Source organism: Engystomops pustulosus, chromosome 2, assembly GCF_040894005.1.
Source record: "Engystomops pustulosus chromosome 2, aEngPut4.maternal, whole genome shotgun sequence".
NCBI lineage: Eukaryota > Metazoa > Chordata > Amphibia > Anura > Leptodactylidae > Engystomops > Engystomops pustulosus.
This window is the reverse complement of record NC_092412.1, coordinates 129,005,124-129,241,845: the sequence shown is the minus strand read 5'-3', so window position 1 is coordinate 129,241,845 and position 236,722 is coordinate 129,005,124. Positions and strand designations below refer to the sequence as shown.

Here is a 236,722-nt window from a genome sequence, read left to right as displayed (position 1 = left end):
AAAACTTTTTTTTTTATACAAAATGTAATTATATTTATAATATAAAAATAAATAAACGGTAAAAATCATAAACATGATGGGTAGCGCTGCTTCTATCAAAATATTAAAAAGATTATTCCCGGCCGAGAACACCGGAATGGAAAAGAATCGAACAGTCATGTATGTCCAAAATTAATATAAATGAATATGCCAGCTTGTACCGTAAAAAATGACACCTTGCAAAGCTACGTACACCAAAGTGTGAAAAAGTTATTGGCCTCAGAATTTGGCAAAATGGAAAATAATTTTTATGTACAAAAGATTTAAATCTATTAAAATGTAATAAAACCTATATCAACTTGGTATCCTTATGATTAGAGTGACCCAAAGAATAAAGACCAAGTGTCATTTGGAGTGCAAAATAAAACCTGTATTTTTTTGTCAATTTCACTGCACTTGGAATTTTTTTAAAGCTTTCCAGTACATTGCATGGAATATTAAATGGCACCACTGATACGTACAATTGGTCCAACAGATAACAAGCCCCAACACATCTCTGTAAAGGTAAAAATAAAAAAAAGTTATTGCTTTAGGAATGAAGGGAGTGAAAAACAAACGCAAAAACAAAAAAAGCACTGCTTTCTTAATATGTAAAGAGAAGCCTCCTGTCTTTTACCTCATCAGTCAGACATTCCTGTCCATAAAATGGCTGCAGATCGTGGCTCATGTGATTTCTAACTGGCGATTGTTCATGGACAGTGAGAGATCATATGACCCTCCATCTGCGGCCATTTTATGGACAGGAATGTTTGACTGATGAGGTAGAAGTTCAAAAATTCATATGCATGAGCTCTTTACAACAGGACAGAACTAAATTTCATCCATGAGACATACAGTTTATATGTAAAAATTACACATTGTTAAGAATTGTCAAGAATACATTATCCACAATATATCATTGCAGCATTAAAACCCAATCAAAATTATGGGGCATAAGGAGGGTGTTGTCGAAAATAAGGTTTGTGACTATCCTACATCAGCAGTTGTAGGGCACCAGTTAGTCTTGGAATTAATTCTTCATATTAAACAGAAACTGCGTTTTTTCAGGACATGGTCAGTTACCTCAACCTTTTTCAGGGCAAAAGCAAACAATGAAAAATGCTAAAGTAAATATAGTCCGGCATATCACATTTTTGCTAATTGAGTGAAACTATCAGAAATATGACAGATATGAAAAATCAGATATTTCTTGTCTTTCATCCTATACAAGGTTGGAGGATAAAATATTTAGGATAAAGTTTCAAGCAAAAAGTTTTATTATAAGATGAAAAAGTAATGTTATTTTATAATTCACTACATAGAATTATTCATCATATATCATTTATGCATCTTAAACAGGTAAGTTTCATCTGTGTGTTGATAGGGGCTTACTACCAACCCAGGAGCTAATTTGCATTTGTGTGAGCACAGGGGTTCCCCATAGCGGTGCCCCGGAGTTTGTGGTAGATTCTTTCATCAAAGTTCCAATAATTCTTAGATAAATGAATTGTGGTCTCTGTAGAGAACTCCTCTTGAAGATAGGGTTTAGACGCAGTAGTATGGACAAATAGAGGGCTTCTACATTTACACTTGCAAGCCATTTATCCCTGTCCACTGCTATCCCCTCTAGTTGTTGGTAGACTGGTGTTGTCACGTAGATAGGACAAAAGGGACTCTACAAAGGGTCCTAAAATCACATCAATATATGTACCCAGGGAGTTAATCCCAGAGACTATTGATTGTTCCCTTGTGGATCTTCGGGAGAGCATAGAATGTTCCCACTGGGTCTTGGGAAGTAAAAAAAAAAGTCTCTCATCCTTTCTGATGTGATTGTTCTGTAACCAGTAGTCTCTGGAATTAACTCCCTTTAATCTGGGAACCTACACTACCACTCAAAAGTTTGGGGTCAACCAGACAATTTTCCATGAAAACTCATACTTTTATTTTTCAAATGAGTTGCAAAATGAATAGAAAATATAGTCCAGACATTGACAAGGTTTCAATTTTTTTTTTATATGAAATAATTTTCTCCTTCAAACTTTTCTTCCATCACAGAATTCTCCCAATTCCAGCATTACAGACCTTTGGCATTCTAGCTGTTCATTTGCTGAGGTAATCTGGAGAAATTCCCCCTCCCCCATGCTTCCAGAAGCCCCTCCTCTTGGCTTGATGGGCACTTTTTTGCATACCATATGGTCAACCTGCTCCCACAACAGCTCAATGGGGTTGAGATCTGGTGACTGGACTGGCCACTCCATTAGAGATAGAATACCAGCTGCTGTTTCTTCCCTAAATAGTTCATGCATAATTTGGAGTTGAGCTTTGGTCCATTGTAATATTAATGGATGAAATTGGCTCCAATCAAGCGCTGTCCACAGGGTATGGCATGGCGTTGCATAATGGAGTGACCTTCAAAATCACTTTGACCTTGTACAAATCACCCACTAAAACAGCACCAAAGCAACCCCAGACCATCACATTACCTCCATGTTTGATAGATGGCATCAGGCATCTACAAGCATCATTTCACTTACTCTGCATCTCCCAAATGTTCTTCTGTGTGATCTAAACACCTCATTAGATTTGTCTGTCCATAACACTATTATTCCAATGTCTTTGTTCTTTTGGCCATATTAATATTTTACCTTTATTAGTCAGTCTCAGATCTGGCTTTTCCCATATGCCATATATCTTCAGTATGTCCTGAAGATCAGCATCCTGGACTCTTGACTGTAGATGTTGACACTGCTGTGGTGTGTCGATTTCTCAAACTAGAGTCTCTAATGTGCTTGTTATTAATAACAATTATTTTTTATTTATGTAGCACACACAGATTACGCAGCGTAACATAGAGATTGCTAAATTGGTCCCTGTCCCCAATGGGGCTCACAATCTAATAAACCTATCAGTATGTTTTTGGAGTATGAGAGGAAACCGGAGGACCCGAAGGGAACCAACGCACACGGAGAGAACATACACACTCTTTGTAGATGTTGACACTGGGACTTGAGCCCAGGTCTCCAGTGCTGCAAGGCTGTAGTGCTAATCATTAAGCCACCATACTTGTTGCTTAGTTGTGCAGTGAGACCTACCACTTCTCTTTGTACTCTGGTTAGAGCCTGTTTGTGCACTCCTCTGAATGGAATAGTAAACACCTTTCTAGGAAATCTTTAGTTTCTTGGCAATTTGTTGCATGGAATGGCCTTCATTTCTAACAACAAGAATATATTGGCGAGTTGCACATGAAAGTTGTTTTTTTTTTTCTGGCCATTGTGAGTTTCATAGAACAAACAAATGTTATGCTCCAGATTCTCAACCAGCTAAAACGAAGGTCAGTTTTATAGCTTCTCTAATCAGCCACACTGTTTTCAGCTGTGCTAGCATACTTGAACAAGGGTTTTCTAAACATCCATTAACCTTCTTACACAGTTAGAATACACAATGTACCAGTAAATCACTTTTGCGTATTGTAGGCAATCCTGAACAGTAGGGTTTTAAGGTTACATTTCAAGGTTTGGAAAGTTGGGGACAGTCTTACACATTTTAGTAAAGCGTTCCAGAATATGGGGGATGCACACTAGAAGTCCTGGAGATGGTTGTGAAAATAGCAGATGGTAATAGAGTAAAGCAGAAGGTCCTGTGACGAATGAAGGGGATAGGTTGCGGACAGCTTTGTAAGTCATTGTTAATATTTTAAATTGAATTCATTGTACAATGAGTAACCAGTGAAAAAGACAGGGACTGCCTGTATATTATATTAGTCCTTCCAAAGCCCTGTTTGTAACTAGGAGACCTCTAGTAGAAATACAGGCAGTTTCCAACTTACTGGTTTCTTTTGCCACAACATGGAGAGCTTCACTTATCGTTTAATAAGAATTGAGCACAAATGCTAAAACTTTATCAATAGAGGACACTGTAGCTTCAAAAAATTTTTCGCTTTTTTTTATTCATAACAGGGAATAGAAAACTCTTCTCCTCTATTTCCAGTTCTTGCCGCTGCTCCTATACTCCCCCTCCTTCCCCAGTAAAGCATGTAATATGCAACCTGTAAGTACTGCTATTGTGTTTTTTATTTAAAAAAAAAAAAAAATTAAATATTAACACGCAAGTTGTTTTTTCATAACCAAAACCTCAGTTTTAAATTTCCATGTTGACACTTTGTGATAAATTAGTGGCTTTTGGGTTATAGTTTGGGTACTCAGCTTCGCCAACACTGCCCCATAATTTCCTCATCCTACTGTATATGAAAAAACATAGAAATGCAGAGGACATCTGCTGGCCACCATGCTCTCAACTGCTGTCTCAAACATGCCTAAGATTTATCCTTGCAATAGATAGACCATAAATGTAAAATCTGTGTATATCACTACTAACAGTCAGAAAGTAAAATGGACCTCTATAAGAATAAACAGATAAACAAACAGATGTTTTAAAGAAAATAATAATATGGGGTTGAAAAATTAAAGCTGTGATGTCATGAGTTGCCATAGGCAATAAGGACAATTTTCATTATAGATGGTTTCCATAATCAACCAGTATACTTTTTCTTCCTGCACACTCCTGGTCCCCTGCTCTCACCTCCTGGAATCCTATTTTCACCTCCTTGTCCCCCGCTCTGACCTCCTGGAATCCTATACTCATCTCCTTGTCCCCCGCTCTCACCATCTGACCCTGTGCACACACCTCATGTCAGGAGGCGCAGTAGACAGCATGTGGCAATGAAGAACCAACAGAAAAAGAAGCAGCAAGCATTGGACAGTATAGGTGGAGGGGGTGGTGTTAGACTAGGGAGACAAACCAGTGCAGGTTGTGCCAGCAAGTTACTGCGTGCCGCAGGTTGTGCAACCCTGGATTACAGTATTGTATATTAAAGGGTTTGACCCTTCTCTCTTTTTTAATCTCTTCACAGCTGCTCAATGTAAATATACGTCAGATTTACTTGGACCCGATAATATATGATATATGGATTGTGTATGGATGCTTCACAGAACCAGAGATATCCACCCTTAAATTTGTACTAAAAAAGTTGATTTTTACATACAGCTTTCTATTGCTGAGGGTGCAAGGGTTCATGAGAAATAGGTGTTTGAAGTGTGCTCCTTCCAGACGGTCAGCTGAAGGCAAAATGTAGAAGGAGGTGCAGGAAAGCCTTTCACTTTACATTAAATACATGCACCCTCTGCATCTGTAGCTAAACCTGGCAAAGGGTGATGGAACAATGCAGTACGTATTTACAACATAAAACCTTTAGCAATTACTACTTATTAGATATTAGAAAAATTACAAAAAAAAAAAAACTTATTTCTTCACATTTGTAGTCAATTGTGAATATGGCACATGAACAAAATGGTGAAAATCTCCCCAAAGAAGTCATAAGACCAAGAGTGCTGAACAGTTTCTGCTGAGTTACCGATTCAGCCCATAAGAAGTTGTGCATGACTCATACAATGAAAGGCTACACTGGCTTGTTCTTAACAGTCAGAAACGAGGTTCCAGAATTTACAATACATTTGTCCTCAGAAAAATGCTTGAAGTTTTGTAGAATTTGTAGAGTCTGAACTCAAAGTCCTGGTGAAATCATGGTCCAGATGTGTTGCTCCCATTGTGTTCATCCAGCATCCCATAACATCCAATCTTAACATCCACTTGCAGATTAGTGGGCTGAAAAAGCAGAATAATGGTCATTTTGTTATATATTTTGACATACTATAAAGTTCCCTTTTTGATTTAATTACCCCTTTCCGCCGAGGCCCTTTTTCAATTTTGTGTTTTCACTCCCCACCTTCAAAAATCTAAATGTTATTGTTTGAGTAATGAAATGTTTTACAAGTTTCCAATATACAGGCGGTCCCCTACTTAAGAACACTCGACTTAGATACGACCCCTAGTTACAAACGGACCACTGGATATTTGTAATTTATTGTGCTTTAGTCCTAGGCTACAATAATCAGCTATAACAGTTATCACAGGTGTCTGTAATGAAGCTTTAGTGTTAATCCTGATTCCTATGACAACCTAACATTTTTAAATCCAATTGTCATAGAGACCAATAAAGTTCTGGCTGGGGCTACAATGATAAAATATACAGTTCCGACTTACATACAAACTCAACTTAAGAACAAACCTACAGACCCTATCTTGTATGTAACCCGGGGACTGCATGTACTTTCTGCATTAATTCCTAACCGTTTCCTAGATCTCTGCTTGCTGTCCTTCTATAAGGAGCTTCGTTGTTTAATTCCAGTGGACAGAAATCTGACCATGGTCACAAAGGTGCACGGCTCGTTATATCACACAGCTCTGATTACTCTCTATGATACTAACAAGCCGTGCACCTGTGTGACCATTGTCAGAATTCTGTCCACTGGAAATAATCATAGAAGCTTCCTATAGAAGTACAGCAAGCAGAGATCTAGGAAATCATGAAGAATTTGTACAGATAGTATATTGGAAGATTCTATACTGAAAAGTTATACAAACAATAACATTTATATGTTGAAATGGTAATACCCATTTAACCCCTAGGGGACACAGCCTATTTTGGCCTTAAGGACGCGGCCCCATTCTTCAAATCTGACCTGTGTCACTATAAGTGGTTATAGTTTTGGAACGCTATGAGATATCCATGGGATTTTTAGATTGTTTTCTCGTGACACATTGTACTTCAAATTAGTTTAAAAATTTGGATGATATCTTTTGTGTTTAGTTATGAAAAAAAACAAAATTTGGAAAAAATTTGGAAAAATTCTTTATTTTCAACGTTCTAAATTCTCTACTTTTGATGCAGATAGTCATAGCACCCAAATAAATTCATAACTTACATTTCCCAAATGTCTGCTTTATGTTGGCATGGTTTTTTAAGATTCCACATATTTTACTAGAATGTTATGAGGCTCAGAATTTAGGTATCATTTTTCACATTTTTTGTAAAATCACCAAAACCTGTATTTAGATGAACCTGCTCAACTTCTAATTGACACTGAGAGGCCTAAATAATAGCGAGACTCGTAAATTACCCCATTGTGGAAACTACACACCTCAACGTATGAAAAACCACTTTTAAGAAGTTTGTTAACGCTTTACGTGTTTTATAGGGGTTAAAACAAAATGGAGGTGCAGTCTGCAAATTGTAATATTTTTTCACAATACACTCATTTTGGGTGGAAAATTAAACATTTACAATGGATTAAATAAAAAAAGGCTCCACAAAGTTTGATACCCAATTCCTCCCGAATGCACCGATACCCCATATGTGGTGGTAACCTGTTGTATGGGCGCACGGCCGGGCATAGAAGGGAAGGAGGCGCCATCCAGAGCAGATTTTCTATGTCACATTGTACAGGCTATAATTTTTTTCTTTTTTTTAATGTGGACCTATAGGGGCTTATTTCTTTTGCCACATGAGATGCACTTTTCTGGTACGTAATTTAGGGGAATCTATAGGCTAATTGGTGAGATTTTATTAACTCTTTGTTGGTGGAGGAAATGAAAATCATCACTTTTCAGGAAGATTTTTATGGGGTTTTTTTTTTGCCCGTTTACCATACCATAAAAATAGTATATTATTTTTATTCTATGAGTCGCCACGATTACAAAAAGACCTCATTTATATAGATTTTTTATTTTTTTCCCATTTTTACTGCATAAAAAGTAATTTGGCAAAAATGTTGTTAATTTTAGCATCACCGTCTTTCATATGCATAACTTTTTTATTTTTTGCCTCACAAATCTGTTTAAGGGCTTATTTTTTGCGAGAAGGATTGTTCTTTTTAGTGGTCTTATTTTAGAGTGCATAACATTTTTTAAATCCCTTTTTAGAGCATTTTTATAGGGTATTAATTGAAAATGATCTTTTCTATGGAGCTTTTTTTTGTTTTGTTTTTTACGGGGTTCACTTTGCGGAACTAATAACGATTCTGTTTTATTATGCAGATTGTTACGGACGAAGGGATACCAAATATGTGGTGGTTTTGTGTATTTTATTCAATTGTACTGAATAAAAACCAATTTGGAGAAAATCTTGTTCATTTTAGCATCACCATCTTTTCATATGCATAACTTTTTTATTTTTCGGCTGACAAATCTGGTTAGGGGCTTATTTTTTGCGAGAAGAGTTGTTCTTTTTAGTGGGCTTATTTTGGAGTGCATAACATTTTTTAAATTACTTTTTAGAGCATTTTTTGATAAGGTATTAATTAAAAATTATCTTTTTTCGGAACGTTTTTGCGTTTTTTTTCTACGGCGTGTACCGTGCGGGTCCAGTAACGATTCTGTTTTATTATACAGATTGTTACGGACGCGGCAATACCAAATATGCGGGGTTTTTTGTGTTTTTGTGTTTTTTATACTTTATTAAGTGTTTTTATGGGAAAGTGACATTTTAGGGGCTTATATTTTTATGTATTTATTTTTTATTTATTATAATGTGTAGTGTTAAGTGTTTTTGCATATTTTTACTTATACATACTTGAACTTGAACCAGTGATGCTCTGATCACTGGTTTAAGTTCAATACACTGCTCTACAATACTATTTTATTGTAGAGCAGTGTAAACTGTCTGAGCAAGCTTGCGCATGCTCAGACAGTTTACAGCCAGACCCGGAAGGGGTCTGGCTGCCATGGAGACTGGGCAGCTCCGGGGCACATGCCAGTCCTCGGAGCTGCCCAGAAGTGGATCGGATCCCCCGGTAAGCGGCACGGGGGATCCGATCCACAGCGCAAACACCCTTACACGCCGCGGTCATGTTTGTACTAGACAGCTGACAGCCGCTGCTTCTGGTACCGGCTCCGTTCGTGAGCCGGTGCCAGAAGCAGGACGTTATAGAACGTCCCCGTGCGCTAAGCATCTAGCGCCGGGGACGTACTATAACGTCCTGGTGCGCCTAGGGGTTAATATTACATGCCATGTACTGGGAAACAAATTCCAAATGCAGTGTAATTGGTGAAAACACGTATTTGCGCCATTTTCTTGTTGGTTTAAGTTAATGTATTTTAATACATTTAAAAAGATTTAAACCTTCTGTACAAAACAAAAAACCCCTTCATTTTGCCATATTCTGGCACTAATAACTTTGTCATTTCATCTTGCATTTTTCGTATGAAAAATTTCATTGCTACTACTGTATTTTGAGGATTGTATGACCTTTTGATCACATTTTGGTAAGTTGCAAAATGGTAAAAAAAGAGTGGTTGAAAAAAAAGTGAGTGTTTCAGATATTTGGGCACCATTTAAGTGAGGTATAATTTTTTGCAGGATAGGATCAAAACTTTGCTGTTAGATGAATATGCTGCTAACCTTTAGAAACTACAGGCTAAGCATTATGAAGTGGGAGATAGAGCAGGTTCAATACGAAGCAATCGTATTAATAGGGGAATAAGCACAGAATCGCATGTATGGTATTAAAAATAAGGTAGAAGAAGTTGTCTTTTTACCGGAAGCAAGTGCTAAGGTTTTTGCAAGCTACTATTCAGAATTATACAATTTGAGAGAAGTGCCAGGAGATGAAGGGAAAAAAAATAAGAGATTTCTTTCTTCTGTTAATCTTGGTAAATTAAGTTTACCCAAGAATTCAGAAGAACAAAAATTTTAATTGAATACGCCCTTTGAAGGTCGAGAAATTTTGGAGGTAATTTCCAAATTAAAGGTGGATAAAGCAGCAGGCCCTGATGGGCTATGAAATGAATACTATAAAATATTTTGGTCAGATCCTTATCCCTCGTATAGTCAGATTATATAATTGCATAGCCGAATGGGAAAGTATGCCAAAATAAATGCTGGAAGGCCTAATTGTAGCAATAACATAATCTGCTAACACTCCAGAATCTCTAGAAGACAACAGACAGATTTCCTTTATAATTGTAGCTGCCTTTATGGCTTCTCGGTTAAGGAGAGTTATTGGTGTTTTAATAGAACAGGACCAGGTTGGATTTATGCCTGGGAAACAGAAGGGCCTTCCAACCATATTTTTATCTTTGGATGCTGCTAAAGCCATCGATCAGATAGATCAGGGCTTTATGCTTGAAGTGCTCAGGGGTTACAGGTTTGAAGGTCCTCTTTGTCATCTCTAATGTCATTGTATTCTTCTCCCAGTGCTAGAGTCATAATTAACAATTCAAGCTCTAAAAAAAATTTACTAAATAATGGTTCAAGGCAGGGTTGCCCAATATCCCCACAGATTTTTAATTTGGCCATAGAAACTCAAGCTATTGCTTTAAGATCTTGTCCATTCGTAAAGGTAGATGATGGAAAAGATAATTCAACCCTATTATCTATTTATGCGGATGACCTTATGCTGGCATGTTCAGAACCGTTAATGTCTTTACTGCATATTAGAAAGATTATATTTCAATTTTCAGTAGTCTCGATGTATAAATTGAATGAGAAAAAAAAAATGTCAGTACTTTATGATCAATGGTACAGAGGATACCTATGAAGAAATAACAATGGGGTATAGGTTTAAACGTTTAAGAACAATAAAATATCTAGCAATCGAATTAGGGGAGAGGAAATCCGAACTTTAAAAGGTGCGGTACGCCCCATTTCCTTCAGTGGATTAAAGAGACTGCTTGGGACTTAATGCTTGGTTATTTCTGACCACTGTATTCATTCAAACCTCATCATCAGATTTTTCAATAAATTGATTCAGCACCAGCGTGACACACACATAAATTACTAAACACCCAAAGTATGAGGAGAGAGAATTTTTTTTACAAGGGTGGGAATATCCAGGGTGCTGTCGTGGTTCAAGGAAACACAATTACCGGTGAGTAATTACCGGTTTCCCCCTCTCACCACCACAGCACCCAACGAGAGAGAATAGCTTAGAAAAGTTAGGGAGGGATTACTGAAGATAGTACTCTTCGCCCAAAAGATAATGCTTGTGCACCCGCTACGTTGAATCTATAGTGCCTATAGAAAGTGTGAAGAGAGGACCAAGTGGCAGCCTGACAAATCTGGCTAACTGGCACCTCTCTAAATTCTGCCCATGAAGAAGAGACTGCTCTAGTAGAATGGGCCTTTAATCCCTCTGGTACCAGCTGCTTTGCGGCCACATAAGCCAAACTAATAGTCAGCTTGATCCACCTGGATATAACCATAGCTGAGGCCTTTTTCCCCTTATTCTTGCATCCAAAAAGGACAAATAGACTGTCAGAACTCCTCCATTCTTCAGAACTGGCTAAATAGATTTCAATAGCCCTTTTTACATCTAGTTTACTAAATTCTCTCTCTCTATCCGAAGATGGGTTACTACAGAAGGATAGAAATCGCCTAATCTCCTGGGATCTATGAAACCTAGAGGATACTTTAGGTAAAAAGGCCACCACTCTATCATCTAATACCTTAGTGAAAGGTGCTCTACAGGATAGGGCCAAGATTTCTCCCACTCTACGGGCCGAAGTGATTTCCACCAGGAAAACTACCTTAAGAGTTAAATTATTTACTGAAAGAACCATTTGAACCCTTAAAGTCATTAAAATGGTTAAGACCAGCGTGAGGTCCCAAGGGGGCACTGTACATCTCTTAAATGGGGTCATAAGAGATGTGAACAGGGAGCTAAGGGCCGAAATCTGAACTTTAAGCCCTTCTCTAGGCCCACCTGCAGAAAATCTAGTACTCTAGCCACATTTGGATGACCTAAATCTATCTGCTCCGGACTGCAGAAATCTGAAAACACTATCCAGACCCCAAAATACATTTTTAAGGTAACCACTTTCCTACTCTTTTGTAGGGTTGTAATTACCTTATCTGTGAGGCCTTTCTCTTTCAAGATGCACCTCTCAAATTCCAGGCCATCAGATGGAGACTGGCGACCTGTGGGTGGAATACTGGTCCCTGGGAGAGAAGATCCTGTCTCTATGGGAGGATCCAAGGATCTGACACCGAGAGTTCTCTCAGTATTGAGAACCATGCCCTCCTGGGCCAGAAAGGGAGCTATAAGAAGGACTCTGGCTTGATCTTGCCTTATCTTCCTCAGAACTCTCGGAAGGACTGACAGAGGTGGGAATGCATACGAGAGACTGAAGTCCCATCTCATCGAGAAAGCATCGAGACTTACCGGTTGATCCTTCGGGTCTAGGGAGCAGAAGAGCCTGACCTGTCTGTTCTTCCTTGTGGCGAACAGGTCTATCTCTGGCCAACCCCAGAGCCTTGCAATCTTGAAAAAGCAAACTTCAGGAGCTGGATACTAAACTATCAGCGCTGCAACTAGAGTTAACTCAATTTCATGCCACACCCGAGTTTAGTGATCTACAAACAAAGCTAGAAACAACTTTAAAAAATCTAGAGGACTCGATTACGAATACTAAAAAAACCAAATATGACAGAGATTTAAGAGATTATCAGCAAAATAAAGTCTATTCCTGGAAATCTATAAGACATCAAAGATCTATTCTCAGAAATAAGTCACCCAGACAATACAAATCATCTATAAGTTCCACAGAATATGATACATCAGACATTAATACGGACGCATCTGACTCAGAAATCCACGGTCAACACAAAAATGTATCCTTCCAAGGAATTCAAACTAGACGTGGATCAAAAAACGAGCAACCATCGGGGAACAGAAAAACCGCAGACGCAACCGCAGGGCAGGTCGAAAACATAACCAAAGACGGACAAAAAAAAGCCAGGAAGAACAAATAGACTCTCCTAATGGAAATGAAATAAAACAAGATACTGTCAATTCTCAATCATCTCTGTCAGTTATAAATCTATCAGCCTGTATACTTACCGCAGCTCAAATACAAGTTTTATCTAAAGGTTTAAATTTCATTCCTTCTACCAATATGCACTTGTATCAGACTGTGAAAGATGTCAACAAATTTGTATGACTCTTAACGATCAAGAAACATTTTTTCCAAGAGGACAAGAACATTACAACAACTGATCCTATCCATCCATCTTTTTTCAATTTACGTGGCACCACTTCTTTCTCCGAGCTGCCCAACTTCAGGGATCAATTTTCTACCATGCACTTATTGGACTTACAAACGTCATCTGTGCAACAAGAAGATACTAGCATAAACTTATCGTCAATAATACGGATACCTAACCCCACCTTTTATCCTATACAGTCCAGAGCCCCAATAATGGACAAATTTCTAAGCCTAGTTGAGAAAGAGCTAGCTGAACTATATGAAAATTCTTTAACTACAACTAGAAAAAACAACCTTTCCTCTACAGAAATCAAAGCCATCAGAGATCTTAAGAACAACCCATACATCACTATCAGACAATCTGACAAAGGTGGTTCAATTTTAATTCTGGACAAAGATCTCTATGCCAAAGAATGCAATGAATTATTAAGAGACACAGAAATTTATACACCTTTAAAATCAGATCCAACCTCAAACATCACTACCAGACTGTCTAACTTAATAACAGAAGGCCAGTCCCTAGGCATTTTCAATGAAAGAGTTAAAGATACATTCATACCCAAATTTCCCAATATTGCTATCTTTTACGCATTACCCAAATACCACAAAGAAATTTTTCCTCCCCCCATGCGACCCATTATATCCGGATCCGGCTCTCTCCTGGAAACAATTTCCACTTGGTTGGATACTATACTCCAACCTTTTGTTACAAGAACACCAGCGTTTGTAAAAGACTCTTTTGAAGTCCTCAAAATCATGGATTCTATTACTTGGGACATTAACTTTCAATGGCTCACGTGTGATGTAGTTTCACTATATACTTGCATACCCCACCACTTGGCCATTCAAGCCATACAATACCACTTAAACAAGTATAGCCTATTTCCTACATTCCAAATTGGTTATATTCTAGATGTGTTATCATTTTTATTAACTAATAACTATTTTTCCTTTGACCAACAATTTTATTTACAGAAACAAGGTTGCCCCATGGGCTCAAGATTTTCTCCGTCATTAGCTAATTTATTTATGTCATGGTTTGAAGAAATTTTTGTGTTTAATGCAAACAACCCTTTTGTTCATTCAATTGAATATTACGGTCGATTCATAGACGACTGTCTCATAATTTGGTCAGGAAACACAAACGACATATCCCTTTTCATGGAATACCTAAATACCAACCAATTCAACATACGTTTTACTTACACAGTTTCTTCTACTAGCATCTCCTTTTTGGATTTGTACTTAACTTCAGACACACAAAACCAGAAAGTTGATTGCGATGTATTTCGCAAACCAACCGCAGGCAACACTCTTTTGTATGCCACAAGCTGTCACCCCCCCCACGTACTCAGAAATCTACCGAAAGGAGAGTTCATTCGAGCTAGACGTATTTGTACAAAAGACAACTACTATAAAGGTACATCTAACGCAATTTCCAAACGTTTAGCAGACAGAGGTTACAATAAAAGCCACATAGAACGCACTAAAAATCAAATACAACAGCAAACTAGAGTTTCTCTACTATACAAAGATCGTTCTTCTGCAAATAATGTCATTAACAAACATGCAGATAAAACTACAAATCAAGTTACATTCACCACTGAATTCACTAGTCAATATAACCAGATAACGCAGATCATAAAAAAACATCTTCCTATCTTGTTTCAAGACCCGATTCTATTTGATATATTGAAAACTGGCTGTCGTTTCTCAGCAAGAAATTCTGTCACTTTAGGTGACATGCTTTCTCCCAACTTATTTACTTCTACTCAGAAATCTCAGACTTGGCTCACTACCACTGGTAGTCACAAATGTGCCTCCACACGATGTAACATATGCAAATATATACAAAAAACTAACATTGTCTCCTCCCTATCCACTAACACTGACTTCAAAATAAAATCCTTTATTAACTGTAATACCACCTACGTAGTTTACTCCATTGTATGCACAAGCTGTTCTTTACAGTATATAGGCAGCACAAAGCGTGCGCTTAAACATAGGATTGCGGAACATATATCCGGAGCACGCATATCTCCCATATCTGCTCAAAACAGTTTTCACACACGCAATATATCATCTGTTTCTAGACACTGTAAAGACATTCATAATGGAGACACTTCATCATTAACTGTCACACCTGTGGAGAGAGTTTTTCGCCCCAGAAGAGGTGGTGATTGGGTTAAAGCCCTCCGAAACAGAGAGGCTTACTGGATTCTCACGATGAAAACCAGAAGCCCCTATGGTTTAAACCTTAAGAATGACCTAATGTACTTGTACTAAACATTTTCTATTATGTATATGTTACTTATATTTTGTATGTATCTTTCTTGTCTTCTGCCAATCATGACTGGATGTAATTAATGACGTGTAAACCTCCCACTTCCGTTTTCCTATAACTTTCTCTTTGTCATTTTGAAATTCAGACTATGATTAAGAGCATGTTTTAGCTCGAAACGCGTCAGTCCTTTCCCTTTTTGGTACCTTTTTTAACCTTTTAGAAGATGAAATAAACGTGAAGTTTTATTATACCATTGCCTGAACTCATACCTGCCTGGTTGCTGGATCCCATTGTTCCCTTCCTGCTGCATCCACTTCTGATTCGGCTCAGATTAATCCGTGCACCGGCGTCTTCTACCTCGTGGCTAAGGGTGAGCTGAGAATTTCTCTTTTTCTTTTTGATTTTTATCTTGAAAAAGACCTCTTGGTTTAGGGACCATTCCCCCTATCTCAGAAGATGACGGCTTAGGAAGTCCGCTCCCAGATTGTCCTTGCCCCTTATGTGGATCGCCGACACCGATCTTAAGTTGGTCCCTGCCAGCCTGAAGATCTGATTCAATATTCATTAGGAGGTTCGCTCCTGGTACCTCCCTGGCGATTCACAAAATGCCACTGCCGTCACATTGTCCGAAGCGATCTTCAGGTCTGTCCCCTGAATTACCGACAAGGATTGCTTGATCGCTTCCAGGATGGCCTTTAACTCCCTGTAATTTGAAGACATCCTCTGGGACTCCTCGCTCCATGCCCCCTGGAACAGGAGGTCCTTCACCTGGGCTCCCCAACCCCAGGAACTTGCGTCTGTAACCATCCTATTTCCATGGTTTGCCTACTTGGAGGTTCTCTTCCTTTAACCACCATCTAGAGATTCTAAAATCTGAGAAAGCGATTTCCTGCAGTCTAGATTAGACTGGTCCCCGTTCCAGTTCTTTAACATGAATAGTTGTAAGGGTCTTGCATGAAACATCGCCCAAGGTACTGCTGGAATTGCTGCTGTGAAGAGACCCAGAATCCCTCTTATTGTAGGGGACGATTCTCTGTACAATCTTTCCACCGAGGCTCTTATTTTCAGAACCTTGTCCTGTGGAAGGAAGGATCTTTGGTAATTGGAATCCAACCGGATGTCTAGGAAGATCTTTGACTTGGCGGGTATAAGGGAGGACTTCTTCAGATTCACCATCCAACCTAGGCGGTATAAAATCTCCAGCACCACTTTTATCTGGACCTCCAATTTCTCCACTGAGCTTTCTATCAGTAGAAAGTCGGCAAGGTATGGCACAAAGATGCCCTGATGCTTTCTTATATAGGCTGCCACCTCGGATATTAGCTTTGTGAAGACTCTTGGAGCTATAGCTACTCCAAAGGGCAGTGCCCTGAATTGAAGGTGTTTGATCCTGCCATCCAATACCACCGCTACTCTCAGGTATTTCTGGCTGTCTGGATGAATGGGGACGTGGTAGTATGCATCCGCCAGATCTAAAGAAGCCATATAACAGTCCTGAAAAAGCAAGTTTACTGTTGATCTTATGGACTCCATCTTGAACCTGTCTACTCGCAGGTAGCGATTCAGAGGCTTCAGGTTTATGATGGTATGGAGGGAGCCACCTGGTCTCTTTATGAAGAACAGAGTTGAGTAGAATCCCGTTCCCTGCTTCTGAAGTGGAACCTTGCTCCTCTAGCTGAATTTGATAAAGCTGCTGATTCTGCTGACAACCGGAGAGCGTCCACCGAAGCATCTGCTAGGAAGGCTGACGCCTTTTTCCTTGGAAAGCCATACAAATAGTGATCTAGAGACGCATGTTGCCAGCAATATTAGGTCAGAAAACTATCTGCCGTCTTGTCCATGGGATCCTTGAGTAAGCCTGAATTTTCCACTGGAAGTGCGCTTTTTCTGGAGACTTTGGATACAGCAACATCCACTTTTGGCGCTTTATCCCATACTTCATTATCCTTTTCCGGGAATGGATACTTCCTTTTCATCGCCCTACGCACCTCCTTCTGGATCAGCGTGCGCATTGATTCAAATAAAGCCGACTGATGCTGAGCCAACATACGCTGAATAGATTGGTCACAATTGGGCTTTAGGAACGAGTCAGGCAGATTATCTCCACAAATCCTACACACTCAATTTTTAAATTTTACAGTGGATTTTCCCCTACGCGATTCTTGCCTCTAAAATAAGAAATCAAACAAGACATCATCAGAACCAGTTTAAAGGCATGGTAAGACCGCACTCACCAATCAGCGGACTATCCCTCTACTGTATTTACCGTAGCGGTGTCCACCGATTCTCTACCACCTTCGTTAGAACTCATCTCGTCTGGTGGAGAGTACTTTACCCAGCGTCCTCAAACACAATAGCAGACTGGCTGGAGTAGATCCTGTGGCCGGCTGTAGGTGCAGAATTACACACAGGACTCCCGTGTGGGATCTCCAATTTGAACCTCCTGCTCCCGACGTTATCCACACGTGGGACGCCGTCCAGGGCGTCACTTCCGGTCCTCGCCAGAAGTGGAGCCGACGCCATCTTCCCGGCCTGCATTCCGGAGACGGAGCGAGGCTGTCACCCTCAGCCGCCCACACTCCTCCGCGCCTTTCCTTTCAAGGACTGGAGACGTGCCGGAGTCAATCTGCCCCCATCTGCTATCGCTGCGACTCGCAGCCTTCACTAATTTACCCCGCCGCGGCATCTGACCCTCCGGTAAGTCGCGGCGGGGGACATGTGCAGCGACATCGGGGTACCTGGGAACTCCCATTCCCCCTCTCACCTCGATTCGGAGCCTCAACGAGGCCCCCTGGATCCCCCGTCAGGGACAGGAAACCACTGAAGGAAATGGGGCGTACTGCACCTTTTAAAGTTCGGATTTCCTGTCCCTGGAGGCGGATCCCTCTCTCTGGTTGGGTGTTGTCTTGTTGAGAGGGGGAAATATTGTACACGATTTGTTGTTCTCCCTTCCTTTCTAGGAACACATCTTAAGTTATACAAAGTATGTTATTTATATGGAAAGGGATAAGAGTGGCTGGTAAAGTACTGCCATTACCATGGGATCATGGGGATGTTGGATTTCCGGATGTAATTTATATAACAAAGTAGTAAGCTTGCAAAACCTTATAGATTGGTATAGAGCTGAACCAGCAACAACGCTAAAAATTGAAGAAGCGTAGTTTACTCCAAGTAGTTCTCTGAGAGAGGTATTGTTTAGGTCTTGGGTTGGTTTGTTAATTCCGCCCTATAAATCTGCTACTATTGATCACCTTCTTGCAGTATGGAATGAAACTAAAGAAACTAATTGAATATTTTGAAAGAAAAAAAATTAAAAATATCTTGGCTGGTCGAAAATCCGGCTAGTGTTTCCAGAAGATTTCGGCAGAGTTGTGATAAGTTTACATTAGAAGATGTACTTGTAGGTAATAAAATGACTCATTTTGATGAAGCAAAGGAGGATGGTATCTTTGAAGGGGGTGAATTCCTGATTTATATGAGTATTTGTAGTTCTATAAAAACGACATAATATTTTAAGGAAGCTGACCTTGCAAAAATGTTTCTCTCAATTTATAAATAAAGCTGCAAGACAAACCCAGATTCAGGATAAACTGCTTTCCGGTATCTATAGAAATCTCTGAAATTACAAAATAAAACAAAAAAAATTATACAGCTAATTATATTTAAAAAAAATGGGACACGGATGTAGGAAGAGAGCTTAGTTTGAGAGACTGGGAAAGATCTTGGAAGTCAATTTCACAATGCTCTATTTGTATAAACCATATAGAAAAATCCAATATAGATGGCATTATTTTCCAGAGTTGTTAAAAAAAATCCCCACTCTTGGTGGGGATGTACAGTGGGTCAAAAGTTTTGGAGGGTTATATTTAGGATCATTTCTAAAGTTGTTGGGAAGAAGGTATCTCCGTCAGTGGAATTGCGTCTCTTAACAATGAACCTGGGATTTGCTTCCAAATAGGTTAAGATTTCTGGTATCCCATATATTGGGGCAGATTTACTTACCCGGTCCTGTTGCGATCCCCCCAACGAGGATGAAGTCTGGCGCGTTTCTTCAAGATCGTGCTTCCATTTTCCTGGAAGTGTCGCTTCCCCGCTGAGATCCGACGGTGTACACCTTCATCTTCCCGGTGTATGTGAGTGCATTGTCTTGCGACACAATTTGAATTGTAAATCCTGCGCTTAGTCCGAATCAGTCGGGTTGTCTGTCGGCCACGCCCCAAGATTTGTGTTGCATGCAAGTTGGCCAAAATCCGATAACGTGCGCCAAAAACCTGACTTAAATACGGCGCAAATCGGAAATAGTTGGAAAAAAACTGAGGAAAATGCGCCATGCAGACCCTTAGTAAATGTGCACAGTGTGTGCAGCAAGAATGGAAATAACAGTGGAAAGAAGAACAGGGTCCCTCCTTGAAAGCTACATTAGCAAGAATAAACAAATTCTATCAATATGAATTGTGGACGCTATAGAGAAATGTAAACTCCCAAGTTTTACGGAGAGAACCATGGAGTTCCAAGCAAGCCAGATTTGTTTGGGGGTCTTGTTATATAGGAAAATCTGGATAAATAATTAATATTTTATTTTTCTACTTTTTCTTTTATTTTTTCTGCTTTTGGTTCCCCCACTCTTTTGGGGGGGGGAATGTTAGACTAGTATTGTTATGGGAATGTCAATACGGAATATATTGTAGATATTATCAAAATACATGTATTGAAATTGGAAAATTATTATGAATGCTACATTAGCAAAGTCAATACCTGTTAAGAGACAAGATATTGATATGTATGAAGTATTCAAATGCTACAAATTTGCAGCAATGACAGGGCCCCCAAAGATGTAGGAGCAAACAGTCTGTGAAGCTGCAGCATGGAGGGGGCTATAAGTGAATTACCACGGTCACAGTGCCTGGATCTAAGAGTAAGTGTCCGCGGTTTATCATACTTAATTTTGACGGTAGATTTCCGCAGGAAATCTGCGTACCTGACACCTCTTACTTTCAGAGCCACGGAAAAAACAGCATTACTGCTTTCAATGGCAATCAAGAAGCAGAATATGATCACCAAAAGGAACCCATATACAGCATAACGCAAATATCAATATTTTCTCTTCCCACCTGTCGAGAAGATTTGACCAATGACATCAAACGATTCCCACACTGCTCATTTCTCTCATCTCTGTGTATCTGAATTCGGGTGGTGGGCACAAAGCTCCATGACCGGCCCAGTGCAGGACGAAAACCAGCTGATCCATCTTTGGTAATGTGATTAGTCATCTGGAAAGACAAATAAACACAATGAGCTGTAAACATCAGAATCATCTTCACCTTTACAAGGAACCAAAACCTGATAAAATTAGGCGCTTCTCCCCCAAGGGCGGTCACTTTGCTTTAGAGATTTAGGGAAATCTGTATAGCTTGTAAAACAACATCTATAGTCCTGCCAGAAACGCCTGAACACAGCAATCTGGCCTTCTACAGGAGATGTAGGATGCATTTCTATACTTACAAGGACAGCCAAGCTGAAATCATGAGCTAGCGTTTGCAGTTCCCTGGCCACATACATCATAACTGACATTCCTGCAATAACAAGAAATGGATTTATTACAACAAAGTTTCACATACACTTTATATCCAACATTGGGATATAGAAGAATTAAAATGCACCTTCTGTCTGTTTTCCACCCAACAAAGGGTATATCACAGCACAAGCTGAATCAACCACCACAAGTCTCAGTGTTTCTCCAGATCGTAGCAACTAAAAATAAAACCAAAAACATATTACATATTTTTCTGGTAAAAGATTTCTGTAAAGTTGACTAAATCTTTAAAGATTAATTTTTTGACTCAATCTACCTGCTGGGAAAAACTGTGTCTCAGATCTTGAAGCACATCTAAAAGCTTATATGCATCAAACACATGGATAACCTGAATTCTTCCAAGAGAGGCAACCTGCAAGTCAGAGGAAACAAATATGATCATACACATACCGTGTTTCCCTGAAATAAGACAGAGTCTTATATTTGCTTCAAAAGAGGTACTAGGTCTTATTTTCAGGGGAGTTCTTATTTTTTCCATGACCAGGAATTCACATTTATTATTGAACAATAAATAAACATGTATTAATATACTATAATCATATCATCACATACATTAGTATAACCATCTGTTTGGGACGGACCTCAAAAGTAATATTCTCTGGAATATGTATGCTATGTGCCCATAAAATTACAATAAAAAACTGAATGTGGATAATTAAACTGTATGTTCACAAATACCAGAAGTATCATAGGAAAAATGGAAATCTGTAGTATTAGAGACACATTTTAAAGTATCATTGCATCTTTACTAACCAGGCAAAGAGTTCATCCAACTATCGGGGATCGCCCAATTATACATCCGTCTGGTGTTCCTCACACACAGATCTCATGCTGCAGGTTAGTTATACACCGTATTTTTCGGACTATAAAGGTGCACCGAATTATAAGGCGCACCATCAATAAATGCCTGCTAAAACGTCTAGGTTTATATATAAGGCACACCGGATTATAAGATGAATGACCAGCAGGTGGCAGACCTGTGTACAGGCAGCTGCAGTTCCAGGCAAACGTGTCTCCAATGCATAGAGCTCGGATCTCAGAGGTATGGGTTGTTAGGGGTTAATGTTGCAAGGATGATGCTGCAGGGGTTAAGCTGTCTCCCTCTGTCCCTTCTCTTTCCCTCCTCAGGCAGGGTGTTAGTCCTGTGGGGTTCCCTGCGGCTACCTCTGTTTCCCCTATTACAGGGCTGGCAGGTATAGGGGTAAAATTACTTACTCAGGGGGCCGATGAGGATTTCTGCGTCGGCACTATGGCGCTGGTGGTACTGCCGGCCCTGCCATTGTGGGGTATTGTGGCCGGTGTACAGTGTGGACTGGTGCAGGATATTGCTAGTGCGGTGCTCTTAAACGGTTCATATATAAGGAGCACTGGACTATAAGGCATACCTTTTATTTCTGAGAAAATAAAAGGATTTTTTTGTGCGCCTTATAGTCCAAAAAATATGGTATGTTCCCCAATATATTATATAACCAATGCCATTTGTGAGGTTAAACATTCAGTAGTCAGTGCAGGTATTACTTCACATTGTATAGAATTCTTTATATGAGCTTACATGAGAAAAAGTGCCTTGAATAGAATACCAGCAAAGACATCTTTTCCATTCGCTCACGTATTTATTGGTATCACTCTACCTACTGCGTCAACATATCAGATAGTCTTCATATAGAATCCAATAAGAAGAGACATGATCTTCATGGAGGGATATAATAGGGAGAAGTATCTTCTGTCTTAGCAGGTATAGGGAATTGGTGAGCATCGCATGAGCCTCACCACGCTGAGTAGGCACATATGTACAATACCTTGGAGCAGATACTATGTCATATTATAAACTAGTTGAAATATATGGATATTGAATTTGTTTCCTGTATCGCAGTGCTAGATAACCATGCCATGCTCATTAATTGGCTGAGCTGGAACAACAGGAATGTACAGGACTTGTCTCAAAAGAAAGACAGGGTTATTTGTAAAGATGATTGAAGTTTACAAAAGGACTGTGGAACTTTACATGTATGGGAAGGAACAATATAAGTATTTCTGTCCTGCTGTAGTAATTCATAGAAAACCTTGGCTACTTTCCATTACATATGCTTACCTGTTCTTCCTCCTTTTGTGTTTTGCACTGAATTATCTGCAGAAGACGAGAGCCAGTCAGCCCCCCAGTAGTGTCTATATAGCACACTCTTTGTTGTAAGCTGGTGGCTACATTCACAGCAATACTCAGACATAACTTAAAAATAAAGAAGCATACAATTACATTTTCATTATAATTACATTTAAAAGATTGTTAAAGAGAGCAATGACTTGTGCCAAATACAAAAAGATGACAAATTGTCAACTGATGAAATGTTCCGCTGAGATTTTAATAGTTCATGTAAAAATATAAAAAGATTTCAGAAAATGCATTGGCATGGATTATAGGGCAAAGAAGGAGGATGTGCGTTTTTTTTTAAATTATAATTTAATGCTATGCGAGTCTACTAGCAGAAATTATACACAAAAATTCATCTCACATTTACCAATCATAATGACTAATATATAAAATTATATGAACCTGTGTTTTACCACTGCCAGGCGCCCCTGCAATCTCAGTAACTTCTCCAGTATACAGCCCTGAATCCAGGAGTTGGTCTAGTCTGCAAACCAAAGAACAAATAGCTGTATGGGGGGTTATTTATCATAATGAGGTCTCTTTGTTGTAGTTTATTTTTTTCTTTTCTGGCAGTTTTCTTAACCCCTTAATGACCTCCCTATTGGGAATCTACGTCGGTCATTAAGGGTACTTCTTCTCACGCGACGCCTTTCTACGGCGGCGCGTCAGAAGAAGATTTAGGGACGTCGGGTCAGTATAGTGCCGGTGTTGGGCTGTGATATCACAGCCCAGACCCGCCACTAACACTCGGGATCGGAAAAACTCTGACCCCGGGTGTTTAACCCCTTAAATGCCACAGCATTTAAGTGTCCCCCACCGTGGATCGGTAAGCACACCCCGGGGGATCCGATCTCTCCTGCTGTGCCCCCAGGCCGTCGGCTTTTCTCCCCGCCGCGCTCCACCTCCTGGCAGGACCCGGTTGTATGCATTACTTACACTGTACTCTGCAATACAAGTGTATTGCAGTGTAAAGGCTTGAACAAGCGATCAGATGAACGCTTGTTCAAGCCAAAAGGTGGAAAATGTAAAAAAAAAAAAAAAAAAAAGATTAAGTCATTTTAGAATTATAATTCAATAAATAATTGAAATAAAAGTCCCATAATCTCCCCAGTTACACATAAAATGCAAATAAAGTATATAAAACACAAAAAAGTACATATTTGGTATCACCGCGTCCATATTAATCTGTACAATAAATCTAAATCAATATTAACCTCACTTGGTGAGCGGCGAGTTACGTTCCCTAATATGATACGACTGAAAAGAACAACTCTTTACGCAAAAAATAAGCCCTCAACCAGTTAATTATCAAGCTTTTGGGGTAGTTTTACTTCCTGTCTGGAAAGCAGAACATTTCAAACTTGGAAAATGAAAAATTTTTACAAACTTTTGCCAAATTTTCCCTTTTTTTCAGACCGAAATGCAAAACTTATCACTTTTTTCACAAATTTTACAACTAACATGAAGTACAATGTGTCAGGAGAAAACAAACATTCTCAAAATCACCAGGATATGTTAAAGTGTTTCAAAGTTATAACCAATTATCGTGACATAGGGCAGATTTGAAAAATCAAGTCTGGTCATTGAGCTGAAAACTAGTGTCGGTGATAAGGGGTTAAACTTTTTTTTTTTTTTTTATGTAAAAGGCAAGGCCTCTGATCAAAAAGTTGCAATTCACACCTCGTTTCCTCCTACCATGAGAGAATCTTGCCAACACCAAGGTTATGCTGCCTTAGTTTGGTTCCTAATTTGGGCACAATTCAGCCAAAAAGGGGCAAATCAAACAATCACAACTGGCCTGCTAAGATTTAAAAAAAGATAAAAAGCAAAACAAACAAACAAACAAACATTCTCGAATTTTGTACAAACATTGGAATAGACGCAAAAAAGGTGCAAATAGATAGAAAAGAAAGATTAGCATTTGTGATAAATTACCCCATGTGAAGAGTAAATATACTGCTCCTTTTAAGTTATTTTATCATAAGGAGAGCAACAAAGTGTCCTGCACACAGGGAGGATTACTTATTTATTTCACAGACACTGGCTAAAAACGCTATCCTTTTGTCCTTACATTTTACAACTTCTCCTACACTGCTAGGAAGTGGTAAGAATATACAAACATGCCATTTCTGAATGCAGACACCATAATTCTAGAAGACACTAATACACAAGTACTGGCCGTCTCCTAGCCTCTGGCATTTCCCTTTCCCTCCATTCATGTTCTATAATAGACATACGTGTGATGTTATTCAGGATTCCCTGGTGAGGCATACCTGACAATCTGCATTTATGTAAAGTGGATTGATACTTCCTCCAGTCCTTATTGACTTTACATCACATTTACAATGTAGACTACTTTTCACTCAACCTAACGGATTTCACACTGCATCTAATTGTATAAAGAAAAGGATAGCTATGAAATGCAAAGGTAAAAACTTGCACTCAACATTGAATATTCTTACTTTGTGTTACCAGTGGGAAGGATTGCGGTTGAAGATTTAATCTCTTCATATAAGTCTGCTCCATTGGAGGGGAAGGCAGAGTACTGAGCAAGCAGCACACGTCTCACAGCCACAAGGGTCTAAAAGAAAACAGTTGGCATATGTAACCATAGTCAGAAATATATTTTAGCACTATAAAAATACATTCACTGTTAAAGCTCCTACACAAGATGTTGGTAAGGTAGATAAGTCACCACCAGAGGTGTCTGATAGCAGCTTATTTCCTTCTCCTAATTAGAACATATGCAGAGCCAGTATTATACACATATAAAATGGTAATGGTGAGTATCTTGTGAGTGCCTAGGGGAAAGAAACTGAACGCATATAGCAAAGTGTGTATAATAGTCATCTCTAATGCAACCCAACTTAGGTAGTTACACTATAAGTTAAACGCCACCCACTTTCCCTTTAAGGAAAGTTTAACAGGGTAAGAGGGTGACCCTAATAGGGTCACCCATATTTTTGTTCCCCTGATAAACCTTCCTTGGAGCCACCAGGAGCTGCAGGTCAAGTGATCCCGCCGGCCAGGAGATCAGGGCCCTCTTGTTAGGTGCCATCTCAGCTGGCTTCTAGTAGATGGAGGGGCTGGGCAATCATTACTTTTGGCAAATCCCCTTGGTAATGGTAACAATCACTACCCCCCTATCCAGTGGAAGCCAGCAGAACATCATAGGAAGTCCAGAGCCTTGCTGCCGTCGGGATTATATAAGCCACAACAACTCCAATTTTTTTCCATATGAAATACAGACATCACAGAGAGAATTTTTAAATTAAGACTACTTAAGACCACACCTCACATGTCCCGCCGGATACATCAAGAGGCCCAATTCGTTGGGCAGCACAGCCAGCAGGCAAAACTACACCAAGTATGACATGGCGTAGTTTCACTCAAAAACCTGTGATCATTTTCAGGTTTTTAAATAAGAACAAAGGTATGGGAAATGAACGCCCTTATGCCCACCCTCTCCTCCGGCGACCACGCCCCTCTATGCTCACATGGCGTGGAAGTGGTATAATTGCAAAATAATCGCAAATTCTTGAAGTGCACAAAACTAGTCCTAGTCCCTAGTAGTGTCTGAAACACTACACATCCCAGACAGCTGTTTCACAGTCCAAAACTACTTGGCTGCTTTTAATTTAGTTTATCTGACTACTATGACTTCCTTTGCCATCTTCTTATGCCTAGAAAAATGAACCCTTTCACAACTGGCCAACAAACATACGGGTCTATGGAGAGGGCTTAGGGACTAAAAGTCTGAATCACCACCTGCTTTTTTTTAAATTTTAATGAAAAGTGATCAAAAGGTTGTACAGTTTTCAAAATGCTTTCAATGAAAATGTCATTGCATCCCACAAGTATAAAATCAAATTTCAGGGCGTCAGTATGTGGCAATGAAATGCAAAAAATAAGTTTAAATCATTTAAATAAATGAATAAAATAAAAGCCTGTAAGATGTCAATTTCCCATATTAACACTTAATAAAGTATAAAACGGGTCTGTAACAATCTGTATGGTTAAACAGAATTGTTATTGGACCAGCGCGGTAAAAGCCATAACACCCATTGTTAAATTTCTATTTTTTTTCTTAACTAAACACAAAAGATTTCTTCCAATTTCAAGTATAATGTGTTACGAGAAAACAATCTCAAAATCCACCATCCATGATGCCACTCAAAAAGGCTCACGGGACGTGGTTTCCAGAGGCCCTCCGGCTCCCCCTCCCTTTCCCTGCCTGATTTAATCTCACTGTAGCACAGGAAATTTAGCACACAGTAGTAGGTCGAAGTGTTCCTGCAAAATGTAATAGTTAAGTGAAGCTGCAGCAGGGAGGGGTTCTGGTAATGTCCCACTTAGCACGTGTGGCTCATTAGCATAATGTTAAAAGTTGCTTTCAGATGGAAGGAGGCAAATAATTATAAGAAGATTACTACAGTCATGGTGTCTGGCTCTATTGGGTAGGTTCCTTAGTTTATCATGCTAGATTTTGATGGTAGAATGGCCATCCTCTTTGATGTGATTGACATCATGTACCAGACTTCTGGAGAGCTGGTTACTTATATTCATGATCACAAGGCCAATCAATCACAGTGAAAGAGTGTTCCAAGAGGGACTTCAGTGTAGACCTCTCCTTGCTTGTGGCATTATACAACCAATTTAGGCCCCACATTGATTTTTTTTTGGATGATACCACCACACTAGGCCATGAAAGAAACATGGAAGCTGTTAATAATAATTTCTTTATTTATATAGCGCACACAGATTACGCAAGACTGCACAGAGCTTGCCAAATCGGTCCCTGTCCCCATGGGGCTCACAATCTAATCTACCTACCAGTATGTTTTGGAGTGTGGGAGGAAACCAGAGGAGACCCATGCAAACACGGAGAGAAAATACAAACTCTTTGCAGATGATGACCAGGATGCGACTTGAACCAAGGACCCCGGCTGTAGTGCTAACCACTGAGCCACCATTCTGCTGTTAATGCTTGACAACATACTGCCACCATTCTGCTTAATGCTTGACAACATACTGGTAGCGGTTTTAACCCCTTAACGCTCTGCGCCGTAGCTCTACGGCGCAGAGGTATAAGGGATGTATGAAGAGGGCTCACGGGCTGAGTCCTCTTCATACAAAGGTGGGGGTTTTTGCATAATGCATAAAACCCCCACCGCTAATAACCGCGGTCGGTGCTAGCACCGATCGCGGCTATTAACCCCCCCCGTTGCCGCCGGCAAAGTCGCCGGCGGCATTTAAAAGACATCTTTTTTTTGATCGCCACGCCCCCGAACGTCATCGGGGGGCGGCGATCGGTTGCCATGGTAGCCTCGTGTCTTCTTTTGACACGAGGCTATATGGCAGCTGCAGATTCGTTACAATGAGACAATGTACACATTCGTTTAATTTTTGAAAATGTATTAAAACACAATAAAACCTATATAAATTTGGTATCGCCGCGATCGCACCGAACCAAAGAATCAAGTAGGCGTGTTATTTGGAGCGAAGAGTGAAAGACGTAAAAACTGAGCCCACAAGAACGTGACGTGCGTTTTTTTTTTCAATTTTTCCACATTTGGAATTTTTTTTTCAGCTTCGCAGTACACGGCATGTTATAATAAATAACATTACGGGAAAGTAAAATTTGTTACGCAAAAAATAAGCCCGCACACAGGTCTGTACACGGAAAAATGAAAAAGTTATGGATTTTTGAAATTGGAGAGCGAGAAATGAGCCGAAAAACCCTCCGTCCTTAAGGGGTTAATATGTCATGTTCGGCTGACAAGTTCCTTTTTAGAACTATTGTTTAACTTGTCAGAAAGGATAACACATATATACTTGACTGTGGCGAATATGCAAGTGTACAGGAGCAATTTTTTTCTTTAAAATCCTGAGCACCTTTCACCAAAAGAAAGATGCAACAAAAAAAAACAAACAAAAAAAAAAAACAATGAAATACAATGTCTTACCTTGTATGAAAGAGAGCACTTCCTTGCAAGCATCTCTAAATCAGACGCTATCAAATCAACCACTGCAAATGATATTATAGTGTTAATTGAAGAGGTCTCTCTACCAACTATGTGTTTCAGTTAAAACACCTTCCTTTTAGCTAAATGAGTTTCCATTACATCGCCATTAATCAACTTTATCTTACATTACCTATAATCAGAGGAGAAGTGTCCTGCCCGGCCTGCCCCTCCCATCTACTACTCCCCATGTTCCATGCATCTTCTCAGTACGTCATGTAACCAGGGTGATGTCATCTAAGGTCCTTTTCCATTTGCAACATCTTCCCCATGTAAGTGTCTGATCACATTAAATCACATCAGCCAACATGGACTTCTACTCCTGCTCATCCTCTGTGGAGGCATGCAGTGATTTCATGGGATCAGATACATACATGTGTGGTAGATACACTTAGTGTGGTAGACTCACATCAGATTATTTGCATAAAGGTTAAGTGAAGCTGCAGTTTACAAACTGATTTTTTTAACCATAGAAAGGAACCATTTAGGAATAAGGACAATGCTTTTTAATCATAGTTAAGTATAATAAAGTATTTATTTTGGGTGAGTTAATTTGAATGACAGGTTCTCTTTAAGGTTAGATAAATGAGGCATCCGTCATCTGAGTAATTCGTAAAACATGGTTCAGACTAGGTTTTGCTCTACTGTTTAATGGATCAGTTGCACAGTCAGTTAAAATAACAGCTGCAATCAACAGATCCATTAAAATTAGTGCATTTAGTGCAGCCGTGTTAAAAAATTTAAATAAAAATCTATGGCACAAGGACTTTTGTTTCCATAATAGATTACCAGTCTGAATTACTTGGAATCCACAAACTGGATAGCCAGAGATGCAATAAACTCATAACTAAGGCAATTGTTAGTTTGATGACAGATCTACGGCATTGGACCCAACACAACAGAATATTATGATATCATATGTATTCTATCATAAACAATGATAGAATACACAATCAATCCTGGCATACGATGCACATACTGTTAGGTGGTTTAGATTGTGAGCCCCATTGGGGACAGGGACCAATTTGACATGCTTGTGCAGCGCTGCGTAACCTGTGTGCGCTATATAAATAAAGAATTATTATAAGAATTATTATTATGGTCTACTTCTCCATATGCAAAAGATATATTCAGCATAATGGTCCAATCTATAACTGTCTTTTTCATGCATCATAGAAACAAAAACTACAGGCTGCATGTACATGATAGTAAATATTGGTATCCAATGATTCAGTGGATAGCATACGGACCAGAGGTCGCACTAACATTTTTTCAAAAGGGTAAAAATACTCCTCTCACCATTTTTGAGGAGTATTTTTACCCGAGGAGGAGTATGAATATTTTGGTAATACACCGCACACACTCCACAGCACATACAGCACACTGACAACACAGCACACACACACACACACACACACTGCGGACTCCCAACACAGCACACACACACACACACACACACACTGCGGACTCCCAACACAGCACACACACACACACACACACACACTGCGGACTCCCAACACAGCACACACACACACACACACACACTGCGGACTCCCAACACAGCACACACACACACACACACTGCGGACTCCCAACACAGCACACACACACACTGCGGACTCCCAACACAGCAAACACACACACACACACACACACACACACACACTGCGGACTCCCAACACAGCACACACACACACTGCGGACTCCCAACACTGCACACACACACACACTGCGGACTCCCAACACTGCACACACTCACAACACAGCACACACTGCACACACTCCCAACACAGCACACACTGCGGACTCCCAACACAGCACACACACACACACACACTGCGGACTCCCAACACAGCACACACACACACGCACACACACACACTGCGGACTCCCAACACAGCACACACACACACACTGCGGACTCCCAACACAGCACACACACACACGCACACACACACACTGCGGACTCCCAACACAGCACACACACACACACACACACACACACACACACACACACACTGCGGACTCCCAACACAGCAAACACACACACACACACACACACACACACTGCGGACTCCCAACACAGCAAACACACACACACACTGCGGACTCCCAACACAGCACACACACACACTGCGGACTCCCAACACAGCACACACACACACACACACACACACACACACACACTGCGGACTCCCAACACAGCACACACACACACTGCGGACTCCCAACACAGCACACACACACACTGCGGACTCCCAACACAGCACACACACACACTGCGGACTCCCAACACAGCACACACACACACTGCGGACTCCCAACACAGCACACACACACACACACACACACACACACTGCGGACTCCCAACACAGCACACACACACACTGCGGACTCCCAACACAGCACACACACACACACACACACTGCGGACTCCCAACACAGCACACACACACACTGCGGACTCCCAACACAGCACACACACACTGCGGACTCCCAACACAGCACACACACACACACACACTGCGGACTCCCAACACAGCACACACACACACACACACTGCGGACTCCCAACACAGCACACACACACACTGCGGACTCCCAACACAGCACACACACACACACTGCGGACTCCCAACACAGCACACACACACACACTGCGGACTCCCAACACAGCACACACACACACACTGCGGACTCCCAACACAGCACACACACACACACACTGCGGACTCCCAACACAGCACACACACACACACTGCGGACTCCCAACACAGCACACACACACACTGCGGACTCCCAACACAGCACACACACACACACTGCGGACTCCCAACACAGCACACACACACACACTGCGGACTCCCAACACAGCACACACACACACACTGCGGACTCCCAACACAGCACACACACACACACTGCGGACTCCCAACACAGCACACACACACACACACACACACACACACACACACACACACACTGCGGACTCCCAACACAGCACACACACACACACACACACACACTGCGGACTCCCAACACAGCACACACACACACACACACACTGTGGACTCCCAACACAGCACACACACACACTGCGGACTCCCAACACAGCACACACACACACACTGCGGACTCCCAACACAGCACACACACACACACACACTGCGGACTCCCAACACAGCATACACACACACACTGCGGACTCCCAACACAGCACACACACACACTGCGGACTCCCAACACAGCACACACACACTGCGGACTCCCAACACAGCACACACACACACACACACTGCGGACTCCCAACACAGCACACACACACACACACACACACACACACACACACACACACACACACACACACACACTGCGGACTCCCAACACAGCACACACACACACACACACTGCGGACTCCCAACACAGCACACACACACACTGCGGACTCCCAACACAGCACACACACACACACTGCGGACTCCCAACACAGCACACACACACTGCGGACTCCCAACACAGCACACACACACACACACACACTGCGGACTCCCAACACAGCACACACACACACACACACTGCGGACTCCCAACACAGCACACACACACACTGCGGACTCCCAACACAGCACACACACACACACTGCGGACTCCCAACACAGCACACACACACACACTGCGGACTCCCAACACAGCACACACACACTGCGGACTCCCAACACAGCACACACACACACACACACACACACACTGCGGACTCCCAACACAGCACACACACACACACACACTGCGGACTCCCAACACAGCACACACACACACTGCGGACTCCCAACACAGCACACACACACACACTGCGGACTCCCAACACAGCACACACACACACACTGCGGACTCCCAACACAGCACACACACACACACACACACACACACACACACACACACACACACACTGCGGACTCCCAACACAGCACACACACACACACACACTGCGGACTCCCAACACAGCACACACACACACACACACACTGCGGACTCCCAACACAGCACACACACACACTGCGGACTCCCAACACAGCACACACACACACACTGCGGACTCCCAACACAGCACACACACACACACTGCGGACTCCCAACACAGCACACACACACACACTGCGGACTCCCAACACAGCACACACACACACACTGCGGACTCCCAACACAGCACACACACACACACACACTGCGGACTCCCAACACAGCACACACACACACACACACTGCGGACTCCCAACACAGCACACACACACACACACACTGCGGACTCCCAACACAGCACACACACACACACACACACTGCGGACTCCCAACACAGCACACACACACACTGCGGACTCCCAACACAGCACACACACACACACTGCGGACTCCCAACACAGCACACACACACACACTGCGGACTCCCAACACAGCACACACACACACACTGCGGACTCCCAACACAGCACACACACACACACACACTGCGGACTCCCAACACAGCATACACACACACACTGCGGACTCCCAACACAGCACACACACACACTGCGGACTCCCAACACAGCACACACACACTGCGGACTCCCAACACAGCACACACACACACACACACTGCGGACTCCCAACACAGCACACACACACACACACACACTGCGGACTCCCAACACAGCACACACACACACTGCGGACTCCCAACACAGCACACACACACACACTGCGGACTCCCAACACAGCACACACACACTGCGGACTCCCAACACAGCACACACACACACACACACACACACACACTGCGGACTCCCAACACAGCACACACACACACACACACTGCGGACTCCCAACACAGCACACACACACACACACACACACTGCGGACTCCCAACACAGCACACACACACACACTGCGGACTCCCAACACAGCACACACACACTGCGGACTCCCAACACAGCACACACACACACTGCGGACTCCCAACACAGCACACACACACACACACACTGCGGACTCCCAACACAGCACACACACACACTGCGGACTCCCAACACAGCACACACACACACACACTGCGGACTCCCAACACAGCACACACACACACACACACACACACACACACACACACACACACTGCGGACTCCCAACACAGCACACACACACACACACACACACTGCGGACTCCCAACACAGCACACACACACACACACACACTGCGGACTCCCAACACAGCAAACACACACACACACACACACTGCGGACTCCCAACACAGCACACACACACACACTGCGGACTCCCAACACAGCACACACACACACACTGCGGACTCCCAACACAGCACACACACACACACTGCGGACTCCCAACACAACACACACACACACACTGCGGACTCCCAACACAGCAAACACACACACACACACACACTGCGGACTCCCAACACAGCAAACACACACACACACACACTGCGGACTCCCAACACAGCACACACACACACACACTGCGGACTCCCAACACAGCACACACACACACACACTGCGGACTCCCAACACAGCACACACACACACACTGCGGACTCCCAACACAGCACACACACACACACACACACTGCGGACTCCCAACACAGCACACACACACACACACACACACACACACACTGCGGACTCCCAACACAGCACACACACACACACACACACACACACACTGCGGACTCCCAACACAGCACACACACACACGCACACACTGCGGACTCCCAACACAGCACACACACACACACACACACACACACACACACACACTGCGGACTCCCAACACAGCACACACACACACACACACTGCGGACTCCCAACACAGCACACACACACACACACACACTGCGGACTCCGAACACAGCACACACACACACACACTGCGGACTCCGAACACAGCACACACACACACACACACTGCGGACTCCGAACACAGCACACACACACACACACTGCGGACTCCCAACACAGCACACACACACACACACTGCGGACTCCCAACACAGCACACACACACACACACACTGCGGACTCCCAACACAGCACACACACACACACACTGCGGACTCCCAACACAGCACACACACACACTGCGGACTCCCAACACTGCACACACTCACAACACAGCACACACTGCACACACTCACAACACAGCACACACTGCACACTCACAACACAGCACACACTGCACACTCACAACACAGCACACACTGCACACTCACAACACAGCACACACTCACAACACAGCACACACTCACAACACAGCACACACTGCACACTCACAACACAGCACACACTGCACACTCACAACACAGCACACACTCACAACACAGCACACACTCACAACACAGCACACACTCACAACACAGCACACACTCACCACACAGCACACACTCACCACACAGCACACACTCACCACACACTCACCACACTGCACACACTCACCACTCACAACACACTCGCCACACACACAACCACAACACACACAACACTGCACACACTCACCCAGCACTGATCTTGGGTCCCGTCGATCACATAAATGCAGGCAGCTGCGGGCAGGTAGAGCAGGACGGAGAGCATCATCTTCGCAGCCCACAAGTCTCCCCCGGGGCCGGTGCACTTCGGGTCTCTCCAGCGCGCCCCTGACACTTTGTCACGTGTCCTGCTGAGCGGCCCGGCGCACGCTGCGATCGCGCTTCTGACATGTACCTCATTTGCAGCGCGCGCCGGGCCGCTCAGCCTGCGCACTAGAGGGAATAATTGCCATGCGTTCTTTTACACATGGCAATTATTTTGGGGGGTAATGGCGCCTCATCACGCGTCTATGACGCGTGGTGAGGCGTTAATGCGACCTCTGATACGGACAAATGCTTTATAAGCCACAACTTATAGAGCTGCCCCTTTTCCTAATGTTTGCATTAGGTATTTTGCTATACTTCTTTTCCGCACTAGGGGATTTGGGCTTTTGCTGCATATCTTACCTGTCCTCACCTGGTTCTTCTTCATAACAGTAACAATATCAGCTGTAAGGCCAGGACAAAGTCCTTCTCTAAGAATCATCATAGGAAAATGATGCTATGTCATTCACCTACAAAAAATAAATCATAAAAGCACATAAGAGAACAGATAGTATATATTAAATCTATAGACCTCAGACATGAAGGCTATATTTGCTTATTGCACATAACAAAGTGACTGTGTCAATCTATTACACACTGGAGTAATTTGCAGCTGAAATGCCATGCGCCACATTTTTAAAAAAGTTTTAGGCAGTTTTCTGGCTTGTCCAAAAAGGGGAGTGTCCTCAGTAACTATGGTCTATGGTCCAGAAAATTCAATATTTCGGTGCAACAAACTAGGCCAACTAATAGGAGGTGAAAAGTACGACTGACCAGTCTTATACTGCACCAGATAAATTGGGGGAGATGTATTAACGTGTTGGGCTTTAGAACAATGCAGAGTAGAAGTAGACAGTTCTCTCCTGCGCCAGATTAATCTAGGTCAGATGCTGGATGATTCATCTGGTGCAACATAAGACTGGAGATTCATACTTTTTACCTCCTATTACTGTATATACTCGAGTATAAGCAAGGTTTTTCAGAATAATTTTTGTGTTGAAAAACTACCTACTTGGCTTATACTCAGGTATATAATAACATAAAACACAGTATTCACCATTCCGACACCCCAGGCAGCTCCTCTTCTATCTTCATGTGCACTTTGGCTGGCTGCAGGTTTGCTCCAGCTCCGTGTGCCAGCTGGGCCATGCACCTGGAGCCGGCGCACATGAAGATGAGCTGCCCTCTACCATCAATATATCTGAGGGTAGATGTCCTTTAAGGCCATCATTGTGCAATCCATATTACACATCCCCTTCATTCTTTGGGACAGTACAAATATGGCTATACAAAAATTATAGTTTTATTAAGACCTTTAAAAAAAATTGTATGCCATATTCTGACTGCAGTGTATGGAAATGAAGAGGTATTTTTTTTAAATAGAAAAAGCTTTATTGATACCATTCTGGGAAATGTAGAACCTATGAATAAAAACCCAGCTTGCCAAACATTTGAACATTTTTGTAAACCGATTTCAATATGGCAACAGTAGCCATTTAGGTGTGGGTTACCTTCCCTTTGTAAAGCGCTATGGAATTTGATAGCGCTATATAAATAAAGATTATTATTATTATTATTATTCTCTTGCAGCTATTAAAAGCGAGTGTCTGCTCTATAATAAAGCAGACACTCACCCTGTATAGAGAGCCCAGAGGGGAGGTTCACATGTGGCGTTTTAAAACGTGATGCTACAGCTGAAGAGAGTTTTGCCTAATTCAATTGCTGTTAACATTTGTGTTTACAAACACAGCTGTTAACACAATGTTAACATACTCCAAAGTCTTGGACAAAAACTGGATTTTCTTTATTTCAACAAAAATGAAAGAGTAATACATATGCACAAGGAACAGCAATAGACCAATGTGTTTCGACAGAATGTCTTTGTCAACTTAGAATATAACTACTATAATATTGCCTCCTATGTACAGGAATATAACTACTACAATACTGCCCCCTATGTACATGTTAAATGTATGTCAAAACGCAGCTCATCGACTCACCCATCCTCCCTTCTGCACCTTGCATTATGTTTCCCCGGGACGTAGTGTGCCTTACTCTGAACTCTTGCTGTGTATCAGAAAATACCTAGTTTTAAAACATCTGAGCTCATGGAGAAGAGTCTGTGTTACAGCTTCTCTCCAGCTCCCTTCCTGGCACAGCATGATTAATCACAGGACGAGACCTGTCAATTCCCAATAAGCAGAGAGGGGAGAATCTGCTGACAGGATCCCTTTAATGTGAACATAACTTGTAGTTTTTTTTTTTTAAGTATTGCCATATCCAAGGAGGGTACCCCTACTCACAGACATTGCCATAAGCCCCATGTGATTGTTGTACAGACTTCCGCTTGTACAATGTAGCATCCTGCATGTCATGTGATTTCATGACATGCAGGTTTTTATGCTGCTTTCAATGGAAAGGGGAGGGGTGATGAGCGTTCACCCATCCTCCCTCCCGCACCTTGCTTTATGCTTACCCAGGACCCAGGTTTTTCCATGCCATCCTGTGCTATAGGACTTGGGATGATAATTCCAGGTCCTGTAATATAATGCAGTGTGCTTATTACACACTGTATTATAGCATATTTACCATTACCATTAATCCAAAAACACAATGATACCAGCCCATGGGGCAGTCAGCTCATCGGGAAAATCCCCAGCGAGTTGATTTGCCAGTGTACAAATATTTTAGTTTTCTTATACAATTGCAAAACGCAGTAATGTGCACAAGATCACTTTTTATTTAAATATTTTGGTCTTTGGTTTTGCACTTAGGTGTTAATCACTTATTTTTATATTTTGATAGATAAGGCATTTTGGACATGGGAATATCGAATGTGTTTTTTGTGTGTGTTTATTGTGTGAATTGTATGAGAGGCCTGGGATCATTGAAAGAGCAGATCATGGTCATAAATTGAATTAAAAGGCATGGAAAACATAACAGTAAGACACAGGTGTGGATGAATCCTCACTTGGGAACTTGCAGAATGGTTATTAGAGTTAAAGTTTATTCACTCTTGTACGTGCTGCGAAGAAAAAAAATATTTCAATAAATAATAAAAATTACAAAAAAAACCTGCCTTAAGGTCCATAAGAATTGCCATGGTTTAATGTGCTATACAGGCAAGGCGTTCTATAACTACACTGTGGGAACACTTCTGTGTGTGGTGGCTCTAGTACTTGGTTTACCCAAAAATAAGACAGTGTCTTATATTAATTTTTGTGCCTAAAGATGGCCCAGGTCTTATTTTCAGGGGATGTTTTATTTTGCGATGAACAAAGTCTTATTTTTAATTTAAACAAAACAAAAATTACATTTATGAATTTACTGTAGTCATGTCACCACAAACATCAGCATAACAAACCAAACTCTGAATTCAATCAAGAATTTGGTGTGATTCTATTTCCACGTACAACAATCTATGGTACATTTGCCAATCCTGGTATTTTAAAGGGGACCTACCACCACGAATCTACCTATAAAGGTAGATCGGGTGGTAGGTGGATCAATAGGACGTGAGGATAGCCCTTTTAAGGGCTAATCCTCACGTCCCCGCACTTTTTTGTGGACGTATATAAAAGGTTTATGCTAATTTTGTTATGCGGCTACTGGGGCGTGGAGTAGCCGCAGCTGTGGCTACACGACGCGGCTACTCCACGCCCCAGTAGCCACTTTACCCCTCCTACCCACAATCTTCGGCGCGCAGCTCCTTGCAGCTGAGCGCCCTCGTCCGGCGATCCTGCCACATGCGCAGGCGCAGAACATCAGGCCCGCGCCTGTTTCGGAGCAGTGACCTGCGCAGACAGCAGGATCGCCGGACGAGGGCGCGCAGCTGCAAGGAGCTGCATGCTGAAGATTGTGGGTAGGAGGGGTAAAGTGGTTACTGGGGCGTGGAGTAGCCGCGCCGTGTAGCCACAGCTGCGGCTACTCCACGCCCCAGTAGCCCTTAAAAGGGCTATCCTCACGTCCTATTGATCCACCTACCACCCGATCTACCTTTATAGGTAGATTTGTGGTGGTAGGTTCCCTTTAAGTCATATAATCATCTTCTCTAAACCCGAAATTTCATGTGACTCCATTCCTATTTGACTCATTGGCCCCGATCTCTCATGTGTAGCACTTTCCTTCCATGACCTCTTCTTATCCCGGTAAATGCTGGTATCACATTTGCAGCGCAACAGTCAGTGATTTTATCCCATGAATTCTTCACCCATGTCACAACCTCCTGCAGCATCTAAATAATCTACTAATACTCTTGTAAAGTCTGAGGGAGTAGTAGTAATAACTGCCGCTAGGTCTTATTTTCCTCCGGAGATTAGATTCTTAGATATTTCTAATCTTGAAAAAAACTGTGCTAGGTTTTTTTTTTTTTTGGGGGGGGGGGGGTGGTCTTATTTTCAGGGAAACCGGATATGTTACAGGACATGCAGACTACAGACAACACAAGAGGAGGGAATTATAGAATCCATGGATTACATGAAGCCTTGGCACTTCCCGATTCCTGAGTGATGAGGTTGTTATCCCAACTGTACAAAATAATGGGAACTTACCAAGTACGTACTGCCACTCATACAGTATGTAAAGTAGGAAAGGAGAGTTTAAGTTCAAAACTAATACACTGATAAAACACGAGAGACTCACGTCAGCTACTGCTCGGTGTTATCAGCCTAACCATTCTTCTGCGAAGGAATCACTCAGGTAATAGAACAAGCCTTCCTACAGACAGGAGCGCTTCAGCGATGCCATTGGTCACGTGCAGCCTGAGGTCATGTGACTTTACGCGCTAGAGCGCGAATCATAATACTGAGAGCTGAAGGACCAATGATGATGTCGCGATCACATGCACGCGCGGGAGGGGAGGAGCCTGTGCACAGAGAAGAGGCGTTTGAATCATGTGCACTGCAGTGACACAAGGAAGTAATTTGCCTGAATTACATATGGGTTACACATTTGTAACACTTCACCCTATCAATATGATCTGCACCTTAGCGTAGTCTCTCAGAGAACATACATGTGCTTGTCCGGGCGAGACACACTCCTTATCCATGAGATTGCAGCAGGTCTGACCAATGTGTCTCCTGGTGATCGGGGACGGAAAGAGATTGCAGCAATTTTAAAAGTCATCCTCTCTTCAAGCAATCGAATCCTGTCATTCCAGTTACCACCTACAGGAACTTGCAGAACGATTTATTAAAGGGCCTGTTCAACATAAATAAAAACTTTACTGGTGGGAGGGTTGTGAAAAAAGTAAACCTATACTTACCTCCCTCAGCACTCCTGGCATCCCACGCCACTGTAGGTCGCTGCTGTGCCCCTGTTTGTTTAGAGGGGCAAGGCTGCTCCACTCTGACAACACCGCCTGCTTGGCATGCCCACCCTATGTCCCATTGCTGTAGCATGCAGTTGTCAGAGGAGAGCTGCCGTGCCCCCCTAAATAAACGGGCACAGCAGCAATGAACGTCAGCACAGGACACCAGGAGCATAAGTATAGGTTTAATTATAATCAGACATTAGATACAGATATTAGTTGATACAGTTTACCCCAAAATTTTGTGGCACACGGCTGAATTTTTGCGCCAAGGCTGAGACCCTGCCACTTTTTCGGATGAGTTGGTAAAATGGTCTAAAATAATAAAAGTGGCGCTCTGCATTTCAGGAGGAAATGACGCATTAACCTGTCTCCGACAGAATTCTAGTGTAATTTACGCTTGAAATACAGAGATCATAAAGCTGCTCATCCGTGAGAACAAGGATTGCTAGGGGTCCTGGTTAGCTTTTTATTTTGAGCATAGTGGATAATTTAAAACATTGGTACATCCCCTTTAATTTTTCCTTGTGAATAAAACTGTCAGGATCAGTGGTAGTGGATCCTCTGTACCACCTCGGATGATGACATAAGCCAACACCTGCGACTGGAGTCTAAGTGGAACCCAGTTTTCACCAGAGCCCGTCACAAAGCAGGTTGGACTTGTTTTGGTGTGGTACCACCAAGTCGTTTCCACAAGCGCGACTTTGTCCGCTGTGGTGGCCAAGGCGAGCTCAGAATCATAAGGCAAGGTTTTGGTTGGGGACAGGCAGGAGGTTGAGACAGGCAGTACAGGATCAGAGTCGGGGACGTAGCGGCAGGTCAGGACGGACAGCACAGGAGCGAGGTCAGGAACAGAATCGAGGTCACAACGGGCAATCGGGATAATTAATCACACAGGGCATAGGGAACAGCTTTCACTAAGGCTATGAGGCACAAAGTAAGGCAGGGGACACAGGACGGGGCTGGGAATTTATCAGGGAAGGTGGCTGGCCAGCGGCAATTATCATCACACTGGCCCTTTAAATTTTAGAGAGGCGGCGCACACGTGCTCTAGGAGAAGGGGGCGCGGGCATCGGGGAGACCGCCACTGGAGCCGGGAAAGGTGAGTTACACGCTGGGGCACACGGAGGTACACGTAACTGCTCGTTACCTTGTCCAGGGGAAGGCACAGTTTTTATATATCTTTGGCACAGCGGTATTGCTCTAAAAACAACTGTATAAAAATTTGCTAATGAGCCTGAGGCACTCCAGACGATGTCACTAGAGAGCCCCTTGGCTCAAAAACAATCATTATTTCCCCCCTTTGTGCCTCTCGCTTTAGCTACAGATATAGTGGCGTTATCCGGCTGTCTGCAAGTCTTGCGCATGCACAAGAACACTCGTTGCACAGCCGTACTGGATTCCATTTAAAGTGTTTTCACGATTTGCAGACAGCCAGATGATGTCACCGTCTGTGGTTCAAGCTGGAGAGACGAGGGGGAGATATTAATTGTAATGGCGTGAATAAATTACAACTTCAGGCTCATTAGCATATTTTTATAAAGTTGTTTTTGGAGTTACAGGACCTTCCTGTAGATATTGAAAAAGTGCCTTCTCCTGGACAAGGTAATGAGCAGTTAGGTGAGGACAGTACACCAACAGTAAATCCGATGGTAGATGTCCTTTTAGTCAGTTTGTTTTATTTGTTTACCTATTCAATTTTATTTCACTTTGTTAACGTATTTCAATCCCTTAAAATATTTCTACTTCTTCATGACTCCTTTCAAATAGGAAGCACATGGTCAGGGAGTAAGAGTTCTCCTCACGGAGAGTTTTCCAGTTAATTAATCAGAGGTATGAGCATCTTTAAGACACAGGCAGCGCAATGGTACAATGGCCAGCAAGAGAGGACACCGGCAGAAGTATCATCACGCTGCTTTCTGCATCCTGTGTAAGAAGCTTGAGGCTGAGGAGGAGACTGCAGGGAGCATTGGTAGGTAAGCCTTAACTATTTTCATTTATTACTGCTGGTTATATATTGCTTGGGTTTGTGGGCCCTGTGTGCTTTATTAATGGATACCCTGTATGCTCTATTTCTTAGGGGGTGGCTATGCTATATTACTGGTCGGTCTGTGCTGTAGCGCTAAAGGGGGGGGCTTGTGCTATGTCACTAAGGGGGCCCCTTTTCTATATCACTAAAGACCAAACACATTACTAAGGGGGGGGGGCAGCACTATAATACAAGGGGGACCTGTACTACATTGCTGCATCAATAAAGGGGGGTCCGAGCTACATTACTATGGGGAGGGAAGTTGGGTCATGAATACTGGGCTACATTGCTCAGGGGGACTGCTGTTCTAACTAAATTAATGAGGAGTTGCTACATATGAATTTATAAGGGGTAAATTATACTGTGGATTATTTTATAACATATTGAGAGATAACAGCTTATAACATGTATATCAGTAGGGAAAATAACATGTTATGTGGGACATACCCATTATCAAGAGGATATTCGTAGACTGTGATGTTTTTAGGGATTCAGTGTGGAGATGAGCTCAAGAGGCCAAAATCACAAAGGTGGCAAATTCTGCAGGGATGAGTCACGGAGGGGAGAATTCGCAATTACGGTACGTTCTGTACATGATAGAGAATAAAGAATTATCATTTGTGAGAAGCCCTCCAAGAAGAAGACCAGGACAGACAAGACCAGCACAGAGAGGAAAGGACACAGATACAACCCAAGTTCAGCAGTAAGTAATGTGCGTATCTACCTGATAGCAGCCCTAGTGTGCAATACATTTATTGCTGGTATATTTAGGTGTGGTTATTCACTTCTGATATACATTTATATGTGCAGAATATATTAATTTGTGCTATACAGTATATTCATTGCATAGTCACTGCATGGATCTTTGTCTTTGGTATAATTCACTGATGGTATGCACCATATATACTCGAGTATAAGCCTAGTTTTTCAGCACAAAAAAATGTGCTGAAACCCCAAACTAGGCTTATACTCGAGTAAAAAAAAATATAGGTTTTACCAGGTTTTGTGGTAAAATTAGGGGCCTCGCTTATACTTGGGTCGGCTTATACTCGATTATATACGGTATTTATGTTTTTGCTATATTTATTGTAAGTGCGTGTTTTATTATATTATTTTCATATTCATTTCAAGTAGACCCTAATTGTAAATGATCGCATAGCAGTTGACCTATTTCTTATGATTTTTCTCCTCAGGAACTTCTCTGATTCTGCTGCTTTTTAGCTGTGATTTTACAGTCTGCGTATGGTAGTGTGTGTTTGCGCAATTTTGCTTGTCTGCTTAGGGCACCAAAATGTCCTGGCCCTGTTTATCATAGTGGATGCAGCAAAGGCTATTTAGATGTCCTTTTTAACCCCTTCCCGACGCGCGCCGTACTAGTACGGCGTGTGCCGGGTCCCGGTGCATGGAGAGGGCTCGCGGGCCGAGCCCTCTCCATAGCCGGTAAGTCTTTGCTGCATATTGCAGCAAAGGCTTACCGGTAACACCCGCGATCAGTGCTAGCACCGATCGCGGGTGTTTTCACCTCGATCGCCGCCGGCAATGTCACGGGGAGCGGTGATCCGTCGCCATGGTAGCCTCGGGTGTTCCAGATACCGGAGGCTACTTCGTTTTAACCCATGCATTACAATGTGCTAATTGCACATTGTAATGAATGGGGAGTAAAATCTACATATACTGCCATACAGTAGTATGGCAGTATATGATAGGATGAATCAGACTATCTAGGGTTAGAGTACCCTAGGGAGTCTGAAAAATAGTAAAAGTAAAAATAAAAAAAAGTAAAAAAAAAAAATTATAATAAAAAAAACTAAAATTCAAATCACCCCCCTTTCCCTAGAACTGATATAAATAAAACCGTAAAAATCATAAACACATTAGGTATCGCCGCGTCCGAAAATGCCCGATCTATCAAAATATAATAACGGTTTTTCACTGCGTTCAACCCCGTAACGGAAAATAGCGTCCAAATTTGAAAATGGCATTTTTTTGCCATTTTGAAAAATATAAAAAAATTCATAAAGAGTGATCAAAAGGTCGCACAGTCCCAAAAATTATAGCAATGAAAACGCCATCAAAATTCGCAAAAAATGACACTACCCACAGCTCCGTACACCAAAGTATGAAAAAGTTATTGGCGCCAGAAGATGGCCAAATAAAAAAAAATTATTTTGTACAGGAGGTTTTAATTTTTTTAAATGTATGAAAACATTATAAAACCTATACAAATTTGGTATCCACGTGATCGTACCGACCCAAAGAATAAAGTAGACATGTCATTTGGGACGCAGAGTGAAAGCTGTAAAATCCAAGCCCACAAGAAAACGTCGCAAATGTGGTTTTTCACCATTTTCACTGCATTTAGAATTTTTTTCCCACTTCCCAGTACACGCCATAGAATATTAAATACCGTCACTATGAAGTGCAATTTGTTAAGCAGAAAATAAGCCATAACACAGCTCTTTATGTGGAAAAATAAAAAAGTTATAGATTTTTGAAGTTGGTGAGTGAAAAATGGAAGTGAAAAAACTAAAAAAGGCCAAGTCGTTAAGGGGTTAAGTAATCCCAATAGAAATAAGCAATCAAGGTTTTAAAGTCAAAGTTCAAAGAGCACACGCTACATCCAGGAAAGGTTGTAAACTGTGTAAAAGTTCATTCTGTAGACATCTGTTATTGAATTGCTTTGTACTGACAGGGAAAGAAATAAAATATGTTCCAACATTATTGATGATATTGTGATTACTTTACAGTTTTCCAATCTACAGGCGGTCCCCTACTTAAGAACACTCGACTTACATACGACCCCTAGTTACAAACGGACCTCTGGATATTGGTAATTTATTGTACTTTAGTCCTAGGCTACAATAAACAGCTATAACAGTTATAAAATGTGTCTGTAATGAAGCTTTATTGTTAATATTGGTTTTTATGACAACCCAACATATTTAAAATCCAATTGTCACAGAGACCAAAAAAGTTCTTTCTGGAATTACAATGATAAAATATACAGTTCCGACTTACATACAAATTCAACTTAAGAACAAACCTACAGACCCTATCTTGTATGTAATACAATACATCACAATTTTCACCATCTCACATTTCACCTTCTCACTGCACAATTCTTGTCTGCAGCTATAATTTGCTTTAGATATGTTTTCTACAATACAAAGCATCATTTAATTGTCTGGAAGCTGTTTTTTTCCTTGTAAAAGTCAAAGGTCATGTTTTTGCTGTTTCCTGGGAAACCCCTGATCAGAGCTGAAGGGAAACCCAGACACCTGTGTACTCAAGTTGGGAAACACTGATCTGTGTATTTGATTATGTATGCAGTTTTTGGAATAACATAAAATTATCTTTATTTATATAGTGCCATCATATTCTGTAGTGCTTTAGAAATCCAGTCAGGTTGTGTTTAGAAAATTAAAATTCTAAACTTTTTATTGACTTTTTGTCTATCTTTAACCCAATAGCGCAATAAGACGTACCTGTATGTTTTGTTACGCATGGGGGAGTATGAGGAGGGCTGATGGGCTGAGCCCTCTTCATGCTCACCGGGTGTTTTCTTCACAATGAAGCAAACATTCATAGCTGACCCTTTGATCACCGCCAGCAAAGCTGACGGCGGCATTAATGAGCTGGTGGCCCGTGGGTGCCGCCATGTTGGCTCCGATCGTCGCTCCTTGTGATATCATCGGGGAGCGGCAATCCATTGCCATGACAGCCTCGGGTCACACAAAGATACGAGGCTATCATGTTTTAGGCTATCTATTATAATGTGCGATATGCACATTATAATAGATGGTGTGCAAAATCCCCATATACTGCCATAAACACATTAGAAATCGCCACATTCCAAAATGCCCGATCTATCAAAATATAATAACGGGTTTTCACTGCGCTTAACCCCGCAACGGAAAATAGCAACCAAAGTCGTAAAAGGCATTTTTTTTTGCCATTTTATAAAAAATTTAATAAAAAGTGATCAAAAGGTCATACAGTCCTAAAAATAGAAGCATTGAAAACATCAAAAGTTGCAAAAAAATTACACCACCCACAGTTCTGTGCACCAAAGTATGAAGAAGTTATTAGCGCCAGAAAATGGCAAAATGAAGACATTTTTTTTGTTATAATTTTCACTGCATTCAGAATTTTTTTCCCGCTTCCCAGTATACGGCATAGAATATTAAATACCACCACTATGAAGTACAATTTGTTACGCAGAAAACAAGCCCATACACAGCTCTTTACATGGAAAAATAAAAAAGTTATTGATTTTTGAATGTGGGGAGTGAAAAATAAAGACGAAAACCCTTAAGGGGTTAAACAACAATGTTATTCACATAGCCAAAATGTAAAAACATTTGGCTACCTAGTTCCAGGACAGTATCTGTCTTTGAATTGTGGATGGTATTTCCGCTGAAGCAAATGGTTCTCTGATGCAATACGATGCAAGCCTGTGTCAAGGTGTTTTGGGGGTGTGGTAGTATCAAAACACCCCTATATTTTAAGTATGCTCCTGCAGCAATGGTACATAAAAATTGCTCGCAAACCAATAAAAGCCTTTACATCTTTCATTAGACTTGTGATCTTCTAGTTGTAAAATGTACATGTGGCTGGTAAATATTTTACTATGAGTGATTGATGAGGTTTTAGTATTAAAGAATGAACTAGGTATTGTCATAATACCATCTCATCATCCCTCCATTCCTAATAACACTCCTACATTGATGTTAAAATATTTAAAACTACTTTATTATTTCTTCATAACTTTCTCTGCACAGGAACATTTGGAAAGACTTGAAATAATTCAGATTTTTTTTTTAACTTGAATTCACACCAATGGGATGACCCTTCAGTGTGAGGATACTAGATGGGGGCGGGTCTTCAATGCCTTGTATTTACATGGAAATTAACCTGGTTTTGCAGGTTATCTCTAGGAGTTAACAATTGTTGTTCAGTTTAGTCTGCTAGAGTGAGGTGGCTGGTCTGCTGAATACTCACTGTTTCATAACGTCCTCTTCAGACACGGTAAGAGACCTTTATTTTGATATGTGTTTTGGGCATATTGTATTTTACCATGTTATCTTTTGTGCACATATGATAAGTTACACATCCTTGAATCATATGTATAAGTGAACCCTAGCCTTTGGTTGTTTTTAGTTTGTTTTTTTTAGAAAAAGGTTGGTGAACACTTTGGCTTTGGGTAAACAGAGCAACTCATTTGTTATTATTATTATGAACAATTGAGTGAAAGCTACAGTCTATAAGTCTTATCCCAACTCCTTGCTTCACTTGTATTACAGCTGTAGCTCAAGCTGTAGGCCAACAAAACATTTTAACGTGGGCCTAGCTTAATGATGTTAAGGTTAACAAACCCTCTTCTATACAATAATGGAGGAAAATAGGATTCTATCAGATTATTTGAGAAACTGCTCACACTTTCCACAACTCAAGCACAGGGTTGTTAAGAAATAGTGTAAGGTAAGAAATGCATAAAAAAGGAAAAGCTTTTTACATCAAAACTGCAATGGAATCCCCCCTTGTATGAACAATACTACTATGTTTTCCCCTCAAAATCAGGAAGCCCTTTTAATATACAAGACTTAACATTACTCAAGTTCATCAGTATCTGAGCATTGGGGTATTCCCCTAGAAAGTCCCACCAATCTGCTGACTGAAGGGGCTGCTGTGCTCCCAGAATAGGATTAAATTACATGCTAGTGTTATTCAGTCCTTGGCTCTGGATATCTCAGAATTATCAGCATGAGGACAAAACCAAACAAAACCAAAAGCACCCTACTGAGAGGTGAACAATGAATGGGAGTCACACTGAAGAAAATGCAGTGTTTTTGGTCACTTCCATAGTCATGCTGGAATCAGGTTTTCAGTATTGTTATTAAAATAGGCTTTGTTTCAGCTGCCCCAGGGTCATTGTAAAAGTAACCTGTAACCATTGTTCTTTATTTACAGTTTAATTGGCCATTGATATTAAACTAGAAAGTAGGCATTGCATAACAATCCACCCCAGCTACCAAACTGAAAGCTTATGCGATCAGGCTAGCCGATCAGAATCCGCGTATAGAGTGGTTTTCCCAATTGTGGCTCCACATGTGTTCGTTTACTAGGTGTTACATAGAAACAGCTGGCAGAAAGCTTTCTTATCTGAGAAACAAACATACCTCTAGGCTGGAATTGTGCTGAGGTAATACACAAACATTTGGTGGGCACAAAGTTGTCTCTTTGTCGCTTTCTACAAATAACAAACAAACCTATACTTACCTCTGTTCTCCAATCAGAGTCCAATGCAGAGCTTCCAATGACCTCATCTCTATTTGCAAACAGAGGCTACTGTGGTAAAGTCATGTGGATATTGTGTCAGTGCTGCACAATAATGCTGACCTAAGCCTGATTCGAGACAAGTGGCTCAAACCTTGCTCAATATATTAAGTTTATTTCCTGCCCTCAAATCTTTGCCAGCTTGGAAATAGTGAAGATTTGAGCTATAATATACTGTAGTTTCTGGTGCAAACTAAATTATTGGAACTCTGGGCATAGAGAAGTCTGGATACCTGCACACATACATGAGCAATATCGGGCCTCAAACAACTGACCAATTGTCCATTGGTTCCAGCTCGTGTATTATTGAAATATAGTTACATGCTAGCCATTGAAACAACGGCTAGCATGTAGCCCAAAAATACATTCAGGAGTGTGCAGCCTCAAATGCTGTGGGCTGAACAAGTGTTATGCCTTTAGATAATGCAGGGACGTGACTTTTTACATTCATATTTAGTAAGGTCAGGATAGGAATTAATATTTTTCAGCTACACAAAAGCTGGACAGAACACATAATTTATATAAAATTTTTGTGTATTTTTTTCTAGTACTTGCCCTCAAGTTTACTATGTCTATTGAGTCATCAGAATGTGTACCAACTGGTAAGTATACACTGTTTATTTGTTAATTTTGATCTTTTGAGACTTTTCACTAATATTTTCAATCTTGTAATCCACAAATGGAAAATGGCGATGCAAAAATAATACAGTTTTTCCCCACATTAGGTTTTATTCAACATAATTAGTAAAACATAAGAAAAAATATAGAAACTTGGTATATATCCATAATCGTACTCACCCACAGAATACAAAATAATGGGCAAAATTAGATTATTTTACATTTTTCCTCCATTTGTTTTAATTACTATGAATATCTGAAAGGGTTAACAATTTTCCTAAAAGCTGTTTTGAATAGATTGAGGGTTGCAGATTTGAAAATGGGGTAAATCATAGCATATATCTATTTTATATATTTCAAAGCTCATTAAAAACAATGATCCCCAAAAAAGTCAATTCTGAAATGTTGTTGAAAATACAGAAAACCAATGTTTGATTTGTAAACAGGGTGATGTAATAAAATATAAATTTTCAAAATGATGAACTTAAAGCAGAACTATGGGAATTGTTAGTAACTAATTGGGGTGTCAACATTGGATTGTAAAGTGGGGTGAAGTAAAGGAAAGATTCTAATTACGGTATCTTTTGATCCACTCAATGTTTTGGTTTTGAAAACTCATTCTGCTGATAAAAATGAAATGTATTATATTTATAATACAATTAGTGAATGTTTAAAGTTGTGTTTTTTTCCTTACTATAGCTTATTTCTACATTGGAGCTATTGACAGTGATGAAGAAGAAAGTTTGGACTACGAGTGAGTAAAACTTTCACTCCATGTACTTTCCATTGAACCTGTATATGTGAGCACCTGCTTTTACAAATGGGTAGATACTGGGAGCTTGGAGGGGTATTCTTTATTGATGGGTTTATTGTATACAAGGAATTGTATGACATTAGAAAAACATTGGTAAATCATGATAACTACAATGATTTGTTTTTAATTTTCCATTTCACTAGTAAAAATACTAAATCCTGTGATTTTCAATCTGGCTACTAAGACACTAAATCCATAGGGGTTTGGTATGCAGCAATTTATGTTAATTGCAGGGTTAGAATATAACTTCTCCATAGAGACTTCCATATAGTAGAGAGAGGAATTCTCACCAGTAGACAGTATGGAACAAGAGAAAAGGGTGACAAATCATAGCCCTCCTTATGGTTGAAATCAATGGCTGCAATGAGCCAATAGAAAAACATGGAGAAGTGTGTTAGCCATAAAATAAAAAGGCTACAACATTTTCAAACAATAAAATATTTGTGGGTGAAGCCATAGATGATGTTTGTAAACATTCATACACACATACATAGAGATACACACATAGACAAGCAGAACATACACATTTCTTGCACTATGGATGGAATACACAACCATTGACATGTACATTGTGGTTGTGCATATATATTCTTACCCCCAATCCAATACCGAAATGTACATTATTAAATATATATTTAATCTCATTGTACCATGAATAATTTGGTAGCAATTTAGAGCTCAACCTAATATTGGACTGCTTTTGCTTGCAATCCCTGATTGCCTAATACTGTAGCAGATGCTAAAACATTTTTTTTTCAAATGCATTAATAAAATTTATTTTAACCTCCAAAATAATTATTTACTTTTCCTTTATGATAGGTCAATTTCAGCTTCATACGTTTCTATGTTAACTCAAATCTGGAATGATATAAGCAATTGGGATAACGGATATAATCCACCACTTGAGATTGCAATTAAGATTCTAAGAATCCTAAAAGGCCTAAGAATCAGTTCAAATGACAACAAACAAACTGTGGACTCCTACAATACGTTTTTGGTAAGTTAGCTCCATCTTGAAAATAAAAGAAAAAAAAAATGAGATGGAAGATACTTGTAGTACAAGGAAAGGTATAAGGTATTTTAATTGCAAGTTCTACACATAGGAAGATTACTGCATGAGTTAACAAAGAATTATGTGATACTTTGACTTGCAATGCAAGCAATGTTCCAATGTTCCCTTCCATAGTATGGCCCAATCCACAATTGCGAGTGTGGTGCGATGAACTCGCATCACACTCGCAATGCATGCTGCCGGGATCGCACGGCCCGAACGCTGCACACCGGGAGTGAACTGACATGCTGAGTTCACTTCTGGTGTGCAGCATTCGGGCCGTGCGATCCGGGCAGCATGTGTTGCGAGTGTGATGCGAGTTCATCGCATCACACTCGCAATAGTGGAACGGTCCTAAGAATGAATGTTCTGTTGCATATTCAAGTTGCAGCTACACTTTCGCTGTTGGATAGATGACCAATAGTGGAGTTTATATACAAAGGAGTTCATGGTGGACTAGACACCTGCAATTTGCCCAGGTCCCATGACTTCAGAACCAGTCCAAATCATCACCCTCCGCTACCATACTTACCGCACCGTACTAATCAACAACATATACTATATATATATATATATATATATATATATATATATATATATATAGTATATACTCGAGTATAAGCCGACCCGAGTATAAGCCGAGACCCTTTAATTTTAACACAAAAACCTGCAAAAACCTATTGACTTGGATGGATCTTGTTTTATATCTTGAACATTTAATGTGCCAACTGAGACATGTAGAGTCTGAGATGTAACTTTTGGGTCATTTAGTAACTTCTGTCTTTTCAATTTCAGAACAACCGCATTGCTAAAGTCTCAGCAGCACTCCAGGAATACAAAGAGCATTTATGTACAAAGGTATCTAGCGTAATGACATGTTTGTACATTCTTTCACTGAATGATAAAGTGTGGCACATAACTATAACTTTTATTTATGGTTAACGCAGGGTTCCCTACCAGTTCTCCCCCATGTCTTTCAGTAAGGCATATGATAAAAAAAATTGGCCTGTGCTGCCCCCCTTCTTGGTGGGTGACCTTAGGTGATGTACACAGATTCATACATTAGTCATTAGGAGGACTTGGTGAAGCTAAGGCATTGCTCTTCTTATAAATACAGCTGATTCTTAAACTTGCTATAGCTTTAGACAAATGTCACCATAATTGTGTTCTTCAATATAGAGCTTTAGGTAAAAGAGTATTATAGTAAAATATCAACTTTACTTTCTAAGGAAATGTATTTGTATATATCTAATTATTCCATATGTTGTCAAACGAGTAAATAATAACTGCCTGGCTTACTGAAGCTGTAAGCAGAGAACAATAAAAAGCATATGCATACTGTTTATACACTGGCCAACATTTAATAAAGCGTTTGAGCCAGTTTTTTGTCTGACTTTGCACTACAGAGAACTTGCAAATTGCTTGCTCATGTATTTAAGAAGTGTTTGCACCAGTTTTGTGACGCAGCTGCAATGTGTCTGACAAGATAGAATAAATGTGCATGAATAGTGTCTATGTCAGAATTCTGCAGATTAAAGAAAATGCACCAGAAAAAGATTGGGGGCACCATGAAGAACGTGCACCACATTTCATGAATCTGTCTCACACTGCACCTTCTGCAGGCAAACTGCATATATGTTAAATGTGGGCCACTGAGTTAATAACTGCTTCATTGTACCTGTTAGAGGTAAACATCGGCGGAGACAGTGATATACGTGGACAAATAAGTTGCCCAGGTTTCAAAAAATATGGCTGTTTATTCTAGAAATGATGCATATTGGGCTGAAACAAAGTGTAGGGAAGTGCTACAATACTTATGTATTTTGCTGTTTTTGGAATAAAGAAGCCACTTTTTTAAATTCTGGACAAGATCTTAATCTTGACCTAGAACTTAAGAGCTCCTGACTTACAGAGGAACCATGGTTACAAACGGACCTCTCTGGCCACTGTGACCTCTGGTAAGGCTCTCTGGATGCTGGTAACTTATTGAAGTTAAAGGGGTTTTCCCTTGAAACAAGTTAGGGATAGGGCCTAACTTGCTGATTGGTGGGGGTCTCCATGATGAAACTCCCACAGATCACTAGAATGAGGGGTCTGATGTACCCCAGTTGGATGCACTGTCAGTTACAATGGTCAACATAAGTGTTATGAAAAGGTTCCTGCAGTGGTGGTTTATTGTCAATCCTTGTTCCCATGATAGCCCAAAATGATAAAAGTCCTATTGACAAAATCTATATATATATATATACAAAATATAAAATACACAGCTCCTTACAAATAAAAAAAATAATAGGAAAACTGATAGATCCCGTTAATGTTTGGTTATAAAATGTATCTGTAATACTTACCTATCATATCACTCAAAATAACAAATGTGCTTATAATGTGTGTGTGTAATCTAATAAAACAGGTCTGTCTATAGAGAATGTATAATAATTTGTCTTACTCTTGTAGAACACAAATATTTTTTGTTTGACACTGGGACCTTTTAAACTAACGTATATAATGTTTTAACAATTGTATTATTTAGGTATGTTCTGTTCTGGAGGAAAAGGATGAACTTGAACATTCTGAGATAAAACAAGAAATACAGCAGATAAAGGTAATGAGCTATGTGTCTATGATGCATGCAAATGTTTTTACACAGGTCTGTTCTGCAGTTAACACAAGTTTATTTTACAGACAGAGATTGAAAATGCCAAACTATTGTCTAATGAAAAGAAACACAAGATACGCAAAGTAAGTAAAATTTGTGATTCATTTCTTAAAAATGACTTATTTGTGACCAAATTAAAATTCAAGATGTGTGATAATTGTTCACTGTGAGTTGACATTGTTTGTGTAAAAAAAAGTTTACAGTTTTTCAATAAACTTTCTGTATCAGTTCCCTAGGGTTTTCTAGATCTCTGCTTGCAGTCATTCTATAGGAAGCTTCATTGATAATCTCGATTGGTTAAAAATCTGTACCTAGTCACGTGATGTCACACAGGTCCAAGGCTCATTATATCACATAGAGTAATCAGAGCTATGTTTTATAATGAGCCATACACCTGTGTGACATAACATGACCATGAACAGATTTCTATCAAGTAAGTAATCATAGAAGCTTCCTATAGAGTTACAGCAAGCAGAGATCTAGAAATCAGTGTGGAAAAAGTATATTGGAAAATTGTATAAATATCAGTTATTTGCTGAAAGTGAACAACCCCTTTAATTATATGATTTCTTGGCCAATAAAATGGTATGGAATCTTTTTGACTAGAATTTTAATGATAAAAGTTATTTTTCTTGAGCTGAAAAAAAAATCACTTGTTGCATACATATCATATAAGTTTTCTCCATGTTCTTTTATTACAGCGTTCTTTATTAAGACACATTAAAGAAGCATTTTTCCGATCAAACCCGCTGAACTCGGTAAGGAAAGAGGTAAGGTGATCGTTTGATTTACATGTCAGCAGCATGTCATGCAGAATGCAATAATAGCAGCTTACACTCCAAGCAGTACCTACAGCATTCTGACTCCGCTTGCACAGCAGCGTTTTTCCCTTTTACTTCTATTAGTCACAGTAGTTCTGGAATTACCATTAATTTTTGAAGTGCAACTTTCCGTTTAGGCTTAAGATTTGGCACAAATTTATACCAGTCCCCACCCTGGTCTATGTGCTGTGACTTTTGATGTTTTTTTGCAACTTTTGATGGGGCATTTGCAAACAACACACAAAGCATAAGACACTGCCAGCAGATTTATCACGGGTCAAAAAGCCACTTTAATGAATGTGATGGCAGCTGAGCTCCTAAGACAGTAATGATAAATTACCCCCACTGTATTCTTGTGATTGTGCCTTGACAAGGTATTTATATTGTTTTAGCGTTTCAGTAATGAGAGAACCGACTATTTCTTATTTAATACATTCTCTATTACAGAATTTGGGTAAAGAAACAGAAGACTTGCATTTAATCGGCTCCCATGAAAAACAGTAAGTATTTAGATAAAGTAGCGGTGAATTTATTTTAGAAACCAGCCCAACGCTGACTTCCCCAATGCTCCCCTTCATAAGTTAAATCACCAGTTTTTATTTCCTGTAAAGATTCACAGCATTAAAAGTTTATGCAGGCAGATTGAATTTTTAACTGTATGTAGAAAAGTATGTGCGCTTAGTAAAGAGATCAAACTCAGACCCCTGCAACAATATATTCATTCAACACCACGATAAAGGATTGTAAACCTAGCACACTTACATTTAGGTATGTGCCCCCTCTGGCAGGATCCACTCTTCTTTTAGCTTCACCATATAAAGGCTTTAATAATTATGCAAATAAGCCTGAGGGACTCCAGTTTCCAATAACCTCTATGGAGCATAATTTTTGAAGCCTTATTTTGTAAAAACAATTGCATCCTGCCGAAGGGAGCACACACTAGTATGTCAATGTGCTAGTAGGCCCAAGGTCCACAGGATAGGGCCTAGCTTGCTCATTGGTGGGCGTCTCAGTGACGAGACCCCCACAGATCACGAGAGATCCCTGAGACAAGGAGAGCAGCCGGCTGCCCATGTCCGTTCTGCTCCAATCATCTCTATGGAGCTGATGGAGATTACCAAGTATGGCGCTTGGCAATATGTCAGCTTCATAGAGATGAATGGGCCATGCCTAACTTGTTTCCTGGGAAAACTAATTGGGAATTAAACATTTAAAATAAACCCTTTACATTGAACAGTTTGATGTTGGATGATAAATCTGACACACTAGAAGACATTGGGTTACATCTGGCACTATTTAAGACTTTGTAGTCTTACTATGTTCTGTGTAATATTTTATATTTTTGTATGGTTATTCTGAGATTGTATTAAAATTGTATATGTTTGGCTTGGTGTGTTCCTTACATTATCAATAATGAGTATTACCTGTCTAATATGACAAGACACAAATGTATTAGTTTTAGATTCACTTTAAGAAGGAACATTCAAGCCGTTTCTCCATTTATTATGTCTTGTAGTGAGATTATAAATGCCCCCTTTGGATTTTTTTCTAAGGCATTTGATGAGTAATTTCGGTAATAGAATTACAGTTTATTACAGTATTGCAATCTCTGAAGAAACTATTGTGCCTTATAGAGAACATGTCATGCAAAATAACCCACCCAAAATAAATACTTAATTAAAAAACTACGTTTAAAAAGCCCTTGTCCTTAAATGGTTCCTTTCCATGGCTGCAATGTTAAAAAATCAGTTTGTAAACTTATATGCAACTCACCTTCTGTGAGTCCAGCACACTTATTGAGTCCTGCATAGTAAATTTTACTTGCATTATCCTGCCTCATTGTTCCTGATTGACAGACTATGATATTCTGTTGTATATAGAGCTCTGTTACATCATTGGGTACTTAAAGTCATACCAGGATGACATCATCTAAGGTTCTGTTACATATGCAACATCTACCTCACATATCTATCTGATCACATGAAATCACAGCATGCCTGTTAGCTTAGGAGTAGAAGTCCATGTGTTAAAATGTAATGACAGGTTCTCTTTAAATTCCCAATCGGTGGTGATTGAATGTTTACTGAGCGCTTAATATTCTCATTCACTTTTTTTTATCTGTTCCACCTCACAGACAAGATCAAAAGCCAACTAATAATGAAGAGGAAGAAGAGGAGTCCACTTCTAAATGCCTTAAACTTTGCAAACGCAAGGGGAGAAAGTAGTAAAGAAAAAGACTTATTATTGTATCTTACTATTCCAAGAAGTATCAAGTCATTATTGTATTACTTAATGAAAACAATAAACCATGGAAAAGCATGTAAAACTAGAAGATTGAGAAAAGAATACTTATGTAACTTGATTTACAGAACATGGAAGTTATTTTGCTTAAACTGGAAATATCATTTATCTTTATTCAATATTGAAGTACAAATAAAAAAAACAAGCATTTCCTCCATTCCCTTCCCTTAACCTCTCATTTCCCTGCACTTGAATACAGACTGCAATCAACAAAGTTATACCTCTCCACAAATGGTCTCAACTCTATGTCCAAAATCGGCAGTGAGTAACCATAATCAGACTGCTGGGCCCTTAGTTCGATAATCAAGGTTTAAATGTAACCATTGACAGTGACCGTATAACCATTCGTCCAAAAACTGCGGCACTCCAGAGAAAATCATTTTCGAAAAAGTGGGGTTACTTGTGAAGTCAGAGCACAGAGGAGTTCTGGTAACCCCCAGGTTTCTGGCTCGTTAGCATAAATTTAAAAGTTGATTTTAGAAGGAAGGAGGCCTTGAAAAAGAAATATAAGAAGATTACCACAGTCACAATTCTTGGATATTTGAGTAAGTTCCCCTGGTTTGTCATGCTTGATTTGGATGGTAAATTTCCTTTCAAGAAGGACTGTATGCAAAGAAGCCTGAGGAGCTTCAGGCTCCATAGGTGTTAATGGAGCCTGGAAGCCCTTAGGCTCATTTGCATCCTTTAAGTAATAAATAGCACAGTCTGAGAGTCTGAGACACATTTCTTGTGCAAGCGTCACAATTGGAGGTGCACACGTCACTTTGTGGCACACACTGCACAATATCCGATGCAACACACAGGGCTTTGCCCAGCACTCTTGTTGGACCATGCACGTTCTTCATGACTAAAACGGCTTGCACAGGTTTTTGCATTTAAGAAGTGTCTGTGCTATTATTGTGTCGCACGTGACCCTTTTGTGGCGCAGCTGCTCTGGCTTCCATGCGATACAAATTGGGTCGGCGTACCATAAATGGTGCACTCTGTCGGAGTAGTGCAGGGGCACCAGATTCATGAAGAATGGGTGCCACAAATCATGAATCTGGTGCACCCTGAACACTACATAGTGCAGTTCGCACTGTTCTTCGTAAATGTGCTCTTTAGTGTACATGCATACTAACGTAAGCACACATCAGCACGCTGCTCACCCCTCCCTTCTCCTTAGAGAAGCGCAGGGCCAACACCGTAACACAGAGAAATACAGGATATATTTCTCTATGCATGGTGTGTTAAAACAATGTTTGCTCACTGCATCGTGGCCAGACACCAAAGGTGTCTATGGTAACCAATATTAAGTCACAAATGGTGCGACCGGATGGATATCAGTCCCCATTACGTTCGTGTGAATGAGCTCTTCTGCAGGAGTTCAAACTTCAGTTATGAGTGTTCCCGGGGCTGAAAGGGCTTATGTGTAGCTACTAACTGTAAGTAATAATTTCAGTCAGGCCTGAACAGGCCTTATGAGATAATTGTGGTTACTAGGCACACGTAATCCTTTAGACCTTATTGGCACTGTGGTAGTGAGAAGAGGCAGGTACAATCTAGATAATCTAAAGAGGCTGGAAATGATAAATTATCATTCTAAAGATATAACTTAGACATATTGGGCCTCATTAAAACTGTCGGAACGCAAAAATGTTCTATTTGCCCAACTTTCATTTTATTAAATAAGGTGGAAAAATCTGATCTCATTTGCATTGTTGATAATAATAATATAAAATCAATTAACAATTTCTAACTACCCATATTGATGGCTTGCATGTTTTCTTACTTACTGAAATCACAAAAACTTTTAGTGTATTTGCCCCACAATAAAGTTTATGGCCTCCAAAATGTAATTTCCAAAAATAATATATTGCCTGTATAAAGAGCATATAAAAACACTGTTTATGTATTATATTAAAAATTCTCTGACCAAAATAACCTAAAAGATGGAAGCCCATTCCCAAATTAAAATAACAACAGACTTAAAGCCACCTAGGACTATAAGTGTACACAGAATGCCAAAATTAACTAAGTGTTGGAGTGTCCTAGATTTATATTCGAAATTAAACTGGATCTATATTGTATCATAACACCTAAATATAGATGCCATATATCCCAATGTCACACGTCATTGTCATGGGCACCCCCGTGATCCATACCACGGATTGCGGGTGCACCCCTGTCCCTCTGCGCTGCCCCAGCCCCACTCCCGTGGACTCCCTCTCCACACTCCCGTCCGGACGAAGGGCTCATTCACACTGCCGTCTGCGGGGCCATACATGCGGCCGCATATACGTCCCCATAGACGGCAATAGCGGCACGGCGGGGATCAAGGCCTCACACCGCAAAAAGATAGAGCAAGGTCTTCTCCCTATTGTTTACAAGCCTGCTCCTCCTCCATATTTACACATCAGAGGACTTCTTCAAATAAATAAAGAAACAATGTTACGGATATAACTGGTAAGTACCCTACAGTAGTGAAATATCCCAATAAGACTCAACACAGTCTCAGGAAGTTCTTCTATTCAGAGTAGGAAAACCGACACAAATCTATATCAGCATAACCTCGCTAAAATAGCGGAATCGATAAATAAGAGCTTAATAAACAAAATGATCAAAGGTTGAAAATGTCATTTTAAATAGCCTCTCAATGAATCATTGAATAGAACACACATACACAACTGGATATAGTAGATGTGTATTTATTAAAGGGGTTGTCCGAGAGTTATGAAAAAAACAAAAGGTGGCTGGGAGGTTGCTGCTTAAAAAAATAAAGATGTACTTACCTTCCAACGCCCTCCTCGTGTCCCGTTCTGCTGTCACTCCGGTCTGGAGCAGTGCTGGATTCAGCTTCTGGACAGACCCGACTACCATCCGGCCCGCATACACAGTGCTGTGAATAGGGACGGACAACCTGTCCACGTGCGGCCGGAAGCTGAATCCAGCAATGCTCTGGCGCCCATGTTTGCTTACATGACGTGTGGACGCATTGGAAGCTAAGTACATCCTTTTGTTTTTTTCATAACTCTCAGACAACCCCTTTAAAATATTTCGGTGTCAGGAAGGGATATGAATGATTAGTGGGGAATACCTACTGGTTGCATGTCTGGCCTCGCCCTCAGGCTACTACTTTAAAGAGAACCTGTCAGCAACTCAGAGGCTGGAGGGGGAGCAACACTTTATATACCTTTATCTTGGGTTCTATAGCAGTTCTGGTTTTGGTAACTGATTAGGGAAGCTGACAAAGCAAACTCTTTGGGGCAGATTTATCAAGTGTCTGAAAGTCATAATATTTCTAGTTGCCCAAGGCAACCAGTCACAGCTCCCCTTTAAAATATTCATGAACACTGGTAAAATGAAAGCTGAGCTGTGATTGGTTGCCATGGGCAACTAGAAATATTCTGACTTTCAGACACCTGATAAAGCTGCCCCTTTATCTGCTGACCAAGCAACACTTACATTGTCCATGCTGCTGTTTGATTGACAGACAAGGACTCCTTGTGTCATAATTCACTGTGGTGCAAGGACTCTGTGCTCTGTTCATGGTATCAGACGAAAAAAAACATCCGTTTTCAGGGGCCAAGCATGTTTATATGCAGGTTGCCTAAAAAAGAGAATTTTCTTTTACAAACTACATCAGACTTGTGGTTCTGTAAGCTACAGACCCAGAGATTTTAGCAGGTGAAGTCATAGTTGAGAATGCAAGTTCCAATTCCTTTTTCGTCAACTGCCTGTAAATCTGTTTCTGGAGCTCACATAACCACTAGCCTTAAATTTGAAGATGAAGATGAGTTTCTCTTCTATAATCTGGTCCAGCATCCTAATATTAACTGCTATAGAACCCCCTGATATACATGTCAAAATTGACACTTCCCTCCAGCCTCTTTGACTGACTTGCTCATTTTCATATTATTTTGGAGGTGATTTTTTATGGGTAGTCGGGTGAGATTCCACCTCTCACCCACTTTTCTACACCGTTCATGAGTGTCTATCAGCCATATCCTGCTTTGTCTCTTCCTGCTTTCTAAAACTTAACATGGACAAGATGGAATCCATAATCTTTCCCCACCTAATGCAATCCTCACCATCAACATTAATGGCTCTACACTTTCCCTGGTTCTAAAACCTTTTTCATTCACATTAAGAACATCTCTCACATCTGATTTTTCCTCAAGCCAGAGTCTACTAAATTGTTTATCCATGTCCTCATTGTCAGGATTCGGGATGAGTGGATCCTCTGGACCACCGCGGGAGGTGGTACTAGCCGACACCTGGAACCGGAGTCCAAGTGGCACCTGGTCTGCACCAGAGCCCACCACAAAGATGGTCTTGCTGCGGCAGGATACCACCAGGTCGTTTTACAGGTGCGACTAGCCCGCTGTGGCAGCCGAGGTATCTTAGCAGGAGACATTCGTCTTGAACCGCAGTCGTGGTCATGTTCAGTCACAGTGTCAGGGCAGGAGGCAGAGATGTAAGGTCAAGTCCAATCCGGGGTCAAGATGCGGTCTTCAAACAATGCTGGGTTTTAGTATGACATACACATGGCAGCTGCCACTCTTAGAATTGCTTCACTCTTCAATTCCATGGGCACTTACAGAGGCCAACTTGACCATATAAGTGAAGCGGGAATGCAGCCTGACAAGGTAAGGTCTGTGCCAGCTCGGACCAAGATCCCACTATAACATCAAAGAGGGCACTCTTTTTACACTGACATCAGATGATTCCATAGATTACAACAAAACCTGTACAGTTAAACGCTGAAACATGTAGAAACCCCCCAAAAGAGAGGGTGTCGGCAGTAATTTTGCACCGACGACACTGTTCATTTTGCCCTTCTTTTCATCCGTCAGTGTCCGTTTTCAAACGGTCAATAATCCATCAGTATTGCTTAAGCCAAAAACAAACAGAAGTTGATCCAAAACAGAGATGATTAGTAAATGGGATATTTGCATGTCCTCTGTGTTCTGTATCCACTCCTGCTTTTGGCTATCAACCCTGCAGCTTTTCATTCCTTCTGACAGATAAAATGAAGGGGAAAACCAAACATAGTGGCAACGTCATAGAAGTGGTGGAGGGTGAAAACAGCATTATGGAAATCACAGGGTGTTCCAGGGAGACAGCGGTCAGTTGGCAGCAGCACAAGATGAGGGAGATATGAGAGGAGCCATATGACAAGGGAGAGAAGAGGGGACACATCATAAGGGGGGGGGAGGTAAGTTGAAAGGCCACAAGATGAGGGGGAGATGAGAGAAGGCCACAAGATGGTGGGGATAAGTGAGTGGGACACAAGATGAGGGAGAGATGAGAGTGGCCATAATATGAGGAAGATTAGAGGGGCCACAATAGGAGGGAGAGAAGAGGGGGTCACACTACGAGGGTAAGATGAGAAGGGACCACAAGATGAAGAGGAGATCAGAGGGGGCCACAATATAAGGAGGAGATGGTGGGGCTACAGTATGAGGGGCCACAATATGAGGAGGAGATGAGAGAGGCCACAATATGAGGGTGCCACAGTGTGAGAGGGAGCTGGTGGAGGCTCTGATTGGTTTCAATAAAAGGTCCTACCTAATGTGCTGGACCCCAAGTCCATGTTCACATGACACACCTAAATTGCATTTTAAAATTAATTTCAAACACATCTGGAATACTTCTTCCCTAAACATATAAATTTTTAGACACAAAGGCTTGCATGCAGTAAGGGTGTGTTCACATGTTGCAGTTAAAACTGCATCGCAATCAGCTTTGAGGTGGTTTTAGGTGCAGTTTTGTCAACTGAACAGGTGAAAGACATGAACTGAACGCGTGAATGACATTTGTGGAGCAGGTTTCCCCTTCAAAATCAAATTCACTCGTTCAGTTCATGTCTTTCACCTGTTCAATTGACAAAACTGCACCTAAAACCACCTCAAAGCTGATTGCGATGCAGTTTTAACTGCAACGTGCGAAAGCACCCTCAGAATCAACAAGTTTTTTAACACTGCAAAACACTTGTTGCTACTTACCAAGTGCAAGCATTTAGCTCTAAACACATCTGCGTTCAGAGAGGATATTCTGCTAATGCATATGCACTTGGAATGCATTTTAAAATGCAATTCAGTTGCATCTTGTAAACATGGTCCTAGGCTGCATTCATATGTGCATTGCGTTTAAAGCACATTGCAAACACAACAGGAAAATGCTACTTAAAATACATCTGCATTAGTACCGATATGTTTTGTGATGAAATTTACCTGACACATTTGCAGTACATTTCAAAATGCTATGAAAACACATCATGGTAACGAGGCCTATGAACGTTCAAGTAATATTTCTATGTAGCATTTGTGGGGCCCCAGAATCATTCTCACTAGTGTATCAAAGACCCCCAACCGACACTGTAATGTCTGTGAACCCTCATTGTGAATGTGTAACAGCCTACTCGGTAGGTCCGTACTAAATAAACTGCTGTTTCCATCTACTAACATATGGCCTACAATTAAGGTCTCTGTAGATCTCTATCTTCAGAAGTCTGCATCATCCTGCTGCTGAAGCTATTCTTCTCCGGCCTGAAGCTACCTATCTCAGGCAGTGAGCATCTGGCTAGGCCCAGTGAGGGATGTTGCAAATGTTGTACTCAAGCAAATTTTGTCTGAAATTTGAATCTGATTCACTAGTCTGAACGTATAACTGCTAATAACATATGACGTATTACTAGCACGCTTCGTACAATTCAGCAGTTCTTCATTTGGACTTAGTAAATCCAGCAAATAAATAGCTAATTTCTCGTACCAAATTCACTTGTGTACAACCAGCTTTATACTGCTTCCGATATATTAAAGTGATAAATTTGTTGCGCTATTGCACTGTATAGTTTACCTTTATATCTCAGGGTATCACTGACTTTCCCAAAGTCTTTCCCTGGAAGCTGCAGAAAAATCTAAAAAAATGTCTAAAATTTTTTTTTAAAACCCATAATATACAGTATGTAGAAGAAGAGTTAAGAAATCATGTGATATCTGTTTTAAGCTGAGTATATATATTAATATGTTTATACATAGGTATCGCAGTGTATGCTACCGTATAAGGCTTGATACACACTATTGTTCCTTCCCTTATGTCATACGTTATGATCAGTTTGGCATGGATCCATTATCCGTGCGTTTTTTGGATGGAAAAAGTGTTGGAGAGTGCAGTACTTTTCCTCCGTTTGAAAAAAATGCCTGGATAACGGATCCATGCCAAACTGACCATAACGGATTACATAAAATTTACTTTGACGTCAATGGGAATTTTAACTGATATGGAGGTATTATTGGAGGTAAGCAACAGAGTTAAAGGACCCTAGTGTGAACTTTACTCTCTGTCAAACCACTAAAATTACCTATCTACCACCCTGGCTAACACATTCTGCTTCACAGGCATTCCACATCTTTAAACACCTGGGGCATAGTAATTTGCCAGCTATGGCATGATCAGTTTTAATGAATCACAAATACTTTGTCACAACAGAGGACAAAGAAAACTAGGAGTGGATCAGTGTGACCCAGTGACATGGGTACACTTCACTTTCCAGAAGCTGCTAGCCACTTCCAGCAGTGACAGCTGCTCTGGATCATCTCCCACTATATCAGCTCCATTCCTTCTGCTGTCACTGTGGTCAGCTTTCAGTCACCTCCATAAATGGCAGGGCAGGTGGGATTGTCCACTCGGGCAGGGGGGTCTTCTACTACACAAAAAGCTTACAACTTTCCATTATATTAAATCCTCAAAATGAATACAACAAGGACTTATTCTTTATTTCTTTATCTTTAGTCTAATATTAAAGCAATTTGCATCTTATTGGTTTATAGTTAAGATAATTCTTTACCAGGCAAACCTCCCTGTGCCAGTCTGACATGCCCACATTCCAAAGAACTGGACCATTTCATTCAGATCTATATATAACACAGAGGGCAAAATCTGTCTGTAGAATATACTGAAGAAAGCGAAGTGCAGAGAAGTCCCCTGTTACATATGCCTGCAAAGGTAAGTTCATACACTGCGGTTACTGTGTGAAGGTTTTTATTATTATTTTATTTAGCCGTCTCATATCTATCTCTCATACAATTAAGATGAGCATATGTAATGTACTCAACTACTTATTTATTTTACATTGGACGTTGCTAATGCCAATATTTTAATGCAATATGAATATATTTTAATTATAATTCCCTTTTTTATAATAATTCCTTTATTTATATAGTGCACACAGATTACGTAGCGCTGCACAGAGCTTGCCATTGAATATTAGCTGCATGATATACTATAGTGCGACCGACATTTGCACCTGAATAATGCACTTCCCTATATTATATTGAGAGCCTGTGATGAAACCCTAGATTAGGGCAGGGACATAAAACTGTTTTATATTATATTGACCGGCTTGATATTCTTTAATGATTTCCTGTCAGGTAAAATGTTCATTTCACATAGAAATTACCCAGTATGGCTAGAAGCCATAGATCAATATTACCCTGCTTCCTTCCTAAACCATTTTGTTTCCTATAATGCTTAATTCATTCTTACATCAGGTATATAAACAGCAAGCAGAAAGACATTTGTGTGTTACAAGCTCTTAGTAAAACAGGTGGCCATGACACATGGTCCAAAGTGACCAGTTCAGTTTCCATATATGGTCAGTACTGAGTCAGCTGAATAGACACTTGTGTTTGTGGAGACACATGTGTGGTGGGACATACACTTAGCAGACCCCCCAGACCACTGATATCAGCATGTCTTTTAAAAACCAAATATGCATTATGGACATAAGTAATAGTGATAGGTAGCGTCATAAATTACAATTATATGTCATTTGCAATGATAAATTATCCATCAGACAGTTGGTTATATTATGTATTAGCATTTCCTATGTATTGTACAGTTAATGTATATGCTAAGGCATAGCTCCCAACCGTCCCGATTTTGACGGGACTTTCCCGTTTTTCGTACCCCTGCCCCGCGTCACGGGCAGCTATGATATTGTCACGGATTCTCCCCCCAGGTCCCGCTGTGTCCCGCTGCTGTGTCCGCATAGTAAATACTTTGAAAGTCTGAACTCACAGTACAGAATGGCTTCTACAGACATCGGGAGGGAATCCTTTTCAGAGAAGTGTCGGGCTTAGCGCAGAGCAGGGACCACGTCATCAGCTTCAGATCTGTCCATATATGGTCACTGCATCTCCTAGGGTTCTCCAGAGCAGACATCGGGCAGGGAATCCTTTTCAGAGAAGTGTCGGCTTAGTGGAGAGAGCAGGGACTACGTCATCAGCTCAGATCTCAATCTGTCCATATATGGTCTCCAGGTCTTCCCCAGACACAAGCTCTTTATATAATTAAATTAAATAAAGTTTTGCCCAGGCTGAGATTCGAACCTGGGACCCTCTGCACCATAGACAGGAGCCTAACTAACTGAGCTATAAGCCCAGTGATACAGAGCTGAGGATTTCTGGTAAGTAAGACATGTTATCAGCCAGTGTTACATTGTGATACAGACTAATGCACTGATATATAGTGAGGGATCTTCTCAGAGATTATTATTGTAATTATTGAGACTATTATTATTATTATAAATTTTATTATTATGGAGATGATTATTAATAATGGTAAAAATAATAATAATCATCTCAATAATAATAATAATAATAATAATAATAATAATAGTCTCAATAATTACAATAATCTGAGAAGATCCCTCCCTATATACCAAGGCAGTATATAGTTCTTAGTTACCAAAATTCTCCACTTGTTAATCACTGAGGTTATAGCTCAGTGGGTTGAGGCGCTGTGTTATTATTGTACATGGACACTGCAGGTTCTGGGTTCAAATCCCAATGAGGATAATATTTTTATTTTTTTTTTTTTTAAATTATGATTTTTATTATTTTTAATATGGCTAAAATTTGGGGCGTGGCCAGGGAGTGATTGGGGGTGTGGCTTAGGGGGATCGCCGCGGCACGCTACGCGTGCCGCCATTTTGTCCCTCTTTCCTTTTCCCAAATGTTGGGAGGTATGGCTAAGGCTATTTTCACATACTGTATGTACCTTGTTTCTGGAACTTTTTTAACTGGACACAACTGATGATGTTTACCAGTCCAGCATCCTTAGCACCTTGTGCGATGCAGCACATGGAGATAACTGAGAGAATGGGACCATTTTTAGCATCTGTTTCCCTCCAGTGTTTATGTATCTTGCCACTGAAAAATATTAATTAAATATACAGAAAAACCGGATAACTGCCAGCATGGTAGACATGGCACTAGGACATACTACAGAGCTTCCCCTGATTCCAAAAAGGAAAACATGACTAATTATGCAGTAAATATTCTGCTGTATTACTAGGGCATAATTAAGCAGCTCTACCACTCAGCAGTATGAGACAACTGAGTAGAATTATGTTGCAATTGGCACCACATTTAACAGAGCTATTTGGCGCCCCTGATTGGATTTTGGCTAAATCATGGCAACTTTCATGCGACAAAAATCGGGGGGCATGGCCGCCAGACAACCTGACTGATTCGGACTAAGTGCGGGATTTAAAATTCAAATTGTGTCGTAAGACATGCACTCACATACACCGGGAAGAAAAGGTGAACTCTGGCAGACCTGAGCGGGGAAGCGACACATGCAGGATATCGGGCACACGATCTTGGGGAATCGTGGCAGACTTCATCCTCAACAGACAGTCCGGATCGGGGATCGCGACAGGACCGGGTAAATAAATGTGCCCCAGTGTGTCAAAAATATTATGAATTTGGGTGCAATTTTTTGTATGTGTTGAAAGTAGCAGCAGGACAGTGAAAATGCATTTATATTTCAGTATTGTAGCTGGACTTTGGTACAATGATATGTGAGATTTACACAGTACCTCCCCCTGAGTAACTGCTGTAGTTACTAACAGAAACCTGCTGCTTCTCTTAGGCTTCAGAGCAGGAAAAGTGTTTTGTTTTTGGGCTGCAAAAAATGGAGGACATCCATGTGGCATAGCTATTTTTCACCTATCTATGGGAAGGCCCGAGAAACAAACACAGGCAGGAACAGGACTACTCAGCTACAGCCTCCACATGAATCACGTGAAAACTCTTTCATGGATAGCACGCAGACATAAACAACATTTGTGTGCATGTAGCCTTATTCAGAGGAGATGGGAGAGGCTGTGCTGTGTACAGTAAAGAGGTATCACACACTTGTACATCAAAGTGTTCCAAGTACAGCTACAATCCTTGAATATAAAAGGATTTTCACAGTTCTGCTGCTACTAACACACACGAAGAAAAGTTAACACGGATATTTATGTCTGCTACCTAACACTTTTTTGGTTAAAACTGCTGACGTATGCAGATAAATGTCCACACATAAGGGCATCAAAGTGTTCCGAATCCAGCTACAATCCTGGAATATAAATGTTTTTTCACAGTCCTGCTGCTACTAACAAGCACAAAGAAAAGATAACACAGATTTTCATGTCTGCTACATAACACTTTTTTTAATTAAAACTGCTGAACGATAAATGTCCACACATAAAATGAATCCTAACTCACTTTACTGTACAATCGTTTATGTGGCCTTGGTTCATGAAACGCCTTGTGCATCAGCCTATGTGCAGACTTTACAAACAGACACCACGGACATGCTACATTGATGTCTTTGCATCTAAAAGTTGCCAATAATGTAACTTCACAGGGCTCTATCTCAAAACTTCAAAATCTTCTCAGGTTACCAATACTGTTAAATTGAACTTCTTTGCATGGATAGGCCATTGGTTTCTGTGAAAAGCATTAAACTTTTTGGATTTCCACAGTCACAGTGCCTGGATCTACTGTATGTGTAAGTGTCCACGGTTTATCATAAAAAGAAAAAAGTTTTTTTCAGTTCAGCTCACCTCCGTGATAAATGGCTGATACATGGATGCACGGACATCTGAGTTAGGGAACCAGTGAGAAATCCAAGCAAGAAAATAGGTGAATCCAGATGCCAATTGTAGCGGGAAAATATATTGTTAAATATACTTTTTCATTTAGAAAAACCATGATATAAACATCAATAGACGTCCATTATTTCATAGTCTAATCATGTATATTGATGTTTTTATCATTGTTTTTCTAAATGAAGTGGACTTTTAACAATATATATTTTTTTGCTATGATTGGAAGCTGGATTCACTTGGTTTATCATGCTTTCTTAACAGATTTCCTTTAAAGGGAACCTGTCACCAGGAGACCCATTTTTAGCACTCCCCCAGTCCCCACAGAGCATAGTACATACACTGCCAAAGTGTTTTTGTATTTACAGAAAAAAAGATATGTTATATTGTACCTTTCATTAGCATCTGCTGTGTGACTAGGCAGTTGCCCAATAGCAGGGGCTGGAAAGGAGCAGTTCCTCACCACCCTTGGGAAACATGTGACCGGGATTGGCTGTAGAGGAGCAGGGGGCGTCGCTAAGCCATGTGATGGGTGTTTTCATATATTTGAAAAGGTCACATGGAGTAGCTGTTCCCCAAGGGTGAGGGGGAACTGCTCCTTTCCAGACCCTCCCAAAAGGCAACTGCCTAGTCACACAGCAGAAGCTAATGAAAGATACAATATAACATATCTTTTTTCTGTAAAACCAATTTTTAAAACAAAAACAATTTGGCAGTGTATGTACTATGCTCTGTGGGGACTGGGGGAGTGCTAAAAATGGCTCTCCTGGTGACAGGTTCCCTTTAAGCCACAATTATTCATAAGGTAAGGGTAATATTACATTTTGATGTGGCCTTGTTTTCTTTCTACAGATGGAGGACCCAATACAGCTTAAGGAGGATGGAAACAAATATTTCAAGGCCAATGATTATGACCAAGCCATTGACTGTTACAACAAAGCCATAAAGCTTTTAAAAGATAAGAAAATGTTGGCTGTTCTGTATCGAAATCGAGCAGCTTGCCACCTTAAAAAGGTAAAATCCTTAAGAAGAATGTTTTTAGCTATTGGTAGTAAATTTAAAGGGAACCTGTCACCAGGGACCTCATTTTCACTAAAGACAGGTTGGAGAAGCTTATTACACCTGCAGTGCAAATCTGCCTTTCTGCCTTTTCTAAGCATTTGCATTACTATATAATTGTGTGTTATAACTTACTGTTGCTCCATGACAAAATCCTGGGGTAGTCACAGGGGCTGGACTTTGGTTTGGATGCATTTCAAAAAACAACATGTGACTTGTCTGTTACCCACTCCTCAGAGCTTGGCCCCCCTCCTTTGTGCTCCTGTATAGCTCCACCTCCTGCTGGTTCTCAGAGGTTACAGCCTGGTCAGCCTGACATCAGTGGGGGAGGGACAAGCCATACAGGAGCACAAACATGGAGACAACCTGCAGCTCAAACAGGTCACATGTTGTTTTTTGAAATGCATGCAAACCAAAGTCCAGCCCCTGTGACTACCCCAGGATTTTGTCATGGAGCAACAGTAAGTTATAACACACAATTATATTGTAATGCAAATGCTTAGAAAAGGCAGAAAGGCAGATGTGCACTGCAGGTGTCATGGGCTTTTACAATCTGTCTTTAGTGAAAAATGAGGTCCCTGGTGACAGGTTCCCTTTAAATAAAAAGTACATTTTGTAAATTAGTACAAAAAAATCTGCACAATATATGCCTAAAATAAAGCAATTTCTCTTGTTGCGAGTAAACACACTTGTAGGCAATAATGAGTATTATAGTTCAATAACTAATTAGGGAGTTCTTAATGAGGCTTCCTTTTTGATCTTCAGCTATTAGTTAGGGTCATCAATGTCTACAAAAAACGGTTTCTTGCTCTTGAGTATTTGGCACATCTGTATACAGACATCCCATTTTAATTTTTTTCTGAAATCATATTTTGGCCAGTAGCGCAATACTGTGATTAGTTTTTCAACAAGCTTCTTATAGAAAGATAACCTCTGGAATACCTTCCATTCTTCCATCCTTTGAGAAAATAAATTAAAGAATAACCAGACTGCATAAACTAATAGTGCAGATAATACCGGTAATATACTCTATTAAAGAAATAGGTTTGGGTTCCCTGTTATTCCTGCTTTTCTTCATTATTTTAAGCAGTTGGTCTGAATCAGCTTTTTGTCCTGTCCACTGACAGCTGAGAGGAACCTGATAATGTTTCTAATTCCTTAACTCTTTAAAGACAATCACTAGATAGTCTTATCTTAGAGAGCGGAATCAAGGCTAATATTCCCAAGTTTTTAAAAGTTTTAGCCTCCTTTCCTATCTATGTTGTGTACTTGACTTCATATATACTGCTAAATGAACAGCAGAAGAAAGGAACAGAGAAAAGGCAACACAAATCTGTAACCAATTGTCTTATTGTATTATGTGTAATGAAAATAATGTAAACATCAGGATGGGTTTTTGGATGTACAAAAAAACTAGTTTTTTAAATATGAAACGATAATGTGTGCACATTGTATAGAGGAAAGATTTAATAACAGACATAACTACCTGTTATGTTTTTCATATTTTCATAGGAGAACTATGTTCAAGCAGCCTCAGATGCCTCCAAAGGTATGTAGACCATTTACGTGACTTATTTTAACCTATCAAATCCAATCAGAATGTATAACATGATACGGCCTGTCTATAATACGGTCTGTGTACTGAATTCCTGTACCAAAATTTTACTACATTCTTTTATTAGGATACATCTTTCCCCATTTGTGATATGACATCCTGATCCTCTCTCTATCACTGTCTACCACCTATTGTTTCCCAGCCCACACAATTAATAAGACAACATCAACAAAGATTTGCCACAATTTTAGTAGGGCCACATAAAAGCAACCTACCAAATATTTTGTTTTCATTTCAGCTATTGATGTAGATGCAAAAGACATAAAAGCTCTGTTCAGACGCTGTCAAGCCTTGGAGAAACTAGGGAAACTGGACCAAGCATTTAAAGATGTTCAAAGATGTGCAACACTTGAGCCAAAGAATCAAACATTCCAAGAAACTCTACACAGATTAGGGGCTGATATCCATCAAAAGGTTAGTCTAAATGAGAAGCTACATTAGTAGACCACAGGCATTGGAGGCAAGCCCTGGGGATTTTCCAAAATGTTATGTTAAACTGTTTTCCTATGAAGATTGTGAATTTATGCAGAATCACGACATTGTTTTTTGGTGTTTTGTGCTTCAATATTTCAGATTATTTTACTATTTAAAATGTAAGTATTGAAAGTGGTTAGCACTACAGCCTTTAGCCCTGGTATCCTGGGTTCAAGTCCCATCCAGGTCAACATCTGCAAAGAGTTTATATATTATCTCTGTCTTTGCGTGGGTTTCCTCCGGTTCCTCTGGTTTCCTCCCACACTCCAAAACATACTGGTAGGTTTCTTAGATTGTGAGCCCCATGGGAATAGGGACCAATCTGACACGCTCTGTGCAGCGCTGCATAATCTGTGTGCGCTATATAAATAAAGAATTATTATTAAAGAGAAAACCCCTGCCTCTTGTAAACAATAGAGATACTGTGGTTGCTATTGAGAATGGCATCTATGGGGGAGATTTATGATGATTTATAATGAAATCCCTACCCCTACGGATACATCATGAGACTTAGGCCTCTTGATGTATCAGACAAAGCTGTCATGCAGCTTATATTTGTACGCCAGGTCCTACCAGCTGCCGGCCACACCCACCTTTACGACCCTCCATGTCCCTTTCGGTTGGAGCTGGCGTAAAGGGGATACTAATTGCAAAGCCTGGTGGCTAAAAAGGAATTGTGATCATTTCGGGGCTTCCACTCCAGTTTTCTGGTGTAAAAGCCCTGATAAATGCCCCCACAGTATCTACGTCACCTCCAATTCCATCAGTTACAGCTCAAGCATGTATGTTAATTCAGGAAAGACCCATATATACCTATTGACTAATATATCATTAGCTGAGTATAATTAAACAGCTGGTCGTGAAGGGGCTCAATAAAGAAATAACAGCAGATTAATATTAATATTAACAAAATAATGAACAAAATAAACCCAAATCAAAGCATCAATGAAAGTATTTATTATTCATATAGCAGCATATTGTATTACACTTGTTCCTTTATGAATCCAACAGCAAGCATAATCTTTAGAATTTTCTATGTATTGACCTATTCTCCGGGTACTGCTGTACTGTATAATTCACCTGGCATTACCATGTGCATAAGACTCTACCATGCATGTAATATTATTTTGTGCTGATCTTGTATCATAATGTGCATTCTCTCTAAGCATTTCCACCATGTTTATCTTTCACAGCTTCATGTTCAATTTTCTACTGACTCACGGGTTCAAAAGATGTTTGAACTTCTACTAGACCCAAATACTGAAAAAGAAAAAAGGGAAAAGGTGAGAAAAAGTAATCATCTTGTTTTAAAAGTTTGGGTTTCTAAATTCATACTGTTACAGGCCTCATGTAATACCACAGAATTGATATTTATAGAGGTTGCAAGGGGCCTTATTGCCCCTGAGAATTTTTCATTGGATTGCATATAAACAAACATCATTCAGATGTCTTATGTAGAGACATCATTTTCCATAGCACCATTGCTTTTGAGGTATAATAACTGTGTACATATAGAAACCTTTGCATGGCATGGAGTGTACCAACTGTAGCCACCTATATAGCCATCTGTATAACCATTTGTAGCCAGAAGAGAAAACAAAGTTCCCTGAAAAATTTATTCTACCCAAATTCTGAATTGGTCTATGTTTAGTTTTTTAGTAAGCATGGCATCAATACTCCTGCATCATTTCTGTAGATGTAGCACGGGCTAATGTCAACTTCCTGGAAATGTGGGAAAACAGTTTCCACAGTGAGTGGACAAATAGAAACAGTTTTAGATGAAAGACAGTAGAATGATGGATCCTTTGCCTGAATATGTGTCATCATAGTTCGGAAAAAAAGGTTGTAAGAATAGCTTTTATCTATGAACATAACCATTGCACCTGTGTATTGAAAATGTGTCAACTGATGTCTGAAGCGGAAATAGGATTATCATCACTGATGTCTACAGTCAAAAACCTAACATCTTTTCATGAGTATTTATCCTTTTTTTTTCTTCAGGCAGCCAACAATCTGATAGTTCTGGGCAGAGAGGAAGCAGGTGCTGAACGGATTTTCCAAAACAATGGAGTAAATCTTCTCCTGCAGTTAGTGGCAACTAAAGATCCAGAGCTGATTCTTGCAGCAGTGAGAACTATGTCTGGAATGTGTACTGGGCATAGAGCAAGAGTAAGTCTCTTCTATTTATTGTATCCTAGGTGCCATAAGATATTAAAGTGCAAACCTCAATTATAAAGCAAAAGTAAACTTTCGACAAATCAATAGTGCAGATGATAATTCATTTTTCGTTCCCCAACTTCAGAAATTCACAAGCCATCAACAAGAGCCCACTGACTGGAGCTGACTTAGGTTCAGGAAGGGAGCCTGCCCCATCTCACTGAACCATGCTCTGACAGCTCTCTGCCCTCCAAGAACCTGAACGCTCTTAGATGCCCCCACTCGTCATATATAGGCTGATGAGAAACCTAGGATATGTTATGCACCAATACTATATTACAGTCACAAATTAGGCAATCAATGTAGGTAACGTCTCCTTCATTGGAATCTTTAGAACACAAGAAAGCTCTTATTAAATGGAAGTTTAATCAAAAGGATAGGGTTTACAATTAAAAGGGTTATTATACATAACAGGTGAGAAATTAAACAGACATAGACATACAATGCAAAAAATAACAGTTTGGTAAAATAAAAAGGGATAAAGAAAACAGAAGTCTGGCCCTTAGGGAATCAGAAATGCCCAATGAAACTGTCCATCCGGGATCCAATGAATGATAATTTTTAGACGGAGACCTTCAACTAAATAGATTCTAACATTCACTGACCAGCCCCCTGCTTCAATACACCATGAGGCCTGGCATATGATAATTGCCTTTTATTGCTAGAAGTTGTACACCAACTTTTTATGCCTTAGAATCTTTCTCGGTTAATATATTGCCCTGTGGGCATCCTATAATCTTGGTTTTAATTCCAATTTTGCCCTCATAATATCCCGCACGCATACATACTAGGCATGATGATGCACGTGGTAATAGTTTAGGACATGGGAACTGCAGAGGCCTGCCATGTAATATATTATTATGACATTAAGTAGCATGAAGGTTATTCTGGTATTTCTAGACCCTACGCTATTATTTGTAATTATTAGGAACTTTCTCATAATTTAGATCAGTGACAATTTGTACTTCATAGTGGTAGCATTTAATATTCCATACTATGTAGTGGGAAGCTGGAATAAATCTCCAAATGCAGTGAAATTGATTTAAAAAAACGCATTTACTCCGTTTTCTTGGGGGCTTGTGACCCAAATGACACCTCCCCTTTATTCTTTGGGTCAGTATGATACCAAATTTATTGGGCTTTAATAGATGTAATCCCTTACCAGCGTGTGTTGTTATAGTAGGTCATCTTCTGCCACTTTATGGATAGGGCTTATTGCAACACCCACAGGTAACACCAGCGGTCGGTGCTGGCACCGATCACGGGTGTTAACCATGTAAATGCCTCTGGCAAAAGTTTTTGAAGGTGAAACCGCAAATGAAAATGGAAACAAAAAAAAACAAAAAAGGGCCTCGATGTTAAGGGGTTACGGACCTGTGAAAGCTGTTATTTTTTCATGATGAGCTGAGATTTTCAAGGCTACCATTTTGGGAACTGTAGACTTTTTGATCATTTTTTTTTAAATTGTTGTGTGCTGTGAAATGGTAAAAAGTGGTGAGACATTTGGGTGCTATTTAGTATTCTTGTGTACCACTTTTCCTGCCCTTTATCCATTATTTAAACAGTTCTGTCCCTGAACTCCACTGACTGCTGTGAGATAATAATAATTAACCTAATAATCAACCTCAGGACATAAATATTTTTATTTGAATATTAATTTCAAGTACATAAACAAACAAATAAGGGTTAATACCAACAAGACATGTAAGTCAAACCAGGATAAAGAAGAGGGGCAAGAGAGGTGGGTAGGAGAGGGGAAGAAGGGTGAGTTATGTCGCATGTCTGTGGGAAAAAATGCTGAGGTGAACCAGTCTTTCATAACAGTTGTGTTAGGTTGTTGTAAGTGTCCTTGTGGAGGCATGGCTGAGGTAAATAAGTACAGTTCTTTGACCTTAATTTCCATTGTGGAAAAAGTCCATAAGTCAGTTTAGTTGCCGATGTTTGGAGATCTTTGTGTTAAACAATAGGAGGGGAGGGGTGTAAAGAAAGTAAGGTAAGTGGGAGGGGGATGGAGGTCCACAGGATCCTGGCGATTGAAATACCATCAGTGGATACAGATACTAGAAATATTAGCACTTAAGAGAGGCTAATATGGATTTTTTTGATCTTCTAAATACCGGTTCGTATATTGGAAACATGTTTGTAGTTTTGTTATGATTCTCTGTGAAAGTATAATGGTTTCCAGAGGGTAAGAACTTTTTGTACCCTTCTTTCTTTATGTAGTGCTGCCTCTACCCACACATTCCTAAATGGATATGTTAGTTTTTGTATGTAAATTATGAGTATTAGTCCATCATCCAGTTTCATATATAGAAACGGCAATGGTTCTTTGGCGACAAACTACAATTGCTGACATTTGTTTAGGCCTTAGTCATATTTGTTTACACAGGTTACGTTTTACATATGTTTGTAATTCATATAATCATTTATTTTACACAGGCAACTGCTATCCTACACATGGTGGATTTAGACCGGATCTGTCGTATAATGGCTATTGACAATGAAGAAATTGCACTGGCAACATGTAATCTTCTGCAGAATATTGTGGACTCACTTACCAAAGAGGATCGGAAAGAACATGGCAAGGAGGAGGCTCTTGTATTAGGTATATGTTCATCACTTGATAACTTTTTGCATGCATAAATAATATATGTTTCAGGGCATTTTACATACATTAAAGGGTTTCTAAAGAGAGGTCATCTAGCAATGAAAGTCTTAGTGTTGTAGAAAGCATAAGAATGTAGTTTATATTCTACTGAGGTAAGAATTTACTGTACAGAGATAGTCAAAAATAGACAGAGAGACTGTCAATGACAAACAGAGAGAGACAAAGACAGACGGAGAGAGACAGTCGAAGATAAATAGAGAGAGGCAGTGAGAGAGACAGTTAAAGACAGTCAAAGACAGACAGAGAGAGACAGTCAAAGACAGACAGAGACAGTCAGAGAGAAATAGTCAGAGAGATACATATGAAATATTTTTGGTAACCCCTTTTATTTTGTTATAGCTAAGAGCAGTTATTTGATATAACAGACAACACTACAGCTAGTATATTATAAAAAGAGAAACATTTGTGGTAAACAACTATTTTTTTGTAAACCAGACAAATTATTGGACTATGCATTTTATTGTTTTATTTTGTAAACAACTTTAATATTCTGCTACACTTTTTGTTAAAAAAATGTAAATGTAATCTTACCATATTTGAAAGAAAGTTCCTCTAGATATGATAATTAAATGCTTGAGCTATACCTGTACTAAAATAGTGAACACTTGTATTTTTTTAAATAGATACAAAGAAAGACCTAAAGATGATCACCACACATTTGTTGGACATGCTTGTTAGTAAGATGGTTTCTGGACATGGCAGAGATCAAGCTCTAAACCTGCTTAATAAGAATATCCCTCGAAGTGACCTGAAGAATAAGGATAACACCAAGACTCTCTTTGTGATTGACACAGGTGACAGTGCCTTCTGAGCCATCGTTATAATTTAAAAATGTGTAATTTTAAAGGTTTTCAGGATCTCAGGAAGAGGATTAAACTTGCAGCCTCCTTTTGCACATTGTCCACTTGGTCATGGGCGTAATTTGAGGTGTTGGTGGAGATGCAGTTGCAACCAAGCCCAAGGGCCTTGAAGCGGCCTTCACTCTTCTCTTGCTTATATGAAGGACCACTAATATAAACAATACAATATAGTTGGGTAGTTTGGTACATATTTTGCACTAAGCCCAGCACTTCTGTCTCTGCCCCTGGACATCTTTGCCCACATTTATCAATACTAGTGCAGTCTGTACTACGTGCATTTTGCCTGTGGAGTGTTCCGAGTGTGTCTATATTAATCTGATGGACCCTGCACTGCTCTGCATTTTTTGGGTGCACTTTTTTCATGCTGCAAAATTGCAGTGCTGACAGAATTTTGGTGCATGTCAGTAATAATTATGGCACAAACTCCAACTAAACACTCACATGCTGCTTTAGGTGCATGTTTTTCCTGTCTTGTCGGACACAAAACTCGCGTAGTCACCTCGCAAAAATAGCCCCACCAAATATGCCCCCCATAATCCTCTCCCCAGACCCTTTCTATTTATGCCATTTTTAAAAACAAATTATGTTGGGAAAGTATGTTTTAATAGATCCGACCTCTTACCAAATAAGAGGTTATATCCTCTTTTCCTGGGCACTGCAGTCGGCGTTATTCATGAGCGGGCCGGCCTACACTCCACCTCTATGCCGCTGTCAGCGCATATATTGCACAATTGTTGCCGGCTCTCTCTGACAGCGACATGCCATGCTTTTTGACAGCGCACACTGGACTCGGCACACTGACAGAGGCTGCGGCCCCAGTGTGCTTATTCACAGCGCCAGCCGGCCACACTGACATTGGCCGCATCGGAGAAAGCCGGCAGCGATTGCGTAATATATGCTGCTGGCTATTCTTACAGGTCCCCGCTGACAGGGGCATAGAGGGGGAGAGTTGGCCGGCCCCCACAAGAATAACGCTGACTGCAGAGCCCAGGATACGAAGATCCGACCTCTTATTTGGTAAAACCTCTGATATATAGTATGTATAGTTAATGTATGGATATTGTACAGCCCACTCAGATGTAATGAAATCTCTTATATTATGTTTCTTTCAAACAGGTTTAAAGAAGATTCTTAAAATCTTAAGTCAGATTCCAGAGTTACCAAATTGCCTTCCTTTGACATTCAATACCAGGTTAAATGCTTCAATCCTTCTTAATAAACTTTACGATGATCTGCGTTGTGATCCAGAGAGAGATAACTTCAGACAGATCTGTGAGGAGTTTATAACGTGAGTTACCATATGTCCAAATCACAATTTTTTGATAATGATATGATAATAAACTATTAGTTTATTAGGTAAATAAATCATTATATGTCATATACCATAAATAATATGTCCTTAAATTTATCACAGTGGACAATTTGACCCAAAAAATATGGAAAAGAACCTTCATGCTATACAGACGGTGTCAGGAATCTTGCAAGGACCCTTCGATTTGGGAAACAAACTCTTAGGATTGCAGGGAGTAATGGAAATGATGGTAGCATTGACTGGGTCAGAAAATGAAATAGATCAATTGGTTGCAGTGGAAGCTCTTATTCACGCCTCTACAAAACTCAGCCGTGCCACATTTATTATAACTAATGGGGTATCAATGTTAAAAGAGATTTACAAGAAAACAAAGAACGAGAAAATAAAGATCCGTGCCTTGGTGGTGAGTATAAACTATACGTCCATATATATGGAGCATGCAATAGACATGTCATGTGACCAAGATCTTAAAGGAAACCTACCACTTGAAGTGGCAGGTTTCCGATGGCAATACCCGGAAGTGAATGAGAGCCGCACGCATGGTAAGCGCCGAGCGCGTACCTGCCTGCGCCGGCCATAAAGTTTAAAAAGTGTTTTAAACCGCGATACCGCGGTTTAAAACACTAACTAAAATAGGCTCCGGCACCAGCTCACCCTGAGCTGGTGCTCGGTATTGCCATCGGAAACCTGCCACTTCAAGTGGTAGGTTTCCTTTAACTTTAGGGTATTTCCAAAATGCTGGTGCATATGTACTCTTTAGTGGGCATTTATCACAGAATTTTCTTAGCTTTCTGGTATAAAAAAAAATCACAATGGTTTTTTCCGCCTTTTTAAAAATAGGTAACCACTGCTAGTGCAACATTGAGTAAAGCCATATGGAGGTGCAATAAATATGCACTTACCTTTTTGCCAATCAGCAAGCCCACAGTCAATGGTTATGTGCTGGGAAATGGAGGTGTAAAGGAAACTGCCAGGATTTGTGTCTTTTCCCCCCTCTTACACCACCTATGTGCCAAGTAGGCATGCACATGCATATAGCCTTAGCCAGGAACTGGTGCAGGCAATAGCAGAATTCTGTGCCAGGTCTGGCAGAATCAAGAATCGCCTGACAGCACAACTTCCGTTGGCTTTATCAGGAGACTGGAGACTTCTGATGGATCAAACAGGTGTTTAGGGGCAGGGCTCACCAAAAATATGCACATTACTGCAATAGTACCAAAGTACCAATAGTACTTTTGTATGTACTATGTATGTTTTTTTGCAGTGCATGGCCCTGTTAAGGCCCTTTACACAGATGAAAATTGCATGAATCCACCATTTTTTGATGGTTAGGATGACATTTTCCCCTGATAGCAGACACGGGGGAGATAAGTATTAGGGATTTTGAATACAACAGCCTGATCCTTTTGTTTGCAACACTTGCAGCATTCCCTCCATTAGTTATATATGCCCTTTTGGCTGACCCCACATGTGTATAAGAGATTTAGTTGTCAGCTGAATGTTCATCCACCAGCTACCTGCTGCATATAGAAGGTGTTAGTTTTTCACTATTGTCTTCCCTTCCACAATGTTTTAAAACATTCATGGTCATACATTTTAATATTTAAAAAACCACACCAGTGACTTGTGTATAGCCGATATTGAAACATCTGAGCAGCATAAAGTAAAATAATGCTTCTACTGAAAAAGAAAAGAAATGTGCATTGTTATTTAATATGCATCCAATCTCCACACTAAAAGACATCCAATTCTGTTTAGCAGAGGTGAAATTACAAGAGCATTCTATTACAATTTCTTTTTAGGTTCTTTTTATTTAGAAAATACAGATCATGTAAATATAACACTTACATAAAGGAGGAATTATGCCTTAATCATACTACTTACTTAATGAATTTCAGGGTCTTTGCAAACTAGGATCAGCTGGAGGTACAGACTATGCTTTAAGACAATTTGCAGAAGGATCTACTGATAAACTCGCCAAGCAGTGCAGAAAGTAAGTAAATATTTAAAATGAATAGTTTCCCATTAATTGTATAATTATAAATGAGAAAACCTGAAAATATGCAGCTTGAAAAGATGATAATTTCTGTACATTATCCCTATACACTCACAGGCCACTTTATTAGGTACACCATGCTAGTAACGGGTTGGACCCCCTTTTGCCTTCAGAACTGCCTCAATTCTTTGTGGCATAGATTTAACAAGGTGCTGGAAGCATTCCTCAGAGATTTTGGTCCATATTGACATGATGGCATCACACATTGCCGCAGATTTGTCGGCTGCACATCCATGATGCGAATCTCCCGTTCCACCACATCCCAAAGATGCTCTGTTGGATTGAGATCTGGTGACTGTGGAGGCCATTTGAGTACAGTGAACTCATTGTCATGTTCAAGAAACCAGTCTGAGATGATTCCAGCTTTATGACATGGCACATTATCCTGCTGAAAGTAGCCATCAGATGTTGGGTACATTGTGGTCATAAAGTGATGGACATGGTCAGCAACAATACTCAGGTAGGCTGTGGCGTTGCAACGATGCTCAATTGGTACCAAGGGGCTCAAAGAGTGCCAAGAAAATATTCCCCACACCATGACACCACCACCACCAGCCTGAAGGCATGATGGATCCATGCTTTCATGTTGTTGACGCCAAATTCTGACCCTACCATCCGAATGTCGCAGCAGAAATTGAGACTCATCAGACCAGGCAACGTTTTTCCAATCTTCTACTGTCCAATTTCGATGAGCTTGTGCAAATTGTAGCCTCAGTTTCCTGTTCTAAGCTGAAAGGAGTGGCACCCGGTGTGGTCTTCTGCTGCTGTAGCCCATCTGCCTCAAAGTTCGACGTACTGTGCGTTCAGAGATGCTCTTCTGCCTACTTTGGTTGTAACGGGTGGCGATTTGAGTCACTGTTGCCTTTCTATCAGCTCGAACCAGTCTGCCCATTCTCCTCTGGCATCAACAAGGCATTTCCGCCCACAGAACTGCCGCTCACTGGAAGTTTTTTTCTTTTTCGGACCATTCTCTGTAAACCCTAGAGATGGTTGTGCGTGAAAATCCCAGTAGATCAGCAGTTTCTGAAATACTCAGACCAGCCCTTCTGGCACCAACAACCATGCCACGTTCAAAGGCACTCAAATCACCTTTCTTCCCCATACTGATGCTCGGTTTGAACTGCAGGAGATTGTTTTGACCATGTCTACATGCCTAAATGCACTGAGTTGCCGCCATGTGATTGGCTGATTAGAAATTAAGTGTTAACGAGCAGTTGGACAGGTGTACCTAATAAAGTGGCCGGTGAGTGTATATTTAGTATACATTACATTGCTCTTGTTTTCATTTGTGGTTTTTTTGTATTAATTATTGGTTTTTCATCAAAGGTGGTTGTGTAACCCAAGCATTGACATACAGACTAGGAAGTGGGCAGTGGAAGGGCTGGCATATCTGACGTTAGATGCTGATGTAAAAGATGAATTTGTTGAAGATGAGCAAGCTCTGCAAGCCATGTTTGACATGTCAAAGGTGTGTAAGTTCATACATAATTTGATTTATATTATCATATAGATATTTACAGAATTATGAACTGTATAACTTTACTTATGCGCAGACAAGTGATAAGACCATTCTGTACTCTGTGGCTACAACTCTGGTCAACTGTACAAACAGCTATGAGGTGAAAGAAGTCATTCCAGAGCTGGTACAGCTTGCTAAGTTTTCTAAGCAGCATGTTCCTGAAGAACACCCAAAGGCAAGTTGTGTGAACTAATGTCTTTCTATTTGAATAATTTATAACTCTAAGGCAATATAGCAACATTAATAAAATGTGACAATATAAAAAGTATGCTTACAAGTTTACTGTAAAGGAAATCTAACACCAGGATGATGAGTTATAAACTGGTGTGTGCCATTAACACCTATGGAGCTTGCAGCCCCTCCAATTTGCAATTGCACAATTTTGAAAGACTTTGTTTTGTTAAACTAGGGCATAAGAAGGTAAAAGAAGAACTTGGTTTACAATTCTTCATCCTGGTGGTAGATGTCCTTTCAAGAAAGAATTGTTGTTGCATCCCACTAAAGTAGTACTTGTACTTATTTTGCTTGTAGGATAAGAAAGACTTTGTGACAAAACGTGTAAAGAGACTACTAAAAGCTGATGTCATCTCAGCTTTAACCTGCATGGTAAAAACAGACAATGCCATACTTACAGACCAAACCAAGGAACAGCTAGCAAGGTAGTATCCCTTAAACTATTATGCATTAGGGGGGGATTTACATTGGTGTTTTTTTTCACTGAAGCATTTCGGCTTATTGACACATATAGATTGGTTTTCCCTTCCTGGTTTCAGTGATTTGGGACAGTGATTTCAGCGCTATGTAATCTGTAGGCACTATATAATTAAAGGAATTAATTATTAATTATCATTATTATGGCACTGATGCCTTACTGAACCAGTCTTTTCAATGGGCTTTTTCAAACTTCAGTTTTTTCCACTGAGTAGTGGGAAAATAAATTCAAACTCTGTCCTCTTTGGTTTCACTGACAACATTGGATCAGTGGAAAAATACTAAAGCCAGGAAGAGAAAATCTGTATGTGTCCATTAGCCAAAATTGCTTCAGTGTGAAATTATGAATGTGAAACCACCCATAGTTATTCTTCAAAACTTCCCGACTCACATACATGTTGGGTTCAGCTATTTATTTAGTATGGAGAGTGCAGTAAGGAGCCAGACTCCTCACTCTAACTTCAATGAGAATATAAGAAACAGTCACTGAAATTCAGCATCATCTGTTAGAGGGGAATCCAGGAAGCCCCCTATATATTACATAGTCTTATTAAAAGTGTATGGTTTCCATTAAAGAAGAAGATGGAAGGTGAATTTATGTTATAATGTTCACAATAACATTTATGTAGCATTATTTAATAGCATGTCATCCAGTTATCTATCAGCACAGCATTTTGTAAGTGCTTGGAATTAATTTTCTCAGTTGACCCCATTATTGCTGCTGTTTGTATCAGCCTTTATAGAAGGCCTATGCATTTGTGTGCTTGGTGCTTAGATTTCACTCCATCAGCCTGTTTAAGACGGCCTTTGCTGAATAGCAACACAAAGCTTGTTTTGCAAAACAAAGATGCTTTAATAATGGATATATTTGTTTTAGAGTTTTCTTAGCATTGTGTGAAGATCCGAAGGACAGAGGATTTATTGTTGCACAAGGTGGAGGCAAGGTAAAACTATTGATTTTACAATTTCATTACATACTGCTGTATTGGGATTAAAGCTTTTTTGTAAGTAGTTTATGTTGATCCAGGGAGTTATTCTGAACGCCACTTTGGTCCAATTTACTTCAGTCTCGCAGGGTTACATCAGCCTTGCAGAGCCTTCCTCTGGCTCAACAATGTATAATGTAGAATTAATAGGTTGGACTATTTTTATAACCTTATTTAATGATACTATTGCATTCCTGTTTCTATTCACCTGTATAATGTTTGCACTTTGTTTGGACAGGCCATGATTCCACTAGCCCTGGAGGGTACAGAAGTAGGGAAAACAAAAGCAGCTCATGGTCTGGCTAAGATAGCAGCTGTATCAAACCCTGACATTGCATTTCCTGGAGAGCGGGTATGTGATATTGCGATCTGTAAAATGTATCAGCCCACAGCCTTTTGCCAACAAGCCGGCCCAAACGTTCCAGCAAGCTTACGATGCAACTTTGTTATGAGTTTGACACATCAAACTCACTCATGGGCAAGAGGCCTTACGGCTCATACACACAACTAGGACTAAAAGACGTATACTAGACCATGTCCTTCAATGAGATCATACTAAAGGCAGTGGATTCCACTGCCCCCAGGATAAGTCCAGCATGCCAAAGATATGATAGGTACTACTGCTTTCTTGTCTTTTATTATTGTCATTGACACGTGAGCAGTGCTTACCCAAGAATGACACTTGGGCTGCGACCTTTGAAATCGCAAACATCTTGTGCAGGTATCTTTAGGCTGATAAAACGTTTGGATAAAAGTTGAATTTTCTAGTATACATTGGCCCGCATTTATCAAAAATAGTGCAAACTGTGAAGTGTGTAGAGTGCGCCAGATTCAGGAATTGTGGCATCCATTCTTCATAAATCTGGCGCCCCTGCACTGTTCCGGCAGAGTCCACCAACTTTCTTTTGGTGCACCTTTAACATAGGGCGTGCAACACATCTCTGTCGGACACTGCATGATAAATGTGCCGCATTGTCTGACAGTGCACTGGAACGGCCCGTTTAGTGCAGAAATTTGTGTTCAGTGAGGAATAGTGCTGCATGTGATACATGTGTTGCAAACACTTCTTAAATACCAGTGCAAGCAGTTTGCACTGAAAAAAAACGTCCAAAGTCCTACCGAAAACTGGCGCAGGGGCTTTAGTAAATTTGGGCCATTATGTTTCAAGTCCTCAGATGTTTAGGATCTGAGCATTGCTGTTTAGGGACTAAAAACCTTCACAGACCTAATACTGTCTCCAAACTGTATGCTCTTACACTGCAGCAAACCATCAGAAAGAACACCTATTTATGTTGCTCTGTGTCTGGCTCAAAATTCTTAGGTGTATGAAGTGGTGCGCCCGCTGGTCAGCCTCTTAAACACAGAGAAAGATGGTTTGCAGAACTATGAAGCACTCCTCGGCCTGACCAACCTCTCTGGGAAGAGTGACAAATTAAGGTATTCAGAGTAATCCTCTGCTGTATATGGAGTAATATTTGTGAATATATTCCAGTAGGGGTAGGGTAGAATAGCAACCTGTTCAGTAGTTAGAGACTTTCGGGTGATTGTGTGCCAAACCACATAGACCGTTATTGCAATCTATTTTCTATAAGAAAGTAGTATTAAGTATTTTATATGCCCCCCTTTTTACCTACATTGTTCTGTAATATTCATCCAAATAACGTTTTGCCTTTAGATATACGATACCTATCAAGTGGTGGTGATCTGTTCAGTCCGGATCCTCCCCATTTGTGTCACATGACATGAGTCATGTGATTGTGGATTGGGGAAGTAGATTCTGCACATGAATGGGTTCTAATGTGGGTGTGTTTCAATGACTAAGTTGTGTCATTTAGGTGTCTTTTATTTAGATATGTGTGTTAAGTAAAGAGTGATTAGAAAGAGCCACATGAGAAAGAGCCACATGTAAAGGCCTGAAATGTATAGGATTGCCTACTTTTTACACGATTGTTGGATTTTATCTTTGTACTGGTATGGATTAAATAAAGGATCCTTTGGATCATAAGTATTCAGACCCTTTGCTCAGTATTGAATATAAGCACCTTTTGAGCTAGTACAGCCAGGAGTCTTCTTGGGAATGATGCAACAAGTTTATCACACCTGGATTTGGGGATCCTCTGCCATTCTTCCTTCTAGATCCTCTCCAGTTCCCTCAGGTTGGATGGTGAACGTTGGTGGAAGCCATTTTCAAGTCTCTCCATAGATGCACAATGGGGTTTAGGTCAGGGCTCTGACCTAAGCAAGCTTTTTTCCATCCTGCTTTCTCCTGCTGAATGATGTATAAATTCAGTAGATGCAGCAGTACTGCATCACCCCCTGGCCTCTGCTGAGTGCATACGTTGCTCAGCAAGAGGGAGCAGGATGTAAATACGTAGTGTGTGCAGACGAGGGATCCCAGTGATGTCACTGTTCTTTTGGGGAAACATCCTAAATATCAGCAGTCAATCACTGGCTGCTTTTGATGATCATTCCACCCCCTGAATTCAGGAGGGAGAAGGAGGCTTTGGGCAACCTATCCTATTGTATAAACATATGTCAGCGCCATATATTGTAATTCACTCAACATGTCCTTTACAAGTGTGTGAAAAACTAGATGTGAACTTAGCCCAATGGCCGTCTAACCGCTGTGAATCTGTGAATGAAAGGGTAATTCTCAAGATAGGCATTATAATGCAGGGCACTTTGCCTACAGGGTTATTTTGTTTAGCTTATATATGACCCCTTAGGTGACAGATGCCCCATTAAGAAATAGCACACACCATCAGCAAAAAGGTGTTATTGCTTCATATACATTATGATCTTCTCATAGCAATTTTTATTTATATAGGCAAAAAATTATTAAGGAGAAAGCTCTCCCTGAAATAGAAAATTATATGTTTGAGAATCACGAACAGATCAGACAAGCTGCCACTGAATGTATGTGCAACCTGACAGTGAATAAAGAGGTAAGAGAATGTGTTCATGGTAGATGGTACTACTCATGTGGCTATACTAACTACCTGACCCCTTAAACATATATTATGGGATACACAGCACTAATATATATATATATACACACACACACACACATACATACATAGGAACTTCTTTGCACAGGAAAGGGATGGTCTGCAGATAGGGGACAGCTAACATAAAGTCTAATGGCAAAAACTAAAAAATCAGACATCAACTTAAAAAACAAAAACTGTTTTAGAGAGGAGTCCTCTCAGAGAGGTGGTCTTCAGGAGAGGTTTCACTGTATGTTTGTATACAGGCGGTCCACTACTTAATGGGAACCTACCACCACAAATCTACCTATAAAGGTAGATCGGGTGGTAGGTGGATCAATGGGACGTGAGGATAGCCCTTTTAAGGGCTAATCCTCACGTCCCCACACTTTTTTGTTAACTTTTATTAAACTTGTATGCAAATTTACTTACGCGGCTACTGGGGCGTGGAGTAGCCGCATCTGAGGTTACACGAGGCGGCTACTCCACGCCCCGGTAGCCTCTTTTCCCCTTCTACTCACCATCTTCGGCGCGCAGCTCCGCGTAGCTGCGCGCCCTCGTCCGGCGCTCCTGCCGTCTTCGCATGCACAGAAGAGCAGGCCCGCGCCTGCGCGGTCACTGCTCCGAAACAGGCGTGGGCCTGCTCTTCTGCGCATGCATAAGCCGCATAAGTAAATTTGCATACAAGTTTAATAAAAGTTAACAAAAAAGTGTGGGGACGTGAGGATTAGCCCTTAAAAGGGCTATCCTCACTTCCCATTGATCCACCTACCACCCGATCTACCTTTATAGGTAGATTTGTGGTGGTAGGTTCCCGTTTAAGAACACCCAACTTACAAACGACCCCTAGTTACAAACGGACCTCTATAGCTATAACAGTTATCACAGGTGTCTACAATGAAGCTTTATTGTTAATCCTGGCTCTTATGAGAATTCAACATTTTTAAAATCCAGCATACTCACACATACACTGTGATGTTGTCATGTATTTATCTTTGTATTCCTATGTAGGTATTTTATGGTGTAGGTGGACATGTTTTAATATATCTTTTCTTTTTTTGTGTAGTAGATTACTGTATGATCATTTTTTACTATGATACAGAGATCCAGTGCTGTGCGCTATCGGCTCGGTGTCTCCCCTGCCTTGCTCTGCACTATATCTCTGTACACACAGTAACACTGATTCTGTGTCCCGATATGCTGGCTGTTTGTGCATGTTCATGTGAATACCCTCAGTGCTCTTAGCTGATGTCACAACCAGGAAGTCCAACCCACTTTAGAAAAAGCTGAAAGGATTTTTTAGATAGGTCTGATAGGACCAGGCTATATCTCATGGCAGGAGGAAGCCAGAAGCATGATATAGGCATTGTTGGAATTTTTGTTGAAGGCTCTTGCCAGCTGTCCTAAAAGTATTTTTTGTCAAGTAACTTTACAGTTACTCTAAGTTTTTCTGTTCTGAATTTATATATGATATAATATGATACTATGACAAGGATCTAAAAAACACTCTTGTATTCCATTGGAATAGGTTCAGGAGAGGTTCATGGCTGATGGGAATGATCGACTGAAATTGGTGATATTGCTTTGTGGAGAAGAGGATGAGGTAAAACTACAAAGAGCAGCAGCTGGAGCTCTCGCTGTTCTAACTGGTGCCCAGAAGAGGCTTTGTCATAAAGTGACAGAAGTAGTAAGTACAACCAGTAGGCCATTTCTAACACAAAAAATGGAGTTTCTCTGTTTTGCCACAGAAGACGTAAACCTTGGTACAGGGCCATCTGCATATCCCCTCTACCTCCAAATAAACTTTTTTACATTTGAAGTAATTTTAGCTGCACAAGTTCTTTTTTGCACATTGAGTTGACATTTTTAAACCCTTAAATTTGGTGGAACTTAAATTCTGGCAGTTTTCTTACTCAGCTTTTTATATGTGTAACCATTTTATTGATTTTCAGAGTAAAGTAAAGAACTCGGCCACTAAGGGCAAAACATACCCAGGATTTAGGGAAAAAATATACAGGACACACAAACCTTTTTTTTTTTTTTTAAATCACTTTTACTGTGAGGTCCACATATTGTGCTACAGTCATAGACAAGGTTGCAACAGATGTGGCAATACCCAAAACCTTTTTCTTATATTACATTTTTTATTCATATTCTTTATTTATTATTTTTAATAAAATTTTATTTTTTGCACAATTTTAATTTGAACATGTGATCAATTGATCACTTGTATAATACACTGCATAGCTCATGTATTGAAATATATTACTTTAAGAAAACCCATAGGGACAGACCTTGAAGCCTTTATTAGGCCCCACACTGTCCTCTACTACAGAGCAAAGGCTCCCAGTGAAAGTATGGCTTGTACACTTTAAAGTGTAACAATGTGACCAGAAGTGTGTTAAATTTCTGTTGCAAAGCTAGCCAATTAATATGTGCTATGAAATAGTCAGTCAATAAATGGACCAAATGTATTGTCTACTCTATCATCTATTCAATAGAGTTAGAGATTATGTTATATAGTTTAAGTATTCTGGTTAGTAATTTACATGTGTATTTTTTTTACTCCCCAGACAACACAATGGTTGGAGATTTTGCAAAGACTTTGTCTAAATGAGGACCTACAGATTCAACATCGAGGACTTGTTGTTGTCTATAATCTTATCTCGGCAGATAAAGAGCTAGCAAAGAAACTGGTGGAATCTGAGATGTTGGAGATACTAACAGTCATTGGAAAACAGGAGGACAATCCTAGAAAACAACATATCATAGATGTGGCCAGAGAAGCGCTGGTTAAGTGCTTAGATTATGGGTTTATCAAACCAATGTCATGAATTTAGACATTTGTTTTGAAACAGATTCAGTGTGGCAAATGTGCATTCCCTTTGTAAGGTGGGGTATTTTGATGTGCTAAAAAGATAATTGATGTGTGAATAGATGACTATATATAGTGCTAAAAAGCAAATTAACTTTTTTTTTTATTTGGAAAAAAAATATTTTACAAGTTTAGAAAATAAATGCAAAAAATATATAAGGACTAATTATTCTGTTAGGTGACCTGGTGTATTTACTCTGTGGTCTTGGGTTTCTTCATATGGCAATATTCAACTAAACATTTTGCAACACTTTTATACTGAAGGAAATTTTGGAATAATAACATACCTCCCAACCGTCCCGCTTTCGGCGGGACATTCACGTTTTTTAACGCAAGTCCCGCCGCCCCGGGAGGCTAAGAGATTTTCACGTTGTTCCCCGCATTGTCTCGGGCCAGGAGACTGAGTCCCGTCTCCTGGTCCCGGGACCCGGGTCCGAGGGTCGGACTGGCCGGCTGAGCGTAACCGCGGTAACCGCGGAGGGGGGGGGGGGTCGGCAGCGGCACATCTGCCATGCAACTGCTGGCTGATACACACGGAGCACACACGGCTCCAGGGATCATAACTTAACCAGTAACTGCAGTGAATATTGTCAAGGACCTTCGATGAGGTCATGACCATGTGACGCCTGTGTGGGAGGAGCTACTGAAGACCCGGGTAGAGGTTGCTGCCATGCATGCCGAGGTATGTGTATGTGAAGTTATACAGAAGCAGTGCAAGGAGGGTGAGACAGGTATATAATGTGTGGGGGGCAGTGTGACAGGTATATAATGTGGGGGGGGCAGTGTGACAGGTATATAATGTGGGGGGGGGCAGTGTGACAGGTATATAATGTGCGGGGGGCAGTGTGACAGGTATATAATGTGTGGGGGGGGCAGTGTGACAGGTATATAATGTGTGGGGGGGGGGCAGTGTGACAGGTATATAATGTGTGGGGGGCCAGTGTGACAGGTATATAATGTGTGGGGGGGCAGTGTGACAGGTATATAATGTGTGGGGGGGGCAGTGTGACAGGTATATAATGTGTGGGGGGGGCAGTGTGACAGCTATATAATGTGTATATATGTGATCTAGTGAAAGGGGGTTGCTTTAAAATTTTCCCTTTTTTTTCAATTTTTAAAAAAATTTCAGACCCTCCAGGGTACTGATTGCTAATATAATATACTGAAATACTAGTGTATAGCAATATTACTGCTGATCTCTAATAGCCTCTCATCTGCTATTAGATAATTAGATAATTACACATGGCAGGCCTACTAGTCTCAATGGGACTTTAGGCTACCATGGCAGCCGATCGCCAGGAGGAAGAGTTTGGGAAATCAGGAGGAGGACGGGGGGCTGCCGGAGGAGGACGGGGGGGGGCTGCCGGAGGAGGACGGGGGGCTGCCGGAGGAGGACGGAGGATGGGGGGTTGCCGGAGGAGGACGGGGGGCTGCCGGAGGAGGACGGAGGACGGGGGGCTGCCGGAGGAGGACAGGGGGCTGCCGGAGGAGGACGGAGGACAGGGGGCTGCCGGAGGAGGACAGGGGGCTGCCGGAGGAGGACGGAGGACAGGGGGCTGCCGGAGAAGGACGGAGGACAGGGGGCTGCCGGCGGAGGACGGAGGACAGGGGGCTGCCGGAGGAGGACGGAGGACAGGGGGCTACAGGAAGAGTATGGAGGACAGAAGGAGGAGGATAGAGAACAGGGACCACACCATGTGAGGAGGGGTGGGGGTAGGAGTACAGATAGGATTATGTGTAAGTTTGGGGAGATAAATAAAAGCGGAAAACCAAGCGTAAAGGCAGGATAAAATTAAAGAGGTTTTATATGTTTTACATGTTGCAGAGTTGCATTAGGGGTTATAATATTGGTCCACGGGAAGGGGGGCAAATTAAGGGGGGTTGTAGCATTTGGTTACCATCAAGTTCGATATTGTACTATGCTTGAGGGTGGAGCAATGGGCGTAGCTTAGAAAAAGGGGGAGGGGCTTTGTGTCCCTCTTTCTCTTGCCCAAAAGTTGGGAGGTATGTAATAAGATTAACAAATTTGGACTTGTATTTATTTTTGAACCCACTCTCTGGCTTACAAAAACTGATGCAAAATACTGAGCACAAAAGAATTGAATATCAAACAGCTTGCATCAAAATATTGCTAACATATACATAGAATAGCAAATTGTCCAACAGATCAGATCCTATTCAAGCAGTGACACAGTTCAGCTACAATGAGAACGGAGCAGTCTGCTTGGTATCTCACTTTCCCTTTATTAGCTACTGAGATCAGTTCATCTGCGGGGCTGCTGGATATAAGACCAATCTGAGAATGAGGAATTTTCAATATTTTTATCCTATTTTAGTCGAATGTAGTGTGTAGTGAACTGGCATAAAATGGGGCACATTTACTAAGGGTCCGCACACCGCATTTCTGTCAGGTTTCCCGACTATTTCCGATTTGAGCTGCATTTAACAGGGGTGTTTGGCGCACACAAATGGATTTTGGCGCAATCGCTTTCATGCAACACAATTCGGGGGGAGGAGGGGGGTGTTTTGGCCGTCGGACAACCAGACTGATTCGGACTAAGCGTGGGATTTAAAATTCAAATTGTGTCGCAAGACATGCACTCACATACACCAGGAAGAAGAAGGTGAACTTCGGTGGATGTCAGCATGCAGGATATCGGGCGCACAATCTTAGCAAACAGAGCCGGACTTCATCCTTGTCGCACAACGCACCTCGGGGATCGCGACAGGATTGTAAGTAAATGTGCCTCAGTATCTGCAAAACAATTCATTCACAGTGGGTATGGAAAATATTCAGAGCCATTTAAATATGTCACTTTGATTCATTGCAATCATTTGGTAAGAGCAAAAAATGTGCTCCCCATCTTGACAGCAAAAAACAGAAGTGTAGATATCTTTTCTAATTTATTAAACAAGAAAACCGGAAATATCACATGGTCATAAGTATTCATACCCTTTGCTCATTATTGAGTAGAAGCACCTTTTGAGCTAGTACAGTCATGAGTCTTCTTGGGAATGATGCAACAAGTGTTGCACATCGATTTGGGAATCCTCTGCTATTCTTCCTTGCAGATCCTCTCCAGTTCTCTCAGGTTGGATGGTGAAAGTTGGTGGAAGCCATTTTCAAGTCTCTCTAGAGAGAGATGCTAAATTGGGTTTAGGTCTGGGCTGTGGTTGGGCCAGTCAAAAATGGTCACAGAGTTGTTCTGAAGCCACTGCTTTGTTATTTTAGCTCTATGCTTAGGGTCATTGTCTTGTTGGAAGGTAAACCTTCGACCAAGTCTGAGGTCTAGAGCACTCTACAACTAGTTTTACATCCAGGATATCTCTGTACTTGACCGCATTCATCTTCCCTTTAATTGCAATCAGCCGTCCTGTCCCTGCAGCTGAAAAAAATAGCATGATGCTGCCATCAACTATTTCACTGTTGGGATTGTATTTGGCAAGTGAGAAGCAGTATTTGTTTTTCTGCACATACGCCGCTTAGAATTAACATTCAATCCTCATCTCATCAAACCAGAGAATCTTATTTCCCATGGTCTGGGAGTCTTTCATGCGGTTTTTTTTTTTTTTTTTTAACTGTATGCAGACTTTCATATGTCTTGCACTGAGGATAGGCTTCCGTCGGAACAGTCTGCCACAAAATGGATGGCTGCCATCCTTGTGTGAGTAAGAAAGAAAGCTCAGCAGCACTCTAAATGTAGTTCAATCCAATGTCCCTCTTTGCTGATGAATTGTTACTTTATGTGACCAACCCAAAGATCTCCCTTCCTTCCATACTAAAGGAATTTGAGATTTGGCAAACTTAGTAATTTACAAAAATCTGAGTAACTAAACATGTCACTTCCACCTGAGGAAATAGCTCACTTGGCTTCGGTCTTCCCTTTTAAATGGGCCAATATCTACATTAAATATTTGGGAGACCACATTTCTTCGCGCCCCTCTAGCCTATATTCTATCAATCATGAACCCTTGCAGAAATCTATCTCTGCTGAGCTGACTAAGAGCCGTCGACTAGCCCTGTCGTGGTTTGGGAGAATTAATGTACTAAAAATGGATATCTTGCTTGGTTACTGTACCTGTTTCAAACTATACCCACAGACATACCACACGCTTTTTTCATGACCCTTCACAATCTTGTGTGCCAATTTGTATGGAGGGCCTCTCCCCCTCGAATAAGAAGAGGCCTTCTAATATGACCTAAGGATGCTGGTGGGTCGGAACTGACTCTTTCATCCCACCAAACCTTTGGCTCTTTCTGGCTGCCTCAGTCCATCTTTTACAATGCATGGACAACCTGGATGACTTTCAGAGACACACCTGCCTTTGCTGATTGGGTCTTCTCTGGAACTCTGCCCTAGCTCAGATATCCTGACTACATTCTTTCTCTTTCTTCCCCTCCACTTACTCTCCCCCTTCTTGATTTTTTCCTTGCCCTTAAGTAACCTAATGTTCTTAGCTACCCCTATCTGTTTGGATGTCTGTGCATGTGTGTTGAATCCACATGCTGTTGATGTTATTACTACTTTATTACTAGACTGTTTTGAGAAAATATATAGGCTACATAACGTAAATTATATTTTTTTAATATATACTTCTCAAATGGGTGACTTTTTCCCAGCTGCCAAGAGGGAGGAACAACTGGCTCACTATAGAGCAATACTGTGCCGACAATTGGCCACTGCTTATGCGCGCCATTGTCCATCCTCTTTCAGGTCTGACCAGGGGATCCCTGGCAGTCATCGCTCACGTACTACTGCCACAGCTGCTGTGGGGGAATGGGTGGGGGGGATTAGGGGTCGGAGCAGTAGCAGCTCCATCAGCAGCAGCTTAAGTCTAGAGTCCTTAATGAACAGCTTCCTTTACCCGCCTAGTAGCCGCCACCAGCAGCAGCAGGACATCGAGCAGACCCTGCACCAGCAGGTGTTGGTGGCCTACTTGGACAGCACTCTACCACCCCAGGTAGAGGATCCCCTGGACTACTGGGCAGCCATAACTTGATGTGTGGCTGCACCTTGCGGAGTTTGCAGTACAGAAGTTGTCCTGCCCGGCCAGTTGTGTGGCATCAGAGAAGTTGTTCAGTGCGGCGGGGGCCATCGTTATCTCAAGGAGAACCCGATTGTCTGGACCTTTATCAAGCGTGGATTGGCCAGGATTTCAACACAGCAATGCCTTATGCATCTGATTAGCTCACCCATGACGCCTCTCCCAAACTGTGAGAAATGAGTCTGGATTCTAACAACCCGCCTCAGCCACTACTCTAACGATGCCACCCTCCTGATGCCACACATCTGTTGCCAGTTGCTCCATCTGCCTCCCACCATCTTTACCAGGGACTGGAATTGTCACCCAGCTCCACACTGTGTCATTGTGCCACTCTGTGGCCTACCTTGTTGCTGCCAGCTAAATAATTTTCATTGTGCCACTTTCTAACCTCCTGCTGCTGCCACCTCCACACTCTGTCACTGTGCCACTCTGTGGCCTACCATATTGCTGCCACCTCCACACTCTGTCATTGTGCCACTCTGTGCCCTACTATGTTGCTGCCAGGTAAATAATTTGTCATTGTGCCACTCTGACTTCCTGCTGCCACCACCTCTACACTCTGTGATTGTGCCACGCTGTGGCCTACCATGTTGCGGCCAGCTCCCGAATTTGTCATTATGCCACTCTCTGACCTCATGCTGTTGCTGCTGCCGGCTTTGCAGTTCTTTTTTGGCAAAGACATTATATTTTCAGGGAAATTGTAATGAAGGACGCATGTAGCGTCTCTAAGCTTCAAATTCAAAATGTGAAAATTCAAATTCATTTAAAACTTCGTCATTGTGCCACACCATGGCTTACCATGTTTCCGCCACCTCCTTCATTTGTCATTGTGCCACTCTGCGGCCTACTCATTCTGCTGCCAACTGACCGCTGTCTCCCAGAACACCCTGTGATTTCTATAATGCTGTTTTCACCCTCAACCACTCTATGACGTTTCCACTATGTTTGATATTTGCATGTCCTCTGTGTTCTGTATCCACTCCTGCTTTTGGTTTTAAATCCTGAGTCTTTTCATTCCTTCTGATAGATGAAATAAGGGTTTCCCTTATTTCATCTATCAGAAAGAATGAAAAGACTCAGGATTTAAAACCAAAAGCAGGAGTGGATACAGAACACAGAGGACATGCAAATATCCCATTTACTGGTCATCTCTGTTTTCGATCAACTCCTGTTTGTTTTTGGCTTTAGCAATACTGATGGATTATTGACCAATTGAAAGCGGACACTGACAGATGAAAAGAATGTCAAAATGATCAATGATGTCAATGCAAAATTACTGCCGACACCCTCTCCACTCTTTTGGGGGTTTCTACATGTATACGCATTTAACAGTACAGGTTTTGTCATAATCTATGGAATCATCTAATGTCCGTATAAAAAGAGTGCACTCTTTGATGTTATAGTGGAATCTTGGCCCTCAGCTCTGTCCTTTCGAGCTGGCATAGACATTACCTTATCAGGCTGCGTTCCCGCTTCACTTATTTTGTCAAGTTGGCCTCTGTAAGTGCCCATGGAATTGAAGAGTGAAGTGAAGAATTGAAGAGTGTCATGACTAAAACACAGCATTGTTTGAAGACCAAACCATGCTCCCCATGCATATTTGAGCATGGCACAATGGTCTACAACACCCTACACCAGTGGTGGCGAACCTATGGCACGGGTGCCAGAGGCGGCACTCAGAGCCCTTTCTGTGGGCACCCGGGCCATCGCCCCAGCACACCAGACAGGACTCAAAGAATCTTCCTGCAGTTCCAAGCAACTTAAAAGATGCAGGTTTCAGTCATATTTTGATACTTCCTTCGCTACTTGGGACTGTAGGAAGAGGGAGAATGAGTAAACAGGGGCGAATTATCTTTGGAGGACCTCCTGCTGGCCCCACGATTTTTTCTGTACAGCGGGACACTGGAAAGAAGCTAAAATGATGATAATTTTCCATCTTTCTACTGTGTTGCTGTCCTCAGGAGGCTAATATGATTGAAAGTTGTTGAACAGGGAGCAATAAGTTACTGCTTTAATTTTTGGTTGGAACCTCGCGATAAATAAGGGGGGTTTTGGGTTGAAGTTTGGGCACTCGGCCGCTAAAAGGTTTGCCATAACTGCCCTACAGGCTCTCTGCGGCCAGGATATACCCATTTTTTAACATGATTCGATTTAGGTCAAATCAAATATTTTCAAAACATTCTGCGAACCTGGTCGAATAGACTTTTGACAAATTCGCCATCTCTACTATAAAAACGGTTATTCCCAGCAGTGAACCCTGTAATGGAAAATCATGCTCAAATGACCAAAACGCTACTTTGTCATTTTGCAACACATAAAAAATGTAATAAAAGTGCTTAAAATGTTGTACTCTTTCCAAAATGCTAGCAATGAAAAAGTCATCATGTTCCGCAAAAAAAAAAATGACACCTCACACAGCTCCATACCTCAAAGTACGAAAAAGTAGACTATAGCAAAATGAAGAATTATTTCTTGTACAAAAGGTTTTAATTATTTAAACCCTATTAAAACCAAATAAAATCTATATAAAATTTGGTATCCTAGTAATCGGACCGACCTAAAAAATTAAGGGGAGGTGTCATTTGGAGCGCACAGTAAAAGCCGAGAAAAATGTTGTATATTCTTTGTAGGGTTTAGTGCATTTGGAATTTTTTTTCACCCTTCTCAGAACATGGCATAGAAAATTAAATACTGCACTAGGAAGTATAATTGGCTTGTAATCCAGTACATGGATTTTTAACCCCTTCCTGCTCAGTGACTTAGCGCTCAGTGGCAGATATATCCGCCGCAGAGATGATTCCACCTCGGCTCTGGATCGGAGCCGAACCGGCATTGGCAAACACGGGGTGCCGGCTGTAACATATAGCCGGCACCCCAGTGTAACACCTCTGGGGGGGTCTTTTCCCCACGACCCCCCCCCCCCAGAGGTGTTACACTGGGGTGTTACACTGGGGTGCTGGCGACGATCATTGCTGTGGCATCACTGGGGTCCGATCTGGACCCCAGTTTTGCCTGCAAGAACTGCCGGTAAGATGGCGTCTATAACATCATCTTACTGGCACAGTGCCAGCCTATGCAAGTGCATAGGCTGACACTGCTAATACCCTGCAAAACAAGAGTATTGCAGGATATTATCATGAACAAGCAATCAGATGATTGCTTGTTCATGTCCCATGGTGGAAAAAAAGTGTTATTCAATAAAAAATAAATAAATCAATAAAAATGCCCATAAGCCCCATAACATATAAAGAGACATATAACCCCCCCAAAAAAAAGTCTAAATCATAACAAAAACCCCAAATATACAGTATCACCACGTCCGTAACAACCCGTAAAAGTAAATCATAAAAAAAAAAAAAAAACTGGTAAAAACCCACCAAATGCCAACCCCAAAATGGCAACACTGGAAAAAGCATCTCATCCCGCAAAAAAAAATTCTGTCACATGGCCCCAATTACAAAAAAGCGAAAATTTTATAGCCTACAAAATGAGGCAACAAGAAAACTAAAATCCTGGCAGCTGCAGGGCGCTTCTTCCCTTCTGCGCCTCGCCGTGCGCCCATAAAACAAGTAATGGCCACATGTGGGGGTCTCTGTACTTGGGAGAAATTGCAGAACAAATTGTATGGTGGGTTTTCTCTTTTTATCTTTTGGAAATGTGTAAATTTTAGGGCTATATGAATGTATAACCAGCACAATTTGACCATTCTAAATTTCACCTCCATTTTGATTCAATTACAATGCAGATCTCAAGGGGTTAATGATCTTCCTAAAAGCTGTTTCTGATAGTTTGAGGTGTGCAGATTTGAAAATGGGTTGTTTATAAAGGGGGTTTTTGATGCTAAATATGTAAAATTTCATTCAAACGGTATTTATCCCCAAAATGGTCAATTCTGAAAATACAGAAAAGCGGTATTCGATTTGTAAGCCGCTCAAACTAAATTTACCAGACATTTCAAAAATTATGAAAATGTAAAAGTAGACATATGGGAAATGTTATTCAGCAACTTATTTAAGTGGTAAATCTATCGGCCTGAAAACACGGTGACTTTGAATTTCAAAAATGGCAAATTTTTCAAAATTTTCATCATTTTTTTTTTTTTGGTAAATAAAAACGCCAAAATTTACCACTAAAATGAAGTACAACATGTGGGGGAAAAAAAAACAAAATCTCAGAATCGCTTTGATAAGTAACAGTGTTCAAAAATTATAACCATATAAAGTGACGCAAGTCAGAATCCAAAAAATGGGACTGTGCCTTAAGCTACAAAATGGCTGTGTCCTTAAGGGGTTAAAGAAGGGAAGCAAAAAACTAAAACACAAAATCGAAAAAGGCATCGGAGGAAAGTGTTTGATATCCGTAAGTAACCTTAAGGAGGGAGGGAGATATTACAATAGGTAAAATTATGGTTGTTTCTTTTTTTAAAACAAGTCATCTATCTAGTCACCTGCTTGGGACACGTGTATTGATGAATCTGATGCACTCTTTTATAGGAAAACCAAATCAGTTATTAGCATATCTTAATAAACTGACCAACCTTTATCAACTCCATCTTGCTGTGTTGTGTGTGTCTGTCCGTCGACTTTACAGGAGCCTGGGTTGGTATCTCTCAGGATGACGTCACTTGCAGCTTTTGGTAGCCAATCAGACAGCATTTATGCATAAAATTATGATATACACTAATGTCCATCTGAGTGTCTATAAAATCATAGTATCATAGTATAGTATCATAGTATATAAGGCTGGAAAAAGACGCAAGTCCATCAAGTCCAACCTTTAAGAATTAAATAACTGTTTTATCCCCATAACCCGTAATATTTTTTCTCTCCAGAAAGTCATCCAGGCCTCTCTTGAACATGTACATAGAGTCCGCCATAACAACCTCCTACGGCAGAGAGTTCCATATACTCACTGCTCGTACAGTAAAGAACCTTTGTCTATGGTGATGGTAAAATCGCCTCTCCTCTAGGCGTAGAGGATGCCCCCTTGTCCTGGTCACAGGCCGAGGTATAAAAAGATCTTTGGAGAGATCCTTGTACTGTCCGTTCAGGTATTTGTACATTGTAATGAGGTCTCCCCTCAGTCGTCTTTATTCTAAACTGAATAATCCCAAATTTTGTAATCTGTCATTGTATTCTAATCCCCCCATTCCCCTAATAATCCTGGTTGCTCTCCTCTGCACCCATTCCAGGTCTACTATATCCTTTTTATACACTGGTGCCCAAAACTGTACACAATATTCCATGTGTGGTCTGACCAGGGATTTGTATACGGGCAAAACTATGTCTTTATCATGAGAATCTATTCCTCTCTTGATACATCCCATAATTTTATTTGCTTTAGCAGCGGCCTGGCTCTGATCACTAAAATTAAGTTTACCATCCACCAATACCCCCAAGTCCTTTTCAGCTCCAGTTTTACCAAGTAATTGACTGTTTAGAACATAATTATACTTTTTGTTTCCACGGTCCAAGTGCATAACTTTACATTTATCTACATTAAACCTCATCAACCATTTCTCTGCTAAACTATGGACCTCAGTAATTATTACTTTACACAGCTTGGTATCATCTGCAAATATTGAAACTTGACTGAGTAAACCCACTACAAGTTTATTGATAAAAATATTAAAAAGAAGTGGCCCCAATACTGACCTCTGTGGCACTCCACCGGTAACGTCAACCCAATCTGAGAATGTGCCATTATTAATGACCCTCTGTTTTCCATCACTAAGCCAACTACTTACCCACATACACAGATTTTCCCCTATTCCCAGCAGTCTCATTTTATATACCACGGCACGGTGTCAAATGCCTTTGAAAAGTCCAGATATACAACATCCACAGCGTCCCCCAGGTTCAATCTTGAACTTACCTTCTCGTAGAAATCAATCAGATTAGTCTGACAGGACCGATCTCTCATAAACCCATGCTGACGCTGGGTTATAAGGTTGTGCACAGTGAGATACTCCAGGATAGTATCTCTAACAAACCAAAACTCAAATATTTTCCCCACCACAGCAGTTAGACTCAAGGGTCTGTAGTTACCAGGATCACTTTTTGATCCTTTTTTGTATATTGGTACCACATTTGCTATGCGCCAGTCCTGTGGAACATAACCAGTCCTCAGTGAATCTTCAAATATAAAAAAAAACGGTCTTTCTATCACGGTACACATGCAGAACCTCGGGATGTATGCCATCTGGCCCCGGTGATTTATCTATCTTAGTAGTTGCGAGGCGGTGACGTACCTCTTCCTGGGTTAAACTGTTGACATTCCAAAGATAATTTACATTATTCCTCATTGTGTCTTCCACCAGGGGATTTTCCTGGGTAAAGACAGTTGAGAAGGTGACATTCAGTAGATTGGCCCTTTTCTCATCTCCTTCCACCATGACCCTCATGTTATTTCTAAGGGGACCCACACTCTTAAACAGCCGTAACAGGGACTCTTGTGCACCATCTGTTTTATTTATGACTTAATACTCATCACAAGTATTCCCACTTATACTTCTATTTGTAGCTACCTGGAATATCCTGGTCTACCCTCATACCCAGGGCGAATGACTATAAGATCACTGCACTAATGTCTACTTGACTACCAATAAATATCTCTACAAAGTCTTTGCCGACTATTTGTTTTTGCTACTGTATGCAGCCTTTCTGCCAAACTAATTAGAGATTGTATAACACTATATAGCTATATGTTAGTATTGAACTTTACAATTTACAGTATCTGATGGAGGTCTATTTAAACCAAAACGTCATGTGAAAAACGTTGGTTCGCTCTGATAAAGCATTTGGATAATTATTTTTGGTTGAGTGCCATATTCCTAGGTTATAATCCGTTTCACTAACTTTTGTGTATAATAGCAGTCAATGGGTCAATGAAAAAAAACAAAAAATATTGCCAAACCAATACAAAACTTCTTAAAAACAGGCACTGAAACAAATAGGATGTCAAATAGATGCTAATTACACAGACAGTGCACTCTCCATGCAGGGCATGCAGTGCCGGATTAAGGTTGGTGGGGGCCCCTGGGCGCAAAATATGGTGGAGGCTCCCATTGAATGTAGTCCAGACAGGGAACAGCAATCGCTATATACCACTCCCCAGCAATAACTGTATACATCTCCCCCTATAACAACTATATACACCCCCCATAACAACTATATGCAGATTCCTATTATTGCTATATATACCCCCCATAATAAATATCCCTCAATAATCTACAGACCTAGATAAAATACTAAAATTGTACTCACCCTCCATCGTTCCCCCGATGCGCGCCATCCTCCTCCCTCGCGGTGTCAGGGTGGATGTAAACAAAGATGGCGGCGCCCTGCTACAGGCCGCACCGTGAGTCGCAGCGCGGTTACGCCACCATCTTTATTTACATTCGATCGTCTATGGCAGAGCAGGGAACTTATTGTTCCCTCGCTCTGCCATAGACTAAAGGCAGACACATTGGCGGGATTAGGCCCGCGGCCCGGGGAGCCTGGCGCCAAATAAATCGTTGTCGATTCGGGCGAATGGGACCGCCCGATTTGCCCCAATTTGGTGGGGGCCCTCTTAAAGACAAAGTGGTGGGGGCCCCTGGGCTCGCACCCCGGGAGCCCCCCTATGATCCGACCCTGAGGGCATGTGTCTGCTATATTATACAGCAGCATTAACAAACACTAGGGGTTAAAATGGGATTAACAAAGGGTTAAACAAATCTAAAGTTTCAAATCAACCCCTTTCGATAAATAAAATCAATATCAGTTATTTTGGCACGTGGGTATAACTAATTAAAACCTTCCCAGTGCAGGATGATATAGTACTGCACGTGTCGAGGTAACTTCCCGACTCGTATTATTACGTCCTGCTTCTGGCACCAGCTCACAAGCAGAGCGGATACCAGAAGCTGCAGGTGTTAGCTGTATATTATAGCTGACACACACGATCGGAGTGATGTCAGTGAAAATCACTACATGAGCTTATGGGACTGTGCCTTAAGCTACAAAATGGCTGTGTCCTTAAGGGGTTAAAGAAGGGAAGCAAAAAACTAAAACACAAAATCGAAAAAGGCATCGGAGGAAAGTGTTTGATATCCGTAAGTAACCTTAAGGAGGGAGGGAGATATTACAATAGGTAAAATTATGGTTGTTTCTTTTTTTAAAACAAGTCATCTATCTAGTCACCTGCTTGGGACACGTGTATTGATGAATCTGATGCACTCTTTTATAGGAAAACCAAATCAGTTATTAGCATATCTTAATAAACTGACCAACCTTTATCAACTCCATCTTGCTGTGTTGTGTGTGTCTGTCCGTCGACTTTACAGGAGCCTGGGTTGGTATCTCTCAGGATGACGTCACTTGCAGCTTTTGGTAGCCAATCAGACAGCATTTATGCATAAAATTATGATATACACTAATGTCCATCTGAGTGTCTATAAAATCATAGTATCATAGTATAGTATCATAGTATATAAGGCTGGAAAAAGACGCAAGTCCATCAAGTCCAACCTTTAAGAATTAAATAACTGTTTTATCCCCATAACCCGTAATATTTTTTCTCTCCAGAAAGTCATCCAGGCCTCTCTTGAACATGTACATAGAGTCCGCCATAACAACCTCCTATGGCAGAGAGTTCCATATACTCACTGCTCGTACAGTAAAGAACCTTTGTCTATGGTGATGGTAAAATCGCCTCTCCTCTAGGCGTAGAGGATGCCCCCTTGTCCTGGTCACAGGCCGAGGTATAAAAAGATCTTTGGAGAGATCCTTGTACTGTCCGTTCAGGTATTTGTACATTGTAATGAGGTCTCCCCTCAGTCGTCTTTATTCTAAACTGAATAATCCCAAATTTTGTAATCTGTCATTGTATTCTAATCCCCCCATTCCCCTAATAATCCTGGTTGCTCTCCTCTGCACCCATTCCAGGTCTACTATATCCTTTTTATACACTGGTGCCCAAAACTGTACACAATATTCCATGTGTGGTCTGACCAGGGATTTGTATACGGGCAAAACTATGTCTTTATCATGAGAATCTATTCCTCTCTTGATACATCCCATAATTTTATTTGCTTTAGCAGCGGCCTGGCTCTGATCACTAAAATTAAGTTTACCATCCACCAATACCCATATCCACCAATATCCACTGCACTAATGTCTACTTGACTACCAATAAATATCTCTACAAAGTCTTTGCCGACTATTTGTTTTTGCTACTGTATGCAGCCTTTCTGCCAAACTAATTAGAGATTGTATAACACTATATAGCTATATGTTAGTATTGAACTTTACAATTTACAGTATCTGATGGAGGTCTATTTAAACCAAAACGTCATGTGAAAAACGTTGGTTCGCTCTGATAAAGCATTTGGATAATTATTTTTGGTTGAGTGCCATATTCCTAGGTTATAATCCGTTTCACTAACTTTTGTGTATAATAGCAGTTAATGGGTCAATGAAAAAAAACAAAAAATATTGCCAAACCAATACAAAACTTCTTAAAAACAGGCACTGAAACAAATAGGATGTCAAATAGATGCTAATTACACAGACAGTGCACTCTCCATGCAGGGCATGCAGTGCCGGATTAAGGTTGGTGGGGGCCCCTGGGCGCAAAATATGGTGGAGGCTCCCATTGAATGTAGTCCAGACAGGGAACAGCAATCGCTATATACCACTCCCCAGCAATAACTGTATACATCTCCCCCTATAACAACTATATACACCCCCCATAACAACTATATGCAGATTCCTATTATTGCTATATATACCCCCCATAATAAATATCCCTCAATAATCTACAGACCTAGATAAAATACTAAAATTGTACTCACCCTCCATCGTTCCCCCGATGCGCGCCATCCTCCTCCCTCGCGGTGTCAGGGTGGATGTAAACAAAGATGGCGGCGCCCTGCTACAGGCCGCACCGTGAGTCGCAGCGCGGTTACGCCACCATCTTTATTTACATTCGATCGTCTATGGCAGAGCAGGGAACTTATTGTTCCCTCGCTCTGCCATAGACTAAAGGCAGACACATTGGCGGGATTAGGCCCGCGGCCCGGGGAGCCTGGCGCCAAATAAATCGTTGTCGATTCGGGCGAATGGGACCGCCCGATTTGCCCCAATTTGGTGGGAGCCCTCTTAAAGACAAAGTGGTGGGGGCCCCTGGGCTCGCACCCCGGGAGCCCCCCTATGATCCGACCCTGAGGGCATGTGTCTGCTATATTATACAGCAGCATTAACAAACACTAGGGGTTAAAATGGGATTAACAAAGGGTTAAACAAATCTAAAGTTTCAAATCAACCCCTTTCGATAAATAAAATCAATATCAGTTATTTTGGCACGTGGGTATAACTAATTAAAACCTTCCCAGTGCAGGATGATATAGTACTGCACGTGTCGAGGTAACTTCCCGACTCGTATTATTACGTCCTGCTTCTGGCACCAGCTCACAAGCAGAGCGGATACCAGAAGCTGCAGGTGTTAGCTGTATATTATAGCTGACACACACGATCGGAGTGATGTCAGTGAAAATCACTACATGAGCTTATGGGATCTCCCAAACTGAATGTCTGATCACTAGAATAAAATCGGCATGTCAGTTTATTCCAATGTTCAGAGTTTGGGGTTGGGGATCCTTTCAACACACACAGCGATTTTTCCTGACTGCACTCGGTCATGGGCAAGAGGCCTAAAGGTTGATGTGTCAATTGGACTGCACAGTGATGATGGCACTGACTTTTTTTTCTTACTTTAAAAAGTCCGAAAAACCCAATGATAAATCTTCCCTAAAACCTTTGGACAAATAAAAAATAAAATGTTCCACCATTTAATTCCACTTCATTTTATGCTTGCTAAAATTAAAAACTAAATGCAAAACCAGAAAAAGTTAATTTTATTAATTGTTTTCCATAATTAAACATGCTAACGGATTCAATACATTATATATTTATTTCCTTAACCTTAGTTGCCAGGATGTTTTAGATATGTTACAACTCTGACAGTATTTAAAATGTTTACCATGTACAAACAAACCCAAAATATGACAGCCTAAATGATTATCCCCCTATAAAACATAAGGGACAGCGTTTGATACTGTGGACCACCAGCGCCTCCTCAGGAAGCTTCGCTCCATTGGCCCAGGTTCTCTTCTCTTTTCCCTCTATACTGCCCCCATTGGGCAAAGCATTGGCAGATTTGGTTTCCAGCATCATTGCTATGCTGTTGATACCCAGCTATACATCTATACTTCTGCATATAACTGCTTGCTCTTTCTGCAGCTCTAGAATCCGCCCATTTTTCACAATGCCAATTGGCTCCCTTATTCACTCTTGTCTAGACTACTGTAACTCCCTACTAGTCGGTCCTGCAATCACTAAACTCCCCTTTCCTAAGGATTATTAACGCAGGAGTGAGGCTGGTTTTTCAGACCAAACACTGCAGTCTGTGCCAGGCACTGCACCGGCTGCCGTTTCCTTTAGAATACAGTTTAACCCCTTCCCGCTCAAGGGGTGCCGGCTGTGACTGACAGTGTAACATCCGCAGTCGAAGTGGGCTCCGATCGCAGGTGTTCAACCCGTTAAATGCTGAGGTCAGTGCGACCGCAGCGTTTAACTTGCCTTTGGGGGGGAGTAGGGGGTGTTCTTTCCCCCACGATTGGTCCCCCAATCATTGGCGCCAATCATTGGTAAGGCAACTATGTGGTCCAATCAGGACCCCAGAGTTGTCTGTAAGAACTGCCTGTAAGATGGCGTCAGTGACGTCATCTTACAGGCATAGTGTCAGCCTATGCATGTGCATAGGCTGACACTGCTAATACCCTGCAATACATAAGTATTGCAGAGTATTATCATGAACCAGCAATCAGATGATTGCTTGTTCAAGTCCCATGGTAGAAAAAGTAAAAAAAATAAAAAAAAATCAATTAAAAAAGGCCCATAAACCCCATAACACATAACGCAAAAAAGTCTAAATCAAATTATGGTTTTACCTATTCAATCCCACAAAAAAATGCTATAAAAAGTGATCAAAAAACATATGTACTCCAGAATGATACTGGTGCAAAGTACAACATGTCCCCCCAAAAACAAGCCATCAACCAGCTCCGTAACCAAAAAAGTAACAATGTTATGCCACTTGGAAGACGGCAATGCAAAAATGATCGATTTTTCCCACAATAGGGTTTTATTTGACAAATTTAGTAAAACGTAAGAAAAAATATTCGTGTATGGTATCCCCAAAATTGTATCGATTACTATAAGGTGAACACAAAAGGAAAAAAAAAATCCAGTAGAGAATTTGTGCTTTTCTACTCCTGCACTCGAAAAGTTAGGAACTTTTTTAACAATAGGGGATATCAACCCCAAAATGGTAACACTGGAAAAAGCATCTCATTCCGCAAAAAAGAAAAAATGCCATGCCCAATAACGCAAAAGCTAAAATTTTATAGCCTACAAAAGAGGCCAATGAGGAAACTAAAATCCTGGCAGCTGCAGGGCGCTCCTTCCCTTCTGCGCCTTGCTGCGCACCCATAAAACAAGTAACGGCCACATGTGGGGGTTGGGGGGGGTCTCTGTACTCGGGAGAAACTGTATCTCTTTTTCTCTCGTTTTCTCTTTTTATCTTTTGGTAATGTGTAAATTTTAGGGCTAAATGAACGTATAACCGTCAACATTTGACCATTCTAAATTTCACCTACATTTTGATTCAATTACTCTGAAGATCTCAAGGGGTTAACAATCTTCCTAAAAGCTGTTTCTGATAGCTTGAGGTGTGCAGATCTGAAAATGGGTCGGTTATATAGGGGGGTTTTGATGCTAAATGTGTAAAATTTCATTCAAAACTGTATTTATCCCCAAAATAGTAAATTCTGAAAATCTGGAAAAGAGATATTCGATTTGTAAGCCGCACAACATCAAAATATATTATCCAGATATTTCAAAAATTATGAAAATGTAAAGTAGACAAATGGGAAAATTTTTCAAAAGAATCATCATTTTTTCTTTTTTTTTGTAAATAAATACAAAACTTATCAGCCAAAACTTACCACTAAAATTAAGTACAACATATGGAAAAAAAAAAATAAAATCTCAGAATCACTTTGATAAGTAACAGTGTTCAAAAGTTGTAACCATATAAAGCGACGCAAGTCAGAATCCAAAAAAAGGGGCTGAGCCTTAAGCTATAAAATGGTTGCGTCCTGAAGGGGTTAAAATAATCACCCTCATCTCAGTCTATTGTCCAACCCATGGGAGCTGCCTGTGATCTTAGATTATGCTCTACCTTAATGTGAACCTCTAGCTCACGTCTCCAGGTCTTCTCCCAAACTGCACCAATTCTTCGGAACGCCCTACCCTGGGCTATTAGACTAAAACCAAACCTCCAATGTTTCAAACATGCTCTTAAAACCCATCTCTTTTGGTAGTAGTAATCACACTCACTAACTGCTTGAGACTTCCTTCTCCGGTCTGTTATCTGGCAAGCAAAAACAAAGCTTTAGGCTTCCTGCAGTCTCTTTGACCATGGACTTTGTATAGAAATAGCGGCTGATGGATTGTTCAAGCAGCAGCATTTGTATTTAGTAAAATTATTTTGTTCTGTTCCCTTAGACCATTATTCAAGCTCTTAAACCTCTACCCCTCCCCATCTTCATAGACTGTAAGCTCTTGCAAGCAGGGCCCTCACTACTATGGTTCCACATGAACATTTGTACTCTGTAAAGTCTCATTTTATTTCTATATGTCCCCTACGATTTGTAAAGGGCTACAGAAAATGATGGTGCTATATAAATTATTATTATATTATCAGTGTCTATAAGCAAAACTGTTTAGCTTTACTTTTAAAAAATTAAAGCCGAGCGCTAACAGTTTTTCACATTTCTAAAGTGCCTGTTATAAAATAAAAATCTATACAAGTGTATATCACAAGCAAAAGATTATGCACTGCACTTTAATATACAAGCTAAAAGTTAGCAGAATTCATGCATACTACAATTATATATCTTCAGAAGATCACTAAATCTAAAAGGACTAAAGATTCTCAGATTTAAAAATGGCACTTGAACTGAGTTCTCACAGTAAGGGCAGGTTACAGATGTCCTCGGCTACTTATATGTCACTCTGCAAGGATGAATTGGATATGTGCTTGACAGAGAAAGGGTCAGAAACCCTGCCTACTTGGATTTACCTCTAGCTTTTCTTTCATAAAGCATGTGTAGACAAAAGCGCAGACAAAAGGGTTGGTTTTTTTTTCCCGATAGTAATCAAGTGTATTGTTAATTACAAACACAGTGCAGCATTCCATTCCAGAAAAACGACGCACGCTGTCAACAATGATACCATCTTCTGTGATTTCTTCTGCATTTCTGAATTTCCCCAGGATTTTATGTTTTCTTGCTGGTCTCTCCATCTCCTTGTACAGCAAGGCTTTAAATTCTTCAGCTGCCTCTTTTTTACTGCATAAAATAGCAATATCTCTCTGTGTGTAACCATCAACTAGATATTTCACACAGCTTTGAGAGACAAAACGTACAATTTCTTCCTTTAACAGGCGCCTCTCTTGAAAGAATCCCTCAATTCCATGGCAACACAAACTGTTCTATCTGCTCCTTTAAAAATTTTGAGGAGGCAAGTGTTTGCATTTTCTGAATAATTTTTTTATGTATTGACTCAGGGTTCCGAACCGACTGTGTTAAAAGGTATTTATTCTGTGATGTGTGTTCTGGTAGACCAGTGGCTTCTTTCTGGTATGATTGAAAATAGTCTAAAAAAACCCAAAACACACCATTAGATTTTTGACAAATATCTTTAGCTTTTTTGTACCAGTTGATTTTATCTACACGAAAATTTTGAGCCTCATCGGCCACAAGGTGCTTGACTTTAATATGTTCATTAGTTTCAAACATCTCACGAGTCATGGCCTGGCAGATGTTAAGACTCCTGAAAATGAAAGACAATAATATGATTAAAATCAATATTTAAAAGGGATTTTACTACTAACTTAAAAGATTAAATACCAGCACGTAACAAATTACTGGCTCTCAGTAAACACTTCTTCACCAGAATCCTGGGTATACATTATAACCAGATTCTGTAGCCAGCATTGTTTAGGCTAGTAATTGATACGTTTAATTGTTGCAAGCATAGACATTATACATACTTTATAAACTTGAGTATAAATAATTTTAACACAAAAAAACTGGGAAAACCTTTTGACTCGAGTATAAGCAGAGGGTGGGAAATGCATTAGTCTTATTGGAAATCTATACATGTTCCTCAACTACTCCTACATACTACCACCAAATACCATCCAAACCAAAAAAATATGAAAAAACTTAATGCAAAATATATACTACAAATATACATATACACACACACACACACACACACACACACACACACACACACACACAAAACTGGTCAACTGGTTTATACCAATGTTAAAGTGCCGCAGTTTGGACTCTGTTAATAGTGGTTTGTGCCAACTAGTGATTATGTGTAAGGGGCTTTTCAGTGATCAAGCAAAAGACAGTAAGAGTTCAGGAAAGCTCCTACAAGTGGTCATCTGTAATCACAAGCTTTTTTTTTTTTTTGGACTCTCTTCTACTTGAGGATTTCTTTAGCAGCTGTAGTCTCTGCTGTGCATTGGGCTGTATTTACTTCAGTGGAGCTTCTAGATAACAAAGAAGGCGATGAGCATGGTGGGGGAGAGAAGTAAGTAATAGAACAGCATAAGCTAGTGCAAGGAAGAGAAACCACAAAACTGAACTGCACTAACTTTACCATGAAAGAAATATCAGCAGCAGATTAAAATTTTGACAGACATGGAATCCCACAACTGTACTTCTAAATGTTCTAAAACTTCTAAAAATATAAAATGTTTAAAGAAATCAACCATTAACAATTTAGTAATTTACATTAACCATACTTACCTGTCAGCGTTTTCTCCCCGATTCTGGTATGTATCTTCATATATCTTGAAACGCTGGGTACCTATAGAAAGAAAGGCTTAAAAAAATATGCTAACTAACTTGGGGCACTCATCTGATGATTATGAATGTCTCTAGCGTGACATCACTGGGCTCCAGCAGGGAAGAGCATAATTGTGATGTATACAGAGTGACCAGACTAATTAGCATATTATTAAAAGTCATTTTTTGCTAAAGGTACCAAACATGTCAATGTTTAAGGAACATCACGGCAACAGGGAGAAGACCGGTATGTATGGTTAGTGCAAATTACTAAATTGGTAATGGTTGCTTTCCTTTAAGGCCAAACAAGAGTGGACTCTATATTTAAACTTTATGAGTGTACAAGACGAGCAATACAATGGCCATGTAGTTCGGTTGTATTTATTTATTTCTTTTTTTCAGTTTATGTTTCTACATGTCCTATAAAAATGCTGTGGGATACGGTCCTCCTCCTCTTTCTTTCTCCATGTGTCTTTGATGCAATCTGAAACCTTCCTGAGTGTCCATCTTACTAGCAGTTTCTGGAGAGATTTTAAGAGTGAAATTATCCAAAAGGGAAGTAGCATAAAAATAGCCACAAAAAAAGAAAAAAAAAATGTTGTTGTATTTTTTTCTAATATTGATTTATGTAAAATTTGTTGTAAGGTTAGTGTCCATTTCATAGAGATAAACACACACTTAAAAAGACAAAGTACTTAAGGGTTTCAAATAGATATACTTACCCTACATACTCTTTTAATGGTCTATTTTCACAAATATAGAGAATGTCATCAGTTGAACAATCATATATATTTCTAATTTTCTTTATAATCTCCAAAGCAATAACAGTCTTTCCTGTTCCTGGAGGTCCATGTACAAATAAAGCTGGAATCATTTTTAAATTAGTTGACAATAATTTATACTGTTCTATGGTAAGAAGGTTGAATAACTCAATTCCAAACTTGTCACCAAGTGTGTTTCTGAAACAGAGAATTACTATAGTAAGAGATGGCAGCAATTCCTTCACAGAGCCCAAATCAGGCAATTTGTATGTCTCTGGATATTTCATCTCAAGCCAGGGAAAGCTAGAGTTGTCATCTTCAGCATTAAGGCACAACATTTTAGGAATTACACATAACTTTCGTTTGTAGCCTCCAATATTAACCAATCTTTCCTTCAAAGCAAAAGCTGTTTTTTGTGCATAAAAAAAGTCATTTTCTGAAACCTCCGCACTGAAGACAGAGTACAATGTTGGGTAGTTGTTCGGGGATAAAAGCAAAATGTCACATATAACATTTGGGTTGCTCTTCTGGTCCACATCCACAGCCCAGCTCCTGGATACCAGGAGAACTGCCCCAGAATCTGGCACTAGGTTATTCAGCTGATATTTCAAATCAGGATACTGTGCTTTGAGATCCTCAAAAAGTTCATCTGGTTTTATTATGGTCCTATCTTCAATATCTGTGCCATTAAGGAAAAGAAATGAGAAATAAAAGAGCATATTTTAAATGATTTAACCACATACCAACAAACCTAGAGTTATTTTTTCCAAAAATTATTATTTCCATCTCGAGACAATACTTGAGTGACCTCCAAGATTGATATAAAGACTACACCATAAAATTTACGTTTTCCTAAATGTGCCACATAAAACCCTAAAAAAATCGAATCATTTTTGCATTGCCGTCTTCCAAGTGGCATAACATTTTAACTTTTTTGGCTACGGAGCTGGTTGATGGCTTGTTTTTAGTGGGATAAGTTGTACTTTGCAACCGTTTCATTCTAGAGTACATATGTTTTTTTGATCACTTTTTATTGCATTTTTTGTGGGATTAAATAGGTAAAAATCATAGTTTTGGGCAAGTTTTTAACAGGTTTTTTTTTAAAGGCGTTCATCGTGCTAGTTCAATAATTATTCACTTTTATTCTATGGATTGTTATGGATGCGGTGATACTAGATATGTGGGGTTTGTGTTATGATTTAGACTTTTTTGTGTTATATGTCTCTTTATATGTTATGGGGATTATGGGCATTTTTATTAATTTTTTATTGAATAACCTTTTTTTTTTTTTTTTTAAACTTTTTTACTATTTCCACCATGGGACATGAACAAGCAATCATCTGATGTATTGCAGGGAATGAGCTGTGTCAGCCTATGTACATGCATAAGGTGGCACTGTGCCTTTAAGATGACGTAATCAACGCCATCTATCAGGCAACGATAGGCGCCCCCGAAGACGGCGTGGGGGGACAATCGTGGGGGAACCCTCCCCCCAAAGGCAGGTTAAATGCCACTGTCACTCTGACCGCGGGTGTTACACTGGGGTGTCGGCTATTAGTTACATGTCCCGATGCTGGTTCGGCTCAGATCTTGAGCTGAACCGGCAACAGTTCTGCGTCCCATATATCAGACGCTGAGCATTAAGGCACTGCGCTCAACGTCCGATATATCGGACGCAGAGCGCTAACAGGTTAATAATATACTAAATTGCAGAAAAGCAAACCGGCAAGGGTGCAAAAAAAAAAAAAAAAGTAGTAAATGTGTAGATTTTTATTCAAATACTCGTAATACTGGTACCTAATAGTACATAAATATCTTAAAAATCACAGACAGCTGTTTATAGATGCCAGCACTTCATTATCTCCTAACACTGGTAATTCTACAAAAGCGGAAACCAATTATCACATGCTGTTACATAGTCTTTGATATATGGAGGACAGTGGTTAAGGGTTTGACACGGTGGATGGCGGCTCTATCTGGCACATGCGCAGTCCAAAGTAGTGCACGCCGGAGTCATTCCAGCAGCATAACCATGCCACATCTGTATTTAGTACAGTCCAGACCACTGCTGGCTACTAAATTAGGTTTATGTCTATCTGTAGTTTTGCAGTGTAGCTGCTAAGCCTCTTATGCTTGAGATATGCAATCATAACAAAACAAATGAGGCAATTTTACCTGTGGCATAGGGTGCATGCATACTTATTTAGCTGTGGACTGTCCTTGTTTAGGACAGGAGTCTTAGGGAGTGCCAGGAGTCCGTAGTGAGTGGACAGGGAGTAGGTAGAATTGTGTGTTACTACACCTGTAACCCAAAGTATCCCCTATGCTACAGTATTGGAGGTCTCTGCTACTGTAAGACAACTACAAATTATATATGGACTGTGGTGGTTTAATGTGACCTGTGATTTTTAAGCTATTTATGCACTATTAGGTACCGGTTTTACGAATATTTGAATTAAAAGCTATGCTTTATTATTTTTTCTTTCACCATTGTCAATTTACTTTATGTATTTGTCTGGTGTGGTACAGAGCCACACTGACTAAAGTGGTATATGTCAGGAGCAGTGACATAAGCCGACAACTGGTACCGGAATCTAAGTGGTACCCGGTCTTTACCAGAGCTTGCCGCAAATCAGGTTCGACTTGTTGCGGTGCGTCACCACCAGGTCGTTCCACAGGCGTGGTACAAATCATCAGGCAAACTCGTAGTCGGGGACATAGCAATAGGTCAAGGCAGGCAGTGGAGGCAATGACAATATCAGCACAGGGCATGAGACAATATATTCTCTAAGGCACGAAGAACCGGCAGGGTTTGCGGGGAGATGCAGGTTTATATAGGATTCTGGCAAATGGCCAGCGCCAATTATTGGTGCGCTGGACCTTTAAAATTTTCTGAAGCCAGTGCATCTGCGCCCAAGGAGACTGGCACACGTATGCACGGCCGGAGTGGGGAGAAGTGAGCGCTGCGCCACGAATGTGGAGGGGCATGGGTCACGGGAGCACCTGTGACAGTATACATTGGTACCATCTTTTGGCCCCATTGCGGAGTTCTTCTTCTTCTAGGTGCAGAAAAAGTGCCCAGTGTTGGAATGTGATGTCTAGGGTCTCCAGTGTGAATGGTGCATTAATCATGAATTCTACTTGCGAGTTTACTGTGTAGGATTTATAGTGAGAATTATTTGTGAATCATGCATTTGTACTTTGCATGTGACAATTATGTGATGTCTATTAAATGTCTGTTTCCAACTTCCTACGCTGAAGCGGCTTTAGAACAAAAACTATTTCATATATCTGAGACACAAAATATGGGCAATGTAATTAAATCATCATAAAATTAGATCTAAGCATTAAGACAAAGTAAAAATTAGGTAGACTCAAAAAAAGGGACAGAGTCAACATTTTTACTCCAGATAACTACTAGCACCATCAGGAACAGTATGATAAATACTTTCTAGAATTACCCCTTATGTTAAAACTTTACCATTTACACACACACATATAATTCTCCTTCAAAGTCATGTGAAAATGAGCAAAGAAGAGTTATATTTCATATGAGACAAGTCAAATTGAGTGTCACTTCAGACACCCATGAAAAGGGTCTAGAAACATTGTCATATAAAAGAATCTATTTTTTTTAGATCTCATTGGACTTCTGATAGCTACAGAACAGGAGAAACAGGCAATTACAAATAAAAGTGGCTACCGCATTTTATCTGCAGCTAACTATATCTTTAGCCACAGGGAATTATAGGAAAGTAATTTTAAATCCTGCGTGATGATGCTAGTAGTTGAAAAGGGGACAATTTTTGTTAAAATTGTGCCAGATTATCAATGAGAATATTCATTATTAAGACTGCATAGCCTAACCTAGTAACCTAGTTAAAAATTTGAATTAGAAAGCGGAGCAGAATTTTTCGACATTCAGGTTTCTAACAAATTTCTAATAAGTGTTCAGGACACTTGTGAAGTTTATCTTCCCAAAAAGATTTTGTAACGGTTTACATACTGCCAAATAGATTGTTCTGTAACTTCAGTAATGTTTTCATCCCCTTCTTTGTGTAGACTTGTTTAGCCAGTGGTGGTCTTTCCTCAATAGTAAGTCTTTCAAACTGCACCTCCAGAGCAGGCTCTGTAAATGCAAAATAATGAAAAAAGCATTGAAAAAGTATAAATTGTGAAACAGAACTGAGAGAAGGCAGGAGATTCTGAGCATCCATGGTCAGATTGAGGGAGATTTAAGGCGGCTTACACTGCCAGATTGAATAGAACCTATTGGGGCAGATTTATCAAGCTGTCTGAAAGTCAGAATATTTCTAGTTGCCCATGGCAACCAATCACAGCTCAGCTTTCAGTTTACCAATGCTCATGAATATTTTAAAGGGGAGCTGTGATTGGTTGCCATGGACAACTAGAAATATTCTGACTTTTAGATAGCTTGATAAATCTGCCCCAATGTGTCCACACAATGTGAACAAGCCAAAGTATAAATCACATACAAGAGATAATATGAAAAATCTTTATTAATTAGACATACAGAAAGCTATTTAGCAAACGAAGCATTAAAATGTGCAGCCACCAGGTTTGATGGGTGGACAATAGAAGTCTAGCCCTTAGGGCAGTGGTGGCGAACCTATGGCACAGGTGCCAGAGGTGGCACTCAGAGCCCTTTTTGTGGGTGCTCAGGCCATCGCCCCATGATAGAGTTCACAAAGCAGGACCAAATCCACCGCATCTTCCTGCAGTCTCAGGCAATTTAAGAGATGCTGCTCTTAGCACTATTTTAAAGCGACACTTCATTGACTGTTTGGAACGGAGGGAAAAATGAAAACAGTTTGACAGAAGATCTTTGGAGGTCATCCTGTTGGACCAACCATTCTTCCTGTACAGAGAGACCCTGAAGGGAAGCTACAATGATGGTCTGAATTTGCCCTCCTTCTTTCAACTTTATTGGTGGCCTCGGGCAGCCGATACAATTAAAAGATGTAGAAGTTATTGCTTAAAATGCCATGTTGGCACTTTACGGTAAATAAGTGGATTTTGGTTGGTGTTTGGGCACTCGGCCTGTAAAAGGTTTGCCATCACTGCCTTACGGCATTACATAAACCAAACCATGTTCCTTAGTGAGGGCTTATAAGGCTCCAATGAGCCTTCGACCCCCAGACGAAGGCTCATTGGAGCTGAAATGTGTGTCGGGGCTGGAGTCACCCAGGGCACAGATACCAACCAAACCTACGATATGGGTAAGAAAGCTTTTTTGCTTCATTCAGGCTTCTCACACGGGTGAGCTCTACACAGGAAGCGCTTCTAGCTTCAGTTGGCATTCTCTATACTTCAAGTATGTATGTTCTAAGCCCTCACTAAGGAACATGGTTTGGTCTCTGTAATGCCCTAAGGGCTTGACTTCTATTGTCCGCGCATCAAACCTGGTGGCTGCACATTTTAATACTTTGTTTGCTAAATAGCTTTCTGTATGACTAATTAATAAAGATTTTTCATATTATCTCTTGTATGTGATTTATACTTTGGCTTGTTCACGGTGTGTGGACACAATAGGTTTTTTATGTTTTATTTCAGCCATAGTATCTCTGGTGTTTTGACACTATAGGAAGCAACATTGAGTCCAAGGTGACCCATAGGTGTGACGTGTATACACGGTGTGCCTCAGTGAGCAGTTTCACTGTAAGTGTTTACCTAGAAGCAGGTGTAGAGTTGAGCTATAAATTTACGCCACTTTCTGGCGCAAATTAGATTATATTTAAGAGGACCAGTCACCCTTTAATAAGCAGCTCTTAGTGCGTTTTTTTTTAAGTCAGCAGCTCCTAGTGCTACAACAGATCTAGCAGTGTTACATTGCTAGCATTATTGGAACCCTCCGATAATGCTAGCAGGCACTGCAGCGCAATAAACACAGAATGCTGTACCGAATTTACAGCGGTCCAACGTGTTCATGAGGGTGCTGTATGAGGAGGCAGTCACCGTCGGCCTATGGCTTGGAAGGCGCGGTCCGGAGCAGAAGCAGCGTCGCGGACCACCCTCTTATGAATACGCTGTCCCATTGTGAGCTTGGTCCTCTATTCAAAGGCTATGGCCCTGCAGTGTGAGGGTTCCGATAAAGCTAGCATTTTAACACGGTTAGGAGCTGGGAGCTGCTTACTTTAGTAAGCATTTAAAAGATGGCAGCGCGTGGGTCGTCACCATCTTAGATCCGATCGTCTCTTCCCCGAATAGTTTAAAAAAGTTATGGATTTTTTTTTTAAGGTGGAGAGCAAGAAATGAGCGAAAGAACCTTTCGTCCTTAAGGGATCAAGATACTCCCACTACTAAACACCACAATAGTTAGACAAGAGGGTTGTCAATATTCAGACTTAATATTGGCATAAAATGGTCCTCTGCCAAAATGTTCTACTAAATTCATGCATTTCATAGATCAAGTATGAAAAATTATGAATTAAAAATTTTCCATTGTTAAGGAAGAGAGCAAAATACTAATGAATCGACGTCTAGTCCTAAAAGTCTTTTTAGCACATTTTAAAATGCATTACAGTTAGAGTGGCTGCTGCTAGATGATAAATCATTGCAGATTTGAGGATAGGGAAATAGTGTATGAATCTTGTGGTCAAAGACGCAATGTCACTTTACACCATCTCATGTGACCAAACCCCAAATTTCTAGATGTTAGTCACTGTGAGTTACAATCAGTAAAGAGCCAGAGAATGGTACACCTCCAATTAAATGGCTCAAATGTAAATTACTATCCTTGTCACCACTCAAATAAATATGCAAAGCAGAGCATTCATGTTCTGTTAAGTTCAAGGGAGATGGAGGTCAAACCTGTTCCACTAAAGTGTAAAAACTCTATGGTCTCTTTTAGACTAGATTAGCGTTCAAAATCTTCACATATTGTTTGGTCATTTCCTTTAAGGGTCTTTGCTCCCCCCTCATACATCCCTTTTCTTTTTGCGTATGTTAGCAATTTTACATTTGCCATTTTCCTATACATTTGTACTATATGCAGCTAGATGTTTTCATTTGACATGGTGTGGTTGCATATTATCAATTTGTATTTCTTTTGGATAACCCTACAAAAGCTCAATAAAAAACAATGTGAAACAAAATCTTTACATACTTGTTCTTTCAGGCTACACGTTAACAGACTCTTATCCAACCACTGTGCCATAAATGTAATTTGGTGGGATAATGCAATCTAATGAATTCTGGAGTAAAGCACATCTTTAAACTGTAGGGAAATGTTCAGGCTTCTACATAGCTTACTTGTAAGTAAACAAAAGTAGAACAAAATTTACCTGAGCCATGGGCAGCCACGATCTTTACCCACTCAGATGCAGACAATTGCACAGGTTTGCCGTTAAAGATCCAAGACTGCGGATCTTTGACAAAGCAGAGACAACAAACTGGCTTTATTTCCAAACAAATTACAAATCCTGAATGATTATTCTCATTCCGAACATCTTTAATTGTGAGAGTGTGAAACTCATTCTTCTGTTTGCAGTCGCCAAGGTGGACAAATATCATACGTTTTATATATTCTTCAATGTAACATTTAAGATCTGAACGGTTGCTTTCTCTTGCACAACCTTTTACTGTTCCTTTATCATCTACTCCAATTATCAAGTATCCTCCACTGCTATTTCCAAATGCTGAGAAATACAATTTCATTTCTTCTCTGATTCTCTGTAGATACTTTTCAGAACTAAAATCTTTAAAGTCAACATAATTTGATTCTGAGAACTCAAGTTTTTCATTCAGACACAGATACTCTCTTTTTAGCAAACTTTCTATGACACTTTTATCCACTGGTACTGTAGAAGAGCAGAATCTCTTTCCTTCCCCTTGTGACTTTCTTTCTATAAGGTCTTCCACCTGCATAGCGGTTGCAATTTTCTTTGAGGTGAAATTTCGTATGTATAAACCAGTATCTGCAGTACATAGCTTTGGATATTTTTTTTGCCTGCCCCAGGTTTTAACAAATATAATTAAATCTGAGCCTTCTTGAGAAAACTCATAGTAATCAGGTGAAGGCAAGCCACATATCAGTTTATTTAATTCATTTTCAAGGTCCAGTCCTAATCCATCTGTACTATACTTAAAATCCTTGTCAGAACTTGGAATTATTACTATTCCGCCACCAGAATTTAGTACAGCACACACTGCTTCACGTATATTCTCTCTCTGGTGAGTAGCAGTGTCTTTTCTCATTCGTTTTCTTCTATGCTGACCCAGCAAAGCTTCCTCTGTGAAAAGCACATTATCAGGATATTTATTCATTTCTTAAATTGTGGTCTCTGAGGAGTGAAAAAGAATAAAAATAATGTTAAGGTGTGCTTACATTTCCAGAAAGCTTCAAATTTGCCACAAATTTTAACAGATGCAAAACATGAAAATGCACCCCCAAGCCAAAACACCATAAATGAAACTACTCGTAGTGTTTTCCCTTGACTTTTTAGATACATATTTAACTTGGTCAAAGACGAGGCCAAATTAGTATCAACCCACCCTGGTTCCCTGGTGTAAGTGCACCCAGTGATTTGTCATGACCCCCCCCCCTCACCGGGAGTCCAAGCACAAGGTGCTCCTATGCTAAGGAACCACGTAATTTATCCCTCAAGCTCCACCCATTTACACAAAATGCCCTTATGCTATTTCCTACTCCCAAGCACTCAGCTAAATTCTCGTGTCAGGGAAACCAAATGCATTCGTATCCCAGTCACCACATACCATGTATGCAAAGCCCAGGGGGCGCACAACCACACCATGTACGCCCCAACCACTTACATGCCTATGGAACACTACTGCTCCCCGCTACAGTCGCACGCCCACACATTGTCACAGCTGCCATCACTCGCAATTACGGCTTACAAGACGCCCCCATACACACACTCTTCTAGCTGTCGTACAGTTCACTGGGACCCACACTGTCTATAGCTATTGCAAACAGGCACACACAAGGTAACAAGGCTTAGTGGTAAATCATCTCTACAGAGTTATGGGAGCATATAGAGCACAAGGAAAAACATATTAAATGACAATTTAATACGCAAAATACGTACAATGCTTAATAGTTACAAAAATGGTGAAATATCGGACATACATAAGAGTAAAACAGTAAAATAAAAAGGGATAAAATAAAGAAAAAGCAGACCTCTTACAAAATGGATTGGCATAGAGATCCTTGGTGGAGAAACCGATAAAAACCTTGGACCGCCCTGCGAACAATGCATTTCCATGGACTGACCCCAATTACTTTTAACTAACCACCTAATCCGCCTCTTTGGTCATGCGAGAGGGGCGTGGCTACACCTGAATCAAGGAGGAAAGTTGGGGACATATTTCCAAATTATGTCATATCTTCTACCATGGGTCTCCTGAGAAGAATGAATTTGTTAATTCAACAATATCAAACTTGTTGACCAGAAATTGAAATATTGGATTTATGACCAGGGTTTCTTTGAAGTATTTTGTCATGTTCTTAAGTAGCCATTTTAGGACACATGGTTGGTGCATAAGGGACTTGGTGCCACCAAGTCCATATCAATAAAAAGTTCAATTCAAGGGACACAGGAAATCAATTTACATTTCTATTAAAAGAGAGAGGAAAATCACAGAGGGGGTGGGAGCGGTTGGTCTACGGACCAGGCGCTATCTATGTCATCTTATAGGGCAAAGGTAACTTCCCCATAGCACCTAACATAAGGGACCTCATAACCCATAATTTATTACAACCATATCTCATCTAAGCTCTACATTTCATAGAACCATGCCTTTTAACCCTTGCCTCTGCAGTCAGTTTTCACTTGGGTGATTAGACAATATTTTTATAGAATCTGACAAGTGTCATGATTAGTGGTTATACCTCTGTAATAATTTAACGACCTGGCTCTTTTTAGTTTTTTCACTTCCATTTTCACTCCCCACCTTCAAAAATCTATAACTTATTTTTCCACATAAAGAGCTCTGTGACAGCTTATTTTCTGCGTAACAAATTGCACTTCATAGTGACAGTATTTACTATCCCATGCTGTGTACGGGGAAGCAGGGAAAAAAACCCCAAATGCAGTGAAAATGGTGAAAAAACGCATTTGCACCGTTTTCTTGTGGACTTGGATTTTACAGCTGTCACTGTGCGCCACAAATTACATGTCTTCTATACAAATTTGGTACCTCAGTAATCATACCGACCCAAAGAATAAAGGTTTTATAATGATTTCATACATTTACAAAAATTACAACCTCCTGTACAAAAATATTTCTTTCTGATTTTGCCATCTTCTGGCACCAATAACTTTTTCATACTTTGGTGTACGGAGCTGTGGGTGGTGTAATATTTTTTGCGACTTTCTGATATTTATATCAGTTCTAGGGAAAGGGGGGGTGATTTGAACTTTTATTTTTTTTTTTTATTATAATTTTTTTTTTAAACTTTTTTTTAATCTTTACTTTCACTATTTTTCAGACTAGGTTGTCTGGTCGATCCTATCATATACTGCCATACTACAGTATGGCAGTATATGGGGATTTTCCTCCTCATTCATTACAATGTGCCATTAGTACATTATAATGAATGGGTTAAAATGAGACAGCTCGCTGCTCCCCGATGATGCGTATGGGCAGCCAGGCCATCACCGCAGGGCAGGGTTCGCCAGACAGGACTCAACTTTTCTTGTGGTCCCAGGCAGCCCAGGACCCCAAAAGGAAACTACAATGATAATCCAAACTACGTCTTCTTTCTATTGTATTGGTGTCCTCAGGTGCCTATATAGTTTAAACCTGTGACAACGCAGGAAGTAATAAGTTACTAGGCACTTTGTGAAAAAAAAAGAGTGGGTTTTGGTTGTAGTTTGGGCACTCTGTGTAAAAAAGGTTTGCCATCACTGGTCTATACTAAACATTTAACTGTACTGGCATACGGTTTACTTTGCACGCCTATTCTTATAATCCATCCGATGTTTATGCATATATTCCTATGGAAAAGACCATGTATGCATATCGTACAAATGGATAATACTTTCTTTTTCCTTTCTCTTCAATGGGTCCTGTGAGACCACATTAAATGCTCCTTGTCTGCTGTGTAAATTGTACAGGAAGTCCCTTGGTTACACACAAAATGTGTTCTGTAGGTCTGTTCATAAGTTGAATTTGTATGCAAGCAGAAAATGTATATTTTAAATTTGTAGCCCCAGCAGAAATATTTTTCTCTGTGACAATTGGATTTTAACCGCTTAAGGACGCAGGCTTTTTTTTTCCGCTCATTTCTCGCTCTCCACCTTCAAAAATCCATAACTTTTAAATGTTTCCGTGTACAGAGCTGTGTGAGGGCTTATTTTGTACGTAACAAATTTTAGTTTCCCGTAATGTTATTTATTTTAACATACCACTGTTAAGGAGGTCGCACTGGTTTCGGACGCCATCTTGACTACTGTCCGCCATCTTAGATACAGCGGCCACCTTGGGGGGGGGGGGGGTATGCTTCCCTCTTAGAAGCTATAGGGTTAAATGTTTTAATTCAGCTATTTTTCTCATTTAAACTGTTGTTTGACTTTTCACAATATCCTTGGCATTTCTTACCGTCCTTCGGGCCTCTGTATTCTTGTTATTTATTTTGGTTATGAAGAAGCTTCTAGGAGCCATTGTGTAGATAAACATGGCTGTAAACAAAGCCTAGTCATTTTTCTCAGAATGTGCTGGTACAAAAACATAATGGCCAATAGGATCTAGGTATCTTATCAACACCCCAAATGCTGATCTTCATGTGTTAAAATATAGCTGTATCTGTTTGAAATAAACAGTTTGATTTGAGTGCATTGGAAGACCGACTGTGTTTTTCATTTTACTCTGTCAGCTCGCTGCCGGCAGCTATCTCATCCTCCCTCAAAGGGTTAATTAGGACTCACCTTACAAAAGTCAAGAGGGCTGTTGGGGCCCTGCATAAAAATCCCTAACAATATTTGGCGTCCATCTGGGTGGGTTTAGGAGTAAACAACAACAGCACCGAGACAGCCTCCGTGAAGTGTCCCCGTCGGCTCGGTAAACAGAACTGACCAGAGAGCTCTCAGGGTAAGATATTAATTTTTCTTGTCTACCTTGATATGTCACTTCTGGTTCACTGGTTGGACGGACCGGGTAAGACTGTCTCTGTGTTATATATTTGCCACCGTTGTTCACTGTAACCTAAGCTCATAGTTTTTGGCAAAGAACCACTTTGTAAGGTGATGGACAGAGACTGAACAGAGACTGGACAGTGACGGATGCTCAGACAGTCTGTGGTGTTAGCTGAAACTGTGGGACGGGAGGGAGTAGCCCTTAGAGGTCCGCACTGCTAAAGTAGGAGATACTTTGTTGTGATTGTCAGATTATCATAGTGTCTATAGTACTGTTTGACTGGTGCCAATAGGGTTGCCCATAGAGGTATAGAGCTCAATTTGTGCACGTGCAGCGGAGACCCACTCTGATCAAGTGTGCGTTTAGCTTCATTTTGGAGTCTGAACGACTTTGTGGATGACTTTAAGAACTAGTAGTGACTTGGTAAAGAGTCAGTAAGAGAGTTGACTTGGTAAAGAGTCAAGGAGAGAGTAGTTCAGTGAAGAGAGTTGATTTGGTTAAGAGTCAATAAGGGAGACTTGGTAAAGAGTCCTCTGTGGAAGTCTGGTATCTAGTTTCTTTGGGGTCGGTCACACAAGGTGTCGGATTCGTTGTATCTGTGGGGGACAGGTTTGGCAGTGTTGCAGTTGTAGACATTTGTGATGGGAAGTAAGCAAAGTAAAGTAAGCCAAGGGTGCGGACATAGAAAAGCTACTCAGATTGTGTCCCACATGGAGGGGAAAGATGATGTAAGTAGACAAAAGGTTGTTGAGTTAAGTAGGACTGATGGAAAAGTGCAAGTTGACATGATCGGACATAAGGGCTGGTAGTTTTGGGTTTGAAGTAAAAAGTATTGAAGGTTTGAAGGTTTTGGGATGTGTCAGATGATCTGATGAATGTACAAGTGAGAAAACTTTGGAAACAGACACTTAGAGCCTCTGACTTTGACGGACGGACCAGGACAGAGTGACAGGAATCCTTCAGAGTGCCCAATGAAGAAAGAGACAGGCGATAAGGGACATTTCAAAGTTTTTGATGTGGAAAGAATTTGAGAAAAAAGAGATTTTATTATATTTTCCTTGGAGAGAAAAATGGCCCCTGTAACCCAGACTCCACCCCTGTATCTGGTGGTTAGAGAAGATGACACGCCCTACCATCCTTCAGTGGCGGCCATCTTAAGACAGTTTATTTTTCAGTGGCGGCCATGTTGTGGGGCTTTGTAGGATAACAGCTGACCATGCTTGGGGCGTCTGCTAGGGGTCTTTGAGTGTGGGAGTATTATTAAAATTTATTGATCCCGACAATTAGAGAAAAATTACTATGAAAAAGTGTTACAATGTCTCCGGTACCTGCTTTCTGGCATTTAAGGGGTTAACAAAAGGGTGGGGGCTGTTGGAGCTGCGTTTTGTTTTGTAAAGGACTGACATGTAAGTCTAAGGCCTTGCCTGAATGCTGTGTCTGTCTTATGTGACCTTGATGTTCACGGAAAACTGAATTTCTCCATATTGAGTTGCTTGGAATCTGTGTTCTGTTATCTCGTGGTTTACAGGCTAGTGAGAACATTTACATTTGGGAGGGGTAGATCGCTGCGTTTGGACTTCTCCCTGACAATCTAGGAAAGACTTGAAGGAATTTATTTGGTTGTGGAACAAGAATACAGTATGATGTGATGTCCTCCTGTGTACCCCATGAACAGACTAAGCAAGAATGAGCCCCCCAACTGTATTACAGAGCCTATGACTGACTTTTGTTCCTTTTTGATTAAAAACCATCTTAAGTGTACCTGGATTTTATTGAGACGTTGGAGTCTGGCCAGAACTTTATAGGTAGCACAGAACACTGGGCTGGAGATGTGGTGGAGGGACTCTGACATTGACGTTCAGAGGGAAACAGAGACCAGTTTCACAGACCATGGCAAAGTGACACTGACAACATCTCCGGAAGTCTCAACCGACCAACCCAAGTGGGCGTTGCGGGGAGGAGACATTACTGTAGTGAGTGGCGGAGACGGCCCCGACAGGGCAAGACAAGGGGGGTGGTTATGGACAAGGATGTCAGCGAGAACAGCCCCCCCAAACAGAGTTATCGCCTTGCATTGTAGAACTCTCCCCTGCTAGTCCGATGATGATTTTAGCCCATTCCCGGTCAAGAAAAGACTCAGAAAGAACAGCCGGATACATGTAGCATGGTCCATGACCTCCAAGCTGCCAATGAGTGTACCGAAGCCCAGTGGTCCCTAGCCCAAACTGGCAGCAGTCCCTGAGCGTGACATATTATTCACTGTTATTGATTTGGCAAATGTTTTCCTCTCTGTGCCCCTACATGAGGATTGCCAGGACCTATTTGCCTTTACCAGTTCAGTATTCCAGTACCTGATGTAGATTCCCACAAGGGGGGGTAAAACTCACCCAGCCAATACCCCACGGCCCTACAGGGAGTAGACTGGCAGACTGGCCCCTTACTGGATGTTCTCCTTTCAGTATGCGGATGACCTACTGTTTTTGTTTGCCAGGATGCATTTATTGACCTTATGTGTTTTCTGTTCCAGAAGGGTTGCAAAGTTTCCAGAGACAAACTCCAGTATTGCCAGGAGAAGGTGGTCTTCCTAGGCCACTGCTTCTCAGCCACAGGCAGATACCTGACAGAGGGAAGAAAGCTGGCAGTCCAGAATGTGCCCCTGCCCTGAGGCCCTAAGCCTCTTCACATGTTTCTAGGACTGGCCAGCTCCTGCAGCCTGGGATAAGGTCTGTTGCCTCCAGCCTAATGCTGCCCCTTTCTGACTGAATTGCCTCTTCCCCATTTGCCCTTAGTCAGGAGGCAATTGATGCATTGCATAGCCCTAAGCTGGCAAGTCTGCCCTGTACCTAGGCACATGCCACTGAACCAGACCTTTTATTTTATTTTACACAGAGTATCTAGGAGACAGGTGTCTTAGCCCAGGAACGTGGTGGCCTCCCCAGTGACCTACTCTTAGGCCCAGTTAGACTCAGTCGTGTGGGGAGCCCCTCATGTGTCAGTAGCTGCAGCCAGCAATCTGCTCAGCAAGACCAGTGAGTTGATCCTAAGAGACCCTAGATCACTCAGTTACTGTGCAAACCCCACATACCTTGCACAGTGTACTAACCCAAGTACAGCCCAAGCATCTGAGCAAAGGCCAGACAGCTCAGACTCCAGTGTGCACTCCTGATGCCCCAGGATACACTGATAAGGTGCACAGCTCTGAATCCTTCGTTCTATCGCCAGTCTTCCAGGATTCAGAGAGGGGGGAGAGAAGGGTGATTAACCCAGATGTTGAGTTTTTTCTCATAGATGGCTCCAGGTCTGCGGGAGAAGACAGAAGGTTCTACACTGGATATACAGTGGTCAGTGGCGCACATGAGGTAGTACAAGCAGAACCACTCCCTCCACACAGGTCAGCGCAGGAGGTGAAGTGACGGCACTCAGGGAAGCGCTACAGCTGGTGAAAGGTAAAAGGGCGAACATCTATACTCAAGGTATAGTTTTGAGGTCTAAACACGACTATGAACCCTTATGGAAGGCTGGAGATTTCCTCACCTCTGCAGGGACCCCCTTTAAGCATGGCACGCTGGTTATAGAGCTCATGGATGCTCTCTTACTTCCACAAGAGGTGGGGATAATAAAAGTAAAACCACACACAATTTGGTGACTCCACAAGCCAAGGGCAAGTATGTGGCTGACGGGATGGCGATGGCAGCTGCACAGATGGGGCCCGGAGACTGTCCTGATGTCTCAGCGGTGAGTTCTGAGCTAAAAGTTTGATCCACAGGTGTTCCAGTCCCTGGTGGTCCGAGAGTCATCAGAAGTGAAGGAAGTGTGGAGGAAAGCTGGAGCCCAGATGCAAGCTAATGGGACCTGGATGCTGGGAGAGAGGGTGTGCCTGCCCGGAGCCCTGCACCCGACAGTAAGTCAAGTAGCCCACGGACACACACACATATCCAAAATGGCCATGCTAGTGCTCATAAACCGCAAGTGGTTTGCCCGGGCGTTACTACCCCTGTCACTAGACTAGTGAAAGCCTGTATAGTCTGTGCCCGCCACAACCCGGGTAAGGTGGTAAAGACCCCACAGAAGGTGACACCCAAGCCGCTGTATCCCTTCCAGAGACTGCAGATGGATTTTATCCAGCTACCAAAAAGTGGTACGTAGGAATACGTGCCTGTGTGCATTGATCTCTTTCCAGGGTGGCCAGAAGCTTCTCCCATGACCAAGGCTACTGCCAGAGCTGAGGCAAAGAAGTTGGTGAGTGAGATTTTTCTGCAGGTTTGGACTTCCGGAGACCAAAGAGTCCGGTCGCAGAACCCACTTCACTGGACAGGTAAAGACCTGAAACCTTGTCCCTCCTGGGTGTAGAACAGGCCCTGCACACCCCATACCCTTCCCATGTTAGTGGTGGGTTTGAGAGACTAAATGGCACTCTTAAGTTAGAGATCCGGGAGGCCATGGAAGTAACAGGGAAACCATGGTGCGAGTGCTTTCCTGCTGCCCACCATACAGTTAGGACCACACCCACCAGAAAGATGGGATTGTCCCCCTTTGAAGTACTTTTTGGCTGTGCACCCAGGCTAGGCCCCTACTTCCCACAGACCCTAGAGATGATGGCAGGAAACCAGGTGGAACATGCCACAGTTGAGCCAGGCCTTGGAAAAGGTCCGCAAAAGTGTTTCTGATTCCTTTTTTTTAGATCCAGACAGAGACCTCAGGACGCATAACCTGAAGCCTGGAGACTACGTGGTGGTGAAGAGAGACATCAGAGAGAGAGAGTGAGAGTCTGGAGCCTCGCTACGACGGTCCTATCCAAGTCCTGCTGACCGGTGCCACGTCTGAAGCTAGAGGGAAGTCAGCATGCTTCCACGCTTTCTATTGCAAACTTACTTATTCTTCTTGCTAGCTGGTCTCTTCTGACTGACTGTAAGCTCAGGGACACCCCAACCATGACTATCACTGTATCTATAGGGCTGACCAGGATGCCCCCAGGGTAGGAGACTTTACCTACGGTTGGTGCAACAAGACAATGACCTTCTTTAACATTTACAGCACAGGTAACCCTGTATTAGCAGTGTCTGATGTGTACTGTATTTGTGGGGATAGGAGAGTCAGGTCAGGCCTAGAGGCTGGGAAGGTGAGTGTACGGTGATAACACTTGTGTATTCCTTCCTCGTGATCCCCAGGGATAAGGGTGATCAGACACATAAGAAAAGATAGAGAATCCCAAAGGATTCTGGAGGTCTGAGAGAGAAGCACCTAGATGACAACGTTTATATAGATACAGTGGGAGCGCCAAGGGGGGGTCCCAGATGAGTACAAGGCCCACAATCAGATATGGACAGGTATTCCCCATGACAGATCATTATTTCCCAGAGAGCTATGAGCAAAGATGTTGGTTGGGTAACTGTTTTTTATTGTAATCAACAGAGATTTGTGAATTATATCGGAGATGCTTCCCAGAACCGCATGGCTTTGGACATGACCCTTGCTGAGAAGGGAGGAGTCTGTAAGATGGTGGGAGTGGCTTGTCACATATACATCCCAGATGACATCGCCCCCTATGGATCCATTACCCATGCTCGTGAAAAGATTGAAGGACTGTCCAGGGAACTCAAGAGAAACTCTGGGGTGGACACTTTGTCCTTCCCTTTGTGGTTGGGGGATTGGAAGGGTTTCCTTTAAGTGGGGGTGATATTGGGGATTGTGATTTTGCTCTTGTCCCTTATTGCGCGTTGTGTAGTCCCCCTCATCAAGTCCACCATGTCCCAGATGGCCGTCCAAGCGGTAAGAACCACGACAGGAGAAGTGCCCGGAGCGGAGGATGATGCTGCCTGTTTAAAAACCTATGGACTATGAGAACTCAGTGATGTGATTTGAGTGTGCAGACCTTTAACCCTTTTAGTGACTGGCCTCTGGGGGATCTGGTGAAGAGTTAACAAGTCCAGCAGGTACGGGCTTAGCCTACCTGTATGTACCTGGAGCTTGAGGAGGTCGCTTTAAGAGGTTGTAGGTCTGCAGTCTCAAACAAGGGGGGAATTGTTAAGGAGGTCGCACTGGTTTCGGACGCCATCTTGACTACTGTCCGCCATCTTAGATACAGCGGCCACCTTGGGGGGGGGGTATGCTTCCCTCTTAGAAGCTATAGGGTTAAATGTTTTAATTCAGCTATTTTTCTCATTTAAACTGTTGTTTGACTTTTCACAATATCCTTGGCATTTCTTACCGTCCTTCGGGCCTCTGTATTCTTGTTATTTATTTTGGTTATGAAGAAGCTTCTAGGAGCCATTGTGTAGATAAGCATGGCTGTAAACAAGGCCTAGTCATTTTTCTCAGAATGTGCTGGTACAAAAACATAATGGCCAATAGGATCTAGGTATCTTATCAACACCCCAAATGCTGATCTTCATGTGTTAAAATATAGCTGTATCTGTTTGAAATAAACAGTTTGATTTGAGTGCATTGGAAGACCGACTGTGTTTTTCATTTTACTCTGTCAGCTCGCTGCCGGCAGCTATCTCATCCTCCCTCAAAGGGTTAATTAGGACTCACCTTACAAAAGTCAAGAGGGCTGTTGGGGCCCTGCATAAAAATCCCTAACACCACGTACTGGGAAGCTGGAAAACATGCATGTTCTTGTGGGCTCAGGTTTTACGACTTTGACTGTGCGCTCCAAATAACACCTCTACTTTATTCTTTGGTTCGGTACGATCGCGGGGATACCAAATTTGTACAGGTTTTTTTGCATTTTAATAGATTTTCAAAAATAAATGAATGTGTACAAAAAAGAAAAATTGCCATCTTCTGACGCTAATAACTTTCATAGTTTGGTGTACGGAGCCGACGTTTTCATTGCTACCATTTTGAGGTCTGTGCAACATTTTGATCACTTTTTATTCCATTTTTTATGTGATGTAAAATGGTATAAAAGTCGCACATTGGACATTTGGGCGCCATTTCCCGTTTCTAAGGTCACCGCCGGCAATAAGCGTTTTTATATTTTGATAGATCAGGCATTTTGGGACACGGCGATATCTAATGTGTTTGTGATTTTTACTGGTTATTATGTTTTATATCAGTTCTAGGGAAAGGGGGGGGGTGATTAGAATTTTTTATATTTTATAATTTTTTTTTACTATTTTTTTATTTTTTTTTTTAAACTTTTTTTTTCACTATTTCTTAAACCCTCTAGGGTACATTAACCCTAAATAGTCAGATCGTTCCTACCATATACTGCAATACTACCAACGATCGGAAGAAAGATGGCGGCGCCCACGGGCCGCCAGCTTTTAAATGCCGGGGGTATCTGAAGGGTTAATAGTTATTAGCGGTGCAACATAGCAATATGCAACATCCTCCACTCTTGTATGAATGGGGCTCAGCCCGTGAGCCCCCTTTACACACCACGAGCACCTCTGCGCCGTAGAGGGTTAAGGGGCTAAAGAGGACCGGTCAGCAGATTTTGACCCCCCTGACTAACAATGCTTGCTGATAAAGGGTTACAAGTCCTTCCACATATCGCTTAAATTAGCTGCCATTGGGGGCACTGTACCTTAATTACAGATGTTTTTGTAAAATGCAAATTAGCTTTTGTGACTCATATCTAGTATCTGTGACTCTTTCAGGTTGGCAGTAAACCATGCTCAATTATTCTTACTGACAGCTCTGTCTCTTCAAAACACTGCTCTGCCTCCTTGTACTTTGGGACCGTCTGTTAAAATTCAATTACAGAAGTATAAAGCTCTATGTACAGATGGGAAATATTGTGTCAATCTTTTTACACAGTTCCTTGTGTTACATTGACATGTGACCACAGTCACAGGTCCTCTAGCATTTTAACAATAGTAAACTGTACACCATGCATGTGGTTACATGAGCTCACAGCAGCTTGCATGGAGAGGAGTAGAAGTCAATGGAGGCTTCTGTGACATCCTGTGGTTAGATACATGCATGGGGTACAGTTTGCTATTGTTAAGACGCTAAAGGACCTGACATGATGTCACTCTGGTCACATGACACGAACTGTGACCAGTAAGGAGGCGTAAGGCATGGGGAGGACTAGATGGGAGGGGCCGTCCGAGAAGAACAGCTGATCATTGTGGCCTGGGACTAAAGTATAATAAATTACCAACATGCAGGAACAGAGAATTCATTCATATTGGCTCAAAAATTAAATATTCGGAATGGATTAACTCCTTTTCATTTTTCACTTCCCACCTTCATAAAAGGTAGGAAGGAGCGTGTTTTTTATGCTCAGGTTTCCTGTCCCTGGGGAAGATCCCTCTCTCTGGTTGGTGCAGTTGTGGTACCGGGGGAAAAAACCCTCTTACAATACCCTGAAATAAATTAACTTTAGGTTTTTAAGTCACCTTTAATTTGTTGTTTCATAGTGATCATTCTCTTATTTTTCTTTTTAATTTGAATCAATAAAAGTTTTAAATTATGACTAATGGCTTTAAGCGAGTTCCTGGGACCTCTTTAGTAATATTACATTAGCATCTAGGCACAAATGCACTGCTGTTTTAGGTCTTTCACTTTTCCCCCTGTGAGGGGTTTATTGTGCCTTCATGCGATTGTTAAAAAAAACTAAAAAACTGTTGAAAGAAAAAGACTGTTTTATGTGACAACTAACTCACAAAGGTGTGGAGGGTGAGAGACACCTGGCTAAATGAAGAGAAATTAACCTCATGCTGCCCACAGGAATTTTCTTCAGAGTCACATGTCTATTTATGTCCAATGGTGGCACTGTGTGTGGGTTTGCTGGTGACAAGTACTCTCTAAATACACCCAACCACTAGTTACAAACGGTCCTCTGCCCACTGATCTCTGGTGAATCTCTTTGGATGCTGGTAATTTACTGAACTTTAGCCTCAGGCTGCAATGTTCAACTGTAATAGTCAAAGGTTTTTGCGATAAAGCTTTATTGTCAATCTGTGTTGCCTTGGCAATCCAATACTTGGAAAGTCCTATTGTCACATGGACAAATTGTCACATGGACAAGTAACACAAACTTATGCTCGTCTGGGCACACATACAGCCACGCACAGGAGAGAGCCAGGCCATAGTACCGCAATGGTGGGCGCGGCTTTGTCTGCGTTTGCGGTTTCAAACGCAGACAAAGCGGTGCGTGTGGCACCGGCCTAAGAATGGAGCTGACTTTGGTTAAGGGCTCATTCCCATGGCCCTGTCGTTGCCGAGACTGGATTTCGGGCTAGCACATGGCCAGGAGGGGGAGCTGTTGTAATGCATTTTAAACTCAATGAAAACGCAACCAAAATGCAATGTGTGAACGCGCCCTTCGGCCGGTTTGAAAACGCAGACAAAGCCGCGCCTGCTGGGGCGAGCCGCGGCTTGATCGCATTGTCGTTTCTACGGAAACGCCTGCGATCGGGAATAAGCCGCCGGTGTTTTGTGGTAATTAAATGCAAAACACCGGCAACTTGTTCCCGATCGCAGGTGTTTCCATAGAAACGCCGATGCGATCAGGCCGCGGCCCGCCCCGGTAGGTGCGGCTTTGTCTGCGTTTTCAAACGCAGACAAAGCGGTGCGTGTGGCACCGGTCTTACGGTGATGGAGTTTTTATTTTTTGAAAACGCATGCGTTTTGACAGGTTTGACCATGTATCTAAATTCACATGCGTTTGACAGACTGCTTAAAAACACCACGTGTGCCAACACCCTTAGGGTGGTTGCACATTGGCCAGGTTTTTTTTTTTTTTTTTTTTCACTGAAACCATTTTGGCTGAAACGTTTGGCATTGAAACTTTTCAATTGGCTTTTTTTCACACTTCAGTTTTTTTTTCCACTATTGTCCATGAACTCGCCGATGGTTCTAAACAGAGGACTGAAAAAAACTGAAGTGTGAAAAAGTCCACTGAAAAGAATTCTTCAGTTAGGCGTCATTGAAAAAAAAAAAATGGGGGATTTTTTTTAAAAAAGGGATTTTACCTCTTTAAACTACTAGCACCCTCAGGTTTGGTATGAAATGTAATTTCTAGAATTCACTGTTATGAGATCTTGACCATTTACCTATGAAAAAGAAAAAGTCATGTGAAAATGAGCAGAGAAGAGTCAGTTTTCTAGAAATTGAGTGGCAGGGCAAGTATAGACCGCAGGGGCGTCGCTAGGCTAAGAGATCCGGGGCACGTGCCCCGGATATACTGCACACCACCTACACAGAGGCACAGCTAGCTGAGGAAGCAGAGTACTTGCCCTGGCACGTGCACTGCTCAGGGCCATCATAGCGCTGCTCTATTCACTCTCAGTGCTTCTGCCCTACACTGTGTGACTTGGGACGCTTAGTGTCCTGCTGTTGGTCAGGTTTGCAGTGAGGGTGAGCTGCCTCCGTCCTAGAATAAGGAGCAGGTTAGTGAGTGCAGGATGCAGGCAGACACCCTGCTCACAGCTACATGAAATAAGTCACTCCAGGTCAGTGAAAGGCAGTAGTGACCTACAGCTCAGCACTCCACTCCCTCACTTCAGTGACCCGAGATGTCACACATACATGTGTCACACATTATATAGGGAAGGAATGATAAAGAGCATTTTAAAGTGTGGGGAATAAAATGGGGGTATGTTACAACATGTTATGCTGGGGAACATTATGTGTTACTACTATTTTCAGGAGGCGCTCTCTGAAGCAGCATTGCAGTATTTGGTGGGGCGGTGTTGGGGATAACACTACTAGGGGACCAGGATGTATGGAACAATGTGAAAGTGAAGAGCATACTGCAGCACATTTATTAAGAACAGTGCAGTCTGTACTCTGTGCAGTGTCCAGTGTAGTGTGCAGGGGGAGCCAGATTAAGGATTTCTGGCGCCCGTTCTTCATGAATCTGGCACCTCCTGCACTGCCCCGACAGAGTGCACTAACTTTTTTTAGTGTACCTTAAACATAGGGCGTGCAGCACACTTCTGTCGGACTTTGCATGTTAAATGTGGAGCACGGTCCAACTGAGCACCGGAACACTCCCTTCGGTGCAGAAATTTGTGTTGCGATACAAAATGGTCACGTGTGACACAAATGTGGTGCGGACACTTTATGTGCAAGCAGTTTACACTAGAAAGAGCGTGCAAAGTCCAACAGAAAACTGGCGTACGGCCCTTAATAAATGTGCTCTACTGTCTGTGTGGTTAGCTCCACGGGAACAATGTGTGGCTGGGAGAAGAGACATGGTAGTTTTGACCTAATAGAGAAAATAAATAACAAGAACAACTAGAATGCGAAGACACGTTGGTCCACATTTATCAAAAACAGTGAAGTGTGTACTATGAGCAGTTTGCCCGAAGATAGTGTAAAGGGCGCACGTTCTTCGTGAATCTGGCGCCCCCTGCACTCCCTGACAGAGTGCACCAACTTTTTTTTGTAGCACCTTTAACATAGGGCGTGCAATTCAATTCTTTCAGACAGAATCTGATCTATAAATGTGGCGCACGGTCTGACTGTGGCAGGGGCTTTAATAAATGTGGGCCATCATAAAGCAGTCACTAATTGTTCTCCTGGGTATTCTGTAGCCGTACATAAGAACAGTTTTTGATGCAACCACGTATTATGGTGGTAGATGCAGGACAGGACACTACTGTACTATCCGGTACATAAGAATTTGGGCCCGTGCCCCAGATCTTTTACTACCCTAACAACGCCCCTGATAGACCGCACAAGCATTCCCGATAAATCGGCTTATATCATCTACTTATGGGCAGCAAAAGGGGAAGTAGGAGGAGGAGGGAATGAAGGTCTGAAGAGACACGAAGAATGACACAGAAGGAGGAAGCAGAGCCTCCTGTCACGCACACAGTAGCACAAGCCAAACTGCAACAAGCCAGTTGACAAAATGCGTCAATTTCGCGCTTATCCAAGATTCATTTTCAGCAGGCACACACCTACAAGGGATCTGAGCTGAAAATGTGCTACATTTCTTTTAACCACCTTCACTGTTAGCAAGTCTGCGATACATGACAGTACGGTAGGTGAATTCCACAGTCACATATAATGCAAGAAAATTCAATGGAACTATAGCACCAAACTTTAGTCATTATTACAAAAGTTAGCACCAACCCTGAGAGACCTATGTGTATAAAACCGTCTACTAAAACATATAGCATGTAATGTATGCAAATATTAAACATAACAGTGCTAAAGACCTTACATACACTTACATCAACGCAAGAGGGAAAGAACTGCAAAGTGCTACCCGCGGGGTACAGAAAGAGCTCCAGCTGTTCTGGCACTGGCAGGTCTCGGAGTTATGCTTGAGTTTCCCGCCTGTGTGAGTCATGACTAGGTAGGAACAGAACGTTCCCACCTATCACAGTGCGAGGGGGGTGGAGCCGAGCAGAGAACTAGTTTCGTTTGCATAGTTTGGTTTCAATTCTTCAGTGTGACGGTGTGATATGTTCACAAAGCGCTATAGGCGCAGGACATCTGCCCCCTGCCCAGGCACCCCCCCTCTCTCATCAGGATCCCTGTACTCAGGACACAGATCCTGATGAGAACATTACCTTCCCCTGCATGATGATTTCATGATCACCTGACCGGCAGGGGAAAGTAATGCACAGAGCTGCACACAAGTGAGATTAGGAGGAGACACAATAGCAGCTAAGGGAAAGGGGAGAACATGGGGCTAACTGTGTGGGCACATTACTTACTGGGGGGCTCTGTGGGCACATTACTTAATGGGGGGGCTTTGTGGGCACATTACTTACTGGGGGGATGTGTGGGGCACATTACTTACTGGGGGGCTGTGTGGGCACGTTACTTACTGGGGGGCTGTGTTGGCACATTACTTACTGGGGGGCTGTATGGGCACATTACTTACTGGGGGGCTGTGTGGTGACATTAATTACTGGGGAAATGTGTGGGGCACATTACTTACTGGGGGGCTGTGTGGTGACATTAATTACTGGGGAAATGTGTGGGGGACATTACTCACTGTGGAAATATGTGGGGCACATTACTTAGTAGGGGGCTGTGTGGGCACATTACTGGGGGGGGGGTCTGTGTGGGCCCATTACTTACTGGGGGGCTTTGTGGGGGTCATTACCGGGGGGTTGTGTGGGGCAAATTACTGGGAGGGCTGTGTGGGCACATTACTTACTGGTGGCACATGTGGCATTTTGAACCCATTTTGAACTTGTTTTTAGGCCTTTTTTAAGCATTCCCTTAAAAAATGAATGTGTGGGCACATTACTGGGGGGCTGTGTGGGGGACATTATTGGTGAGGGCCGTGTGGGGCACATTAATTACCAGGGGGCTGTGTGGGCACATTACTTACTGAGGGGCTGTGTGAGGCACATTACTGAGGGGGCTATGTGGGCACATTACTTACTGGGGGGCTGTGTGGGGCACATTACTTACTGGGGGGCTGTGTGGGGCACATTACTTACTAGGGGGCAGTGTGGGCACACTACTGGGGGGCTGTGTGGGGCACATTGCTCATTGGGGGCCTGTGTGGGCACTTTACTCACTGGGGGGCTGTGTGGGCACATTACATACTGGTGGCACACATGTTTTGAACCCGTTTTTAAGCAGTCCCTTAAAAAACGCATGTGTGGGCACATTACCGGGGGGACTGCGTGGGGGACATTATTGGGGGGGGGGCGTGTGGGCACAGTACTTACTGAGGGGCTAAGTGTGGGACATTACTGAGGGGGTTGTGTGGGGCACATAACTTACTGGGGGGCTGTGTGTGGGCACATTACTTACTGGGGGGCTGTGTGTGGGCACATTACTTACTGGGGGGCTGTGTGTGGGCACATTACTTACTGGGGGGCTGTCTGTGGGCACATTACTTACTGGGGGGCTGTGTGGGGCACATAACTTACTGGGGGGCTGTGTGGGGCCACATTACTTACTGCTGGCACATGTGGCGTTTTGAACCTGTTTTTAGGCCGTTTTCAAACAGTCCCTTAAAATACGCATGCGTTTTCGTCTGTTTTTCCCAATTATCATAATTGGGGAAAAACTGGATGCGTTTTATAACGGACTGCTTAAAACTGGTGGTGACCCCTCCCCTCTCCATAGCGATGCACGGCGTATGGCGCCTTAACACATGTAAAGATATCACATGTGCTATCTTTTCCCCATGTGTGGAGCGGTACAGTGCTGCACATGCAGAGTAACAAAACATTGGGGGACATTTACTATGGCGTTTCCGCCAGTTTTGTGGCGCTCTCTCCACATGTTCTGCTCTCAGACCTATTTATTAGCTGTCGGGGACAGAAAAAATTACTTTTTCCGTCTGCTCCGACTCTTCTCCGAAAAGGGGCGTGGCTTTGGCGGAGTGGAAACTCAGACAGAATTAATATGTGTCACAGCCATTTTTGGGCGCTGAAAACTGGCGGAAAGTAGACCAAAAGAAAACTGGTCTAGCAGGGACTGTTGGACACATTTCTGGTGCTCGGGACAGGAAATGGTCTCGGGGACAGAAATGTCTCTGCACAGCTCTACAATATTAAATGTGTGTCTTCTTTCCGAGAGCAGGTCGGTAACAAAGCCAATGCAGACACCGACACTTTAAGTAAATGTCCCCCATTATGTTTAAAAAGCCGCTTTGATGCACGCTTCCTGATGCATGCATTTGGACGCATCCGAAATGTCACGTGTGAGTGCACTATACTTTTTAGCAAAACCTGTTAATGCTTTCAAAAACTAGCAAAGAAAATGCAAGACTGGTTTTTATACATTTATTCTAGATGAAACTGGCAACTCTATTTTATGGTACAGTTTATGAATCCAGTGTAACCCAAGCACAAAAACTGCAGCAAAAACTTGAGGTGGGTTCACAAGTGGCGTTTTGGATACGTCAGGACACGTGCGTTAGAGCGCATTGAGTTTTTAATGTTACAATGCGTTTTTCTCCATTGCTGTATGTGTAAGCAACTGTGTAAACATTATCACAGCTGTTTATGCTTACAGCAATGAAGAAAAACGCTTCCAAAGCAACCAAACACATTGTGACATTTAAAAATGCATGGGTTCTGACGGACGCATCCAAAACGCAACACGTGAACCCACCTCCAGTTGTTGCTGCAGTTTTTGTGCTTGGGTCACACTGGATTCATAAACTGCACCATAAAATAGAGTTGCCAGTTTCATCTAGAATAAATGTATAAAAACCAGTCTTGCATTTTCTTTGCTAGATTTGAAAGCATTGACTGGTTTTGCTAAAAAGTATAGTAATATATAAAACACAATGGGGCACATTTACTTACCCGTCCCTATCCCTGAGGTTCGTTGTCCGACGAGGATTTGGAGCTGCCACGATTCACTAAGATCCTACGTCCAATTTCCTGCATGTGTCGCTTCCCCGCTGAGGCTGTCCGGAGTTCACCTTCTTCTTCCCGGTGCATGTAAGTGCATGGCTTGCGACTCAATTTAAGTGTTAAATCCAGCGCTTCGTCCGAATCAGTTGGGTTGTCCGACGGCCACACCCCCCCAATTTGTGTCGCTTCCCCGCTGAGGCTGTCCGGAGTTCACCTTCTTCTTCCCGATGCATGTAAGTGCATGGCTTGCGACTCAATTTAAATGTTAAATCCAGCGCTTCGTCCGAATCAGTTGGGTTGTCCGACGGCCACGCCCCCCCAATTTGTGTCGCATGAAAGTCGTCGCGATTGTGCCACAATCCGATCGCGTGCGCCAAAAACCCCAGTTAAATGTGGCACAAATCAGAAATTGTCGGGAAACCCGACGAAAATGCGGTCCGCGCACCCTTAGTAAATGTGCCCCAATGTAGTGTACTTTGCAACTGCAAGGGGATATATCTTTGCTTGCAACAAACAAGGTCTTGTTTAGACAGCTTGTGTGGTCCATATTCAGCAGTTCATTGCAAAAATATAAAAAGTATTGCCTGCTCACATGTTTTCTGGTGTACAATCTGAGAGATAAATGCAATTCTTTGCAAATTGCCAGGATCTTTGATAATTCCCCCTTTACGGCACCTGCTACCAACACTGTATTAGATACTGAGACTGGAAGGGGTGTAACAATCGTGGCTGTTGGGCCTGGGCTGTCACTTAAACTTTTGCCACGATCGTAAAATGAACTGTGACAACCGCGGCCCGGGCACCCCTGTCAGAAGCTTTGCCCATGGGGTGGACGGGAGGAACAAAAAATGTATTCATTCCGTTTTGCCAGTCTATCACTACCCAGCAGTAAGGCTCCTTCCACACTTGCGTTTTTCACGCACATTTTCTGCATGTGCTTTTGATGCGCAGAACTTGCATTGCACTCTGACCCATTGTAATCAATGGGCTTTTTCAGACTTGCATTTTTTTTCACGCACACACGCGCGGTTTTTTTAATGCTCGTTTAAATCTCGGCGTGCTTTACTTTTGCAAGTCATGCACGTGAAAAACGCACCATACAAGTCTATGGAGACGCATCAAAAACGCATTACACTCTGAGACACATGCAAGTGCAATGCGTTTTTCACGCATCAATTGCCATAGAAAAGATAGAGCTCAGTCCTGAGTCATTTCACGTGCATTATCTGCGCTTGAAAAACGCATTGAAATTGCGCGTGAAAACAGAGACACTGAACAAACTCTGACTGAAAACTGATTGAACTCTGATGCAAAATGTCAGCTTTTCACTGACCAAACCCTGATCGCACCCTGATCAGACTCTGGCGTGATCTGCAACGCAGGTGTGGAAGGGGCCTAACGGGGGCCCACTGCCCATCCACACAGCCGCCCCTCCCACCTGCCGCTCAGCACAGCAGCCTGTTTACACATAACACACTAGCCAGCTTGCCCACAACACACCTGCCCGTCTTCCCGCTGAGCTGCGGGCAGAGCCACCTGGCAGATCCGCTCACCCACATGGCACAGTTGCCTGCCCGCCAGCAGACTCACTCGCCAGCCCACCGGAAATGTATGTACCCTAGTGTGAGCCCGCTCCATACACCCGCAGACAAGTGTGACGTACTAATACGTCACATGTCGGTAAGGGGTCCTTCTGTGAAACCTGAGCTTTAGTCCTTTCCATGGATTTTTTATTGGATTTAGGCAAGACGATCCATTAATGTGGATCTGATGGTAGGCTCCTATTAACCTTCTAAACCCCAATCTATCTGTAGCTAATCCTATACATTATCATATCTCAGTATATTTGTCCATTCATCCCTCCTTCATGATCCCACCCCTAAACTTTACTATTGTTATATTTCAGTGAGGATTTCAGTCCACATATCACCACCAACCTGTTATCCAGGACAGTGACAGGATCACAATGATGTCCTCCAATATTCTTGGAGGTTTTGCATAATACAGAAATAAATCTGTAAGCAGTTACAGGGACAGAAAAGATTAATGCGAGAACCTGCATAACAGCATGGAGAAGGAATGTGTGCCTAAATTCTTATGACCAATTTCCTTCAATTGTGGTCAATTTAAAGTCCCAATATTTTACAGTCTTGAATAAATGCAGTTGAGCAAACTTCAACCCTTTCATGAAACCTGGTCATTGGTAAATTTTTTAAGTTCTGTTACGCTTGTCTTTAAATGACAATATCTTTTGAATAGCTTCACAGATCATTATTTTTTTTTCTTTTTGTATATACTTGAGTATAAGCCGAGGTATCTAATTCTTTCACAAAAAACTGGTAAAACCTATTGACTTGAGTATAAGCCTGGGGTAGGAATTGCATTGGTCACAGCCTCCAGCCAGTATATAGCTAACCATCCGCCCCCCCAGCATATAGCCAGCCCCTTGCCCTGTAGTATGAAGCCAGCCAGTCCAAACTCTCTAGTATACAGTTAGCTGGCCTATAACCCCCAGTATATAGCCATGCAAGCTCCTGCCTCCAGCATATAGCCAGCCCCTGCCCGGAATATACCCAGCCTATAAAAAAAATAAATAAATAACTCTTAAAAAAAAAAAAAAACTTTTTAAAATTGCAAAAACATGCTTTTTGCTTTTTCCGTTACGGGGTTAAACACAAGTGAAAAACAGTTATTATATTGTGTAAGATCGGGCTTTTCAGACGCGCTGATACCTAACGATTTTTACGGTTTATTTATATCAGTTCTAGGGAGGGGGGTGATTTTAATTTTTATGTTTTTTTATTATTTTTTTTAAAACATTTTTTTTTAATTTTACTATTTTTCAGACTCCCTAGGGCAGTGGTGGCGAACCTATGGCACGGGTGCCAGAGGCGGCACTCTGATCTCCTTCTGTGGGCACCCAGGCCATTGCCCCAGGACACCAGACAGGACTCAAATAATTTTACTGCAGTTCCAAGCAACTTAAAAGATGCTGCTTGGGACTGTAGGAAGAGGGAGAATGTGTAGGCAGAGACAAATTATCTTTGGAGAAGCTACTGCTGGCCCCATTGGTTCTCTGTGTAGAGAGGGATACTGGATAGAAGCTACAATGATGCAAATTTTCCCTCTTTCTTTCTACTGTGTTGGTGTCCTCAAGAGGCCAGTATGATTGAAAGTTGTTCAGGGAGCAATAAATTACTGCTTTAATTTTTGGTTTGCACCTCGCGATAAATGAGGGAGGTTTGGGGTTGCAGTTTGTGCACTTGGTCGCTAAAAGGTTCGCCATCACTGCCCTAGGGTACTTTAACCCTAGGTTGTCTGTACAATCCTATCATATACTGTCATACTACAGTATGGCAGTATATGGGGATTTTCCTCCTCAATCTTTACAATGTGCTGATAGCACATTGCAATAAATGAGTTAACACGAAGCAGCCTTGGGTCTTTGGAAGACCCAAGGCTGTCATGGAGACGGATCGCCGCTCCCCGATGACATCACGGGGAGCGACGTCACATGTCGGTAAGGGGTTAATGGAGCAGAACGGTCATGCACATCCATTTGCTTCATTAGTCTGAGGACCGTCGAGAGGTCGGTCGGACCCCTCGTTTTTGCGATCTGCGGGGAACTCAGCACTGAGGCCCCCACTGATCAGCAAGTTAGACCCTATCCCATGTAAATGGCCTAACTTTGCTTTGTGGGAAAACCCTTTTAAAGGAAACCTACCACTACAGATCTACCTATTAAGATAGATCTGGTGGTAGGTGCATCTTACGTATGTGAGAATGCGTATGTGAAGATGTCTAGGTAGGAGGATCAAAGAGGCTACTGGAGCATAGAGTAGCTGTGCCGTGTAGCCTCAGCTCCGGCTACTCCACGCCCCAGTAGCCTCTTTAGAAAATCTGCATATTACCCTGATTAAAGTTTAGAAAAGATAGCGGGGAGTAAAGCATTAGCCCTAAAAAGGGCTATCCTTACGTACGTTGGAAGTACCTACCACCGGATCTACCTTAATAGGTAGATCCATATTGGTAGGTTTCCTTTAATGATCTTGTCCTTTGCATGGTGGAGTTTGTATAATAACAATATGGCTGTAAAGATCATCAATAAGTGGAGTTTATAATTGATAAATTATTGGTAATACTGGTCTGTGTATAGAGTCTTGTATCACAGTATATCAGTATGCTGGTATTTTCTTTGTGTTGGGGTGTTTTTATCCAGTGGCAGGAGCTGTACACAAGATTCCATGATTTTTTACTATGCGCTATCCATTATGCATTTTATTTGGGGTTAAAATGGGGGTTAACCTGTGGTGTTAAAATGCTCAATACACCTCTAGATTAATTCATTGAAGGGTGTAGTTTCCGAAGTAGGGTCAGTTCTTTGGCTTCTACTGTACTTGTCCCTAAGGGTATCTACAAATGCTTTATGATGCATGGGGTATTGCTCTACCTAGGAGACCCCGCATAATGACTTTTGCCATGTTTGTCTAAAGTGGCATGAGTTGAGCAAATTATATTCAGCACTAAAATGGCATATTTGAGGGGAAATTTTTTTTTTTTCCTCTGCTCCATTCCATTACTTTGTATTAAATTTGGGCCAGCCTTAGGGGTTAAAATGCTCAATCAACCCTAAATAATTTATTTGATGGTGTAGGTTCCAAAATGGTGACACTTCCCTGGGTTTTCTATCGTACTGGTACCGCAGGTGCTTTGCTAACACGACATGGTACCCCAAAACTAGTGAAAACTGAGCTACAAAAGCTACATTTAGGTCATACCCTTATGAGCCCTGCAGTGTGCCCAGCCTGTAGATTATTGCCACACATGGGGTATTTTCTAAGGATTTTTTACTAAAGTGGCATGAGTTGGGCAAAATAGATTTGGCATATTTGAGAAAAGAAATGCAATTTTTACTCTGCACCATTCACTTTGTAGTAAATTTGGGCCAGTACCTCTGGGGTTAAAATGCCGACGACAACCTTTATGAGGAGTGGTTTCCAAAATGGTGTTAGCTTTGGGAGTTTTCTATTCTACTGGTACTTTAGGGGCTTTCAAAGTATATTGTGGCATTTGATGCCATATGTAGCCAAATTGGCCCACCAAAAACCCAATAGCACTAATTCCCTTCTGCACATTGCTGTCCCCGAAACACCAGTTGCCATCCATATGCAAGGTATTGACGTACTCTGAAGAAACAGGCCAAAATTTTGGGTTGTATTTTTATCTCTAATGCCCTCTGAATGTATACATATAAGGGCAAATAAGAATATTCTTATAAAAATATTGAAATGTAATCATTTTTGTTTGATTCCTAACAAGTAAAGGGTTTACAGACTTCCTAAATGTTGATTTGAATAGATTGAGATGTAAAGTTCATAAAATGGTGTTACTTGTGGGGGCATATAGTAGATAAATCTCTAAAAGGCATTGCTATACTAAATTGGTCACCAAAATTCTAGCTTTTTTTTTTTTTTTCTTAAAAGTCTGAGAACTTGCTACTAAAATTATAAGCCTTCTAACATTTGTAAAAAAATAACCAAATATATAAAATAAAATATATATATATATATAAATATATAAAATATAAAAACCCTAACTCGGCTTATACTTGAGTTAATGAGAAAAAAACAAAACAAAAACAGGTCTGTATTCACTGTCTTCGGGTTTCCCCGCAGTCCCGTTGCACAAACCATTACATCATTGAGCACACACTGATGACAGCAAGCGGCTGACGTCATGGTGTGTGCAACGGGACCACGCGGGGTGGTGGAGATGAAGACAGAAGAGGACCTGCAGGGGTTGTTGGGAAGGTGAATACAGAGTTTTTTGTTTATTTTTTTTTTAGGCTGGGCAGGGGACTGCTGACCTGAAAATAAGGGTTAATATGGAAATTGAAAAATCTAAATGGCACAAGTTTTCCAAACCAAAAAATTTTTTTCCCTAAATTGTTGAATTATACTACTAACAAACTACAATGTGTCCCAAGAAAACTATCTCAAAATCACTTAGATAAGTTACAGTGTTGAAAAGTTATAAGCACAGGAAGACACATTGGTCAGATTTAAAGGCCAAGCCTAAGAGTACAAAGGGGTGAGTAGAACCAACTGTTATATACTGGCATCCAGTGGCATGTTTCATACTAAATAACCTCTCCCTTTCCATGACCCTTGCTCTCTCTCTGATGTGCATGGACCTTGATTCAACTCCTGTCCTTCTGCTCCATACATGCCTGTAATGCTTTAATGTCTTTCGGGTGTCTGCTATTGATTTCTATTCCTGGATAAAAACACACTAAACATAAAGCAAATCTGCATTACAAAAGTACATTAAAAACGTTCATATTTGATGAGAATTTATACGAAGATTTTTCGCATGACATCCACAAGGTGTAAAGATATCCCCAGGCTTTCTGTTGTCAAAATGTTGCACAAGCTATTAAGAAACTGGTTCTGAAGACAGGGGGAAGTTGGCACGCATTTGTGCTAAAACATTTGAGAAAGCAAGCATTATGCAGTTCCCCTCCAAAAATGTGCATATTTGAAAAGTCAAAACCTACCGCAGAATTGTACTGCAAATCTATTGATAAAGGATTTTCTATATGTACACAAAGTCTAAGAGTCTCTGCATCAACAATGGAGGTGTACGGTACACGCATTAATGGTACATGAAGAAAAGTCTATCAAACCCAATGATATTTGTGGGATCTTTAAAATATGTATATTGGTGTTATACTTGATTCATACAAGATAAACAGCTGGCAGAAGATTCAGGCAGTAGCTTTTTTCCCCAATTTCCCACCAAAAACACACAGATGCTTAGCACAGTTGTTAGCATGTGTATGGTCATCTGTTGGCTGACAGTTTTAAAGGTTGAAATTGAAATATGCATGGACCCCAAGATGCATTTTACATTAAATGGATAAACACAGCTTGTCCAAAAATAGTTTATGCAAGTGTTAATTTTCCACAATAGCCATCTAAGCAAAACATGACTCCTATACACTGGTATTGGGTCTGATTTTAACAGTATACTAGAATGATATTTATCAGAATTTTTGCCTCTGCAAATCACAGTATTGTACATTTAAACCTAAAATTACAATAATATTAAATACTCATAATTTCCATTTAAAGTTAGACAACAGGTAACATTTTCTGACACTACATTGTGAACTATAGATGAACACAATTTATTAATATACAAATATTGTGTATGTGGAAACACACAATCGCAAATATATTGTTTCAAAATTTGCTAGAATAGAGGTTCCATCAAACATCTGCATCTATATTTCTAATCGAGAGGTTGTACAGCTCATTTTAGTGTTTAGTGATACTGCACTTTGCATTTAGTCTTTGTGGACCTAAACATTTGCAGCTCTTGGTGTGGTGCATATATCTACAACTGTTACTGTAAATTCTGCTGATTGCCAATGTTGTTATATATTGTATATTATTGTCTTTAATAGTTTCTATTGCCAGACTTCTAAAAGTCAGGTTGCTCCTAAAATCTACATTATGTCATTCAATCCGTTACCCATCGGGTGTGTAGAGACGAATCAGATGCTGTAGCTCAGTTGGGTAGCCACTTACAGGGCAGCGCTGGTGATTTTTTACATAGTAATAAGCACACCGGTAGCAGAAGACATAGCCTGAAGTACCAAGAGCTGTATCGTTGACTCTTACTTTACGACAAAGGGGGCAAACAGTCTTTAATTTTGGCAGAAGTGGAGAATAGGTTTCCAGGTCAAAATGAATAGGAGCAGAAGGGGCTGGCAACGTACTCAGAGACTTGACGGTCTCTTGGTTTTCTGCCGAGTACCACCATTCTAGAAATTGCAGGAAGAACACACCCAGGGATAGGCTGGAAGATAACGTCATAGATACACCACCAAGAGCTTTCTTTAGTACGCTGCCCACACTAGGAGAAAAAGCAATAAATGTCAGGCAAGATTGGGAAAACACACCAAAAACCTCACATTTTTCTGAATGCCAGGACTACTATTTCAAAAGAAGTTTAATAGTTTCCACCACCTTCACCAACCCCATCAATTTGCATCCCTAAAAAATAGTTGTTACACTATTTGACATAGCTGAAGTTTTCTCTCTAACCTCCACCTTTTCTAGAGTAATCAATTTAATTATTTTAAGAACTTTACTGTGAAATTAGGGGGAAGGGGAGGGCAGTGTGCTCCAGTCCACCCATCTGACAGTAGAAAGATTAATTACCATAGATTCAGTGTAGTTTTGTAGAAGAGATGTAAAAATAATTATATTGATTATTTGGGGGCTAAAGAGAAGACTTCAAACTACACCAGAATCAGTGGAACAATGGCTATTAAAATGTTTAAAGGATATACAATTTTCCAATGTACTTTCTGTAGCAGTTCCTCACAGTTTTCTGGATCTCTGCTTGCTGTCGTTCTATAGAAAGCTTCTAAAAACTGATTGGTAAGGGGGCACGGAGTAACTACTAGACCTAATTTTATGGTAGTTACGTGTGCAATGTTCACATGGAACAGTAACAATATATAGGAGTGCTCTGAATTAGCTGCCCTGAATGTGATAATAGGTGTTTTTAAATAAGTGTATATTGGGAATATGAGTATATAGATAATAGGTCTGATGTGTATGTGTTTTTAAAAGTGGTATTGGTATGCCCCCTAGTGGATTAAAAATATATTTCTATTTTTGAATAAAATTGAGTTGGTGTGCTTTTTGCTGCATAGGAATTATAGGTTGTAAAGTTTTCAGCGAGTAAAATATTTTAGGATATGCAATTATCAATATTAGGCTATATTCACACAAATGTATGGGGCACCGTACTGTTCCATAGCCTTAGAAAGATAGGACATGTCCTTTCTTTTTCCGGAATTTGGCGCCATATATTTCTATAGCTGCTCACCCCATAGGAACATGTACTAACAAACCATGGTTCCCCTGCTTACACTGCACGGTTTGCATGATCCTGCGCAAAATACGGTACTCAACGGCTGAATGTTCCCCCACCCTGTGTATAATCCAACCCCCCCTCCCATCTCCCGATCCTCTTTTTCTTCCTATGTATGCTTTGTTATAGTTCATGATAAAAGGAAAGTGTTTTAATTCACATTTAAGGTTTTACAGGAGCCTCCCGTTATAAATTACAAGACATTTATGATGGCTACCCCGCCCTGCTTACACAGGACATGTGTCCCTCTAACATATCTCATTGGTTTTATGCTCCATATTAGTCATATCCAAAGCCCTTGTAGTCTTTATGCTTAACCTTCATTGTGCCTATTCAATATTGTTTCTTATTGCTCCTGTATTTAGGTACATATTTAACCTTCTCGATTGCATCCTGCGTGATCCTTAACTTAATTGACCTGTACTGTTGTTTGTATTAAGGACCTATACTATTTGTTGTACGCAAACCATATTTCATGAATAAACTATTGACTATTGAAGATAAACATGTACTAACAATGTGTAGATTTCAAATCCATCTTGTAAAACCAGAATTAATGTGTGTTTAATTGTAATTGGCTCTACCCCAACTTACCCCAGAGCAGATTGTGTTGAAGGCATCTTTTTGGACACATCATCCATTGCTTGTAAATCTTCCAGTGTAAGTCTAGTAAGCTGCACTCCAGCCAAACGGAGCAGTGGTGAGTGATGACTGGTATTCCACAGAATGTATCTCAACTGATAATAAAGAAACCAGCCTTCCCAGGATAATTTCACAAAGGGGTATGAGGCGAGAAGTGCCCTATAACATCTTTTACTGAATGAAGTTGGGTTTTGTATTGAATAATCTTCTTCCTCTCGTAGTCTGTTAATAAATTTCTCTAGCTTCACCCGCAGGTAAGGTACAAGTGCCAGTAGCACAAGGGACCTCCAGTACTCCTTCCGTGGCAGAGCACATTGTCCACTGCTATTTCCTATGGCAACTCTCTTTAGTCCATAGAAGTTCTCAGAGAAAGAGGCACTAGCCCATGACAAATAATGTTGCTGGAGAAGTAGATCAAGCAGAGTATACAGTTCATCAAACCATCTCCATACAGGACCAAAAAATGCAGGGTTTGATTCAGCCAGGACCTATAAAAAGGCCAGAAGCACATAAAATTACAGGTTAAAACATTCAGTAATCAGAGTTGTCGATCTTACAACTAGAGTTGTTACACATGCCAAGTGCACAATGGAAGGGGCACAGCTCCAATTATAGGGGCCTACAAAAGTCTGAACATTTGGAGAAGAGTCTCCAGAAAACTGGGTAACTTGTCAAACTAAACCATTTTTGTTTCAGGTTTTTAGTACTTACCTTAACAATATGATGCAGTGCAGGCCTCACCGCTGCCATCAAACTTTCCTGAGCAACAACTTCAAAAATAGAGGGTCGATCATCATCTTGGGAAGCTGTAGTGATGTGTGCCCCACGTTCTGCCATTTTCAGAAATAGTGTATTTTCTTTTTATCAAACTCTTCTTTAGTACCAGTATAAGGTTAACCTATGAATCAATCTTTAAAACATAAATATTAACAGTTATTTATGATCCCCTAATATGATCCCCTAGATACCCCTATATTAAAGGGGTATTCCAGGAATAAGCATAATTCATACCCAAATGGGTCATTAAAATATAAGCTACCATATATACTCGAGTAGACGCCAAGGCCCCTAATTTTACCACCAAAAACTGGGTAAACCTATTGACTCGAGTATAAGCCTTGGGTCGGAAACGCATTGGTCAGAGCGTCCTCAGTGTATAGCCATCCAGTATGTAGCCGGCAGCTCCGTGCGCATGGCCTGGCCGGTACACAACTGTTTTCCTCTCCTGCACCTGCCCAGGTAGATCATGTTGGTTGCAGTGCATCCAGTATGACCAGTGTTGTGACGAGACATCATCTCAGTGAGGTAATGTGCAGTGATGGCAGTTACGCATTATTACTATGGTAACTGCAAGACAGTCTGTTACATCATCACTGGGAGCAGAGCAGGAGAGGGAGAAGGGGTTAATGACAACTAAAGGATCATGGTACTTTTAGTTTCCAGTGGCGGCCATCTTGCTGATTACTCGGCCTACTTTAGAAAGCCCATAACATTTGGTGAATCATAAAATCAAACTATTATAATGACATTGAGTTTTGTTGTATTCACTTATTATTATAGCATTATGGGGTTTTGTATCAGACATTCATATTCCCAAAATACCACTTTAGCCAACATGCAAGGAAAGTTGGGTTCATACTTCATAACCTAAAGAAAATCTACCATCAAAATCCATCATGATAAGCCAGGGACACTTATTCATAGATCCAGGCACAGAGATTGTGCTAATCTTCTTAGATTTGTTATCTATGGCCTCCTTTTTTCTATAATAAACTTCAAAATAGGCTAAAAGAGGGGCTCTGGTGGGTGTTTCCAAGCACATTAGTGCTGTAGCTTCATAGGTTGTTACAATGAGCAGAGCAGCTCTGGCCTCACCCTGTACTTCCTGCTGCTTTTATATTACAAAAGCAGAGGGAGGAGAGAGAGCGGGTGAGACATTGCAACAACTAGCGAAAAGACATCACTGAGGGGCTTAGGAAACACCCTTCAGCACAAGCATAATAGACGCTTCCAAAGGCAGTATTACGTCTTGAAAAAAAACATGCACTGACTTTTCACTGTATCTTCGGTGATTAAGGACATCAGGACAAAGTAGAATAGCTTCTGAAGCACCTGACAGCCCCATAGACACACAGGCACTGCTGTGAGGAGACTGAAGAGCTGTGAAGTTATCCTATTTTTTGTGCAAGGCCTAGACCAGTGGTCATGAACCTATGGCACGGTTGCCACAGGTGGCACTCAGAGCCCTTTCTGCGGGCACTCAGGCCATCGTCCATGAGCAGCGTTCACTGATTCTTTCTGCTGTCCCAGGCAACTTATGAGATGTTGTTCTCTTTATTGGCTGTTTGGAACTGTGGGGAAAGTAAGAAGGGTAAAAACTGCATTATATTTGGAGGTCTTCCTACTGGACCACCATTCTTCCTCTACAGAAAGACTCTCGAGAGAACCTACAATGATGGTCTGAATTTGCCCTCCTGTCATCTGTGTAGGTGGCCTCAAGGGGGCAATACAGTTGAAAGATGTGAAAGAACAGGTGGCAATAAGTTACTGTACAAAATGCCATGCTGGAACTTCATATGGTAATTTCCCAATTCTCCTACAATCTTTGTTTTTGCAGCTTTTACTCAGAGATAAAATTTAGATTTTTACTTATTCTTTATTACCATCATACACCAAATTATTATAGTTTTGTCATGTTGTTATACACCAATTACAACGCTTTATAAAAAAAAAAAAAAAAAAAAAAAAAAAGAATCCTTGGCTTCACCATATTCTGATACCTTCTACATTTTCATACTTTGCATAAGGAGCTATATAAGGTGTTAATATACTACAAAAACATCAGTGCTCAGAAGGTAGAAGCGTTTGATCAATTACAAGCAGAATTCCAATTGCCGTATGCATGGTTCTACCTCGTCATGCGTTTGATGCACAGGCCAAGGTCGAACCTATAGAGATGGGCTCCAATGGGGCGTGGAATAGGGTAATAAGAGCAAACTCTACCAAAGGTTTAATTTCTTACTCTTATACTGTATTGCTCAGTGACCCCGCTGAAATCTGGTGCTAAATGGGATAAAGACATGGGTCCCATTATGGAGGAACAGTGGACCGAAGCCTTAGAGCCGATGCAAATTCTTTCCCCTGGTGAAGCTTGTAGGATGTCCCATCTGCTCCTTGTGTGGCTGTATTTGTGCTTAGTTTGTGTTAAAATGTAATGATATTGCATTGGAAAAAATATTGTTATAATCTCATTGATGTACTATACATCACTGTACATGTTTACTAACGGTAGCAGTTTTTATTTGTTTGATTGATAGATGCATCTACTTGATAAATAATTTTCTTAATCCTAAAAATAGAAATAAAAAGTTGCACAAAAAAAAACACTTTTCCTGTGTCATTGCTTGTCTTATTTTATATAATGCCTTAGCTTGACAGATGTGGCACGAACAGAAACAAAGTGACTAAGCTATGTCAAAAAAAGTTGCTGGCGATGATGCCTTGTATAGCCTGTTACAGAAGGGGCACACACTTACTTACAGGAAGGGTGTCAAGTCACTGCAGCCTGACAGATAACTGGAACACAGTGCAGCGCCCATGGGCGTATAGTGCAGGTTTAAAGTTGAAGGCACATGTGCAGCAGGTAATGGGTCACAGCACGGCCACAGCTGCTACATATCCAGACTTCAGGTTACAGCAGAGCTATACTTCACACAGATCTTCGTATCAAGGAAGACGCTCAGCAAAACAATCTGCGACTTACAACATCGCTTCTACAAGCTTCCTAAGCTTGGCATTGGCACTGACAGCCGCAGAAAAATAACTTCCGGTATTTGAAACGCATACTCTGCTCTCGCGTGGAACGCAGGTGAGAGGACGATGACGTATTTCCGGTGTATGAAACGCAGGTGGGCGCTCTGCGTAAGGATCTCTTGGTTTCCGGAGCCGCTGTTTGGCAGCTTGGTATCTTCTATCTGGGCTTGTCTGTTTCCGGCTGCCAATTCCATCTTGGTGCTGAACCCCTGGATTCCAGTAGGTGAGTAGGATCAGGGAGAGTCGGGCACAGTGCCCCTTCTTTCTTTATATAACGGGAAGCAGAAGGGAGCCGCCTGAATGAAGCAGCATATCTATGAGGTCACATCATGCCCCTTTAAATTTCCTAGATCAACATCATATATGTATTTCATGCCATTGCTTTATACAATATCCTCCAATGCACATATGAAAACCACTGGAGCGCTGTACCAAGGTTGTCACACCCGAGCACCCGCAAGATGCTGATCAGGAAGAATGTCTGACCACAATATATCAGAATGTGTGTGCAAATATGTATATAATAATAATTCCTTTATCTAGCACACACAGATTACGAAGCGCTTCACAGACTTGTCTTGGAGTGTGGTAGGAAACCGTAGGAAACCCACACGAACACGGAGAGAACATACAGTATATTCTCACATAGATCTATGTAAAACACTACATGGCCGATACATATGTATTCTATTTACAACTGGATTGGGGGAACTTGTGTATCAATATGTCATTGTCATATTTTGTACAGTGCACTAAGTTTACATTACATCTATTTCTATATGTTTTCTTTATCTTCTATTTATTATTAAAATATTATTCATTACTACTGTATCATTATTGTTCAGTGTAAGGTCATATAATAGAGCCACTGAACGCAGTGGTTTCCACTTTGGTGAGATTTTCCAGATTTTTGAGGGAACCTCAAATGGTTTACAATGCTAGTTGTCCCAGACTTTTTGATAACTACTCCGTTCTGTCTAGTTACTTGGTGATACATCCCCAGCTCTTTTTTTGCTACTTGTCAACCCTAATATTATATTTCTCACTGTGTCTCTGAAAGTAGATAGGGGGATGGGCGCCTGTCCTTACATTTTTGTTTTCGTTAATACTTTTTTTTTATTCTTCATTATATTTCTGTAGCATCTTTACTAATAATTTTGTATTGCACGGTTCCTCCTTCTGGGATTGTCTCACTTGTATAGTATAATATTAGGCAGTGACACTAAACATTGAAAACACTCCAACCACTTTGGATCCGTGTCAAATCAGATTTTATAAAGATAAGCCATTGTTTTGATATCTTCACTCCTCTAAGCCTTCTGTGCTGAGCCATGTATATCTACTGTATGTTTATCAACTCTATATGCCAGTATTTTGTGCCTGTAATAAGGGAAACTCCCACTCCCTGTATCAACAGGTGAGTTTCTTCACTTTATGAAATTTGCCGCTAAAGTTTATTGGGACCAGAGGAATAATTTAGGGGCTCCAAACCTAATGGCCGGTTCCCTTTAGCTGTTCATATAATAATAGTATTAATTCCATGAATAAAAAAATGAATTTAGTAAAATGAATCTTATTTAGTTTCCTGAGCCCTCTCCTTGCACAGCGGGTGTTAATTACGTTAATCATTTAAAGTGCATCTACCACTAGGATGAAAGATGGATGCAAATGAGCTTGAGGGGCTCCAGGCTCCATTAACAGCTACGGAGCCCCTCAGGCTCATTTATTCCGATGGTAGATGCCCTTTAAGTGCCATGAACACCAACAATTGTACTTGATCAGCACGTCAAACTCGACCACAAACTCCCTTTCCTGAAAACATGAATTAAACTACACTACAGTGATCAGACTCCTAGGGAGCCCTATTCCTGCCAGGATTTGTGGCACAGCCACTCCGTTTCCTATGAAAAGAGGAGGGATGAGCAGCAAACCTAATCTAGTTTGTGTCCCATCAGTTGTGTGCATGTAACCTAAGGCTAAGACCGTTTGCTGCATTGGGGGAATTTTCTGGGCTGATGGAGATGAGAGGCCGGGCAGGAATCAGACCTGCTCTATGAGCTGGCCGCAGTTTGTACAGCCAGTTCACTGCATCCAAAACTAGGATGTGTGCATGAGGCTTTATAATTACATCTATACAATGTGGCTCCTCAAACTCCACTGATCTATAAAGGAAGGTTTGGGAAACCAAACCACTGGTCTATAAAGACCTCTACGTGGTATAGCGTCCCAAAATCCCCTGGCAGGTTCCCTTTAAAACCTTGAAGTCATACTCTGCTACATCAGAGATTGGTGAACATATTTTCAGGCAGAACAATGTATGAGACTTCCTTAGACACAGATATGCCTGAGAGATCTAATGGGTACCATACAGAAACATATATTTCTTTGTGTTGTATAATTATTTGTATAATTATAATTTGCATGTTAACATAGTTTGAGCTGGAATAAACAATTGGCAACTACCTTCCTGTGCTCAGTTCCAGCTCCCAAGTTTTTTTTATAGTATGCAGAGATCTTGCTTTGTGACTGGCTAGTCACAGCCTCTATTGTGTTGCTATTAAATTAGGAAACTTGGTTATTTGCAGTAGTTTCCCTGTATTTGCTACTTTGCATGCTGGCCCCATTTCTACTACAGTGTGATCCAGACTGTTTAGCATCTTGATTTGCTGGACATCTTGTCCCTGAGACACAAGAGCTTATTATCTGTGTATTCCAGCCAGAACAATGAAGCTGACCATGTGGGCAATGTTACAAGTAGTAAAGGAAAAAGGTTGAAAGCTAAAATTTGCATGTGGCACATTTTTTGGAAGATGTTTCTGCCCTTTTCCTCTGAATAGGGATGAATTAATTTTTTTTTTTACTCCAAAGCAAAATTATATATTATCTATTCTTGGAAATACAGGAACACTGTATTGCCATTTTTTCTATATCCTAATGTCCATGATGTATCTAAAGGCTTGTTGTTGTTGGAGAATACGGTAAAACATGCTAGACAAAGTAACAGGTAATTGGAAGTGATCTTTTCCACGATGGAAAGGAGTAGATGATCGGCGCTCCAAGGAACTTGAAGCGTAACTGTAAAGTTGTGATTTTACCAAATTATTATGTGATTTACCCTTTAAAAACAAACAGAACAAGGCTCATATTGTGCTACTCATCATTTTCCTTCCAATTAACAATTTCTGTTCTGAAAAAATCTTTCTTACCAGAGGTGAAGTGGGTGCAGACTAATGTCTGTCAGTGTATGCCCACAAGCTGAGGCCAGTTAGCTTGCCCACAGATCACATGATGCCTTGTGTTCTCTCTCAAAGTAATTAAGCATTAAATACATATAGTTTCCCACAAGTAAATCAACTTAACACTGCACAGTGCACATACAGGATGTATAAGGTGACAGCCTGGCAGCTTTCATCACATGGATGAGGAGGGAACATGTAGTAAGTGGTAGAAATCATTAGTACATGCAGTCTATAGCCTTTGCTGTGTGAGCACTAAGGGTTAATTGCTTATCTGGACAGAGCTGGTACTGCTGATGACAAGATAGGGTTAGGGAGCAGCACAAGATGCAAAGTGAGACAGAGAAAGTTCTGTAGAATAACAGACTGGGATGGAGGGACTGATGGGGAACAGGGGAGAAATTGTATCTCACTATTCTGTGTAGGAGACATCTGTATTCACTGTCATGGACACATCCAGCTCTGCTACATACACTATCTCTTGACCTCCTCCTCCGCGAGCAGGGAGCAGCGGCTCCTCCCCTCCCATGAAACGACTGAGAAACAAAGTGTAAACAAAGGACAGATCCTCAGGGCTTATCCACAAATGGTGCGGATGCAGCCATTGCAGCACAGAGGTAATCTGAGGGCTACAGCGTGGAAAATACTGGATATAGGTTAAGAAGATAATAGGCAAAGTTGTAAAGTTGTTTTACATCCCAAGAGCTATTGATTTGTGGAAAAAAAAACCCTTTACAGTTACTCTTTAAATCCATCACCCAAGATAACTATTCATTGAATACTTTATAGGGCTTTTCCAACAAATCGGCGGGATCTCGGTGTTTGGATGTACCCTGTTGTACTCTTTGTTGCACCACCGAGATGGCTAGAGCAGCCAGTCGCTGCATTCATATACTTGTACATTGTAATGAGGTCTCCCCTTAGCCTTCTTTTTTCTAAGATGAATAACCCCAAGTTAATCTAGTCCAGTTCTACTATGTCCTTTTTTATACTCTATACAATCCTTTATACCAGTGATTTTCAACCTGTGTGCCGTGGCCTTTTAATTAGTAAAGGGGGGCCTCTAGGGCCTTTTAATTAGTAAAGGGGGGCCTCTAGGGCCTTTTAATTAGTAAAGGGGGGCCTCTAGGGCCTTTTAATTAGTAAAGGGGGGCCTCTAGGGCCTTTTAATTAGTAAAGGGGGGCCTCTAGGGCCTTTTAATTAGTAAAGGGGGGCCTCTAGGGCCTTTTAATTAGTAAAGGGGGGCCTCTAGGGCCTTTTAATTAGTAAAGGGGGGCCTCTAGGGCCTTTTAATTAGTAAAGGGGGGCCTCTAGGGCCTTTTAATTAGTAAAGGGGGGCCTCTAGGGCCTTTTAATTAGTAAAGGGGGGCCTCTAGGGCCTTTTAATTAGTAAAGGGGGCCTCTAGGGCCTTTTAATTAGTAAAGGGGGGCCTCTAGGGCCTTTTAATTAGTAAAGGGGGGCCTCTAGGGCCTTTTAATTAGTAAAGGGGGGCCTCTAGGGCCTTTTAATTAGTAAAGGGGGGCCTCTAGGGCCTTTTAATTAGTAAAGGGGGGCCTCTAGGGCCTTTTAATTAGTAAAGGGGGGCCTCTAGGGCCTTTTAATTAGTAAAGGGGGGCCTCTAGGGCCTTTTAATTAGTAAAGGGGGGCCTCTAGGGCCTTTTAATTAGTAAAGGGGGGCCTCTAGGGCCTTTTAATTAGTAAAGGGGGGCCTCTAGGGCCTTTTAATTAGTAAAGGGGGGCCGCTAGGGCCTTTTAATTAGTAAAGGGGGGCCGCTAGGGCCTTTTAATTAGTAAAGGGGGGCCGCTAGGGCCTTTTAATTAGTAAAGGGGGGCCGCTAGGGCCTTTTAATTAGTAAAGGGGGGCCGCTAGGGCCTTTTAATTAGTAAAGGGGGGCCGCTAGGGCCTTTTAATTAGTAAAGGGGGGCCGCTAGGGCCTTTTAATTAGTAAAGGGGGGCCGCTAGGGCCTTTTAATTAGTAAAGGGGGGCCGCTAGGGCCTTTTAATTAGTAAAGGGGGGCCGCTAGGGCCTTTTAATTAGTAAAGGGGGGCCGCTAGGGCCTTTTAATTAGTAAAGGGGGGCCGCTAGGGCCTTTTAATTAGTAAAGGGGGGCCGCTAGGGCCTTTTAATTAGTAAAGGGGGGCCGCTAGGGCCTTTTAATTAGTAAAGGGGGGCCGCTAGGGCCTTTTAATTAGTAAAGGGGGGCCGCTAGGGCCTTTTAATTAGTAAAGGGGGGCCGCTAGGGCCTTTTAATTAGTAAAGGGGGGCCGCTAGGGCCTTTTAATTAGTAAAGGGGGGCCGCTAGGGCCTTTTAATTAGTAAAGGGGGGCCGCTAGGGCCTTTTAATTAGTAAAGGGGGGCCGCTAGGGCCTTTTAATTAGTAAAGGGAGGGCGCTAGGGGTTTTTTTATTAGTAAAGGGAGGCCTTGTATGACTGTTTTAGTGTCATTTTGTGCTATTTTGGTTGGTGGTGTGCCCCAGGAGATGTTGTATTTTTGATTTTCCTTGTTCTATTACACTGACATTGGGTTTATCTGTTTTCTTTAGGTGCCTGAAGATAAAGTGTAAAAATGACAGACTCTAAGTATTTCACCACAAACAAGAAAGGTTTGGAATTTTTTGTTTATACAGAATTTTCCTTTGGACTGTTGTAGAATTGTTAAATATCCCTCCAAAGTGACTTTTTACGTGGTTGATAATTTAACACTTGAATATTCAGTAAAATTAAAGGGCATCTGGGTCACATAGAAGTTAAATGTGAAGGCGTGTAAGTAAAGTTACACAACCACACATTTCTTAAAAAAATGGTGGGGCCTGAATGCTGAGAAATCATAGAGGGAGATTAATTAAATGTGTCTTAAGAGCAGAACATTTCTGATAAATATCCCACTATAATGTTTATTTAAATGCAAATTAGCATTTTGGTGCCCAATTGCCTTTGTTCACCTTTCTTGTCCTGTTTTACCACCCTGCATCTCCCTCTGATGCATGTCCTGCTTTCCCTGTGAAGCTAGGCAAGAGGAGTGCAGCAGACTGTATGGGCATGGTAATACAAATGAACATTTCTGCACATTCAGGCCACAGATTTTCTTTAGAAAGGTATGGGTTTGATGATGCACACTTGTCCTATTAGGCTATATATTCAAGATAAAGAAATAAGTATTGCAGGCTTCTGCAGGGACAGTCACAGGTTACCATAGAGCCATGTTAAGTAAAGACAACTTTCTTTTAGTCTCAAATTTGTTTCCCTTACATCGCCATAAAGCATCTTTATCATATATTACCTAGAATCAAAGGGGGCGTGTCCCGCTCGGCTGGCTTCTCCCATCTACTCCTCCCCATGTTCCATGCCTCTTCTCAACACGTCATATAACCAGGGTGACATCATCTAAGGTCCTGTTACATTTGCAACATCTACCTCATGTTTGTATCTGATCACATGAAATAACAGCATCACTCCATGGACTTCTACAACTCCCCATCCTCCATGATTTCATGTGATCAGATACATACATGAAGTAAATGTTGCAGATGTAACAGGACCTTAGATGATGTCATCCTGGTCACATGACTTTAAGTGCTCAATAATGTGACAGAGCGCTCTCTCAATGTTCCATTCAGCAGAATAGTACAGAAAGGCGGACAAGGAGATACCGAGTAGCGCTCATAGACATAGAGTAGTATTGTTGTTGGAGAGGTAATTGGAAAGAGACTCCATTTCCCAAGCTGCAGTCTCTTTTCACTTGATAAAGGAGTTATAAACTCCAAAACGCATTGTGACCCGAGATAGTAAATAAACTTTTTCATCCTCTCCACTCCATGACGTGACCTGTGTGCGCCTATTCTGACAGTTCCCAATACCTCCCCATTCAGTAGAATATCATAGCAATTAGATCTGTCAATAAGGAACAAGACGTCAGAGCAATAAAAGTAGATTTTAATATCCAAGACTCAATTAGAGTATGATTTACCTCAGATAAGTTGCATATAAGTTTACAACAGTTTTTTGTAATATTGCATGAAAAAATAAGTCATGACAGGTTCTCTTAAAAAGGACCATGCAAAACTGTCAAGTGTGTGAAGTAGCAGTCCTGAAGCTCTTTGGATTATGCCATTGCATGTACTGTTGTCTGTTGTTAGTAGTAAGACTGTTAAAAACGGATTTACATTTCAAAATTGTAGCTGGACATGGAGCACTGGGGAATCCCCCCCCCCCCCCAAATGCTTTCCAGCTGCTTTTCTCTGCTGTAATATCTAACCAGGAGCCTAATGAGAAAAAAAACCTACTGCATCTGGATGTCATTCGTGTGCCATCCGTTTTTTTTTTATTTTGCAGATCCACTGACTTCTATGGGGGTCCGTAGTCTGTATGTGAGAAAGCAAATTGTGCATGATGCTATTTTTTTCTCACTTTCATCCATGAAAATAAACATGTGTATGAACAGAGCCACAGGATTCAATGGCTCAGTATGCCATCTGCAATAAAAAATGCATACTGACCTCAAAACGCCTGTCTGAATAGGGGCTGTCTCAGAGAATTGGGAAGGGGCTGTGTCCAGTGAAGAGATCTCACATAAAAAGTCCATCTTTAATCCAAGAATGTAAGTTCATTTCTCAGTCTTTCTGCTTCTAACAACATACACAAAGGTATGCCTACACAGATCTTCAGGGCTGATACCCAACCCTGTCTACAGTTTTCCATTGTTGATATATCCTTTAAACATGTCTTGGGTTAAAGCAAATAAAAATTATAATGTAATCCTCTATTTTAATATCTAGTTTTAGCTGCTTGTTTAAGAAAAGGGTATCTGATGTTTCCCTTCATATATGACATCTGTTAACGAATAAAGTGTCTGATTTTAGGAGAGATCTTTGAACTTAAAGCTGAATTGAATAATGAGAAGAAGGAGAAGCGCAAGGAAGCAGTGAAGAAGGTCATTGCTGCCATGACTGTAGGCAAAGATGTGAGGTAATAGATTAAAATAAAAACTTTCATGATGATTTTAGCAAAATAACCACATTTGATTGGCAAATGCACCTGTTGTCTTGTCGTGGCCAACACAAAATATTAATATACCGTGTGTGTATATATATAGATAGATATATCTATATAGATAGATAGATATATATAGATATATCTCTCATCAAAAGTAATTAATAACCCCTTCCCTCAACTACTTTCACAAATAAAGTTTCTATAAAGTAATCAAAAAAATGATGGGCCCTAAAATAATACTGAAAAAACCAACTCTTTTTGCAAAATAAAGCCCCCAACAAACTCTGTCAACAGAAAAGTAAATAAGATGTTCTCTAATTTAGTATTTATTTAGTAAAATCGAGTAAGAATTTAACTATATAATTGGGTTTTGGCTGTTATCATAGAGAAGCAACCAATACTAAACAAAACAATAAGTGATTTTCTTTTCTTCCACCCAGATAACATTTTAATGAGCTATATTCAACCCAAAATGAAGTATCCTGAAAGTGAATCTCATCCCACAAATATAATGTCTAATCTTTGAGCAAAAATGAATGTACCCTATTTTTCAGGCTATAAGACACTCCCAACTATAGAGCACACCCCAGATTTAGACTTCCAAAAAAGGTAAAATATATTTTACACCAATTGAAATATCTCTGTTGCTCACACAAAAGCACAGCACACAGAGCTCTGCTACATCCATGCATTTACACACACAGCCCAGCTACAACTATACATTTACACACACAGCTATACACACATAAACAGAAATAAGAACACACTCTTCACCGCTACTTACACTGAGCACTGCTATACACACATAAGGAGCACACTGGGCACAACTACACACACACACCTCTGCTACACACACATAAGGAACACATGGGGAACTTCTCTACACATGAATACACATACAGCTCTGCTACACACACATAAGGAACACATTGGGAATTGCTCTACACATAAATACATACACACAGAACACCTCCCTCCCCGCCTCTTCTTCTTACCCTGTCCCAGCCCAGCAGGTCCCCATTCTCGGCAATATCAGGGCCTTGAGTGATGTAGGAAGCATGTGCTCAATCACAGGTCCTGTAGGCAGTGCATAGCCATGTCAGGACACGCAGGAGAGGGGGAGAACAGTGCAGAGGCTCTCCTCTCTGGGAGATGGGTGCAGAGCTAGGTCAGCGCCTCACCCGATCTCCTTTACAGCAGTCAGGATGGTCTGGCAGTGCTGAATCCTCCTGACCTTTGGTCTATAAGACGCAGGCACTTTTTAGCAAAATTCTGAAACGTGTTTTTAGTTCATGTTGACTCCCAAAACACTAAAGTGTTCTGCTAATTCACACCAATGAAAATTTCTTCTCCTCATGTAGCCCTTTTCGCACATACAGTATGTTAAATAAATGTTTGTATTGTGTAAACCCTTTAAAGTTATATAAATTTAATATCATAGCATTGTCATCCTTACAATCAGAAATGGCTTTTCGGCACTGTGCAGGTGCTTTGTCGTCTTTTCATTGTGCATATCAAGCAGATTTTGCTGATGCTGCAGCTTGTGCTATTCAAGGAATTGGTACAACAAAGTGTGAAGTGTCATGAGTTACACACTAGACCTGATTTTGCAATTAAAAAATAATCTGACTAGATGTGCATTCTAGATATACTGGTACCAAAAAACCTTCTAGAGCAGTGATGGCGAACCTTTTAGCGGCCGAGTGCCCAAACTGCAACCCAAAACCCCCCTTATTTATCGTGAGGTGCCAACCAAAAATTAAAGCAGTAACTTATTGCTTCCTGTTCAACAACTTTCAATCATATTGGCCTCTTGAGGACAGCAACACAGTAGAAAGATGGAAAATTTACATCATTTTAGCTTCTTTCCAGTGTCCCTCTGTTGAGAGAAAATTGTGGGGCCAGCAGGAGGTCCTCCAAAGATAATTCGAACCTGTCTACTCATTCTCCCACTTCAAACAGTCCCAATTAGTGAAGTAAGTATCAAAATATGACTGAAAGCAGCATCTTTTAAGTTGCTTGGAACTGCAGGAAGATTCTTTGAGTCCTGTCTGGTGTGCTGGGGTGATGGCCAGGGTGCCCACAGAAAGGGCTCGGAGTGCTGCCTCTGGAATCCATGCCATAGGTTCGCCACCACTGTTCTAAAGTGTGGTCACGGGTGCTGCTTGTATTGCATTTACAAGGCAACACGAGCGCGTTTGTACTTCCTTTTTCCTGCAACTCCGTGTCGGTGCTATACCCCTGTTTACAGGGGCAAGCATGCTCGGCCTGTCAACTTCTGCCTGCCTGGCATGCCCACCCATCTCCTGTCCAAGGGCCTGGTACAGTATTTATTTCGATGTGTATCAGGCACGGGGACAGATGAGCATGCCTGGCAGGTGGAAGTTGTCGGAACTGAGCACGCCTGCCCCTGTAAACAAACCGTAAACAAGGTTTACACACAGTCCACAGTTCATCGCCCACCTTCTAGATTTTTTTTTTAATAAACTTGGACAACCTCTTAAATTATATGGTGTCTTTTTTTTGTTTCAGTTCTTTATTTCCAGATGTGGTGAACTGCATGCAAACCGACAACCTGGAGCTGAAGAAACTTGTGTACCTCTACCTGATGAACTATGCCAAGAGCCAGCCGGATATGGCCATTATGGCTGTGAACAGCTTTGTCAAGGTAGCCATAAACTTCTGTCCTATTTTGATAAACCATACATTAAAATGAGAAATGGTGTTCTTAAAAGGTATTTCCTGTAAGCACCCTTCTATGATATTATGAAACAAGGGACCAATCACCTGTTGTTTGAAGCTCACAAGTGGCAAATATGTGCATAAGGTTATGATCCCTGCAACTAATCCCCCACCTGATTTGTTTGCTTGATTTCCTAAAACGAACAGTATGTTACAGCTCGTGTAGTGACGCAGCTATTTGCTTTTAGGATTGTGAAGACCCTAACCCTTTGATTCGGGCTTTGGCTGTACGTACCATGGGCTGCATCCGTGTAGATAAGATCACAGAGTACCTCTGTGAGCCATTGCGCAAGTGCCTAAAGGATGAAGATCCGTATGTGCGCAAGACTGCGGCTGTGTGTGTTGCCAAGCTCCATGACATCAATGCACAGATGGTGGAAGACCAGGGCTTCTTGGACTCTTTGCGTGATCTTATAGCAGACTCCAACCCAATGGTAAGGCCTAATTATGTTTTTAGTTTTCTTTTACATACAGGAAGATCAAAAAGTGATCTATTATAATGAATATACTTTCTTTTGTTCCTGTAAGGACAATGGGGAACTTTATCAAAGTGTTGCAGAATAGATCAGAGCAGAGTGGAATTACACACTTATTCTGCGCCAGATTTATCATGCTGGATAATAAATCTCATGTAGTATAAGACTGTGGAGTTATACTTTAGACCAAGTATAAGTTGATCTAGTCTACTTCTACAAATTGCATCCCATTTGTGGCACAGACAATTATTTTGAAAATCCAATTAACAAAGGTGGTCTTATGTCCGGAGGATTTTTAATAAAACGCAACGGCTTTCAACTGTCTATCGGGGATGCCTACGTTTTATTTTGAGACAGATGTGGGATGCAGCATAAGTAATATGTTCCTATCATGTCACTCAATGGTTCATCTATTATGTTTGTAAGGCTTTAGATGGCAGGTCATGGCACTCATTGATAACATGTAGTTCACTGGCTGTCCTGGACATTGCTAGAGTGCATAGCAACACTCTAACAAACTCTAGTGTTCCTTCGCTTGGCAGGTCACCATCGTCAGCCTGTTGTTCAAGAAACCTTACTGCAATATTGTAGTACTGCAGTATGGTTAATTTGTGTTCCATCACCTAATTTTCCTAAAACACAAAACAAACTAAAATAAACATATTCGGCATTCCCACATCCGAAAATGCATGAGATGCATGTATTAAGATATAAAAATAATTTTTCCCATGAAGCAAACACTGAAACAGGAGAAAATGTAAAATATTGCTGCAATATTGTGCATTTATCCACCCTTATAAAATTTAATAAAATAGGAAATAGATTGTACATTTCCCAAAATGGTTTAAATAAAAACAGCAGCTTCTCTACAAAAAATGATCCCATGCACAGCTTTGTATTCTAAAGTCAAAATAATTATGCATGTCAGCTTTACCATTGAATTTAGGGAAAAAAAATAATTAAAGGGAACCTGTTACCAGATTGACCTGTATGAACTTCTCTTCTCTCCATGCCTCCATACAGGCATGCAGTGATTTCATGTGATCAGATACATGAAAGCGGTATAGTTTGCTTATGTTAGGAGGCTAAAGGACCTGAGATGATCTCAGCTCGAGGAGGCTACGCCCACCCTCAACTCACTATAGATATCCCTTGTTCCGTTATTGGGAAATAAAGCCCATGTGGTAGTTTTCCTTTAAGAAAGTGTCAGAACTGCAGTTCTTTTATTTAATAAATACTGAGGACAATATGACTGTATGAAAGACTTAAATTAAATACTTAAAGGAGTTTCCGGAGGTTAAAAAAACATACCTACTTTCTTCTAAAAAGGTCTCCTCTCCTGACCATGGGTGGTGTGTGGTATTGAAACTCTGCGCCATTCAGTTCTATACAGCACCATCCATGGCCATATATGGTGCTGTTTTTGGAAGAAAGCAGCCATGTTTTTAAACATTACGGACAACACCTGGGGTGTGTCCCAATAGTGGATTGTGAGATATTCTACATCCCTGATGTTAGGTATTATGCATATTTGGTTACTATGAACAAATTTAGTAGAAATAGTTAATGTCCCTGGTTTCTACGTGTAATTCAATGCGTTTATACCTGAATTGACTTTTGATGTTACTTTGGCTTCTCTATCTATTTTAGCATTTTTTCTCTCTCATATAAATTGGTGTCATATTACCGGTGCTCTTGAGATGGCCTTATTATGATTCTGTTGGGTTTAAGATGATTTTGTTCTTGAAGCTAAGTAGACTGGAATAGGTTTTGGCACACTTGGCCTGTGGTTTCTCTTGTTTTTGCATGCAACTGCAGCTGGTTGCCTAGAAACATGCGGTCTCTACGCTGGATGACTCTGCATGAAGTGATACTCGGGATGAAGACTGTGTTTACTGGTTGCTTGAGAACTTGACTTCTTCCTTTCAGGTCTTTCCCTCCTGTTAATATTTAAATCTTTTTTTTTTTTCTCTCCTTTTAAGAAATAAATACTGATTTAAACCTTTCTATATGTGGTCTGAAAGAGACATTGTCACCAGATTTTAATCACACTAAACTATTATGTCCTTTCTAGAATTACCTTTTATGTGAAAAGGAACCTGCCATTCAAATTAACTCACCCAAAATAAATGTCATAAAAACTATCATTAAAAAGCATTACCCTTATCCCTAAATGGCTGGTTTCCATGGCTGCAATGTAAAAGAATCAGTTTGTGTACTTATATGCAACTCGCCTAAAATGAGTCCAGTCTCGGTGCCTGTCCCTGACTTCTTCCACCATTTTGCCGGTATGGAACTAGTGCTTAGGAAGCATCTGGCAATAATCAACTACAGACATATACATTTCACACTACTTTCCCAGGCGCTGTTATCAGTGGTTGGAAATGCTACACAATGCCTTCAGAGAGAATTCTTGTGGGAGGGGTGAGCAAACCAGTGGTTGTGTGTGCTACATCATTAACCACTTCCTCAGGAAGGAGGGGGTGAGATTCATGTTGGCAATGTGAAGAGAAAACAACCTTCTTCCTCACTCCTCCCTCATGAATTCTCCTCAGTCGTATTAGCAGTGTCAATCTCAGTGAGGAGGCTGAGTAACTTGACTGATTTCTGTGGCTCTCCTGCCTCCATAACTTGAACAGAGGACAACAATAAAAGTATTTTTTAGAAGCATGGTGGCTCTAATCCCGTGGATAGTGTCATCAGTGGAACATGTATAAAGACAACTAAAAGGTACTGTGTGAGGTTTGTGGGCCTGTTTATAGCTAAATCTCACCCATTTAGCTATAAAACAAAATCGCCATATGAAAATGAGCTGGGAGGAGTCACTTTATGTCAGAAATGAGTCACTTTTAGTGGCTGAAGGGGGAGCATGACTTCGGGCACCCCTAACTTGGGCTCTTTAGTACTAATAATTATTACCATATATAACCATAATAACCATAAACCACCAATTGGTGGTATCTTAAAGGTCTGTGAACTGAAGAACCAGAGATGCAGGCAGTTTTAAATGTATTAACCATTCTCGCTGTTCAGCATGTATACAGGTATATGTGTATAAAAAGTTCTAATAAGTAGTACTAATTATAAAATGTACTTTTTACATTTATTTAAATAATACACAAGTTCTTCATGGGGTGTCACCAGAACCCCTACCCCTCTGATTCCTCAATGCTCCCCCCCTGGAGGGAGGAAGCTAGCCAGCACAAGTGCTTCAAGGACACAATCGGTGAAATAAAATAGACGGTTCAGATTTTTTTTTTTGCATACCTGTAAACTTCTATGGTTTCCAGCATCCGAAATAGGAAAGAATAGGACAGGTCCCTATTACTGTGTACAATAGGACAGACAATGGATTTGTGAAATAACTGTGAAAACACCCATTGAAAACAGTGGCTTTTGTAAGGCATCCTGAGCCAAACTGCCAATGTGAAAGAGCCCTAAATCTTCCGCATTGGAGGGGCTGCATTCTCTGCAGCCCTTCGGGCTCATTCGCATAATTTTAAAAGGATTTTAGAAGGAAGGAGGCAATGGATAACAAATTTAAGACTAATACCACAGTTATGCTGCCTGGAAATATGAGTAAGTGTCCCTGGTTTATAATGCTTGTAATCCATCATATTAAAACTGATTATTAAAAACATTTTTTAATGATAATATTACTCTGTTCATTTTGCAGAATAAAAAGCGATCAGATGGTTTGACCCATTAAGTAAAGTTTTTAAATCTTTTTTTGCTGATCAGGTGTATTAGTGTCTGACATTTTGAGGAGCTAAGCTTCATCCGTGAATTTGCCACTTATTTGTTGAAAAGTCACAATCCATTCTAATCTAGTTCCTATGCTTGATGAAGACAGAGTATGTTTTTGCGCTAAGAAAAGCCACTTTTTTGGTGACTGTTCAACTGTAAAGAAAAAAAAACAAACATCTTGAATCAGGTGACACTTAATATAATGGGGAAAATGAGTCAACGGACCACAACGCCAAAAAAATCCCTTACAACTGTCCTAGCGGACACTAGTGTGTAAATAGATGTTACAATGTCTACTTTGTTGCTCAGGTAAATGTAGGAAGTTGTACAATCTGTTTCACTTAGTTTCCCAACTAATAGTAGCTTTAAAAGCAGATTGCTAAAACAACCACTAGAGTGCGATGGAGCACCTCCTGTAGCAATGACACTGGCAGTGTAACCCTTTATAGTTACGCCACTGTTCACTAGCTGTAAATGGCTGCTCAAAGTGAATCTGGGATGTCAATTACATACAAACTTAGTCTCAACATGTTTCTTTACTTCCTATACAGCGAGGTGAGTCATTAGGAAACCTGTGCACATTTCAGGTATAAAGTGAATACCCTGACTATCTAGAATGGTGTTCAGACGCTGATGATGTATCTGGGAGCTGGCACGATGCTGTCTAGCTACAGACCACCAAATCTTTGGTGCATTCCAGCATTTAGTTGCGCAATACAGCATAGGACTGTATAAATAAACTGGCTGACTGTGACCAACTGTTACTGTCCATGAAAAGTCTACCTTCCAAGACCTCAAAGGACATCTACCACCAGGATCAAGGATTGTAGACCAAGAACACTTGACATACTAGTGTGTGCCCCTCTGTCAGGATCCACTTTTCTTTTAGCTGCTTATGCCCTTGTTTTTCAGAATAAAAGGCCTTTAAAAATTAAACAAATGAGCCTGAGGGGCTCTAGGCTCCATTACCTAAGGAGCCCGGAACCTCTCAGACTCATTTGCATAATTTTAAAATCCTCTTTTTGTAAAAAACTGTAAATAAGAAGCTATGAGAAAAGTGAATCCTACCAGAGGAGGCACACACTAGCATTTCAGTGTTCTTGGTTTACATGATGTCCTTTAAGAATGCTTTAATGCTGTCATAAGTTTCTGGAAAGTAGAACATACACAGATTGGCCCTGTACAGTCAGAGATCACATGACCCTCCATCTGCAGCCTTTTTATGGTTAGGAATGGCAGCTGAAGAAGTAAGACATTTCTGATCCGGGCGCTTGACTTTCATTTCAAGAAAGCGGTGTAGAACTTTTAATAAATGTATATGGGTAAACTACCTTATACACTGCCCCTCAGACACTTAATAAGAAACATGAAATACATTGGCCATCCCTTTAAATGGATTATGTAACCTTTTACATTTTTGTACATGAGTTACATACATTGAAAACTGAAATTTTAGCTTTTAGATTTATTAACAAGTATACTTTCCTACTCCAGAAAAGTTCTGCTGGCTTCCCCTTGTGCTGGCTGTTTCTGTCCTCTTCTCCGCCATCCCTGGCCGATCATGCGCAGAAAGAACATAATGTTAAAGACGGCACCACTTTTCTGCGCATACCTGCACTGCCTGTCTGCTAAACAACAGACGCCTCCCCTGGCACCATCACTCCTTGTATTGTGGAAGAGCTGGTCTGCCATTAAACCACAATGCAGACAACCTGAATGTCTGAACGCTGTCTGTGTGCAGAGACGGCTTCAAAACTTTCTTTGCTTGCCCCTGAAGTTGCAGACAAGTAAAAAGCATCACGAGGCTGCAATGTCCTGATTCTTCTGTATTACATTCCATCTGAACAGTAGCCTGTGAAGTAACAGGACGACTTTTACTATTGAGGTATGGTCTCAGTCAGTGAGCTGAGATGCTGGAGATGTGGTGGTCATTAGTTTGTTTAGCTCCCTCCAGGCCAGTGATGCACAGGACATATCAGCAGGTGTGTATAGGAGTAACAGCGTCCTGTTAGTCCTGCTCTAGAAGTACAGCACATTACTAAGACTCCTATCCTGTATATATGGGCACAGCACAGTACTACTATGTCTATCCTTTATGTATGGGTACAGCACAGTACTACTGCTTCTATCCTTTATGTATGGGTACAGCACAGTACTACTGCTTCTATCATTTATGTATGGGCATAGGACAATAAAACTACTAATATCCTGTATATATGGGCACAACACAGTATGACTACTCCTGCCCTGTATATATGGGCACAACACAGTATGACTACTCCTGTCCTGTATATATGGGCACAACACAGTATGACTACTCCTGTCCTGTATATATGGGCACAGCACAGTACTCCTACTCCTATCCTGTATATATGGGCACAACACAGTACTCCTACTCCTATCCTGTATATATGGGCACAACACAGTACTCCTACTCCTATCCTGTATATATGGGCACAACACAGTACTCCTACTCCTATCCTGTATATATGGGCACAACACAGTACTCCTACTCCTACTCCTATCCTGTATATATGGGCACAACACAGTACTCCTACTCCTATCCTGTATATATGGGCACAACACAGTACTCCTACTCCTATCCTGTATATATGGGCACAACACAGTACTCCTACTCCTATCCTGTATATATGGGCACAACACAGTACTCCTACTCCTATCCTGTATATATGGGCACAGTACTCCTACTCCTATCCTGTATATATGGGCACAGTACTGCTACTCCTATCCTGTATATATGGGCACAGTACTGCTACTCCTATCCTGTATATATGGGCACAGTACTGCTACTCCTATCCTGTATATATGGGCACAGTACTGCTACTCCTATCCTGTATATATGGGCACAGTACTGCTACTCCTATCCTGTATATATGGGCACAGTACTGCTACTCCTATCCTGTATATATGGGCACAGTACTGCTACTCCTATCCTGTATATATGGGCACAGTACTGCTACTCCTATCCTGTATATATGGGCACAGTACTGCTACTCCTATCCTGTATATATGGGCACAGTACTGCTACTCCTATCCTGTATATATGGGCACAGTACTGCTACTCCTATCCTGTATATATGGGCACAGTACTGCTACTCCTATCCTGTATATATGGGCACAGTACTGCTACTCCTATCCTGTATATATGGGCACAGTACTACTACTCCTATCCTGTATATATGGGCACAGTACTACTACTCCTATCCTGTATATATGGGCACAGTACTACTACTCCTATCCTGTATATATGGGCACAGTACTACTACTCCTATCCTGTATATATGGGCACAGTACTACTACTCCTATCCTGTATAAATGGGCACAGTACTACTACTCCTATCCTGTATATATGGGCACAGTACTACTACTCCTATCCTGTATATATGGGCACAGTACTACTACTCCTATCCTGTATATATGGGCACAGTACTACTACTCCTATCCTGTATATATGGGCACAGTACTACTACTCCTATCCTGTATATATGGGCACAGTACTACTACTCCTATCCTGTATATATGGGCACAGTACTACTACTCCTATCCTGTATATATGGGCACAGTACTACTACTCCTATCCTGTATATATGGGCACAGTACTACTACTCCTATCCTGTATATATGGGCACAGTACTACTACTCCTATCCTGTATATATGGGCACAGTACTACTACTCCTATCCTGTATATATGGGCACAGTACTACTACTCCTATCCTGTATATATGGGCACAGTACTACTACTCCTATCCTTTATATATGGGCACAGTACTACTACTCCTATCCTTTATGTATGGGCAAAGCCCAGTACTACTACTCCTATACTGTATATATGGGTACAGCACAGTACTACTTCTTCTATCCTGTATATATGGGCACATTACCACTATTCCATACTTACCCCTTGTGTCTTCTCCAGCTATCATACATAGCTTTCAAACATAGTGCTGTGCAGAGGCAGGTCCACTGTGTCTTTGCATCCAGCAGTCATATGATAAAATACATGACAGCCGGGTTCCTGGTGCTGAACAGCTGCTGCTGGGTCTGTATAGACAGACAGCCCGAACATTGACAGTTGTAATCTGGGCTGTAGAGCAACCGCAATCACAAAACTGTATTGGGGCTTGTAATCTGGTCACACAAATTACGGCTAGATCACAGCCCCCATAGTGGTCCTAGAGGTCATGGTGTGGTGAGCACACAGCTAACCACAATGTGACCAACCCAGACGACATGCTGTAAAATATATTGTGCAGGTCCTATCTTTGGATCAGTTTGCAGGGTGGCCGCTCTAATTAGGTAAATGTTATACACACACATACATTTTTTTTTCTATATCGCATTTATTTTGTTAAGTATATAGTTATATTGAATGAAAGCAATAGGGAATAGAAAATCAGGGATATATGATACAGTGCACACAGAATTTCGATAACAGAATCCTGCTGTGCTTGTTATCAGTAGGTGCAGGGACTATTGCGGTTCATGGCCAATCAATCAACCTGCACGACACAAATCCATCCTCGCCATTTATATGTATGTATGTATGTATGTATGTATATATATACACTCACCGGCCACTTTATTAGGTACACCTGTCCAACTTCTCGTTAACACTTAATTTTGAATCAGCCAATCACATTGCAGCTATGTGATTGGCTGATTCAAAATTGCATGTAGACATGGTCAAGACAATCTCCTGCAGTTCAAACCGAGCATCAGTATGGGGAAGAAAGGTGATTTGAGTGCCTTTGAACGTGGCATGGTTGTTGGTGCCGGAAGGGCTGGTCTGAGTATTTCAGAAACTGCTGATCTACTGGGATTTTCACGCAAAACCATCTCTAGGGTTTACAGAGAATGGTCCGAAAAAGAAAAAACATCCAGTGAGCAGCAGTTCTGTGGGCGGAGATGCCTTGTTGATGCCAGAGGTCAGAGGAGAATGGGCAGACTGGTTCGAGCTGATAGAAAGGCAACAGTGACTCAAATCGCCACCCGTTACAACCAAGGTAGGCAGAAGAGCATCTCTGAACGCACAGTACGTTGAACTTTGAGGCACATGGGCTACTGCAGCAGAAGACCACACCTGGTGCCACTCCTTTCAGCTAAGAACAGGAAACTGAGGCTACAATTTGCACAAGCTCATCGAAATTGGACAGTAGAAGATTGGAAAAATGTTGCCTGGTCTGATGAGTCTCTATTTCTGCTGCGACATCCGGATGGTAGGGTCAGAATTTGGCGTCAACAACATGAAAGCATGGATCCATACTGCCTTGCATCATCGGTTCAGGCTGGTGGTGGTGGTGGTGTCATGGTGTGGGGAATATTTTCTTGGCACTCTTTGGGCCCCTTGGTACCAATTGAGCATTGTTGCAACGCCACAGCCTACCTGAGTATTGTTGCTGACCATGTCCATCCCTTTATGGCCACAATGTACCCAACATCTGATGGCTACTTTCAGCAGGATAATGCGCCATGTCATAAAGCTGGAATCCTCTCAGACTGGTTTCTTGAACATGACAATGAGATCACTGTACTCAAATGGCCCCCACAGTCACCAGATCTCAATCCAATAGAGCATCTTTGGGATGTGGTGGAACGGGAGATTCGCATCATGGATGTGCAGCCGACAAATCTAATACCTAATAGGTGTACCTAATAAAGTGGCCGGTGAGTGTATATTATCTTCCTGTATCTTTTATATGTGATTATGTGTGTGTGTGTGTATATGTCTATATATAATTGTGTGCGTATATATGCAAGGAGCGCTGGAGGGTATATCTGAGTATATCCGTGTTTTATTTTTAAGGGAGGCCGCTGCTGGGACATTTTATTAGTGAATGGAGGCCGCTGCTAGGACATATCGGTGATATTAGTGAGGAGAGGCCGCTGCTGGGACATTCTATTAGAGAAGGGAGGCAGCTGCCGGGGCATTCTATTAGAGAAGGGAGGCCGCTGCCTGGGCATTCTATTAGAGAAGGGAGGCCGCTGCCTGGGCATTCTATTAGAGAAGGGAGGCCGCTGCCGGGGCATTCTATTAGAAAAGGGAGGCCGCTGCCGGGGCATTCTATTAGAGAATTGAGGCCGCTGCCGGGGCATTCTATTAGAGAATTGAGGCCGCTGCCGGGGCATTCTATTAGAGAAGGGAGGCCGCTGCCGGGGCATTCTATTAGAGAAGGGAGGCCGCTGCCTGGGCATTCTATTAGAGAAGGGAGGCCGCTGCCTGGGCATTCTATTAGAGAAGGGAGGCCGCTGCCTGGGCATTCTATTAGAGAAGGGAGGCCGCTGCCTGGGCATTCTATTAGAGAAGGGAGGCCGCTGCCGGGGCATTCTATTAGAGAAGGGAGGCCGCTGCCCGGGCATTTTATTAGTGAATGGAGACCCTTTTAGGTGTTTTGTCCATAATCCCTAACCCCTTATTGTAATTTTAAAGCTTTTTTCTTACAATTTATATATTGTTCAGAATGGACAGGGGAGGAGATGCTGTTGTCGGCAGGGAGGGGGTGCTCAACCAAAAGTTTGCTATGGGGCCTTCTCATTCGTAGTTATGCCACTGATTGAGAACACAATTAAAAGGAATTTTTAATTGCAGTTAACCTATTGAATACATTTTTATGAAATATTTTACACTCTTTGAGTCGTGGCATAAACCCTTTAAAGGGGACAGTCTTACTCCTCTTATGAGGGGTAGCTTTTTAGCGCACTAATGTGACTAGGTAAAAGGCTTGGCACACAAAAGCAAGATTTGTGGCTTTTCCTGGTAAAGAAATGTCTGGTATTGTGTAAACATAATGATCCTGTATGTAGATGAATGTGTAGTAAGATGGTAGGACCTATGGCAGAAGTGCCTAAATCTTTGTTCTTAAGAACTATACTGGGAGCTCTCCAGATCTGCAAAACAGCACATACGCAGTGCGGTGACCACAGTGATTTGATGTAGGCTGACAAGCCTTGCAAGCAAAAGAATCCATGTTTCGCTTTGTTACCGTGAAATAGCTCGGGCATACTGGGCAGCTGTAAAGTTAACCACTGCAGCTCCACAGTAGCCCCCCATTATGTTTGCTCTATATTTTCCTGAACTGTTTGTTTATAGTCACACTTGTTAGCCTGCCCATGAATGTTTTCGATAATGTTTTAATAGGTTTGTAAGAGGAAGATTCCCATTAATCGGGAGCATATTACACCTCATTAGCCGCGTTACACACTCAGTTAATTTCCCAATTACCCTGTGACAGTAACAAAGAAGCTTTTATTCATCCTGCTCTATATCTGCCTGCCGAATGCCCACTGTAGTGAGAAAGCTGTAGCTGTCTCTTAGGCACACTATAGGGGTACAGTATAATAATTCTTAGGTTGAACGAATGTGCAGTTTTATTGGGGTAAGCATTTTGGACTTCTTTCTCCTTATTTCCACGTTAAGGACCCTAAGCACCTTCTTTTGCAGGTTTATTTAGTTATTTGTTTAGTCATTTTGCATTGGTGATCAAGAAGACCAGTCTATTACTTAAAGAAGACCTGTCACCCCGAAAATGACCCCCACCAAATGTGCCCCAGACCCTTTCTCCCTAGCCAGTTTTTAAAAAAAATTTATGTGTGGTAAATTGATTTAAAACCGATCCGACCTCTTACTAAATAAGAGGTTGGATTCCTGTATCTTGTGTTCGGGCGGTCAGCCTTATTCATAAGGGGGCTGGCCGACACTCCCCCAGCACGCCCCTGTCAGCGGGGACCTGTAGGAGAAGCCGGCAGCATCGTATATATTGCATAATCACTGCCGGCTCTTTGCAATGCGGACGCGCCAAACTGACAGACTTTCTTCTGCATATTTGCGGCCGGCCGAGCAAGGCTTACTCACAGTGCCGCATTGTGGAGAGCCGGCAGAGATTACGCAATATATGCGAGGCTGCCAGCTTCTTCTACAGGTCTTACTCTTATGAGTAAGACCGCCCGCCCGGACACAAGATACGGGAATCCGACCTCTTATTTAGTAAGAGGTTGGATCGGTTTAAATCAACTTACCACACATAAATTTTTTAAAAATCTGGCTGGGGAGAAAGGGGCTGGGGAGAGGATTACGGGGGGGGCACATTTGGTGGGGGTCATTTTCAGGGTGACAGGTCCTCTTTAATAGATGTGAGGAGAGGTTCCCCAACTACAGCATGCATTGCATGTGGTCTTTGCCTCTGCTCTCTAGCTGCTCCCTGCCAATAGAGGGTAAAGAATAAGCAAAGCAGAGTTTGCAAGATATGCAAACTACATTTTCTCTAGGGACAGGACAGCCATTCAGCAACAGCTAATGGGTGCAGGCGGCCAGCCTCCAAATTTGATCTGAATGTGATTGTATGCATAGTAATTCATTCAATCCAAGATTCAGGTAGGTCCTGATTGGAGTGGTCTCCTAAGCTACACTCACTAAGGGTCTGCCTCTGAATTTTTCGGCTTTGGTGGCCTCTCCTTATATTAGTGATTTTTGTAGTTATTTTATAATGGTATTAAGTTCAGTTCTAAATTATTTTCTCATATGTACACAATTTATAAGAAGTTAATCCACTGTAACTTTACAGTATCTAGGAGCTTGTAATGAGAAAAATGTATGGAATGACAAACTCTTGCAGTCTACAAACTTCCGATCTTTATGGACTAATGTGCCTTTGTTAAGCCAGCAATTAGCATAAAATTCAACCCCCATAACCAGACATTTGTTATACCTGCATAGTAGTGTATTACATTTCTGAGAGTATTGGTAGGCCTGGTGGGTACTGTTGCTGGGTGGATGTTGTTTCCCTAGAGAAAATGTAGTTTGCAGAGTTTCCAGCAACAGCTAATGGGTAGATTAGCACACACCTGGCATTAGTCTCAGTAATTGTAGACAATTCAGCAACTACAGTAGCGACCCATAAGAGTCACTAGGACTTTAGTTTGAGTTGGAGAATTAAAAGGGTTATTTCAGGAACCATCATTATTGTGTGCACATCTATGAATATTAGGTTTCAGAAAGTACCAGTTTTTGACATGTACAAGCAATAACGCAATTAAGATTATTGGTCAGAAATTAACACTTTATAATTAAATGGATTACATGAGAAAGGGTATTTATGTGGCCACTTGCAAGTTGTTCTCCTATGTTAATCTCCTCTTAGGAGGCATCATGGACACCTCAAAACAACTCTCAAATGATCTGAATACAAAGATTGTTCAACATTTGTTCAGGGGAAGGATACAAAAGGTTTCTCATAGATTTCACCTGTCAGTTTCAACTGTGAGGAACATAGTAAGGAAATGGAAGACCACAGGGACAGTTCTTGTTAAGCCCCGAAGTGGCAGGCCAAGAAAAATATCAGTAAGGCCCGTGGCTCATTGTAATGAATTCTATGTAAAAACACCATATACTGCAATATGCAGTAAGTACCCTAGAGGGTCTAAGAAATGGTGAAAAAAAAGCTAAAAAAAATGTATAAAATATTAAAATTCCACCCTCCTTTCCCTAAAACCAATATAAAACTAAATAAACAGTAAAAATCACAAACTCATTTGGTATCGCCGCGTCCCAAAATGTGCTTGATTTATCAAAAGATAAAAATGGGTATTGCCAGAGGTGAACCACCTAACGGAAAACAGCGCCCAAATGTTTGAAACGTGCATTTTACGCCTTTTTACATGACATACAAAATGTAATAAAAAGTTTCTCAGTCCTCAAAGGGATAGCAATGAAAACTGCAACTCATTTTGCAAAAAATGACACCTCAAGCAACTCCTTACACCAAAGCATAAAAAGTTATTAGCCTCAGAAAATGGTGAAATTTTTTTTTCGTACACATTCGTAACAATTTTTCCACATTTAGAATATTTTTCCAGCATCCCAGTACACGGCATTGGAATAATAAATAACGTCACAGAGTAAAAAGTTAAATTTGTTACGCAAAAAATAAGCCCTAACACAGCTCTGAACACCTAAAAATAAAAAAGTTATGGATTTTTGAAGGTGGGAGAGCGAGAAATGAGCGAAAAAAAAATTAAAAAGGGGTTAAAGACATCCTTAAAAGGGTTTACCCATGAAAGAAAATTCTAGAGATTTCAATCCCCTAGTGATGTTAACAAAAAAAACGATTATTTTTAGCCCTTACTTAGTTTTATTTCTGTTTTAGCTCCTATCACTCCCTAAGCTGGTCAGTGTATAATTCCAGAGAGTGGACCGTCTAAGGAGACACATTATGATTCCTCTACTGCTTTGTGAGATAGTGTGCTGAAAATGTGGTTAGATTATAAGGGTACAGGATTTATATACACTTTAGCGTATGAACATTGTACTAGTATCAAAGAAAGAGAGAAAGTTCGTCTTTGTGTCTTTGCTGGCCACTTATAGGTCTGGCAGTTGGGTGGCAGGTCTTTTATTAATGAAGTAAAACATGTTCTAATGTAATATTGAACAAGAATCGGGTAACCCAGCCTAAGCAAATTTATGTCCTTCTTGACCTGTTTCTCTGAAGCAGGCCTGTTTTACAGCAAAGCAGTACAGTAGTGTTTATTGTTAAAATGTGTGTTTTCTTTCAAGTAAAGATGTATTTAGATCAGCACCTTATACCTTGTAATACAGGGACAGGAAGCCTGATGTAATTGAGTGCAACTACAGCACTTTTTTTACATGTGAGGTCAGTGATGGACACTTGAGAGGAAATGCAATCATAGGTCTTTAATAAATATAGACCTTCTTAGCACTTTATGTATTTAGAATGTTATAATGAATGCACATGGTCATTGTATATAAATGAATTTTATGTATGTCAAATATTGTATCACAAATATTGTAATATGGTGGGCGTGGGTCATGTGACCACGTGGATATGTATATAATGCCGCCATTTGCAATGTGTAGACTGCTTGAAAAAGGCTCCCTGGAGCCGAAACGTCACTGTTTTTGTTGCTGACTATGAAATAAAGAAACACTTTACTATTTTTTCCACCCTAATTTGGAGTGCTGCCCGCTTTCTTGCATCTAGATATAGATAGATATATATATAGATATATATGGATATTTAGATATAGATATATACGGATATTTAGATATAGAAATATACGGATATTTAGATATAGCTATATACGGATATATAGATATATATGGATATGTAGATATATATAGGGATATATATATACTCAAAAGAAAGTCCAAGCAGCACAAACCTTAAAAGAGAGGAATGGGTGCAGGCATCCCAGGACTGGGCCACAAGTCCTCCAGTTACAATATGAAGAAAGCGGGCAGCACTCCGTTGTAGGTAAAATTTACAAAAGTGTCTTTATTCCATAGTGGGTGACAATGACAGCGACGTTTCGGCTCTGCAAGAGCCTTTTGCAAGGAATATATATAGATATATAAGGATATATATATATTTATATATATATATATTATATTGAGCTTGCAATTGGAGGGATGAAGTGGCACTGTGAATACGGATTATATCCGAGGGTTGGGTGCAGGCTTGTAAAGGTCGGACTCAAAGATCCCAAACATCCAATAGGCAAAGAATAGGAAAGCAGCACTCCATGTCAAATAGGTGTTTATTTCACCAGTGGAGATTACAACGTTTCAGCTATCTCAAGTAGCCATTTTCAAGTAATAGCATCAGTGTTACAGGGCGGGTTTATATCCCCCGCAAGATGTGACATCATCAGTGAGCATACATAGATAAACAATTCATAATGTGACATTGTGGTCCAATTATGGTGTACAGATGACAATAGTGAATATACATATCGTAATAAATCAATACTCAATAAATAGATAAATAAATATTGCCACTAGGCATTCATTCCATCACGCCGTCCTGTGTTTGTATACAATAAAACAGTGCATGTCCACGGTGGTTGCTTAGCAACCACCGACGCAACTCGTTCGTGCAAAAATGGTCGGAATAACTCAATTATAATACCCGATGACGGCTCCGATGCATCAATCGCCTAAAATAATCCATGGCCTTACCTACGGGTGGCGGGGGCAAGACTCCGGTTTGTGTCGCTGTGACATCGCGATCTCGTTGCTGCACTGTTCCCAGCACAGCCAAGACCTCCCAGTCACTTCGCGTCAACACTTACCCAGGAATCATCATGCTCTCGCGAGATCCACACACATCGGTCAGTGGCCATCTTGGATATAATGGAAATTATAATGGAAATAAATTGTTTATCTATGTATGCTCACTGATGTTACATCCTGCGGGGGATATAAACCCGCCCTGTAACACTGATGCTATTACTTGAAAATGGCTACATTGAGATAGCTGAAACGTTGTAATCTCCACTGGTGAAATAAACACCTATTTGACACTGAGCGCTGCTTTCCTATTCTTTGCCTATATATTATATTGATATATATACTAATATATATATATTTATAATATTATATATTTATAATATTATATTGCTATTTGGGCTTTGATTTCATTGGACTTAAATTGTCATTCTGAAAATGGCCTCATTTCACAACAGAAGACTGCGGGATGCAAGTCCAAGTTAAAGGATGCCATTTCAGAGAACCGTTTATAAGGCCCCAAGATATTGCAAATGCATGTAATTGAGTTTATAAGCATGTAGTGTTCAAATTCAGCGGTCGCTCTGCTTGGTTAATGTGCCTTTTCATTTGTCACACTGTGAAGTATTAGAGATTCAAACATCCATCCTTCTCAGACGCTCCGGAAATCCTGGTTTCTGAGATAGTAATGTCCAGGCTTTGAATACTGTCTATCAATGTGAGACTCTTGAGTGTAGAAGTCATCATATGAAGTATAACTGATGGCTTTCTAATAAATGTCTTTGTTTTCATAATTAAACATTCTTCTCTTTCCACACTTAACAGATATGTGCACTTTATTCTATAACTCTTCTACAGTATATTGGGTTTTTATGTTTGCTGTAATCGCTGTACAACAGATGACACAGCATGTGATTTATTAGAAAGTAAGCAACAATAAGTGCTGCTATGTTGTGCTTTTATATTTTACCTTGTTGCTGATCCTGGATGTATGCAGTTTCTTTGGGCTGACACAGTCCTCTACGCGTCACAAATTAACTTGTCACTTTAAAAACACAATCAAAGGGCCTCTTGCATAAGGCAGTGTGCACACCCAGTCCGTACCAGGACAATAGGATACAGCCCGTTGAAAGAGGGAGGAGATGGTTTGAGCGCTAATTGGAAGCAGGGCAATGGCGCCAAAAAGGACCTGTCCTATCTTTTCTGTTGCGGACTCACAGCTCTGACACGGTACGGTGTGTTCCTCAAAATAAAATCGTTTCTGTCCCTTTTATTTATTTATGGATCACTATTAATTCCACGGTGCTGTACAATCAGTTAGGGGTTCACATACATTACAACAAATTCAAGTACAAAACTACAGAGATCTGGAAATAAGTGGGAAGAGGACCCTGTCCATGAGAGCTCACAACCTATATGGGAGGGAAGATGGAGACATGAGGTGAGGAAGCAGAGCAGTGCAGTTATTGTGTGTTGTAGGAAAACCCAGGTGGGTTTTCAGATTACATTTAAAGTTTTGGAAAGTGGGGGACAATCTGACACATTTAGGTAGATAGTTCAAGAGTATGGGAGATGCATGGAAGAAATCCTGGAAGGGGGAACAATACCTGTGGATAACGAAATGTTAGAGCTAAGCTAAAATTGTGAGCGGTGTTAAAGTTGGCATTACAAGTTAGGAATGGACGCCTCTACACTGACACTATCCAATTGTTGCAGATCATGCAGGACAAGTGGAATGCCTTGATGTCCATTTTAGGATGTATGCACATTTGTTTTTCAGGATTGGATAAGTAAAAACATTGCCTCTTGGCTACCTTGTAAGGAAGCCCCCGTAACAACAAGCATGACTTTTAGTAAGCCTAATTACTTGGTGTAGGATGAAAGCCAAAACAGTATATCTATTCCACAAGGAACAGATTTCCCAACTGTATACACCACTGTTTTGATGTGCTTAGATCTTTTCAGTACAGCGTAGGGATCTGGTTCAACTGAGTTACAGGATTTTCACTAGGGTTGGGATGTAAGAGCTCTACTTATAGAGACTTTGCCAATAAAATCTGCCTTTTAGACATGTGGAGACTTGCATCCATTGATGCTCCACTGTGGGATTCTGGGAAATATGTAAAAAAATAATTTCAGGATGGCATAAGGAAAATATTAACTTGGTTTCAGTTTGCTCATGAAATTCTAGGAGGTTTGTACTGTTGTAGAGGTTACTCTCATGAATTCTGACTAGGTTTTTATAATGTTTATTATTAATGTGTCTCCTTCCATTTCATGTTATTTATACAAATATATATATGTTCTTTTCATGCTGATTACTACTCCTTTCTTTATCCAGGTGGTAGCCAATGCCGTGGCTGCTCTTTCTGAGATCAGTGAGTCCCACCCTAATAGCAACCTGCTTGACCTAAATCCACAAAACATTAACAAACTGCTGACTGCGCTGAATGAATGTACAGAGTGGGGGCAAATCTTCATTTTAGACTGTCTCTCTAACTACAATCCCAAAGATGAAAGAGAGGCACAAAGGTAAGTAATACATTGGATTAAGCCCTTGTAGGGCAGGATAACTATATTTTATGTTCTGTTCTGTTATCAGAACAGTGCCATTAAAAATGCACAACTGAAAGAACAACTGATACAAACTGATATTCCATTGACTTCAGTGTGGAGTTGTATTGTCTTCATTTGTTGGTTGTTTTAACATAATAAAAAAACTCAGGATTTCTTCTGTTCTCAAGTACTGACCTTCTTTTCTACAGCATCTGTGAACGCGTTACTCCACGCCTGTCTCATGCCAATTCTGCTGTAGTACTGTCTGCTGTCAAAGTCTTGATGAAGTTCTTAGAACTGCTTCCAAAAGACTCAGATTACTATACCATGCTTCTTAAGAAATTGGCACCTCCTCTGGTTACCTTGCTTTCTGGAGAGCCTGAAGTACAATATGTGGCTTTAAGAAATATCAACCTTATTGTCCAGAAGAGGTAAGTGACAAAATATGAGAGGCTGCGAGAATACAGGTAACTTGACTTGTTCTCAATTTTATTTTAATTATCATTTTCAGATTTGATTGGCTAAACCTAATGATCTGAAACTGCTAAATTATATTTCTGCTTTCACATCTCACTTGAATACTTTACAGTGTTAGATTTTCATGCTAAATTATTATCAACCGTCAGTTCTTCATGACTATGGCTGTCACTTGCCATTGATACTATTTCAGTAAATGTAAGTGTGTTTTCTGGCACCACCTTCTTGGGCGTACATAGAAACCTCAAACATTTTATTCCTATGTAATAGTATATTGAATAGAAAAGGCTCATTTCTAATACTACATCTCTCAAATCTTTGTTATGAAGACAATAGGATACTGATAGCAACCTTTTTTGGCTTTTTATAAAACCTATATTTACAGTAAATGTTAAAGAAGATATGTTCTCTCCTGACTTTTATGTTTTTCCTGAAAATAATTATTCTCGGGCTCTTAATTCTCTGCATTGTAACATTTAAGGTGAAAATTTATACTTGTCAGTTGACCCCCTATAGAAGCTGAAATTATCAGCAGGGATTCCACTGTTGGAAATAATCCATACCTAGTAGAATCCAGTTTTACATCTAGTTTGCTTTTCCAGGAGAAGTAGAAGTTCAATGTAGAAGTATGACAACATACAACACAGAATTTTATGGAAGTAAAAGTATTTAAAAGACAAACAAGAAAATACAGCTCATAAGGACCCGTTTAATGAAGGGCCACTCTTAAATAAGGTTTACAGTAAAATGTTTAATAATAATTTACCACTTTGTGTTTCTATATCAGACCAGAGATCCTAAAACAAGAAATTAAGGTGTTTTTTGTAAAATACAATGATCCAATTTATGTGAAGCTAGAGAAGTTGGATATTATGATACGACTGGCATCTCAGGCCAACATTGCTCAGGTAAGTGTATCTTCACTTGCTTTTCTTCGCTAAAATGTGTCCTCTTTACGTTATCTATATAAAAGCCAATTATAGTCAAGCTGCCAGGTTACACGAAAATATCATAGCATGCTTTATTTCACTTTCTTTCTATCCCTGTACAAGTGCCAGACTTACTAATGGGTTTTTAGTATGACACAGCCGCCTTAATTTATATGGAACCACATTGCTAACTATACCTATAAATGTTTATTTTATGATTTCTGTTGGCACTACCCAATGGTCCAGTCTTGTGGCTTTACAGGAAAGCAAAGTTTTGACCAGTTGCTAGACTTGACTAGTAGCAAGTAATTTCTAAATTCGCTTGTAGAGTACAGTGAACGTCGGTGAGCGTATAAATGAAATTAGCAAGACTTGATAATGCCTTCATAGAGAGGGCTAAGCTTTGCCCTGTGGTGGATCAAATAAGAAAAATGTTGTTGGAGTGCTGTTTCTACTTGGAGTGTACAGGCGGTCCCCTACTTAAGGACACCCGACTTACAGACAACTCATAGTTACAGACAGACCCCTCTGACCTCTGATGAAGCTCTCTGGATGCTTTACTATAGTCCCAGACTGCAATGATCAGCTGTAAGGTGTCTGTAATGAAGCTTTATGGATAATCCTTGGTCCCATTACAGCAAAAAATGTTTAAACTCCAATTGTCACTGGGGCCAAATTTTTTTTGGTCTGGATCTACAATTATAAAATATACAGTTTCGACTTGCATACAAATTCAACTTAAGAATAAACCTCCGGACCCTATCTTGTACGTAACCCGGGGACCGCCTGTATTAAAATTACCAAGTGCAATCAGTCAATTTTCATATGACCGTACCCAGTCACTGCTGAATATGTGTGGTAGTGTTGACCCATAATATGATAATTTTGTGCTTGGTCAGAAAATTACCCCTGTAGTTTCTGTTTTCCTTTTCTTCAGGTGTTAGCTGAACTGAAAGAATATGCCACCGAAGTAGATGTTGATTTTGTTAGGAAAGCAGTTCGCGCCATAGGAAGATGTGCCATAAAAGTTGAGGTATGTTTTTATTTTATTGTGATTTAATTTTGATCCTTTGATTACTTTCTATCATTCTATTAAATAGAACAGGATTTTGTAGGCAGTTACATTCTTGAATATAATTGTGTGACCTTATTTTTAATTTCTCAGCAATCTGCAGAACGTTGTGTGAGTACCCTTCTGGACCTCATTCAGACAAAAGTCAACTATGTGGTTCAAGAAGCCATTGTCGTCATCAGAGATATCTTCCGCAAGTATCCAAACAAGTATGTTTGTTGCCTCGGTGAACTTTAAAAATGGATGACTAAGCTAAAGGGGTTTGCCCATGAAAGAAAGTTCTATCCCCTAGTGATGTTTACACAGTAAAGATTATTTTTAACCCCCTTATTTTACAATTTGAATAAGTTTTATTGCTGTTTTAGCTCCTATGACTCTGTGGTCATTGTAAAATTTCAGAGTGTGGACGAGGACTCTCTAAGGAGACACTTCATGATATCGCTGTGCTATGGGATGGTGTGTACTAATAATGTGCTTAGATCATCAGGGCACAGGGTTTATCTACACTTTTATTTAGCTTCTGAACACTACTAGTAATCTGACACATAGAAAATGAGAGATGAGAAAGATGAGAGATGATGAGATGGATATAACACAAAATGACACTCTCAGCGCTGCTATATCTCAGCTGTAACGCCCACTGTCAGTCTGCTATAAAGATCTTATCTTTAGTTTGTAGAGTAAGTGTTTGCACATTACTTGCTGGCAGGAAGTGTCTGTAAGTGCCAGTTTCTGAGCTTGTCTTGTAATGCAGGGGGAGGGCTGGAGGCAGAGACCACTGCAATGTGCAAAAAAGCTATTCATGAGAAGAATCTGACCTGCCTAACCATAGTCATAAGATTTATGGTCTGATCTTGGGGCAACCAAAATTGTATACACCAGGACTGATGGACACATTGGAATTATATTTGTGAAATGCCATATTTTTGTTAATAACAATGAATTAGAAAATGTGTTGTTTTGTTATCCTGAGTATATTTAACAATCTTGTTTTCAGGGGAATACCCCTTTAAGCTAGTTTATGAAGATGTAGTCACATATTTCCCTTTATTCTTCACAGGTATGAGAGTATCATTGCCACTTTATGTGAGAATTTGGATTCTCTAGATGAGCCTGACGCCCGGGCAGCCATGATTTGGATTGTAGGAGAGTATGCAGAGCGCATTGATAATGCTGATGAGTTACTGGAGAGCTTTTTGGAAGGATTTCATGATGAAAGCACACAGGTATCAAGTCTATTTATGTAGCACCAAGCTCTATATTAAAAAAAATAATTTATGTACTGGATGAGGTAAAAAAAAAAAAACAGGCATACTCTCATACGATGGAGAAAATAACATTTCAGTACTTTATCAAGACTGCATTAATATCAAACAGTAGTTTTCTTACGATATACCCCAATCGGACATCTTGTCGCTCCCTAAGATGACCGGATCAGCCTTTTGCACATTGTCAGACTGCCTGTTGATCTCTATGTTGCTGACAGAGAGTTCTGAGCGGAGCAGTCCAACCACGCGTGACCGTATGCTCTAGTCATCTCGGGCAGTGACTGGGGGTCCAACTGGGGTACATCAAAGCCCCTTTCTCGTAATCTGTAGGGGTCCTATCTGAGACACCCACTGTTCAGCAACTAACTTGTTTTGTGTGAAAATCCCTTTAAGGATCCATGAAGAGTAGGCTATGCCTAAAATACTCTAAGAGTTTCAACCAGATCACTAGCAAGAGACGAGCTGTCTAGTTCAACCTCTTAACTGCTGCGATCAAGCATGCATTCATTGTGTGACCCTGGTTAAGCAGATATTATGTTAATACACCCATACTGTAAAGGATCTATTAAAAAAACATTTTTTTAAAAACTATTTTTTATTGCGTCACAAAAAGTTTTAATAAACAGCAATCTTAAAATGATATGTACCCCAGAATAGCACCAGTTAGGGTTGTACTGATACCCTAAATCTGGGGTGCATCCTATAGTAAGAAGCGTCCTATAGCCCGAAAAATACGGGTAGCTGTATCAATAATATGTTTTTTAAAAAGGATAATATAGTGATATAGAGAGAGTGCTCTGAGAAGATCCATCTCTATATACCAGTGCATTGAGCTTTATGAGCTTTACTTTAGAGCTTTACTCTATGGAAGCACTAGTGAGATAAAATCATCCCATAGACAACCAGTGAGTCCATAGTCTAGTGTATAAAGGTGCTGTATCTCTATGGCAGGCAGAGAGTGGAAGATGTGAGTTCAAATCCCAGGCAAAATATTATTTAATTAAATAACATGAACTTATTTAGAGACAATGGGAAGGGGAAGCACTGGGAGATGTAGAAACTCCATATATGGCCAATTCTCATGATACTGGGTGACGTGGTTCCTGCTCCACCGCTAGCCCGACACAGTTATTCAAAGGATTCCCTGAACAATGTTTTCCTGAATTCCCTGCAGACAGCTAATAGGAATCTGTAGAACAGCACAAGTCATTCAGTACCGCAAATGACAGCAAGCCAATATTGAACAGTTCTAAGTTTGAAAGTATTGAACAAGTTCTAATACAACAGGTTTTGATACAACGTGCAACCATAGTACCAGTTAAACTGTTATCTTAACCTTCAATATACAAACCCTAATAATTTTATTGATTAAAGGGCACCTACCACCACAAATCTACCTATAAAGGTAGATCGGGTGGTATGTGAATCAATGGGACGTGAGGATAGCCCTTTTAAGGGCTAATCCTCACGTCGCCGCACTTTTTTGTAAACTTTTATTACCCTAATATGTTAATTTTGTTATGCGGCTACTTGGGCGTAGAGTAGCCGCATCTGAGGTTACACGAGGCGGCTACTCCACGCCCCGGTAGCCACTTTACCCCTCCTACTCACCATGTTCGGCGCGCAGCTGCTCGTAGCTGCGCGCCCTCGTCCGCCGATCCTGCCGTCTGCGCAGAACAGCAGGCCCGCGCCTGTGCAGCCCCGGCTTCGGAACACTGACCGCGCAGGCGCGGGCCTGCTGTTCTGCGCATGCGCAGACGGCAGGATCGGCGGACGAGGGCGCGCAGCTACGAGCAGCTGCGCGCCGAACATGGTGAGTAGGAGGGGTAAAGTGGCTACCGGGGCGTGGAGTAGCCGCCTCGTGTAATCTCAGATGCGGCTACTCCACGCCCAAGTAGCCGCATAACAAAATTAACATATTAGGGTAATAAAAGTTTACAAAAAAGTGCAGGGACGTGAGGATTAGCCCTTAAAAGGGCTATCCTCACGTCCCATTGATTCACCTACCACCCGATCTACCTTTATAGGTAGATTTGTGGTGGTAGGTTTCCTTTAATAACTGTTTTGATTGGGAATGCAAAAATTTATAGTGCTCAGAATATGGCATATGAGTTTTTCCCAAAGGGATGTGTGTGTTGTTTTTTTTAACTACAGTAGTAAAGCAAAAGAAAACCTGTGCATGTTAGGTGTCGCCTTAATTTAACCAACAGAACAATTTGGTATGTTTTTATACTGTGTGGTGAACTGCATAAAAGTTTTAATTAAAAGACAATTGGTGAAATAGCTGTATTCTATTCCCCATTCAGAAAATGATTTATTCATTGTAAGCATTATACTAATTACCTTACAATTTAACTAATTGGAAAAAACAACTCTTATCACAAAAACAAGCCCTTATATGGACTTGTGAGACCAAAAGGTATTTCATTTTGAGGCTGGGCATGGAAAAATGTAAAATGTACAGTTTCCTGAAGACCATTTTGGGCCGCGTCCTTGAAGTGGACCTGTCAGAGCGATTTGGGACACTAAACCACCCACAGGTCCTTATGCATGCAGTTCTTTACAATGCAATTATGGTGGAGATTAATTCATTTTTGTATGTAGTATATTCAGGTGTACCTGTTGTTTTTCTCTTTACTTTGCCCTGACTCTGGTACTGGTAGAACACCACTAAATTATTCTTCTTCTTAACTAGTGTCTTTGTTTGCCTATTACTTAGCCACAATGCAGTGGAAGTTATTGAAATATTGGGGTTTTTTTTAATTTATTTTTCATTTCTTCCCATCAGGTCCAACTGACTCTTTTGACTGCCATTGTTAAACTATTTTTGAAGAAGCCATCTGAGACCCAAGAGCTGGTACAGCAAGTCCTGAGCCTTGCTACACAGGTACGACTTCACTATTGTTAAATACCTTTATGAGTATATTTTCCAGGTCATGAAAAAAGTCCTTTCAAATTTTTATTCATTCTGCGGTGTGAAAAATGTTCTACTGCAGAAATCCATATCCTCTGGTATTTTAACCCTTTACTTTAAAATTTTACTCGGTTTTATTTCTGTTATTACTCCTTAGGCCAGTCATTGTAAAATCCCAGGGTGTGGGCGGAACCCTGCAGGTGTTACAGGGTCGTGTCTAAGGGAAACTAAAATTGTTGCCCTACACCAGGACTGATAGACAGGTTGGACTTGTATCTGTATTTTTGTTAATAACAGTGAATTAGAGAATGTGTGTGTTATTTTGTTATCCTGAGTACATATAAGAAACTTGTCTTCGTGGGAAGACTCCTTTAATAGTTTTGACTAATAGGCATCTTGCATACTCATTTGAGGAGCACTATTGTTCAGAATTGCAAGGGTTAAGTGAGCCAGCCATCAGTAAGGTAAATAGAAAATTACCATACATATATGAAGAGAAATTTATTATTAAAGTGTAACCGTCATTCTGAGCAAAAAAAACTAAAAAACATAATTCTGCTCCAGGTGTCCCTGGAATCATTCCTCAAAGTATTTTGCCTCTCGGTCCTCATTTAGTACCTCTTTTAGCCCATAGCAACCATTATTTCCAGCTCTCAAAAAAACTACAATCAGCAAGATGGAGTGGCGGGGCCTGCCTCCTGTCTCTTCATCACAAGCACCTGCTGCTGACCAATGACACCATAGCTATCTATCTAATATCTATATTTCATATCTAATATCTTTCCATCTCCTATCTATGTATATCATATCTATCTGTCTATATATCCCATATCTATGTATGTATCTACATATCTATCTATGTATAATCTATCTATCTATCTACCTATCTAAGTAAAACTTCAGCACAGCACATGAGGGGACAGCTTGAAGACTTGGAGAGTGTCTCCTGCCACTTCCTGCTGTGGAGTGTGAGGTGATGGGGGGAGGGAGGTTGTGATCAATGTGCAGTTTGTGTCTGTGTGGATTATTTGTTTATATACAAGTGCAGGGAAAGCTGAGTGAGAGATGAGTGTAGGTGTTTTGTTTCTACATAAGTTAGGGCTTCTCTCTGCACATGACTGACTTCTGGAGCAGTGAGACATGAGGTAAATCAGCTGTGAGTAGGGAGAGGACAGGTGGGCATGTCTCTCCCTCCTTAATCAGCTCCTCAGTGAAGACGGAATGTGCCTAGCAACAGCCATATGAGAGATCACTGACATCTAGGGGAAGTCTGAAGAATACAAGAGGAAGGAGCAAGATTTGGGTAACTTATCCAATTGCAAAAGGGCTTAAAATTACCTGCCCTACAACATATCAAAAGTTTTTTGAAATGACGGTTATACTTTAAGGATTCAGCAAATAAATACTAAAGTACAAATACAAATTAATCCAATTTTTCAAGATACTTTCTGTATGTTTTTTTTTTTGTGGGTTTATAGATATCAACAACTTTTTTGGTCCAATGGATGCTTTTTCTCACCACTCAACATCAGGGAGCCACACAGTGCCACCCAAGAAATTAATAACACCACAGTGCAGTACTAAATATAACTCTAGAAACCAGACAGATAATGCCTTTAGATGATAACTCGTACAGACCCAGACTAGGCAATAAATGCTTCTTTGCTCTTTGTGATGTTCTTAAAGTCCTAAAACCGGCACATATTACTAGCATCAGTATCTCGAGCACACCTGCGCTGAAAACAAGAGAGAAACAAAGATGATTGAGTAAAGCTGAAAGGCTCTGGGCGCCACTTTGCTCTGGGCGCCACTTTGCTCTGGGCGCCACTTTGCTCTGGGCGCCACTTTGCTCGGGGCGCCACTTTGCTCGGGGCGCCACTTTGCTCTGGAACCTGTTGCCCGTGCATACTATGGGAATCTGGATCCGGAGTAGAATGGCTCTGGCAGCATCAAAACAAAGTTAAAGGGAACCTGTCAGGCACATCTAGTCCCCATGCCAAAGGTCCTTCCACATTTACTGTAGTGAGTTCTTCATGATTATTGAAATAAGTCGTCGGCTCCTGAAAATTATACCACCTCTCTGCTTTCTAATCCTGTGAATTAAGTCAGACGGGTGTTCTGGCTGCAACGCACACTTATCCTCCTCTGTCCTCTTGTAAACATGCCCCCCTCCTGCTAAGCTGCTGCACAGAAAGGGGTGTGAATGATATATGCAGGAAGCGTGTCTACCGGAGAATAGAGAATGGAGGGGTTGTTGCAGCCTAACTCGGCTTAGTTCAGCTTAGTTCAGCTCATGGACTCGGCTGACTCAATTCACAGGATTACAATGCAGAGTGGAAGGGGGGGGAATCATTTTATAATTCACCAAAGTGGCTGACAGGTTCCCTGTACGTGTACACTATCCTTTTTTTCTTGCTTTGTATAATGAGGGGCAAACAGTCTGACACTTTCCAAGTTAACCTGACCACCCAGAAAACAGATGTTTAACTCAAAGGCCAATGTTTTATTCGACTGAATGTCTGGGCAACCACTTTAATACACAGTGATAAAATAGCCATGATATGCTTTACCTGCAAAACATATAAAGGCAGTTGAACTAGCTTGATCTCATTTCATTGTACTCTGATTTGCTCCATGTGGATCATATACTCTTACTTTGAAAGCAGTGAGGAGCGTGGGCTGAGTGGCACTGCCTCTTTTAGAACTACTTGTGCCCAGCTGTTTTGTACTTGCAGCCCCCTGCTGCAGCTAATAAGTGGTTCCTGTAATCTGCATATCACCATTTAAGATCTGTCATCAATGAGAATCACACAGATTTTGACCTTTAAAGAGACCAATACTGGGTATGTGCTGTTGTTTGGGTTAAAACAAAACTGTTTAGGGGAGAATAGACTGATATGTCCCTCGCTGCTGAATGTACAATGCCTATTTTTAAAGCATTGTGTTTTTTTTCAATATTCTTTTTATGGCGGTTTTTCCAGTTGGAAATTGGTTGGGCCCCCTGGAGAATGAACCAGAATCTGTTCAACACCTCCAAACCCAATCTGATTACACAGTATAGAAAGAAAATTAATTCTATGTTTGTCACCTATCTGTCACAGATTGCTTTTACATATTTGTAGGGGGCATGACAAGAGGCACGGAAGACTTAAACATTCTTTTAGTTGTGTGGGCATAACCAATTTCTTTTGTTAACTAAAATGATATACTTAAAGGTAGTTCCTAGGGTCATCTCAAATTATTTATTGTAAAAAAAGACAAATTGGTACTTTTTGTGAAGTTCATTGGTAAAAATTTGGAAATATAACTTGACATTCGGACCTAGGTTCTTGTAACATCTATAATTGTATTCCTGACATATTGTTACTTCTGCCTTTAAATTCGAGAAAAAATTTTGAATTATGGCAAGATTTTTGTATAGGTTCACCTTCTGTCAGGTCCCTTTTTAATTTAAAGGGTGCTGCTCCATTTGTGAAAACTGTTTGATTAAAAGGTAACATTTGAATTTAGGGGAGTGATCCCTACATGATCCCTCAGTTGTATGGTCATAATCCCTTAAACAGCTAATGTGTGTCCCAAGATACGTCTGTGTCCTGATATTTGGTTTATTTCAAGATAATATTGTTCGTGTATTGTATCACAATGTGCTATGCTATGTGACCCTGCAGTAACTGTGTTACAGCCTTTCAAGGGGTCTATAAGAATATCAGGGTATTGTTTAAAAAAAATTGTTTCACCAAATTCAAGCTAGCCTAATGGTGGACACATCTGTAGGTGATGCCCACCTACTTCTGATCCAACCTGTTACCTGTCTGACCTTTGAGGGGCCAGACTCTTGTTGAGCTTACCTATATAGAAGTATTATATACCTATAAGAATTTATCTGTGTACTTTCATCATACACTCTTTCTTGTAGCTAAGACCTGAACAAATTAGGATATGCACATTCATCATCTTGAGAAGATGACTGGTAATGAGACTAAATGTACCTGATGAATTTATGCCGTATAAATTGGTCTGCCCTTTACAGTGACAACTTGTGGTATTTCATCTCATTTTAAGGCATTAAAATGTGATTAACAGTGTTGATTATGTAACCATATTTTTAAAGACGCCTTTTTTTAAAAAAAAAAAACTCTTCCTCTATTTTGTAGGATTCTGATAACCCTGACCTGCGTGACAGAGGATACATTTACTGGCGCTTGCTATCTACTGACCCTGTCACTGCCAAGGAGGTGGTGCTTTCAGAAAAGCCTTTGATCTCTGAGGAAACAGACTTGATCGAGCCCACTTTGTTGGATGAGTTGATATGCCACATTGGTTCTCTAGCTTCAGTTTATCACAAACCACCTAATGCTTTTGTTGAAGGCAGCCATGGAGTTCATCGTAAACACCTTCCCATACAGCATGGAAGGTATGGATTGTGATCTATAAGAAACAGTGTACGCCTTCTCACACGTTTTCAGGACAATAACTTTTTCTGATCCATTTACAGTGTGATTTTAAATGAGTAGGCACATTGTACAGGCAGTCCCCAGGTTACATAAGATAGGTTCCGTAAGTTTATTCTTATTGAATTTGTATGTAAGTCGGAACTGTATATTTTATCATTGTAACCCCAGCCAAAAATTTTTTGGATTGTCATAAGAACCAGGATTAACAATCAAGCTTAATTACAGACACCTGTGATAACTGTTTTAGTGTCTTATTGTTGCCTAAGACTGAAGTACAGTAAATTACTAACATCCAGAGGTCCGTTTGTAACTAGGGGTCGTCTGTAAGTCCGGTGTTCTTAAGTAGGGGACCGCCTGTACTTCTATTCTGTGTCTGCCTAGAATGCACAAACCTTTATTTAATTGGCCTAGTACAATAAACTAGTTTCACATGACTTGTGTAAGATAGGGATATAATCTAATCCAAAAACTTCAATGGCTTTTAATAATTTAATAATGCAAGTATCTTCCTTTATCAGCAGCCACTGGCCACCATAAATGCAGAAAATAAGAATTGAAATGGAAATATATCAGTATATCTAAAAATTGGTTCTCTTCATTTATATTTTTAGCATTGATATTGGAGACAGCCCAGTAGGACCTGCTCCCACAGTCTCCCTTGAACAGCCTCAGGTCATTCCCTCACAAGGAGACCTCCTTGGTGACCTTTTGAATTTAGACCTTGGACCACCAGGAAATGTCCCACAAGTATCCACAATGCAGATGGGAGCTGTCGATCTGCTTGGGGGAGGTCTTGACAGTCTAGTAAGTAATCTAATGCTTTTTTTTTCTCCAAAAGATGAAAGAAGTCTGTTACATAAATATATTGTGCACTTTTAATTTAAAGTTAATCATGGGGGTAACCTGCCCAGTATGTCCAGCTGTCACCATTAGACATCCATGAATGTATGCTACCTGTGCTTTATGTTGTCTTTAGAAATGGATATAAAATTGAATTGCATATAAAACATTTTTTTATTTTTTTCATTTGGAATAGATGTAGTTAAGATACAAATTTGGTAGTCATAAGACCCCCCCCCCCTACCTCGTCTGGCTTATGTGTTCCTCCCTAGAAATTAGAAGCAATACCTGAAGAGGGGATAGTAGCTCCACTTTTGAGCTAGTAATTGTCCGGGGCTATAGATTGGTTGTTGTGGGCTCTGATTGTTCTTTTCTGCAGCTCGGCTGTCTCTCCGCTGACGGTAACCTTTTTGCTTCTTTCCTCTGTGTCCCGCCTACCCTTGCAGATGGGAGAGGATACACAATGGGTAATTGGTTCTCACTCAGTAGTACACTGATAAACTGGCATTATCGTTCTCCCCTCCTTTCCATTGGTGGTCATTGCAGGCCCTTGTTCCTTCTCATCCGACAGCTCACATGCATGGTCATAAGCATTTGACTGTGAACATCCAGTTTATCAGCCTGACTACACACAATCTTTTCCTGTCTTTGCACTAAGTGAGATACCATACACAACCTTCAAAATGTAGATGTAGAAACACCCTCATATCCAAGTGTCTGTCTTGTGTGGCTTAACATTCTCACCATTATTACTGCTTTGCTACTCCATACAATAAAGGAATTCATGACACGGTGGTGTGAAGCAGTTTCAGTCTTATATGGCTTTGATCATAAATGTTTGTTTCTTTTGGAGATCATAAGGAACCAATTAACTAAATGAGATTTGATTTGGGCACTTAGAACCTGGTTTGTTCAGATAATGAATATTCAAGTAAGTGCAGGATGAGCAGAATACGCAACTAAAATAATCAGGAATTTACTTGTTTACTTTCACTGGTTTTCATTTTATATTTTTAACATATGGAGACCAGAAAAATTGTCCCATACTGTTATACTGTAAATTGTCCCATACTGTGGCTGTACAGTTCTCCCTTCATTTTTTTAGTGGCCTTGCTGAGTTTTTGCAGTGTAGCTAACATTTGCTAAATTGAGCAGTATCTGCCAAAGCCTTAGATCATGATTTCCCCACCTGTAACACAATTTTTTCTTTTCAAGATTTTTCCGCAGTATGTAGATACAGACTTATATAGATTTATTAATAATATAACAGAAGTTGACTCACATTATTGTGACCATTGGGCACAGGCATTTAAAGCCAATGAACAAATTTATTTATTATTTATTAACAAATGCATGTGGGTTTATAAGGTTGGATATCAGAAGGTTGTTCAGAAGTTAAGAAGATATTGACAATGGAATGCTCACTAAATCTTTTTAGAAGGATTTTCAAAACTGTGGGATATGTGAACTATTTACTGGCTTTGTGGCTAAAGTGTACTGTGAGTGAATGAATTGAACCATTTCAACTATCTAACACAGAAACTGTAGTCGTATGACATGCCATTGATGTAAGATGTGAATGTTGGCTTCAATGGGTGGCTATAGGCCTACTGGCAAGGTGTATTCTTCATGCATTTCCATACATGGCCTTTTGAGCTCTGTTGGCGTTTCAGGCTTGCTCTGTTTAAGATGGGTAGAAGAAAGTTTGCCATTCTTTTTACCACAGATGTCAGGGACCCAGAATTATTTTGTTGTGTGGAAGCTTCTCGAGTAAGGAAGATCTGTGCTCCATCCCAAGTTTGCATTGTTCTGTTAGAAATCTGTGCAGGCAAATTGCAGAGGATTTGTTCTGTTGGCCCATATATATTAGCAAGTAGGTGCAACTCCACTGTCGCTTTCCCATGTTGAATTCAAGCCCAACAAATTTCTTCTTTGAAGCACATATGCTTGACTTTTAGATTGGTAGCTGCGGCAGAGGCATTGTGATTCATTTAGTTGTTCAGGGAGCTGACACAGCTTCTAGGCTCCCATCCCAGAAAGATGGAACAAGAGGACAGCTTGTTCTAAAAGGGCAACTGAAGTGAGCTTTGAAATACATGCCTGCCAAGATGAGAACTTTGTAGGAAAAATACAAAGTAAATTAAACTCGTATTGGACTGGATTGCATACTTAACACTATCAATATGCCCAATGATTCTATATTTGTAAAACATATTCATGACCTATTCTCTAAGTACACTTTAAAGGAAACCAAGCGCCCATGGGTCCTTATTGACAGATGGTTTAGTGCCCAAATTACCCTTCAGCTTCCCCCTGCATACCTGCAAAAACAAAAGTGCATACATACCGTGGTCTGGAGCACTCGGCACCTACGCCCTGATGATGTGAAGCTGTTGTTTTACTCCAGCTTCATTATATTCATCACTGTGCAGATGCAAGGAGTACAGAAGTGAGTCTGATGTGCCTTATTGTACTTATCTCTAGGTAAGTATTAACAATTTTTCCTTTTTTTAATGTGCCTAGATGGAGAACTGAACACCGGATGATTTGGGGCACTAAACCACTGGTCCATAAGGTTCTTTTTAACAATATCATAATGTTGTGTTCCAGTGTGCAGCACCCTCCGAGATCAAGTGTTCCCAAGCACACAGCTTCGTCCTCTATGTAGTGGCTGAACAGGGTGACTGCAAATCTGCAGCACCCTGGTCTGACCACTACTCTGAAAATGGAAATGTCTGAGAACTACTGATGTGTGGGTGCTGGATCCCCCATCTATCTAATCCACAATGGGCAAGCAGCACAGCAATGTCCACATGAAATAGAAAAAGATGCTGCATGCAAAACATAAAATGATCAGAATTGGATGCCTACAAGCTTGATAAATGTTTATGACTTTTTTAATAGAAAAGGAGACAGCAGGATGACCTGTTAGTATTACACAATGCAGTTGTACTTTTCAATGGACTTCTGGTACACTACTATAAGCTGTCATAAATCCTGCATTACTTTTAATGTTTTGTGATTGCAAGCAATGATGAAAATGTAACATTAATGTTTCTTTTACAGCTGGGAAGTGATCTTGGAGGTGGAATCGGTGGAAGTCCAGCGGTAAGTTCACCTTTCTTGAGTAAAAGCAGTGTCAGACCTTTTATTACGACTTTATTTTTGGCCAATTTTTGCTGTAGTTGTGTTCTTAATGATTTTTTTTAATCATTTTTTTAAGAGAAGCATTGAATAACAGATTGAAGGGATTGGGGGGGGGGGGGAGGTATAAAAACAGTAAAAACTTCCTCTGGCACTCCCGTTGTCCTGCTGGGTTGCCCATTTGTATAGCCCCCTCTAGGCCTGATAAACATTTTTTTTTTAAATCCCAGAAGTTTATCCACTATGGTGAAGACAATTGCAGATCATAGTACAGAAATTGTCTTTTTAATCGCAGCTTGCAGTCCCAACTATAAATATCTGTATCTCCCAATTCTGTAGCTCACTGAAGTACATGCCAGAAGCAGATCCTGATACCACAGCTTAGTTCTAGGTACTATAGAGTCTAAGATGTGGCCATCTTAAGTGACATTCCCCCTCTAGCCTCTTAACTGGACGCATCTCCAGCAAAAACATTTATATATAAACGGACTAGATGTCACAGAAGAAAAGTCAAAAGTATATATTTTATACACTACTTGGGATGGCTGTTAGGGTAAAATCTGGTGGCAGTTCCCTTTTAAGGGCTTCTGAAATCTCAGAGCTTGGTTTGGTTGCTATTCTTGGAAGGATATTCTGGATAGTATAGTGTCATTATGCCTGTTCTTTGTCCCTTAAGAAGATCTAATTCAATTTATTTGCTTGTGGTAGCTTGGCTGTCTTGTGATACTAAAAAGACTTATAAACAAGACTTAAAGGGGTATTCTGGGAATAAGAACGTCTGATAGAAAACCCCATAATGCTATAAATAAATGAATACAACAAAACTCAATGTCATAAATCACAAAACGTAGCTTAAATAGTTTTCTTTTATGGTTCACAAAATTTGATGGGCCATCTAAAGTAGAAGCACTCTTCAGGATAGCCGCCACTGGATACTATAACTTCCATGATCCTTCAGTTCTCGGTAAAAGCTCTTCCCGCTTATACTCTTCTCCCAGTGATCATGTAACAGACTGTCCTGCTCTGTTACCACAGTAATGATGTGTAACTGCCATCACTGCACATTACCTCACTGAGATGATGTCTCATTACAACACTGGTCATACTGGATGCACTGCAACCAACTGACTACAGCCAAATATAGTGATGATCACACGACGATCCCAGGCAGGTGCAGGACATGGACGTGGACATGTGACCGGCAGCCATCTTCTGTCCTGTATCTCCTCCAGAGGGGCAAAGTCACAGAATTTATTAAAGGGCCAGTAGCATTTTAATTCTCCTTTATAGTGTATAACAACACAAATATGCCCGTCTGTGAAACATGGACTGTATGGTGACTGCATTTCATGGACCAAAAACTTCTCCAGGGACAGGAATCTACTCATCTTAGTTTTCCATGGTGCATAGAGTCAACAGCACTGTCTTGAAAACATGATTAGAGTTAGGGTACAGTCACACGTTCATCAGGGGAGATGTATATGTGGCCGCATATACATCTCCATAGACGGCAATGGCAGCCAGGCGGCGGTATGTTCTGCTTCGTACACGGGAAAAAGATAGAGTATGCTGTGTGCGGGCTGTGTGGTGCTGTTCTCTATGGAGGGGGAGGGGGTCACCTCCTCCTCTCCAGCGCACAGCGGTAGGGCATACGGCTGTGTGAATGTACCTTAAGGGGCAGTGATCCACTATGATGCCTGACCCTGGACGGAGACAAAGGTTTGCTGGAAAGAAAAGCAGAGAAAGATACAAACTAAAGCTACATTCCCACCATGTTTTAGACCTCATGTCCTTAAAGACAATTTCCAAATAGTCCTTACAATGGAGGCCTAGGATATATCCTGCTATATACTATAAAATTAATACTTGCTGAATTTTTATACAATATTTGGTAATACTAAAAATTGTAAAACTTTTAAAGCTTACAGTATATTAATTTTTTGTCTTACAGGTTGGGCAAACCTTCATTCCTTCCTCTGTACCCGCTACCTTTGCCCCATCACCTACTCCAGCTGTGGTCAGCAGTGGACTCAATGATCTCTTTGAACTCTCTACTGGCATCGGCATGGCTCCAGGGGGATTTGCTGCACCAAAAGCTGTAAGTATATCTCAGACCTTTTTGCAGTGGTAGTAATATCTTTAACTCTGTGCTTGTCTTTGGTTGCCATCCATAAAGGGCAAAAAAAGTACACCATGATTAATAAGAACAGCGTTTACCTTCATAGTTCAATGAGCTACGATACAATGTAGTAGCAGAGGGAATGTTCTGTAATATTTGATGGCGTTCTTTTTGGTCAATTATCACAAAATGTGCTTAACCTTTCTCATATGGAGCACAGCAAGTATTTGATTTGTAAACAATTAGCTGTTCATCCCATGCAGTGACACTTTGTAAAATTTACCTGTTTTCTTCTTCTTACGGCGAGTCGGTTACCTGCAGTTCTTTGGCGTGCAGAAAAAGAATTGTAGTCGAGAAGGAAACTTCTTAGAGACAGGTTGTAAGCATGCATCTCTCCCACTCAGGAGATTCAGTGTCTGGGCGGCAGTAGTAACCATAATTGATAGTGAATACAAGAGGTTAAGCAATAGTCTATTTTCTATCCTGCAGGGGGAAAAAGAAAGGATCCAAGGGAAACGTCTGTTATTTGTAGATCTTGGATCATATATATTCAGTAAAATGGTTGGCCATTAAAAAATATGTATAATAGCTATGTCATTGAAAAGATAAAAATATTCAAATTGGACATGTAGGCCTTAACCTGGCTGTTAAGGGGTAAATATTTAATTCTTTTTTGAAAATATTTTATTACTGTTCCTTTGTCACTTGTCATGTTCCTGACAAGCATAAAAAACAATGTTAGTGCTCTAACTCCACAATAAAATGTTAAAATTAAGAGTTCCACAGAACGGTCTCACCCAGTTCCTTATAGATCGGAGAGTGAAGAAATTTCCTCAGTAATTCCTCCTGTCACGATGTTCACTTCTCTATACTGGATCCTGTGGGAGACCACGCTACACTCTTGTGCACGCGATCACAGCACGGGTCCTGTATCAGGAAGAATGTGGACAGATGGTGCAGATCACCAAGGATAAGAGTAAAAACAATTTTATTCCAGCATACTCACAAACAATATTAAAAGAGCGCATATCACAATGGTTAAAAAACGCCAGAGGACCTAGGTCGGGCATTAGGTCATCTGGCTTTTTGTAACCATTGTGATATACGCGCTTTTAATATTGTTTGTGAGTATGCTGGAATAAAATTATTTTTACTCTTATCCTTGGTGATCTGCACCATCTGTCCACATTCTTCCTGATACAGGACCCGTGCTGTGATCGCGTGCACAAGAGTGTAGCGTGGTCTCCCACAGGCTCACCCGACTTACAGACGACCCCTAGTTAGGATTAAGGACACCCGACTTACAGACGACCCCTAGTTAAAGACGGAACCCCTCTGCGCTCTGTGACCTCTGGTGAAGCTCCTAGGCTGCAATGATCAGCTGTAAGGTGTCTGTAATAAAGCTTTATTGTTAATCCTTGGTCCAATTACAGCAAAAAATGTTGAAACTCCAATTGTCACTGGGGCGAAAACATTTTTTTGTCTGGATCTACAGTGATAAAATATACAGTTTCGACTTACATACAAATTCGACTTAAAGGGAACCTACCACCACAAATCTACCTATAAAGGTAGATTGGGTGGTAGGTGGATCAATGGGACGTGAGGAGAGACCTTTTAAGGGCTAATCCTCACGTCCCTGCACTTTTTTAATAACTTTAATTTGGTATTTATTCAAATTTACTTATGCGGCTACCGGGGCGTGGAGTAGCCGCATATGAGATTACACGAGGCGGCTACTCCACGCCCCGGTAGCCACTTTACTCCTCCTACTCACCCATCTTCGGCATGCGCAGAAGAGCAGGCCCGCGCCTGTTTCGGAGTTGTGACTGCGCAGGCGCGGGCCTGCTCTTCTGCGCATGCGCAGACGGCAGGATCGCCAGACGAGGGCGCGGAGCTGCGCGCCGAAGATGGGTGAGTAGGAGGGGTAAAATGGCTACCGGGGCGTGGAGTAGCCGCCTCGTGTAATCTCATATGCGGCTACTCCACGCCCCGGTAGCCGCATAAGTAAATTTGAATAAATACCAAATTAAAGTTATTAAAAAAGTGCAGGGACGTGAGGATTAGCCCTTAAAAGGGCTCTCCTCACGTCCCATTGATCCACCTACCACCCAATCTACCTTTATAGGTAGATTTGTGGTGGTAGGTGCCCTTTAAGAACATGCCTATGGACCCCATCTTGTATGTAACCCGGGGACTACCTGTATTTGGTGAAAATTTGCAAATTTGCTCTATTTAGAATTCTAAATGTTCAACACATAGTCCTAACAGCAAAAAACATGATGACTAACATTTACCGAATGTCTGCTTTATGTGGACATGGTTTTTTATGCAACCTCTCATTTTTGTTATGGGACTTTTAACTTTAGGTGCAATTTTTCACATTTTCATAAAAAATGCAGAATTGTGCTTTTGAGGGATCTGCTCAGATTTCAAGTCACTCAGATTCCAAGTCACTAAAACCACATAAATTACTCCATTATAGACACAATATTTCGCAATGTATGTAAAATTACTTTTATGAAGTTTGTTAACCCTTTAATTGTTTTACAGGGGTTAAAACAGATTTGTGTGCAATTTTGAAATTTACATTTTTTTGGCTAAATGAAGGTATTTTTCAAAAAATTTACACATTCCCAGTGGATAAAATACCAAAACGCTCAACAAAGTTTGATCCCCAATCTCTCCCGAGCACAACAATACCCCATACATATGTGGTGGTTACCTGCTATATGGGCACACGCCAGGGCAATGAAGGGAACTTGCGCCATTCACAGCAGATTTGCATCATCACTTTTTAATGGCTATATTTATAATACTCGAGTATAAGCCTAGTTTTTCAGCACAAAAAAATGTGCTGAAAACCCAAACTTGGCTTATACTCGAGTAAAAAAAAATAAATCAAAACTCACCTTTCTGGCTTCCCCCGCTGCTGGCTATATACTGGGGCAGGGGGCTGGCTATATACAGGGGGATATGGGCTGGCTATATACTATGGGGCAGGGTCCGGCAGGCTATATATACTGGAGAGGCTGTGACCAATGCATTTCCCACCCTCGGCTTATACTCGAGTCACTAGGTTTTCCCAGGTTTTTGTGGTAAAATTAGGGGCCTCAGCTTATACTTGGGTCGGCTTATACTCGAGTATATACCGAAATTTTAGTAGCTTATTGATGAGATTTTATTTACTTTTGAATGTATGGTCGATTTTGGTTCTCTTTCTTTCTTGTATTTTTTGTGGGTCGCACACCACACAATAAAAATACTATATTTTCTTTATTCTATAGATCACTATGATTACTGTGATACCTCATTTATATAGTTCTTTTTGTATATTTTACAATTTTACTGAAGAAAAACTAATATAGAAAAAAAATCTAATTTATTTTGCATCACTATCTTTTTGAAAACATAACTTAAATATTTCTTGGTTGACAGAGCTGGTTTATGGCTTATTTTTTAAGTGTTGAGTTTTAAGTGTTGGACCATTTTTGTAAAGGATTTTTTTTTTTTAAATCGTACATTTTTTGCAAGTTTTCTGAGTTTCGTTTTTACTGCTTCCACCAAGCGGGTCTAATAATGTTACTGATTGGCCATTGATAACATATAAGAAGATTGCCACAGTCACCATGCCTGGATCTGTGTATAAGCATGGTTTATTCATGCTTGATTTTGATGTCAGGTTTCCTTTAAATCTGTATTGAAAACTTTGTCACATAACAATCTCAGTATATATCAATGAGAGATTAGTCAAATACCACCTTATTCTCCTCCTTGCAAGTCCTATGTGGGCACTTTCCACACTGCTCTCTACAGTTTGTTACCAGGAGCTCTTATTCTTGGCCCTTAACTACAGGTTTTGGAAAGGCAAATGATCATTCAGATGTTATGTACTTGGCATATTGCAATAAATCAGCTACAAATATTCCTAACATTTGACTTGTGACTGTCTTGGGTATATTTCTCTATTTAATAAGTACATTCAGCAACTTCTGTTAAATGCATTTGGTAGAAGAAACATTGAGTCAGTTTGTTAATTGGGTAATGTAGCAGTAATTCTCATGTGTACCCTTTACTAGGTTTGGCTGCCTGCTGTGAAAGCAAAGGGGCTGGAGATCTCGGGCACATTTTCACATAGACAAGGACACATTTACATGGATATGAACTTCACCAACAAGGCCCTGCAACATATGACTGACTTTGCCATTCAGTTTAACAAAAATAGGTAAGATTGCTGAATACTAACATTTATTGAACTAATTGAAAGAAAGTGTTTTACTTTGAGGGTTGCATGACCTGTCCTAAGTTAGCAACATGTGTCAAATAGCTGCCAGTGCTGTGGTCTCTTTAGTGCTTATCAAGCATAGCGCTGTGAATTGTATAGTTGCTGTGTTTGGTATTAGAGATCAGCAATGGACTGAAATGTAATCAAGTTATTTCACCAATAAACATGGCCTTCAGGCTTGGGAAGTTAAAGTACAACTGTAAAGTATGAAAACTTTTGCCTAACTCTTTAGTAAGCAAAAATAAGTGATTCTCTAATTTACTATAGTTGGCTATCTGCAGGTTTAGCTGCTAGCAGAGGTTTTACCTTGCCCCTCCATGCTTTCTGGTTACCATGGGAAACCGGATAGAACAACTAGAGACTCTTCACATGCTTCAGGCCGGCCAATTACAAACAAGCTGTCCTGCATCATTTAAAGTATTTAGTTTGATGCAAAGGACCCGTAATGATGTCACAAGCTTCAGATAGGCCAATTACAAACATGCTCTCACTATTGTCACAACCAGGAAGTGCCCTCCCACATGAGGTATAGCTGAATCTGAATCTAATTTTATATATACCAGATATATCTCAGGCTAGGAAGACGCCAGCAGCATGACATGGGTATAGTCCAAATTGTTATCAAAGGCTCTCTTTAGCTGTGCTAAAACTAATTTTTGTCAGTGACTTTACAGTTAACCTTTAAGGTCAATGGATGACCAATGCTGCTACGAGCAGCTGATCATTTGTATGAATTATCCAAAGTGATTTGATATTGATAACCTGTTCTACGGTTAGGCCTTTAATACTCTAATCATTTCCTGCATTGTTTTGCATGTGCCTTGTGCACCTTCCCTTCCCACTCCTTTTTGGCAGATAATTATATTTTCTAGAGGGTAGGACCATGTACACTGTGCAAAACTTGTTCTATGAAAATAAAGAAAAAAATAATTATTATTTCCTAGGGAATATTTATTATTTATCAACACGGATGTCTCAGGAGATCAGGTGCCTTTTGCAGCTAAAGCAAGTGATTTAAGCCCACCATGGGAAGCCACACTCTTCTTTTACAGCACAATAACTATTGTCTCTTCTTATCTTCACAGCATATGGGGCTGGAGTATAGTTTATTACATACATACACAAGCGAAAAACATAGAGAATAGATTATTGGATACAAATGTGTGTTGTGTTTTAAAGAATGAATGGCAGTATATCCTGCCAAAAGTGTAACGTATTTAAAGGGTCAGTAGAATCTCCTCCAAATAGTGGAGAATATTATTCTGAATAGTTCAGTCACTTTTCCAAAGGAGTCAGATCTGATAATTGTAGGTGCCTATATATCCAACTACAATAAACCTAAGCAACAAAGATTTTATTTGTGTAACATCTATTTAAAGAATGGAATCTGTACCTATTTTCATTGCAAAGCGGTGCTGTTCCTCTTTTGTTTCAGCTTTGGAGTAATTCCTAGTGCCCCACTGGCTATTCATACACCCCTCATGCCAAATCAAAGCATTGACATTTCCCTTCCTCTGAACACTCTGGGACCGGTCATGAAAATGGAGCCACTTAACAACCTCCAGGTAAATAATGATATCATTTTTTCTGTTAAAGTCCTGCAAATTTAGCGCTTGCTAATCTTACTATATAATTAAGGAGCCAGCTAGCGGCAGACGTTGTGAGCTTAGACAACAATAAGGAAATAATTTATGTGTCCAAGATGGGACTCATACCCATTAAAGCATATTCACTTTACAGAATAGCAGCTTAGCTGGGAGTGCTGGTTCATCTATTCCATCTGAACCATCTGCTTACCCAATTCATTTCTACGATGCATCTACAAAAATCAATTAGTTTGTACCACCCATGCCAGACATGCCATTACTGGCAGCCATCTCCCACATGACTGTTCTGCTCCCTTTCCTCTTTTGGCAACTATCCAGATTGGTGGCACAAATGCAGGTGGCAATCTGCCTTCGTTTTACATCCCAATCTGTAACAGTAATAATTTTCTGTAACCGTAATAATCTAGTTCCTGAAGTTGTAGAGGGCATTTATAAACCAGTGTATAACTGTACATCAAACACAAAACTTTTTTATATCGCTCTTCAATGTAATGAATTTTAGTTGTAGAAAACTACTTTACACTGGATTTGATTATCTTTTTTTCAGTGAGCTTATCTAGATGTACCTTATTGAACTGTATATTATCAATCTGTTGCTCACTCTTGCCAGATGCACCTTAACCCCTTCTACTAGGTCACATACCGGCTTCGGGGGTATGGAGAGGGCTCACAGGCTGAGCCCTCTCCATGCAAGGTGGGCAGTTGCTGCATATTGAACCAGTAACGCCCGTGACCGTGGTCGCTGTCTCTCTGTGTTTTTTTTATTTGTATATGTTCTCCAAAATCTGTAAAGCGTACGCAATAAAGATTATTTTTATTGAATGTCCTGCATCTAACACTTTCCAGTTTTTAAAAGGCTGAACAATGTTTTTCGAACATGTATAAATATTATACTTTAGGATAACACTCTACAATCTTCAGTTTACCAGAATATAAAATACACAGAAATGCTCACAATCTTGCCATTCAACAAAATCTTCTTTCGAGTATTTATTAGTACTAATAGAAAATCTTATTGATGAGCTAGTCTGCCCTTTAGTTATTTCACAGGGCAGAGAGCTGACATACCCTGAGTTCTCAATTTTATGTGAGTAGAGGGAATGTGCTAAGAAGACTCTGTAGTGTGAGGCCATTTTTAACCGCTGCGTTTGAATTGCGTATTGAAAAGTAATTCAAAGGCAGTGGGAGGAGCTTGGCCCGATCGCATATGCATTTATACTGAATACTATGTGATTCCAGCACATAGTTTAAATGTATCCTAGGGCTCAGTTCAAATCAAATATTTATTTTTATTGTGATCCAAAACCAAGTGTGGTTGAATACGCAGAACCTTTTGCTTGCACCTTCTTTTGTCTTACAATAACCGATGCAAATAACTGAAGGCCTAAGGGTGCTGGCACACGTGGCGTTTTGAACCCATTTTTAGTCTGTTTTTTTAATCATGCGTTTTCAGTCCTTGAAAAATGCATGCATTTTTTTTTAACTCATCCATCCAAAACACATGTGTTTTTTAACCGAATGAAAACGCATGAGTAAAACCTGATTCAAAACGCCACGTGTGCCACCACCTCCAGACATTACATTTTAATTGTTTTCTGGAATGCAATTAGTGTTTTGCACTGTTTATTGGTGAAACACTTGCTGCTCATTTCCACGCAAGTGTTTAAGTAAAACACTTTTACCTAAACATTGAATTGTGTTTCTAAACCCAATACAAACACAAATTGTGAATTCAGCCTAACAGGCTACATGCACACCAGTGATAACTTTGTGGCCCGCGTTAGCCGCTTGGAGATGGGAGAAGTGAGCATAGGAATAGGACTTGTAGCATGACTGCCCGGCTCGGTCACGGATTGGTGAGAAGCGTCTTGCTCACTGCACCTGTGCACAATAGAGGTCAATGTGGGCTGGGAGCTGGCTCTTGACCCAAAAAAACTGTTTTGTCATGTACCTAAGGATAGTATACGTACGAACAGCGGAGAAAGGCAAAGTGCGGCAAAAAATTAAAGCATAACTGCCAGTTGAGATCCTTTTTTATATTGTTTGTAGCGCAAAGGGGAAGTCTGGTGAACATTTTTGTAATATGCAATATTAACAATTTCTGCTTTGTATGTTTGTACAATTTGTGTGTCTATGGAAGCTGCAGGAGCACACATCTAAGGATTAACCCCTTCACATTCCATTTTATCTTTTGAAAATAATGCTCATAGCATATTGCAGCCAGGGAGAGAGAGCAGAAAAGACAGAAGAGGAGACAGCTTTGCTATAGAAATGTAGAGGTAACATTGCAACTAAGGGGCACATTACAGTCTATTTCTTTACAAACGAAGCAGAATTTGTTAATGTAGCATATTAGAAAAAAATTCACAACACTGAAATACCCCCCCACCCCCAATATCAAAACCCCCCCAAAAATAGTAACTCTAGAAAGTTACCAAGATGTACGCTGCTGTATCTGTAACATGTAATACTGTGATAACTTGGGAAGTAGTAAGAATTAGATTTGAGACTTTTTTTTCCCCCTAATCCGGGACCACTGCTGTGTGACAGAATTGAAACCTAGTATAGATAACAGTAGTGTTCCCTTGTCACATCAGCAGTATGCTGTATTGTATTTTAGCTTTTTATCTTAGTATGCTAAAAGACAGAATTTGATATGATCACCAAGTCGGCTGAATAGGCATGGTAACTGAATAAAAGGTTTTCTTACAGCATCATATCTCCTGGGAAACCCACCCAGTCAATTGTCTGTATTCTTCAGATTTAGCTTTGTCTGTGAGGCAATGACACAGGGACATTTACAGCACCAATACATGTTCATTAATGTGACAGCCGTGTAGATAGTGAGACAACAGTACACCCCCCTCCACCCACAGTGCAGTTAGCTGTAGGACATGTCCTTCCACCAGGACGCCACACATTGGTTTTACATACACGAATATCCGTAAATGTATAAGCCTCTAATTCCTATTGACATAATAGAACCCTTTATAATGTGACAGATATAAGTGGGTATAAGGAAATGTTTAGTGCTATTTTCAGCAAGTAACTGACTGACAAACCTTGAGAAAAATCTTATTCCTTTTTATAAATAAATCTGTTTTGAATGTTTCTAATGCGCTCCTGTCAGTAATAACCCAGAAGGGCTTTCTCTTATTTAGAGATAAGGGTACAGATGTCACTTTTGTTCACATGCTTGAGAGAATGATTTGGTAACAGCCAAGTAGAGATGAAGGGTTAATGGATGTTATGAACCCTTCATTTTAGTGATGAGATCTCAGCTGTCAGGGTCACAACGCTAGTTGTAAATCTAGAGAGTTAATTCATGTTTCTCGCTCTTGTGTATGATAGGTGGCTGTGAAAAACAACATTGATGTCTTCTACTTCAGCTGTCTCATCCCTCTGCACGTACTGTTTGTGGAAGATGGTAAAATGGGTAAGAGGCAATTTTGCATGCTGGGTGCATTACTGGAGACCTTTTGTACATCATGATCCTCATTTACATGCATTTAAAATGGATATTCTGTTGTCTTCTTGGTACACGGATTGAAAATAGACATTTCTACCTTGTATCTTTAATGATGCAGGATGAATCAGTACTACGCACATGGGTATTGATTGTGCCCATAACACAATCTGCTACTGACAACCTTCCGACTGACTACTCAGTCTGCGCAGACCCATTTGTAAGCTCAGAATGACACGTTATTGCACACAAATGCTGTTTTCTTTTTTTATTAACCATTACAAGCAAGATAAAATCCACAAACTGCTATAAGAACACAGGAAAGCATCAGAAGTTAAGGTTAAAAAGAGATCTGCCAGCAGTTTACTGATGGTAGATGTGTCCTAATAAGAAGTTCCAAAGGAACAATGTTCCATAATTATCCATACTAAGCCAGGCGTCAGACGAAGCAGGGGGCAAAATGTACGTTGGGGTTTCGTACAGTATGGTAGTGGTTAGTGAAAGATGGTGCCTGGTGGGTAACATGTTAGTTATAATAGTGGTATAAATTCTACAATAGGTATATGCTAGTGATATGATATTTATTTTTGAACAACAGTGATATGCACTACCCTACTGATATTTGAGTATATAGCCTGGTATTTTGTGGATAGAGCCAACGCCTTTTGGAAGAATATACCGTATATACTCGAGTATAAGCCGAGGCCCCTAATTTTACCACAAAAACCTAGGAAAAACTATTGACTCGAGTACAAGTCGAGGATGGGAAATGTGTTGGTCACAGCCTCCCCATTTATATAGCCTGCTGGACCCTGCCCCATAGTATATAGCCAGCCCATATCCCCCAGTATATAGCCTGCCAGCCCATATCCCCCAGTATATAGCCAGCCCCCTGCCCCATTATATAGCCAGCAGCGGGGAAAGCCGGAAAGGTGAGTTTTGCTATATATTTTTTACTCGAGTATAAGCAGAGTTTGCGTTTTCAGCACATTTTTTTGTGTTGAAAAACTAGGCTTATACTCGAGTATTTACTTGCCTCTCCAGTTATATCCACACTGTCCGTTTCCTTCTTATATGTTTTTATGTGTATCTCTTAATGTTGGTTTTTTTTTTTTTTTAGCAGATGTATTTTGTGATGAATTGTATGATTCCAGTAATAAAGATTAGATTTTTTTTTCCCCACTCAGTTTTGAAGTACCTTATATTTTGTGCTCTACTGGAGCTTTTTAGTATGGATAATTGTTGGCTTGTTGGGGTCCTCTAGATTGGGAGCAGGAATATTTGGTCAAACTCAGTGATTAACCCTGTTGTAGATTATTTGGTTTTCTTCTTTTATTATAACTCTATATGAAAAGATTGCGGAAATATAGAGTTTTAATAGTTATTAGTGAATTACCCTGGCGCACTCAGGCTACATCACACGAGCGCCTCAGGGAGCCTCATATTTTAATTTATGCACTCTCCCTCACTGGCCCTAGGTGCTGTGGGGTCGGGACCGCTAGCACAACAGGGGGAGTGCATAAATCAATTAGCATAACTTTTATAACTCTATATTTCTGCAATCTGTCATATAAAGTTACAATAAAGAAGTAATGAGGTAACATATTTCCTCAGGTACTTCTTATTAGGACACATCTACCATCATTCCTTTAAAAGAAATCTACCATGGGTTTTTATGCAGAACTGCAGACCGTGTTTGGCAGCAGTCCTTTAAAACTATATAATACCTTTGTGTGTGGTGATAGTAGCAGCAGGACTCTGAACTGTGACTGTGAAAATGGATGTAAATTCTAGGATTGTAGCTGGACTTTAAGTAATGGGGGAATTTCCTCAACCTGCTTTAAGATCTCTGTATTTGACCGCTCTTGTATTCAACTTAAAACATATTATAGTTTTTACTTGGAGCACAGGAGTGGGGGTATGGAGACCAGTTTAGAGATCTCCAAGCACATAAGTGTAAGAACACTCCTACAGTGCTCCACTTATATTCCTCAAATATAAATGCATTTTTCACAGTCCTGCTGCTACTAACAACACACAATGTAAAATGTATGATAATGCAGCTCTACAGAACTGCTACCTAACAATGAGTAAATTAAAGGAATGTTGTAATAAAGCTAAGGACTTTCTTGTGCAATGGAAGAGGTAGGGAGAGCAGTAAGGCACAGAGTGTACAGCAAACGCAAAGCCAGAGTCACATAAAATTCGGAAGCGGTATAAGTGAGTCAGTAATGACAAAGTACTGTAAATATGTCTAGTGGATAATAGGAATGACATATACCCTTGTATGCTACAGCTATGGGATGATGTCACCAGCCAGATGCAAGTTTCAGTATTTTTGTAGTTTTGTATTTCTCTGTAGCAGCAATTATCTTGATCTTGCTCTATGTGTACAATATTTATTGTATTGTGCTTTCATTCCTTAGAGAGGCAAGTCTTCCTGGCCACATGGAAAGATATACCTAATGAGAATGAGCTGCAGTTCCAGATCAAAGAATGCCACCTGAATGCAGGTAAGTTGTTAAGTTTCTGCATAGAAATAATACAATTCTATTTTAAAGGAAATCTGCCATCAAAATCATGCATGATAAATCAGGGACACTTACTCATAGATTCAGGCACTGTGACTTTGATAATCTTGTACCCCAGTAATAGCAGTGTTAAGCCGCTAGCTTTATCGGAACATAGCGATAAGCTAGGAAACTGTGCACTACATAGCGCTGCGATCGCCGCTCCAAGCTTACAGCGGTCTGAGATATTCATGAGGGGGCGGTCAGAGGCACTCCCCTCTCCTCAGCTTCTGCCCTGGACTTCCACACCATATGCTGGCGGTGTCTGTCTCATGAATACGCAGGACCGCTGTAAGCATGGTCTGACGTTCAAAGGGCTATTTAGTGCTGTGTTTGCTAGATTTATGGGTATGTTCCGATAAAGCAAGCGGTTTAACACTGCTACTACTGTGTTGGGCTAGAAAGCTGCTTACTTAAGTACGCAGCTCTTTGATTCATTACTTCGGGTAACAGGTCCTATTTAATTTGACTGACAGCTACCCTGAATACAGGTTTGTTCTTAAGTTGAATTTGTATGTTAGTCGAAACTGTGTATTTTATAATTGTAGATTCAGACAAAAAAAAAATTGGCCCCAGTGACAATTGGAGTTTAAACATTTTTTGCTGTAATGGGACCAAGGATCATCAATACAGCTGCATTACATACACCTTACAGCTGATCATTGCAATCTGGGACTATAGTAAAGCATTCAGAAAGCTTAACCAGAGGTCAGAAGGGTCTGTTTGTAACTATGGGTCGTCTTTAAGTTGGGTGTCCTTAAGTAGGGGACCGCCTGTATTAGTAAATGCTATCTTGGAGAGGCTATGTCATCCAAAACTCATCACTTCTGGTGTCCAAGTGGATTCTTGGCATCAAAGCACAGTTGGGATTAAAATCTAATATTTTCAATTATACTGCAAGTAGATATGGATTTGTAAAGTGGGGGTGGTTTGATTGATTCCCTTTAAAAGGCAAAACTAGAAGTATGCTGTTGTCACTTATGAACTTTATAGGCATCAACTACTTGTTCAATGGGGATCTGGGGGTGGGGGTTTGTTCCCCCTTGTCCCACCACAGCCAAGAAAAGCTGAATGGAGCGGTTGTCAAAGTGTAACTCCTCCTGCTCCCCCACTTCCAAATACACAGACAGACCTTTTGTGGCTAGCTATTATAACCTGTTCAAGCCTTATTGTTTGTTTCCTCGGATCAGTATTTTAGAAGATGTCTGCCAGAGACTCTGTAATAACATTGCACTTTAGTGTATCGGCGCTACTGCAAAGAAAAGAGAAGATTGCTGATCAATGCCCTATCCCGTTCTCATGGAAATACATTGTACATATACAAGGGCAGATGAGTTGGTAGTGTTATAAAAGTAATATGATGTACATTGTGGAGCAGCAACCATAGATTGCTATATCGATTCTTGTTGCTTTGATGTCATAAGCGTTGAATTAAAAAGCTAGAAAATTTGATACTGTAAGAAATATTAGGAACAAGTGCATATTGGTGTCATTTATGAATCTATGGTCCCTGCCGGGCAGTATAGTGTAGTCTGTAGGCAGTCTGTCATCTGTCATGGGCCATTAAAATGGATACCTTAAAATTTTTGTGCCTGTGTTTGTGACATATAAGAATAGTTTAAATTTTAAAGTTACAAATACTGGGGAAAATATTTTTTCGTAATTTCTTTATTGTATTGGGAAGTGTTTATTTATTAAATATTTATTAATGTTTTTTGTGTTTTTTTTTTATTTTAAATGTGAAGAAAGGAGAAGGTAGAAGCAATAATAAATCGCTTATACCGTCTCCTTAGGTTTCCTTCGGCTGTGTCTGACAGCCGCTAATAGTGGGATATCACTGCAGACTTGCTAACCTGCTTACGGCTTCTGTCAGTGGGCGTTCAGGATCAATTTAAACTAAGCATATCTTTGAAAACTGCTATTATACAGCTGTACACATATCACTATATTGTTCATCCTCGTGCCTGTGAAGTTCCATTCTACGTTCGTAAAGTTGACTCACCCGTCTATGCAAATGACCCCATGTGAGTCCAATCATCATCTTTCCTTTTGAGCTGAGTCTGGCGTATGTTCTTCCAGCTCAGCCTCCAGCTTCCTGGCTTGCTTTCTCTTCAGCCAAGTCACTGTGTGATTCCCCCCTTACTCAGGAGTGAGAGAGACGCTGGCTGTGTTTGACTCACTGAAGAGAATCCCTGAGGGAGGGGAAATGAAGGAGCTGATTTTTATTCAGCGAGTCACACACAGCCAGCGTATCTCTCATTCTTGAGGGTGGGGGAATGTGGGGTAGAGTCAGCACTCCCGTCATTAATCAGGAAGCTGGAGCTGTGGCTGACCTGGAAGAATTTGAATATGTATAGATGGCTGAGCTGGAAGAATATAAATATTGCATAGAACTTTACAAACAAACTGTGAAACTTGACAGGCCTGGGGAAGAACAACATAGGGATAGTTGTACTGCTGTATAATAGAAGTTTCCAATTATAAGTATAGTTAGTGTGGATTAGTTTAGCTAACACTAACTTTTTGTGGCAAAGGGAAATTTGTAGATGGTAAATTGTAGATGCTTCTTAATATTCTAGCGCTGGGACCTTGCAGGGCTCTTTCCAACAAATACAAATAGTTAACTAATTATGGATTACACTTTTCTAATAGATTGTACTGGCAAATCTTGACTTCTTGGCATCAGTTTTCTGCTTCTATAGAAATCAATTAAAGAGGACCTTCCAATTCTCCTGACATGCTTGTTTTAGTAAGCTGTACTGTATCTGATCAGTGTCTCCGCTTACTGAAAGCATACATAAAATGCACATTATTCAGCGATTAAACTTACATGCATAAAAACATATTGTTAAATGACTTTATTATTCTTCTTACTTAGGATTTACAATTCTCTTTGAATTCTCATCAGTATTTAATATGGATTTTATGGATGTTTTATTTTCTAGGTTTATAGTATAGTATATAGTATAGTATGCAGTGCATAGATAAAAATGTGGCTTTAAACTAAATTTACCATGTTGTGAGTTGTCGGCATGTTTCAAGGTGTTAGATCATGATTCCTTATATACCCATGTCCTCTACTTCTCCTGCTAGCTGCCCTTTTACATGCCCACAATCCTATCTATTGTCCTTTCAGCATCCTTATATGTGCTGTTAGTCGGTCCCTACATGCATCATGATGAAGAGTAGAGCGCATTTGTGGAAGCATGGAAGCTGATTTCCAGTTCAACAGCTCTGTTCTCAGAGAGAGTGCGTGATGCCAGCTAAAAATAGTCCAGGTCATGTGACAGTCTACTGGCATTATATCTGAGAAGAGTTATTAACCCATGGACTCCTAGGAATTCTTTGCAGTATTGCGGGAGGCCACACGATTCCTTTACACAGAACAAAGGCTGGCACAGCAGTGCAGTGAGTGTTATGCTCTGGGACTCTGGCACAGTAACTCGCTCTATAAAGGACAATTTCTCGGACTGCAGACCTGTGAATGAAACGTTATTCTGTTAGTAGTGTCTCTTGGCCTGCGGCAGGGTTAGACAAGAGGCCTGGTAATAACTCCTTGGAAATTACTCTGCAAGGGTGCTAGTAGGTGCACACAGTGTGCTGAGCAATAGACAGAGAAAGCCAGCCTGAACCCATTGTAGTGTGCCAGAGGTATTGTGGATTGCTATCCGTTATCACTAGATCTTTTCCCCTGATTCCCTTTAGAGCTCTTCGCTGTAAACACCTTCTACTACTATATATCTGCTTAGAGGAGTATTTTAAAATAACTGACTTACACAAAGAACTTCCCTGCTGTTGCTTCTATTGTACATAACAATTCTGTGTCTGATCCACATCTATTTGTTGATGTATAGACAAGTGGGTCATCATTCAGGCACTGTTATATAAAACACAAATCATCCCTGGCCAAACTGGAGTGTTTACTTTAGTGTTTTTTTTTTAAGTGGCTTTTGGCTGAAGTTTGGGCACTCAGGTTATTAAAGGTTAGCTATCACTGACCTAGGGTTTAAAGTACCGTATAGTAAAATAGTAAAAAAAAAAATCCTAAAAATTCTAATCACCCCCTTTCCCTAGAACTGATAAATATAAACAGTAAAAATCATAAATTTGTTAGGTTTTATTGTTATATTCTTCTCTTATTTGTCTTATATTACATAAGTTATATGCTTCTTGAAACCTCAATAAAATGATTGAACTATAAACATGTTAGGTATCGCCGCATGTCCGATCTATCAATATATAATAACCATTTTATTTAACCCCGTAATGGAAAATAGCGCCCAAAGTCAGAAACACAAATTTTTTGGCGCCAGGTTCATGAAAAATTTGTCCTATTACACAAACATAATTTGTACATAAATTTAGAACTTGGTTTCAGTGGGAGTTCATTATTCTCAGCTTTGCCATACTATTGGAAGTTGCTTTGTATTGAACATTCTTGTATCCTGTTGGTTAGTGATTGCAGTCATTTATGTTCTAAAGCGCTTTCCTCTTTTATTCTTTTTCATTATTGTCGCACAATCTTTTTGTAAATGCTTTTCAGGTTTTTTTTTAGTGCTTTAAAGATGAATCATTGGCAATTGCTTCAATTTGGAATGACATGGTTCACTGTGCTCCTTTGTATAGTTCATGAGCGCTGATCAGACATTTCTTTCTTGAATTGCTAAAAAACAAACTTACTGTTTCTATTTTAGACACTGTTTCCAGCAAGCTGCAGAATAACAATGTTTACACTATTGCAAAGAGGAATGTGGAAGGGCAGGATATGTTGTACCAGTCCCTGAAACTTACCAATGGCATCTGGATTTTGGCAGAGCTACGGATCCAACCAGGCAACCCCAATTACACAGTAAGTATCCAAGAAACCTGGTAAAGGGATTTGTGAGGCAGGTGATGGTGATGGCAGTCTGAGGGTCTGCTAGACCTGGGACAGAGATGTTGGAGATAACACAGCACAAGACTGCTGCTGGTGGACAGACTCCACAACTTACAAAGGACTGTGACCCAGGTCAGTGTGTATAGACTGGTTTTTCTTTCTGTTCTGTGCTGAAGAAAGCTATTTTGGTTTTGTTATACTGAAGGAAATAAAACCGTTAACTTAGACTACTGCAGGAGTGTAATTGAGTTGATCCACCACAATTTTTGGATTATATGACAATAATGGATTCTCAGACTTCGATCCAAAACATTCAAAAAATGAACACATAAGATGGGAACCATGTTAAAGTAGAAGGAATTTAATATGCATAATAATTGGTATTAAGCTTTTGTTGCATAACTAACATTCTTGATGTGGCCTTGAGCCTTTTGTCACAAAACACAAACACAGTAATAGGGAGTGTTATATTTAGAATTTTGCTTGTGTAGTGATATTAAACTGTAGAAAGTGATGGCGCTGTATATTCTATGTGACTCCAGACTGGAGCCTTTACTTTATCAATGAAGAAGGTTATGATATTTGTGAAAATTGTAAGCAAAAGTCTTTATGTCCAAGTTCTATACTGAAAAATGGCTAATCAGTTGTGTTACATCAAGGTATTTGCATATTTAACAGAATCATGTAGTGGAGCATCAATGACGTTAACAGTACGCTATGCTGATGAGGCCCAACCAGGTCGAAACAGGGTTGTCTACAATTGGGAATCTGTTTCTTGTGGATTAGATATACTGGTGTGGCTTAATCCCATTGTTTTCCATTTAACACCTTGGAAAATGTATTCGCATATTTTCCAGAATCCCCTAGTAGACCATAAGTGGCTATAAGTCTCCACACACCTATAAGGCGACGTTAAAGGAAACCTACCACTTGAAGTGGCAGGTTTCAGATGGAAATACCGAGCACCAGCTCAGGGTGAGCTGGTGCCGGAGCTTATTTCTGTTAGTGTTTTAAACAGCGGTATCGCGGTTTAAAACACTTTTTAAACTTTATAGCCGACGCAGGGAGGTACGCGCTCGGCGCTTACCGTGCGCGCGGCTACATAGGAAGTGAAGGAGAGCCGCGCGCATGGTAAGCGCCGAGCGCGTACCTCCCTGCGCCGGCTATAAAGTTTAAAAAGTGTTTTAAACCGTGATACCGCGGTTTAAAACACTAACAAAAATAAGCTCCGGCACCAGCTCACCCTGAGCTGGTGCTCGGTATTTCCATCTGAAACCTGCCACTTCAAGTGGTAGGTTTCCTTTAATTGGTAAACTCTCCATAAGGAGAACTATTACTTCCTGACCATATGGATAGTGAGACAGTGTGGATAAGTATAGATACCATTCTTCACCTCTGTTAAATTCACTTAGTTAGATACTAGGATTAATGGCTTGTAGATAGCTAGTATGGTGAACAGGAGGAGTCTCCATAACAGTCTTGATACTATATCACATTTACTAGTTGGTGCAGTTGTATGCCTGCTAGCAGATTAAGAAAATAGAAAGTATCCTATGATTTATCCTGCACATGCATAACCATTCGAGTTGAAATACATTACACTACATATGCAGTGCAATAGGTCTTCTTTGTGAGTTTAATTCTTGAAAAACCAATAACGAATTGAACATAACATTGCACATACATTTATTTCATTATTTTGGTAGTTATAGAATAATGGTAATTATTGTCTTTTAACAATTGTTTTTTTTAAGCCATGACCCTATTTTTCTTAGCCTACAAAATATGGAAGCTTCTTAATTACATTTTAAAATACTGTTATATGGAGTTATTTCTATATATGGAGACAGACTGGAGATCAAAATTAGAGAACAGTGTATGATCATTTGATTTTTTTGCAGAAATTCCATGGATACACATTTGATGGATTTTTTAGAAGGGGTACACCAAGATACTAGAAGAGTGTTTTACAAAATTACCAAAGTACATCAACATAACACCTTTATTTTGCTAAAAATGTAATCATCATAATTAGAGAACCAAAATGACTGTAAAACAGAGAAAGATTATAATATAATTTACTGAAGGTAAAAACAGTCACCAATCAGTAGTAGGAGGTTAATAGGACTTTGCTTTGATTGACCTCCGCACATCTCTAGCCACAGGATATCACCAGTCTCTCACACTTCTCTGCTGCGATTTTGGTCCACTCTTCTTCCACTCTTCCACAATTCTGTGACTTTTGTCACCATTGATTTTAGAGAGGTTTACTATTGGGTTTAGATTCGACTCTCCATTTCATTGTTTCAGTGTTTTCGGTTTCAACAAACTGCTTTAACCATTTTGTTGTATGATAGGAGGCATTGTAATCCTTGAAAATTGCTGGCTGATTGACTGAAGAATGCAAGGAACAACCATATGTTGTTAAAGAAGGTTCTGATACAAACTTCTATTCACTCTACTATGTAGTTGTATGAGACACTTCATGTCCATTAACAATTTTTTAATTAACAACCAGCCTGATTTGGCTGTTAATTAAACAAGTGTTCATGCAACTGCTGACAAGTGTATGGCCACCTATACTGTGTAGACTAGGACAGTATCTGTGGTTGGTAGGAAATGTATTGATAATTATTTTACTGCTGAAGGTGAAATCCATGAGACTTCCATTTTAATATTTGTGTGTGTTGTTCCTCTTGCAGCTTTCCCTGAAGTGTCGTGCTCCGGAGGTGTGTAACTATGTGTACCAAGTGTATGATTCCATCTTGAAGAACTAAATGTGATAAAAGTGCAGAGGCCAACCTCCTGTTGATGAAAACTCTTGCTCATATAAAATGCTAGTCTACCCTCCTATTCTACAGCATACTGGGTCGTACATTCCAACTCTTTAAAGCGCTAGTGGGACAAAGAGAATAGGGAAAAATACTTGTTAAGTTTCAATAGGGAGACACAATCTGTACAGGTGGCAGCCATCTTTGGAAGGTACTGACCACGTCTGGTTGCACAACCTCCTTATTCACTACACAGCAATATACATATAGACCAGTATCTCATTTGCAAGATATGTTATCTTCTTCAATATGTTGTGCTTAACATATTATTCCAGTTCTGCATTGTGTAGATGTTCTTTGCCAACATTAATCATAATCACTGATGTTAATTAGAAAACTAGTAATTGTATACTTGGGTTGGATATATTGTGTATGTCTTTGTACCTAAACTATGTCTGCTTACTGTGAATCAATTCTAAAGCATCTGATTCCCCCAAAATCTATATCCGCCTGATGGCCTTCTTATCAGCCCTACCAGTCTTGGCGTAACAACTTCTGATAAAAATCACCAGATAATTTTGCCCACTTTAGTGCCACTTGTGTTGCTATTTCATGTGTTTTATTCAACCATCCCAAATATGTGTACATTCCGTGCCAATGGTCAGTGCATTGCAGCCTAAGGGAGCATGTCAGTTGTTGTTTGTAAAATCCTATTTCCTGTGTTCTAAGAATTCCTCACAACATTGACCATATCAATAAAATGTATTTCAGAAAAACATGCTGAGTTGTGTTGTCCTGTTTATAATACATGTGAATGCATACATACATGACAATATAAAAATAAATTAGCTGGCCACATTCATTCTCCATATGGATGCCCCCTCCTAGAGACAATTTTTAGAGATTTGATGTCTCTAGAGTTGTACTAACCTGAAGAATATAATGATAAAGTCATTGTGTTGAAAGGAGAAAGAGAAGACAGCAATCCTAGACTCCAATTATAATTGGGTGGTGCTCGCAGCTGGGGGTCCGGTGCTCAGAGTCCCATAGTCAGCATAAGCAATAAAGGAAGCCACAGCACCCAGTACGGTTCAGTTCCAAGAAATCTTTATTGTAACATCATCCAAGCATAAAAATTGCAACGTTTCGATTCCAGTTGAATCTATGCTTGAGAAAGATTCAACTGGAATCGAAACATTGCAATTTTTATGCTTGGATGATGTTACAATAACGATTTCTTAGAACTGAACCGTATCGGGTGCTGTGGCTTCCTCCATTCCTCAAGTCATTGTGTTACCATCTAGTTAAGGGTTAATAAAAGTTCATTACTAAATTCTAATTTACCCTAAAATGCAACCAACTTAAAATTTCACACTTGTAGACATACGAGGGCTTGTTTTTTTTGCAGGTTAATAGTTATAGCTTTTGAAAGGTAAGGGTATAAAATTGCAAAAAAGTTAATGGACATCTTTGACCTAAACAGGCTGGTCGCTTATAGGTTTAATCAGCACCTGCTGTATAGAAGACTTGTCAACAGACTTTGACCACCCTGACTAACAACGCCTGCTGATATGGGGAGTACTTGTAACTGTTTATCACCACAAATTAGCTGCCAGTGGGGCACTGTTCCTTAAATTAGATCAGATCAGATATGCAAATTAGCTTTTCTGACTCTTCTCTCTTCTGGGCTACCAGTGAACCATGCCCACATATTTTGACTGAGAGCTCTACATTTCATTCATCTCTGGCACTTTAGCATGCTGTCGTTAGCAAACGGTACCCCTACTGTACTGTATGTATCTGATGACTTGAAATCACAGTAGCCTCCATGGAGGATAGACAGGAGTAGACACCCATGGAGGTATGTTGTGATTTCATGTCATCAGATACATACATGGGGTACATTTTGCAAATGTAAAGGGCTACAGAAACTTTGATGACATCACCCTTGTCACATGACGTGACCTGTTTAATAGTAAGGAGGCATAAGGCATGGGAAGGAGTAGATGAGTAGGGTCGGCCAAGCAAGCACATCCCCTTTGATTCCAGGTAATATAAGATAAAATTGATTTATTGGGATGTGAAGGAAACAATTTTTAGATAAAAGAAGGATGTCAGTTAATAGGACACTATGGGAACTTTCCACTAGCTGTATATGTGAAAATGTGGTGACAGATTCAATTACAGTTTATTTTGGCATTGGCATTTTTTTTCATATCTGTGATTTTTCACTGAAGCCATTTTGACTTATGGACACATACAGATTGGTTTTCTCTTTGTGGCTTCAGTATTTTTCACTGATGCCTCACTGAACCATTCTTTTCAATGGAAAAAAAGGGTCTCTTTTTCGTTCAGACAGAATTGGATCAGTGGAGTAAAACTGGTGTGAAAAAGCACTTTGTAGAGAATGGTTCAATAAGGCATCAGTGAAAAATCTATCCCCCCCCCATACTGTACAGTACAAACAAAAAGTTTGGACACACCTCATTGAAAGAGTTTTCTGTATTTTTCATGACTATAAAAATTGTAGATTCATACTGAAGGCATCAAAACTATAAATAAACACATTTAGAATTATAACACAAAAAAATGTTAAACAACTGAAAATACAGGCGGTCCCCTACTTAAGGATACCCGACTTACAGACAACCCATAGTTACAGACGGACCCCTCTGCCCACTGTGACCTCTGGTGAAGCTCTCTGGATGCTTTACTATAGTCCCAGACTGCAATGATCAGCTGTAAAGTGTCTGTAATGAAGCTTTATTGATAATTCTTGGTCCAATTACACCAAAAATTTTGAAACTCCAATTGTCACTGGGGCAAAAGAAAAAAAATTGTCTAGAACTTCCATTATAAAATATACAGTTTCGACTTACATACAAATTCAACTTAAGAACAAACCTCCAGACCCTATCTTGTATGTAACCCGGGGACTGCCTGTATGTCTTTTCTTCTAGCTTCTTCAAAGTAGCCGCCTTTTGCTTTGATTACTGCTTTGCACATTCTTGGTATTCTCTTGATGAGCTTCAAGAGGTAGCCACCAGAAAAGGTTTTCACATCACATATGTGCATCGTCAGGTTTAATAAGTGGGATTTCTTGCCTTATAAATGGGGTTGGGACCATCAGTTGTGTTGTGCAGAAGTCAGGTGGATACTGAACTGATAGTCCTACTGAATGAACTGTTAGTATTTGTATTATGGCTAGAAAAATGCAGCTGTCTCCTTTAGGCTCCAAGGTCAAACAGGACCGCTAAAGGGTTAAACAGCCGGGATCACAACTATCGTGATCCCGGCTGCTCGTGCAGAGGCTCGGTTGTCATGTACAGCCGGCCTCCTGTGTGATCAACATGCCGTTGGGGACCGTCATCGTGGCCCAAACAGAAGCTCACCATATCGTTCCCCAATGTCGCGGTGGATTAAGGGGTTAAGACTGTTTTTGTTGAAACGCGTTGATCTGGATGTACCTGCACGGTTGTCAGCATGTATTTTATTGAATAAAAGAAGTTATGACGTACGTTTAATCCTGAAGTGCTTCAGTGTGCCTGATTTTCTACATTTTATATACCGTAGATAGATATAATTACCATTACTTATTGCTTGAATATTATCCAATATATGACAAATGGGATCGGGGACCAAACATTTTTTTTTAAATAGATTATGAAAATATTTAAACATAAACATTTGGCAGATCTTCAATGGTGCTTATCTGTTTAATGAAAGCTTAAAATGGTCCAAGCCTTGTTTTTTTTAATCTATTATGGTGTTTTTTTCTCAGAATGGATGAGTGTTTTGTTTTTCTTCATTCAGTTCTTACAATTTCTGCTATTTATGCCACAATGTGACTTTTTGAAAAAACAAACAAACAAAAACTGTCTACTTAGCCTTAACCCCTTAACCCAAGGGTCAGGAACCTTTTTGGCTGAGAGAGCCATGAACGCCGCATATTTTAAAATGTTATTCCATAAGAGCCATAGCATATGCACATGCCCCCCAGTAGATTGGTAGCGGATTGCAGGCACACCCGTGCCCCTCTCCATGGCGGCCCCCCTTTCCGAGCTCACTCATCCCACCACTTTCCAGCTTCTGTCCTGGCTGGCCAGCGTGCGCTCCTGCACTTTCAGATTTAAAGGACCAGTGCACTCATTGGCTCCACCCACTTTCCGGGTTCCTATAAAGACTGGCAGCTATCAGATAGGTAGCCATACTCTAATAAGAGAGGTAGCCACAACATATACTCCCAGTAGAGAGGTAGCCATAGCACATGTCCCCCAGTATATAGGTAGCCACAGCACACACCCCAGTATATAGATAGCCATACTCTAATTAGAGAGGTAGCCACAGCACATACTCCCAGTAAAGAGGTAGCCACAGCAGATACACCCATGATATAGGTAGCCACAGCATATGCCCCCAAGTAGATAGATAGCCACAGCACATGCCCCCCATTAGATAGATAGCCACAGCACATGCCCCCCAGTAGATAGGTAGTCACAAAAAAAAAGAATATTCACTTACCAGCGCTCCCTGCGGCTAGCTCCTCATCGCTCCCACGCTCTTCTCTTTGACCCAGGCTTAGACGATGGTGGAGATGGCACCTTGGTAGTACAAAGGACGTAGGCAGCAGTAACATTGCTGCCTGTGTCCAGTGATTAGTCTAAGAGACACAGCAGCCATCACTATTTATTAAAGATCTGTCTGAGAGCCAGATGCAGCCAACAAAAGAGCCATATCTGGCTCCCGAGCCATAGGTTCCCTACCCCTGCCTTAACCCCTTAAGGACGGAGGGTTTTCCGGCTCTTTTCGCGCTCTCCAACTTCAAAAATCCATAACTTTTTCATTTTTCCGTGTACAGACCTGTGTGAGGGCTTATTTTGTGCGTAACAAATTTTACTTTCCCGTAATGTTATTTATTTTAACATGCCGTGTACTGCGAAGCTGAAAAAAAATTCCATATGTGGAAAAATTGAAAAAAAACCGCACGTGCGTCACGTTCTTGTGGGCTCAGTTTTTACGACTTTCACTCTTCGCTCCAAATAACACACCAACTTTATTCTTTGGTTCGGTGCGATAGCGGTGATACCAAATTTATATAGGTTTTATTGTGTTTTAATACATTTTCAAAAATTAAACGAATGTGTACAAAAAAGAAAAAAAATTTTTTGCCATCTTCTGACGCTAATAACTTTTTCATACTTTGGCGCACAGAGATGTGTGAGGGGTCATTTTTTGCGAAATGAGGCGACGTTTTCATTGCTACCAATTTGAGGTCTGTGCGACATTTTGATCATTTTTTATTTCATTTTTTATGTTATGTAAAAAGGTGTAAAAGTCGCATTTCGGACATTTGGGCGCCATTTCCCGCCTCGGAGGTCACCGCCGGCCGTAACCGTTTTAATATTTTGATAGATCGGGCATTTTGGGACGCGGCGATACCTAATATGTTTGTGATTTTCACCGTTTATTATGTTTTATATCCGTTCTAGGGAAAGGGGGGTGATTTGAACTTTTAATATTTTATTAATTTTTTTATTTTTTAAACTTTTTTTTTAATTTTTTTTTTCACTATCTTTTAGACCATCTAGGGTACATTAACCCTAGATGGTCAGATCGCTGCTACCATATACTGCAATACTTCTGTATTGCAATATATGGCATTTTTGCAGCACATTCATTACAATGAGCCACTGGCTCATTGTAACGAATCTGCAGCTGCCAGATAGCCTCGTGTCAAAAGAAGACACGAGGCTACCATGGCAACCGATCGCCGCCCCCCGATGACGTTCGGGGGCGTGGCGATCAGAAAAAAGATGGCGGCGCCCGCGCGCCGCCGTCTTTTAAACGCCGCCGGCGACTTTGCCGGCGGCGTTGAAGGGGTTAATAGCCGCGATCGGTGCAAGCACCGACCGCGGTTATTAGCGGTGGGGGTTTTGTGCAATATGCAAAAACCCCCACCTTTGTATGAAGAGGACTCAGCCCGTGAGCCCTCTTCATACATCCCTTATACCTCTGCGCCGTAGAGCTACGGCGCAGAGCGTTAAGGGGTTAAGGACGCAGCCATTTTGTAGCTTAAGGCTCAGTCCCATTTTTTGGATTCTGACTGGTGTCTCTTTTTATGGTTATAACTGTTACTTATCTAAACGATTCTGAGATTTTTTTTTTCCCACATGTTGCACTTCATTTCAGTGGTAAATTTTGACTGACAGGTTTTGCGTTTATTTACAACTGAAATTCATCATCAGGCAGATAGATTTACCACCTAAATAAGTTGCTGAATAACATTTCCCATATGTCTGCTTTACATTATCATTTTTGAAATATCTGGATAATTTATTTTGACGTCACGAGGCTTACAAATCGAATATCGCTTTTCCGTATTTTCAGAATTGACCATTTTGGGGATAAATACCGTTTTGAATGAAATTTAAAATATTTAGCGTTAAAACCCCCTATATAATCAACCAATTTTCAAATCTGCACACCTCAAACTATCAGAAACAGCTTTTAGGAAGATCATTAACCCCTTGAGATCTTCATTGTAATTGATTCAAAATGGAGGTGAAATTTAGAATGGTCAAATTGTGCCGGTTATACGTTCATTTAGCCCTAAAATTTACACATTTCCAAAAGATAAAAAGAGAAAACCCACCATAAAATTTGTTCTGCCAAGTACAGAAAACCCTTTTTTTGTATTGTCGTCTTCCAAGTGGCATAACATTTTTACTTTTTATATACGGAGCTGGTTGATGGCTTCTTTTTTGTGGGACATGTTCTACTTTGCAACAGTATCATTCTGGAATACATATGTTTTTTTGATCACTTTATTGCATTTTTTGTGGGATTCAATAATAATAATTAATAATCATAATTTTGGCAGGTTTTTTACTTTTTTTTTTAATGACTTTCATCTTGCGGGTTCAATAATTTACTTTTATTCTACGGGCTGTTACTGATGCGGTGATACAATATATGTGGGGTTTGTGTTATGCTTTATAGGAGTTGTATCGCACACCTATAAATCATTTATTCAGATGCTCTGGAAAGGGTCTCAATCCCATTCGTACAATTCAATATGGAATCCAGTCACACTTATTTTGGTTGAGTTTTAATTTATTTTGCACACGTATATTCATGTGACGTTTCGGTCAATCTCTGATCTTCATCAGACACTGCAAAATGATGAGGCAAAAAATTAGTACAATGAGTACAAACATTTGTTCATATCAAAGAAAAAAGTTAGTAGTGAAAGAAATATATACAAAAATATATTTACATAGTTACAACTTGGTGTGACAATCAGAAGGGTACATGGGAGGGTACACACAATGTGGCTTCAAGATGGATTTTAATTATCACTGTGAAGTGCTAGTAGTAAATGTATCAATTATAATTATCATTGATTAAAAGAGGTATTTGTGGAGAATAGTATAATCGATAGTAGAGCTGCGTCATAAAGTAGGCTGAGCAGTAGAGGATACCTGTAGAAAAGATAAAATAAAATAGTGCTTACCAGTTTGCAAGTAAACAAGGCATCAAAAGCTGCTTTGCGAGCATGTGGCGCTTACTGGAATCGCGAGAGTCCACTCACTAGAGTAAAAGCGCTGCACTGGTATGCGCTGCAGGGGTTTAAATGGAAATTGGGCGCTCCCGCGCCCAGACGCAACACTTCCGTTCTAGACCAGAAGTGCGTCATAGCTTGCGTTCCACTCGTACTCGCGATGTGGAACGCAGAGGCTGATTGGAGCATGCAGAGGGGGAGTGAATGATGCATAAACTATTGACGTCTAGTGCATCTGAGGGGATGAAGCGTTAGTAGTATGAATAGTAAAGCGCTGGCATAATTGGATAAAACCAAAGTAACAGAAAATAGAATGTAGAAGTAAGGCTATAGTATATGCTTTGGGGAGGGTGACATTAGATCAAATGAGATAAGATAGGAGAGACATCATAAAGTATAGAGGAAACATTTGATATACATTTGATTATTTTAGCATATTTCTAACATATTTCTACTATGTCGTATATACACTCACCGGCCACTTTATTAGGTACACCATGCTAGTAACGGGTTGGACCCCCTTTTGCCTTCAGAACTGCCTCAATTCTTCGTGGCATAGATTCAACAAGGTGCTGGAAGCATTCCTCAGAGATTTTGGTCCATTGTGGTCATAAAGGGATAGACATGGTCAGCAACAATACTCAGGTTGCAACGATGCTCAATTGGTACCAAGGGGCCCAAAGAGTGCCAAGAAAATATTCCCCACACCATGACACCACCACCACCAGCCTGAACCGTTGATACAAGGCAGGATGGATCCATGCTTTCATGTTATTGACGCCAAACTCTGACCCTACCATCCGAATGTCGCAGCAGAAATAGAGACTCATCAGACCAGGCAACGTTTTTCCAATCTTCTACTATCCAATTTCGATGAGCTTGTGCAAATTGTAGCCTCAGTTTCCTGTTCTTAGCTGAAAGGAGTGGCACCCGGTGTGGTCTTCTGCTGCTGTAACCCATCTGCCTCAAAGTTCGACGTACTGTGCGTTCAGAGATGCTCTTCTGCCTACCTTGGTTGTAACGGGTGGCGATTTGAGTCACTGTTGGCTTTCTATCAGCTCGTAAAGAAAATGTAAAGAAAATAGAATTGTTCATATTAATATCTATTCAGCAGAAACTTTGAATATTATAATGTGTTCTGTTCATTCCTTTTGGTGACAACATTTGTAGTGTATGGATCCAAAAGGATTCCCGTTTTTTCAAAATTGATGTTCGATGACCTGGAATTTAAAGGGAACCTGTCACCAGGAGACCCATTTTTAGCACTCCCCCAGTCCCCACAGAGCATAGAACATACACTGCCAAAGTGTTTTTGTATTAAAAATAGGTTTTACAGAAAAATAGATATGTTATATTGTACCTTTCATTAGCATCTGCTGTGTGACTAGGCAGTTGCCAAATGGGAGGGGCTGGAAAGGAGCAGTCCCCCCCCCCCCACCTTGGGGAACAGCTACTCCATGTGACCTTTTCAAATATATGAAAACACTGGGCTTAGCGACGCCCCCTGCTCCTCTACAGCCGATACCAAGTGAGGGGAGTTATTCATGTATTTGAAATGGTCACGTTTCCCAAGGGTGTTGATTTATGGAGTGTTTTTTTTCGAGGAAGTGGGCTGGTACTGGGAGTAAGGTGTTCTTTAACCTTATAGTGGATTTGTGTTTGGCGATTCTGTCTTTGACGGGTAATGGGGTCTCACCGACATATGCAAGACCACATGGGCACTTGATCAGGTAAATAACAAAATCGGAATTACATGTGAAAAAATCTCGTATATTTTTTCCCATTATGGGGGTGTGTGAATGCGTCGCCTTTCTGTACATTATTACATTGTGAACAGGAAAGGCATGGAAAGGGGTTTTTTTTTCTGTGTTCTCAGGAATAGTTGTTTTTGTAGCTTAGTTCCCGAGCCTATGTCTGCTTTAACTGGTTTGTCCCATAGATTATCAGTGCGTTTGAAGCAGGGTTGAAATGGTTCGTTGAATTCGGGGATGTTTGGGTGTCCTTTTTGGAAAATGGGCCAATGTTTCTGTATAATCTTATGGACTTTAAATGAAAAGGGGTGATAGGTGTGGATGAAAGGTATGCGTCTTTGGGAGGATTTTTTGGATCTCGGGGGGGGGGGGGTGTTTCTGTACTCTGTTAGTGTATTAGGAGGGTATCCTCTTTCTGAGAATTTATCTTGCATTTCCTCCGGTCTTGTGTTTAAGATTTCTGGTTTACTGATTATCCTTTTGAGTCTCTTATATTGAGAAATAGGAAGTGAATTTTTTGTGGATGTGGGGTGAAAACTTGTAAAATGAATAAGAGTGTTGCGATCAGTGGGTTTGATATATAGATCTGACCTTAAAGTACCGTCTGTTTCTTTAATAATGAGAGTGTCTAGGAAGTTTTTTGTTTTTTTTTTGTCACTGTGGAGTGTAAATTAGAGTTCTGGCCAAATAGAACTAAGGAATTTGTGCAAGGATTCCTATGAGCCTCCCCCTATGCAAAACACGTCATCAATATAACGCTTCCAGATCATGGGTAGAGAAGAGTTGGTTTGGATAAACAAAGAATTCTTCGAAAAATGCCATGTATGTGTTTGCATATGGGGTGCTACATTGGACCCCATCGCGGTACCCTGTCGTTGGATATAGAAGGAGTCCTGAAACATAAAGTGGTTTTCAGTTTATACGATTTCTAGTAATTCGAGACACAGGTCTATAACATTGGTGGGGTAGGTAGTTTCTTTTAGTAGTTCCTGAACTGCTCTAAAGCCTTTGTTGTGTGCTATTGACATCTAGAGTGACTAGAAAGGTCTGTGGGATCGATTTTCTTAATACTGTTAATGAGTTCGAGGAATGTGTTGGTATCTAGAAGGAAGGATTTTGTTGATCATACCAATGGGGTTAAGATTTTTTCGAGTAGGATGGATAGTGGTGAGAGTATGGATTCAGTTGATGCGACTATTGGGCGGCCTGGTGGTTTGTTGAGATTCTTGTGTATTTTCGGAAGGGTATTAATTACCGGGATGATGGGTGATTTTTGTATCAGCAAGGTATGTGTTGAAGAGTCAATGGTGCCAAGTGAGAGATGTTTGTCCAATGTATCTTTTATTCTTTTAGTGATCCTAGCAGTAGGGTTCCTATCTAACTTCTTGTAGATGCTGGTGTGGTTGAGTTGTGACAGAATTTCTTTTGTGTAGTCACCTTTATGCTTTACTATTCATACTACTAACGCTTCATCCCCTCAGATGCACTAGACGTCAATCGTCTATGCATCATTCACTCCCCTTCTATGCATGCACCAATCAGCCTCTGCATTCCACCTTGCGAGTACGAGTGGAACGCAAGCTATGACGCACTTCTGGTCTAGAACGGAAGTGTCGCGTCTGGGCGCGGGAGCGCCCAATTTCCATTTAAATCCCCGCAGCGCATACCAGTGCAGCGCTTTTACTCTAGTGAGTGGACTCCCGCGATTCCAGTAAGCGCCACATGCCTGCAAAGCAGCTTTTGATGCCTTGTTTACTTGCAAACTAGTAAGCACTATTTTATTTTATCTTTTCTACAGGTATCCTCTACTGCTCAGCCTACTTTATGACGCAGCTCTACTATCGATTATACTATTCTCCACAAATACCCCTGTTCATCAATGATAATTATAATTGATACATTTACTACTAGCACTTCACAGTGATAATTCAGATCCATCTTGAAGCCACATTGTGTGTACCCTCCCATGTACCCTTCGGATTGTCACACCAAGTTGTAACTATGTAAATATATTTTTGTATATATTTCTTTCACTACTTCACATTTTTTCTTTGATATGAACAAATGTTTGTACCATTTGTACTCACTGTACTCATTTTTTGCCTCATCATTTTGCAGTGTCTGATGAAGGTCAGAGATTGACCGAAACGTCACATGAATTTATTTGTTTGCAAAATAAATTAAAACTCAACCAAAATCAGTGTGAATCAGACTGATATTGAAAAACTTTTTTTTTTATTAAACTTTTTCACTACTTCCACCATGGGACATGAACAAGCAATAATCTGAATGTTTGTTCATTATAATACTCTGCAATACTAATGTATTGCAGTGTATTAGCAGTGTCAGCCCATGCCCATGCATAGGCTGACACTGTGCCTTTAAGATGACGTCATAGACACCATCTTTCAGGCAGTGCCTACTGGCAGCTTTGGGGTCCTGATTGGACCCCAGGGCTGCCATAGCAACGATCAGCGCCCCAAAAAAGGCACGGGGGTGGGCAATCGTGGGGGGAAAGACCCCCCAAAGGCATGTAAAATGCCACAGTCAGGCTGACCGTGGCATTTAACGGGTTTAATACCCACGATCGGAGCACACTCTGACAGTGGGTGTTACAATGGGTTGTCGGCTATTAGTTAAAGCCGGCACCCCATGTGTCCCGATGCCTTGAGTTATTAGCGGTGGGGGTTTGCTGCAATATGCAACAACCCCCACCCTTGTATGAAGAGGACTCACCACCCGCACCTCTGCGCCATAGAGCTACGACGCAGAGCATTAAGGGGTTAAATTAAAAAACACAAATTATGATTTTTACCTATTTCATCCTACAAAAATAATGCAATAAAAAGTGATAAAAAACATATGTACTCCAGAATGATACTGGTACAAAGTATTACATGCCCCACAAAAAAAAACAAGCCATTAACCATCTCCGTAAAAAAATGTTATGCCACTTGGATGACGACGATGCAAAGATGATAGATTTTTCCCCCACATTAGTTTTTATTTGGCAAATTTAGTAGAAGTAAGAAAAAATATACAAGTATAGAATTCCCGTAATGGTATCAACCCATAGAATAAAGATAACATGATTATTAGGCTATACGGCGTACACACAAAAAAAAAAAGAAAAAAAAAGGAAAAAATCCAGTACAGAATTGATGCTTTTCTATTCCTGCCCTCAAAAAAAGTTAATAGATTTTCAACAATAGGCGATACCAACCCTAAAAGGGTAACACTGGAAAATGCATCCCATCCCACAAAAAAATAAAAATAAAAATATGGCGTCATATGGCCCCAATCGCGAAAAAGTTATAATTTTATAACCTACAAAAGGGGCCAATGAGGAAACTAAAATCCTGGCTCCTTCCCTTCTGCGCCTCGCTGTGTGCCCATAAAACAAGTAACATCCACTTGTGGGTTGGGGTTTGTTGCAGTTACTTAGGTGCATTTGGGTCCATCTTCCCTTTACCTGTCTTATTTTTTGACGAATTATGTATTTGAATAAACACATTGTTTGGCAGTTTTTGGGGCATATGGAGGAGGGGGGGTCATAGGTACTCTGTGGTCGTCCCATATTCCATCTGGGACAACTTGGTTCCCTCTATGTTTATACTTCTAGACATATTTACTGGAAGTTGTTTACTTGTATCATTATTTGTATGTAAATAAAGCACATTTATTATTCTTTAAGCTCTTTGTTTTTTGGTCCTGCTAGTACTTATATTTTGAGGGCGGTATGAGACTGCATATGTGGGCTTTTATGGTTTACATGTGGGTGGGGTCTCTGTACTCGGGAGATGTTGCATAACAAATTTTAAGATGGGTTTTCTCTTTATCTTTGGAAATGTGTACATTTTAGAGCTTTAGAAATTATGATAAATTATGAAAATGTAAAGCAGACATATGGGAAATGTTAGCTACTTATTAATTCAGCTACTTATTTACGTGGTAAAACTATCTGCCTGAAAATGAGATGATTTCAAATTTTGAAAATGACTAATTTTTCCAAAAATTCATTTTTTTTAAATAAATAAACGCCATATAACGCAAGTCAGAATGTTTTATTTCATTATTTAAGCACAATAATAAGAAATAACAAGTTTAGTTATCACCAGTTAAGGAAAAAACTGAATTATCGTTCAAAAGAATCACACCTCTGCTACATCTGTGTATGCCATCAGCACTTGATGTGCACTCATTTTTCCAAGATCTAATTTATTTTGCCATGTTCTGAGACTCTGCAGCATTTAATCACAGATTTTAAGAAATAGTAGATTGTAAAGTGCCTGCCACATTGGATGAGCAGCGGGCAAGCTCACCACATTTATAAACGTCTTTCTATTTTTATCCATGCTGTGAACGGCTACATCCTAACAAGCTGTCTTTGCCATGTGCCTCATACGAAGACTTCCCATGGGCACGTCCTCCGAGAAGCAGCTGCTGAGCTTAAATGAACACAGCACAATGCGCGTTGATTAAAGTCACATCTTCTCATGACAGGCCTTTTTTGCAGCAAGTATCTATGGCCAAGTGTTTTTTTTTATGAGAACGGAACTATAATTTAGGTATATTGTACCTTTTTCAATCTGCCTGTCAATTTCTGTTGGAGAAGTTCATTAAAGACTGCACAACCTGAGACAAATCTGCTAAAAAGCAGAAGTGTCTTCACTATGAAATCTTCAGTATTTGAAGTGGTTTTTTTTCTGCATCATATTGCCAGAAGTTATTCTGCAGAGGATGTGCATGGTTTCCACTCCATGGAGCCAAAAGTCCAGGTCACTCCTGTGTGTGGAGTCTGCAGCCAAGGTTCAATCCAAGTGTGAAAGAGCTCAGTTGCAGTTCTCACCAACCGCCACTACACAGGGAACAGAATTCCGTTTCTGTAAGTATGAGTTTGCGCTACATTTGACCCATCTGTCTTGTAAGGATACGTTGGGTGGATTCCTGATGTGTCCTTACAACCAAAAGCAAACACGTACAGTGGGATATGCAGGAAAGCGGGAGGAGAGGTGAACTTCAGCAGTAGCCAGTGATTGGCTTCGACATTGATTTTAAGCTTTAAATAATTCAATTCATAAAGAAATAGTGAATAAACAACATTTATTAAATTTTTTGCAGTAAACTGTTTTCATTTGGTTGTATTTCATACTTATCAGGAAATAAAATAAATCAGGTTGAAGATTATGATGTAATTATTCTAAAAAGAAGTGTGATGGACTTGATTAAATCTACATAAAACTAAATTATAGGTGATAAGTGTCACAACACTGTAATAAAAGTAACAGACAGAAGCATCCAAACAGGCTTTAAGCAGCCAAAACAGATCAAACAATTATACCATGGAAGATTAGCATTTTGACAGCACTGAATGAATTGTAAACTGGGAATTAACAATTCTAACACAACTAAAGAGCCTTAAAACAAGCTTATTTCTTTTCATACCTTTCGTTTTAATATAGAAATATTGGAGAAATGCTCCTTCATACAATTATAGAAAGGATTTTAAACAAAAGATGAACCCGTTTGTACTTCATTTGCTATCAAATCCTGTACAAGCTGAGTATATTTTTTCCATATTTAAAAGCGCTGCAGCATATAAACACAGACAATCTACCAACAAAATCAAGAAAGATAAACCAGGCACAATTACTCAGAGATCCAGGCACCATGACTGTAGTTATCTTCTTTATCTTCTTATATTTGTTATCTGTGGCCTCCTTCCTTCTAAAATCACTGCAGCATATAGACACAGCCTTAAAGGAAATCTACCATCAAAATCAAGTATGGAAAAACCAGGGGCACATACTCATTGATCCAGGCACTGTGACTGTGGTAATCTTCTTATTTGTTATCTATGGCCTCCTTCCTTCTAAAATTAACTTTTAGAATTATGCTAATGAGCCTGGGGGGCTCTAGGGGGTGTTTCCAGAACCTCACACTGATGTCTTTTCATTGTCTTTTCATTAAAATGCTGAACCGACATTTGAGTCCAGTGATTCTATGTTTGGACCAGTAAATTCAGCAGGTACACAGAACAAGTTTGTGAGACCCAACTCTCTTGTGTGCCCCTTGGCCTAGGGGCACACAAGTCAGAATCGGTGCAGAGTTTCTAAAATCAGATGCAGGGTTCAGATTGCTCTTAGATGACTTTAAAGAGAGAATTGTGTACAGAGTTCTATTTCCAGAGAAGGCTAAAATTTATAGCTCCTGTCTGATACAATTCTAAGATACACTGCATGTTCTGTATTGTACTTTTCTCTTGGTGTCTGACCCCTTAACGACTTGGCCTTTTTTAATTTTGTCACTTCCATTATTCACTCCCCACCTTCAGAAATCTATAACTTTTTAATTTTTCCACATAAAGAGCTGTGTTATGGCTTATTTTCTTTGTAACAAATTGCACTTCGTAGTGACGGTATTTAATTTTCCATGGCGCGTACTGGGAAGCGGGATAAAATTCCAAATGCAGTGAAAATGGTGAAATAACACATTTGCGACGTTTTCTTGTGGGCTTGGATTTTACAGCTTTCACTGTGCGCCCCAATTGACATGTCTACTTTATTCTTTGGGTTGCTATGATTACGTGGATACCAAGTTTGTATAGGTTTTATAATGTTTTCATACATTTAAAAAAATTTAAACCTCCTGTTCTAAAATTTTTTTTTTAATTTTGCCATCTTCTGGCGGCAATAACTTTTTCATATTTTGGTGTACGGAGCTGTGGGTGGTGTAATTTTTTGCGACTTTTGATGGCGTTTTCATTGCTATCATTTTTAGGACTGTGTGACCTTTTGATCAATTTCTATAAATTTTTTAAAATTTTCCAAAATGGCAAAAAAATGACTTTGGACGCTATTTTCCATTACGGGGTTAAACGTAGTGAAAAAACGTTATTATATTTTGATAGATCGGACATTTTCAGACGCAGCGCTTCCTAATGTGTTTATGATTTTTACTGTTTATTAATATCAGTTCTAGGGAAAGGGGGGGTGATTTTTTAGGTTTTTTTATTATAATTTTTTTTTTAAACTTTTTTTTACTTTTACTATTTTTCAGATTCCCTAAGGTACTTTAACCCTAGGTTGTCTGATCGACCTTACCATATACTGCCATACTGCAATATGGCAGTATATGGGGATTTTACTCCTCATTCATTACAATGTGCTGATAACACATTGTAATGAATGGGTTAAAACGAGACAGCTTCGGGCCTTCGTGAGACCCGAAGCTGTCATGGCAACGGATCACCGCTCCCCGTGACGTCATCGAAGCCTCCGGCAGCATTGCCGGCGGCGATCGCCGTGAAAGCACCCGCGATCGGGTGTTACCGGTAAGCCTTTGCTGCAATATGCAGCAAAGACTTACCGGCTATGGAGAGGGCTCGGCCCGCGAGCCCTCTCCATGCACCGGGACCCGCCGCGCGCCGTACTAGTACGGCGCGCTTCGGGAAGTGGTTAAAGTGTGCTACACAAATGGTA

At 40.8% G+C, this 236,722-nt stretch overlaps 6 protein-coding genes across 24 annotated transcripts; 3 read left to right on the top strand and 3 right to left on the bottom strand.

The window, feature by feature from the left end:
- Positions 1-2,807: 2,807 nt before the first annotated feature.
- Positions 2,808-40,401, bottom strand: RAD51D (RAD51 paralog D). 6 transcript variants are annotated; one of them, XR_011853197.1, is made up of 12 exons: positions 40,249-40,400; positions 35,971-36,077; positions 28,890-28,951; positions 25,386-25,504; positions 23,326-23,407; positions 22,867-23,001; positions 21,031-21,126; positions 20,842-20,932; positions 20,684-20,754; positions 20,293-20,451; positions 4,681-5,679; positions 2,808-4,638 (listed from the first exon to the last, which is right to left on the bottom strand). XR_011853197.1 is itself a non-coding variant. In XM_072136405.1 (11 exons), exons 2-11 carry the CDS (start codon positions 36,050-36,052, stop codon positions 5,596-5,598), a joined length of 981 nt encoding a protein of 326 aa, XP_071992506.1. In that variant the 5' UTR covers positions 36,053-36,077; positions 40,249-40,400; the 3' UTR covers positions 2,808-5,595. The 6 variants fall into 6 exon arrangements, 5 of the variants coding, with proteins under 5 accessions (XP_071992506.1, XP_071992510.1, XP_071992507.1 ...); XM_072136405.1 differs by having other exon boundaries at positions 2,808-5,679; XM_072136409.1 differs by having other exon boundaries at positions 2,808-5,679; positions 35,981-36,077; positions 40,249-40,385.
- Positions 40,402-41,810: 1,409 nt separating this feature from the next.
- Positions 41,811-57,676, top strand: LOC140118455 (uncharacterized). 8 transcript variants are annotated; one of them, XM_072136400.1, is made up of 14 exons: positions 41,811-42,017; positions 42,686-42,887; positions 43,432-43,647; positions 45,692-45,774; positions 47,871-47,972; positions 49,829-49,882; positions 50,598-50,652; positions 51,532-51,709; positions 52,559-52,621; positions 54,294-54,365; positions 54,446-54,502; positions 55,121-55,189; positions 55,688-55,740; positions 57,375-57,676. In XM_072136400.1, exons 6-14 carry the CDS (start codon positions 49,849-49,851, stop codon positions 57,463-57,465), a joined length of 672 nt encoding a protein of 223 aa, XP_071992501.1. In that variant the 5' UTR covers positions 41,811-42,017; positions 42,686-42,887; positions 43,432-43,647; positions 45,692-45,774; positions 47,871-47,972; positions 49,829-49,848; the 3' UTR covers positions 57,466-57,676. The 8 variants fall into 8 exon arrangements, with proteins under 8 accessions (XP_071992501.1, XP_071992502.1, XP_071992505.1 ...); XM_072136401.1 differs by having other exon boundaries at positions 41,811-42,887; positions 43,491-43,647; XM_072136404.1 differs by having other exon boundaries at positions 41,811-42,887; positions 55,121-55,177.
- A 7,710-nt stretch (positions 57,677-65,386) lies between these two features.
- Positions 65,387-90,969, top strand: UNC45B (unc-45 myosin chaperone B). The gene is made up of 20 exons (XM_072136395.1): positions 65,387-65,530; positions 70,317-70,478; positions 72,036-72,072; positions 72,377-72,552; positions 73,806-73,895; positions 74,614-74,781; positions 77,269-77,434; positions 78,121-78,291; positions 79,474-79,645; positions 79,772-80,072; positions 81,568-81,662; positions 83,052-83,193; positions 83,279-83,419; positions 83,776-83,903; positions 84,833-84,899; positions 85,180-85,293; positions 86,263-86,378; positions 87,769-87,886; positions 89,457-89,615; positions 90,502-90,969. The coding sequence occupies exons 1-20, from the start codon at positions 65,519-65,521 to the stop codon at positions 90,760-90,762; spliced, it is 2,796 nt and encodes a 931-aa protein (XP_071992496.1). The 5' UTR covers positions 65,387-65,518; the 3' UTR covers positions 90,763-90,969.
- Positions 90,970-106,783: 15,814 nt separating this feature from the next.
- On the bottom strand, positions 106,784-137,151 carry LOC140118453 (schlafen family member 9-like). The gene is given in 6 exon segments (XM_072136394.1): positions 106,784-110,439; positions 110,441-110,788; positions 112,542-113,259; positions 116,587-116,709; positions 119,885-120,883; positions 136,838-137,151. Coding segments are annotated over 5 exon segments (2,601 nt in total). The 5' UTR covers positions 120,867-120,883; positions 136,838-137,151; the 3' UTR covers positions 106,784-110,009.
- An 8,623-nt stretch (positions 137,152-145,774) lies between these two features.
- On the bottom strand, positions 145,775-153,387 carry PEX12 (peroxisomal biogenesis factor 12). 6 transcript variants are annotated; one of them, XM_072136390.1, is made up of 5 exons: positions 153,074-153,379; positions 151,585-151,884; positions 150,245-150,443; positions 149,486-150,021; positions 145,775-147,862 (listed from the first exon to the last, which is right to left on the bottom strand). In XM_072136390.1, exons 3-5 carry the CDS (start codon positions 150,368-150,370, stop codon positions 147,475-147,477), a joined length of 1,050 nt encoding a protein of 349 aa, XP_071992491.1. In that variant the 5' UTR covers positions 150,371-150,443; positions 151,585-151,884; positions 153,074-153,379; the 3' UTR covers positions 145,775-147,474. The 6 variants fall into 6 exon arrangements, with proteins under 6 accessions (XP_071992491.1, XP_071992494.1, XP_071992492.1 ...); XM_072136393.1 differs by lacking the exon at positions 151,585-151,884 and having other exon boundaries at positions 153,297-153,387; XM_072136391.1 differs by lacking the exons at positions 151,585-151,884; positions 153,074-153,379 and adding an exon at positions 152,446-152,464.
- Positions 153,388-153,411: 24 nt separating this feature from the next.
- On the top strand, positions 153,412-220,707 carry AP2B1 (adaptor related protein complex 2 subunit beta 1). 2 transcript variants are annotated; one of them, XM_072136386.1, is made up of 23 exons: positions 153,412-153,569; positions 159,130-159,189; positions 161,446-161,551; positions 164,111-164,246; positions 164,509-164,754; positions 182,923-183,113; positions 183,347-183,568; positions 184,402-184,522; positions 185,481-185,576; positions 185,709-185,824; positions 186,676-186,841; positions 189,672-189,770; positions 193,952-194,211; positions 194,863-195,055; positions 195,538-195,558; positions 198,158-198,199; positions 200,187-200,333; positions 204,434-204,579; positions 206,075-206,204; positions 209,598-209,682; positions 212,139-212,225; positions 216,977-217,131; positions 219,861-220,707. In XM_072136386.1, the coding sequence occupies exons 2-23, from the start codon at positions 159,153-159,155 to the stop codon at positions 219,933-219,935; spliced, it is 2,877 nt and encodes a 958-aa protein (XP_071992487.1). In that variant the 5' UTR covers positions 153,412-153,569; positions 159,130-159,152; the 3' UTR covers positions 219,936-220,707. The 2 variants fall into 2 exon arrangements, with proteins under 2 accessions (XP_071992487.1, XP_071992488.1); XM_072136387.1 differs by lacking the exon at positions 195,538-195,558.
- Positions 220,708-236,722: the final 16,015 nt, after the last annotated feature.

Coding starts and splice junctions, on each gene's coding strand:
- UNC45B (XM_072136395.1), top strand. Junction 72,073..72,376: donor AGCCTCAGATGCCTCCAAAG/GTATGTAGACCA, acceptor TTTTCATTTCAG/CTATTGATGTAGATGCAAAA. Junction 83,194..83,278: donor CCATGTTTGACATGTCAAAG/GTGTGTAAGTTC, acceptor ACTTATGCGCAG/ACAAGTGATAAGACCATTCT.
- LOC140118455 (XM_072136400.1), top strand. CDS start 49,849: ATGTCTATTGAGTCATCAGAATGTGTACCAACTG. Junction 55,190..55,687: donor TGAACTCGGTAAGGAAAGAG/GTAAGGTGATCG, acceptor TCTCTATTACAG/AATTTGGGTAAAGAAACAGA. Junction 55,741..57,374: donor ATCGGCTCCCATGAAAAACA/GTAAGTATTTAG, acceptor TCCACCTCACAG/ACAAGATCAAAAGCCAACTA.
- RAD51D (XM_072136405.1), bottom strand. CDS start 36,052: ATGATGATTCTTAGAGAAGGACTTTGTCCTGGCCTTACAGCTGATATT. Junction 21,127..22,866: donor CACAAAAGGAGGAAGAACAG/GTAAGCATATGT, acceptor TCTGACTTGCAG/GTTGCCTCTCTTGGAAGAAT. Junction 20,933..21,030: donor GACACAGTTTTTCCCAGCAG/GTAGATTGAGTC, acceptor TTTTATTTTTAG/TTGCTACGATCTGGAGAAAC.
- AP2B1 (XM_072136386.1), top strand. CDS start 159,153: ATGACAGACTCTAAGTATTTCACCACAAACAAGAAAG. Junction 164,247..164,508: donor CTGTGAACAGCTTTGTCAAG/GTAGCCATAAAC, acceptor ATTTGCTTTTAG/GATTGTGAAGACCCTAACCC. Junction 186,842..189,671: donor TTCATGATGAAAGCACACAG/GTATCAAGTCTA, acceptor TCTTCCCATCAG/GTCCAACTGACTCTTTTGAC.
- PEX12 (XM_072136393.1), bottom strand. CDS start 150,370: ATGGCAGAACGTGGGGCACACATCACTACAGCTTCCCAAGATGATGAT. Junction 150,022..150,244: donor CACTGCATCATATTGTTAAG/GTAAGTACTAAA, acceptor GCCTTTTTATAG/GTCCTGGCTGAATCAAACCC. Junction 147,863..149,485: donor TCAACACAATCTGCTCTGGG/GTAAGTTGGGGT, acceptor TTTTTCTCCTAG/TGTGGGCAGCGTACTAAAGA.